Source organism: Pipistrellus hanaki, assembly GCF_964339955.1.
Source record: "Pipistrellus hanaki genome assembly, chromosome: 9".
NCBI classification, from domain to species: Eukaryota; Metazoa; Chordata; class Mammalia; order Chiroptera; family Vespertilionidae; genus Pipistrellus; species Pipistrellus hanaki.
This window is the reverse complement of record NC_140511.1, coordinates 42,691,100-42,933,029: the sequence shown is the minus strand read 5'-3', so window position 1 is coordinate 42,933,029 and position 241,930 is coordinate 42,691,100. Positions and strand designations below refer to the sequence as shown.

At 49.0% G+C, this 241,930-nt stretch overlaps 3 protein-coding genes, 1 long non-coding RNA gene and 1 pseudogene across 11 annotated transcripts; 2 read left to right on the top strand and 3 right to left on the bottom strand.

The window, feature by feature from the left end:
- The first annotated feature begins 2,125 nt into the window (after positions 1-2,125).
- On the top strand, positions 2,126-59,576 carry ARHGEF17 (Rho guanine nucleotide exchange factor 17). The gene is made up of 21 exons (XM_084893364.1): positions 2,126-5,461; positions 42,071-42,148; positions 44,284-44,466; positions 47,116-47,232; positions 47,437-47,529; positions 47,710-47,886; positions 48,573-48,623; positions 48,878-48,987; positions 49,101-49,186; positions 50,640-50,758; positions 51,108-51,321; positions 51,826-51,899; positions 52,118-52,317; positions 52,527-52,825; positions 53,329-53,578; positions 53,849-53,935; positions 55,229-55,296; positions 55,524-55,672; positions 56,030-56,204; positions 56,300-56,569; positions 58,066-59,576. Exons 1-21 carry the CDS (start codon positions 2,243-2,245, stop codon positions 58,260-58,262), a joined length of 6,216 nt encoding a protein of 2,071 aa, XP_084749490.1. The 5' UTR covers positions 2,126-2,242; the 3' UTR covers positions 58,263-59,576.
- A 4,472-nt stretch (positions 59,577-64,048) lies between these two features.
- RELT (RELT TNF receptor) lies at positions 64,049-81,773 on the top strand. Of its 2 annotated transcripts, none has more exons than XM_084893409.1 (11): positions 64,049-64,457; positions 75,194-75,284; positions 76,164-76,238; positions 76,334-76,500; positions 76,687-76,766; positions 77,467-77,721; positions 79,127-79,207; positions 79,479-79,560; positions 79,729-79,983; positions 80,358-80,556; positions 80,669-81,773. In XM_084893409.1, exons 2-11 carry the CDS (start codon positions 75,225-75,227, stop codon positions 80,714-80,716), a joined length of 1,302 nt encoding a protein of 433 aa, XP_084749535.1. In that variant the 5' UTR covers positions 64,049-64,457; positions 75,194-75,224; the 3' UTR covers positions 80,717-81,773. The 2 variants fall into 2 exon arrangements, with proteins under 2 accessions (XP_084749535.1, XP_084749534.1); XM_084893408.1 differs by lacking the exon at positions 64,049-64,457 and adding an exon at positions 72,576-72,604.
- A 2,981-nt stretch (positions 81,774-84,754) lies between these two features.
- On the bottom strand, positions 84,755-209,387 carry FAM168A (family with sequence similarity 168 member A). Of its 6 annotated transcripts, none has more exons than XM_084893434.1 (9): positions 209,180-209,386; positions 129,898-129,985; positions 109,974-110,054; positions 106,676-106,702; positions 101,231-101,356; positions 94,652-94,794; positions 91,927-92,116; positions 90,516-90,646; positions 85,015-89,912 (listed from the first exon to the last, which is right to left on the bottom strand). In XM_084893434.1, the coding sequence occupies exons 2-8, from the start codon at positions 129,965-129,967 to the stop codon at positions 90,534-90,536; spliced, it is 750 nt and encodes a 249-aa protein (XP_084749560.1). In that variant the 5' UTR covers positions 129,968-129,985; positions 209,180-209,386; the 3' UTR covers positions 85,015-89,912; positions 90,516-90,533. The 6 variants fall into 6 exon arrangements, with proteins under 6 accessions (XP_084749564.1, XP_084749560.1, XP_084749561.1 ...); XM_084893435.1 differs by having other exon boundaries at positions 91,927-92,101; positions 209,180-209,378; XM_084893438.1 differs by lacking the exon at positions 101,231-101,356 and having other exon boundaries at positions 84,755-89,912; positions 209,180-209,387.
- Positions 209,388-216,666: 7,279 nt separating this feature from the next.
- LOC311627289 lies at positions 216,667-226,441 on the bottom strand. The gene is made up of 3 exons (XR_014795881.1): positions 226,293-226,441; positions 217,474-217,559; positions 216,667-216,883 (listed from the first exon to the last, which is right to left on the bottom strand). It is a non-coding gene; the product is annotated as an uncharacterized lncRNA (long non-coding RNA).
- A 1,159-nt stretch (positions 226,442-227,600) lies between these two features.
- LOC311628260 (large ribosomal subunit protein eL27-like) lies at positions 227,601-228,234 on the bottom strand (annotated as a pseudogene). Its single transcript has 2 exons — positions 228,039-228,234; positions 227,601-227,770 (listed from the first exon to the last, which is right to left on the bottom strand). The product of its transcript is annotated as a large ribosomal subunit protein eL27-like (transcript).
- Between the last annotated feature and the right edge of the window lie 13,696 nt (positions 228,235-241,930).

Here is a 241,930-nt window from a genome sequence, read left to right as displayed (position 1 = left end):
GTTGAGTAGCCACATGGCCCACTGCCCCGAGCACTTCTGCAAATGTGCACTGGAGTGTGCACAGCACTCAGCGCAGCACTAGTCTCCAGTGGATGGGCACCTGGAAACATTCAAGTGCCCATCCACTGGAGAGCAGATGAATGCTACATTCACACATTGGAATATTTCACGCAGCCAGAATGCACTCCACTAACATATGGGTAAATATCAGCAGCATAATATTAAGTAAAAACAAGTCCCCAAAATTATATACAGCAATTATATCCCTTTTTGTAAATTAAAAACAACTAAAATTACAATGTATACTTTAAAGAAACCTACAGATGCAATAAAGCTATATAAAAAGGGAATGATGGGCACAGGAGGTGATGTGGTGCAGTAGGAGAATGGGTGGGGAGACTATATAATGAGGTGCAGGATACTGTAAAGGTCCTAGCTGTTTCGGTTTTTCGTGGAAGTCAATAAATAATTGCAGAGAATGTGTCATGCATAAAAGGTTATGAATAATCCAATTCTGTGTGCTTTACCTTCATGACCCATGGAAGGGGTAATAATATCTACCTTCAAGGTGGCTCAAGAATTAATAAAACAAATGAAATAATATTACCAATCCATCCAAGACACTGCATAAATCCCCATTCGTCCGTCCCTCCGGTGCAGAGCTGTCATGCATTTGCGCTGGGCCAGGGAACATGAATGGGACCTGGCAGAGGCAGGCAGGGAAGGGAAAGCCCCAGTATTCCCTGCGAGGCGTTGTGAGACTTGCCAAACCAGACTGGGGGCAGAGGCAGGAGGGAGAAGAGATCCACACCTCCCCCGCCAGGAGGGTGGAGCAGCCGCAGGTAGGAGTGTAGGTTTGGCTGTGGCAAGTGGAGGGCGGTCCTGTGGAAGCTCCTTTCGTACGCGAGGCCGAAGGAGGGAGTGCGCTGTGTTTTAGTTTTAAAAGGGATTAGTTTTTAAAAGGCTCCTGAAGGAACCAGGAAGCAACTGAAAGGAAGTAAAGGAGGTGATCTTTCCTACCCTCCGAGGTGTTTTGGGTGGTGGGTGCTGACCTACCTGTCCAGGATTTCCAGGGGGGAGGGCTCCCCCACCCCCGCACACCCGGCCGGTAGAGGGCGCAAGAGCCACGCACCCTGGCGCTCCGGGGGCGGAGGCGGCCGCGCGGGGGCGGGGCGCTCCGGGGGCGGGGCGGCTGGAAACCTGAGAGGGGCGGGGCGTGGCCACAGGCGTGGGACCGGTTGGGGGTTGGAGGGGGGGGGACATCGGAGCTGGACCGGCCGCAGGGGTGGGCGTGGCGGGGCGTCTGGGGGCCCGGGGGCTGGACGGGGTCGCCGTCACAGCGAGACTCTCCTCCGATGGCCCAAAAGGAGGGCGTGGTGGCGAAAGGGTGGGGCAGGGAGCGGCCGAAGCCCGGGGCCGCCCCGCGGCGCCCACCACGCCCCCTGGCGGCCAGCCCGGCCCCTTTCCCGACCCGGAGAGCCGCGTACCTGAGTGTCGGTTTGCGGTGTGCACGGGCGGGCGGGTGGGTCCGAGGTTGCCATGTTGGTCCCGGGGCTGGAGGCGTTCCCGCGCCAAAGCGGTCGGGCCGCAGTGGGCGCACCGTCCCGGCCCCAGGTCCGCGGAGCTGCCCACGCGCAGAGCTCGGAGTGAGTCCTCCGGAGGCGGCCGGGGCCCTGGGGGTCGTGCTAGCGGTCTCGCTCCCTCCTCTGGCTCCTCCCCATCCCCTCCCCCCATCCCGATTCCCAGCCCTTCGCGCGCGGGGAGCCCACCCCCTCTTCGGGGCTGGAGGCCCCGCCCCCCGCCCCCTTTCCTCCGCCACAAAGTTTATTTGCAACAAAAGGGAGCGAGGATCGAGCCGCCAAGAGGGAGGGAACCGGAGCGGGAGCGGGAGCTGGAGGGGAGGGAGGCGGGCGGGCGGGCGCGGAGCCGTGGAAGGGATCCGGGCCGGGCTGGGCCGCGCGCGATGCCCCGGGTCGCCCGGGCCGCCGGGGTGGGGGCCGGGCCGGGGGGTCGGCGCTGAGCCGGGAGGGGCCGCGCGGGATGGAGCCGGAGCCGCGCGCGGCCGCGGAAACTTGAGCCGCAGCGGATAAAGCTCTGCGCGTGGCCTCTGCGCCTCCTTCCCGCGAACTCGCTCCCCGGGCCTGCGGGTCCCGGCCGCTGCGCTCCTTCGGGGGGCGGGGGCGCAGGGGGGGTTGGCCGTGGCTCCCCGAGGCCAGCCCCCCCGGAGGGAGTGCCGCCCGCCATGGCGGACGGGGCGCCCCGGCCCCCGCTGTATCGCAGCGTCTCGTTCAAGCTGCTGGAGCGCTGGAGCGGCGGCGGCGGCGGGCCCGCGCCCAAGGAGGGGCCCCCGGACGCGGCCGGGCAGCGGGGCCGCGCCTCGTGCCGGCCGGCCGCGGGCGCCCCGGGCCAGCCCTCCCGGCGCGTGTCCAAGCTGGCGGCGGGGCCCCCGGCCGCCCCCGCGCAGCCGCGCCCGCTCCGCAGCCTCTCGCCGTCGGTGCGCCAGCTCTCCCGGCGCTTCGACCCGCCGCGGCGGACGGACGACGACGACGACTCGGCGGCGGGGGCCCGGGACGGGGGTGTCTCCCCCGGGGCCGCGGACGAAGCGGCCGAAGGCGCGGCGGCGGCGCGCGGGGCCTGGCCCAGCGTCCCCGAGATGCGCAAGCTCTTCGGCGGCCCCGGCTCCCGGCGGCCCAGCAGCGCCGCCGACTCCGAGGCCTCGGGGGCGCCCAGCCCCGACGGCGCCGCCGCGTGGGAACCCCCGGCCCGGGAGCCCCGGCAGCCGCCGCCGCCGCCCCCGCGGACGTGCTTCCCGCTGGCGGGCCTGCGCCCCGGCCCCGCGCGGCCGCTGCCCGGCCCGGGGACCGAGGGGCGGCGGCGGCGGCAGCAGCAGCCGCAGGAGCGGGCGCAGCGTCCGGCGGATGGTTTACATTCTTGGCATAGCTTCTCCCAACCGCAGGCCGGGACCCGGGCCTCCCGCGCCTCCTGCTCCTCCTCCTCCTCCTCCTCCATGGCCTCCTATCCTGTCCGCGGCGGCGCTGCCAGCTCCAGCGAGGAGGAAGAGGAGGGCCCGCCGCCCGGGGCGCGGAGCCCGGCCCGCCGCGGAGGCCTCTCCTCGGGCAGCGAAGAGGACCAGGATGGCGAGGGCGGCCGCCGCCGGAGAGGGAGGCCGGGGCCCGGGCCCGGGCCCGGGAGCGCCCCCGTGGAGGAGGACTGGAAACCGGACAGTCGTGAGTTAAGTCTGAGCAGCATGGACTCGGTGAGGGGAGCCAGAAGCCTGGAGCCCCCCACATCCCCCAGAGCCCCGAGCGAGGAAGGACCCCCGGAGTGGGGTGCGGCCTCGCCGCCTGGTGTGCCGGGTCCCCCCCAGGAGGGCCCTCGGTCTCCGGCAGACCCCGTGGGGGGAGCTTTCCGAGTGGCGAAGGTGAGCTTTCCCACCTACCTGGCCAGCCCGTCGGGCTCCTGTAGGAGCAGCCGCTACTCCAGCACCGAGACCCTCAAGGATGAGGACCTGTGGGCCAGCCGGGGCCCCGGGAGCTGGGGTGTGTACCGCTCCCCTAGCTTTGGAGCTGGAGAAGGGCTCTTCCTGAGGCCCCAGACTCGAACCCGCACCAAGGGACCCGTCGGCGCCACGAGGGCACTGAGGGACGGAGGACTGGAGTCGGATAAGCGGCGGCAGCGCAAGTCCCTGTCAAACCCGGACATTGCCTCCGAGACCCTGACGCTGCTCAGTTTCCTGCGCTCGGACCTTTCAGAGCTGAGGGTCCGGAAGTCTGCGGGGCGCCCCGGGGACCTTGGGAGTAGCCCCTTAGATGGCAGAGACTCACCATCAGCAGGTGGCATGGGGGGGCACCTGGGGCCCATGGCTCCGGCAGCCCTGGCTGCACCCGGCACCCGCCCCACACTCAAGGATTTGACAGCCACCCTTCGGAGGACAAAGTCATTCACCTGCTCTGAGAAGCCCACGGCCCGCCGTCAGCCCCGCACCAGTTCCCTGAAGCCCAGCTCCTCTGAGCTCCTGCTGGCAGACCCAGGTGCTGAGGAGGACCCGCTGCCCCTGGTTGTTCAGGATCAGTATGTCCAGGAGGCCCGCCAGGTTTTTGAGAAGATCCAGCGCATGGGTGCCCAGCAGGATGATGGCAGTGATGTCCCCCCTGGAAGCCCTGAGTGGGCAGGGGACGTGACCCACGGGCAGCGGTCCCAGGAGGAGCTCTCCGGCCCTGAATCCAGCCTGACGGATGAGGGCATTGGGGCAGACACGGACCCCTTTTGCAGCCTGGGCACCACAGGGGTATGGCGACCCCTTCACGCGCCTTCGTCCCAGACCAACCAACTCCCTGGGACCGAAGACGGTGTGGGAGGGTGGTCCCTGGTGGCTCCGGATGCTCCTCCCACACCAGGTGCCCTCCGCCGGAGACGAAAAGTCCCCCCTTCAGGCCCTGGCGGGGCTGAACTGAGCAATGGGGAGGCCGGGGAGGCCTACCGGTCTCTAAGCGACCCCATCCCACAGCGCCACCGGGCCACCGCCTCCGAGGAGCCCTCGGGGTTTTCCGTGGATAGCAACCTCTTGGGCTCACTGAGCCCCAAGACGGGGCTTCCAGCAGCCCCAGCTGTGGACGAGGGCTTGACCAGCGGCCACAGTGACTGGTCTGTGGGCAGTGAAGAGAGCAAGGAGGTCATGCAGAGCATCGTCCAAGAGCCCGGTGCCTTGGGGCGTGTGGTGGACGACAGGGCGACTGGCAAAGCCCCCAAGAAGAAATCTCTGAGTGACCCCAGCCGCCGCGGGGAGCTGGCAGGGCCTGGGTTTGAGGGCCCCGGCGGGGAGCCCATCCGAGAGGTGGAGCCGGTGCTGCCCCCGTCCAGCAGTGAGCCCATTCTTGCAGATGGACAGGCGGAACCAGGAGAGCCCAGTCCTGCCAGGGGCCGGGCACAGTCCGAGGTGGCTCTGCCCGAACCCCTGTCTGCCGGCCCCAGTGCCCACCACGACTTCCACCTTGACCCCAAACTGGCCGACGTCCTGTCCCCACAGCTCATCCGCCGCGGCTCCAAGAAGCGCCCAGCCCGGAGCAGTCACCAGGAGCTGCCGAGAGGGGAGGGCCGTCAGGCCCGACCCTCCTCCAAACACGTCCGCCATGCCAGCGTGCCTGCCACCTTCACACCTATCGTGGTGCCCGAGCCACCAGCTTCCGTCGGCCCCCCCGTGGCTGTGCCGGAGCCCGTGGGCTTTCCTGCCCGAGCCCACCCCGCACTGCAGGCACCCTCCCTCGAGGACGTCACGAAGCAGTACATGCTGACCCTGCGCTCCGGCGAGCTGCCTGCCCCGGTGCCAGGGCCAGTGCCAGTGGATATGCCATGCTTGACTCCAGTGGTTGCACCGCCCTCTGCTGAGGCCAAGCCCCCGGAGGTAACCCGGACTGCAGAAGAGCCTGCCCCGGCCAGCAAGTGCTTCAGCAAGCCGCAGGTGGTGAGTCCTCCAAGGGGGGCCTGCGGGGTGGGCTGAGAGGAGGCCATGGGCCCTGACTCCTGCAGGAGCCTTTTGCAGTGCTCCTTCGGCAGGAACCCAGGTCTGAGGGTGCTCCTCTGATTCTGGAAGTGCTCAGGCAGTTTTAAGAGGGCTAATGACTGAGGGCTTCTGCCTATCCAGGCCCCAGGGGCTTCAGGCCGCTGCTAGTGCTAACTCTGAGGTTCTTACCTGCTCCAAGGTGCTCCGGGCGATAATTACACAGGGTGTATTTAATCTTGTCCTTTAGCTATTTTTCAGGGATTGACTTTAGAGATCCTATCTGGTTCTTTGTTTTAAATACACCAGGAGGTGGGAGAGTGATGGAACTTTCTAGAGAGGCTTGCTGCCGTATCAGCCAGACCCCTCGTAGGACGTTTGGGGTTGGGAGCCCACCGTTGGCACGGGTTTGCCCTCCCCCAGTGGCTTTCCTCTGGTAGATTCAAGTGTAGGTCTGCCCCTGGGCCTGGGGAGGAGACACAGGCATTATTTTATGGAGGAGTAGCGAGGGCTCTGTAAAGTACATTGATGGTCCTGGCCTTTCTCTGACTTACCCTCCCCATTAAAAAACCAGGGGGACTGTGGACAAGGTGGTTTTATGTCTCCAGCTGGTGATGCCACATTTGGGGGGACTCATGGGTTGGAGTTGGGGCACTCTTGGGCCTGAGGTTTGCTGGAGCCTCTTCTGATTAGAATGGGGGCCTCGAGGGGAGGGCCGGGCCAGGGCGGTGGCGGCTGGAGCTCAGCAGACAGCAGCCTTGAGAGTTTGAGCGTGGTTCGGACCCCCACAGGCAGGAATCGCCTCTGTGGGTCGGGGTGGAGGTTCTGGTCCATTATCCTTCTGCTTACATCCTCTCCCCGCCCCGGCTCCCTCCTGGTGACTCTGAGATGCGTTCCCCTTCCTCTGGCTTCCGGTTCCCCTGGAGCTTTGGCTGTGGGTTCAAACAGGTTCCAAGTGCTTGCTGCTAGATTCAAGGCTCTGGGGTCTGGCCCCGGCACCAGGATGGCCCCAGGGCTGTTGAACCACGACCTGTACTCCCACTGAGCTCCCTGCCTGAGAGCCTGGAGCCGCTAAATGCTGGACTAATTTGGTCACTCCCCGCGCTCTCACGCCCCTTCTGAATTTTCGTTCTCTTTGTTCTCTCCTTGTCTCTAGTTCCCCTGGTCCTGGCTCTGGTTGGTGTCTCACGGAGACCAAAAGCAGGCAGGGAATGGGAAAAGGGGACATGTGGGGCCTGTCCTTCCTTCTGAGCCCAGTAAGGCAGCTCAGGTGCCCCTAACGTCAGAGCCTGTTGTCTTTGGAGCATGGGACTGGGGGAGGGTGAGAGCAGGGCAGCTTCTGCCAGGCCCCTCCCCAGCTCTCGCTCCTATATAATTATCTCCTCTGAGAGCCTTGAAGACTAAATTAGGGGAGAGAGCAGGGGTGAACCAAGGGACTCCGGGAGACTGGGGTTGGGTGGGGGTGGGGGGAGGAGGCTGTTACTCATATGAAGAGGCCTTGAGATCCAGGGAGGAGGTGGGAGTTTTTGCAGAATTGGCTCCTGGTATACCTGGTATTCCCTGCCTGCCTGACCTCAGCCGGGAGCTCAGGGTCCCCCTGCCCTCCGGGGCCTGTGCAGTGGGCCCGCGGTGAAAGCTCTCTCCAAGCTCTTAAGCCTGTTTTGCCTTCCCAGGCTCCCACCTCCCCAGGCCCAGCGTGGCGTCCCCTCTGAGGGGAGAGATTGGTGAGCCTATCGGAGCAGACAGGGTTTGAGCTCTGGCTCTGAGTCCCCGTGTGGCCTTGGATTAGTCACCTCTGCTCCATGCCTCACCTTTCCCTTTCTGTAAAATGGAGGCAGTGGTCTCTGTCTGGCAGGCCTGCACAGGGAGCGGCTAGTACATTCACTTCCTTCCTGGGGGCAGGGAGAGGGGAAAACAGGCTCTACTCCTCCAGCAGCTTCTGGTGACCAGCCTGGCCCCTCCTCCCTGCTACTACCTACTGGTTTCTGAACACAGGGCTAGGCCGGTGATCGGCAAACCGCGGCTCACGAGCCACAATGCGGCTCTCTGGCCCCTTGAGTTTTTAGCAAAGGCCAGCTTAGGAGTACCCTAATGAAGTTAATAACAATGTGCCTACCTATATAATTTAAGTTTAAAAAATGTGGCTCTCAAAAGAAGTTTCAGTCGTTGTACTGTTGATGTTTGGCTCCGTTGACTAATGAGTTTGCCGACCACTGGGCTAGGCAGTCCTGGCCTCAGTATAACCTGGTGGACTTGAATTGGCTCAGAAGACACTCACCATCTCCTAATCCCCAATCCCCATCCTCTAGCCTAAATCCCTCCTGCTGTCTGTCCTCTCCAAGAAGATGGGGAGCGCTGTGCACCCCCTCCTGCGGGTCTCCGTGGAGCAGACAATGGTCCCTTGTTTCTGGCCCAGGGCTCCAGTGGCGCTGCCTGGGCTGTGGGTGGAGATGGTGTGGTGTGGGCTCCGGAGTAAGCGGAGAGAAGAGGCTTTCACACTTTGCTGATGGGGCAGAAACCAGTGTGAACCCGGCCAGGAGCTGCCCTGGTGCAGAGGAGGCCCCAGCCCTGGCCCCGGGCTATGTGGAAGTCTCTCCTAGCTGAGTTCATATTCGCCCTTCACACGCTGTTCTCTCCCCTCCCCTGTTCCTTTCCCACCCCTACCCCCGCCATTTGTTGGGAGCAGGGAACCTGGGTACCAGGCCTGGCTCTGCCTCTGAGCCAGTGTAAGACTGGAAAGTCATCTTGGGCCTTGGTTTTGCCATCTGTTCAATGGGTGGTGGGACTTGTCTACTCTTTGAGGCTCTAGAATAGCGGTGTCGAACTCAATCAGAGAAGGGGCCAAAATCTAAAATCCAGCCTAAATCGCAGGCCGAATGGTTTACTGAACAGTCATAAACTGACAATGTCATAAACTGACAGCGGAGTGCAGTGATGACAGCGCGGTGCGGGCCACATTGCAAGGCCTGGCGGGCTGGATTTGGCCCGCGGGCCTTGTGTTTGACACATGTGCTCTAGAAGATCAGTCTACAGGGCAGCCAAGGGAACAGGAGGAGTTGGCGTGTGGCTGGAAGGGAGAGGAAGGCAGGTCTATGCAAGAGCTGTAAAGACCAGGAGCCTGGGAATGAGGGTAAGCAGAGGGCTTTGTTCTGTGGATACATCTTGCTTATGTGTGTGTGTGGGGTGGGGGGGCGCGCCAGGGCTGTGAGAGCCTCCCACACCTCTCGGCATTTCCTCCAGGTCCACGAAGCATAGCCTGATGATCAGCAACTCTCTAGGGCTTCCCCACCTTGGCCTCAAAGCTGACTTGGGGTCCAGCCTACTGCCCTCAGATATTTGATACCCATTTGACAGATGTGACAACTATCACCACATCCAGACAGGAAACAGAAAGTGACTTGTCTGTCAAAATCAGACCTTCAGCATATTGGAATAGCAGTAACAGTGGCTAACATTTTTTAAGTGCTTTCTGTATGCCAGACACTCTGAATGTGTCATTCTTCAGATGTGAAAGCTGTGGGAATCTCATAGTGCTGAATTCTTAGGATGTCAGGCTTGGATTCGCACCGAATCCTCAAATGTCAGTGTCTTAGAGTTGGAGGGGCCCGCGAGGCCCCTGTTCCTTGTAGGCTTGGTCTGCCCTCTGGCAGAGGAACGGGATCAGGAACAGGAGGAAGGATTAGCCTGCACACCCCTCCCTAGCAGCCTGAACACCTGTGAACACCTTGATGGCGGCTATCTAATTCACTGGGGCGGGGGTTGGAGTGGGAAGAACTTGAAGACTCAGAAGGAGGATGTTGAGTCTAAGCTCACACAGGAAGGCAGGGCAGAGCCAGGCCCCAGCGCCAGAGCCCTGGCCTTGCCGCCCGCTGCCGGCCCAGCAGACACAGCAGACACAGCCCCCACGCCCGGCTGCCCAGGCCGCTCTGGCCGCAGAGGAAGGCCGGGGCTGCCGCTCTCCGGCACCTTCCCTCTCTGCCTCTCCTTGGCAGGGAACCCTCGGGAGGGGGGGTTTCTCCTTTCCTCCTTGGCTTTTTGTTATGATTTTTCCATGGAAACTGGTTCTGGGAGGGGAGGCGATTAGGACATTTGGAGTTCTGAGCGGCACCAAATATCTATTATTAAATGTCCTGTCACCGGGCATGAGAAGGGTGTGTGTGGGGGGGGGGGGGGGGTACAGGCCTAGGGCTGTCCCTTTCCTCTGTTTGTTCCCTGCTGCCCCCACTCCCTTCCAAAGGGCCCTGAGCTACTGGGGGGGAGTGTGACCCCGGAATGGTCCCCCCCACCCCCCAGGCAGAGAAGAGTTGGAGGATGGACCAGAGTTGAGCCTGACATTTTCCAGCCCCACATTTCAGGGACCAGCTGGGCTTGGGAGGCTGGCAGCCGCTGCGAAGCCTGTCCCCAGCCCCCAGCCCAGGGCAAGAACTCGCCCCTCCTGCTCTCTTCCCTCCCATCTGTGACCGCTCAGGCTGCACAGGCCCCCTCCCCGCGGAGGGGAGGCACCCCAGGCTGCCCGGGAGCTTTCAGAATCCAGAAGCAGACTGAGGGGCTGTAGGGTGTTGAGGGCCTGGCCTCATGCTGGCAGGGGAGGCTTCCCGGAGGAGGCTCTGCTTGAATTTGGCCTTTAAACCCGAAGAGAGGGCCCTGGGTGATGTGGCTCAGTTGATTGAGCACCGTCCTGTGCACCGAAAGGTCACTGGTTTGATTCCCGATAAAGGCACATGCCCAGGTTGCCGGTTCGATCCTGAGTTGGGGTGTGTACAGGAAGCAGCCGATAGATGTTTCTCTCTCCCTCTCCTTCCAGGTGATAAAAAAAAAAAAAAAAAATCAATGAAAACATATTTTCAAAAAACTGAAGAGAAGGAGGGATTCTCGGAGAAGGGCATAGCATGAACAGAGGCTAGGAGGTTGGAAAGAATATGGCAAGTTGCATGCAGAGTTTGTTTCAGAGGCTTGGGTGACCCTTAATAGGGCAATGCATTCATCCATTTAGCAAACGGTCTCTAGACACGGGTTTTCTTCTAGGCCCTGGGGATGGACATCAGCACACAAAGGTCTGGCCTCATGAAGCTTCCAGACTGGAGGAGGCCTGTCTGTGAATGGGTACGTTGTAAGTCAGAGATGCAGGGGCTGCACAGCAAAATGAAGCAGGATAAGGGAGAGAGAGTGACAGGGAGGATGTGCTATTTTATTTTTTTAAATCCTCACCCGAGGATATGTTTTTTCCATTGATGAGAGAGGGAGAGAAACATTGATGTGAGAAACATCGATTGGTTGCCTCCCATATATATCTCAGACCAGGGATTGAAACTGCAACCTGGGCTGAAACCGGTTTGGCTCATTGGATAGAGCTCTCAGCCTAGGGACTGAAAGGTCCCGGGTTCGATTCCGATCAGGGGCATATACCTTGGTTGTGGGCATATCCTCAGTAGGGGATGTTCAAGAGGCAGCTGATCGATGTTTCTCTCTCATCGATGTTTCTGGCTCTCTATCCCTCTCTCTTTCTCTCTGTAAAAAATTCAATAAAATATATTTTAAAAAAGAGAGAGAGAGAGAAAGAAAAGAAAAAGAAAGAAAGAAAGAAACTGCAACCTGGGTATGTGCCCTGACCAGGAATCGAACTCTCAACCCTTCAGTGCATGAGACGGCACTCTAACCAGTGATCAATGCCGTCTAGGCGGGAGGGTATGCTATTTTAGATTGAGAGGTCTGAGAAGGCCTCTTTGAGGAGGTGAGGTTGGAGCAGAGGCAGTGAGAGCAAGCCGGGTTATGGTGTGGGGGGAAGGATATTCTGGGCCGAGAACAGCAAGTGCAAAGGCCCCGAGGTAGAAATGTGTGTGAGAAATTGTCAAGAGGACTGTGTGGATGGAGCAGAGTAGGAAATGAGGTCAGGGAGGTAAGGAAGGGTGAAAATGGGTTGGAGCCAGACAAGGTGGATCTCATAGGCCAGTGGAAGGTCTTTGACATTTATTTGAGGTGAGATGGGCAGGCTCTGTTAGAAGGTTCTGAATAGAGTACCTGATCTGATTTAGGCCTTCCTAGACCCGCTCTGGCTACTTTGTGGGGGTAGAATGTAGAGGTCCATGGTAGAAGAAGGAAGGCCAGCCAGGGGGCCATTGGAATAATCCAGGCAAGAGCTGATGGTGGCCAAAACCGGTTTGGCTCAGTGGATAGAGCGTCAGTCTGCAGAGTGAAGGGTCCTGGGTTCGATTCCGGTCAAGGGCATGTACATTGGTTGCGGGCACATCCCTGGTAGGGGGTGTGCAGGAGGTAGCTGGTCAATGTTTCTCTCTCATCGACATTTCTAGCTCTCTATCCCTCTCCCTTCCTCTCTGTGAAAAAGCAATAAAACATATTTAAGAAAGAAAGAAAGAAAGAAAGAAAGAAAGAAAGAAAGAAAGAAAGAAAGAAAGAAAGAAAAAAAGAAAGAAAGAAAGAAAGAAAGAAAGAAAAAAAGAGCTGAGGGTGGCTTGGAGTGGGGCCGAGGTGGCCAGTCAGGGGTGGGTTTCTGCTGCAGCACAGATGGCTTTGGGAGGGCCTGGGCTCTGGCATTCTAGGTGACCATGTAGCTGCTTAGGCTGCTGAGGCTGGCAGTGTGTGAGGGGTTGCTTAGGGTGGGGAAGCGGCAATGGACAAAGCCCCCAGGGTAGACTGGGACTGGAGGTTGCACTGGCTGGCTGTCCCCTGCAGACCTATGTTAGCTTGGCTCAAAGGCTAGGAGCGTAGGGCTGTCACAGGGCCCCAGGGAGGGCCGTGCCATAGCCCATTGGTGTCTCCATGCAGGAACCATGGCACCCATTAGCTTCAGCCTGCATGTCTCCTAGGACAGAGAGCGCACGCCACCACAAGGCAATCCTGTCCCTCCATCCGGTCCTCCAAGTAGGCGGTCATTGCCATGGCCCCATCATAGGGATGAAGAAGCAGGGTCCCCAGTGGGCAGAGGTTCCCCAAGGCCCTGGGATCAAGCATGGGATTTGGCCCCAGGTGTCCTGATGCCCGGGTCACATATTGGCCCCACAGAGTTCCTACTGAGCAGAGCTGGCGGGGATGGGGGTGGTGGGGCGGGGGCAGAGGGAGCCTGTTTCCCAGAAAGGCTCGAAGCCCTGGTGCACTTATTGGGAAGTGTGCCCAGGCAGCCTGGCGCCTGGCTGGCAGGCCCTGAAACAGGGGCCCTGGGTCCCCTGGGAAGCAGGAGTCTGTTGGAGCTGCTGTCACCGCCAATGGGAGGGCACTGACTTCCACCCCCAGTCTCTGGGGCATTCCAGCGGTGAACAGAGGCAGAAGAAGACGGCCAGGCTGCGGGTCCCTGAACAGTGGGCAGCTCCAGCCTATGACGTGCAGGGGCCTGAGGCCTCAGCAAGGGTATCAGAGCCCCCAGAGGGGTGTCCATGGTCCCCTCTAGTAACTGGGGGGTAACCAAGGATGACCTGGTGTAGTTCAAAGGAGGTCTGCACTAGAGTCAGGAGGTCCGAGTTCTAGCCTTAGCCACTCCGTTTTCCTGCTGTGTGTCCTTAAGTACGTCCATTTTCCTCTCAGAGCCACAGATCCCTCCATGCTCTGGAGCAGCAGAATAAAATCTCCCAGCGGTGAGGGTGGGGAATGCTGACCCCAGGGTAGGCTGGGACTGGAGGCTGCACTGGCTGGGAGCTTTGTCAATCCCCGCTTCCCCACCCCGGGAGAGGAGGCAGCAGCTGCACTGAGTTGTACTAAAGCGCTGGCCGCTGGTGACTCGCAGCCCATGAGGGCACTCAGGAGAGTGAGGCCACACGAACCCTGGTATGGCCCCCAGGGCCCTTCCCCTTCCACTAGCTGCTGCTCCAGGCCCCCTCCCCAACATGCACTCTTAGACCGGGACTCTCCCCACCCGTGTGCCTTGAGGCCTGTGCCAGAGGTAGTGCTGCTGCTGTTGCAGTTAAAACTTCCTCCAGGGCTTGGGGAAGTCACCGGGCTCTGAGACTCTCCCTGGGTAGGGAGAGAGGGTGAGAGGGGTCTTACAGAGCTACCTGAGGTGGGAGGGGCCTGAGCTGATTCCAAGGTTTTGGTTGGCAGAGATGGGTGATCGTTTAGTTTCCTATTGCTTCTGGAGCAATTTACTCTCCAGTGGCTTAAAACAAAACGAATGGTATCTTACAGTTCTGGAGATCAGAAGAAATGGCTTTCATGGAGTTAAAATTAAGGTATTAACAGGATTTCATTTTTTCTAGAGGCTTTAGGGGAAAACCAATTTCCTTGGCTTTTCCAACTTCTGGGGCTGCTGTCCCCCTCCTCTGCCTTCAAAGCCATCAGCTTAGCACCTTTAAGTCTCTCTCACACTCGGATCCATACCTCCTGCCTCCCTCTCATAAGGACCCTTGTGATTACTCAGGGCCCACGGGATCACCTAGGATAATCTTCCCATCTCAAAATCTTTCATCACATCTGCAAAGTCCCTTTTGCCACAGAAGGTAACATATTTGCCACGTAAGGTAACAGGTTCCGAGGATCAGGATGCGGACATCTTTGGGGACCTTCGTTCGGCCTTCCGCAGGTGGGCAGAGGGGCCGGGCTGTCAGCTCCTGAGATCCAGAGCCTCTGGTAGATGCTGGACACCTGGCTGGACCTGTGAGTTCAAGCCCACTGCATTTACCCTGCAGGCATTTCTTTCCATGCTCATCGGCCACTCACCGCGCAGCAGTCCTCTGTTGAGGCCCTTGATGGGCAGTGAGCACACACAGGGAAAGCTTGGACGTCATCCCTACTTGCACGGAGCTTTCAACAGGGGTCCCAGCTCCTGAGGAGGGTAGGGTCCAGGCGATGGCTGAGCCCTGGCTGGTGGGAGAGGGGCAGAAGAGCCAGTGGGTCCCGTGTGGGCAGGCTTGGCTTCTAGGTTGGCTGGCCCTGAGTTTGCTGACTGAAAGTGGGATGAAGCAGCTCCCAAGCAGGGTGGTTGGCAGAAGAGTTTGGAGCCAGGGCAAAGACAGAAGGTAGGGGTCCAGGGAGGGTGTGGGAGTCACATCTCTGCCAGGTATTCCCAGGTGGATCTAAGGGACATCTGGAGAGGAGCCCCCTGTGCCGGGAGCAAAGGTATCTGGGTCCCCAGAGAGGGGTCCACGGCCTTTCAGTAGCCCTGGGGTATCTGATGCTGTTGGGCCTCTTGGGTTCTTTCATGCCCTGAGAGGCCAGGGTGCTTCCTCGAAGGTGTCAATGGAGGGTGCCGTGGGTCAGGAGTACGGCCCAGATCCCTGCTCCCCGGCTGGCTCCTCTGAGTCCAAGAAACGGGTGAATTATCCCCTCCCTCCACCAAGGATCATTGTTCAGAGTAAATGCACTAATGCTGAGAGGGCTTTAGAAAAACTGTTCGTTCCTCCCCTCCTGACTGCGATGCTGAGATGTTCGGATGCTAAGATTCTCAGAGACATTCACTCCAAGACGCTCAGATTCTTGGCATCTTTTTCCGATTCTGAAGCACAAGGTAAAACTCTGAACAGGAGGGCGAGGGGGGTCCTGGCTACCTCTGGGTGGACCAGGTGGCCCAGCAGCTGGGCCTTTGGAGTGGGCGGGGGAGCGGGGGTGGGCGGTTGGGTGGAAGCACCCATTGTCCTGGCTTCTTTCTCCAGCTCCTTTCTCCTTTTGTTACCACCAGCCTCACCCTGGGAGGCACAGCATGAGCCCTCTCTGGGTCAGAGCCCCAGACCCACTGGACCCATTTCATAGGCTGGGGCTTGGTCCCCTGCGAGGTGGGGCGTCTGAGGGTCTGTGTGCCTGGTGGACTCTGGGGTCAGACCGATAGGGTTAACATCTCAGACCTGACCTGACTCTCACTCACTAAGTGATACTCAATAAGGCACCTCACCTCAGCTCTGAGCCTCAGGTTCCTGCTCTGTGACCTGGGGGCGCTGAGGATATTGTGAAGGCCACGGAGATGATGCTTGTGGAGCCCTCAGCCCGGTACCCCAGGTCCGGGAGCTCTCAGAAATGCGGCCACTTTGAAGTGTGTGCTTTTGAGATGGCCAGTACAGAGTGCGGAATTTTGTGGTTTCGCAATGGATTCTGAGGTTTTTTTTCCAGGAGTCATACCTCTTAGTTTGATTTTGTTCAAGACCATTTGAGATCATTACTTCTTGGTTCTGAGATTCTGAGGGCAGTGCGGGGACTGGTGGCAGGGACTGTGACGGAGGGGGTCAGGCTGGGGGAGCATGCGCCAGGTTGGTATCTGTTTCCTGTTTATTGGTTCCCAGGGGGTGAGCAGGCCCTGCCCCTGAGCTGGAGGGAGGGAGGCCCAGGCTTCTGGCTGCCAGCCAGCCCCATAGCCTGGCCTCCTGGGACTGCTGAGCCCCCTCCCCCCAACCCCGTGGACAAACATCCAGTCCTTTCCCAGGACAGGGCACTGGAGGTCAAGGAGCAGATGTGGACGGGAAAGGGTAGAAGCACAGGAAGGGACCCCCCCACACCCCAAGTCCTACTTACTCCATCTTGGCCGCCAGTGTCACTGAGGCCTCACTCCTGGTTTCTCACTGTCCCCCTCTCTCTTTTTATGTCCCTGGGGCGGGGCCGGATGGTGAGACATACAACTTGGGGCAGGGCCAGGAGGCAGGAGGAGAAAGAGGGACAGGGCCTTGAATGCCAGAATGTGTGCACACACACACCACCCCCCCCCCCCGCCGCCTCCTGTGCCCCCCCCTTCTAACCACCGTTCACCCTGCATTATTTGGAAAGGCCCCTGGGGCCCAGCAAAAGATGGGGTCTTGCCCAAGGCCATGCGGTAGTAGACCAGGCCCAGTGGTCTGCCCTGGGCACCTCCCCACGGCCGTAGCCCCACACGTGGACTGTGGGTCTAAGGGGTACTGCTGAGCCAGACGGGAAAGAACCTCAGTGTATGTCTGCGGCCTAGAGTGCAGGGAGGTTTCTGAACGCAGCTTACCGAGAGGCTGTGTGTGGAGGAGCCAGGAGTGCCAAGTTAAATGGCCTTGGCTCTGTCTTGTAGGCAGTGGGGAGCCATGGGAGGTGAGGCGCTTCGAGGAGCCATGTGAGACTGGCACCTTGGAAAGCGTCCTCTGGGTGGTGATTGGGCTGCAGGGAGCGGAGACGAGAGGCCTGAGCTGAGGGGAGCAGGTGCTGTGGGGCTAGAGAGAATGGGACTTCCTAGGGAGGTCATTTGGACATAAAATCTGATGGTTTAAACGTAGGCTCAAGGGCCCTATCGGAAACGGGGGTTGGACAATGAGGCTTTGGGACAGGATGCGGGGTCATTGAGTCATCCCCCTGCCTCATGGAGGAGCTTTTCCTCCGCCCTGAGCCAGCTCGGGTCCCTGCCCCTGTGCCCACAGGCTCCTCTAACCCCAGTCCCTCCCGCTGCAGAGGAAGTGCCTGCTTCCCAATGAGGTCCCCGGGGAGCCGCGGAGCTCCAGGCTGCATCCCAGCCGGCCCTCTGGGAGCAGCCCGGCCGGAGCGCGTGGGGAGAGAGCAGCGGCCTGCGCTGCCTCGCTGGTGTCGACATAAGAGCCGCCCAGACCTGCAGAGAATTTTTATGAGAGTTTATTTGAGCCAGACCGATGACATGGCAGGAAATAAGATCTCAGATGCTCTGGAGACGGACAGTTTTTGCAGTTTCTTTTATGCATTTGAAATTAAGGAGGAAGTAAGGAAGATTACAAGAAGGTGGGAGAAAGCAAGGCATGTTTACAGGATCACAGGTTAAACATTCGATGTCCTCTTGAGAGTGGTTATGGCTTTGGGGAGGGGGGAGGGGGGGTGGTATTCTGGCATTTCAGCCGTGTGTCAACCTGAATGCACAAGAACAGTGGACAGGGCTTGCTTAACACCTTTCACTAAAGAAGTTATAGGCCTAGGGAGGGACCTGTCAGCTGGGAATGTATGACCAGATCGCCCTGTGAGGTGACTTTCCGTAGAACCCCTTTTTCAACAAGTTGTTTAGGCCTCAGTCCCCCCATCTGTGAAGGGGGGGGTCCCAGATGTGCCAGAGCCCAGGAGAGCTCTAGACTGTGCAGGTTCTCGGAAGCTGGAGGTACAGTGACAGGTCAGTGGGCAGGCAGGCAGGCCGTCTTGCTGGTAGTAGATCATATAGATCAGTGTTTCCCAAACTTCTCTCATGATGAGAATCACCTGGTGGAGTTGTTAAAACACAGATTCCTGAATCCCAACTAAGAAGTGCTAAACTAGAATTTCTGGGAACATATAGGTAAAATTGTATACTTAACTAGTGCTCTAAGACAGATGTTATATACAGAGCACTAAGTTAGGTATGCAATTTTACCTATATGTTCCCAAAAATTCTAGTTTAGCACTTCTTAGTTGTGATTCAGGAATCTGTGTTTTAACAACTCCACCAGGTGATTCTCATCATGAGAGAAGTTTGGGAAACACTGATATAGATGGAGACAAAATATCCTCGTTTTGGTACCTGAGGCCAGTGCTATTCTGTGGCCCTGCAGCCCAGGAGGCCTTCCTTCCTGGAGGAGAGTCAGGCAGGGCTGCAGGAAGAGGAGTAACATATATGGGGCCTGATTGGAGCCTCGGTTTTCTCATCAGATGCCCAAGTTCCCTTCTAGCTCCTGGCTGCTCCTTCCTGGGCTCTCCGCTCCCCTCCCCTCCCGCCCAGACGAGCTTCCAGGCTGCTCCCCAAGGCTGGCCAGCAGGGGCGGGGCCGGGAGGGTGAGGAATTTCCGAGGGAACAGCTAAATTCAGTTTCCCCTAAAAATAGCCCTGGGCCTGGCCCCAAGGCTGGAGGAGGCGGAGGGCGTGGCCAGCCGCTTGTCCGCCCGCCCCCCTCTTCACCTGGCCCCGGGCCGCCTCCTCCACTGTTTCTTCCACTGATTCACACTGGATTTTCTTTCCCCTGCTGGGTTCTTCTTGCTTTCTGTCTTCCCTCCTCCACCCTTCCCCCTGCCCTCTTTGCTCAGTCTTGCTCCTTCTGTCTGTCTCTTATCTCCTCTGACTCTCTTTCTGTCCCTGCCTCCAACAGAGCGAGACAGGTCCCTGGCTACGACCGACCAGGTCTCTGAAAGAGGGCCCTGGATTGGGCAGTGTCCCCTTGGCATCCCTGGCACAGGTGCCAGGAGCCCTCCCCCACCCCAGGACTCACAGCTATGGCACCCTCTCTCTGCCTGGGGTGGACAGACCTCAAAGGCTCTGGGGCTGTGGCATTGTGGGTGTGGTCCCCAGTTCACCCTGTGACCTCATGCTTGGTTCTGGTCAGGTGCTTCCCCCCATGCCAAACCCTCCTGTTCCTGGCACATGGTGGGACACCAAAACACATTTGTTAAGTTCAGAATGTGGAGGGGGTGAGGAAGGCAGGAGGAGATGGGCTGATCCCTGCCCCTGGGCAATTCCCAGGCTCGTCTTCCCGCCCTGTGTGGACTCACAGGCCTGAGCACCCAGGCAGGTGGGAGCTGGTAGATGGGTGAAGTGTCCTGTCTCAAGCCAGTCCTGGTTGGGGGTGGGGATGGGAACTAGACGCGGGCCCAGAGAGGGTGAGGTGCCTAGCTTGGCTGGCCTCACTCCAAGGCTGCAAAGCTCACTCTTGTCTATAGCAGAGAGATCCAGGAGAAAGCTGATAGAAAGTCTTAGGAGGTCTAATTCGCAGGACCTGACTGAATATGGGACGGTCAGGGGGTGGAGAGTCACAGCACTGGTAGTGTAACCGGACACACAATGGGTCCATGCTGCCCATCGCTACTCAAGCCAGTGAAGCAGAACCAGGCTTGAATCATATGAGTGTTTATTCCAGTCCTTTCGGCAGCATGGGAGAGCAGCAGGTCAGCCACAGAAATCCGCTCTGCACCCCACCGTAAGCCAGCTGCTTCTATAGTAAAAGTACAGAGGAAATGTAAGCAAAGGGGCAGTTTACAATATGCAAACTATGAAGACTAGGGGTCTTCAGAGGGCTTAGTGATATGCAAAGGCTGGTGTTATATGGGGAAATAGGCAAAGGGGAGTGCCAGGTGGGCAGTTAACAGGTAAGCAGGCTAGAGGTTTGCCAAGGCCTGCAGGTGTGCAGAAAGGGGATCTTCAAAGGGCTGGCGATTCTGGCTTCTGCAGCTTAATTGTTGATCTTCCCATGATAGCAGGCGGCTCCAAATGGGGAGGAAGGGCTGCCGCTCCAGGCCGGCTCCAGCCAGGGTAGAATGTGCCGTCCTTAAACAGAACAAAACAGCCGTGGCAACAGAGCATGATTAATATCTCCGACAGCACTGCTGGCTCCCCAAGTTCTATTGCTGCCCCCTTTCTTTCTTTTTTTTAATATTCATTTTATTGATTTTTTTACAGAGAGGAAGGGAGAGGGATAGACAGAAACATCAGTGAGAGAGAAACATCGATCAGCTGCCTCCTGCACACCTCCTATTGGGGATTGTACCCGCAACCAAGGTACATGCCCTTGACCGGAATCGAACCTGGGACCTTTCAGTCCGCAGACCGACGCTCTTATGCACTGAGCCAGACCCTGGTCAGGGCTGCTGCCCCCTTTCAGTAGCAGAGCTCCTCCTGGGGGCCCGGCATTTGGTCCGATCACTTTCCGTGTATTCATTTAACTCTCACAGCACCATGTGGGGAGGTGCCCACATCCCTGTGGCGCAGAAGAGGAGCCGAGGGGCAGTAGTTGGCCCAGGTTAGGAAAGCTAACCAAGTGGCATCGTTCACGTGCAAACCCAGACGGTCTGGGTCCAGAATCCTTGCATGTGGCCCGGCTCCGGGCTCTCAGGACCGCCTGGTGGGGTGGTGTCATCCCCAGGAGGGGCGCATGCGGGGGGAGAGAGTGGATTTCAGTTTGGATCCGGGAGCCTAACTGGATTTACAACCCACAGTCCCAGCCCCGGGAACGAGCACATAGCGCTCGCTTCGTAAATAGGGACAAGCTCAGTTTAATGTGAGGGGCCCTCAGGAGAGAGGAGCGGTGATAGAGGAAATGAGTGTTCCTTCCGCTGTGGCCCTTTCTCCTGGCTCCTGGTGCTGGAGAGCGACAGGGGTGGATGCGGGGCTCCCTGCCGGGGCAGAAAGCTGTGCCCGGGGTTTTGGAGGGGTGCCGAGATGGGCCCCAGGCAGAGGCAGGAGAGGTGGGCGGGGGCAGACCAGGCTTTGCTGGCACAGTCCCGCCCGCCTGCCTGCAGTATCTGGAAAGCAGATCTCTTGGGCCATGGCCGGCATGACTCAAATGGAGGCAAAAGAACCTTCCATATTTGGACAAAGAGCCCGGAGAGGCCCAGACCCGCAGCCAACCCAGGCCGCCTCCCCCACCCCCAGCCTCCTGCCCTGCCTCCCACTGGGCCCCTGGCCCTGAGCCCTGTCCTAGGGGGTTAGCTGTTAGGCCGCAGGCAGCACTGTGGCACCCTCCCCTCGGGTATCAGGCACCTTCCCTGTGGCCAGGCCTGGGCCATGGGTGCTGGGGAGCACCCAGTGTTGGGCCCTGAGCTCAGGGTGGAGATGCAGAGAGGAGTGCTGGCAGAGCCAGGATGGAGGGGGTGTGCCCTGAAACCAGCAAATTCCCACACTGAGGGGTAAGTTGACTGTAGAGCCCCACCCCCACCATGCATCCCAACATGGGCAAAGCCCAGGGTACACAACATATAGACATGTGTACACACACACTCCTTTTCAACCCCAACAGACTTATACCCATGAAGACATCTGTACAGATATTAGGAGTGAAGACCTAGCCTGAGAATCGCTCATACCTTCTGGAGAGGAAGCTTTGATGACAGCGAAGGTGGAATAGTTAGGGACAGCCAGATGTCAACAAGTAATGCAAATAGGCGTATCCATTGGACAGATGTGAACAGAGCAGTCGTCCCTGCACTGAAACCCCCGAGTGCCCATCATGGGGCTACGCTGGGCAGTGGATGGGGAGAGCCTCAGCGCGCACTCTGCCTGGAGCAGGGCCTCACTCCCAGGGGGAAAGCCCAGCGATTTGACGGAGGACGAGGGAGACTTATGAGGGACCAGCAGGGCCTTGACAGAAGAAATGGGGCCTGGCTTCAGGCAGGGAGCACCGGGAAGGCACGGCCTGTGGTGGGGAAGCCAGGGTGCAGCTGGGGCGCCATGAAAGCCCCTGGTTCCTGAGAAGTCAGTGGGTCCCGGGGAGACTGGAAGACCAGCCCTGAACGTCTGGATTTGATCCCAAGCAGCAATTTCCAAGCTTTAGGAACAGTGGAACCTTTTCTTTTAGAAGAATCTTGACATGGAACCATAAAACAGGTCAACTTGGGACTTTGTTGATTGAAGTGAAGGTGGGAGTGTGTCTGCCCCCTGGATCACATTTAGTTCCATGGAGCCCCCTAGGACTCAGGCAGAGAACCCCGGTTTGGGGTGGAGGGGTCCTGCTGGGGAGGTTTAGGGCTGGGCAGGCCTCTTCCTTCAGCTTCTCTGCAGGCTCAGAAGTTGAGCCTCGCCAGGCTCCACACCTCAGGTTCCTATGAGCAGGCGATGCCCCCACCAGGGGCCTCAGAGCTGGGTTACACCCCCACTTGATCAGGAGGACAGCCTGATCATGGAGCCATGAAAAGACCCCAATGTCCGGCTCTGCCACCCTGGCAGGCCCTTTGGGAGAGATCGGAGCTGGCCCTGCTTGGTCACTGATCGGGGAGCTGTGGAAGCACATTCTTTAGAGGCCCAGGAATCCCCCTGGCTCATCGAGGTTGAGGTAATTTAGAATAAGGGAGACTTCCCCGGAGATTAGAGTGAGTGAAGGAGATGTGAACAGGTGGAGGAGAAAGCCGGAGCTCGGAGCCTGGCAGCTTCGAGGCCTCAGGACCAAGACTCAGGCACCAGCCCACCTGGCCCGCCCCACAGCCTGGGCTCCCACTCCGTTGGCTACAAAAAGCATTGGGTGCCGAGACCGGTTTGGCTCAGTGGATAGAGTGTCGGCTTGGGGACTGAAGGGACCCGGGTTCGATTCCGGTCAAGGGTATGTACCTTGGTTGCGGGCATGTCCCCGGTAGGGGGTGTGCAGGAGGCAGCTGGTCAATGACTCTCTCATCGATGTTTCTAATTCTCTGTCTCTCTCCCTTCCTCTCTGTACAAAATCAATAAAATATATTTTTTTTAAAAAGCATTGGGTGAGGAGGAAATGCCAAGTGTAAAGACGGGGAGGGAGCACCCAGCAGAGAGACCGGCACGTGGAGGCCCAGTGTGTAGTGTGGGGATGAGGAGCTACTATAGCCGGAGTGTGATATGGGTGGGAAATTTGATGCTGGTGGGTCAACAACGGCCAGGTCATCCAGGGTGTCGGGGGTCAGCCTGAGTGCTCCCACTTGATCCTGCATCCAGGTGTGTCGGTGTAGTGGTTAGAACAGCCTGGAGTCAGACGGCTTAGGTTCAGATTCAGCTCTTTCCCTTTGCTGTGTGACCACGAGTAAATACTTAATCGCTCTGTGGCTCAGTTTATGCACTTGTAAAATGGGCGTGATGATGATAGCTCCTATTTATAGGGGTTTTGTGAAAGTTAAATCTGTTAATGCCTATGGCGGCTGGACTGGACCACTGACCACCGGGGATTAGTGGGAAATCGTAAAGCAACTGGAGGAAGAGGGAAGGGGAGGGAAGGGATGGCCTGGCCTGGCTGAGGAGGGGTCCCGGGGATAGAGAAAAGTGGGTGGGATCACCAAGAATAGCCTCGGGTTGTCTTGTGGGGGAGGCAGTATGCTGAGTTCCTGAGGGGCCTCGAGGTTTCCCCCCAGGCAGCTGCTGTAGGAAGGGAGCTCGGGGGCTGTGCAGAAGGGGGGTGGTATTCTGTGGGCTTGGGCTCTGCGGGATTCTCAGGGGCAGAAATCCCACCTGCTGTAAAGTTGCCTGTTTCCAGCCTCACTTTATAGACGGTTTCTATGGCCAAGAAAGGGGCAGGACTGCCAGGACATGGGGAGGGCTCGGGTGGCCTGTGAGAGGAACCTGCCTCTTCTCCGCAGGAAGGGCTGGAGGCCAAGCTCCTTTCTGACGGCAGTGTGGAGAGATCACCGCTGAGAGTGGGATTGTCCGGGAGGAGACCAGTTAGGAAACAAGCCTCCAAACTCAGAGTCCCAGAGCAGCCTCACCCCCTTCATCCAGTCTCCACCCGAGTGTCAGTCCCCGGGACCCCGTGTGCAGATACCAGCAGATGCTGCGTCTCCTCCCCCTCCTCACAGACAGCAGCGCGCTGTCCACGCTGCTCTCCACGGAGCATCGCCGGCAGATCTCGCTTTATCAGCGCTCTCAGAGCTGCCGTATTCTTTCTTGTGCTGTGTGATAACAGAACGGCTGTTTCTGTTATTTTCCATCCTGGGCTGTTACACACAGTGCTGCGGTGAACAAGCTCGTTCATAGGTCGTTTGTGTGGAGGCTGGCGTGTTTTGAGGGCACCTTAGGAGTGGAATTGCTGGGACAGAAGGTCTATGTGATTCTAATTTGATGCTAAACACGGGAGTCCACCAAGACACGTGGTTCCCACAGCTTCACCGAGTCAAACCTGGGGGTACTTTCCCAATCTCATAAGTGGAAAATGGCACCTCGGTGTGTTTCAGTTGGTGTTTATCTCATACCTAGAGGCCCGGTGCATGAAAATACATGCACTAGAGGTGGGGGTCCCTCAGCCCGTCCTGCCTCCTCTCACAGTCTGGGAGCCCTCAGGGGCAGGAGGCAACTCTGTGATCAGGGGAAGACGACAGCCCCATCACACCTCTGCTGCTGCCACTGCCGGCAGTGCAAGCCTCGGCCGGCCCTGATTACCTGAGCCTCGGGCAGCCGCCATCCTAGGCTTGCCTATGCCTCGGGCCTGCCCAGGGCAGCTGAGGGCGGATCCAGCCTTACTGAGTGCCTGGCACCCGCCATACTCCCGCCCCACCCCGAGGGGCTGAAAGGACTGGGTGACTCTGGCGGGGCTGAGGGGACTGGGTGCCGCCATCTTTGTGACCTCGTGATGGCCAATTTGCGTATTCCCTCTTTATTAGAGAGGATGAGTAAGACTGGCCATCTGCCCACATACCCAAGAGGCATTTGGTTTCCCTCCTCTGTGCACAGTTCACGTCCTTCCCCTGTTTTCCTATTGGGCTGTTGGCCTTTCCATTTTGTCAATTTCTAGGAACTTTTAAATACATGTCAGGGAGGTTAGTCCTTTGCTTGGGTTATGAGTTGCAGATATTTTTTTTCCTGACTTGTCACTTGACTTTTGACTTTGTTTTCAGTGCATTTTTGCCGTGCAGAGGGCTTCATTTTTATGTGGTGTGATTTATCACGTCTTTTATTTTACGGCTTCTGGGTTTGGAGTCATGGTGAGGAAGCCTCTCCCACTCCAAGGTTATAAAGCAGCTTCCTCCTGTTGTCCTCTGGTGTCTTATGCTTTCTTGTTTTGTTTTCCATGTAAATCTTTGATCCATTTGGAATTTATCCTGGTGCGTAGTGTGAGTTATGGTTCCAACTCCTTTTCCCCCCAGTCGGCTGGCATTTGCGGAGTGACGTGGTCAGGACGGGAGCATCTTCCTGGGGTGGGTGTGAGGGCAGCTGGAGGAGCCAGGCTGTGGTGGCTGCGGGGCAGTGGCAGTGGGGGGAGGGGAGGGCTTGGGGCCACACCAGTGTAACAGGATGGACGGTTGGATGTGGGCACAGACTGGTGGCATGGCATTCCCGAATCCTCCTCAGTGCAAGTCCCATCCCTCTCTGGGCCTTGAAGGGGCCCTGGAGATCGCCCTGACCTTGGGGCTGACTGTGTGGGAGGACACAGCCAGCAAGACGATGCTGACCTCAAGGTGGGGGCAAGGGGGTGGCACTCAGGCTCAGCCAAAGTGGAATGGGGAGGGAGGCTGGCAGCAGAGCCCACTGTGTTCCTGAAGTGGGCAGGCGGGAAGGCAGAGAGGGGGAGGCAGGGCAGCCATTTGAAAATACCCACCGAAGCCTGGCACTGCAGTGGAGGGTGGGGGCAGGCCCTCTGCCAGCCCTCCGGATCCAGGAATGCTGGGGATTGTCCATTGTCTCCCAAGTGTGGGCCCAGCCGCAGCCGTTCTCGAAGGTCCTCTCCCCCTGCCGTGAAGCAGGCATCCTGGTCTTCTCCAGTCAGAGTGGACAGACCGCCCCCCACAGTCTAGTCCTGCTGCTACCGTGGACTTGTGTGCCACCTGGGCAAGTCCCTGGCCTCTGGGGTCCCCATCCATCCCTGGGGCAACTGGCCTTGCGTTGGTTACTTCCCCCACCCCCGGCCCTCACCCAGGTTCCAGTTTGGATTAGAGCTGGAAAGAGATCTTGAGGCCCATGCCTCTTTCCTCCTTACAGATGGGGAAACTGAGGCCATGAAGGGGACCCTGCCCCCTGCCCTTTGCTCTTCTTTACTTTCCTGCCCCCAGCATGGCTTGTATCAGCTCCCCGCCCCCACTCCTGGGCCCCAGTGGTCAAATTCCAGGGCTGCCATCGCCATGGCAACAGCCAGCTCACAGGGCCCCTCCTCTGAGGGCTTTCTACCAGGCTGTTGTCCAGGGAGGAGGCAGAGAGGGCCTCCTGCCCCTGGGGGACTGGCGGGGCGGGAGGTGGAATAGGGAGGAGGTCAGGCCCAACTGCTCTCTCTTGTTTTCCAAAGGAGAGCATGGAAAAGGCACAGAGTGCTGCCAGCAAATGTACTCTGTTATCCCACTGACGGGGGAGGGCCAGAGGCGGCCGCCTGGGCTGGGGACAAGCGGACCCCCCCCCCCCCCCCGAAATATCCCACAGACGGGGGAGGGTCAGAGGCGGCTGCCTGGGCTGGGGACAAGCGGACACACACACACACACACACACACCCAGAAAGCCTCTCCCCTGGAGAACCACCCCATAGAAGAGTCTAAAACCAGAGGATTTAGAATGGGAGGTGGGAGGGCCTAAGGTCTCCCCCATCCATTTCTAAGGCCATCCAGGGACTGAGGGGCCCGCCCAGCGTGGGCTCTCTCCCAAGCAGACCTGCCCCGTGGCAGACGGAGCCACCGTGGTGCCATGGAGAGGGGGCGCTCCTTGGTCCGGGGTGTGAAGCAGGGGCTGCGGGGGATGCCTGCCCGGGGCCGGGGCTGGCCCCTCAGCCTCCGCTGTGACTCGCCTTCTAAGGTTCTGTGGTTTTTCATAGTAGCCAGTATTCACTGAGAACTCTTTGTCCAGGCCCTGTGCTAAGTAAACCCTGTTTCTGTGCCATGGATGGAGAAACTGAGGCACCCGTGTGGGCTTCCTGGAGGGCGGAACAGCCATCAGTACAGGGTGACCTCTGGCTCTGCCCTCCCTTTGCCAGGGACCCAGCCCACCGTTAGGTTCCGGTGTGCGGCGTGTTGCCCTCAGCCTTTTCTCCTTGCGAGTATATATGCACGTTTATTTCATAATGTTGAGATGTCACAGCCGGTAGGTGTCATGCTTCTTTCGTCCTCTTTCATCAGCAGTGCCCCCTCTGTGCCCCCACCTGCAGGTCAGCATGGCGGAAAGCAGGGTCTGATGGGGCCTGCCAGGAGGCTTCCCTCCGAGCAGCCCGTGGGAGGCCCTCGGGAGAGAGTCACTCCTGTGTGTGAGTCACTGCTCCCTCCTGTGCTCGGGCACAGGGTTCGGGCTTCACCCGAGCCCCGCCGCAGGCCAGTGGCAGAGGGGGGTTGAGCCCCAGCCTCACCACCTCTCTAGGCCTGAGAACCTGAGCAAGTAACGGCTTTTCACTGAGCCTGGGCTTCCCCACCGAGTTGCTATGAGGATCTGATTCAATTAGGTCGTTCAAGCCTTTAGTAGATTGTGAAGTGCTGGGTGGTGCCATTTACTGGCAACATGGCAACCGTAAGCAAGCCTAGAGAAACAGGCTTCAAGACTGCAACTCTGGCCGAAACCGGTTTGGCTCAGTGGATAGAGCGTCGGCCTGGGGACTGAAGGTCCCAGGTTCGATTCCGGTCAAGGGCATGGACGTTGGTTGCGGGCACATCTCCAGTAGGGGGTGTGCAAGAGGCAGCTGGTCAATGATTCTCTCTCATCGACGTTTCTAACTCTCTATCCCTTTCTCTTCCTCTCTGTAAAAAATCAATAAAATATATTTATTTTAAAAAGACTGCAATTCCAGAAGCCACAGAAGGGAGAGGAGTCGGCAGATCTGAGTTATCGGGACAGCTTCCTGGAAGTGGTAGCTCCAGTTCTGGGACCTTGGAAGAGTCGAGTCTCGACCTGCTCAGGCTGACCTTCAGCTGTGAATCTTGTGCAACACACACACACACACACACACACACACACACAGTTGCTGCCCTGGCACTAAGGCTGGACATTAGTTGCTGATAGAAAGCAAAAAGGCTTAGGAGCTGAGGCTGCCTCTGATCAGCCCAAGGCAGAGACCACTCCGGCCAGCATGGCCCAGGCCCAGTGACTGCCCTGGAGGCTGGGTGGAGGGATCTGGGCAGGACATGGTCACTGTCACTGGTCACCTCCACCACCCTAAACTTGCCTCCAATGATAGGAGGGGGGCTTCCCTGCGCTCTGGACTGGGCCGGGGTCACCGAGGCTCACTGCAGGGCCAGAGTGACTGACTGATGGAACTTGCTCCCCTCTGGAATGCCCCTGGGTCCGGGAATAGGGGCGGGGCAGAGAGGATGGGGGCCACAGTGCCTCTCAGCTGGCTGGTCCTCTTTGGACAGACGATAGTGGAGGAGACCCAAGGGCCTGGATCCACCCTCAGCTGACCGCCCGCTGCCCTGGGGAGTCACGACACTCCTCTCTGGACCTCGGTGCCCATCTGTAAAAGGGGAAGGAACCTTCAAGAGAGGATTGAACATGGACATTCCAAATTTGCCATGTGCATTCATTACCCTGGTACGTGCTGTCATCCGTCCACTAATTCACAAATATGTGCCAAGCTTCTACTGGGAGCCAGACTCTGTCCTAGGCGTGGATGCTGAAGTCTTGGAGCTGGAAAGGGAGGGAGCACCTCTGCCTTGTTATTCTATCAGCGTCCAAGCCCAGAACAGAGGTCAGATTACTGGGTTAGTAGGAACTGATAACACTTCCATGTCCCCTGGGCCTTTGGTGGTGTCTGAGTAGAATTTCTCACACTCTGGTGAGTAGGGAAGATGGCCTCTTTTGGCTAGGGGAGGGGGCCCCCTGTGAGAGACCCCAGGATCATCGCTATAGCTCAGACAGGCCCTGCCTCCCTTCTCCCTGCCTCTCAGCTCCCTGGGGCTCTGGCCTGAGGCTGGCCTGGCTTTTCCCAGGGTGCCTGGCCCATAGCCCAGTGAATCATCTTCCGCTCTAGAGGCGGGACACCCCATCCCACCCCAGTAGCACACACACAAATGTGGCTCTCCCTCCCTCCCCCCAGCTTGTGCCTGTGTCGGAGGGAGGGAAGGAGAGGACAGAAGAGGCTGGACACAGACACTGGATAACTTCCGTTCTCACGATCCCTCACCCCAGCCTCCCTGCAGGCTGGGGAGCTGGGTGGAGGCAAGGGAAGGGAGCCCTCCTTTGCAGAGCACCGACTGTGCAGTAGGTGTGCACCCTCGGTTTTCAAGTAAGGAGACAGGCTGAAGGGAAGTGGTGTTTGTAGCAGCAAGAAGGTAACGGTCCTGGCCCCAAACCACGTGGGCCGATTCCCCGTGCAGTGTTCAGCGATGAGCAGAGTCAATGCGCTCGCTTCAGTAGCACGGATATGGTGCGCCAAGTTTAAACGTTTTGAATGAAATAACTTTCAGTACCGGGAGGGGAAGACTCTGGAAGCTAGCTGTCCTCGTCCACAAATTCTGATCCAGGGCTGGGACCGCAGGCCAGGCCACTGCTGTGGGCAGAAGTGGCGGGTGCCTTTCCTGGGAGCTAAGGTTGCCAGATTTAGCAAATCCTACCCTGAGGCTTCATCAGATTCTCAACGGCGTCTATTCCTCCCCTCAAGGGTGGGCAACTTGCCCTCTGGCTCGGATGTCAGGCCTAGAAGAGCCTGTAAAATGGAGGCGATAGTCCCAGCCTCTGGCCCAAGAAGCTATGCAGAGCTCACTAGCTCATCAGATGTTTTCACATCTACTGGGATCTGTCTAGCCACCTACCCTTCCCCCACCGCCCCACACCACCTCCTGCTTCCGGCCAGTTATCAATCATGACGTTAAGAAACTTCTCCTGCCGAAACCGGTTTGGCTCAGTGGATAGAGCATCGCCCTGGGGACTGAAAGGTCCCGGGTTCGATTCCGGTCAAGGGCATGTACCTTGGTTGCAAGCACATCCCCAGTAGGGGGTGTGCAAGAGGCAGCTGACCTATGATTCTCTCTCGTCGATGTTTCTAACTATCCCTTTCTCTTCCTCTCTGTAAAAAACCAATAAAGCATATTTTTAAAAAGAAAGAAAGAAAGAAACTTCTCCTTCCCAGGCTGGAAGATCCAGCTGGATCTTCTTGAACGTAAGGGTAAGGGGCAGGGGCGAGGAAAGAAAAAAGAAAAGGGGGGGGGGGGAACCCACATGTAAAAAAATACATGTTAAAATCAAATACATGCACCCTAGCCCCTGCCATGCGGGCTTCTGCTGCCACCTGTGGGACATCTCGTAGAATTTCAGTTTCCGGAGCCCCCGCTTCCTCACTGAAGCCTGGATCCGGGCAGGGAAATCAGGGTCAGGTTGCCCAGCTCCCCTCTCTGAGCATGACCTCACCAACCCACCTCCCTCAGGGAGCCCCGCCCCCTTATTTACTCACTGAGGGGGACACTGAATCCCAGGGTGGGCGGCAATGTGGTGAAAGGCACAGAGCAAGTCAGTCAATCAACAGCTATGTGTTGTGCACCTACTGTGTGTCTGGGACACAGCTGTGACCCCGGAGAGAGCAGGTCTTGGCCTTGACTGACCTGGTGGGGGGGGGGGAGGCAGACACAGAGCCCTCCCTCCTGTTTCATCTCACTGTCTCCAGTCATCCTGGGAAGAGATACAGCCCACCACCACGAAGCCAGGGGCTCTGGGCGGGCCTGACTCCCGTCCGTGCTTTGTTACCTTGGTGAACTGGCTCAGGCTGCTGGGTCTGCGTACCTGGAATCAAATTCCACAGCAGACTTCACTGCCTCAGGCCGTAGCTTCACTTCCGGGGCCTTTGTTTACTTCTCTGTGAAGGCCGTGACAGTGTCGCACAGCTCAGGATTGGTATGAGGATCAACTGAGCTTTAAAGCGGCTGGGCTGAAATCACCGTGAAGGCATCCTCACTCACAAATCTACATTCCTGCTGGCGTTTGGGTGGAACCTCATCTTGACGAGAAACTCCAGAGAACGAGGTGGAAGTACTGTAAAGCCTCAATGTGACGGTTAACGTGGGCTTGGGCAGTCTGTTAAAGCTGCAAGTCCGTTATATAATAAAGTAGGTTTTCCGAATGCATATGGTAAGCATGCATTGACAAATTCATTAGTTTACCTGTTTTTACTTATGTAGACATATTTGTGTAATTAAAATTAATATTTATACCCGGCCAGTGTGGCTCAGTAGTTGAGCGTCAGTCTTTGAGCCAGGGGGTCCTGGTGTGATTTCCAGTCAGGGCACATGCCTGGATTGTGGGCTCAGTCCCCAGTGTGAGGTGTGTAGGAGGCAGCCGATCAATGATTCTCTCTCATCATGGATGTTTCTACTCTCTCCTTCTCCCTCTGAAATCAATTTTAAAAAAATTTTTTTAGTTAAGTATTTGTGAAAAGTTTAACTTCACAGACAAGTTTTCTATATGTATTACAGTAATTTAAAATTTATGCTGATTAGGTCCAGTAACCCACTGCACACAGCTGGGTATGGCTTAGCGCATGTCAAACAGCAGCCACCACTGTTAAAATTGCTGTCGAAAGTCACACCACACAACAAGGGAACCAGTTACCACAGGGACCTGGTGTGATCACCTGCTAATAATTTGCTCAACATTGTTTTTGAGCGGTGACTCTTGGATTTAAATATGTAGACTATAGTTATAGATTCGTAATGTTTAATACCAGCAAAATCACTACAGTGTTCTTTTCAACATTTGGCCTATTCGCTATAATATGCTAAAAATAACAGTTTGGCTCAGTGGATAGAGCATCAGCCTGGGGACTCAAGGGTCCCAGGTTCGATTCCGGTCAAGGGCATGTACATTGATTGCGGGCACATCCCCAGTAGGAGGTGTGCAGGAGGCAGCTGATTGATGTTTCTCTCTCATCAATGTTTCTAACTCTCTATCCTTCTCCCTTCCTCTCTAAAAAATCAATAAAATTTTTTTAAAAAATAATAAAAATAACTGAATTAATAACAAAAAATAACCTGTTACATTAATGATAAACAAATCTTGGTTCATAGCGTTTTTAAACTAACAGGGTGTTAATCCTCACATATGACGTAAGGATGGGAAATTTTGTTAAATCGAGGTCCACAGAATCAAGAGTTCACTGTTCATGCATTTGTCTGGCCTGGCTTTGGCTATCACGGCGTATCCCTCTGCTGTCCTCTGCTGGCCGTGGCAGTCACGAAGGTCCGTCCGGTCACACGGAGAGGGCAGTGTCAGGGCCTCGCTGTCGGAAGGGCATGTGGGGTGGGAAAAGTGATGGCTCGCCGAGAAGTGCAGTCTGCCACCGCTCCCCGGGGGATGGGGGAGAGGAAGCGGGAGTGATGTAACGCACTTAGCTCCTGCCGGGCACGTAGTAAGTTTTTAGCAAACGAGAGTTGTCGCCGTTTGGGGTTATTATTGGAGCGGTCCCTTCATTTTCCAACTCTGCCACAGAACCGCACGGACCATCACCCACAGACAGGCAGTGCGCTAGGCCAGCGGTCACCGACCGCCGCACTAGACCGCTGACGGGCATGTACAGACACACGAATGTGTCCACACGTGTGGGACCCGTGACGTGTCCGTCATAGCTGCACCTCCAAGTGCACCCAGAGGCCCACCTAAGCAGGGCGGTGGCCCTTGGACAGGAAGGACCTGAGGCACTTGCTCTCTCCTTTCTAGTCCCAAAGCGCATTGCACAGAACTCCGGGGCCCACCCGGAACAGCCAGTCCCCGGGGAGCCCTGTGGCTTGGACTCGGCCCTGCAGCTGCCTGGGAAGCCTGGGAACTCTGTGGAGCTCGAGAGGCTTCCTCCCAGAGGGCGGGTTTGCAGGGGACAGGCCGTGAGGTGGGACTGCGTGGGGAGAGACTGGTGCTGGGAAGAAGAGGGAAGGGCTCGCAGGAACAGAGGGAGACACACCAGGGCCCCCCGAGGGGTAGGACCTGGTTCAAGGTCACATCAGGAGCACATGGTAGAGCCAGAATTTGAGCCCAAGCTATCACGTTCGCCCTCATCCTTTGTACCAAGAAGTCCCTCCTTTGGAACCTTCGTGTCATTGAGGAACCTGAGGACGTGAGGAGGGCAGTGGCGATTCAGGGAAATGGATCGCCCGTTAGGTTGCGAGTATCCGGTGCGGACTCCGTGTCCGTGGACATCGTGGGGTCAGGAGCGTCAGATGGTCCGGGAGGACTCCAGCCGGGGCTTGGTGCGCAGGAGAGAGGATCTCAGCGCTGCTCGTGGCAGCATTTTGTTTTCCGCCAAAACCACCCGCGTCGGGAGCACCTGCTGGTGTCACTGTCTCGGCACAAACGAGGCTGAGCTGAGTGTGTGAGGCCGAGGGGAGGGGAGGGCCTTACCCCGGACGCGGTGGGTTTGACCACATGGGGCTGTAAAAAATGAGCCCCGCGGAGTGGCTCAGCTGCTCGCTTGTCTGCCTCTGAACCCACCCCCAGGTTGAGTGTCAGCCTGTGATGTTCCCACGTGTAGCCGGGCTGCCGATTCGATTCTGGGGTCAGGGCATGTGGGTTTGATCCCCAGTCTCCAGAGTGGTGAAGGCAGTGGATCCATGTTTCTCTCTCTTCTCCTTCTTCCCCTCTCCTTCTCTCCCCTTTCCTCTCTCTAAGCATGGCCTCTGATGAAGATTAAAAAAAAAAAAGAAGAAAAAAGGACATGGGGCCTGGAGGCAGCCACTGGTCTCCCCTTTCCAGTAAGGCAGTGTTCCCCAAAGTGTGGTACGCGTACCCCCAGAGGTACGGGAAGAGTTTGGTGGGGGCACGCGTTGCACCGGAGTTTGGTGGGGATATGCACTGCACCGTGCTTAGCTGCGCCTAATTCTACGTTCCCATGAGTACGAGGGGCACTCAGCGTTACGAAAATTATAGAAGGGGTACACTTATGTCAAAAGTTTGGGAAACACTGCAGTAAGGTGATGCCCCTGCACCTTAAGTGGGGAGTGACAATAACCAACCATCCTTTGATATCAGGGTGCTTTCGGGGATTAAAGGAGCCGGCCAGGGTTTGGGAAGCCCTGGGGTGCCTGGCACCTGACAAATGTTCACACAGCGTCAGTGGTGGTGACAATTCTAAGGTCGTGGACTTCCCAGCGCTCCAGCCTGGGTGGCCCGGGACACGGACCCTCCTGGCAGGTATTCATATAGAGCCACACGGACATGACGCCTCGATGGAAGGAACCCTAGCCTCAGAACCTGCATTCCCCTTCATACCCTGCATGGCACTTGCCATTTCTTTTCAGCTCCTTCCCAGGCTGCTGTGCCCAGCGGGCACAGTCCTCTTTTCTTACCTTCAATCCCTAGCACAGTGCCTGGTACCGAGTAGGTACTCCATAAATATTTATTGAACGAGTGGACAAATGAATAAAATAAAACTCAGTGAACTACTGTTGAAATAGGTATCTGTGCATCCATTCATTTGCCATTTCCTTCATCAGTCTGCTCACCAATCCATTTATTATTTACTCCTCTATCATCATTCCATCCTTTCATTTATTCAGCCATTCTTTATCCATTCATTTGTCCTTCCCTATGTCCTTTCTCATCACTGGGCCCCCGATCGGTCTGGCACCACCTGTAGGACCAAGTGGCCCCACGTGGGCCGTGTCCCAGTGCAGCGCGGGGGGGTGTGCAGAGGCAGGCAGGCAAGGTCTGGGGCTTCTGTCAGAGATGAGGAAGCTGTTGGCAGACCTGGTGCAGGTAGGGAGGGTGTGGTATTTCTCAGGGCTGGCACATGTAGGGGGGAAGCAGTGTGTGTGTGGTGGTGGGATGTAAGGTGTATAGAGGGGGGCTGGGTAGACCTTTACCAAGCACCTCGTACCCTTATAAAAACTATTCTGAGCCAGACTCCCCCACCACTGCAGGGACTCAAAAGGAAAAATCAGTGCCTGAGGCAGGAGCTCAGAGGCCTACACGAGGTGTCCCCAGCCCCACCACAGAGAGCCCTCACCTTGGCGGGCTCCAGGCTCCAGGATCTGTGATGCGGACACGCTGGACACCCTAATTCAGCAGCTGTGTATTCCTGGTCCTCACCTCAACTTCCTTTCAGAGACTCACCCACCCCTTTGTTGCCATGGCAACAGGCTGGAATCTAATTAGCCATCCTTAATGGAACAGCAGCAAGCAGTGCCTGTGGCACAATCCCCACCCCTTCTCCAGGCTGGGCGCCCATGTACCTTTAGATTTCTTGACCTCAGGACCTTGGTCACACCCTGCCTGCCTCCTACAGGAAGCCGTCCCTGTACCCGCAAGGCAGACATGACTCCCTCTGCTGAGCCCTATGAGTGCCGTCTGAGAGCTCCTAGGCACCAGCCGGAGTGGATTTATTTCCGCGGGGCCCGTCCTGCTGGAGCTGTCGAGGGAATGGATACACCTCACTAGGAAGCCCAAGCTATGCACCCACCTCCCCCAACTACTCAGAAAATGAGGCCCTCGTCATAGCTGGAGAGGGTCAGATGTGGGAAAAGGTGTTCTGAGAGAAGGCTAAGGGTGGATTAAATAGCTACAACGATTGAGCAATGGACCAGGGGTGGGGCCTGCTGACCACGAGCCCGCATGCTGGTACAGGATTATTTTTGGTACCTGGCTGCTCGGATTGGATCAAGAGGTGTGTCCATCCCCCTTGCTCAAACCGTAACTCAGTCAGTTGGCCTGGCCGTCCCCGTTTCTGCCCCCGTGTCCAGCCCTGAGAGGAGAGGGAGGGGGAGCAGGCCTCGCCCCCGGAAAGCCCACAGTCCATCCCACCGGGAGGGTAAGAGGCAGAGGGGGACCCTTGCTCCTGCCCCCCGGGGGCAGAGGGGGCTTGGCGAGAGCCCCCTCCCAGAGCAGGATGTGGTGACCAGACAGGTGTGCGAGTTCCATGCTGCCAGTGCGCGGACTGTGGGCCCCGCTCCAGAGTTTTAGGTCAGTAAGTAAGGCGTTTGGGGGGAGCTGAGAATTCTTAATGTATTTCCAGGAGGCACTGAAGCTCTCGGTCCAGGGACCACACTTTGAGAACATCTGCAGAATGGGACCAGAAGGGCAGTTTGTACAGAGCACGCACATGCTCATGCCTTCATTCTTTTTTAAAAAAAATATTTTTTTATTGACTTCAGAGAGGAAGGGAGAGGGAGAGAGCGGTAGAAACTTCAAGGATGAGAGAGACTCATTCATTGCTCGCCTGCCTCCTGCAGGCGCAGACACACCCCACCGGGGACTGAGCCTGCGACCAGGGCACGTCCCTGCCTGGGAATTGGACCGTGACCTCCTGGTTCATAGGTCTGTGCTCGAGCGCTGTGTAACCCCGGCCGGGCCCTTCCTTCCTTCTTTCACTCAGCAAATTGACTCAGCAGCCGCTGCGCGCCCGGCCCTCGTGGACCCCAGGGGAGCAGGTTCGCCCATCACTGCGTGACACAGATTGGCACTTGGCGGGCACCTCTCCGGTGTCAGGCTCTGCCGCCGTCGCAGCCTCTGGGAGCACCCCCGCCGCTGCCTGGTGCTCACTGCTCTGGGGCTGCTGCCGGTGTGGGTCCCAGGGGTTGTCTCTGGGAAGTCTCTGCTCCGGTTTTTACTATTGGCTGCCTGCTGGGGAGTTAGAATTTTATTTTATTTTATTTTTATTCTATTTTTTTAAAAATATATTTTATTGATTTTTCACAGAGAGGAAGAGAGAGGGAAGAGAGAGTTAGAAACATCGATGAGAGAGAGTCATCGATCAGCTGCCTCTTGCACACCCCCTACTGGGGATGTGCCTGCAACCAAGGTACATGCCCTTGCCCGGAATCGAACCCGGGACCCTTCAGTCCCCAAGCCGACGCTCTATCCATTGAGTCAAACCGGTCCCGGCGGGAGTTAGAATTTTAGTGTTAGATATTTTGGACTCGGAGCGGCCAGTGCTGCCAGAGCCTGAGGCCTGCCCTCTCCGGAGAGGATGAGGAATAATTCCCATGGATGGGGCTGGTTGAGGGCTGAGCAGGGGGAGGGGACAGTGGGGCAGAGGGGGTAGGAGGCTGTAAGGGCCAGCAGGAGAGGTTGAGCCTGTACCATGGGGATGCCAGGGGAGGTTGGAGAGCAGGAACTCTGGGCTGGCTTGCTGTGTGCGGAGAAGGGAAAGGCCGAGTTAATGGGGTTTGTGCGTTAGCCAGCTCTATGTGCAGAGTGGCCGGGCCCAGAGTAAGCTGCAGTTCCCAGGGACGGGCATCCGTCTGGCAGTTGCTCAAATGTATAATTGCAAACTGTGACGCCTGGTTAAGAAAAACGGAGAGTCTGAGAGCACGAAGCAAGTGCACCTGACCTAATCTGTGGATCAGGGAGGGCTTCCAGGAGGAGGTAGCATTTGCAGTAAGACAGTCTTTTTCTTTTTTTTTTAATATTTTTTTTTTTTTTTTTTTTTTTTTTTTTTTACAGAGAGGAAGGGAGGGGGAGAGAGAGTTAGAAACATCAATGAGAGAGAAACATCGCTCAGCTGCCTCCTGCACAACCCACACTGGGGATGTGCCCGCAGCCAAGGCACATGCCCCGGACGGGAATCGAACCTGGGACCCTTGAGTCCACAGGCTGACGCTCTATCCACTGAGCCAAACCCGTCAGGGCAGTAAGACAGTCTTAAAAGAAAAGAACAGAGTCTGGTCTGCTTCTAGAAGCCAAAGCAGAAGTGATGAAGGTATTGAGCAGGGGGGCGGGAGGCGGGGGGGAGGGGATAGTCTGGATGAGGGAGTCGGGAGTCTCCCCTGGCAGGAAGTCCAGGTGCAGGCAGGTTTGGAGGAGGAGTCAGTGGGGGTTTGGTGAGTGGGGGAGGTCTCAGGACAGAGGGGAGCTTAAAGTCTGAAGTCAGCCTCCGCTGTGCTCCCCCCACCCCCGTCAGCTGCAGGGTGTACCAGCGCCCCTCCCCCTGGTTGGAGGTGGGAGCTGGTGCAAAACAAAGTTCACCCGCACCCCCCCCCCTTCCTGGTTAAGGGGTCTGGGTAGGGTCTGACAGTACCCGGATTTGAGGGACAGGTGCTGGTGCGGGGTGTCAATGCCTGAGCCCCTCCCCATGGGGGTGGGTTGCGGGGGGGGGATAGGACTGAGCTCTAGGGCTGTATCAAATACAGGACCCCGCCAGCTGGACGGGGTGGGAGGAGGGGTTACTGGGGTGGCCCTTTCCCTGGCAGCCCCTCTATCAGGCCCAGTGCGCGCCAGGGGAGGACAGTGCAGTGTCCAGGCAGGTGTCTGTGTGTGTCTCTAAATGTTTGTGTGTGGTTACAGTAGTGTGAGCATGGAAACACGCGTGCAGCTGTGTGCTGCAGGGAGTCGGTTCGTGCAAACAGGGTTTAGGTCTGTACAGGACCATGCTGATGTGTGTGCCCTGGAGAGCAGGTTTCCGTGTACGCGGGCCCGTTCTGTGTCGGTATGTGCGTGCCCCGTGTGTGCCCCCGTGGGCGCAGGTGTGGGCAGAAAGTGCGTCACCCAGTGTGCTCGCCTGTGTCCGTGGGCGTGCACCGACCGACTCGTGTGCGCTCAGAGGCCGAGTCCGCTGGACAGGGCTCCGCCGAGTTGGGGGAGAAGATGGGGCCGCGCCCAGGGGCGGGGCTTCTCCCGCGCGCCCCGCCCCGCCTCCCGGCCCCTCCGCCCGGAGCTGCGGGCGCTGCGGAGCGGGGCTGCGGGGCTGCCGAGCGGGGTGACAGCCGGGGCCGGGGCCGGGGCCGGACTGACGCTGTGGCCGCGGCGGCCGCTGAGCCCGGAGGGAGGGAGGGGAGGCGGGCCGGGGGGCCCCGCCCGGGCGCCGGCCGCATGCTGCAGATGGTGCGGACCCTGGCCCAGTTCACCATCGCGCTGGAGGACATGCGCGACCTGGGCCCGGCCGCCGCCTCCGGGGAGCCCGCCGAGAGCAGCGGCGCGGACGCCGAGGAGCCGGGGGAGGCCCAGGTACCGGGGCGGGAGGGGCGGCCGGGCGCTTGGCCGGGGCTTGAAATTCATCTGGCCCGGGACTGAGGGAGACGTGGACGGACGCCGGGGGCCATGGGATCAGACACAGCAGCTGCCGGCCCGGGTCTGGGGGCTCAGTGGTAGGGGAGGGCGGCAGGGAGGACTGAAGGCCTGTGAGGAGCCCCCGCGGCGGTGGTGTGGCTAGAGAGTGTGGGGTTTGGTCCCACCGGGATGCACGCTTAGGGTGGCAGCAGGGCTGGCAAACTCGGCCGGGATGGGAGGCCCACCCTTAGGGAGACCTGGTGGTACGTCACACAGTGATGCGGGTCAGCGTGCACCGAGAGACCCTTCCTGGGTGTTCTGGGTCCTCAGCCTCCCTGCCAGGCCTGGGGAGTCTGTGTGTGTGTGTGTGTGTGTGTGTGTGTGTGTGTCTGTATGTGCTGAAGGGGGTGAGGGGGCAGTTTTGCCCACACCTCTTGAAGCCCGCTCCCACCACTGCCCCCACTGGGCCCTGGCGGGGGCCTGCTGGGTGGCAGAGGTGGCTCCGTGCCCGGGTCAGCATGGGTTCCCTCAGGAGAGTGAGGAGGCCTCAGGGGCCGTGCCCACGGCTTTGTGCGTCTGGGCCTGGATGGACCTGCTCTCCCAACTCCAGGGGGGGCTCTGGCTCTGGCGCCTTCCTGCGCTGTGCTGTGTGTTTCTCCCTCCACCACCTCCTCTCTGGGCTGAAGGCCCTGCTCCTCAGCTGGGTGACTTGGCTCCATTTATTGTCTTTCTGTGGCGTGTCTGGCCTCTATGGCTTCTCCCTGCGTACGTGTGTGTCTGTCTTCGCGCCGTGTTTACTGGGGTCTCGGGTTTGGGTCATGACGCCCCAATCACACAGGTAGGAGGAGCCCCCTCCCCCTCTCCCTGCCGTACCCCTTCAGCCCCCACCTCCCTTCCCACTCCAGTGCCCCTGCCGTGCGGGGCGGGGCTGGGGCTGCTGAGCGGTGAGGGACTCAGAGGGCCTGCAGGGCTGTCCCGCCCAGAACAGGTGGGCCTGCTGATCTGGCTGACAGCTGCATCGCCGCCGCTGCCTCCCGCAGCCCCCACCCCCGCGTACACGCACCCGTGTCTGGGCACGTGCTGAGGGTGTTTGTGCAGTGGCGGGGAGCTGGCCTTGTTTTCCGAGCCTCTACCTGACAGCTGAGTGACAGCCTGCTGTGCTGGAGCAGAGAGGAGGCTGGGAAAGGCAGGCACCGCAGCCTTTCCCTGTGGGAACGGCCCCAGCCCCCGGCCTCATGGCCCAGGGCCCCCCTGCGCCACCCTCCCTGCTGAGCCCGGCGGGGCTGGGCCAGCGGAGAGGCCTCGAAGGCCTGGCCCTGCGCTCCGGGAGCCTCTGACCAGCAGGGAGACCACACAGATAAACAGCCTCCTGGCTGAGGTGCTGGAGGAAGGGACCTCGCAGACCCAGTGTGTTTGGAGAGCGCTGTTCTCTCCCCGTGTCTTTGTTTTCATGGTTCTGAGAGGGAGGTATCACTCCTTTCTGTAGAGGAGAATGTGGAAACTCTAGCGCTTAGGTAACCACCCAGGTCTCACAGCTGGTGAGGTCCGAGCTGGAGACCCCCGGCCCGCAGCTGGCCGGCCAGTCTGGGCCAGAACGCCGGTGCTGGGGCCCCGGGAGTCAGACTGAGGCAGCTGGAGGGATGCTGGTCCTGGCTCCACAGGACAGGGCTCTGGCTGTGTGACCTTGGGCAAGTCGTGCCACCTCTCTGACTTGACTTGCTCACCTGTGGGAAGTGAAGATGACAGTGCCTGTGTCAGAACTAAGAGTGTGAGGACAAAACGAGGCCGTATCTGTGAAGTGCCGAGACGTCCCTAGGGGATAAGAGGGGGCGTGATCTGGGCCTTTCCCTGGGCCTTGATGCTCTCCCAAACTCTCCCTGCTGCCTCCTACTGCAGGCTGCTCTGTTAACAGTCTCAGAAGCGCTGTGAACAGGTGGTCTGTCTGAGGCTGGGGGCTCTGAGGCAGGGCCTGGTGCCCTCTCACCTGTCAGAGCACAGGGCCGAAGTGGGTGTCATGTACCCACCCCACCCCAGATCTTCTAGAACCGGGGCCCACTTTTCTGAGTGTGCTTCATTATAGCACAGGTTTGAGGACATGCCTAACTCCTGAGTCCCCAGGTCAGAGGTTGGGGGAAGCTGGGGTGGGGGGTGGGGGGGGACCTGAGGTTGGCATACCACAAGCCAAAGGGGTGAGCAGTGGCTGGAACAAGCAGGCTGGACAGACCTGGGGCTTGGTCTGCTCAGCAGGCATAGACCTGGCACAGCAGTGACCAGGGCAGCCCCACTGGTGAGTCCCTACCCTGAGGGCCTCCTTGGGTGGGCCTGAGGGATGCTGCAGACAAGGACACTCAGCTCGCGTTGCCTGTGCGCTCAGACCCGCAGGCCGTGGTGGCTGGATCCTGAGGTGTAGGATCCAGGCAAATAGGTGCTCTGGGCAAGCTGAGGCCTGGGCGGGAGAGGGGAGAGAGAAGCAGCCCCAGCGACCTGGGACCCAGAGGAGTGCGGGGCCTTGCCCAGGCCCACTCCAAAGGTGTGCGGGAGCCCTGGCGTGGAGTCTGCCTGGGAAGGCTTCCTGGAGGAGTGGGCCAGAGGCGCAGGGACTGCTGCAGGGCAGTAGGGAGTGAGTCCTGGGAAGTTGGACACAGGAAGGCATCCCAGGCTGGTTTCCAGGAAAGTCTTCCCACAGAATAGGGGCTGCCCTGTCCCTGTGGGTGTGGGTGCAGAGTTTGGGACATCCCGAAGGGACTCCAATACAATTCATCAGATTTCCAGGATGGAGGCCTTGGTGCTTGGGTCTCCTTTCCCTCATTTTTAAAATGAGAAGAAGAATAATATCCACCTCACAGGGTGGTCAGAGAGATGGAATAATATGTAATGCTTAGAACAGTGCCTAACACAGAGTAGGGCTCAGTTAACCTCTTCGGGAGAGAACTGGGATCCAGCCTCGTCTGAGAGAATCTGATCCTGCCTCGTCCCAGCTCTGGCTTTTGGGCCAGCCTCACCGCTCTGGGCCATCTTGTCCTCATCTGTAGCAGGGGATAACAGTTTTTACTCGGGGCGGGAGCCCAGCCAGGTGGGGTCTGACCCCTCAGCACTGAGCCTGAGGTGGGGTTTTCAGAATTGGCAGCTGCAGGCATCCTTCTTTGCAAATGCAAGAAGTTATTGATTTTTTTTTTTTTTTTTGAGTCCTTCTCAGAAGCCCAGTAGGGGAGCCCAAAAGTAAACAACCATGGGCGGGGGTGGAAGAGCAAGGAGCACTCTGGGGAGGCAGGAGGTGCAGGGCAGGGGCCTCCCTGCCAGAGGAGGGAGCGTGTGAGCAGAGAGCTGGCATCATGGGTCCAGGCAGCTTGGCGGACAGCCAGCAGCCCCGGGTGGTGGCCGCAAACTGAAAAGGCCAGCAGAGGGTGTGGGTGGGCTCTCTGGGCCCGGTGCAGGGCTCACCCTTTGCCTTCTGTCCCCCAGGACATGCGGAAGCACGTGACCATGACCCTGCTGGACACGGAGCAGTCGTACGTGGAGTCGCTGCGCACCCTGATGCAGGTGAGGCTCACAGCCCTCAGGCTCCCGTTTCGTGGACGCGGAGCCCAAGTCAGAGGCAGAGAGGGATGGCCCAGGGTCACACCACCCTCCACAGAGAACTCCCCCAGCGACTACCCCAGGAGGGAGCCTCCTCTAGGGCAGGAGAGAATACAAGGGCCTTCATGAGGCCAGACCCGGCTCCCCCAGGGCAGAGGCTCCCTTCACTCCACTCTCCTGCCAACTCCCCAAGGCACCTGCAGTCTGAGCTTAGATTGTAAAGCCCTCTGGTGTACCCACCTCTCCTTTTTATTCGTGGACTGAGAAAGGTATTTGTTGAGTAGAATGAAACGTTAAGCTCCTGCCGAAACCGGTTTGGCTCAGTGGATAGAGCATCAGCCTGTTGGACTGAAAGGTCCCGGGTTCGATTCCAGTCAAGGGCATGTACCTTGATTGCGGGCACATCCCCAATGTGGGGTGTGCAAGAGGCAGCTGATGGATGATTCTCTCTCATCGATGTTTCTAGCTCTCTATCCCTCTCTCTTCCTCTCTGTAAAAAACCAATAAAATATATTTTTTAAAAATAAAGAAAGAAAGAAAAGTTAAGCTCCTGCATGTGAGACCCTCCAGGGGCAGGACACACAGGGACAAGGCCCTGCACTGGAGCTCTCAGTCCTGCGGGGGGCATCGTTGGCTCTGGGGGCACTCCTGAAGGATGGAAGGTAGAGCCCTGGAGACATCCACAGCGTTCATTAATCCACTCCCCGGCCCCTCCAGAGCACCTTCTTCACGCCGTTCTCTGGGCGGCTCAGCAGCGAGCGTGAGAGCGAAGCTCCTGCCTCCCGGAGCTCAGTCTGAGGCAGAGACCGACAGTAACCAGACAGACAGACCACACACGAGGGCAATTGATGATGCAAAAGCGCACAGAGAGCATGTACTCAACAACAGGATATTGTTCAGCCTTAAAAAGGAAGGAAATTCTGACACATGCTACAGTATACATCAGCCTTGAGGACATTATGCTCAATGACATAAGTTAGTCACGAAAGGACAAATACTGCGTGATTCCACTTATATGAAGTAGAGGCGTCAGCTTCACGGGGCTGAGAGAGAGGAAGGCTGCCAGCCTGTCTCCGCACCATCACCCCTGGCCTTTTCAGAATCCCAGCCAGGTGGGAGGATTCTGTTGAGATTTACTTTCTGGAATTTGTCTTACAAAACAAGCCAGATTTTTTTTTTAAATGTTTAATATACATTTTATTACAATGTTGCATGTACCTTTTCAGGGGTTTTTTGGCCTGCAGTTACAGCTTGGGCCAGTAGAGGGCAGCCTCTCCACGAGCACACCAGCCACGGAGCAAGGGCTGTTTATGCTCAGGAAACACCACTGACGGCAGATTTGAAGTGAAAAACAGGAGGTTTAGTCACAGACTGACCAGCAGATCTGAAAACGGTTAACATAATGTTCAGATAGTGTCACTAACAGCCTCCAGGAACTTCCCTCCCTGCTTCATTTCCCCACGGCAGTTACCACCTTTTGACTTACCATGTGATTTCCACAGGTAATCAGTTCCAAGACACATTCTTCACATTTTCGCGTCTCTGAAATCAAGGTCCATTTTATAATTGAATGCATATCACTTAAATGACAGCAAATTTTTTTTCTTAAAGATACATCTTAGATTTGATGAAATGTGCTTTGTTTGTGTTTATTATTTTATTTTATTTGTGTATTTCATCTGACTAGATTGTAAACCCTTTCAGGGCTGGGATTTTTCTCTTTTTTGCTCACTGGTGTCGCCCAGTCTTTGCACGGTGCCCAGCACAGAGTAAATGCTCAGTGAAACGTTTGCTGACTTAGTGTGTATCTGTGGGTCCTCCAGGGAGCCCGGTCTCCTTGCTTTCCTCACTCCAAGCTCTGTTCATTCATGCACCCAGCAAACCTTTCCCGAGCCCTTCACGCCCATCTTATGCCAGGCACTGGGCTGGGCAGTGAGGGGCATGGGGACAGGTCTTCCTCCTTCCCTCCCAGAGATCTGCGTCTGATGAGGGAGATCCACGAGGCAGGGCCCTGAGCACAGGGTGACTGTGCGCACCTGTGCCCCTGGCTTGGGGTGCCGCCTCTGAGCGGACCTACACTGACCTCACGGGTCCCCCAGGGCTACATGCAGCCACTGAAGCAGCCAGAGAACTCCTTGCTGTGCGACCCGTCGCTGGTGGACGAGATTTTCGACCAGATCCCGGAGCTCCTGGAGCACCACGAGCAGTTCCTGGAGCAGGTGCGGCGCTGCGTGCAGACCTGGCACGCCCAGCAGAAGGTGGGAGACCTGCTCATCCAGTCGGTGAGTGCAGCCCCCCAGCCCTGCCACCCCGGCCCCTCCTGGACAGGCCGCTGCTGCCGTGGGCCCCTCACCCACCTCACTCCACTTCGCTGGCAATGATTCTGATCCCAGATGTAAGCCCAGAACTGGCCGGACACCGGCACTGACTTCAGGCCCTGGGTTGACCTGAACCTGGACATGGCCCAGTCCCAGGGTTTGGAGGGACTCTGTGTGCACCCCCATCCCAACCAGACACTGACCTGATCCTGGACCCAACTCCGGTTGCTGACCCTGAATTGGTGCCGACGCTGCCCCAGACCTCAAAGGGACGCTAGTCTTAACCTCAACTCCTACCTTGATTAGCTCTTTTCTCCATTAGATATTTCAATAATAGCTAACTACTTAGCATTTAATATGTGTCAGGCATTAATCTAAATACAGTATAAGGGTGGGGCAAAAGTAGATCTACAGTTGTGAGTACATGAAACAGTTTACTCTTGTTTTATTAATTATTGTATTTTTCATATGAACAATTGTAAACCTACTTTTGCCCCACTTTGTATCTACCAAAAACTCCAGGAAGAAGGTGGTATTATTACCCCGAATCTAAGTTGATGGCTCTGTGGTAGGGAAATAAGATAAGCTGATCAAAGCCATAGTGGTAGGGAAATAAGATAAGCTGATCAAAGCCATAGTGAGCAGGGGGTGCAGGGGTCAGCCCCCAGAAACCTGGTTCCAGAGCTCATGCTCTGTCCCACCCTGTGTTCCCTTTCACCCTCCGCCTTCACGCTTCCCAAGATTCTGCAGGAGCATTTGAGATCCTGCTCCCTGCCTATGTCATCAGTTTGGCTCAAATAAATGCTCATAAAAAAAATTAAAAAAAAAAAAAGATGCTGCATTAGAGACTGGGACCTTTGAAAAGAGATTGCTTCAAAACTCAAAAAGATGCCAGCTGGGCATGGAACCTTGAACCAGGAGGTTCTGGTTCGATTCCAGATCAGGGCACATGCCCGCGTTACAGGCTTGATCCCCAGGAGGGGGGGTGCAGGAGGCAGCCGGTCGCTGTTTCTATCTCTCTTTCCTTCTCTCTTCCCTTCTCTCTAAAATCAATTTAAAAAAAAACAAAAAACATTAAAAAAGCAAAACTAATAAGCATGTAACCAAATGTCTGTAAAACATAACATGCCATTTTCCTTATTAAATTTAGAATTCGTTATTTTGCCAGAATATCCGAGAATGCACGATGATGATGAATAAATTATAGTCAAATGCAAATTAGTTACTCAGAGCCAAATAATTTGAAGAAGCAAAATTGTAAAACTCCTTCTAAAAATTGTACTAGCAAAAACAAAAGAACATCTATTTCTCTGGGCTGTGGGTGTGTTTGTGCTGATGTGAGAAGGCCTTACAAGGTGTCTGCTGACCTGACACGTACGTGATGAAAACCTTGGTCTGGCGGTGATGGGACCCCAGCCTGAGTGCTGACATCTCCAGCCCATCACCATCCTCAGGGCCACTCAGATATTCTTTTTTTCTATATTTTTATTGATTTCAGAGAGTAAAGGAGAGGGAGAGAGAGAGAGAGAGAGAGAGAGAGAGAGAGAGAGAGAAGCATCAAGGATGAGAGAGAATCACTGACTGGCTCCCTCCTGCACGCCCCACATTGGGGCTGGAGCCCACCGCCGAGCATGGGCTCTGCCTGGGAATTGAACCCTGACCTCCAGGTTCACAGGTCGACGCTCAATCACTGAGCCACACCAGCCGGTCGCTCAGATCTTGATGCTGACCCTGGGGTGCAAAAGGAGCCCTTGCCCCCAGGGAGGGCTGAGCACAGGGTGCTCTGCCCCAGGATGCGGGGCAGTTTGCAGGTCCAGCCTTCCTTCCTGGGCTGCTTCAGCCTCCACCCTGAGGCACACCGGGGGAGTTGGGAATGAGCCGGGCACATGGTCCGGGAGGCTCAGAGGAGAACCAGGAACACCACCACAGGCCGCCCCGTCATCCGTAGTGCAGCTGGTACAGGAACCGGGTGTCCCGACTCCCAGCCAGGGCCTCTGACCAAGATCCCCGACTTTTAGCCCAGCTGTCAGCCCAGCAACCGGTATTAGCCCCCAGCTGTGTGCCTTCCCCTGATTGGGTGGGAGGGCAGCTGTCTCCTTGGAGAGGAAAAGCTTGTCCTGAGCATCAGGGAGGCCAAGGACCAGGGGTAGTTCCAGGCAGAGCTTCCTCCTGGAGGGCAGAGCTGGAGCCCAGCCCCGAGGACGGTGAGATGGAGGGAAGGGCGTCCCGGTGGAGGGAATTACATGAGCAAAGGCCGGGCCGCTGGAACAAGCCTGTGCTGCTCAGGGAGAGGGAGAGGGGAGGCCTGCCTGCCTGGACATGGTGGAATCGGAGGCCCCGGGATAGAGGTGCCCCCGTTGGCAGTGAGGGAACCTGGTCTGAGCTCACAGCACACATGCAGGCACACGGACAGACACGCATGCAGACAGGATACCCGTGTGTATGTCTGTGCACACACCTAATCACACAGTCACACGTACAGCATGTACACACAAGAGCACACCCTTATCTCTCAGGGACTGTATCAGTGCAGGAATGTTGCCTCTTGAATCCGTGGAAACCAGGACAGGGTGAGGTGGAGAAAGGGTCCCCAACCTGTGTCTTCACCCACAGTTCTCCAAGGATGTCCTGGTCAACATCTACTCGGCCTACATCGACAACTTCCTCAACGCCAAGGACGCCGTGCGAGTGGCCAAGGAGGCGAGGCCTGCCTTCCTCAAGTTCCTAGAGGTACCGGGGGCCGGGGCGGGGGTGGAGGCCTCTCACTGTGGGCCAGCTTCCGGGACCCCAGGAGGTCCCAGCTGGGCACCACACCCCTAGCCAGGGTCAGCGTCTGCCCTCAGAGGGGGCTTCCTGGGGAATGGTCCCCGGAGGGTCTCTTCTTTGCGTGTCACGCCTCACGCAGCTGCCCCTCCGCCCTGTTTGGGGTTTCAGCAAAGCATGCGTGAGAACAAGGAGAAGCAGGCGCTGTCCGACCTCATGATCAAGCCCGTGCAGCGGATCCCTCGCTACGAGCTTCTGGTGAAGGTGGGTAAGGAGGCCTGGGGTGGTGGGGAGCCGGGGGCTCCAGGGCTGGGTCCCCGGGGCGCAGGGCGGAGAGGAAGTCCTCTGTGACATCTGCCCGCAGTCCCTCCTGCTGCAGAGTCAGCCGGGGGCCCGGGCCCCGCGGGGCAGCTAAGCAGACAGATCTGTCCCCTTTGCCCCCAGGACCTCCTGAAGCACACCCCCGAGGACCACCCGGACCACCCGCTGCTGCTAGACGCCCAGCGCAACATCAAGCAGGTGGCCGAGCGCATCAACGAGGGCGTGCGGAGCGCGGAGGAGGCAGAGCGGCACGCCCGGGTGCTGCAGGAGATCGAGGCGCACATCGAGGGCATGGAGGATGTGCGTGAGCCCGGCCCCGCCTCCGGCCCCGTTCCCGCCCACACGGGGTCCGCCTCCGTCCCCGTTCCCGTCCACACCGCCGCCCGCCTCCGTCCCCGGTCCCACCCACACGGGGTCCGCCTCCGTCCCCGGTTCCCGTCCACACCGGGTCCGCCTCCGTCCCCGTTCCCGTCCACACCGGGTCTGCCTCCGTCCCCGTTCCCGTCCACACCGGGTCCGCCTCCGTCCCCGTTCCCGTCCACACCGGGTCTGCCTCCGTCCCCGTTCCCGTCCACACTGGGTCTGCCTCCGTCCCCCTTCCCGTCCACACTGCCTCCCGCCTCCGTCCCCGTTCCCGCCCACACGGGGTCCGCCTCCGTTCCCGGTCCCGTCCACACGGGGTCCGCCTCCGTCCCCGTTCCCGCCCACACGGGGTCCGCCTCCGTTCCCGGTCCCGTCCACACGGGGTCCGCCTCCGTCCCCGTTCCCGCCCACACCGCCGCCCGCCTCCGTCCCCCGTTACCGTCCACACCAGGTCTGCCTCCGTCCCCGTTCCCATCCACCCGGGGTCCGCCTTCCTCTCCACACCCGCCTCTGGCCATCAGGAGGGGGGCTGGGTGCTGCTTCCCCTGGCCGGGCCCACGGGGTCTGGGAACGGGATGAGGATTGATAATCAGCTGCCAGACACGGTGCCCCCCGTCCCACAGCTCCAGGCCCCCCAGCGGCGGTTCCTGAGGCAGGAGATGGTCATCGAGGTGGTAAGAAGCGCCCCGTCGTCTGCGTGCTCGTCCCCACGCCCACCTGCTTCGTTCACACGCCCGCTCGTGCCCGCTGCCCCCGCTGTCCCTGCTCTTCCCCCCCCACAGGAGCCCCGGGCCGAGTCCCAGCTCTGCCTCCACCTCCGCCTCCGGGCAGCTGGGGGGCCTCACCCCTCCCTGAGCGGGCTGTCCCCTGGGGCGCTGTGGGCAGGAGGGTGGGCCTCGGGGCCTGACTGCTGCCTCGGGCCCCGCAGAAAGCCGTCGGTGGCAAGAAGGACCGGTCCCTCTTCCTGTTCACGGACCTCATCGTCTGCACCACCCTGAAGCGGAAGTCCGGCTCCCTGCGGCGCAGCTCCATGAGTCTGTGAGCGGCGGGCGGGGGGCGGGGTGGAGGTGAGGGGGACTGGGGAAGGGGGGGCAGTTGTCCCTCCCGGGCCCCTGCCCCTGCCCTGGCTGAGCGCCCCTTGGTCCCCACAGGTACACGGCCGCCAGCGTCATCGACACGGCCAGCAAGTACAAGCTGCTGTGGAAGCTGCCGCTGGAGGACGCGGACATCATCAAAGGTGGGGCTGCCTCGGAGTCGGGGCGTTGGGTCCTCCTCTGAGAAGCCCCCTGGTGGGTGTGGGCTGTGGCCGGGCTGGCTGCCTATCCTTCTGCCTCTCTGCTTTGGGCCTTACTTCCCCATCCAGTGTAAGGGGTCTTGTTGGCATCTGCCAAGCCAGACCAGGGCCTGTCCACGAAGACCCTTGTGACGTGGGCGGGCTGGGCTGGGGGGAGCAGGGAGCACAGGCCCCCTGTTATCAGCCATCGATGGGTTCCTTGCAGCACCCGTGTGTGTGGGGGGGGGGGGGGGAGGGCGGGCAGCCACAGCTCTGGCCCAGCAGCTCTGTGCACAGGGAACAGACTCTCCAGTACCCTCAGGTCCGTGCCAGCAAAGGCCGGCCAGAAAGGTCGCGTTGTTTGGGGCTGAGACTGTCGGAGCTAAGGCGGCTTTGTAGACCTGCTGCAGTGGTCTCTCTCTCTCTCTTTCTCTCTCTCTCCCACTCTGTTCTCACTGCTCTGGGCTTTCTCTGCTTCCTTATAACTCCATGGCCCTCCATGCCCTTTTCTGATCGGCCTTTCTCCCTCAGCTCTGGGCCTTGCTGCTCAGGATCCCAGCTCCCCTTACTCAGTGAGGTGGTTGGTGTGGAATGGTGGGTGGGCACCTCTGGGCTGGAGGCAGTTCAGCCCCCGGGGTGGTCCCCGAGGTGAGGAGGGACGTGACCAGCCCCGCGGTGAGCCCAGGCCTGCCCCCCACGGGCCCGTGTGGAGGGATCCACGCTAGTTATCGGCCCCCTTCGTCTCTTCTCAGGAGGGAGCAGGCCAGCTGATGAAGTTATGTTTTAGGTCAGGTGTCCAGTCCTGGCCCAGGGAGCTGTGGCCAGGCGTGGGGCGGGGTCTTAGGGAAGAAAGCACACGGTGAGGGCTGTGGGACGTTTCCCTCCGAAGGAGCAGGAGGGCTCCCAGCCCCGACGGGTGGAGAGCGCTCCACTGCTGTCAGTGCACCCAGCCAGGCGGCGCGGGCGGGGTGCTGAGCTGGCCGCTGGGCCGGCGGCGTGGCCGTGGCGAGGGGCAGGAGAGGCCCAGGGAAAGCCGGGGCGTCCGCTCGCTGCCCCCCTTTGTGAGGCCGAGTCCTGCAGTCGGCACGTCGGGCTCCGTGGGCGGCTGCACGGCTGCATAGGCCAGTTTGTCAGCTCGGGCTGCATCATCTGCAGGGCCGTCTGCTCTTTCCTTGTGCTCTCCCAGGGGCTCTCAGGCCCCGCACCCTGTGCTGTGTAGCTCTGAGGCCCCGTCCCCCGCCCCCAGCCTGGGGCTTCTCAGCAAACTGCCCACTCGCTGTACTGGGCACGTGAGGTTTCCTGCCTGTTGGGCCGCTCCCCGCACCCAGCTTCAGGCCGTGCGGTGAGGGGCGGGGTGCCTTTCCAGCCTGGCCTTGTCTGTCTCCGGATCTGACCGTGGCCTTCTCTGTCCCACCAGGAGCAACCCAGGCCACCAACCGGGAGAACATCCAGAAGGCCATCAGCCGCCTGGACGAGGACCTGACCACCCTGAGCCAGATGAGCAAGCTCTCCGAGAGCCTCGGTTTCCCCCACCAGGTCTGCGTCCCCTGCCCGGGGCTGCCTGCAGTGAGGGCGGGGGTCCCCTGGTCCTGTCTGAGGGAGAGGACACCCCTGTCACTCATCTAAGAGGGAAAACACAGCCTCCCTCATCAGCGGAAGTAGCGTGTCCACTGCCCAAGCCCGAGGTGGAGACACAGTTCCATCCCAGCTGAGGGAGGAGAGAGGGACATCCCGTCTGGGGGGGGACTGCAGACTTCCTCTTGGGCTAAGAGGGGCGAGAGGGTCCCCTTTCCTGTGGGCGGGAGAGGCAGGCCCCCATCGGCGCCCCCAGGGCGGGAGCAGGCCGTGGGGGGCTGCGGGGCCTGAGGCCGGGCTTCCCACGCAGAGCCTGGACGACGCGCTGCGGGACCTCTCGGCCGCCATGCACCGGGACCTGAGCGAGAAGCAGGCGCTGTGCTGCGCGCTGTCCTTCCCCCCGACCAAGCTGGAGCTGTGCACCACGCGGCCCGAGGGCACCGACTCCTTCATCTTCGAGTTCCCGCACCCCGACGCCCGCCTCGGCTTTGAGCAGGCCTTCGATGAGGCCAAGAGGAAGCTGGGTAAGCCGGGGCCACGCCGGCGCCTCCTCCCAGCTCCTCCGGGCAGTGGGCAGTGGGCACACCAGTCCCCGGAGCGATCCCTCCACCACTCCACCTCCCGGCTGTCGGGACAGTGGCAGCCTGTGCTGCAGCCCCTGCGGGGGAAGATGGACTAGACGCCTGCGGAGAAACAGGCTCCCCAGCGCCTCCCTGAAGGGAGGGTCCCACGGACAGGCTCAGCCTCAGTCAGGGCCCCGTGTGGAGGGCACGGCAAGAACTCCTCACCCTGGGAGAAGCCTGGGCCCCGGGAAGCTGTTGTTCAAGGCCCAAGGCTTAGAAGGTTCCCAGAGACCTCTGGGTCTGTCTCCTGCGTAAGGCCAGGGACGAGCAGGGCACAATTCACATCCACCTCCTTCTCCCTCGAGAGACCCTGAGGGGCGGGGGAGGAAGGGAAACGGGCAAGGCAGGAACCAGGATGAGGTGTACGCTAAGCAGCGCCCGTCTGTCTGTCCATTTCCTCCGTAGCATCCAGCAAAAGCTGCCTGGACCCCGAGTTCCTGAAGGCCATCCCCATCATGAAAACGCGCAGTGGCATGCAGGTGTGTGCGGGTCCCTGGGTCCCGCGGGGGCACGTTCGGAGCCAGGCCGTGTTCGTGTGTTTCTGTGTTGTATTACATACGTGCCCTGAATATTGCAATTGCTCCCCCCGTTGTCTGTGCTGGGAATCCACACGCCCCCGGTGGGCCTGCCTCCCTGCCCCGCCGTCGGGGGCTGGCGGCGGTCCTGCCATTGGCCTCCCCGTTGGTGGTGTTCGCAGTTCTCCTGTGCGGCCCCAACCCTGAGCAGCTGCCCGGAGCCGGCGCCGGAGGTGTGGGTGTGCAACAGCGACGGCTACGTGGGCCAGGTGTGCCTGCTGAGCCTGCGCGCCGAGCCCGACGTGGAGGCCTGCATCGCCGTCTGCTCCGCTCGCATCCTCTGCATCGGGGCAGTGCCCGGCCTGCAGCCCCACTGCCCCCGGTGAGCCCGCAGCGGGCGGGGCCGCTGGACGGAGCCCCACCGCAGCACCCCGAGGCCCCGCCCTCCGCGGGGGTGTGGGTGTGCGTGTGTCCCTAGGATGGGGGGGGCCCTGAGGGTGTGTCCGTGGTGTGGAGTGTGGGGGGCTTGCCAGGGAGTGGGGCCGAGCTTGGGCTCCTGGGAGCTCTCACCCCCACCCCCTGGTCTCCCAGGGAGCGGCCTGCGTCACTGAGGACCCCCCAGGAGCCGGCCCCTGAGCCTGCTGGGCCAGAACTGGAAGCGGAGGCTGCAGACGAGGAAGCGGGGATGCTGGCAGAGTCCGGGCCCCAGCCCTGCCTGCACATCTCCATCGCCGGGTCGGGCCTCGAGATGGCGCCAGGCCCTGCGGAGGGTGACCCCCGCCCGGAATTGGTGCCCTTCGACAGTGACTCGGACGATGAGTCCTCGCCCAGCCCCTCCGGGACCCTGCAGAGCCAGGCCAGCCGCTCCACCATCTCCTCCAGCTTTGGCAGTGAGTGCCCAGCGCGGGGCTGTCAGGCAGGGGGGAGTGCCCAGAGGGGGGGGCGGCCTGAGAGTACGGAGGGTGAGGAGGGACCCGAGTAAGCCCAGGCCTGGAATCAGGTCTCTGGACGTCAGCACACAGAGCAAGGGAGCTGTGACACAGGACCCAGAGGACAGGGGGACCGTCAGGCCAGGTGCTGGAGTGACTGACAGAGAAGATGGAGTGGGGTGTGGAGCGGCTGGTCCCTTGATCCACGGGATGGTGGCTGACTGGAGGGGGCCAGGCTGGGACTAGCAGCCTGTAGCGCTGGGCTGTCCTCAGAGCGATGAGCCTGAGCTGATGCAGAGGCCTCGGGGGGGGGGGGGGGGGGCAGGGGGGAGAGCAGCTGCAGAAGGACCCTCGGGATCGACGTCGCCACGAGGGATGCATTGAGGGGAGACTGAGGCCCAGAAAGATACCAGGGCTCAGGCCTGGCTGAGGGCAGTGGAGACAGAGACCCTTGTCTCCCTCAGATGAGGAGACCCCCAGCTCCAAGGAGGCCATGGCCGAGACCACCAGTTCAGAGGAGGAGCAGGAGCCGGGCTTCCTGCCGCTGTCCGGCTCCTTCGGGCCCGGCGGCCCCTGCGGCACCAGCCCGATGGACGGGCGCGCCCTCCGCCGCTCCAGCCGAGGCTCCTTCACCCGGGGCAGCCTGGAGGACCTGCTGAGCGTGGACCCCGAGGCCTTCCAGAGCTCCGTGTGGCTGGGCACCGAGGATGGCTGGTAGGGACCCGGAAGGGCCGGATCCCTGGGCCTCTCACTCTGGGCAGCATGCGGTGTCCTGGGCAGGAGGGCTTTGGCTCAGACCCCGGGGGTGCTGCCAGCCAGGGCTGCGCTGGGTCTGAAACCCACAGGGAGGCCCTGGGACTCAGTACCCTGAGCAGGCACCTGGCGCGGAGGAGGTGGTGGAGATGAGGAGAGAAAGTGGTGGAGGGACGAGTCCAGGGACTGGTGTGCCCAGCCCTTGTCACAGGTGCACACCCTGATCCACAGTGTGCACGTGTACCAGTCCTCCGACAGCATCCGGGACCGCAGGAACAGCATGAAGCTCCAGCACGCAGCCTCGGTGACCTGCATCCTGTAAGCCCCGAGGCCCCCACCCCTCCCATCCAGATCTTTTCAGCTGCACTTGGAGACTTCCTCCTGCTCTCCGGTCCTCCTGCTCTCTGGTCCTCCTTCTCTCCGGTCCTCCTGCCCCCTGGGTCCTCCTGCTCTCTGGTCCTCCTTCTCTCCGTCCTCCTGCTCTCCGGGTCCTCCTGCTCTCCGGTCCTCCTGCCCTCCGGTCCTCCTGCTCTCCGGTCCTCCTGCCCTCCGGGTCCTCCTGCTCTCCGGTCCTCCTGCTCTCCGGTCCTCCTGCCCTCCGGGTCCTCCTGCTCTCCGGTCCTCCTTCTCTCCGGTCCTCCTTCTCTCCGGTCCTCCTGCTCTCCGGTCCTCCTGCCCTCTGGTCCTCCTGCCCTCCGGGTCCTCCTGCTCTCCGGTCCTCCTGCCCTCTGGTCCTCCTGCCCTCCGGGTCCTCCTGCTCTCCGGTCCTCCTGCCCACCGGGTCCTCCTGCTCTCCGGTCCTCCTGCTCTCCAGTCCTCCTGCTCTCCGGTCCTCCTGCCCTCCGGGTCCTCCTTCTCTCCGGTCCTCCTGCCCACCGGGTCCTCCTGCTCTCCGGTCTTCCTGCTCTCAGCTCCTCCTGCTCTCTGGGTCCTCCTGCCCTCCGGTCCTCCTGCCCACCGGGTCCTCCTGCTCTCAGCTCCTCCTGCTCTCTGGGTCCTCCTGCCCTCCGGGTCCTCCTGCTCTCCGGTCCTCCTTCTCTCCGGTCCTCCTTCTCTCCGGTCCTCCTGCTCTCCGGTCCTCCTGCCCTCTGGTCCTCCTGCCCTCCGGGTCCTCCTGCTCTCCGGTCCTCCTGCCCTCTGGTCCTCCTGCCCTCCGGGTCCTCCTGCTCTCCGGTCCTCCTGCCCACCGGGTCCTCCTGCTCTCCGGTCCTCCTGCTCTCCAGTCCTCCTGCTCTCCGGTCCTCCTGCCCTCCGGGTCCTCCTTCTCTCCGGTCCTCCTGCCCACCGGGTCCTCCTGCTCTCCGGTCCTCCTGCTCTCAGCTCCTCCTGCTCTCTGGGTCCTCCTGCCCTCCGGTCCTCCTGCCCACCGGGTCCTCCTGCCCTCCCGGTCCCTCCTGTGGAGGCCAGAGGCCAGAGGCCAGAGGCCTGGCCCTAGGCTAGCTGTGCCTCTCACATGTGTGACGTGGGCGAGTCACTACTCCTCGTAGACTCGGCTTTCTCACCTGGAGAGGCGGACTCTCGGGAACCATAGCCATTTGTCTGTGATTCCCTTGGCCCCGCGTGACCTGCTCTGGTCTCCGTCAGCCCTGACCCCCTCCTTTCCCTGCCCAGGTACCTGAACAACCAGGTGTTTGTGTCTCTGGCGAACGGGGAGCTTGTGGTCTACCAAAGAGAAGCAGGTGAGCGTCCAACCCCCGCCCGGGGCCCTCGTGGTGCTGGGCCTCTCCTGGGGGAGCTGGGCCTGGGGCCGTGAGTGGGGACGTGGCTTTGGGCCCCTCCCAGGCCCGCCCTGGGCCTGTGTCCTCGTGTTTACATGGGGTTGTTAGCGCCTCATTTCAGGAGAGGGTGAGGCTGAAATGCAATAACGAACTGAGTCTGCTGTTTTCTTTACCCGTTCTCCCTCCAGGTCGTTTCTGGGACCCCCAGAACCTCAAATCTGTGACCTTGGGCGCTCAGGGGAGCCCCATCACCAAGATGGTGTCTGTGGGCGGGCGGCTCTGGTGTGGCTGCCAGAACCGAGTCCTGGTCCTCAGCCCTGACACCCTGCAGCTGGAGGTAGCAATGGGGGTGGATGGGGAGCGGACTTAGGGAGCCAGGCCTACGAGAGGGAGATGGGCCGGGGGGGGGGTGGGGGGGCAGTATAAAAAGTATCCAAGAAGAGGCCAAATCACTTAAATGTCATGGGGGAAGGGCGCCTCCATTTTAATGTCTGAGGATTAGGTGGGAGGCTCCCTGAAGCTTGGATAGATGAATCACCCAGACCAAGGAGCAGAGCTGCCTGTGCTGTCCGTCGGGTGGGCTTCTGGGGAGGTGTGGGGTGGGTATACGGAGGGAAGCACAGGGCAGGGAGGGGACAGGGAAGGAGGCCTGCCAGTCACCATCTGCTCTGTACCCCCCCTCCCCCCCCCCCAGCACACGTTCTACGTGGGGCAGGACTCCAGCCGCAGCGTGGCGTGCATGGTGGACTCCAGCCTGGGCGTGTGGGTGACTTTGAAAGGCAGTGCCCACGTGTGTCTCTACCACCCAGACACCTTTGAGCAGCTGGCAGAGGTCGACGTCACTCCTCCCGTGCACAGGATGCTGGCAGGTATGGCCTCAGTGCACCACTTCCTTTCCCCAGGAGCCCGCCCCCCCGTCCCCCAAATCCCCGGGTTTGGCTCAGCGCCCTGTCTCCCGCCCCAGGCTCGGACGCCATCATCCGGCAGCACAAGGCCGCCTGCCTGCGGATCACGGCGCTGCTGGTGTGCGAGGAGCTGCTGTGGGTGGGCACCAGCGCGGGCGTGGTGCTCACCATGCCCACCTCGCCCAGCACCGTCAGCTGCCCCCGCGCGCCCCTCAGCCCCGCCGGCCTGGGCCAGGGACACACCGGCCACGTCCGTTTCCTGGCTGCCGTCCAGCTGCCGGACGGCTTCGACCTGCCCTGCCCCAGCCCGCCACCGCCCCCCGACACAGGTGCGTCTTGTATCCGGCCGCCCCGGGGGTCGGACTTCTGGGTTAGCACTTCCCGCTGTCCTGCCGGAGGAGGGTTAAGAGGGAGGGGGAATGGAAGAAATGGAAGTAGGCTATGGAAACCCCCAAGAACAGTCTACTAGGAAAGTGTGTGTGAGTGTGTGTGTGTGAGTGTGTGTGAGTGTGTGAGAGTGTGTGTGTGTGAGTGTGTGTGTGTGAGTGTGTGTGTGTGAGTGTGTGTGAGAGTGTGTGAGAGTGTGTGTGAGTGTATGTGTGTGAGTGTGTGTGTGTGTATGTGAGTGTGTGTGTGTGTGTGTGTGTGAGTGTGTGTGAGTGTGTGTGTGTGTGAGGGTGTGCGTGTGTGTGTGAGAGTGTGTGTGTGTGTGTGTGAGTGTGTGTGTGTGTGAGAGTGTGTGAGTGTGTGTGAGTGTGTGTGTGAGTGTGTGTGTGAGTGTGTGTGTGTGAGAGTGTGTGTGAATGTGTGTGTGTGAGGGTGTGTGTGTGTGAGTGTGTGTGAGTGTGAGAGTGTGTGTGAATGTGTGTGTGTGAGGGTGTGTGTGAGAGTGTGAGTGTGAGAGTGTGTGTGAGTGTGTGTGAGTATGTGAGAGAGTGTGTGTGTGTGAGTGTGTGAGTGTATGTGTGTGAGTGTGTGTGTGTGTGTGAGTGTGTGTGAGAGTGTGTGAGTGTGTGTGTGAGTGTATGTGTGTGTGTGAGTGTGTGTGTGTGAGTGTGTGAGAGTGTGAGTGTGTGTGTGTGTGAGAGTGTGTGTGTGTGTGTGTGTGAGTGTGTGTGTGTGTGTGAGAGTGTGTGAGTGTGTGAGTGAGTGTGTGTGTATGTATCTGTATCTGTGTAAAATTCTGTCCAGACAGGTGTCATGCACACGAGTGACTATAAGCTGAGCATTAGGACATGGCACAGGCAGGGACATACACAACAGGAAGTAACACAGGATTAGAAATAGTGTCCGTTTAGGGCAGGAAGTGATGTGCAGAGCAGGAAATAGAAATGACATCAGAGAGCGGAACATAGAGTGGCAGATAGGACAGGAAACGAACAATGAGCATTAGAAAGTGAAGCCTATTAGGAAATGCTGTGCACAGGGAAGCAGCCACCAGCCCAGCCTTGCTTTGGCGGGGCAGGGAGCGTGGTCCCGCGGAAGTGACGGGGTCGGGAGCAGGGCAGCCCGGGCGGGGGGCGTCGGCGTGCACCCTGAGCGCCCGCCTGGGGAAGGGCGTTGGAAGCCGGAAGCCGTCGGAGGGAGACGGTCTCTGCAGTGACACAGACAGGGCCGGGGCCCTGGGCGGTAAGTCCCTTCTGCCTGAAAAGCACAGCCCGGAGGCAGGAAGCTGTCTATCGGCCAGGAAGTGGACACTTCTTTCCAAACAGGAAGTTCTTGGCTCACAGGCACTAGGATCTCCCACAGGAAGCGTGCACGTCTTTCTTCCTATCCTCCGGGGTGCGGGAGCTTCGGCCCTAAGGGACCCTTCCTCCGCCCCCAGGCCCCGAGAAGCTGCGGTCGCTGGAGCAGCGGGACTCCCCTCGGCAGCGCGGCCCCCCCGCGGGCAGGCCCAAAATGCTGGTCATCAGCGGCGGCGACGGCTACGAGGACTTCCGGCTCAGCAGCGGGGGCGGCGGCAGCAGCGAGACCGTGGGCCGCGACGACAGCACCAACCACCTCCTCCTGTGGAGGGTGTGACCCTGTCCGATGGCCCAGGACGTGGCCGCCCCCCTGCCTCAGCCTGCTTGCCTCTTCCCAACCCGCACGCAGACCGCCCAGAGCGTCCGGCGGGCACAGCGTGCCGCATGGGCTCCTGCCGTCCCGCGGAAGCTCCGACGGAACACCCGCCGGCCAGCGCCGCGGCCTTTCCTGACCCTCTGGCTGCTCCGTGCTCCTGGTCGTGATGGGGGCCGGGTGGGGGGCACGAGGGCTGCCCAGACCTCTGTCCCTGGAGCTTGTACCAAAGACACGGCGAGGCCCGGACCCCAGGGGGCTGGGGAGGGCCATGTGCAATATTCGGAGGGTTTTCTGGGGCAGTGGGAGGGCTGGGGGTGGAATCCTTTCCCGTGTACAGTATTTATGTTTCTTTTTAGATGTGTACCTTCCCAAGCACTTATTTATGCAATAACCTAGCGCAGGGAGTGATTGGAGGAAACGACAGAAGGAAAAGAAACCCATTCCTGCCCTGGGGGGCCACCCAGGACCCTCACCAAGCCCTCCTGGAGGGACCAACCCCCTCATTCAATACAACACACACACACACACACACGTGCACACATACATGTGCGTGCATGCGCACGTGCGCACACACACGCGCACACACACACTGCACGTTCAGGGCACTAAAACACTGCCTCCACACACTCTCCAAGCCTCATCCTGCTCGGGCCGCCCTCCAGCATCCAGAGCCAAGGACCAAGGACCGAGTCCCCTCAGCACCCAGAGCAGGATGACGGGACAGCAGCTTGGCGCTGGCAGGTCCTCGTTGCTGGCAGTGCCTGCAGTGTCTCTGAGCTCGGGAGCACTATGGGGCCGTGGACAGGGCTCCGCTGGCCTGACCGGGAAGAGCACAGGCTCTCGCTCTCCTCACCGTCGCCCCCAGCCCCTGTGTCTCATGCACTGGCACACGCGGTCACCTTAGAAGGGTGGACCTAGGAGCCCCCTCACTCTGACCACAAACCCCTCTCTTCACACCCCTCCTGCCAGGGGCAGCCCCTCCGGGAAAGATGCCCAAAGCCGAGGGGCTGGACGGGCCTCTCCCCCTGGGGGTCACCCGGGGGCAGCCTGGCCCCTGCCCCTGGGCCACAGGCGCCCTCTGAGCCCCAGCCCCCTCGCTGCTTCAGCTGCCCTCCAAAGGTCTGGTTTCAAATGGGGTTTGTTTGGTTGTTTTTGTGTGGGGTGGGTGGGTCATTGCGGTCTTAATTATGTTTCTCTTGCTACGTACCAAACAGTCATGTATTAACTGTCTTTGGATGATGAGTTTTAAAGCCAATAAATAGAAACACCAGTTGATGCTCCCCATCAGGTGGCCTGCCAGCAGCCTCAGAGCTTCGCAGCTGCATGGGTTTCCCGACACCCCCTCTCAAGTGCAGAAGGGAGGCCCGGAAGAGGGGGGTGGCCTCCCGAGCAGGGCACCCCCTTTGGGGGCTGCAGGTTCCTCCTCAGGAACACAAGGGTGTGCTAGTCCAGTGCCTGGTAACCAGAGCTACATGTTAGACTCCTGTACAGATTCCTATGTAAATATAGAGCATGACAGAGGTTACATATCCATGTGGACAGGGCTCCCGGCTCCCCTTGCCTCCTGCGCCAGTGGGTTGAGATGGGGCTGGGGAGCCTAAGCTGCCTCAGGCTGGAAGTAAAAGAGGTAACTGCTGAGCCTGTCCACCGCGCCGGGAGCCACTCCCAGCAGCCTCGCGTGAGGCCAGGGAACCTCACAGGCCAAGGAGAGGTCAGGCTTTGGAGCTGGGTGGAATCCAAGTTTGTCTGATTTCTGGTCCAAAGAAGTGTATCATTAAAAAAAAAAAAAGTGTGTCATTAAATCAGACACAAGAATGCAAAGGCCGCCCTCACTGGTTTGGCTCAGTGGATAGAGCGTTAGCCTGTGGACTGAAGGATCCCTGGTTCAATTCTGGTCAAGGGCGCATGCCCTGGATTGTGGGCTCCATCCCCAGTGTGGGGCGTGCAAGAGGCAGCTGATCATTGATGTTTCTCCTCGCCCTCTCCCTTCCTCTCTGAAATCAATTAAAAAAAATAAAAAGAATATGAAGGCTGACAGCACAGGGTCAGTCGTGCCGGGTCAGCCATGACCTCCAGGGTCTACCTGTTGGACCCAAGATGGAAACAACTAGAAAAAAACAGGCCGTGCCTCTGCTCTGCTTGATGAAGGCTTTACAAACATTCCCGGTGGAGGGGAGTGGGCTCATGCTTTGCATATTAGTGTACACATCAGTCACTCGGATATCTGGCTCGTGTTCCTCAGACAAGCCGTGGGCAGGGTGCTCCTGCCTCAGAGGGCAGGAGCAGGGACAAAAGCCATCTCTTCTCCAAGGGGTTCTCGGGTGTCCCTTGAGCTGGGGACAGAGGGCACAGCTTAGATAGACATTTGCCTCATGGAGAAGATGGTGCACAGAGACATCTAGGGATTTACCTGAGTCACACAGCAAGACCGCATTGAGGCTGGGGGTGGGTAGAGAGGAGAGTCTGCGAAGGGAACAGCAGATATGGCTAAGGCCCTGGCTTAGACCTGGGTGGACTCTGGGGCAGGGGGTGGGGGGATGGAGACCAAGGGATCTTCACTGAAGCCTCAGCCTCTGGCTTCATCACAGTGTGACCCTAAACAGGTGTCTGCCTTCTTCTCTGGACACAGGTGACCTCTGAGAGCCCTTCACATCTTTTGCATTCCTGCCAAACACCGAGTCTTAATTTTGTCCTCGTGGATCTTAAGCCACAGGCCAGGTTGTTGCAGGGAGCGTGAGAGGAAGAGCTATTTTGGGTCCATTATGACCAATGAGGAGCCCGGCTGGCAGAGGCAAGCTGGGTCAGAGGTAGATGGCAGGGCTGAACTGAGGAGGGAGACGGCAAGCTGGGATAAACGGGACAGCCCGGGTGCCGGATTGTGGGGAGGACACGGGCGAACACCGAGTGTGGGGAGGAGAGGGCACAGAGCTGATTTGTTGGAGCCCAGAGGCCTGAAAGAAGCAGGTGCCCCACATAGGGTCTCAGTAGATCCCCACAACATCCTGGGTGGGGAGCTGGCCCTCAGGTGAAGCCACTTGCTGAAGGCCACGCAGCCTGGCAGTGGGACTTGGTCCCTGTCTGTGTCACACCAACGCCCAACCCCAGTGGGATTCCAGACCCAGGCCAGAATCTGGACCTAAATGTGCACTGAACCTAACCCTCAGGGCCGGCCATCTCAGCTCCGTTTCTGCCTGCCCCAGGCTGAGGCCCACCCGGGCCCCCTAGGCCCCGTTCCTGCTAAAACCAAATCCACTCTCCCCCAAGGGCTAAGGCACAGACAGGAGGGCAGCCCACCGTCCAAGGGCTAGGACTTGGCCGGCTGGGGGTTAGCCAAACAGAGGACTGAAATTTGAGTATGGCCGAAACCGGTTTGGCTCAATGGATAGAGTGTCGGCCTGCGGACTGAAAGGTCCCGGGTTCGATTCCAGTCAAGGGCATGTACCTTGGTTGCAAGTACATCCCCGGTAAGGGGTGTGCAAGAGGCAGCTGATTGATGACTCTCATCGATGTTTCTAACTCTCTATCCCTCTCTCTTCCTCTCTGTAAAAAATCAATAAAATATATTTAAAAAAAAAAAAAAAAAAAAGGAAGAAATTTGAGTATGAACTCCCCCTCCCATACCCCCCTCTTTCGATTCCCACCTTGGAATTCCAGTGCAGCCAGCAGAGGGTGCCACTGTTCCTGTTCCACCACCCCAGAAGCTGACACATACTCCCAGGCAGACAACACTCATCCCTGTGATCCTGTGATCCTGTGACCCAGCCTGGCAGAGCTCACCCCAGCTTCCTGGGACCTTGTGCTGAGCCCCTAGGATGAAGGGCAGGCTTTCTCCAGGCTCACTGTGCTGTGACAGGGTCAAGGAGAGGGCTCCTGAGGTCCCAGCGCTCGGAGATGGTTCTGTGGGTCCGTCTGAGGTGCCAAGCGTTTTAAAAGCCCGAGATTCTGAGAATGCGATGTTCTCCAGTCTGTGGTTCTCGGTAAAAAGCTGATCTAAACGTCTTGTGGCCTCCGCAGCTCCTTCCGTGTCTCCTCCCTGGAGTGGCTAACGCTCCCGGGATCTCGGGCAGGGTCCCATCGGCAGCCTGCTGTGGTCCGGGAGTCAGGGCCGGCGGGGACTAATGATCAGGCTCCCTCCTAACCTCAGTGTGTGGGGTGAGGTGTGTGTAGGCTGTGGCTCCAGAGACCTGGCCCTATGCTGCTGCAGCCTGAGAGCCCAGAGTTGCCGACCCGCGTCCTCAGCACTACAGGAGGGACTATCTCATCTTCATCCTCATCTTTGCTCCTGGCTTAGTACTGCTCCGCCAGGTCAGGGGTCACCATTTGCCATCCTAATTTTCAGGTGGGGAAACAGGGGAGGGATTTGACTAAAGCCTCCCAGAGGACTGGTGGTGTGGGCAGGCCTGGCACCTCTGTAGGGTGTCGGATTAATAGCCAGCGCTGCTTGACCAAAAGGCATATCCCATTCGGTCTGTTGAGTAACACATGAACTCCAGAACTTGGAACCGGGGTACAGGAGTTCCTCTGACAAAGAAAACATTTGCAGGAATGGGGTGCTCTGGCCCCCTCCTCAGGTCCCAGCACGAATCCTTTCTGGTTCCTCTGTGGGCTTCAGTGTGGGATGTGTGACCTGGGATCAACCCCACCCTGGGAGTCTCCACGGACACAGGAGGGGGCTGGGGCTCTGGCCCTGCCAGTGACCTGGAGCTCCCTCTGCCCCTCCCCCACAGCCTGGGCATGGCCCCGCGAAACGGAAGCTCATCGCCACCCCCTCCTCCCTCTGCAGGTGTCCAGTTCTCCTCCTGGACTCGCCTGGGCTCGGGGAACTTGAACTTCCCTGCCTCCTCACCTCACCGGCTCAGGTTCTATGACTCAGTTTGTTCTGAATTCTTTACCTCCCCAACAGCCTATCCCCAACACACATGCTCCTCCTTCTCCGTCTGGGCTGTGATTATCCTGGTTCCAGCCAGGCCTCTGTCGGCAGCAGGAGGCCCTCCCTGCTGTCTGCACCCCCTCCCAGCCCTGCTGCCCTTGGAAAGCCCCCCCCCCCCCCATCTTCTGAATGGCACCACGTGGGGAGTGGGGGGGAATCTGAGTGCTGAGCCGCTGCCTGTGGTCCTGGTCCACCATGTCACACAATCGGGCCGGATTCACAGAGGGCGGGGATACGCGGGAACAGTGCCTGGGCAATGTCATGGGGGGGGGGGGGGGGGGACTTGGGTAAGGAAGGGAGAGCAGTGTCACCTGTTCTGCTGGAAGGGAGGAAGGACTAACTATCCAGGCAGAGAGGGGAGGGGTGGAGCGTGGAGACGGGAAAGGTCTCCTGGAGGAAGGAGATTGGGGCTGGGCCCTGAGGAATGTGCAGGAGCCCACCAGGTGGGCCTCCACTATAGATTCACTTTCACCAGGCCTGCACAGAGTGGGGTTCCTAGGGGCAGGCCTGCACAGAGTGGGGGTTCCTAGGGGCAGGCCTGGACAGAGTGGGGTTCCTAGGGGCAGGAACAAGTCAGGTCGACCTTCCTAGCTGCCGGTTCCAGGAGGGTTGGCGGTGCCCCCTTGGGTACAGTCTGTGTCTGCATCGCGCAAGCCCGCTTTCGGTTGGCGCCCAGCAGGAGCCGGCCCAGAGGCCTCTCCCCGGCCGTGCCCTGCAGTTCCGGGGGGATGCGAGAGAGGGCGACACAGAGCAGAGCGGAGCGGGGACCAGGAGTTCCCGGCGCCCCGGGGGCGGGCGCGTGAGCCCGGCTGACGCGGGGGCGGCGCCTGACGCGGCGGGTGGGCTGTGCCGGGCCGGCCGGGCCGGCGATTCATTCAAAAGGCGCAGCTGCGCGGCCGCCGTGGGCTCGCGGGCCGGCTTCGGGCTGCGGCGGGGCGGCCAGGTCAGAGGCTGCGCGCAGCTCCCGGGCCCGCGGCCCCGGGCGGCCAGAGATGCGGACCCGAGCGGCGCCCGCCGCCTCCCCGGGCCCCTGAGGAAGTTGGCGGCCCCCGCAGCCCGGTCTGCGCCCCTGGCCCCCGCCCCGCACCCCGTCCCGGAGCCTCCGCGCCCGGACCCCGCGGGACTGAGGCTCGGCCGGCGCGGGAGCGGCGGGCGCCTCGCTGACCCGGGAGCCGGCGGACCGCAGACGCCACCGGCCGGCGGACTCGGACGGAGCCCAGGACCAGGTGCGGGCGGCGGCGGCGCCCCTGGGCGGCCGGGCGGGGTCCGGACGGTGCCAGCCCGTGGCGGGGGGACCGGCGCGGAGGCGGCCCAGCGGGCCTGGCGGACACAGGCGCTCTGTGCGCCGGGGCCGGGCGGAGCGCGGGGGCCCGCCGCCGGGACCGGGCACGGCGGGCACGGGGGGCACTGGCGGGTCACGGGGGTTACAGGGGGGCACGGGGGGCACTGGCGGGGGGTGGGGGGGCAGGGCAAAGCCGCTCGCTAAGCAGAGTGGGGAGCAGGGGGAGAGGAGCCCCGAGGGCCCGAGAGACGCAGCGCCGGGGTCACTGGAGCCAACGTGCTGGTGGGTCAATAGGGTCCGTGCGGGTCTCCACCTCGGGGCGCGGAGAGGCGGGACCTCAAAACCTCCGGCCGTGGGGGGAAGCAAGAGGGGTGCCCAGGCCACAGGGGTCTCCCCTGGACTGTCCTCCAGGGGGCGCCCTGGGGAGCGCGGTTCGGGGAGTGGGTGATGCGCCCTGGCGCGGAGAGGGGCCCAGGCTGCGCCGCGCCTAGTGGGGGGCCCCTCTGACAGCAGTTGAGGGGCCCTGCGCGCCCCGAAGGCCTGCCACAGCGCTGTTCGCCTGGTCCCCGGATTCTCCCCCGGCCCGGGCCCCGCTCCCCCTGGGCCCCAGTCTCCCCGGTTGCGCACTCAGGTGTTGGGCTGTGAATCATCACTTTGGGATCCTCTGTTGGTTTGGGGTCCCCCGCCCCGGCTCTCCCTGCCCTCCCTCTGGGGAAAGACCGCAGTGGCGGCGGGGAGGCTGTCTGCCGGGACGCGGTGGCCCGGGGCTGTCCCCGGTAGATGCTGGGACAGAGGAGGGAGCGCAGCCCGAAATCCTGACCCGCAGACCCTGCCTTCCCCGGCCCCGGCCTCCCTCTCCCTCCGCCTGCCCGGAGGAGGGGCGGGGGCTTGGTGCCCAGGAGCCGGCCCGGCGCTGTCCGGGCTCCATCCCCTGCGGCCCCCACCCCACGGAGGGTCCCCAGGGCCGTGCGGGGTGCAGTGGGGATCCGGCCCCCCAGCCCGGGCGGGTGCGGGGGCGCCTGCCGGAGGGTCTGGAAGCTCTGTCCTGGGCCGGTGGCCGGTGGAAGTGTTGGCTGCACGCAGGCCGGGGCGGGGCGGGGGCGGGGGCCAGGGCGTGTGCATCGCACTTCGTGGAGCGCCCTTGTTGCATCCCCGCGGCGGTTCTGAGCTGCAGTGACTGCTTTTCAGAGAAGGAAACGGGCTCAGAGGAGCGGCTTGCCCGAGACCGCACACACAGAGCCAGGCCTGGAACTCAGGTCTTCTGCCCCGGAAGCCTGTGCGGTGCCGGGGAGGCCACCCCTCCCTGGTGCAGGCACACCTCCGAGATGGGGCTCCTTCCGGCCACCGAGATAGAGCCAGCGTCTCCGTTAAACCGGCCCTAATGCTTTACCGGCGGAGACTCTTGCCTTTAATTTGTAAAACAAAAACAAAACAAAACACACACACACACACCTCCAGGGAAGCTCAGTAACATGAGGTGTGCCTGTATCTACTCACGGCTTAGCTGGGTTTTCCTCTCTAGGGTGTGCCCCTGTATGTTCTGAGTGTGGTGTGTGTTTACACTTGGCTGAAACTTCGGGGGTGGGGGTTATGTGGTCTCCCTGCTCTCCCCCCTCCCCCTCCTCCTCCTCCTCCTCCTCCTCCTCCTCCTCCTCCTCCTCCCAACACCCATTCACCAGAAAGGCCTGTCTGCTACCTTCCTCAGCCTGCAACTGGTGTGGGGACCAACCCACCTAGCTCTGAAGCGTCAGGCTGCAGGTGGCAAAGGCGACCGAGAGTCCCCCTGACCCTCCCACGCTTCAGAGGCCCTGTCCCCTTCTTCAGAGTTGCTCTGGGGTCACTTTCCCAAATCCATTCTCACGCCTCCGTGGTGGGGGGCAGGCTGGGGGTGCCCCACCCTCCCAGGCCTCAGCCTCCTCGTTGTTTTTCCCAGAGGCTCCTGCCAGCTCTGACATGGCTGCTGCCCGGCGGAGGGCTGGAGCTGGGGTCAGCGTGTCCCTCTGTCCTGGCTGGCATGGCTGGGCTGTGCTTCTAGGGGCTGATCAGAATAGCCAGCTATCTTCGTCTCCTGGGGCCGAGCCTGAGTTATTTCCATCCCCAGCCATGAGGTGGAAATAGCTCCGGGCTCAGAGCGGGGAGACGGGAAGGGTTAACCAAGGGTTAACTCCTTTTCTGGTCTCAGCCCTGATGGAGGCCCCGTCCCACCCCACATGTGTCCTGCCCAAGCCAGACCTTTCTGGGAACTCGGGCCTCCGGGGATGAGAGGAATGACAGGGAGGCCGGGCTAGGTTTCCACACGTGGCCCCCGCTGGGGCTGCTGTGATGGCCTGTGTCTGGCCAAGGAGGGGAGGCTCAGAGGGGCAGGCAGCACCCTGCCATGCTCACAGGCCAGCCCCGTCTCACAGACGGGGGTTCAGAGGAGCGCAGAGACGGAACCAAGAACCCTAGAACCTGACATTCTGGCTCTCGCCCTCCAGCAGGGCCCCTCCCTGGAGGGGCCGGGACGGGAGGCAGGCCGGGACACCGGCACAGAACCAGGCTCCTCACTAGTCCGGTCCTGGCTGCTGTCCTCGCTTAGACTCCTGCCCCTGCCTCTCCAGCTCCACTTCCAGGTCCTCACACCCACCGAGGCCTCCCTCGGCAGCTCGTACCTTTTGCCCATAACATACAGCCACGTCCTACCACCGAGTCTCATCCTTCGAAACCCTTTTTTTTTTATATATATATATATATATATTTTATTGATTTTTTACAGAGAGGAAGAGAGAGGGATAGAGAGTTAGAAACATCAATGAGAGAGAAACATCGATCAGCTGCCTCTTGCACACCCCCCACTAGGGATGTGCCTGCAACCAAGGTCCATGCCCTTGACCGGAATCAAACCCGGGACCTTTTAGTCCTCAGGCTGACACTCTATCCACTGAGCCAAACCGGTTTCGGCTCCAAGACCCTTTTGAATTTCACATCTTCCCCCTCATCTCTACCTTCCAGACCCTGGTTCTACTCTGCCTTTGCCTTTGTCTCCTCTTTCTAGAACCCTCCTGGCCGTTCAGGTGCAGCCCCAGCCCCACGTGCGCCTCTTTACTGGTGCGGCCCGCTTGCCAGGTGTCCCCCATCACCTCTGGGAACAGGCGCAGGTGTGGGCACTTTTTAAAAAGTTGTTTATTGATCTCAGAGAGGAACAGAGAGAGAAAAAAGCATCAATGATGAGAGAGAATCATCCATCAGCTGCCTCCTGCACGTCCCTCCCTCCCCCCAGGGATTGAGCCCCAACCTGGACATGTGCTTTACACTGGAATCGAACCTGGGACCCTTCAGTCTGCAGGCCCACGCTCTATCCTCTTCGCCAAACCGGCTGGGGCCAGGTGTGGGGCTCTCAACGGGAACTGCATGTCTAACAGCCACCCTCTCCTGCTGCGCTGTCTGCCGGCCAGGCCTCGGTGTGCTGTGCGGGATGCACGGAGGTTTGCAGCCGGCCTCTGAGGCTCCCAGCGGCGCTGGGGGTGGGGATGAGGACTCAGGGCCCCCTGAGGGCAGGAGCAGAGGAAGCTCCTGCTGAGGCCGCTGTGGGCCAGGCCTGGGTCAGGTGTCCCCAAAGCGGCACTGACAGGGCCCCCCCCCCCCTCCTTCCCAAGCTCCTCGGTGGGAGCTGAGACTCAGCACTGGGGACCAGTTCTAGTTTGAGGCACAGCCACTGGTGCTGGAGTCGGGCACTCAAGCTCTCGCTCAGACCTCGGGTGGTCTGACCATTCAGTCATCCGCTTCCAAGAAGGAGCTGGTGGCTCCCAGGAGGGAGGGGGGTGTCAGGGGGAGGAAGTGCTGGTGGGGCTGGCTGCTCAGCACTTGGCCTGGCTGGGTGAGGCCAGGCTCCCTGGGCCCTGGGGCCAGCCCTTCTTCCAGTTTTTCCTGAGATCAGCCAGCGGGACCCATCTAGCCCCACCCCCATTCGGGATTTGGGAACCAGGATGTGGACTCTGGCAGAGGTCAGCACCCACTCTGTGCGGAGCCCTTGGGTGCCTAGGCCGCGACTTACGGCCACCAGTTGGGACTAGGGTAGCAGGGGAGACAGGAGGGAAGTGACGCCGTGTCCCGGCTGTGTGCCCAGCCCTGGGATGAGGACCCCGTGGGTCTCACATCCTGAGCTTATGCCCAGAGGGTCAGCCTGTGATCCCCTCCAGGGACAGGCAGGGGAAGGAAGGCCCAGAGGGGAAGGGACACTGGGACCCTAACCCGGCCTGTCTGCGGGAAGGCCGGCACTCCTTCCCGGGCCGCCATGGGAAAGATGAGAGAGAGCTCTATAAATAACCGCCATGTGCCCTGAGTGTGCCCTGGCCACTTGGCACAGACGGGAAGGGATGGAGGGGCCTCGCAGCCAACGGGGGGCAGGGTCTGAGTGTGTGTGCGGGGAGGGGGAGGAGAGAGGAGAGAGGAGGGCCCAGGAGGAGGGATGTGGGAGCTGCACAGCCTCACTGTGGGCGGGAGCAGCGAGCTCGGGGAGGGACCTGGCCCTCCGGTGGGTCCAGCCGCCTGCATGGACTCGTCTGCCTCCCTCCCTCGGGGGGACCACAAACAAGGATGGCTGAAGAGGCCGGGAGAGGAGAGAGGGGAGAGGGGAGAGGGGAGGGGAGAGGGGAGAGGGGAGAAGAGAGGGGAGAGGGGAGGGGAGGGGAGAGGGGAGAGGGGAGAGGGGAGAGGGGAGAGGGGGGAGGGGGGAGGGGAGGGGAGAGGGGAGAGGGGAGAGGGGAGAGGAGAGGGGAGAGAGGAGAGAAGGGAGAAGGGAGAAGGGAGGGGAGAGGGGAGAGGGGAGAGGGGAGGGGAGAGGGGAGAGGGGAGAGGGGAGAGGGGAGAGGGGAGAGGGGAGAGGAGAGAAAAGAGAGGGGAGAGAGGAGGCCCCCCTGACAGGAAAGGCTTCCTGCAGGAGGTGGTTCCTGTGCTGAGGTCTGATTGTAACAAGAACCACTGTCCCCCGTGAACTCTGGGTCCTCCAGCCACACCCAGAGGTCAGCTGAGCAGGCACAGCTGCCCAGAATTACAGAGGAGGAAACTGAGGCTCGGAGACAGGGGCCTGAACGCCCAGCACCTTCACCTCCTGCCTGGCGCAGCTAGCACGGAGCAGGTGGGCCGGGGACTGCATAGGGGTGGGAAATGGCACCCAGGGTCTCCGCCCATGCACCTGGGCTCCATGTGAGGTCCCTAAAGCGCCCTTGCCCACTCCCGAGCCACTGGGTGATCGTGGGAGGTCTCTGTCCCCAGCAGCCCAGGTCGGGCGGAGACGGAGAAGGGGTGGAGGCTGTGGTCTCCCCTCTGTCTCACTCGCCCTCGGCCAGGTCAGGGTGAGGGGACAGGCCTGTGCTGAGCAGACGGGGGGAGGGGGGGGGGGCTGCCCTGGCACATGAGTGGTGCGGTGCCAGCTGTGTGGCCAGGGCAGGAGGCAAAGGTGGCTTTTCAGAGGAGGGGGAGGTAGCAGGAGCAGATGGGAGTGCAGTGAGGCGCCCTCCAGCCCTCCCAGGCCCCTGCCATCCTGTCTGGAGGGCCAAGCCAGACGCCTGGGGTGGCCCAGCCGCCCTGCCTGGCCCGAGCAGGAAGCCCGGCGTGATGGCGGGTGGCCGAGCAGGACACCAGGAGCCGCGGGAATGCCAGGCCCGGGTGGTGTGGCCGCTGCCCGCTCCCACCCCGGAGCCTGGTCTCCAAGGCAGCAAGTGGTTGGAGGGCCTCCGTTCCCTCCGTGGGGAAGCCTGAGCCCTGCCTTGGAGGGGTGCCGTGAAATCGGCTGGACAGGGAACGCGGTGAGCAGGAAATGCTGTTGGGGAGTCCCCCTCTGCCCCGGAGACAACCGTCTGGCTGTGAACCGCCCCACCCGCCGACTCCGCCCCGGCGAGGGGCAGGCACAGCATCTGCACCGGCCCAGACCCACCCAGACCGGAGCAGCCGAGGGCCTGGCTGGCCGCCTCAGCCCTGTCCTTAGCCCCTCAGGCCCCTCTCCCCGCTATGGCACCCCCCCCCCTCAGCCTCCCAGGCCTGCTGGCAGTTCTTGGGGGAGAAGCAGGCCGGCCCCCAGGTGGGCCAGGGAGCAATGTTAGAGGCCAGCCAGCATTGCATGGAGGCCTCACCCAGGGTTGTGAGTTGGGACTTCGTGGCTGCCCAAGGCGGGAAGGGGTGGGAATCGGGTGCCCTTCTCGCTGAGTGGCCTGCCAGCAGCCCTGGGAGCCTCAGCCCGGCACCTCTGCTCCCCCTCCCCTCCCAGGACTCCCAGCTTCCCTGAGCTTCCCCCTCCTCACAGCACCGTTCCCTGGAGCTGGGGCAGACAGCAGTGCAGCTGAGCACAGGAGCAGAGGAACCTCAGGGGCCCAGAGACTCCGGGGAGGGGCGGTCCCTTTGCCCTGAGCCCGCCTGGGTGCGTGTGGCCCTCCCGCCTGGCCTCGGCCCCCAGGCTGGTGGGCGCCCTGAGGACACGTGCAGTGAGTGTGCCAGGCCCTGCGCGGGGCTCTGGGGTGGGGCCAGACGTGAGGTGGGAAGCAGAGTGAGGCAGACCTGCCCCACCCGCTCCAGCACCCGACGCCCGTGTGATCGCACAGGCAGCCCCGTGGCCGCCGTTCCCCGGGGGGTGTGAAAGGGGGCGCCTCCCTCCTGAGGGCCGCTTACCCCCTCGGAGGATGGAGGAGGGGAGGCGGAGTCGCCTCCGTCCCCGCCGCCCACTGCGGGCACTGCCCTACTTCAGCCCCAGTTGCCAGGGAACGCCGGCTCCTGGCTAACCTGGATTCGCTGTTGGCGGCGGCCTTTGTCTTCCCGCCGCTAGTGCCGCTCCGCTGAGGGGCGAGGGGGCCGTACCCAGCTGTGTTTCCAGGCAACCCCAGCCTCCGGAGGCCGCAGGGGGCCTGGCCCGGCGGCTGGGAAACAGCCACCCGCCTCCCCTGCCTGCCCAGGTGGGCACCCCCTCCCCTCCGGCTCCCAGGCCGGCTTCTCTTGGCAGGGGCCTCTGCCGCACCCATTCCCGCTCCGCCCAGCCGCCCCTGGGCTCCCGGAGGCCCCGTGGGGAAGCACAAGCTGCCCAGCTTGCACCCCTGCTGGGCTCGGTGCGGCCTGGGCGCTGCCTTCCAGACCCCTCCCCCTTCCCACACCGGCCCACCTCCCAGTCTCCCCCCAGGGCCCGCCCGCACCTCCTGGGCCAGGGTCTGTGCCAGGCATCACCCACCAGTGAGGGGATCTCGTCTGCACCTCACACCTGCCCCTCCGTGCGTGCATGTGGGAAACCGAGAGCCTGCTTCGTCCCGGGCCTCTGCTGCGTCGTGTGTTCGTGTGAATTCCCTCCTCGGCCCCCTGTGTGGTGTGTGTGTGTGTGGTGTGTGTGGGGGGGGGGGGGGGCGGGGCGGTCCACAGGTCCAGGGAAGAGCAAGCAGGTCAGGCGGGGTCTCCCCGAGTGAGCCCAGGGGTTCAGGTCCAGGTTCACCCGCCCCCTCGCCCCAGCCTGTGGGCTCCTTGATCTCGGCCCGCTCTCTGGCCCTCCTGATGGCGGCAGGAGCTGGAGCCTCTCCTGAGAGTTCAGGGCCTCTAACCCGCGGCCGGGCCGGGCCGGGCCGGGCCGGGGCTGGTAAACAGGATGGTCGCACAGGATGATTACTCCGGAGGGGCGCGGGGGCTTCCAGGAGGAAGTGCCTGTGAGCTGAGCTCGAAGGAAGAGTAGGTGTGGGCCTGGTGGCAGGAGGATGTTTCTGGGCAGAAGAAACGGCAGATACAGCGCTGGGGTGAGAGGCGAGTGTGGGGACTGACAGCCGGGCTCGGAGCCGCGGGCGTGGGTGGGGCTGGGCCCGTCTCAGACTAGACACCTCGGAGGCGGCAGGGGGGCAGAGCTGGAGGCCAGGAGGTAGGCGGTCTTGGGGGTGGGCATGAGGCCGGGAGACCTTCCGGGTTTGGTGGCGATGAGGAGGTGGGGGGGGGGGCGAGGCGGGCAAGGGGCTGGGTGCCCGTGACCCCGTCACCCCAGGGTGCAGTTCTGGGAAAGGGGAAGCTGCAGGCCGGGTGGGGGCCTGGCTTCCTCTTTCTGACCTCCGGGGCTGCACCTCCCTGGCCTCGGGCCCTGGTCCCCATGGCTTTGTGAGCTGACCTTCTTCCAGGGAATTTCTGGTTCTGAAAGTTGGGGTATTTTTGGAGGCGGGGCTGGGCGGGCCGGGGCCGGGCCGGCCGAGTGTGAGGAAGCCCCTGCTCCTGGGAGCCTGCTGGGCAGAGGCCTCCTGCCCCAGGCGGGGCTGGGGAGGGTTTTGTGGTGAATGAGACGGCGTCCCTGCCCCTGCTGCTGTCTGGTGGGGGTGGGGCGGGGGCACACAATAAATACGCAGCAAACAAATGCTTAACTACCTGCCTGGGCAGGAGGTGCCCGGAAAGCAGGGCCTCTGGGGAGGAACTCCCGCGACCTACTTTAGGCTCGCAGTTACCTCGTTTACCCTCACGTCACCGCGCCCGGAGGCGAGGCCCATGCGGAGGAGAGGGCGCTGAGGCCTGGGTGTGTGTGTGTGTGTGTGTGTGTGAAGTAGGGGCTGCATCCCCAAGGGCAGGGCTTGGTGGGGCCCGGCTCGGAGGCTCTGCTCTGGGAGGAGGGGCCTCCATGCTCACTTCCTCCTCTGCCCCTGGGGCCCAGGGCTTCTCTACCAGGAGCTGCCTGGCCAGGGAGCCCCGCGAGGTGCAGGCCTGGGGAAGTCACTGACAGCCGGGCCTCCAGGACCCGCCCCCACCCCGCCGGGGCTGTGGTCTGAGCTTGCTTTGTGATGGAGGTCCGGGGGCTCAGGGCTTCGAGGCGGGAGTCCTGGTCGGGAGGCCGCCGGCTGGCGGCTGCCTGACCGGGCAGGCCCGCGGGGGGCTCAGTCTGGGCTGAGTGTGGGGCGGGGAGGCACGGTAAGCAGAGGCTCGGGCCAGACGGGGGTAAGTGCCGGGTTGGGGTAATTAGAAGGTGTGTAATTGGAAGGCGGCTCGAGTGTCTGCGAATGCGCCCGAGTGGGTCCTCACTGGTTTCACGTCTGGGACCCCATTTTGCTCCCGGAAGCCTCGAGATCACAGCTCCCCGTCGTCTGGAGAGGAGCCGCCGCCGCACAGCCCTCCCGGGGCTCCGGCCGCCCGCAGGTGCCAGTCAGGGCCCGGGCGGGCCGGGGTGTGGCTGCTGCGCCTCTTCGTCTCGTTCCTGCCCCGGCCTCTGAGCCCAGCCCAGGCCACGGAGGGGCGCTGGGCCTGGGGGCCGGGAGGGCTTGGGGACCAGCCTGCGGATTTGGGGTGAAGGGCAGCCTGTGGGTGAGGGCCTGTGAGCACAGGGGGGGCCGTGCGGAGGAGGCGTAAGGGGAGCTGCCGGGCAGAGTGAAGGCTCACGGTGGGGCGGACGGCGGGGCAGACGCTGGGAAGGAAGACTGTGACAGAGTGGGAGGGGCGGGCGGGGGGGGGGGAGAGTCAGGGATGTCACCTGTCGGGTGCTGACGGCCAGGGTGCAGCCTTCACTCTCTGGCCCGACACTCTGTCCCAGGTTCTCCCCGGAGCTGGCCCGGGGCCCGGAGCTGGCCGGGGGCCGGCCCCTGGAGAGTCCCGTGGTGAGGCCGCAGCCCCTCTCCCCCCACCTGTGGTGTGACCGCCCCGCTGCCAGGTCGGTGCCGGGCCAGGCCATTCAGGGAGGCCGGTCGCTCTCCTCGGTTCCTCCTCCAGGAGGGCCGCCGGCCGCCGCAGGCTGGGGGGCTCCCACGGAGCATGGCGTCAGCCAGTGTGGGCCCCAGGCAGGGCCCCTCCGCCTGCTGGGCCCCAGGGGAGTCCTGGCTCTCCGGTGCCGCCCCTCAGGGTTCAGAGGCCCCAGCTGGCCGGCGGCGTGGGCCAGACACACAATTCCCTCGCCCTCGGAGCCTGGAGGAACAGTGGGAACTCCCTCTTGTTGTCTAAGCTCATCCTTTCTGCCGATCCCACCCTGCCCCCTGGCCACTCGGCTCTCAGGCCCATGCCCATGGCACGGGGACACTAGCCAGCCAGCCATCGGCCAGCCCTGCGTGCGAGTTCCCGGAGGGCAGGACTCGGTCCGTCTCACTCATTTTCATGTTATTTCCTGTGCCTGGCGCACAGTCGGTGCCCAGGGGAGGAGGGAGGCTGAGGGCTGGGTACCAGGACCACCCCCAGCGCCTCCCCCAGGTCCTGTGGAGAAGTCAGCGGGGGCGGACAGTGGACACAGGAGAGGGCCGGGACTGGGATGGGGTTGGGGGTGCATGCAGGAGCTTTGGGGAGAGGTGGTCTAGAGAAGCTTCTGGAGAGAGCTGCCTGGAATTCGGCTGTGAAGGGTGAAAGGAAGGGCCTTCTCTGAGCAGGAACAGCGGAGTGAAGGCAGCGAGCGGGAGAGGGGCGTGCTGGAGGCCTGCATGGAGTTCTGGGCAGCAGGAGCCTGAGAGGAGGGGGCTGGCGGGTGCAAGCTCTCCTCCCCCCACTCCAGGCAGGCAGTCCCAGGCTTCCTTCCGTCAGTCATAGGCACCGGGACCCCTGCTGCCGGGGAGGCGGGCCCCGGGGCGGCACCCCCTGCTCTGCTCAGGCCTGAGGGCGGGAGGGGTGCCAGTGAGGGTAGACCGGCCTCGCCAGAGCTCTGCCGGCCCAGCAGCACCTCATGCTCCCCACCGGGCTGTCCTGGGAGCGGCTGTTCTCGCTCCTGAGCCTCCCCTCCGTCTGCCCTAGGCGGGGACCCCAGGGCCTGAGGAAGCCGAGGATGAAGCTGAGGATGAAGCTGAGCCCTCCGCCACACTGGCCCCTGTCCTGCTTCCTCGTGGTGAGCCGGGATGGGGCTGTGGTGGGACACGAGGAGGTGGGGCGTCAGGGCCCTCAGGGGCCGTGCTGGGCACGCTGGGTCCTCGGCTCTTCCCGGGAGGAACGGGCCCCTGGGCCCACCCTGACCTGCTGCGGAGCCGGGCCTGGGCCTGAGCGGGTCCCCAGAGCCTCCTACGTAACATTCCCTCTGCCCCTCAGGGAGGTGGCTCTGTCTGCCCCTGCCTCCCCCAAAGCAAAGTCGGGGGCCAGGGGGTCTCCCCACAGCACGGGTTCGGGGCAGACAGTTCGCACCTGGACGGGAGGCAGAGGGAGCTCCCCACGAACGGGCTGGGGCAGGAGGCAGAGACCCTTCCCGGGACGGCCCGCCCGGTGTGTGCGGGCGGCCGGGGTGATGGGGAGGCCACGGAGGAGGATGTGGGGCTGGAGACGGGCCAGGGCCCAGAGGAGGAAGAGCCAGCTGCAGGTCTGGCCCAGGGAGGATGAGCGGGATGATGACAGGCCCAGCTGTGTGTGAGGGGAAGGGCGGGGGGGGGGGGGGGGCGGGGGAAGGCAGCGGGAAGCCGGGCGGAACTCGGAGAGGAATTCGGAAGCACCCCCCTCATCCCGGAGGAGGGAGAGGTGTGACTCAGAGGCCCGAGGGCCGGAGATCCTGAGCCGGCCTGGCCTGTCGGGGCTTTCCAGCATCTCCAGCACCGATGGGCACTCCCTCCCGGGGCCTGGCCGGCAGCAGGTCCGGGACGAGAAGCTCCACCTGGGACGAGGGTGCGGGCAGAGAGGATCCCTGAGGCCCGGGATCAGGACGCGGGTGGGGGGGAGGCGGCCCAGAGGAGCCGCGGCCCAGGGCTTCCTGCTCAGTGTGCTCTGCCCATTGATCTTCCAGCTGCTGCCCTGGCCTCTGGCTATGCCAACGCCAACGACCCCGTGGCAGTGCGCCCCCGGGGAGGAGCCCGAGCTGGTGAGCCCGCCCCGCCCCGCCCTGTCCTAGGAAGACCCCCAAGGGCCAAGGCGGGGACGGCTTCCGGCTTTGTTCTCACCCTCTCCCTCCCGCAGGACCCGGGCCGGGGCGCACTGTGCAGGTCCTGCCCCCCGGGCACCTTCTCGGCCGCGTGGGGCTCTAGCCCATGCCAGTCCCACTCCCGCTGCAGCCTTCGGGGGAGGCTGGAGGCCCGGGCGGGCACAGTGACTCAAGACACGCTATGTGGAGACTGCCGGCCTGGGTGAGCCATGGGGCGGGGCGGGAGCTCATGCCGGTGGCCTGGCCCCAGCCTCCCCAGCCCCTGAGCCGGCCTCAGCCCTCCCACCCGGGAAACGGGATGGGTAAGGACCAGCGTGGGTGTCCGGCAGGAAGGCGTCCAGCCTCTCTTGAGGAAGGTGCTGGGTCTCAGTGATGTCTCCCCCCGCAGGTGGTTTGCCCCTTCGGAGGTGCCCCGGGTCCCCTGTCAGCCGTGCTCCGGGCCAGCGCTGGGTCCTCGCGGGTGTTACGGTGAGTGGCAGACGGGGCCCAGGGCATGTGTGGGAGGGGTCTGGTGAGCTTGAGCCCAGGGACCCCCGCAGTGTCCGTCGAGGGCAGCAGGGTCCTCACTCCCTCAGCTCACCCGAAGGTGAACAGCCAGGGGGTGTCCAGCGGGGCGTGGCCAGTTGTTCCCCGGCCTGTCTATTAGCCCCAGTCACTCTGAGTGGCAGAGACCACCCAGCAGGAGGGCTCACATCCTGACCCGTGTCCCCATCCTCATCCCCGTAAAACTCATACAGATGAGTGTGCACGCACCTCCTCTGACCCACTGGGTCAGCTAACTCGCGGGCCAGGTCACGGGGGGGCAGGACCAGTGTCCCTGTGCCCAGGCGCGCACACAGGTGCCGTCCGCTCATTCCTCTGCCCCGGCAGGAGGGGTGACGGGAGTGGGGGGGCGGCCTGAAGGGGCCTTGCTCAGGCTGACTGGCCAGATGGCCAAGTAGGAGGGGCCGGGGGGGGGGCGCCGTTGGAGGTGTTTCCCCAACATGGCAAGGAGCGGACAGCTCTGAACACGTCAGCATCTGCACTTGCACACGCACACACACACGCACACGCACACACACATGCACACCCACACACGCACACGCACATGCACACCCTGCTCGGCCCCGGTCTCACGGTGATTCTCTGCTCTGTCTTGCCCCCGTGCCCCCGTCCTCCCGGTGCCCAGGGCGGAGGCGGCGGACCCGGCGTGGCGCGGAGGGAGCCGCGGGGGCCAGAGGCGCCGGGGAGGCGCGGCCGCCCGGGAACGGCACGCAGGCGGGCAGCCCCGAGGAGACGGCGGCCCCGTACGCGGTCATCGCCATCGTGCCCGTCTTCTGCCTCATGGGGCTGCTGGGCATCCTGGTGTGCAACCTGCTCAAGCGGAAGGGCTACCACTGCACCGCCAGCAAGGAGGTCGGGCCCGGCGGCGGCGGCGGCGGCGGTGAGGCTGGCCGGGTCCCGGTGGGGAGGCGGAGGGGGCCGGCCCGGCGGGCCCGGAGGGAGGGTCTGACTGACAGGGAGAGGCCTGCGGAGGGCACACCGGGAGGGCTTCCCGGAGGTGCTGCCCGGGAGACGCTGCAGACCGAGCGGGAGAAGGGAGGGTGAGGTGGCTCGGGTGGTGCCGGACAGAGCGGGTTAAGAGGCTTTCCTGGGATTCCCCCTTTGGGGGGAGGCCACGCCTGGCTGACGGGTCTGAACTCTTCAGGGCCACGGTTTTGTGTGTGGTTCGAGGGTCGATCTGACTGCCTTCTTCTTTTAAGTGTCCTTTTTTAATTTAATATATTTTATTGATTTTTTACAGAGAGAAAGGGAGAGAGAGAGAGAGAGCTAGAAACGTCGATGAGAGAGAAACATTGACCAGCTGCCTCTTGCACACACACACACACACACACACACCCACTGGGGATGTGCCCGCAACCAACGTACATGCCCTTGACCGGAATCGAACCTGGGACCTTTCAGTCCACAGACTGACGCTCCACCACTGGGCCATACCGGTCTCGGCTGACTGCCTTCTTGATCCTCAAAGTGACCTCTGACCTCTGGCCTGAAGGGCTAGAAGGGCAGCTGTCCTGGGCAGGCGCCAGGCGAGGCCTGGGCTTCCAGGCTGTGGTTTGAGCTTTGAGTCCTGGACCAAAGGGAGCTGTGTGTTCCTCCCACCCCCACCCCAGGGCCCTGGGCCCCTGGCCTCCTCCCCACACCCACCCTGCCCGAAGGCAGGAGGGCATGTCAGGGGGAGAGGGGTGTGTGTGTGTGAGGAGACCGAAGCTTTAGGCCTGGAACTCAGACCACCTCGCCTGGGATTCCCTTGTTCCCTAGCCTAGGACGAACTTAAACCGCTGGCTGCTTCCGGGCACAGTGCGAGGAGCTGTTTGCTGCTGGCCCAGGACCGAGCCTGTGGCCCATTGTCAATGCCTTGAGGCCTGGGCCCTAAGCTGGCCCGGAGCCCTGCGTGTGCTTCAGAGACAGGAGGGTGTGCAGGGAGGCCATAGGCCTGGAACTGGCAGTGCTTGCAGGAGTTGTTGGCTGAGGGGGGAGAGGACAGGCCCCAGCAGGGCTGCCCCGGCCCTCACACTCTCTGCAGGAACTGTAGGGTTCCGATGGCCTGACACGGCTAAGCACCGGGACTTTGGGTGCCGCAGGCGTATGGGGGAAGGCGGGTGCGGGCAGTGATGCTGAGCTCGGAGCTTCTGCGCCTGGAACGGGTTTGTAAACACCCCGGCTGGAAGCCCTGCGCCTGGGAAGGCGTGGTGCGCCCTCTGCTGCCACATGTTGGTATGGCTCCGGACTCTGGGGTTCCACTCCCCTCACTTCCCCGGAATCACAGTCCTCCTCTCCTGACCCAGGGAACAACCCCGCCTACGGGGCTGAGGAGGCCAACGAGGACACCATCGGAGTCCTGGTGCGCCTGATCACGGAGAAGAAAGGTGAGGAGGAGGCCCGCCTGTCCTCTCAGAGCCCGCGAGGCGGCCTTGGGGGGCAGATCTCCTCCCGCCAGGCCAGCCGCCCTCTGACCTGTGTGCTGGATGGTGCTCCTCTTCCCCTCCTGTTCTTGCCTAGTTGGGGAGGTGGGTAGAGGTGGAGGAAAAGGCACGTGCCCAGGCCAGGAGGAGGTGGGGGGATTGGTACTGAGACGGGGGGTCCTGGGGGAGTGCCCCTCACGGCCCAGAGCCGGGTTCTGACTCCCCCTGCCCACAGAGAACGCAGCAGCCCTGGAGGAGCTGCTGAAGGAGTACCACAGCAAGCAGCTGGTGCAGACCAGCCACAAACCTGTGCCCAGGTGAGCGGGCGGGCGGGAAGGAGAGCCCACACCCAGAGGATCCGCACACTTCCTGGGCCTCACCACCTGGGGATGCTCCCTCCCCTGTCCCCCCACCTGCCTTCCCCACCTCCCGTGGTCTCCTGGTCCCGGGCTGCCCCATGACCCTTCCGCCTGTGCCCTCCCCAGGCTGCCGCCCAGGACCCCCAGCGTGCCGTACATCTGCCCCCATCACCACCACCTCCACACGGTGCAGGGCCTGGCCTCGCTCTCCGGCCTCTGCTGCTCCCGCTGTAACCAGAAGTGGCCGGAGGTGCTGCTGTCCCCCGAGGCTGCGGCTGCCACCGCTCCCACCTCCAGGCTCCTGCCCAACCCGGCCAGGGCTCCCAAGGCCGGGGCCAAGGCCGGACGCCAGGGCGAGATCACCATCTTGTCTGTGGGCAGGTGAGGTGGGCACAGGCGCAGCAGGGCCCGGGGGAGAGGACGGCCGGGGCGGGGGTGGGGGAAGCAGGGCCCCAGGTTGAGTCCCGAGTACCCTGCCTGGTGAGGGCACCACCTCCCTTCCTGGCCCAGGGAGCCTCTGGGCAGCGGGGCTCTCACCTGAGCCCTGGGTCCCTGGGGTGGGATCCTGGATATTGTCACACCTGGGCCCTGTCCACCTGCAGAGTAGGGCTGGGGGCTCCTCTGTGGATAAAACGGTGTGGGAAGGGCTCCGGCTCTGACCAGTGGGCCTGCTGTGAGACCGTAGCAGGAGCTGCCTCCTCTGCTTCGGGGTTCTCCCTCTCACGGGGGGATGATCGCCCCACCTCTCCCCGCAGGTTCCGTGTGGCCCGAATTCCCGAGCAGCGGACGAGTTCCTGGGCCTCCGAGGTGAAGACCATCACGGAGGCCGGGCCCGCCGTGGGTGACCTCCCCGACTCCCCACAGCCTGTCCTCCCCACGGAGCAGCGGGCACTGCTGGGGAGCAGCGGGAGCCATGCGAAGTGGCCAAAGCCCCCAGCAGAGAAGAAGGCCGAGGTGAGGGCCGCGGAGGGCGAGTGTCTGCCCTGCCTGCAGAGCGGGCAGGAGTGGAGGGGCGGGGGCCCCTCTCCTGGAGGCTCCGCTCCGACCGCTCGCTCCCGTCCCCCAGGAGAGCCGCTATGTGGTCCGGCTAAGCGAGAGCAACCTGGTCATCTGAGGGCCGTCTTGGCGGAAGACCCCGCAGCCCTGTCCTGGGAGGCCCCCCAAGGCTTCCTGGAGGAGGTGGAGCTGCAGCGATGGATCAAGAAGCAATGGCCCCGCAGACGAACGGCAAAGGCTGGAGGTGGGAGCACCTGCCTCAGGGAGGAGGCCGCGGCAGGCGCAGCACACAGGAGCACGTGGAAAGCCACCGTTCCTGCCACCCGGTTCCTCCTTCCCTGCAGGATGCCCTGACCCTGGGCCCTGGTCAGATCCCAGGATCCATAGGTCCTCGGTCCCACCAGGAGGCCAGGCCTTGATGGTGGGAGGGGCCCCTGCTTGGCACCCTGGCCCCACCCCTTGGTAATCGGCCAGATCCTGCCGCCTTTGTCCAGGGCCCCGGAGCAGATGTGCCTCCCCCTCCCCTTCCGGCAGGCCCTGTGAAGGGAGGGGCAACAAAACGCCATGGGCAGGGAGTCTGAACCCGGGATTCCAATCCCGGCAAGTCCCTGGCCGTCCCTGGGCCCCCCTGTCTGTGAAGTCTCGGGGCCCAGGGCCTCCCAGCTCCCTCTGGCTCTGGCTGTGTCTGTCGTGGTGAGAGCTTACCTCCTTGCCTCCCCTCCCACTAGTAGCTTTATCTGGCCCCGTTTTTTGCTGCTTCCAGGGCCTCTGCCTTCAAGGCCCCCACGGGGCTGCCCATCCATGGCTCTGCCTTCAGAAGGGGCTTCATGCATGTGCCTGCCTCCTACCCTGCTGTTTGTGTTTATTTAAATCGATAAAACAGACTTGGCCTGGGGGGGGCCCAGCCACCCCCAAGGTCTCAGGAGCTTTGGGGGAGGCACCGCTGGCGTAGGTCTGTGTCCCTGTGGTGTTGGTGTGTGTCCCCTGGTGTGGGCAGTGCGGGTAACTGCCCAGCCCCTTGCCACCCTGGCTCAGCATCCTGGTTATTTATGGGAGGCTGTGCAGGCGCGGCCCCACTGTTGTCCCCGGTTCTTATTTATTGAAACTGCTGTTGTCCTGTCCTTGCGTCTCCACCCCCGTCCATTTGTTGAATAAAAGGTGGGAGAGTTGTGTCATGAGGAGCTGCTTTCCCTGTGCCTCTTCCCAGGCCGCCAGTCCACTCCCTGCATCTGTCAGGCGGTGGGTGAGGCACAGGCCATGCCCCCTCGAGGGGCCTTCTCACCGGCAGCAGGGGCAGTGGGGCCAGAGGAGGCCCCTCACCCCACCTGGTTCTCACTGAAGCCCTCGGGCAGTGCCATCCAGCGGAATAAGTGTGTGTCATGTAATTAAAATTTTTCTAATAGCAACATTTTAAAAAGTAAAAAAAAAAAAAAAAAAGTGAATTTTAATGATACCAATAATGCATTCTATTTAACCTAGAATATGTCTAAAATATTTTCACTTCAATATACAGTCGTCATAAAAACTGTGAATGAGCCACTCATGCTTCTGCTTTGAAATCTGGTGTTTTATGCTTAAACCACATGGTATGAACCAGTGTATGTCCAGGGCTGAGAGCCGCCTGGGGCTAGTGGCTCTGTGGTGGACACACAGCTCTGGAGGAAGGGGAGCCTGGAAGACGCGGGTTCCAACCTCCAGGCAAGAGATGGCGGAGGCGGGGCTGGGTGGGGGATAGAAACAGATGGTCCAATAGGTTCCTGGGACGGAGCGCAGGGCTTGGTGAGGGGACAGCTGGGAGGTGAAGAGGCGCAGCAGTCCTGAGGCATCTGGAGAGAACATCTGGAAGCACTCAGGTGGGCATTTCTGCCAGTACTGGCCGGGGGAGGGGGGTGGTAAGGGGAGACATGTCCCAGGGAGAGGGCTGCGGAGTCAGAGGGAACGCAGGGTCCGGGTTAGAACAGGATGTGGCTGGCATCATCCCCAGGGAGCGGGGAGAGCAGGGCCAGGCTGAGTGGGCTGAGCCCCCTCAGAAGCCTGACTGTGCCAGGCCGTGGATGGTGTGACCCTAAGACTCCAGGGAGAGAGGGTTTCCAGTTTAATTCTGGTTGGTGTTCGGTGTGTTTGTTGTTGTTAAGGTGGAAGAAGGGGACACACTTAAAAGCAAACAGGAAAGAGGCCCCGGAGTGTGGAGGGGACTCCCGGGGGCCTTCCTGCTGGGCCTGGCCTGGCCGCTTCAGAGCGCGCTCTGCCCTGAGGGGAGGCTGGAGGACATGCCTGGAGACCCCAGCTTCCCCCTCCTCTCGGGGCTTCCCAGAGGCGGGAGACGGGGCAGGAAAGGAAGGGCACCTCTGAGGACCAGGGGACAAAGCTTCATCGCTCCGGGGGCGGGGGAAGGAGGCGGAGGCTGGACAGCAGGAGGAGCGGGAGCACCAGAGGCTCGGTCTGGGGCAGGGGGTCCCTGTGGGGGGCTGGCAGGCATCTCCGTGCACCCACGGGCATGTTCCCTCATTTGCCAGCTGATAGCTGTATCTCGGGGTCTAGCTTTTCAGTGTTTCCTCAGCCAACCGAGTTCACCTCGGACTTAGACCCACTGGGGTGCGGGTGAGGCCGTGCCTTCCAGACGCCCTCTCACTGGGGTGAGGCACCGCCCGGTAGCAGCCAGGATGGAGAAGGAAGGGCTTCCCAGGCAGCCAAGGGACACACGCTTTGGTGCTAGGACCTGGGGCAACAAACACTGCTCCCCGCCAGACCCCCCATTTTCTGTGTGCCACAAGGAAAAGTGGCTGGGCCAGTTTCTTCGCTGTCCTTTGGGGACACTGAGGCCAGCTCCCAGGGGGGAGAGGACGAGGTCAAGGTGGGGGTGTGTCTGATACCCTGGCCTTCAGGAGCTCCTTCCCCAAACGCAGACCTACCAGACTCAGAATTTAGGTCTTTTCTGGGCTGAATGATCAGTTTCTTTGCTTGCAAATGTAACTCCCCTATGAGGAAGTCCGTGCTCTTCCGTTCCCCAATAGAGGCGGCACCCCATCCTCACCCGGAAGCTTTCCTGGCTGGTCCCCTCTAATCCTGATGGCCCTGCCAGCTGTTAAGCTCAAGGCTGGCTCAGGCCACTGGCAGGGTTGGGAAGTGGAGGACAGGGTGGGGATCTGGGCTGACCATTCCTTATCCTATCCACACCCTTTCCTGCAGGGGTGAGAATGGGCCCAGTTCTCCGCTTCCCTGCCTGCTCTGGGCCCTCAGCCCTGCACTGGCGCCAAGTTCCTGGGGGAATCCCCTTCCGGCCCCGGAGGGCGCTGTGGCACAGCCGGGCACTGCCTGTGGGCAGAGGGACCCTCCCCTCCCACTCCTGCCTGAGCTGCTCGCTGGGAGCTCACAGGAGGGGGAGCTGGGGCTGAGGCTGTGGGCACAGCGGGGCCGGTGGGAAGGCTGAGGGGGAGTCTGGGCTGGAATTACAGCCCCGGTGTGAGCCAGGTCACCAGCCAACCTGGGCCTGCTCGCTCTCCAGTGGAGGAGGCCGAGTACTTGGAGGCTGGGAGAGCTTAGACTGTGGGAGGCCAAGCCCTGGAAGGAAATGGGGTCACCATGACCAGGGAGAGGAAGCCCGGCCTGGACTGCGGTAGTGGCTTTGGCAGAGGGGAAACAAGAGTGAGATGTTCAGGATGAACGTTTGGATGGAGACCACGTAACTCCCCTGGCTTCCCACCTGACAGACTGGCCCTTAAGCAAGCTCAGCATTGCCTCCTCTGGGTGGTGAGTCCCAGCTCTGCCCTCCGGGCTGTCACCGCGGTCAGGGTACTTACCCGCTCAGCGGTCCCTCCCGAGGGCAGGCCTAAAGGACTCACTTCCCATCGTGCCGTGAGGATTGTTACCAGGCGCCACGTGCAGCAGCCACGTAAGGGAGCACCTAGGAGGTGCAGCTTCATCTCCCCGGCTTCCCTGTGCCTCTGTGTGGCACACCTTTGTCCAGGTGCCGATGGCCACTGCCCGGGCCCTCGGCGGTGAGTGGCAGGGCGGCCGCCCTGTGCCTGCAGGGTAGGTGTGACCTGCCTGGTGAGAACAAGTTTAGAACCGACTCGGGAAGAAGCCCGGGGCCTCGCTGGCCAGGAGCTGGTCTGTGTCCCCTGCCCCAATAACCACCAGTCTGGTCACCCCAGACTTTTTTGGGAAACTTCTTTTTAATAGTTATTGAATGTTCTACAGCTTACAGTAAATATCATAGTTACAAATTCTTGGCTTCAATCTTTCAGAATGATCACTATCTGATCAAAACAAAACAAAATCCCAAAAGAATCCAAAACCAAACCAAGCCAGATTTACACTTCATATACACAAGTGAGGCCGTGGGGCTTTCCCATCTCTGCACTCCAGGCTGTGTTTTGAAAAACACCTATAAGTTCTTTGATCAACTACTTGGAAGACACTGGTCAAAGGTTTATTATTATTATTATTTTAAATGTTTTTTTTTTCCTTTTAAAATGTGAATTCCAATAAAATTTAAAAATCAGATTCCAACCTGTAGATTAAAATGAATTAAAAAATACAAAATCATATACAACACTCTCACAGGGATGTAACATGCCATGAGAACAGGTGCTATGAAACAGGAGATGGGGACAGGCCCCGGCCTTTCAAGGTCATTACAGACAACTCCCAGCAGAGGCCTGGTCTGGCCTCCTCGGCGAGGAGAAGCTCAAGCCCCACCCTAGATCCGGACCATCGGCTGACCCGAGCAGGTGTCTCAGGCAGCCCCCCTTCCGATCTCAGCTGGAGGAGGAAGGCTGGAGTCTGCAGATGCTGGTCTTGCTGGGGTCCGGCTCAAAGATGATGTCACCCATTTGGCTCCCAGGGGGTGGTACTTATCTGCAAATCTGTTACGCCTGTTCTCTCCGGGAGGGAAAACACCCCGGACTGGGCGCTGGACTGGGTGCGGGGTCTCACCGCCACGCCGGGGCCTAGGGACTGGGATGCAGCCACAGGAAAGAGAGCTCTGGTTTCCCTGTCAGGCTCTGTGACGGCCAGTCCCACCTCCTGTGTGTCTCACTCGGCCGCTGGGCTGGATGCAATAGCATGCAAGACAGAAAACACCTACTGAAGAAACGGAGCGAGAGGGACCCCCGTCTGCTTCAGGCAAGGTTGGCTATGGAATGTTGAAACTGGCCTGCAGGAAACTCTGACAGCTGGGCCCTGGAACTACGTAATGCCTAATTTCAGAAATGAGTTCTCTAGGAGAGGGGAGCGTCAACAGGTAAAGGACAGATGCTGCAGCTAGCCTGGCCTGCCCGTAGAATCTGATGTCAGCCTGGCCGAGTGTCTACTGTGATCCTGCTTTCCGGTGGGTTGGGCCTGGATTCCTCCTGGAGCCTGCCTCACCCCTCTGGATTCTAAGCTTAGCTTAGAAATCCCCCGTAGTGATGTGGTAGAATGCAGGATGGAAAAGCAGAGTTGCCACACGCTTTCAACTACAACGAGGAGAAATGCCACAGTAAGATCTACGTTTTTCTGGTCAGAGTGCTGTGCCCAAGACCCACGCCTTCTCAGCCCTCCCTCTCGGGCCATGCAGCAGAGCCGAGGAATCTGACATGCAGGGCTCCAGGCCTGGCTAAGACTGGTCTAGTCCTGTCTGAACAACACCAGGATGTGGTGACCAAGAGGCCTGCCTACTTTATGTCCCACAACTCACTCCGGAGGCCACGCAGAACAAAGCAGCACCCCAGACCTCTACACGTAGACCCCTCAGACCTGGAACCAGCCGCCGGAGCTGGGAGCTGGGATAAGGAGTCAGGACTGTGTGGTCCCAGGTCCCGGTCCTCGCCCGGGGGATAAGACGGGAAGCCCTCCCTTCCTCACCCCTGCCACTCGGACCCAGCAGGTGCCGGCAAGAAGAGCAGAGAATCTGAAGAGTTCAAGTGCTGGCTCTTTCTCTTGAGCTCTGTGACTTTTGGCAAGTCTTAAGACTTCTGAGACTTAGTTGTAAGATGGGTATTTTGGCAATCAATGTCAAAGTACTTTGTACACGAAAACACTCTGGACAGGTGTATGTCCTTGTTCAATATTTAGGGAAGGGGGTATCACTCTAGGAACATTACCAGGAGAGAGAGAGGAGCAGCAACTGTCCTGTCTCATGGGGAAGACATTTTTAAAACATTTTCAAAATGTGGCAGATTGGGGGTACTCCAGCTTCCTAGGCCCCAGGCTACTGAGAGGGAGTCAAACAGAAGGGAGGGGGGAGTGAGAGGGTTGGTTGGTGACTAGAACCACGCACATACCCTGAACGTCGGCCACCAAGCTGTGGAACTGGGAGAGGCAGCGGAGGGGGATTTGCACGCGGGGCCAGCACTGCAGCTCACTGTCACGTTGGCACACCCTGTCCTCTCTGGCTTGCTGCCTTTCTACCGTGACAGGGCCCTCCTGGCTCTGACCGTCTGTCCAGCTTGACCACTGGGCCACCAGTACCTTTGGATGATGCCCAGGGCACCTCCTGACAGACACCTGTGAGCCTGCCAGGTGTGCTGCCCCGTCCCCCTGGCTCAGTCTCTCTGCAATCACTCTCCACGCCTGGCCAGGCCTGTGGATCTCCATCAGAGCAAGAGAACGAAGCTCCAGCACTCATTCTACAAAAGGGGAGCTGGGCCTGGGCTCTTCGGACACGGCCTTTCTGCCTTGGTTATGCCGTAGGCCTGTCTTTGATATTGAGTTACATACTAGGGCTGAGAGAGGGTGCAGAGCATAGATGCATCAGTCTGCAAGCTTGTGAATAAGTCAGATTGGAGGGAGAGAGAAAGCAGATAGACAAGTTACTTTGCTTTTCTGAGTTTGTTTCCTAAATCAAATGGGAGGAATAATCTGTTTTATAGGATTAAACCAGAGGATGGATGTGGAATTGTTCTGTGAACTGCAAGATACTAGACATTAGTTTCTCCCTACTGGTGTAGAAGAACAGAAGTAATAAGGTCATCCCTAAGTCTCCTCTTTCCCTTCCTCTCTGGTTCTGCAGCCCATCTGGATGCCGCAGGTTCAGGAAGTCTGTCCGGGGTCAGCGTTCTGCTCCCTCGGCAAGTTCCCTCTCCCCCTAGAACCAGCTCCTCATTGGCCAGTGGGTATAACTCTGCCCGTGTCGCTCTGTCTCAGGGCCAGTAAATCACAGGCTGTGAAGTGCTCTGAAATCTATGAAGCACCTGATAAATGCAAAGGTTTCCTGTTGTTATTATTTTGGCATTTCCCAAATATGTAGGACATAATCTAAACCAGAGAGGAGGAGGTATTTGCAAAACATGGATTAACACTGGGAAACTTTTAAAATGAAACTTCAGCACCCGGGACAGACCGTTCACAGCTGGGCTTCTGCCTGGTCCTCCAGGTCCCTGCAGGCCAAGAAGGCTGGCCCCAACTCTGACTCTGGGCTGAGGATGCTCATGGGCTCTGCCCTCCTGGCCCAAGGGTTCTGATTTTTTTCCCTCCTTTAGGCAGTGATGGGAGGTAGAGATAGGGATATGTCCACGTTTGAATGAATTTAAAAATTTATTTAAAAGTCCCAAATATTATCAATGATCCCACTCTGTACAGTAAAATGTGTCCTTGCCCCCACTAGGGGGTGCTGCTGGCCCAGCCATGGGCTAGGTGCAGGGGGCAAACCAGGCTCCTAGCTGAGGTGGCCTAGCAGGGCCTCCTGACCCAGCGCCACCTCTTCTCTCAGGCCTCACCCTGGTCCTCCTCTCCTCTCAGGATTAGCGCTGCTGTCCTAAATGCATGGACCCTCCTTTTCACAGCCCGCCTGCTCATCCTCCTAGGGCTGGAGTCAGGTATAGGACATAAATTCCAGATGTATTCACAGAATTCCCAAATGCTGTTTCTTCATTTGCAATTTCTGTTCCTGCCATCTGCTCCCATGCAACCTCTGCCCCGTCTTCCCCCTGCCTTTGGAGTCTGGGGAGGGAAAGAACAGAAACAAAAACCCAGACAGACAGCTACTGTTCCAGAGCTCACCAGGCACTGCTGACTTAATTTTTACAAAACCAAACCAATCCATCCCTAGGCCAACTTTGTGGGCAACACGCCCCTAGGTAGAAAGGCTGCATTTAATGCTAATTTACTGCGAGCTCTAGGGAAGTCCTGTCCTCTTCTCCAGGCCTCAGCTTCCTCATCTGTCAAATAGGGGAATGGATGAGATGATTGCTAAGGTCCCTTCAGGTCCATGAGTCTATGAAATGTTTATTGCTATTGCTTTTCCTTCACTGTCTGACCTTCAGAGCTGCCAGCACCCATCTGGAATGTGGTTCCTTCACTTTGGCCATGAGTGGCTACAGGTAACCAAGAGCCTGGCCTGCCTGCCAGCCCCGAGGACAGATGGGTGAGCTCTGGCACTGGGAAGGGCAGAAGGGAGGGAGAGAAATGCCACAGGTCCCCACGCTAATCAGGAGCTGGCTCCTCATCAGAGTGGGTCCATGGGGGCTCAGGGGCCAAGGTCTGGATTACACAGGGCACCTGGCCTTCGACCCTGGGAGCCCACCACCCTGCAGCTGCTTGGCAGGTCTGAAGTCAAAATCACCTTCTGAGGAAGTGCCAGGTCAGTTTACATCACTGTGCAAATCAGAGGGTCTAGGCCCAGGCAATCCAGCCGGAGGCCTTACAAACCAAAGCCAGCAGGCAGGTTCCCCCTCCCTCTTCCCTCACACAGTGCTCCCCCCACCCCCAAATGTCCCCCCAAAACCTGTTCTTCCCAGGTGAGAACAGATATCAAGCTCCTATGAACACTCCTACCTAATCGGGTGTTTTGTTCTTGGTCTGTTGTGATGGTTCTCAGAAGACATTTCATTTGTGTCAGGACATGGAAATGCCCTAAACTAACCTTGAGAAAAATTAAAAAAAAGAAACAACCCCCCAAAGATGGAGCCTGCTCAACAGCTCTGAGTTCCCACCCTGACCCAACATCTGCTAGGCCTTTCAAAGAAAGTCGGAAATCGTGCCTTCAGCCGAACCACTGCAATGTCCCCCACTCTCTACCTGCCGCTCCCCGGATCCCCGGGAACGGACGCGTGGGGAAGGGAATAAGAAGAGCAGAGAGGAAGTGCCTGGTCAGGTAGGAGGAGGGGTGAAGCTGGAAGGGCAGTGGCTAAGAGGAGGGTAGTGGGGAGAGGCGGGAGATTAGAAAAAGCAGCTTTTACATAAACCAAAAATAAAAATCAAAACCGCTAAAGATGCATAAAGTGACCCTTGCACTTCCGTTGTCTCTTCTTGCAAATAGAGGTGGTGCTGCTAGGGAGCTGCTCCAGCACCGGTAAGACTTGAGTAGTTGCATACAATGTGTGGCTCCGGATCTGGGGAGGAAGGGGGAGCCGTCAGTGACAGTGGTGTTCCCAAGGCCCCTTGGGAAGCCGGGGACCCCCTCCCCTCCCCTTGGGAGCCCTCTGTGCTTTCCCAGCGGAGCTGCCTGCTTCCCGTCCAGTGCAAGTGCCCCTGGGGGATGTGGGGGCAGGGCTGCTGACACCCCGGCCCCTGTGATTCACTGGCACTGCCTCAGAAGCTGCCAGGGTGGCAGTGGTTGGCACCAGTCAGAGCCAACATCTGACTGGAGTAAGATTTCTGTTGAAGAATGGTGCCCACAGTTAAAAGAAGTGTGAAGACCGTATGGTAAAGAGTCTAGAATTTAGTACTAGAGGTCTGGAGTCCAAGTCCCTGCTTCATTTTTACTGGTTAGGGATGCTGAACTAAGCAGTTATCTGTACACCACAGCTGATGGGATATGAGATAACATGTTAAATACCTACAATATATGTAAAGTGACACTATTATGAAGAATGGTATTACGGAACTGAAGCATGAAAGCAACTGGTAACTGTCCCTGCCCACGACACAGGGGATTCTGAAGCAGTCCCAGCGTCCACCGCCCTCCTACCTCTCCCACCCCGAACCCCACTCACTTGGATGGGCTGCAGGCTTTACCAGTGTGGTGGCACATAGCTGTACGCAGGGGTCCCTTGAGCCCTGTATGTTGGCATGGAGACAGGGTGTGCCCCAATCGCGGTGTGCTGGGGTGCAGTCAGCAGGGTACCTGAGCACCAGAGAGAGAAGAGCAAAGCTGGTGAGGCCACCCCAGGGCCCGGATGGAGAGGAGGTGGCCATGGTCTCCCCCACAGCCGCTCCCACCTAGGCCCGCCTCCCCCCAGCCCATGAGAAGACAGCCCTTCCCCACTCGCCAGGTCTCTCTCCTCAGGAAAAGCTGTCCTGATGCTCCAGGCAGAGCCCACCCCTCTCCAGTGGCCTCTCTGCATGCTCCTGTCACTGCAGAAATACCTAACGGAGGGGTATCTTGCTTATGTGGTTATGCTTCCCACTAACCTAGTTGTTCCTAAGACCAGGACTCTGGTCTGAGCTATTGGTACCTGGTACCCAGGACCTGAACAAGGCTGGCACCGAGCAGCAATCAAATGAGAGGCCTCAACAACCGTTTCCACCAGGGGCAGAATAAAACCCCATCGCCTACCTCCCACCCACTCGACCCTTGTGCTTGCTTCCTCAGAAGGGGACAGCGATTCTTTAGAAGCCGGGACTCTGGAGCCCTCTTGTCTCCTCATCTCTTCTCTGGAGCACCCACTCCTCTGGACTTCCCAAACCTGCTCTTCCTCTGGCTTCTCTCCCGCCCCCTCCTCCGGTCCCTGCGGAGAGATCTACGCTGTGGAGTAAGCTAGAAGTGGAGGACAGTCCTGGACACCTGCTTCTCCCATGCATTTCAACTGATTCTGAGACCGGTCCTTCAGCTCCTGCTGCTAGGTCACATCCCCATGCTCCTTCCTTCCGGGAGCCACTGCTGCATCCGAGTCCTCATGCCATCCTCTCTCCTCTGCATACGTGCTTCCAGCCCCCACATCTAATCCTGCCCCCACCTTGCAGCCAGAGGGGATGTTTCAAGCCCATCTCTCCTCCCCTAAATGCTCTTCTCCGACCTACAGGTATTCTCTTCCCCACTTCCCAGCCACCCCTCCAACTTCACACACTATTTCCTAAGTGCCTTCGGCCATTTCCGCTCTGTGGACACGCCATACTCATGGTCTTTCCAGAGAAGTGAAAGGGGACTGCCCTTTCCCCTTTCACTTCTCTGGCTAGCATCTGTTCATCCTTAAAGGCCCAGCTCAATATGCTCTCCTGGTGAGATCTTCCTGATCCCTGCGGACAGATTTAGAGGCCCCCCCCCACCTGCCGCCTCTATTTCCCAGAAGCCCCGGCACAGGATTTCTCCTAGGATGCTACATCGATTCCATGATTGTGTTCTACTGTGTCACGAGTTTCTGGAGGAGGGGGATGAGTGGACGCTGATACAAAGATGGCCCTTACCTGCTGACATCGCCATGGTGGTGCCAGCCACCATGCCCATGGCCACGCCGTTGGTCCTGGGGGCAGCTACAGGTGCCGGGTAGATGGCAGAGGGAATGCTGTTGGGCTGGACGACCGTGGTGTGGTGGATGACGTGGGGCTGGGCAGCGTACACCGGCTGTGTGTAGTAGGCTCCCTGGGGGAGAAGAGGCTGAGGTCACACAGGCTTTAAAGGTGGGGGCCGGGGTGTGGAGAGAAGCAGGGTGTGGGGGAGTATTCTTCCCAGGCCCTAAGGGAAGCACGGACCAGGGACACAGGGTGAGGGCCCCAGCTGGGGCTCCGCTTCTGTCTTACTGTGCGACTAAAGACAATTCAGTGCTGGCTCAGCGTCTGGTCTGAAAAGTAAGGCTCCACCCGCAGGGCTGCAAGGATGATCTAGTGGGGTAACATCTCTGCTCCTGAAACACTGATCTGGCATTTTAAAATGTTTGCATTTTATTGCAATGTGCTCTATACGCTGCCTAACATGTAAAGGCAGGGGCCGCAGTCGATGAGTGAAGGGGACGTGGGCGTGCTGGTGAACGCCAGGGCCCTGTCCGCACATGTGGAGGACTTTTTGGATAAGAATTGTATGTCCAGGCCAGGGGTGGGAGGAAATCAGGATTTCAGAGATGCTTAGGTGGGGCGTGGCCAAAAAAAGGTTGGGAACCACTGGACCAGGGGGAGTGTCGCACGGGTGCGAGTGCTGCCATGTCACTGGAAGAATGTCACCGATGCAGAGCGTTTCCCTAGATATCTCTTACCACCTGCTCCCTTTAGGAAAAAGGTTGAGGACGGAGACTGTGGTCTGAGGTGACTTTCAAATGCCTGGACCACATGGCTGCTTCCTACTGCCACAGCCCACAGGCCTGCTGACCCTTGTGGGGAGAAGGCAGGGCCCCTGGATCATCTTAACCCAGAGCTTCTCAACTCTTTCTACTAAACAATGACAAGAGCTTCAGAATGTGGTCCGTAACCCCGGAGCTTAGAGCAGAGTGCAAAGCAGCCTACCATAAAACAAGAAACACGGCTGGGACCGGTTTGGCTCAATGGATAGAGCGTCGGCTTGGGGACTGAAGGGTCCCGGGTTCGATTCCGGTCAAGGGCATGTACCTTGGTTGCTGGCACATCCCCAGTAGGGGGTGTGCAAGAGGCAGCTGATCGATGACTCTCTCTCATCGATGTTTCTAACTCTCTATCCCTCTCCCTTCCTCTCTGTACAAAATCAATAAAATATATTTAAAAAAAAAAAAAAACAAAAAACAAAAAAACAAGAAACACGTATCTCAAGCCTATTGTTTTCTTTTTTAAGTTTTGCTCTTTACCATATAGCTGTTTTTTATATTTAAAAAGCATTCTCTATATTACTTAAACCTCATGTAAGCCCATCCAGGTTGGCTCAGTGGTTGACCAAGAAGTCACCAGTTCACTTCCCAGTCAGGCCTGGCACATGCCTGGGTTGTGGGCTTGATCCCCATTAGGAAGCATGCAGGAGGCGGCCAATAAGTAGATGTTTCTCTCTCGTCTATGTTTCCATCTCTCCATCCCTCTCTCTTCCCCTCTAAAATCAATAAAAACATTAAAAAAAAAAAAAAAAGAGCCTCGCCCTAGCTGGTTTGGCTCAATGGATAGAGCGTCGGCCTGCGGACTGAGGGGTCCTAGGTTTGATTCCGGTCAAGGGCACATGCCTGGGTTGCAGGCTCAACCCCCGGTAGGGGAGGCAGCCGATCGATAATTGTCTCTCATCATTGTGGTTTCCACCTCTCGCTTCCTTTCCATTCCTTTCTGAAATCAATAAAAAATATAATTTAAAAATTAATAAATTTTTTTTAAAAGAGCCTCATATAAAATTGTCACTCCAGAAAAATGTGCCCTGAGTGTGTTAAAGCCTCACAGTCACTATAGCATTGCCACCCCATCAGAACACAACATTCTCGCTGAAGGAGACCAGTTGGGGCACTGTGGCACACAGAGTGACTTGTCCAAGGTCGTACAGCTGCGAACTGGTGGCAGAGCCTGTGCACTAATATGTCCTCCCCACTCAAGCTCACAGACTTTATCAAGGAAGAGTGGATGTGAGGGGTAGGGAGAGATGCCCAAGACATGAGTTCTCATCCTGACTCATCCAATAGGTAACCTCTCTGGGTCTCAGATTCCCCATTTAACCGACCAAACGATGGAACGACCAGAATGACTGGTTGACCAGTCACTATGACACACACTGACCACCAGGGGGCAGATGCTCAATGCAGGAGCTGCCCCTGGTGGTCAGTGTGTTCCCACAGTGGGAGCACTGCTCAGCTGACTGGGATGAGCTCTGTGGGCAGGTCCACAGCTGCTGGGCTGACCAGCACTCCCACAGTGTACCGACCCCCGCAGGCACACCCCCACTGGTGCATGAATCCATGCACTGGGCCTCTAGTTTGTATGTAAAAAAGCAGTGCAGCTAGATAATCTCCAAGAGCCCTTGCCCATCTTGCATTCTGTGCTCCGTTAATCAAGGTGACTGTGTGTCACTCCCAGGGGCTGAGGTGGAGTGAGGGAAGGTACAGGCTGCAGGGCTATTGTTTCCATGACAACAAAGACAGCTGGCCAGAACCAGAGCTCGCCTTCCTTTTCTTTCTTCCCTGCACCCGCCCACCCACCCCCTCAGGCTGGTGCTCCTTTACCTTTAGAAGAGGTGGGCCCAGGCTTCCAATGCACCTACCTGGGCGTACAGATTCTGCTGAGGATAGGCACTTCTGATGGGATACATGGCCGTCTGATAGGGGTTGGGTGATGGGGAGTAGGGGGGTGGAGCGGTATTGCTCTGGGTCGGTGGGACCTTGTATGGTGTCCCCGCAGTATATCCTGTACCAAGGCAACAAGAAAGACTTCCAATTAGTTGGCAGAACAGCAGCGCTGGAAGGTAGCAGGTGCCAGTCACGACTCCCTGGACAAGAATGGGCTGAATCCAGGCTGGAAACACAGATGAGAACAGACAGGGAGCAGGGCTCCACTCAGAGAGCCCTGTTCCCAGAGGCAGCTCCCTCAGTCCTGGTGCACAGGGATGCATGTGCGATTCTGGCATCTTTTACTTCTTGGGATCTTAGGGCTCTTGTCTATACAATAACAGATGGAAGCAGATGATCTCTTAAGGGACCCTGGTAGCTCAGATGGTCTGGGATTCTGAGCTACATGCCGTGAGTGGCAGGTGCACATAGATGGGGGACCCTCAACCTGCTCACTTTATTTTTTATACATATATGCATTAATAGTGTAACTTTTTGTTGTTGTTAATTTACATTCTTGATTGCTTAAGGTATTACATAACCTGCCCACTCTTTATTGTATTCTCTGTCTTGCTGCTTTTCTGTCTCCTCACTAAGCACCCAGGCTATCTTCTGCTTTTTCTGTCTTTCTTGATTTCCCCCTTTCTCATTTCTTTTTTCCCACTGTATCTCTCCTTCCACCATATTCCCCTTCCTCCGTGACAAGTTTTAAGATGAAAATTCCATACAGCCCAACTGGCATGGCTCAGTGGTTGATTCCCGATCAGGGCACATGTCCAGTGTGGGGCATGCAGGAGGCAGCTGATCAATGATTCTCATCATTGATGTTTCTCTCTTTCTCTCCCCCTCCCTCTTCCCTTCCTCCCTGAAATCAATTAAAACAAACAAACAAACAAACAAACAAAAAACCTCAATATAAAACACCATTCAAAGATCCTCACCTTCAGAGATGCTGAAACACTTCGCTCTCTAGAGCTGGTGTTTCCTCTCCCCCTGGGGCATGAGGCAGGGCCACCTCTGCCTGAAGGCCTGAAGTCAGGGGTCACAAAGATCCACAGTAATTTGGAACCCAGGCATGTGGGTAACTCAGCAGAGTAGACAAAATCTGGGGGGAGGCTGAGAAGTCAGACCCTAAGAAACTCACCGTTAGCCAACCAACCAGGCTGCTGCCCCTGACTCCTCAGAGAAGAGACTCAGATTCTGTGTTCACAGCAAACACTTGAAACACGCATCACTCAGGAACAAGAAACACAAATGAATGACTGGACAGAACTCAAAGATCTACACAAGGAGATCCTGGGGCTGAGAAGGCAGGTCTTATGGGACGCTCTACTCCTTTCTGAGCTGAAGGGACAGTGCCACATCGTCACAAATCTCTCTCAGGCCACATCACAGCTCTGGCTTGGCGCCCAGTTCCAGATGAGCCGGCAGGATCTGGGAGGTGCTGTTTGGTTGCCACAAAGGCACCAAAAATATGTCCTGTCCTCTCCCCGGAGTCATGTCATTTATCTTTCCTCCTGGAGAGCTACAGTTTGTTCCATGAGAAACCAATTTTGTGGTCAAACACACTTGGGAAAGAAGTAGCAAAGAAGATGGAGGGGAAAGAATACAAGAAAGAGAGGGAGCACCGATAAGAACTGGGAACTAGCTAGAAGGGGTGGTGTAGGCCAGCTGGGGGAGAAGTCTACAGCAGATTCCTCCAAGTTTCTAGATTGTGGAGCTAATCATGAGAAGCAGAAATGTGGGGAAAACAGGGAGTTTAGCTTTGCAGACTTCTGGAAGCCATCTGAGGGGAACTTTGGCTTGGAGACATAGATTATCTTCTGTAAAACAAGGTGGCTGGGCACATCCTGAGAGTACACAAGGGACTGTGATTCTGAGGGATCTTAATCATTATTTTGCAAGGAAAAAAGAAAGCAGCAAAATAAAATAGAGATAAGTAGATTGGGGTTTTTTATTCCATGGCCTTGAGAAGTTTTAAAATGACAAGATGAACTGTGAATCTCTAAAATAGGGACATGCAGGAGACTATTCCCAAATTTATTTTACCACAGAATATTTTATTCATACTATTTACATTTAAACCAGGCAAACTGCAATTTTTGGTAATCAGGGCCTGTTTGGTAAAGTTTATAGTAACACAGCCATGCCGTTCATTTACATGAACTATGGCTGCTTTCCGGCTCCAGTACTAGCTATGAGAGAGACCACATGGCCTGAAAAGTCTAAAATACTTATTATCTTGCTGACTCATGATTTAAAAGGGTAAAACAAGGTATGGGGAGTCCTGCCAGAGTGGAGAGTATCTTTCTTCCACAGGAGGGCAAGACAACCCCAAACCCTAAGATGAAAGCTATCCGGCAGAGCCAGACAGACTGCCTGGGTCCAAATCCCAGCCCTGCTCAGTCTCCTCATCTGTAAACTGAAGGGGGGAGGGGGAGAAGAGAAGGTATAATAATAGAACCTACTCATAGGGTTACTACTGTGATAAGTACATTAATAAATGCAAAGCCCTTAGAATGGTGTCCAATAACACTTTATAAAGGTTAGCTATTCTTTTTCTCTCACTGTTTAGACAGTGAGCTTCCTGTCCTGGAGGTATACAAGCAGAGACTGGTCTGAAAGACTACAGTAGATAGAAGGTTAAACTATGGCCGCCTTGGCGTGATCCAACTTGAAAAAGACTCCAGGATTCTCAGATTCTAAAATTTAGAATGCCTCAGTCTAAAATGCCATCATTTTATGAATCTTGAAAGTTAACAAGCCAACAATACCGGTGACTCTCCTTTATGCTCCGGAGAATCAGCTCTGGGATTTTGATCCCTGGGAAAGCCTCACTCGCCCCTCCTCACCACAAGGACACCTACCTTACAGAGTGCTGAGATCATCCCTCTGAGGAAAACCAAATGGCTCTGAGAGATGGCAGCAGAATTTGGTTTCCACATCTAAGAATAACCTTGTCTGAGAATGTTTCTCTTTTCCATGTTATGTAATGAAGACACACACATACTCAGAATACAAATCAGTAGCCAAAACACCCTTGGCAGCCAAAACGCTGCTGCTGCAGAAGGCCTTGCCTGTTTGTCCAGACAGTCTGAGCAGGGAGAAGCAGCAGTGCGGAGCTGGGAGGCCTCAGAGATCATCGGACCCACACACACGTCTCAGATGAGAGACTAAACATATGCTGAGCGAGCTTGACTGCTCGCGAGGATTCAGGACTCAGGGCTCCGTCCTCTGACCACAGAGGCTCTCAAGGGCGCTGTCTCTGTCAGAAGGCTGCAGAAACTGCCCTGGGCCCTGTCAGGGAGTCAGGTTAATTCTTTTCTCAAGACATAGTCTCATTCAGATGAGATAATATTAGAGGGGCTTTCCCAGTACTGACATTCTAAGTCTCTAAGTATTTCAGTGAAACTTTCATGAGGAAATCACTGCAGAGGACTTTCCACAACGGACTGGTGGTCCTGCTCATGCCTGAGGATCACTGGAAGATCCCCTGGGCTGAGGCCTTGGCTACCTTGAGCATCACCGAATTCAGGGTCATTGCTTTGTGCATCTAAGTAAAAGCTCTGCTCGGCTTCATGAAAACAAACAAAAAAACACAAAAACTAATGCATTTTGCTAAAATGAATATAGACTCAACTCACTCAAGGAGTGACACTCCTTAAAGGAGTTCTACCTAAATCTGAAGGTCAGAGTTAGGTCTTTAGAATGTAATGCCTTAAGGACATTATAGACTTGAACTCAATGCTCTCTGTTTCAGATGAAGAACCTGGAGCCCAGAGGGGCAGAGAATCCCAAAAACTGCACAGCAAATCCGTGCAGAGCTGGGCCCAAAGTTGAGGGTTTGCCATGCTCTGGACAGAACTCTTTTCTGAGTTATAGGTCTCTGGAAGCCAATCTTGGGCATTTGGTATATTAACATTTGTGTCATCATTCCACTAAAGGCAATATCGTGAGAGAAAAAAGGAAAGTCCCAGCTTTGCCTTAAAAGAGGCTTATGACACCCTGTTCTTTCTCTCAGGTTCCTATCCACAACTTTAGGTCCCATCAAACAGGGTAATAAAGAGAGTGAGTACACTAGCAAGTCCTCTTGTCAATCCTTTTGCACTGTCATAATCTTCTCCAGCTGTAGAGCCCTCTACCCTCAAAGGCATTGATCCTCACATCAAGGATGCCTCTTAGACTAATCGGTTTATTGACCACTAGATTTATATGTCTGGGCAAAGCTCTGCATCTGATTCTTGCCTTGACCCTCAAGTCTCCTTGGTAGATGAACAAGGGAGTACTGAATAAGTAGGAGGGAGACCTAGTTACAAACAGGCTTAGCAAGTAACTAAATTTGTCCAAGTGCCCTGAATTTTCTGTGGCCTTAGAAGCCACGAAATCTGTGTGCTGGGAGGAACCCTGATGGGTGTAGGTATGGGCCAGTTAATTCCACCTCTATTTAAAATTTACACAGGTTCATATGTTACTTGCTTAAAAGAGAGGGGACTATGATAAACTGTGAGAGGGTAGTAGGATACTGGATATTTCAATGGGACTGCAGGAAGATTTCAACATAGAAGGCAAGGCCTTCTAATATTCAGACTTTCTCACTGTGGAAAGGGCTGTCTCTGAAGGGAATGTGTGTACCCCATACCTGGAGATGTGTGAGCAATGGCTAGTGGGCCAACTATTGGTCAGGGCAACTAGGGAGGAGGTCCCTGCTGGAGTAGAAGATATTGAGTATGAGAATCAGGAGTCTAATCAGCTGGAGAGAACCTTAAAGATGACCTAGTCCAGTTCCCTTATTTTGCAGTTGTAAAAACCAAGGTCCAAAATGTGGAAAGAATTATCCAAAGTTACACACAACCAAATCTAAAATCCAACTCTTTTGGTCTTCCACTCCAGGCTCTTTCTGCCACACTACAGTAGACGTGTCAATAAGCATCTACATACATACATACATATAGATATGAGAGAGAATATGTATGTATATGCCACATATACATGTACATATATATAATGCCACGGGTATCTGGAAAAATTTCCTACTGCTGCCACCGCTCTCTTAGAGAGTACAATTCATCTCATGAAAACAAAGTAATAGTGCTCTGGCCGGGTGGCTCAGTTGGTTGGAGCGTTGTCCCATACACCAAAAGATTGAGGGTTCGATTCTCCGTCAGGCTACATACCTAGGTTGCAGGTTCAATTCCCTGTCAGGCATGTACAGGAGGCAGCTGATTGATGTTTCCCTCCCCCTCCCCCACTTTCCCCTCTCTCTCTCAAAACATATCCCTGGGTGAAGATTAAAAAAAAAAAAAGGAATAGCAACTTAACCATGGAGATACCTTCTTGTAGTTGTACTGCTTACTAATTGGATAGCAACAGGTATATTACCTTTTTGAGCCTTAGCTTTCAAACTCAGATTAAAAATCTACCCAAATAATAGGATTACCGTATAGATTAAATGAGGGTGATATGAAAGTAGTTTCCAAAAGGTGAGAGCTATGCTACATATGAACATCAGTTGATGTTGATATCTAGGAGCACTGATAAGTAAGAAGACATGACACTGGGTATTTTAAAGAAAAAGAACATACCATGTACTCTTCTGACCTACATACGTAATAGATTAACAAGCCACTGAATCACATACTATGGGGCCTAGTCTGCAACCTCCCGCCCAGTTCTTGTCCAGCCCCCTGCTAGGACAACTGCAGACAGGCACTCACCACATCCAAGGCCAGCCGTTCCTCTTTGGACAGCTCCAACATAACTACTTACGAAGAGTCAAAATGCCACTAACTTCTCAACTTTGATCCTCATTTTACACAGCGGAGCCATTTTGCGTTAAAAATCAGATGTGAAGGTAAAACCACCAGACACCTCACTGAGCCTCGAGATGAATGCGACAATCTGACTGGCCAGAGCGTGTCTGCCCTCCCTGAGGACTCCACGCACATACTTTACTCCCACAGTGCAGCTTAATGAGCATAGTATTTCTCAGGCAGAGGCAATCTGGTCTCCTGAGGGATATTTAGCAACGTTTAGAGACATTTTTGATGGCCATCAAGAGGGTTTGCTACTGGAACCCAGGAGGAGAGGTCAGGGATGCAGCTAAGCTCCCCAACAAGGGTGATCTGACCCAGATGCCACAGTACCCGGGGTGAGAACCCCTGTGCTAGCTTAGCTGAGGAGCCCGCTCTGTCTAAAGGTCCACATGCAGGTGTTCAAATGTCCCCTCTGTCCTTTCCCCTGAAACATAGTAACAGTCCTTCCCTCATCAAACGTGTTGGCCAGATGAGCACTTCGTTCTCTCCCCCTCACTGCTTTGTGTCTCCCAAAGCTGGTTGCATGATCAAAGAGGATGACCTTGCCTATGTGAGGAAGGCCAGTTTTTTGTGTGAGTGAGAGAACCTCCTAAAATAGTGTCGTATAAACATCACTTTTAAAAGTTCCCTTTCCTCTCTTCCTAAGAGACAAATCAGTCCCAGCCAAGGGGAACAGGAAAGGAGGAGACAGGCTGTATTTACTGAAAGCCGCAGAGGATGCTTGGTAAGTTCGGTTCTCGGTCCCGGTGTCCACTGGGAGGTGGAAGGTGCCTTCAGTGCCACAGGAAGTCGAGTTCTGTGGCCAGGCCTGTTTCATCAGCAGAGTTGCTTAAGGGAAGACACAAGAATGGCATTAGGCAGAAATAAGAAGTGGGCACCACCAATCACAGACACAAAGTAAGGGTCTTGGGCTGGACGGAAACATATAACTCAAGGGGCCTGTTCAGACACACAGGACGGTCCAGCCTTTCTGAGCTGGGTGGTTTTTAAGAGGAGTGCTAAAGTGAGCTTCCAAATGAAGTGAACCCCAGGAAATCTGAATTTATATCAAATTAGGAGTCTAAATTTTCTACCCACTACCAAAACCACAAAGACGCCTGTGAATATTGCCTCCTGTGTGGCACTCTGGCCTGAGGTCCTGGACTATTCCTTAGCCACTTTCTCATGAGTGTGTAGCAACTCAGAGCCTTTGATGACTGTCTATTGAGCCAGATCAACTGAGTACTCTTTCTTTAAGCCTGAAATCTCATCTGGAGTTGGATTTAATAAGTTGCTTTCAAAGAGAGAACCCCCAAATAATTACCATATGACATGAACCTTGCTAGACTGCCATCTCTTTTAAAGGGAATGAGCTTTGGCAGCTTAGAGGGCCCATGCTGGCCAGTGGGGCACTCCCTGCTAATTCCTCATATATACCCAGCCAGGGCCAGACAGACAAATGGCTTGCACACCCTTTATACCTCCTGTTGAGGTGCTACTGGTGCCTCCCTCACTTTGAGATATCTCCTCGTGAATTAGAGATGATCTTTTGGGCCATTAAAAAAAGTAAATGTTGCCTGCTGGTGTGGCTCAGTGGTTGAGTGTCAACCTATGAACCTGGAGGTTGAAATTCTATTCCCGGTCAGGGGACATGCCTGGGTTGTGGGCTCCATCCCCAGTAGGAGGCATGCAGGAGGCAGCTGATCAATGATTCTCTCTCATCCTTGATGTTTCTATCTCTCTCTCTCTCTCCTTCTCCCTTCCTCTCTGAAATCAATATTTAAAAAAAAAGAAAAGAAAGTAAATGTCAAACCTGAGTAGGTGTGAAACAGAGATGAGGCCCAGTTTGAAAGAAATTTACAGAGACTTGCCAGGCTGACTCAAAGCTCAGCTTGAAAAATGTGAAGGATGATGCTTCATATGTTCTAGAAGTGGGAATAAAACTTAAAAAAAAAAAAAAAAAAAAAAAAAAACACAAAAAAACTTACCTTCATGGTATCCTGTGGGGAAGGAGAGAGGAAATAGGGTTTCAAAGGGGGGAAATGCCTAACATTTTAGATATTTCCCTTGATATACTTTCAAATACTAGAGGAGAAACATTCTGACACAAATTGCTACTTAGAGTAAAAATAATTATTTTAACAGTATCTCTTCTATTCAAATAAGGTCTTGGGAGTGATGTGTATGGGAATTTTAAAGAATATTAGAAGAAGGTGGGGCTGCGTTGAAACATTTTAACAAGGGGCTAAGTAAGACAGGGTGCTAAGAAAGGACAGTGTGCCTGTACACGCTAATCCCACCAGGAAAGGAGAGCCCACCTCCAGGAGGTCCCAGAACCCCGCCTGTCTGAGGAACGGGAGAGTCTCAGCTCCTTCGGTCATGAGATACCAGGCCCAGAGGAGGAAGTCAAGGACTGCTGTTTTTGCTGATCCAAGGCTATACATGTAGCTGTTGTGGGCTGACCCTGAGCTTGCATTAATGGCCCTCAATATATTCAGTGGATGCTGAGAAATGAGAAGGAAATCATGGGCAGGGAGGTGACACTAAAAGGATAATTCTGGCCAAAGAAATGGAGATTCAACAGAATCCCATGCAGAGTCCAGGGCCTCTGCTGGACATCAAGACATGGCTTTGCAGACAATGTAGAGAGGGCAGTCAGTTTTAAATAATTCTCTTGGATTTCTTTTTATGGGATAGGGGCGAGTGGGGGTTGGGGAGTAATAAAGGATCCAATTAGTGCTGAAAAATCTTATCAAGATGTCTCTAAATTTAGAACCTGCCACTCCATGTGGCTGGATAGCTCTGCCCACCCAAAACAGCTCCCTAAAAAGACAAGTCCATGCCCTCAAGACCTCACAGGGACTATCAGGAGGCCTGGATTTGGCTGCAGAAAATTTGGAGAATTTGGAGGTCCAGCTGTTTCCCCGAGTGGTGAATTCTGTGCCGTAATTTTCATCATAAGCCAAAAGCCTGACATTAGCCTGAAGGACTGTGTGACAGAGTAAATAAATCAAAATTGACCAAAGAGTGACTGAGGCCTACTGAGCTCAGCACTGAGGGGAGCGCCACGGTGGACAGGAACACACGTGGGTCATGGTCACCGCACACAAGGTACTTATGGTCTAGCGGGGGATGCAACACAGCCACACGCCAACCAGAGAGTGAACAAGACAGCATTACACACAGAAAATAATGTTTCAGATTAACCAGGAAAGAAGCAAGTGCAACTGTGCCTTTGATTATGTCTTTCCCAAGTGATCAAGTGAACCAAACTGTACATGTTCCTGAAGAATGAGTATCTTCTGGTTTCATTATGAAGAAAACAAATATAGTTCTTTATGTTTTTAAATACTTAATAATTTAAATAACTGGATAAACAGGAAGACTAAAACCAACAAAGAATGTTAGCTGTCAGCTTGGCTTCCTCATTCGTTGTGCCCTATGATCTTCCTCCTCCAAAGGAAGAGGAAAGTGCCCGTTCTGTTGGTGTTAGTGATTCCGAGCTCAGTTGTGGGATGAACACAACCCAACGGACCTTTCAGAGGAGGTTGCTCTGACAGGCTCGTTTGCTCCTGGGTGCCATGAAAGGTACCAACTCCTAGGAAGGTTTCTGTATTTTGAACCGGGTGGTAGTTAAACAAAATGTATACATATGTCAAATATTACTGAGCTGTCCATTTGAGACTAGTGCACTGTATATACTATAGTATATGTATTATTCCTCAATTTAAAAAGGAGAGAGCAAGAGTGAGAGAATGAGAGAAAGAGAGAGAGAGAGAGAACCCTTGGCAGTGAAGGGCCATGGCCCAGTCACAGCATGCTGCCCACATCCACGTGCTGGGTTGTTCACTTCCCTGGATACGGGGCCCTCGTGCCCTCTGACACTTAACAGTCTGCTAAGCACACTCACAAGGAGGAGAGGCAGCAAGGGACCACCATCCTGAACAATGTAGTAAGTCAGGAAATCTGAATTCTAGCCTGGGCTGTGCCACTTATTAACTGTGAGACCTTGGGCAAGTCACAACCTTTCTAAACTTCCATTTTGTTGTCTTCTAAAATGGCAATAATAGTCCTTCCCCATCACTTCATAGTATTGATGTGAGGATCAAAAATAAAGTGTCAGAGCCCTGGCCGGCGTGGCTCAGTGGTTGGGGCGTCGTCCTGAGCACTGAAAGGTTGTCAGTTCCATTCCTGTAAGGGTGCATGCCTGGGAGGCAGCCAGTTTATGTTTCTCTCTCCCTCTCCCTTCCCCTTTCTCTATAAATCACTTTTTTAAATATTAAAAAAACATAAGTATCACCCGGTCTTACAGTTTCTAATCCTGATACCCGTTTACTCTTCTATCCCACAGAGCTCTAATTTAAGCTCTCTCATCTTTCACCTGAACTCCTGCCATTTCTTCCTCACTGTTCTGTTTGTTTTTAAACCTGGCAACTGTAATCTCCAAGCTGTACTCAGAGTGCTATTTCTAAGAACCAAACCGAATCACAAACCCTTTTTTTTTTTTTTTAAACATTCCACAGAGGTCCAATGCCTACAGGCTGAACTCCTTGTGTGGCGTTCCATGCCTCATATGATCTAGTCCTATGACTCTCTAGACCTATGATCTCTTGTTCTCATTCTCTAACCCTGCACCGCCACACAAACCTGTTTATCATTCCCAGAAGGTGCCAAGGAACGTCACATCTCTGTATTTTTGCTGACAATGGTCGCCCTTCCTGGCCCAGTCTTTCCCCAAGTGCTAACTGGTAAACATTTATTGATTCATTAATCATGAGCTAAAGACTCATCCATCTGTACTATTAGACTTTTCTTTCCCCCACTCCTTGACCACAGCCCCCCCACAGATCCCATACGGTCCACTATTTTCTGGTCACTATAATTCTTAGAAGCTGGCTTCTCTGTCTCTGCTACTAAACTGGGAGCTCACTGATAACAGGGCCCCTGTCTTACTGGTCTTTGTAGGTTCAAAGGACAGCTTGGGCCTGGAACAGAACTGTGGATGCTATAACTGGAGGGATGGGGGAGCATGAGAGTGCCTCCCACTTTTTATTGAGTCCTCTGTCCAAGTTTATACATCCTGAGGCAAACAAGTGACTCCCGATAAAGGATAGGAGAAACAAGTCTATAACTAGCAAAATTGAAATAATAAAAATTTAAGAGGACCGGCTGTTAGCATTTAAACGGACCTCAGAGATCATCTGGAATAAGACATATTACCTATAGCCTGAAGACATTAGCAAATTGCCCAAGATCACGCAGCACACGACAGTGGCAAAGAGAAATTTTCACAGCTCATCTTCTGAAAGATGCGCCACACACAAATTCAATATTCAGCACCCAAGTAATTTAAGGGTAAAAGTTGAGAAGGTGTGCAGAAATTTTACAAAAACACTGTCCTGAGCAGCCCAGGTGAGGGTGGTGAAAGTGGCAAGTCCCTCCCATGGTCCCTTCCTGTCTATGACATAAAGGACCTAGTCAAGTTACATTGCTGGGACCCTCACAGGTGCCCATAAGTTCCTGTGGTGCCTTGGGCCTGGAGTCCACACTCCCCAGAGAACCCAGCTCTGGTCTCTCACTCATGTTGGCACACTTGACCCTCACCTCTCTCCATTCAGGAAAATGCCCTGGAAAGGATCCAGAGCTCAAGATCTGGGTGAAGGAAACGGATTTTATCTCAAGTCAACCAGTTCTTCAAACATGTCAGACTGCTGACGGAGATGAAGAATCTGATCTGGGGGCTGTTTTTGTTTTGCTTTTGGTTCTTATAGGCATAATCCAGGTACTCCTCCAAGAGGCTGCCTCAAAGCCAACAAGGAGCCATAGCAGCCCAAAATTTTTGTTTCGCTTGTTTGGACTTAGCAGCCAGTTATGGTGAAGGTTTCTGACGTGGGTCAGATGGGACTCCGGAGGTGAGGAAGGGGAGAGACGCCTTTTAGTGCCATGATCCTTCACTGCTACCCTGGGGACGGTTCATGTGTGTCTCCAACCCATGATTTTGCACCATCATACATGTTCCTGCATGCTTTAGGAACTGCTGCTGAGCCACCTGGGGGAGCCCAAGCCTAGGGGATGGGATTTGGGAAGGGCAGGAGAGGGGGTCTACCGTTGTTACGAGATAACACATTCATAGGCCATAATACATATGAGGAAAAATAGCTCTCCTACCATAAGCTGAATGCAGGAACTGAAACTCTGTTGGATAGAAATGTTAGTTGAAATTACCACTAAGAATCTGTGCAAAGTAGTACACATTGCAGTTATAAAAAACAGACTTTGTCTCAAGTTAGCAGTTTACCCCAAGCTACACAAGAAACAGAGTGCAGAGGGTGCGACGTGCCTCCACCCCGGAGGGGAGTGACAGACTTGCCATCCAGAAAAGCCCACTCACTGAGGGCACCTCCTTGGATGCGATGACCTCTCCCAGCAGCTGACTCAGAAGCGGCCTGGAGGTGAATAAGACCGGGGTCCCACGCTTTGCCTGTCCATGCTAAGAATAAATTTCATTTCCCCCAAGTACTGCAGAGGGACTTTACCTCTGACAGAGATTATGTGCTAGAGGACATGAAGGTTCAGGCACAAAATCATCATTTTGGCCTCCGAAGAGCTCTCTGTAAAGCCCGCGAGAGCTACAGCAAATGCAAAGGCATTTCCCGCCCTGAGGCCTCTGGGAAATGTGGTGCAGGAGGAGGAGCACGGGCTGTGGGCTCAAACAGGTTGGGTTTGAATCCCAGCTCCATTGCTTTTTAGCTGAGCAGCTTTGGACAAGTTATTTAACTCCCTGAGCAAAACTGGAGACAAGAAGCTCTACCTTACAAGACTAAGGTAGAATGAAAGTGTGCCATGCCCTGCACAGTGTCTGGAAGATGACAGGTGTTCAGTAAACACAAATCCTTTCCCCAGGATCATCACACGTCAAATAGGAAAAATTTGCACTTTACAAGGTTGCTATGAAATCAAGTGAAACAATCGATGAAAATGATTTATAAAACAGATTTCTTGTGAGACAGTATTTCATCCTTATCTTATCCATTATCCCACTTATCCTTTCCTTTCACTTTCAAGTCAGATTACCATTAATATAACAACATGACACATCATTTGGCCTCCAGATTCCGAAAACAAGTGTCAGTTGGCTCTTGCTTCTTGGGGGGCCATATAGTTCTTCAATAAGATCCCCAAAGTCATTAAGAGCTTGGGGGAGGGAAAGCTCCAAGTACCTACACTGCCTTCAGACCATTGAAATGCTGCCCTGTATCCTGGACAGATGACATATGAGGGTACTCAGAGCTGCTAAAAATAGCTCTCTCTAAAGCAACTTTTTGGTCTCCTTGAAGAAGCGGAGAGAAATTTAAATCTGAGAGCCTGGCTCCTTTGCAGGTTTCTATCCCACAGGCAACTCTCAGCATCACAAGTGGCAGGCGCTGGCAGGAAGCTGGAAGTAACCGACAGTGTCCGCTCTGTCCTTGAGCCAGCCAGTTCCCTGCAGCAGGAGCTCCCCACTGCAGTCCGCAGCCTGGGGAGCCAGACGCCAGCCTCCCGAATATGAAACAGACCAGGCGGCCAGGATGTGTACAGCCTTGGTCTCCCCGGTTTGGGGCTTTCTGACACAACCAGCTCATCCCACCCTCTCTAATGGATTTTGTAGGTTTCTGAGAAAATGATTTGGGTTGGTTTAGTCACAGCTTAGAAATATGTTGGCTTTTCAAAATTGGGGAAAATCAAGTTTGATGAGGGCTGATACTTTGTTTTAAAACTAAAGTTTAATTGGTGCTTTATACGTGCCAAGAGCTTTCCAATGTCTGCTCCCCCCACCCCACCCCCAAGCTCAGCTCCTTCCATCTGCTCTCCCTTCGCGCTCTGGTCTGGCTGCTCTAGTCTAACCCTCGATTTTTTCTGGCCAGGTCCTAGTGAAATGTGTGGTTAAGAGCACATGCAGGTGTGGTGGCAGGACGCCTGGGCTTGGATCTTGGGCTGGTTGCCTGACTTCTAAAGTTTTAGTTTTCCCAGTTGGAAAAATGGGAATAGCAACAGTACTAACCTCAAAGGTTTGTTGTGATATAAACGAAGTTAATGTCCATAAGGAGCTCAAAATAGTCCCTGGAGCATAGGAACCATTCAACAAATTCTAGCTATTTATTTCCTATCCTCTACTTTCTGGCCAAAGTAATCCTAAAACAATTCCACAATCTCTCACCACAAGTTCTGAACATCCTGCGGAAATAGCCCAGGCCTGGGGAACAGAGTCTGGACAGATTCACGGCCTCCACCCTCAGCTGGGCCTCCAACGCTACACTCTTATTCTTCAAGCCTCTCCCACACTTCTCATCTCCGGCAGACTGTCGTTCCCTTCTCTGCCTTTTCTCCTCTTATCTGTATTCCTTCCACAATCCTCATCACGCTGCACACCCAGAATCTGTTCATCCGCCAAACGGACGGGGAGCCACTGAGGCAAGGGTGGCGTCCTTTCTTTCTCTCCATCCCGGTGGGGAAGACATTCAACCAACAAATTCTTGCTGAGTAAATGAAGAGGAGCTTACATAAAACATCTACAACCCTGAGGTGGGCAGCACATTTCTCAGAGATGTCAGGTAACTTGTCCAAGGCCTCACAACTAGTGAGCTGAGTGATCAGGATTCAAACCCGGGACTAACTGCAGAGCCCACACTCTTCCTCCTGCCCCTCGAGTGTTAAAGCACCAGCCGCGTGTGGAAGTGAGGTCAGTGAGGATACCTCGGTACTGCTCCTAGCCCAAACTAGGACGTTTTCAACATTTCCAAACCTATTTCAACTTCCATCCAAGGAGTGTTGGCTCTTCATGATTTTTGAAAAACAAGTCATTTGCCGCAGCTTGAAAACCAGCTCTTTATCCCCTGGTGGCAAGTCTCTCACTCTCTTCCAAATCCACACACACCCAGAAAGTAAGTGTGTGTGTGTGTGTGTGTGTGTGTGATAGAGAAAGAGAGAGAGAGTGTTTGTGTGTGTGTGTGTGTCTGTGTGTGTGTGTGTGTGTGTGTGTGAGAGAGAGAGAGAGAGAGAGAGAGAGAGAGAGAGAGAGAGAGGTGTGTCTGTCAGTGTGTGTGTGTGTGTGAGAGAGAGAGAGAGTGAGAGATTGTGTGTGTGTTTCTAATGACACCTTCAGAGGCAACTGAGCAAAGAATGGTGGATTTAGACATTGTTTGGGAGAGCAGACAAGGTTCTGTGAGAAGGATGCATGTCTCAGATATTCCAACAGAGGAGAAATGCGTCAATCTTAAGCCCCAAGTAAAATGGAGGAGATTCTGCTCCTGCCCCCACCCTAAGGCTGAACTGCCCAGTTCTCAGAGGGAACTCCCAGGAGAATCATATTGTACAGGCTGAGCCCAGAGTAATTAAGAACAGGGAAAAGCCAGGAGGTGGGTCTGTTTTTCTCAATAGATCCCACTTCCTACCCCCCTCACCACTACTTTCTCTACTTTCTCCTTACCTGGAGCGTAGCTGGGGCTATTGGTGGGGTACAGGCTGGGGTTGTAGGCAGGGGCTGCTGCTGGATAGGCTGTGGGGTAACCTACAAAGAGACAAGAAAAGCTCCATTTAGTTGGGCAAGAAGCAAAGCATATTTCCGAGGAAACAGAATCCAGGTCCCAGGCTTGGCCTTCAGCCTCTTCATTGGCCACATCAGACAGTATATGTGATTAGCTTTTATCCTCCCTAAAGAAAAGCCACCACACCGCAATCCCATCATATGCAGATTTTCCTATCCATTAAAAAAACAACAACACAGTATAAGAAATATATGTCTATATGCTCACTGTAAAAATGTTGAAACAATATAGAAATGTGTATGATAAAAAGTATAAGTTTTCTGTTGTATTCTGGCTACAATATTCTTCTCCCTAGAGGTAATAACAGTTTGGCATCTATCCTTCCAGACAATTTCCTATCTATTTTTTATATGCATATATTTAGTAGTATGCAGGTACATACTTAAGTGAAGCTCTGTTTTGTAGCATTTGTGAAGTTTCATCATATAAATACTCCTACCTTGGTCAATTTCAAGCTACCGACATCACTGAAGGAGTAGTTGGGAAGTGTTGCTCACAATTGGCTCTAGAGAACCTGCATAAGCTAGGTGCAGCCCAACACTGCACATTTTACACAGGTGTGTTTTTTTTTAAATTTTTATTGTGGTAAAATATATGTAATAAAATTTGCGATTTTAGTCATTTTGAGTGTATAATCCAGTGGTATTAATTATATTCACAATGTTGTGCAACTATCCCCATTATGTGTTTCTAAAACTTTTTAATCACCCCCAAACAGAAACTCTGTACCCATGAAGCAGTAACTTTCCATTCCCTCTCCCTGTAGCCCCTCGTTAACCTCTAATCTACTTTCTGTCTCTATAAACAAAATCAAACACTATTTGTCCTTTTGTGTCTGGCTTCTCTCACTTAGTATGTTTTTCAAGGTCTATTCATGTTGTAGCATGGATCAGAACTTTATTCCTTGTTACGCCCGAGTAATATTCCACTCTATGTATGGGCCACATTTTATTTACCCATTCATCTGTTGATGAACATGTAAGTTTTTGTTTGCCTTTTGGCTATTGTGGACAATGCTGCTATGAACATTGGGATACAAGTCCTTTTTGAGTCCTGTTTTCAATTCTTTTGGGTATACCGTATGCTGAGCAGAATTGCTGGGCCATACAATGATTATATGCTTAGCTTTTTGAAGGAACCATCACATTGTTTTTCACAGTGGCTGCGAGATTTTACATTCCCGCAAGCAATGCATAAAGTTTCCAATTTCTCCACATCCTCATCAACACTAGTTACTTTTGATTACAGGCATCCTAAAAGGTGTAAAGTGGTATTCCATTGTGGTTTTTATTTGTATTTCTCTAATGCTTAATGAGGTGAGCATCTTTCCACATGCTTACTGGCATTTGTATATCCCCTTTAGAGAAGTCTCTATTCAAAACATTTGCTAATTTTAAAATTTGGGTTATTTTGTTACTGAATTTATATATTCTGAATAGTCAACCCTTACCAGATATATAATTTGCAAATATTTTCTCGCATTCAGTGGGTTATCTTTTCACTTTCTTGATAATGCCTTTGGTGCAAAATTTTTAAAATTTTGATGAAGTCCAATGTACCATTTTTTTCTTTTGTGCTCATGCTTTTGGTGTTATATCTAAGAATCCATCACCAAATCCAAGGTCATAGAGATTTAGCCTTATGTTTTCTTCAAAGAGTTTTATGGTCTGGGCTTCAATATTTAAATCATTGATCCATTTTTTATATAAAGTGTGAGGTAGGGATATATGTAATTTTATATTCTGCCTTCCAACACTTTAACATTATAAAGATTTCCCCATGTAATTACACATTCTTCAAAAACATTTTAATATCTTTATAATATTCCATTTTTAGTCAAATCAATGGAATTATTCTATTTTTAGATGTTTAGGTTGTTTGCTACATTGCTTTGTTACACATAAGCTATGGGAACCTAAATAAATATTTAGCTGCACCTCTATTTCTTTAGAAACCAATTCTAGAAATGAAATTTCTAGGTCAAAAGACAGCTAGTATTTTTAAAGCCCATCCATTCAACAAATATCTGAGTCTCTTTCTATGCCGACACTATGATCCCTGCCCTCTTGGAGCTTAGATTCTAAGATGGTGTGAAAGGCAGTGGATAAAATATAAACAAACACAGACTTAAGTGCTATGAAAAAGAAAAGGGCATCAGAAGTGCAATGGTGCTGAGGGTGGGCATTGCACTATTAAATAGGGTAACCAGATAAGACACCTTAAGAAGATAAGATTTTCACTAAGACCTGAAGGAAATAGAGTTAACCAAGCATGGCTGAAAAGAGAGCACTCACTGCAAAGGAAACAGTCAGTGCAAAGGCCCTAAGTTCTGAGAATACAGGATAAGTCTGAGGAACAGCAAGGAGGCCAGTTCGGCTGAGGGGAATAAGCGAGGGGGACAATGGTAGTAGGAGAGGTCAGAGTAGATAAAGTAGTAGAAGAAGTTAGTTCATGTAGGGCCCTATAAGCTGTAAGAACTTCAATTTTTACTCTGAGTGAAATGAGCAGTCATCATGAGATACTGAGCAGAATTACAACATGATCTGACTTACGTTTGAAAAGGGTCATTCCGATTGCTGTGCTGAAAAGAGACTGTAAGAGGGGAAGCATAGAAGCCATTGTAAACATCTGTCATCAACAGGAGATGGGGCTCAGATCAGGGCTAGAGCGGAAAAGGTGATAAGAAGTGACAGGCTAACAGTCTTCACATATTTTGTCACACTGCTTTCTAGAAAGACTATCAATCTACACTTGCACTAGCAATGTGTATGTGCCTGTCTCACTGCTCTCTGTAGTTTTTAAATGTCATTGGTATTTGACTAGCCATGAAAAGTTGATTTTAAATGTCAAAGATAAATCCCTAAATCCTTAAAAGCTTCTTTGGGATTTGTAAATATTGAGCTTTAATAGTGTATCTTTGTTAATATGCATTTTCCTAAATCCTTCCCAATTCCAAAGAAAATTAATCTCTCTTCCCCAGACTCCATTCATTTTCTGATTTCAGAACTGAGGTAGCCAACTTGTTGTCACTTAATTAGCAATGTGGAGGTCTGCCACTTCTGTAGAAGAAAGTCAGGGATTTAGTTCCTGGCTCAGTGGATAGAGCATTGGCCTGCAGACGGAAGGGTTCCAGGTTCGATTCGGTAGAGGGCATGTACCTCGATCCCTGGACCTGGTTGGGGCCATGTGGGAGGCAGACTCGATCCCTGGACCTGGTTGGGGCCATGTGGGAGGCAACCAATTTATGTGTCTCTCTCACATTGATGTTTCTCTCTCTCGGTCTCTCCTCCTCCCTTCCACTATCTCTAAAAATCAATGTGAAAATATCCTCTGATGAGGATTGGGGGGAAAATAAAAAGTTAGGGATTTAATCTGGGAAGCAAAGTGATTCAGTCTCATGCCTGGATTCTATTCAAGTTCATGTGAGAGATAGTGCATTTCCCTTTATCAGCAATTATAGGATCTTCCATCAAGTTCTCCAAGTGGAATTTTATTTCACTCACTTAAATTTGGCAGATAGCACAGAATAGAAACATTAGGTTCTTTAGCCCAACCCTCTTCATTTTATAAGTGACATCCTCAGGCCAAGGTAAAGGAATGGACTTGGGGGTCACAGACTGGTGAGGTTAGAAGTACTTAAAGGCCATCTGGTTTACCTTCACATGTGGACTAGAGCCTCCTCTACACAACACACTCCAGCCTTTACATCGCTATTGAGAGAGAACACTTCCTTTCCTGAGACGCTCCCTCCATCAGACTGCTCTGACAGTGACTCCTCACACTGCACGAGCTCTACCTATAGCTTCTGTTCTTTAGAAGAGAACAAATTTGAAGACACTTGCACCCCCCATTACAGAACTTATTACACTCTACTTCAGTGGTTTGTTTATATTTCCTATCTTGACCCCTCAAACTGTAAACTCCTTGGAGGCACAGCTAAGTCTCCTTTGTCTGTACACAATGGCCCTTGGTCAGTTCTTCCTTCCCCCTCCCTGCCCTGCCAGCACACTACCCCCGGCCTGGGTAAGCAAGCATCTCAACTCAAATGCGGGCTGGGCGATAGTCTTGTGTGGCCAATAGAGAATATCCCTTCCCTCCCACCAACTCCCTCTGTCCAGCAAGGGTAAGTTGGGCTTCCTCCCCACAACTTGGTTTTGTTTTGAATTTTTTGTTTCCTTGTCCCAGCTGAATTTACTCATCTTGCTGCTTCTGTTGATGGTGTTGGCATCTCTAGTGCCTAGCACAGATAAGGTAGAGAATAGGTGCCAATAAAGAGATTATCAGGGAGGTTATATTCTGGAGCTATGAGAGAGTCAAAACAAAAGAAATAAATCCGACAGGGTCTCTGGCCTTGAGAAGTGACTAATAAGGGAGAAAGATAAGCAGTTAGAATGCTCTGTGCCAGGCACTTCTTTATCTGACTTAATCTTTACCCTAACTCTGTGAAATGCTTCACTCCACTTTAGAGATGAGGATGTTGAAGCTTAGGCTTATCTTACACAACCAGCAGAGTGGACACAGAACCCAGGCCTGATGAGTGAGAGATCAAGACCATTCCTACCAACTCCCCCCCCTCCTCAAAACATGCGTTTCCTCAGCATAAGCCTCTGGATTTGGCTGCCGTTTTCTTTGCTAAGATTCTTTTATTTCAGCTTCGAAACCTAGGAATATAGGAAACTATTCTAGAGAATCAATCTGGTCAAAGATGGTTAAGTTAAAAAAAAAAAAACACAAAACTATTCTATTCCTACAATCTTAATATAGGTTATGCTCGTGTTACTGAAAAGCATCGCACAGACACTGAATTATATTGTAGTTAGATGAGGCATTGGAGGTACCTGAGTCCACTTTGCCACTCAGTACAGAAATACCCTTTGTAATGGCCCAGACGGCTGGCCACCTGGCCTCTGCCAGCACACCCTTCTAATGGTGGTGTGCCCAAGCCTCTTCAGGCTGCCAAAGCTCTTGCTGGAGAGCTCTGGAATTTAAGAAATTCTTTAGTATGAGCTAAAAACCCACCTTAAAAGGAATCTAACCCTGAACACCTTTGCAACCACTGGTCCTAGATCTACCCTCACAGAACACATCTCCCTCTGCTCTAGGACATCCCTCCAGAAATATGGAGATATCAGTTGTTCCTCCTGAACTTTCTCTTGCACAAATTTAACAGACCCAATCCCTTCAATCGATACCCGTTCTGACTGCCCACCTTTGGCCAGACTTCCCTTAAAACAACGCCATTTTCCCGTGCCCCATTCATTCTTCTACTGATGTGTTTTTCCCAGTTTTTAAAAAATTGAACCGATGTTGCCGAAACCGGTTTGGCTCAGTGGTGGAGCGTCGGTCTGCGGACTGAAAGGTCCCGGGTTCGATTCCGGTCAAGGGCATGTACATTGGTTGCGGGCACATCCCCAGTAGGGGGTGTGCAGGAGGCAGCTGGTCGATGTTACTCTCCCATCGACATTTCTAGCTCTCTATCTCTCTCCCTTCCTCTCTGTAAAAAATCAATAAAATATATATTTTTTTAAAAATTGAACCGATGTAAAACTCTGGTGATAGGTGATCAGTGAAGGTCTAACGCGATCTAACCCAGATTTCATCATTATACATCAGCATAGTCTGCATCTTCTGTGCCAAGCAGGGTGCTAGGTTCTTTACATAGAATCTTATGGTCTAATGGGGGTAATAATATAGGTTATTTATATTATTCAATAAGCAACATATATAATAATGTTTGGGTGTTAGTGGAATGCTGAGGAGGGAGTGAAGAACAGGTCTGGGAGAGCTGAAAATGAAGGGCTCCTCAGAAGAACAAACATTTTAATTGGCCCTAAAAGGAGTGGCAGGAGTTTGTCAGAGGTTTGTGAGGGTGGGGACAAAGAACTATATATTTGTTTCATGCATGAAGACATGAAAATGTATGCCATATTAGGGAAATGGCAAATAGTTCAGTATGTTGGAGTTTACAGCATGATGGGGGTGGGGATAGGAAATGAAGATAAACGTTGGGGATATATTGTGAAGAGGTCTGAATTCCAGGCTAAGGTATGGAAATTGTCAAGAAATAACAGGAGTCTATTGGAGGATTTTAAACTGGGGAGTTTACAGACACTACTCCAGCGGCCACATAAAAAGGGATTCAGCGTGGGTGAGACCAGAGAAAGAGGAACCAGATAGGAAGTTATTGCAGTAGACCAAAGGCAAATCTAAAACAATAGCAACTGAAAAGGAGAGAGGGAACTACAAAGATATTTAGGAGACAGAGCCTCTAACAATTCATCCTGACAGCAAAATCTCATTTTTATTGCCGTGAGCTGAAAGGCTATGGAGTAAGATGGAAATGTTCTAACTGCAGGGCTTGTGGGCTTTTTTATTCCCTTTTCTTTTCTTTCCTTTAATAGGCAGAGGAAAAGAAACTAAATTAAATGGACTCTTGAATCTGTTCATTCCAGAAAAAAAGCCTGATCTGAATTCCTCCTACTAGCTGGGGGCAGGGCTGCTGAGTGCCCTGTGGAGAATACAGGGCAGCCAGGCTGGCAGTGGTTCGGTAGCGCTGCTCTTACCTGCCCACCAGGCCAGCACCTAAGGTAGCCCAGCCACCCAGCCTCCCAGTAGGGAATCCCAGGGGACTGTAAGGGTGTAAGCGAAGCCCTGTTCTTAGGGCAAGGCAACTCCCCAAGGTAACAAGAAAGGGGGGACTATCCAGCAATCAATTATGCTCCAGGACCGTATTCAGGGAGAATTTACCCGTCCAGATAAAAGACCAGCAATCTGTGGGCCATTCATTCTAGCTGAGGAAGGCTACTAAAATCAGAGTAATTTTAAACTTGATAGGTCTTTAATGTAAAAGTAATATATATCATTACCAAAAATGAAAAGAATTTATTATTAGTAAGAGCTAATAAAAAATTGTTCCTACCGTGTTTCCCCGAAAATAAGACATCCTCCGAAAATAAGACCTACTTACAGGTTTCCTTCTGAGTGAAATATAAGGCATCCCCCCCAAAATAATGCCCCCCACCTAGGCTAAACATGAGAGATTTGGTCCACTGATTCTGAAAGAAATGGAGTCACAAGAAATTCACCAGGAAATTCAGGAATTGGATTGTTATGATGATGTTCCAGAAGATGATGACATGATTGTCATTGAATAAATGAGTAAATTCTTGATACTGTAGGATTCACAGTTTGTCTGGTTTGTGTTGACAACTACAGTACTACCGTATACAGGTAATAAATTTCCTTTATTTTCATTTAACAATAAATGTGTACCGTATTCTTCTTCATGGAAAAATAAGACATCCCCTGAAAATAAGACCTAGTGCATCTTTGGGAGCAAAAATTAATATAAGACACTATCTTATTTTCAGGGAAACAAGGTAGGTAAGACATACGGCCATGTGTATGCTATTCCTCAGGGGGCAAATTCCTTTACAAATCTAAAAATACCCCCAAGTTCCCTATATGCCAGTATGGGAGAAATTTTAATGGAAAGCAGATGGCCTATTCTGTTTCAATCGCCACTCCAGGAGTATGCTGCTGCTGCTTTCCCTCCCCTCCCACTCCTCCCACCCCATCTATAAGGTAGATGGGGAGATACTCAGTACTTTACAGATTGTTTGGTCAATGACTTCTGCCCTCCTGCATTTTTCTTCTAAAAAGAGGTAAAAGAGTATGATGAAATTCTCCAAATTGATGATTTGGTCCATGAAGCCCTTTCCCTCCCAGGTCAATCCACTCTTTTATTCTGCTTAGAGATCTGGTAAAGGGAAGAATCCTGCTCAGATTCAACGAAACATATTGGGATACTTGGTTTTCTGTGTAACAAAACAAAAAAGAAAATGAAGATCCTCACCTCACATTTCTCCAATTCTAGAAAGACCAAAGCTCTAAACATTTTAAAAACACACAAAACATTAAAACTATTAGAAAAAAATCAAAGAATATATGCTTGATTTTTGGGATTAGACAGTATTTCTTAGATGGGACCAAAAGGAAAAACCACAGAAAAACCACAGAATGTTAATTTAACTCATGAAAATTTAAATCTGTATGACAAGATGCTATAACCAAAGTTAAAAAAAAAAATCACAAAGGCCGGGACCGGTTTGGCTCAATGGATAGAGCGTCGGCTTGGGGACTGAAGGGACCCGAGTTCGATTCCGGTCAAGGGCATGTACCTTGGTTGCGGGCATATCCCCAGTAGGGGGTGTGCAAGAGGCAGCTGATCGATGACTCTCTCTCATCGATGTTTCTAACTCTCTATCCCTTTCTCTTCCTCTCTGTACAAAATCAATAAAATATATTTTAAAAAAAAAATCACAAAGAAAAGAGACTTGTAGCACATTAGTAAAGGACTAATATCCAAAATATAGAATTCACATTAATCAATAATAAGGAAATGAATATATGCCAATAGCATGTAATCATGAAATTCACAGAACTCAAATGACTAGGGAGAAGGAGAAAAGGAAAAGATGTTTGACCACATTAGTAATCAGCAAAACGAAAGTAAAAGAAATGAAATATAATTTCGTACCAATCAGACTGAGCAATTTTAAAATTTGATAATATCAAGTGTTGGAAAGGATCTGAAACAATGGAAATTAGTTAAAGCATTTTGAGGGGCAATTTTGCAATACCAAATAAAGACACAGCCTTGCAGTACTGTTTCTAAGGATACATGCTTGGAAAATTGGAATGTGAGTTGGGCCTTATAGAATGGGTAGGATTCTGTCAGAAATACTTTCTGTCAGGCAAAGAAAAAAGATTGGCATTCCCAAATAAAAATCTATAATAATAAAAGAGTAATATGCTAATTAGACAGGGCATCTTCCGGACATCATTCCTGAAGAAGCCAGGCCGAGGGAAGCCAGCTTAGGTCCCGGGTGCCTATGGGTGGCTGGAGGAGGGAAGCCTGGGTCCTGAGTGCTGGTGTTGGCAGCTCGGGGGAGGAAGGCCTACTCTTGCACAAATTTTCGTGCACCAGGCCTCTAGTATCAGTATAAGCAAGTCACAGACAGAAAAACCATTTGAGGAATGACCAAGCTGTTTTCCAAAGTGACTATTCCAGCAGTATATGAGTTTCAATTTCTCCATATCCTTGCCAACACTTGTTAGTATCTGATCTTTTTTAAAAAAAGACTTTTTATTGGCTTTTATAGAGAGATGAAGGGAAAGGGAGAGAGAGAAACACCAATGTGAGAACAATACAACCATCAGCTACCTCCTGCATGGCCACAATGGGATCGAACTGGAAACCTCTCAGGAGATACAACCAACTGAGCCACACAGGCCAGGGCAGTATATGACCTTTTTACGATAGTTATCCTAAGGGTGTAAAGTGGTATCTCATTGTGGTTTTGATTACATTTCCCTGATTTGTTATACTAACACCTTTTTATGTGTTTATTAGCCTTTTATATATCTTCTTTGGAAAACTGTCTATTCAGATTCCTCTTAGTTGGGTTGTCTTTTATTATTGGGTTATAAAGTTCTTGATATGTTCTAGATACAAGTTCTTTATCAGACAGATGATGTGCAAATATTTTATCCCATTCTGTGGGTTGTCTTTTTGCTTTTTTTTTTTTTTTTTTTTAATATATTTTATTGATTTTTTACAGAGAGGAAGATAGAGGGATAGAGAGTTAGAAACATCGATGAGAGAGAGACATCGATCAGCTGCCCCCTGCACACTCCACACTGGGGATGTGCCTGTAACCAAAGTACATGGCCCTGACCAGAATCGAACTGGGGACCTTTCAGTCTGAAGGCCGAAGCTCTATCCACTGAGCCAAACCAGTCTCAGCTCTTTTTGCTTTCTTGATGCTCAAAAGTTTTCAATTTTGATCAAGTCCAAACAATTAGCTATTGTTTTCTTTGGTTGCTTGCACTATTGGTGTCATGACCTTGTCAAATCTAAGGTCACTTAATGTGTTCTAGGTGCTACAATAAATGCAAAATGAAAAAACATAATCCCTATTTCTGGTATTAGGCCGCCTGGGTAAAGGCTTTCACAGAAGGAGATACAAAGTATTGTAGGAGAACAGGAAAATGAATTTTAACATTACTGTACTCTAGTTTCCTGTCCCTCAAACCTGGTCTGGTTTCTGAAATGCAAGTTAGCGATAAGAGAGACCTTAAGTAGAAAGCAATTTATGCTCAGGCATATACCTTCCCCTATTTTTATAATTCAAACAAGTAACGTTATTTTGGACATTGAGAGCAAGTGTCAAACTAAGACAAACTTTAACATGTTACAGAAACACCACAAGTTTTATTTATGGGCAGATCTACATTCAAATCTGAGCTCTTCTACTTATTAACTCTGTAACTTTGGGCAAATCGCTTCAAATGTCTCAGTTCTGATGTTTTTAAAAATAGACACTGTCTGCCCTAGTCAGTGTGACTCAATCAGTTGGACCAACATTCCATACACCAAAAGGCTGCGGGTTTGATTCCCAGTCAGGCAGCTACCTAGGTTGTAGGTTCAATCCCTAGTCGGGGCCCTTACAGGAGGCAACCAACCGATGATTCTCTCAATCTCCCTAAATTCAATAGAAAAACACATCCTAAGGTGAGAAAAAAAAGAAAAAGACAGAGTCATTAATCTATTTCTTGGTAAAGATTTTCTGAGTCCCTACTCTATGTCAGAATCAGTACCTCTTTTTATTTTTCTTTTCTGTACATGACTGGCTAGGAGGGTAAGCAGGGCAGTAATGAACTTGCTTTGTAGGTACCCATCTAAATACGCCTATCAAGAGTCATGAGGAGTTTCCTGTTCTGGCCTTCTGTAGTAGTGATCCTAGTCTGGTAAGAACAGGGGCTCTGAAGGCAGGCAAATGTGATTCAGAAGTCAGCTGTAGTACTTACCAGACATGAAATTTAAAAAAAAAATATATATATATATATATATATATATATATATATATATATATATATATATTTTTTTTTTTATTGATTTTTTACGGAGAGGAAGGGAGAGAGATAGAGAGAGAAACGTCGATGAGAGAGAAACATCGACCAGCTGCCTCCTGCACACCCCCTACTGGGGATGTACCTGCAGCCAAGGTACATGCCCTTGACCAGAATCGAACCCGGGACCCTTCAGTCCACAGACCGTCGCTCCACCACTGAGCCAAACCGGTTTCGGCCAGACATGAAATCTTGAGCAAGTCTCTTTATCTGAGCCTCAAGAATACAGGAATATTCTATACTGTAGGCTAAAAATTTAAAGAAACAGCATGCAAAATACATAGCTTAAGTATTTGACATAGAGTGCTAACTATTTCAATAAATGTTAGTCCCCAACCTCTACACCTTTCACTAAGAGTTCCCTTTTGACAATGGCTATGTTTGCCCATGGGTTTTAAGGCATTTAATGAAAAGTTTCTAGAGCGTCAATCATGTCCCTTACCTTCTTCCCTCTCCTCTCCCTAACAGAGCGTGGCTCCAGGTGATTAGGCCTATTGCCATTTGGCCAATCACAAGCTGGACAAAAGCAAGCTCATAGTGAGCATGGTTTTTTGTGGAAACACTAAATCAGTCACTGTGCTTTGAATAATACAGGTAATTTGTGTACTGTTGTGTGTATATGTGTATTTATAATCTTTTGTGCATTTTAAAACATTCTGTTCCCTTTTAAAAATTTGTAAATAAAAGTGTCCCCAAGCTTTTGCATTTTTATTTCTCATTCACCTTCGGTGTATTATTTTTGCTTTGTGCTACTGGTTAACAGTGGAAGTTAAAACAACCAAAATATCTACCAATAGGGCATTATCTGAAACAAATCTAATTTTGAGTGAGAAAACTGAGGTTCTGAGAGATTAATTTACTTACAATTATAGAAGTGACAGTTAAGATGGAAATCAGATCTGATAAAGAAAAATAAATGTAGGGGAATGGTAGACTATTTTTCTATAAGTTATTTTATTTTTTACTCTTAACACTAAGGAGGCATCAGTAGATCTTGCTTTGTACAGTACAAATTATGCTGTACACTCTGTTAGATTGAATTAGAAGGTGCAATGAATTATGGTTAACTCATTGCCTCATCATAACAGCTGAGTAATTAGATCAATCTAATTTTCTGAATTTTATTGCTTGTTTTATTGTGGCCTATAATCAGTTGAAATTACAATGGAAAGTTCAAGAATCTTACACAAAGGCAACATGAAGACGAAAGAAGATCTCCTAACTCTGAGTAGCTGGATGATCCCAGGCAAATTACTTAACTACTCAGCACCCCAGTTTTCAAATCTGTAAAATGGGAATAGTATCACCTTGCCTTGTAATTACCAAGGTGTATTTAGTTCAGAAATCCCAGCTCTAGGAAAAAGCAGGATTACCCAAGGGTTATAAGAAAATCAATCACCTGAGAAGCACATGCTGGCTTCAGTGCTCCCAAGAACTCAGTGAAAGGCAAGACCATGCAGCTTGCCTCTTAAGCCAGAGGAAGCCGGGGGTAAATCCAGATTCCTCCCCCGCCCTCACTCCTCAAACCCACTGCTATTCCACAAATATTCAATATCTACTGTATGCCAGACACTGTTCTCCCTAAAAATGTCTCAAGCATGTCCTCTCCATCCCAAATACCACTCCTAGCTCAGGTCTCTTGACTCAACTATTTTAAGAGCCTCCTAACTTACCCTCTAACCGCCATTTTCTTTCTCTCCAATATATCTTCCTCACAAAACCAGAGAAATCTTTAAAAAATGCCAATATATCCATCACACCTAAAATTCTCTGGTGGTCAAGAACAAAGTCCCAAACTAAGATAACAGTTGCCGCCAAGAATAAAAGTTCCAGATTTTTCAGTATGCCCTCCAAGTCTGGCCACTATCCATGTAGATGTCCTATTTCCTTTCTTGCCAATCCTGGCCTGGCACATTACACTTAACCAACACCAAATGCACAGCTGTTGAGCATACCCCACTCCACGGCTCTGTTTCCATGTCACTGTTCAGGCTGTCCTCAATTATCCAATTGTCCTTTCCTTGCTTTGCCTTTTACTTCATTTCCTTATCCTCCCTTGACCTTTCTCTCTCCAGGCTAGATCAGGGGTCCCTATTAGCTGGCTTTTCTTATAATTCTTATCAAAGTGTATTTTCTTTTCCCCCCAAATATTCATGCCCCAATTTGATCCACTTAATATCAGTTCAGTGATGACCCTTGAGTTGTGGTGTTGTTTGTTCTTACATGCCTCATATAGGGGCTAATGACCAAGTCTGTGGCTGATGCCATGTGTCTGACCAAGACAGACTCACCAGTTAACTACCATTTCTCTGCTGACTCCAACTCCCAGGGCAAAAAAAAAAAAAAAAAAAAAAAAAAAAGGAGCATAGAGTTTAGGTTCAGATCTAAGCTCTAATCCCAGTTTTGCCATTTCAAAATTTGTGAATTCAGGCAAGTTTTTACTTCCATGGACTGAACTTCAGCTTCCTCTTATGTAAAATAGAATAATAGTTACTTTGCAGAGTTGAGATGAGATGATAATAATCCTATATAATAAAAGGGTAATATGCAAATAGACCACACAGCGGAACAACTGGTTGCTATGATGCACATTGACCACCAGGGGGCAGACGCTCAATGCAGGAGCTGGTGGTCATGTGCTCCCTCAGGGGGAGCAGAGCGCCTCTCAGCCAGAAGCCGGGTGAGCACAACTGCGGTGGCAGGAGCCTCTCCCGCCTCTGTGGCAGCGCTAAGGATGTCTGACTGATGGCTTAGATGGGGAGTGGGCCTAAGCCATCAATCAGACATCCCCCAAGGGCTCCCAGGCTGCAAGAAGGTGCAGGCTGGGCTAAAGGACCCCCCTCCCAGTGCATGAATTTCGTGCACCAGGTCTCTAGTACAGTAATAAAAACAATACTGTTACTTATGTAATGAGTATTATGCTGAGAACTTTACATGAATCTTATTTAAACCTTTCACCTTCTTCATGAGGAAGGCTCTACTATTATCTTTATTTTATAGATGAGGAAAACAACTAGAGAAGCTAATTAACTTACCCAAGTCATTGTGATAGACCATGGGCTGGCTAACCCCACACTCATTTCCAACCCACTCTGCCCTTTGACTATTGAGGTTGGAAAAACAAAATACTTTTCAGCCTTCCTAGCACTTAGAAGCAGCCAGGTGGCCAAGATCTGACCAATGGCACGTACACAGAAGTCTCCTGAGGGAATTTTAGGAAAGCCGTACCTTCCTAGTAAAAGAACCAGCATTACTGATGTTCCCCTACAACGCTTTTTCCTACCCTGATCACAGACACAATGCCTACACTATAGCAGCATCTTACATCACGAGAGAAAAGTCAGGAGTCAGGGGACACTGGTCTTGAAATCACTGACCCAATAAATAAATGCCACCTGCCATTGAGCTCTAGACTTCTTTTTATGTGAGAAAAATATACCCCTTTTTGCTTTAATAATCATTAGTCAAGTCTTCAAGTAGTATCTTTAGGTACTTTATAAGTGATATAGAGTAATCAAATGGAGCTAAGATTCAAAACTAGGCAGCCTCACCCATTAAATTATATGAGAAACACCACAAGATTTGGTAGTGAATAGGTACTCAAATGATGAAAATAATTACAATAATATAAATTACTCAACCTTCCTCTTTGAGGCTCCAAGCTCATAGGCAAACTCAGGACTGTCAGCATCCTAAATCACAACAGAGCTGCATTTTTAAATACTGCACCCAGCCCTCTTCTCTGCATTTCTGAAGTCAGTTCTCCCAGCTTAGAGTAACACTAAGGAGAGATGATGGAAGGAAGGTCTGGAGTCAGGTCTTGGCTGTTCACTCGTACCTATCTCATGGGACCACGAAGATTCCAGGCCCCTAGCCAGGCAGATGTAATATGACAGTTCAAGGAACTCAGCAAAAACTTACAATCATGTCAGCCTTGTGGTGCAGTGAGGGCCCAAGCTCCTCTCTGACAGCCAGAGACTCTTGGAGGTAACAAGAAGTGTGGTTTTGTAGCTTAAACAAGACCAAGGATTATTGATTTGTCTGCCTCTTTTCTGCTGAGAGCAGAAATAGCAAAATTTTGATTTAGACACTTAAATTCAAGTACCTCCCCTACCAGCTGAGCAATTTTCAAGTAATCATAGTTTTGAACTCACCCAACATGAGTCCTTTAAAGCCAATTTTAGGGGCCAATTATTTAGTTTCCTAAGATGTGCAAGGAAGAAGATAGGATTATTAGCCATCTTCTTGAAACTGTAGCTTCTCTTCCTGTCCAGAGTTTAAAGCTGCCTACTTACAGACCTCTGAATCTATCTGAAAAAGGGTCTGCCACTCCTATCATAGCTGACACATGTGTCATACCAAATACATGACTTCTGTTTCAAAAGCTGTTTGGAACTCAAAAGGTATTTTCCATAGGAATTATGGCATTCATGAAGGCAAGATTCCCAGACACAGAATTAGGAGAGAAGAGAAAGCCTATTTATTGAACACTTAACTAAGTGATAGATATGAGCATCAGAATCATCTGGGAGCTTGTAAAAACAGATTGCTAAGAACTACCTCCAGAGTTTCTTATTCAGTAGGTCTCGGGCCAGGCCCAAGGATGGTATTTCTAAAAATTCCTAGGCCTGGGACCACACTTAGAAGCCACTGATTGCTATAAGTAGGGGTGTCGAACTCAATCAGAGAAGGGGCCAAAATCTAAAATCCAGCCTAAATCGCGGGCCGAATGGTTTACTGAACAGTCATAAACTGACAATGTCATAAACTGACAGCGGAGTGCAGTGATGACAGCGCGGTGCGGGCCACATTGCAAGGCCTGGCGGGCTGGATTTGGCCAGCGGGCCTTGTGTTTGACACATGTGCTATAAGGTATAAATCAGTCACTGATACTTTGGAAACAAAACTAGCCACCTTCAGATGCTGGAAAAGACTCTCCAACTCTAAGAAGAGATTCACAATACCATGGTATTCATCTTGCTTACAGCCTTTTAAAAACAAACAAAACCAAACAACCCTCTCCAACACTCCCTGCCCCTCTTCCCCTAAAAGCCAGCAGCGACCGGTTTCTTCGTGCTTCTCTTTAAGGACGCGATTCCAAATATTTCAGGACACTGGGCAATGCCTTGGGTCTTCAGAAGAGAAATTCTCCTAGGAGCTCCAGGCAACACACCCTGGAAGAAAGGACAAACCTACAGAGGGGGCTCACCAATCTCCCTAAGTGTGCACAGACCACTTCAGCCACTACTAAGAAAAGAAAAACATTTAAAAGAATGATTCTCAAGCTTTGTCCAAAAGACAACTGTGCTCCTGACTAATGATCAGGGGTGAATGGGTATAAGGATGGAGAACAGAGAGGGGATGAGAATGTATACGGGAGGAATGAGTAGAGAAACAAAAAAAATAAAAACCGCAGATAATTCTGAGATACCCATAATGGCAGCTTAGGAGCTGACAATGGGATCCAGGTGAACTGAGACACTGATTCCTTAAGCTCTCAGGGCATCTGGGAAGGAAGTGAGGCACAGGAGCTCCTGGGCAGCCTTGTCTGTTTACCCAGAGTTCTCTACAAATATCATTATTTTCTGTGTGGAAGCGCTGGCTTAGAGAACAAAAGTGTTTATTCTAAACTCTGAGATTACTTTGCCAGAGATTTATGGACTTTAGTATTAGGGGCCTAATCATTTATTCATTCAGCCAATCGATATTCACTGAGAGCTTACTTTGTGTTAGGCACTGAGGATACAGTGAGTGCCTGCAAGAACAATGAGTGTTACAGAAATATAAACAATTATAAGGCAGCGAATAATATAAACCAAATGTAACTTAGTGAGAAACATCCAAATTTAGACTTGACTCTGGCTCCTCTGCTTTCTGGCTCTGTGACAGGAACAAGTCTTTCCATTTTTCTTGATTCGTGTCCACATGTATTAACACTTGTGTAATAAGGATTAAGTAAAATAATGATGACATAGTTCTCAAACTGGCACAGGAACCCATATGAGTACTAAACAATACAGATACATGAAAGCACTGAAATAAATATGCTGCACTTTTTTTGGATGTTAATAGTAGAATTTTGAAGATAAGACATAAGTTTCAAATAAATTTTAAACTTGTAGTACTTGCTCTGGGCTGTTCCCCCACCAATGCAGGAATGAATTCCTTCTGCTCTGATGTCAGATACACTTGGGTAGGAAACACTGTGCATGGCTGACAATGCATGCGCAACAAATAGCAGCCAGTACTGTTAATAATAAATAACTGTTATTATTAACCCATCCACAGCAACAAACTTGTATTTGGCATTCCCACTTGGATCTCCTATATCCAGCAATGTGAAGGAAAAAATAACCTGAAAATTTGCCTATTACATAACACCTAGAAAAACTTGATCAAACAAATACTTTATGTTATATAACAAATATAGGCAGAGTTGAGACTTTAAGAAAGAAAAAGAAATCTCAAGGAGTCAAAAATACAGAAGAAACTAAAAATCAGGCACTCTCTCAGTGAGCTTGAACTGCTTCAGGAAGCTCTTCTGTCTGGACAATCAAGGGCTTTCTTTTCAAGTCACACAGAGAGTGGAACATAAGGGGCTTTGGGCCTTGGAGAGGCCATGAACTGGAATTCAAATTCCCTTGCATAAAGCTGGGACCTTAGAGGATATCAAATTGTCAAAAATAAATAAATAAACTGGCTCAAAAGTACTAAGAGACAACAGGAAGCTTAGGTTAAAAAAGAAAATTTCCTTAAGAATTTGAACCTTGGCCTCCACCCTCACTCCTGAACAGCCAGCAGGCTCCGGAGACAAGGCTGGAACAGCTTCTTTTCCTCTCCTTTTCTCTCCATTTTCCTCTCCCTCCCCGGAGAAGAAAACAAATAAAGAAGAGCAAATAGCCACACACACAAAAAAAGAATACAAACCTCGGCCTATGAAGATTGAATTTATTCTAGTTGTGTGTTTATGCAATCTGTGTGGTCCCAGTATCTCCCAGCAGAGAAATCAACTTAAAACACAGTTCCAGGCTGATAATATTTCTTGGTGATTAGTAGAAACAAAGGCAACCCGTCCTCTTTTCCTCCAGAGAAGTACTAATTATTTCATTTAATTCTCACGACTACTCTATGAATCAGATAATATCATCCCCGCTTAGAAAAGAAAAATTAAATTTAGGGAGGTTTAGCAACTTGCCTAAAGTCACCTCACTATTATAGTGTTCATTCAATTGAAATAGTAGAACTTGGTAAATGTGTGTCAATTGAATGAACAACAACCAGGTTCAAATCCCAGCTCTGTTAGATAATATTTGAGGAATCTCTAAAGCACCCCTTAGTGCTCTCTCGTATAGGACACCCTGGAACAACCCAGCTCCCTGATATCTCTGTCACCAAGACCATTATTAATCTATTTTTTGAACTTCATTTCCCACTTTTCCCCTTTCTACTCTTCACTCCAGCTAATCTCAAGTATTGACTATACCCTGAGCATACTTGCTTACTTCCATGTGTTTGTACTGTTACCTTCACCTTCTATTTAAATTCATGATATTTTGAAGGCTCATAATATGCTAAGAACCATGCTAGCAACTTACATACATTTTCTCTTTCACTACCATACATTCACCCATCTTTGTTTACTTATAAATCATAACAACTGTTATTAAGCACTTTGTACCAAATATATGCTGAGTGTTTTATACCAGCTCATTTAATCATTATAGCAGCCTTATGAAATACTACTGCTCTCATTTTATAATGAAAACACTGAAGCTCTGGAGGTAAAAACTTGCCTGAGGCCAAGTATGGGAGAGAATGCTTCCAGGAAAAATGCTACCTGGGCCTTAAGCTGAATTCTTGAAGAATTAAGTAAAGCTGTCAGGAGACAACAGCAGGACAACGCACACAAAGGCAGAGAAGTAGGCAACAGCTTGTTATGCAGTTCAGGGGGGAAATAATCAGCCTTCACAATCAGCAGACCTAGGCTGATTAATAAAATAAAATATCTATTTTTATTTTGTATTGTAGCCTCTTACTATAACCATGATTTTCTCATCTGTGACATGGTGATGGTAAGTTTTACAGTATAGAAGTAAGTGCTTTAAGATTAAAGTACCCAGTCTTAACCAGGTGATTCAAGGAACATCGTCCCATAAACCAAAAGGTTACAGGTTCGATTCTTGATCAGGGCACATACCTAGGTTGTGGGTTCAATCCCCAGTTGGGACACATAATTGAGGCAACTGACTTAGTTTTTCTCTCACATAGATGTTTCTCTTTCTCTCTAAAAATCCATAAAAACATATCCTCAGGAGAAGAGTAAAAAAAGAAAGATTAAAGTGCCCAGCATAGGCCCAGGCCCAGGCCCACAGTAGGTGCTCAATAAATGAATGTCACCTCCCTTCCTTTCCCTTTGCTGACAATTCAGTGACCTTACTCTCAATAATGTGATTTCCATGTCTACTGGACCCCAGACATATCTCCCTTCTACAAGTTTGCAAGCTTTACCAAACCTTCCGGAGACACAGTATATCAAAAGTCATTCAGCAATTTATTTGGCAATGCCCTTAACCAGTGGTCGGCAAACTCATTAGTCAACAGAGCCAAATATCAATAGTATGATTGAAATTTCTTTTGAGAGCCGAAAACCGACTTCTGTGCATGGGCCACGAAGTTTCAATCGCCCTGTATGTGTGTGCCTGCACGTGGTATTTTGTGGAAGAGCCACACGCAAGGGGCCAAAGAGCCACATGTGGCTTGTGAGCCGCAGTTTGACGACCACTGCCCTTCACCATCATTTCTTAAAATGAGAGCCATTCTCACACCACTCACCTGTGTAAGCCATGTTCTTAGGGTTGCCATAAGGAGCCCCAGGCTGCACGGGGCTGTACACGGGGTTCATTGTGGAAGACTGAGGATCCTACGGAAAAACAAAGAAAATAACATTGATTATTAATTGTTCATCCTCCCTGACATCAGTTTCCTCCCTAAAATCTTCAGTTTATAGTAGAAACAGGATGAAAACAAAAAACCGTTTGTTAGAATTTGGCCCTATGCTAGACACTTTTCCCAATATACAGATGAAGATAGTGGGAAACAGATAAAACTCGCCTAACACCCAGGCCATTGTCTCTGTCAGTACTAGTCCCACTATCCCAAATGACTGTCACTAGCATGCTACCCCTCTCCTGCTGTCAACATCCTGATGTGAAATCAATTAATGCAGCCTCTCTGAGGTCCATTTTGATTCTAAGGATGCTAGTCTAGGAGCTGGGAAAGGATACACTTCTATTCCCTAGGGGAGCCCGAGTGTCTGATGAAGAGCACACAGACTTCTAGAAGGAAGAGTAGCAAGTGTCTCACCCACCCTTGGCACCTGCAGAGGACAAGATACTAGTTACTAACAGCTTTGGGTGGGAAAAAAATAAAGGAAATGTAACACCACTGATCATTTTAATGCAAACAAGGAAACACAGCCAAGACCTCTTTCAACATTTATTCAAGGGAAAGAAATAAACTTGGAAATTTGTGTGTAATAAGTACTACCTGCACAAGTGCTCTGTTAATTACCCTAATGAAACACATTCTCCATTCTGGTTAACGGAAAATCTGCTATTAAGCTCTATTAGCCAGCCAATTTGTCCCACCTTGTTTAGAGAACCATCTCTGAAACACAGGCCAACACAGGCTTGCAAACGTACATATTATTTACACTTCATAAAAATGAAACAATTCCCTCCTAACGAGGCTCACATGATAGATGGGCAGTTTTTTTTAGGTCATTAACTTTTCCAGTACCACCTCAAGATAGGAAACAGTCAAATGTTGAAAACAAGCAGTCAACAGCTGGCTTGATAACAATTGCCCTGCGATTAATGAGTCTGTCTGGGTTCTGTAATTCGAAGTGGAGAAGAGATGGGTTCCCAAGGAGAGGAAGCCTAGGCCAAACAGGCAAAGAGGAAAATGCCCCTGGCCAGTTTCTGAGGATGGAACTTCCTGAAATGTACCCAATGCGCAGACCTGGCAATGCCCTCTCCCCTTCGGAGCATCAGACAATAAATTCCACAAGTTGACAAACCGAAACTAAAACAATTTGAGGATGAAAGTTAAGAGATATTTCAACACAACTTAAGGGGGGAAAATTTCTTAAATCCAGAGTTATCCTAGAATACGGCCAAGTAACTCTCTCTAAATAAAAGCATTCTCTTGACAGGATTCTGAGAGAAGAGAGGTCACAGATGTTAAAATAACATTGCAAAACTGTAAAGTTACATGCAGATGTAACTGATGATGGCAATGATGTAGCAACACAGAAAACCAGTACACTTCCAATGCCTTGGAACTCTCCTCTATCCAACCAGTTCTCTGCTACATAAGCCAGGATAAGAAAGACTGTTAATATGCTAAGCAGCCCAACTGGCCCTGTAAACTTCTGAGCACTCTCCTACTGAGAAAGCTCTATTTTGCTGATTGAACAAAGTATGAAACTGCTTTTTATATATATCCGAAGAAACTCATCAGCTTTGAAACTGGACTCCTGCTGCTCCAAAATAAGGGCCACAGTCTCAGAAGGAGATCATGCCTAGGCAGCACTCCACAACAGCATCGATTCCAATCACAGCTAATGACTGACAGAAATGAAGTCCGCCAGGGGCTCAAAATTTGGAATATGACAGCCACTTTGGAGGAACTGCATGCAAACAGACATGGTTCCTGGCTTTATAACAGAACCCACACACTGTTATCGGTTTACGGGCCAGTTAAAAATGAATAGGAAGATCACAAGCTCTGTGATCAGGCAGATTTAGGTTCAAATCCCAAATGTGGACACAGGCAAGCCTTTCTAAGCCTTAGTTTCCTCTATCCTCAAAATGGAAAAACAAATAACATATACTTTGTAGAGTTGTTGGAAGGTATTTTTAAAGATAGGTTCCTTTACATATAGTAAAACTTACCCAAAAGGTATACAGTTCTATAAGCCTTGAAAAATGTATACAGTTGTAAAAAACGCCACTACAATCCTATATAACCCTATACAATAAAGGCTAATATGCAAATAGACCGAATGGTGGAACAACCGAACAACCAACCAACCAATTACCATGATGTGAACTGACCACCAGGGGCATGCACAGAACAGGCATTGGCAGCAGAGAGCAGAACATGGCGGGCATCAGCTGAGGTGGGATGGTGGAGCAGATGAGCGGGGGCACCAAACCAAGGCGGGGCACTGGTTGCTGTCATCGGGGTGAGCTTCTGGTGGTTACTGAACATTCTACTCCTGAGGGGTGATCAGGGCAGTAGTCACTGCTTGCACCCGCTGATAGCACCGGCCCAACTAGCACCTGGTGCTGGCACTGGCCCCAATCACTCCACACCATTAGCAGTGTGAGTGGGGCCGGCACTGTCAGCTCATGGGTGTGTCAGTGGTGGGAGCTGGAGCTGCTGGCAGACAGGGGCCCAGGGGCCACAGCAGGAGGGGCTGGAGTGGGAGCAGATGATGGGCCAAGATCTGCCCCTGTGCCCATTACAGCCTCACGGCCTATAGTCCCTTTCAAGGTGCATGAATTCGTGCACTGGGCCCCTAGTCTATAATAATAAAAGCATATTATGCCTTGGCCTTGCCAACATGGCTTTGTTCAGAAGATCTCCCAGTCTAATTAGCATATTACCCTTTCATTAGTATAGATTATCATCACCCCCAAAAGTTCTCTCATCTTTGTAGTCAATGCTCCCATCCCTGACTCCCAGTCCATGGCAATCACTGAGTGAAGCTGAGAAAAGGCAAGTGGACAACAATCCAAGTTCACAAAGCAAGTAAGAGACAAGTTCAAGACTAGCACCCAAATGGATCAAAGACCTAAATGAGAACTAACAAAAACTCTTGAAGAGAGAATAACATATAGGCATAAACTTTCATGACCTTGGATTTGGAAATGGTTTCTTAGATATGCTACCAATAGCACAAATAACCAAAGAGTGAGCCCTAGCTGGTTTGGCTCAATGGAGCCTGTAAACTGAAGGGTCCCAGATTCAATTCTGGTCAAGGGTACATGCCCAGGATACTGGCGCAATCCCCAATGGGGGGCATGCAGGAGGTAGCCAATCAATGATTCTCTCTCATCACTGATGTTTCTCTCTCCCTCTCTCTCTCTTTCTCTCTCTCTGAAATCAATAAAATATATTTTTAAAAATAACCAAAGAGTGGGGGAGGGGACAGATAAACTGGATTCATCAAAACTAAAAACTTTTGTGCTTTAAAGAATAACATCAAGAAAGTAAAAAGACAACCCACAGAATGAACTTTTTTTGTAGATTTGCAACTAAAATATATAAAGAACTCTTATCTCAATAATAAAAGGGCCAATAATCTGAGAGGATCCACAATCACATCAAAATTATAACTAAGCCCTAGCCAATTTGGCTCAATGGAGAGCAACACACTCAACGGGCAGACTCAGTGAGCACCCAAACCCCACTGAAGTAAGTCCTGCTCCAGAAGGGCGTCTCCGACACAGCAGCTCTTCCACTGCAGTCACAGCTGGTCCTCACAGCCAATTGGCCTGAAGATCAGCTCCTCCTAGCTGACCTAGCAGGCAGTAGCAGGAAGAAAGGTAGGGTTGTTAAATGACAAACTCACATGTCCAAAAGTGTTCAACTCCTCCTTGAGGCCAATAGCAATCAAGGCTCACTTACAACAAAACTTTGCACACAGTCCACACCTAGAGTGCCCTGCTCAGGTGACTGGGGAGGCTTAGCCACTGGGCCCTACAGGACACCTTCTACACAAGGCCACTCTAACAATTCCAGGAGACATTGCAGCTCTACCTAACACACAGACACAAACACAGGGAAGCAGTTAAAAATGTGGAGACCAAGAAACACATCACAAATGAAAGAAATGGAAGAAACTTTTTAAAACACTTTATTTTTACTTTATTTTGTTGATTTGAGAGAGAATGAGGAAAGAAGAGAGAAACATCAGTTTGTTGTTCCACCTCTTTATACATTCATTGGTTGTTTCCTCTGTGTGCCCTGATTGGGGATCAAACTCATAACCTTCCCATATTGAGATGATGCTCTAGCCAACTGAGGTACTTGGCCAGGACTGAACATACATTTCTTCAATGAAGTTACATAAATGGCCAATAAGCACATGAAAAAATACAAATGAAAACCATGAGGCCCTGGCCAGGTAGCTAAGTTGGTTAGAGCATCAGCCCGATATGGCAACTCCTGGTCAGGGCTCACATAAGAATCATCCAGGAATGCATAAATAGGCAGAACAACAAATTGATCTCTTTCTTTCTCAATTCCTTCCTTTCTCTCTCTCTCTCTTAAATCAATCAAATTTTTAAAAAAATGTAAACCCATAATGAGGTACCACTTCACATACACTAGGATGGCTATTATAAAAACACACACAGAGATAATAAAAAGAGTTGGCAAGAATGTGAAGAAATTGGAATCCTTAGACAATGCTTGTGGGAATGTAAAATAATACAGTTGCTTTGGAAAGAGTCTGACTTCCTCAAATGTAGTTACCATATGATCCAACAATGCCACTCTTAGGTATATACCAAAGAGAAATGAACATGTATATCCACACAAATGTTCATAGCAGAATTATTCATAATAATCAAAAGGTGGAAACAATCAAATGTCCAAGAGATGAATGGATAAAGGACATGTGATATATTCATAGATTGAAGAATTTGGCAATAAAAAGTAATGAAGTATTGATACATGCTTGGAAAATATTTGCTGAATAAATTGATTGCCTATCAATTTCACAATCACACAATACAATGATCTGAAATTAGCACACACCTCTGAAGCAAAGTTATACTTGGCTGGAAATGGATTGCCGCAGGCAGACTTGCTGTAACATCTCAAGCTACAAAAAAATAGTGATTCAGCATTTCTAGAAAGACTATAACTCACCAATCCTCACAGTTCCTCTTTAATGGTTGCTTATAATAGGCTAGATTTGCAATGCAAATATATAAGCTTACTTTGTAAGATTTAAAAATATTATATAAGGCCTGTGATACAGTATAAAAATGCTGGTGCTCCTTTTCCAAAGTACAACTGTGATATTACTTACCACATCTAGTTGGAAAGAGCTAATTGGAAGGAGTCTATGGTCATGGCATCCAACAGCTTTATTTATTTTTGTTTAGAAGAGAAAACTGAGGCACAGAGAAGGGAAAGGACTACCGTAGAAATATATGGCAAGTCAGGATCACAAACAAGGCTCTGAACAAAAAACAGGGCCTGACTTTAGACTGCAAACTTTCCACTGTATCATCTTGATACTATTCTCTGGATGGACAGATGAATAATTATATGGAAAGACAGATAAATGGACAAATTAGCTGTATGACAATGCAGTCCCAGTAAAACTCCTCTCCCTTCTGCTGGTCATTAGTCTTGATTGGCATTTTAAATCTATCTGTCATGGGACATAGGATACTAAGGGAATATAAAGTAATAATGTAGGTATTTATTGAAGGACCCATTGAGCAAAGTGGTCTACTGGAATGTTAGTTCTCTAAAGCAAACCCAGAGCCCACCAGATGGGAAATTCTCAACATTAAGTTTATAGCACATAAAATCATCAACCCTGCCCTAGCTGGTGTGGCTCAGTGGATAGAGCGTTGGCCTGTGGACTGAAGGGTCCCGGGTTTAATTCCAGTCAAGGGCATGTACCTTGGTTGAGGGCACATCCCCAGGAGAGGGTATGCAGGAGGCAGCTGATCCATGTTTCTCTCTCCAAGGTCTCATGACTTATAAATGACGGAGTCTAGAGTCAACTCCAGGACTGTTGACTCCAATTCTTTCTCCACTACTGGGCTGTGTTTGATTTCCATTCCTTTCTTCTTTTTTTCTTTAAATATGTATATTTTTTTATTGATTTTAAAGAGAGAGAGAGAGAGAAACATCAATGATGAGAGAGAATCACTGATTGGCTGCCCCTGCAGTCTCCCCACAGGGTATCAAGCCTGCAACACAAGCATGTGCCCTGACCGGGAATCGAACCATGACCTCCTAGGACATAGGTCGATGCCCAACCACTGAGTGACACCGACCAGGCAACCTCCATTCCTTTCTGTAGTGAAACAAGACCAACAGATTCTTTTTATATCAGTTTCCTTTTCTGGCATTGAAATTCATAGATTCATGGTGACTAGACAAGATCTCTGGGTTAATGGGTTAAGCAAAGAAGTTAAAGGCACTGGCAATAACCCACCCTGCCTACTCTCTCAGGCATTTTCACCCACTGCTTCCCAGGTAGCTGCACACCAGGACCCCCATGTTAACTGCAGGACCCCATGTTCGGTGCACAGAAACAGGCCTTTATCCAGACTAACAAGACTCAAACACCAGGAAGGAGAGGTAAATTATACATCAGAAATAAAGAACACTGTTTCCAACCAAGCCTTTGAGGGGGAAAAGGCTCTGCTAGAGGTGCACTGTGGGAAAGCTATGATCAAAAGTTAGGTTCAACCTATTGAACCTTTCTATTGTAAACCTGGAATAAAATCTATAGAAATAAGGAGAGAAAAAAACAAACTTCCATAGGCTCATTTTATCAGTAAAAAATTCAGTGATTCAAAATACTCTCAACAATGTTTGCTCTGTATGTTTTACTTGTGCTCATAAAATCTCTGTGAAAACACTAGCAATTCATTCCATAATAATAGTCCTGCCAGGAGAAGTAGTCCTCCCCTACAACTTATTAGAAGTGTTACTTCTATTCTCTGGGCCCTACTTCACTCATCAGTTAGAAGCAGCTGCCAGACTAGATATTATTTAAAGGTTCTATCATTAGCCCTTTATAGCACATTATAACTAGAGGCCCAGTGCATGAAATTTGTGCCCAGGGGAGGGGGGTGTTCCTCAGCCTGGCCTGCGCCCTCTCACAGTCTGGCAGTTGGACATCCTTAGCACTGCTGCAGACGGGAGAGACTCCCACCACCACCGCTGCACTCATCAGCCATGAGACCAGCTCAGGGCTTCTGGCTGAGCAGCACTCCCCCTGTGGGAGCACACTGACCACCAGGGTGCAGCTCCTGCAGTGACCGCCTGCCCCTGATGGTTAGTGCGTGTCATAGTGACTGGTCATACTGCTTTTTGGTCAATTTGCATATTGGCCTTTTATTATATAGGATAATGATACAGTACCCCTGCAACTTCAGACTCTGACCAAAATATTCATTCATTCAATAAACATTTATGTAAGTTAAGCACTGAAAACACAAATATACTAAGTGACAAATCCATGAAGGTGTCATATATGTTGCTCTTCCTAGTCATATATAAACATTTCAGAATTGTGTTTCTATTTTTAAAAAACTTGTCTCCAAAATTCTGTAGTTTTATTTATTTTTCTAATCACATTTAAGAGGGTTGCAGATCTTTTATTATGTACTATGTTCAACAACCCCTCCCACAAATAAACCTCTCCCTATTAAATCATAGCTCACACTTATTTCCCCTTCTTTAAATCACTAATAGCCTAACTTACTCATTTAGGACTTTCTCCCATTAGTATATGATAGCACCTCTAATTCTATGCCTGTCTTTTTGTTACACCCAATCAACCATTAGTTCCTCGAGAATACACCCCAACACATTATTTCTCTTTGCATCTCCAGTTAAGACTTTTTATAATCTAAACTAATAAAAGAGAAGCATGTAAATTACCGTCACTCCGCTACACTACCAGCCAATCAGAGTGAGTATACAAATTAACTTGAAAACATGGCTGCAGCCCCTTCCCCCCATCCCCTCCGCTGCTCCAGGCCTGTCAAGGTCGGAGGAGTGGGGCACCAGCGCCTGAGCCTGGCTGCAGCCCAGGAGACGAAGAAGCTGCCTGCACCCTTATCGCAGACTGCAGCCAACAGCAGAAGCCTCACATCACCTGCCCCAGGTCCTGGGGGAGAGGGAGAAACTGGGCCACAGTGCCTGAGGCTGGCTGCAGCCTGGGAGATGAAGAAGCCGCCTGCCCCATGATCCCAGGCCACGGCCAGCTGGAAAAGTCACCTACACTGCATCTCAGGGAGGATGGAGAAGCCGCCCACCTGCAGTCCAGGCGCCAGCACCTGTGGCTAGCTAGGCTGGTAGACAGAGAAGCTGCCCACCCCAGTCCCGGGCACCAGTACCTGTGGCTGCAGCCAGCCTGGGCGCCTATAGCTGACCAGAGGGAGGGAAGCCCAGATCTCAGGTGCCTGGAGGAGGGAATCCTGGGTCCCGGATGTGGGGCCAAGGCAGAGGTGGTCAGGGGCAATCAAGCCAGCAGAGGAGCAGTTAGGGACAATAAGGCTGGCAGGCAGAAGAAGTTAGGGGCAATCAGGCAGGCAGGAGAGTGGTTAGGAGTCAGCAGTTCTGGATTGTGCTGGTTATCCCCTGAGGGGGCCCAGATTGGAGAGGATACAGGTCAGGCTGAGGGACACCCTTCCCTCTCCCCCTATATCCCCCACCCCCCATGCACGAATTTTGTGCACTGGCCACTAGTTTATTTATAATCCATACCAAGACTAATTCAAATGAAAGTGAAATAATATAAAATTGGGATATAAAAATAAGACAGCTAAAATAAAAATGAATAAAAACCAGCTGGGACACAGATTCTAAATCAAATGATCAAAATTCACCTTCTATATCTGCCATTTATGTGCCTTGTTAAAACTGGCAAGTTATGGCCTCTCTAATCAGCTTACTCATCTGTAAGCAAACCCACAGTGCCGTATCTCACAGAGCCAGTCAAGCACAGACATTAACAACACCAGCCATGGAGCCAGAAACTATTGGGTGGGTTCAAATCACAGCTCCATTACATATTAACTGTGTGATCTTGGGCTCTTACTTACTTCAGGTCTTAGTGTCTTCATCTGTTCCAAATGATGATAATACAACTTTTACAACTGATATAAAAGTTAAATGAAAAAAATATATGTAAAGCACTTAGTGTTGGACATATAATAAGTACTCAATAAAAAATAACCATTCATAGTAAGCATCATCTCCAGGCTGTTTTTGAAGATGTGTTATATAAGTGGGGGAGGAGGCTCTAAAACTTAAAGTGCTATGAAATGTTTGGAATGCTTATTACTATTACTCATATTGGCCTTTTCTTTGAACATACTATGAAGCAAATTAATAAAAATGAGGAAAAAACATGTCCAAAGACAATTGTCTTAAACAATATCTTTCTAAATATAATTCCTTATAGCTCTGACTTTTGCATTTCTGGCCTCCTTCCAAATATCTTTAATACTGCGTAAAGCAGGAGTGAAAATGCAATCTGGGCCCTTACAACTGATAGAAGTAAGGCCTGAGGGTTTTCTACCAAATTGGGGCAAAACAGCCATGTCCTTTGAGCCCTGCAGAAGGCCTAGGCAGGAATGAGTAACTGCCAAGAAGGCCAGTTTAAATGGGGGCAGTTGGTTGGGTTTGGGGTTATTTTTCTGGTACTTCTAGAACCCAGTGGTGTCTCTGGGTCTATGGCTTGCTCTGCAGGATGACAGAAGGTACAGCCAAAACTAAAGGCAGCGGAGGACATAAAAAGGACACAGGAAAAAACCCAGTTAGCATGATCACCAATAAGAACTATTTCATGAGTATGTGTTGAGTAAGCCAGTATGTGCACCGTCACTGTGATATAATTACTCTTTAACATATTACAATTTGTGTACCTAAAGAATGTCAAAGAAAAGGCTGATCTGTGTCCCATATACAGTCCTAAAATATCAGAACCAGAAGAGCCTTCACGGTTAATCAGTCCAGCATTATTATTATTATGGATGCAGGAACTAAAGGAGAGAAGCTTATCCTTTGTCACAAGGCATGTCAAGGAATACAGCTAAGATCAGAACCCAAGACTAGGCTGACTGTGGACTTTAGTATCAAGTATGTACAAAGAGAACTTATTACAAAGCTTGTCATTTGTGAATAAATTTCCAAAGATGGCAAATCTCCTTAGCTAAAAAAATCTCTCTCATCCACCACTGCCTCATCAAATCTTTCTCAAATGCTCACCTCAGAGAAGTGGGAAATTACAAAATATCATAGACATTTGAAACTACTCAAGAATAGCCAGAGCTGCCTAGCTGGTGTGGCTCAGTGGTTGAGGTTGACCTATGAACCAGGAGGTCACAGTTTGATTCCCGGTCAGGGTGCATGGTATGCCCAGATTGTGGCTTGGTTCCTAGTAGAAGGCATGCAGGAGGCAGTTGATCTATGATTCTCTCTCATCATTAATGTTTCTATCTCCCTTTACTTTACTCTCTGAAATGAATAAAAATATATATTTTAAAAATAGCCAGAGCTGAATATTTTAAGTTCATCAAAGTGAAATGTCTGAAACAAGGGCCCAATTTGTAGAGGGTAAAAAGGCAGAGTTCAGTACTAGCTACTGTCCATGGTTCCCACAACTCATCTTTGAAAAGGGAGTCTATTTTCAGTGACATTAACAGAAATAAAAATTAAATCCTCAAATCTAGAATTCTAGGCTTTTTAAACCGATCCTCAATCTCTACTCTCCAACACTCCACTTCTGCTCAATAATGCTCTAGGCCTGTAGTCGGCAAACTGCGGCTCGCCAGCCACATGCAGCTCTCTGGCCCCTTGAGTGTGGCTTTTCCACAAAATACCATGGCCTGGGCGAGTCTATTTTGAAGAAGTGGCGTTAGAAGTTTAAGTTTAAAAAATTTGGCTCTCAAAATAAATTTCAATCGTTGTACTGCTGATATTTAGCTCTGTTGACTAATGAGTTTGCCGACCACTACTCTAGGCAAATTGAGAAAGAGAAGCATGTGCTCACATTTTTTCCATAAACCTTGTATCATCTCTATAAATTCAAATCCTAACCATCTTTCAGGCCTAGCTCCAGACTTCCAACTCCAGGAAGCTTTCTTTAAAAAGCCCACATTAAGCCCAGTTGGGTGGCTCAGCTGGTTGGAGCATCATCCTGTACACCAAAAAGGTTGCAAGTTTAATTCCCTGTCAGGGGACATACCTAGGTTTTGGATTTGATCCCTGCTTACAGGAAGCAACCAATTGATTTACCTCTCTCACATCAATGCTCCTCTCTCCCTTCCTTCTTCCCTCCCACCTTCCCTCCCTGTCTAAAATCAATTTAAAAATACAGCCAAAGCCGATTTGGCTCAGTGGATAGAGCGTCAGCCTGTGACTGAAGGGTCCGGGGTTCGATTCCAGTCAAGGGCATGTACCTTGGTTGCGGGCACATCCCCAGCAGGGGGTGTGCAAGAGGCAGCTGATTAATGATTCTCTCTCATCGATGTTTCTGACTCTCTACCCCTCTCTCTTCCTCTCTGTAAAAAATCAGTAAAATATATTAAAAAAATAAAATAAAATCAATTTAAAAATACGGATTGTTCTGGGTACTTAGAAGAGGCAAGAGCATGTGATCACAGAAAATTTAAAGTGTAAGGCAAGCATGTAAAACTTGGGGCTGGCAGGCCGCATACCTCGTTTATACGCTTGGTATAAAGCACCCTCAAGGTCAGTCAGTAAGTCAGCATTTTATTTCATTATTATTATTTTTTAATATATTTCTTTATTGAAGGGAGGAGAGAGAGAGATAAAAACATCAACGATGAGAGAATCATTAATCAGCTGCCTCCTGCACGCCCCCTATGGGGATCAAGCCCGCAACCTAGGCATGTGCCTTTGACTGGAACCCCTCAGTCTGTAGGCTGACGCTCTATCCATTGAGCCAAGTCGGCCAGGGCAGCATTTTATTTTTTAAAACTAAGGAACTAGCAGTTTTGGCTCTGTAGATAAAGCCCAGCTCAGGCTTGTAGACTGAAGGGCCCCAGGTTTGATTCCAGTCAACAGCGTGTAAACTGGTTGTTGAATGTGCGGACACATTGGATGTGTCTCATCAGTGTTTCTCTCACTGTGTCTCTCCTCCCTCCCTTCCACCCTCTAAAAATCTATGGGAAAATATCCTCATATGAGGAGAAAGAAAGAAAAGGAGGGAGGGAGGGAGGGTCTAACTAGTAAGCAATCTCTTCCCATCCCAGTCTCTGCACCGTCACCCTCATGCAGCTAGTCTAGAACCCAGATCACCTGAAAAGTAATGCTGTGTGACTTCCAAAACTGAACCCAAAATGGCCATTCATCCTCTGCCTGGTGCTCTGGGATATTCCCTAAAGAGGAGGATCCTTCGTTCTTTCAAGCTACCAACAAATATGTTATTAATTCCTACTAAATGTTAGGCTCTAGACATTTGTGACAGGCATTGAGAATGCCATAATGAACCACTCAGCCACTGCCCCTGTCCTCATATACCCTAGAGCAGGGGTCTTCAAACTGCGGCCCGCGGGCCACATGCGGCCCGCAGAGGAGTCTGATCCGGCCTGCCAGGTTTTTTGGGCAGTGAGCGCAGCCGAGGTGTTACAGTAGGAATTAGTAGTTCATATAGTCCGGCCCTCCAGCTCTCTGAGGGACCGTGATCTGGCCCCCACTTTAAAAAGTTTGAGGACCCCTGCCCTAGAGCATCAGACACCAACCATTCAGACCTCACGGACCCAGTGGTCCGCAGACCACCAGTTGGCAACCGTGGCTCTAGAGGAGGGAAGAGATGAAGGGCAGGTAGGACAGACTAATACATCCTATAATTAGGAAGTGTTAAGAGACTCTCATAAAGAAACAAATGTAGAGATTTGCTCAAGAATGTCAAGGTAAGGAAGAACAGCTCCAAGGTGGTGACATTTAAACAAGCCATAAGGGAGGAGTAGTTAACCTTGCTGGAGGGAGGAGCAGGGACATATTTTAGCAAAAGGAATAGCAGGGACAAGGCACTGCAGCAGAAAAGAACTTGATTTGCTCTCAGAGGCACTGAGAGACAATGAATATGGCGGGAACAGAGTGAATAAAGTGGAGAATGGCACAAATTAAACCACTATGAGTGGTTTAATCATAGATCAGTGAGTATAGTTTATCAGTAGAGTCACCTCTTAAACTTATCATTTAAATACTATTTTAGAACCAGATTTATATAGCTTCAGATATAAAACAAAAAAACTCAAGCAACAATGCTGATACTGAATACTGTATAACTAAATGTAGTCACATAAAAAGCACATCATTAAAAAATGGAAATATTTCCAAGATAAAGGAACACATGAAGGCCTTCCTGTAATTAACCTCTTTAAAATTCCAGGACAGAAATACAAAATTAACTTTCTCATTGCCTAATTAATGGTGCATTTCATAAATCATACCTGATTTGAACTAGTCTCTTTAGCAGTCATCTCAAAATGTTTCACTGAAACCATACCCTTAAATAGGGAGAATGATCAAGCCTGTCACCAAGGGACGCTCAATCTAAAAAGAAGCCAGCCCCTCTATAGACTCCAGAGCAGCACACCCTGCCCAAAGGCTTTATCCTCTTATCAGATGTCAAGCTCATGATAAAAAAAAAAAAGGGGGGGGGGGGAGGGGAGGGATGGTGGTGCCGAAACCGGTTTGGCTCAGTGGAAAGAGCATCGGCCTGCAAACTCAAGGGTCCTGGGTTTGATTCTGGTCAAGGGCATGTACCTTGGTTGCGGGCACATCCCCAGTAGGGGGTGTGCAGGAGGCAGCTGATGGATGTTTCTCTCTCACGGATGTTTCTAGCTCTCTATCCCTCTCCCTTCCTCTCTGTAAAAAATCAATAAAATATATTTTTAAAAAGATAAAAATAATAAATAAATAGATTTTATACAGTATTTCACACTACTGTCAATATCTGTCCTTGCACCCAAAGACAAATGAAATAATCAGCTGAAAAAAATTATAACTACTTATAACAAGCTTCTTTGTCTCTTACATTGGTTGAAAACTAGTAAGTTCCAAGTTATAGATGAGCTGATAAAATTTTATTATAGTACAGTAGTTTCAAGAAACATATGTGCTATTCCTTTAATAGTAAGGTTGACTTTAGTCTTATAATTTGAATGGACTGGTGGCTTTTCTGCTTGTGTAACCTATTCTATGAATGCTGATTGCACTCTCAGAGCCATAAAAGGAGGAGCCCTTTGGCCCCCTCTCCAGGACAATCTGAATAACAGGCACCCTGTTTTCTTGTCGGTTCTGCTGTTGCAACACCTGTGGAGCCCTCTAAAGGAATTGGTCCTCAGGAATAAGAGCACCTTCTGGCCAAGAGCACTTGACAAGGCTAAGGGCCCCTCCCACATTTTCCTTCCAAACGAGCCCAGGGCTGGCAGGAGACAAAAATAAAGCTCTGTTCTTCTTTTTTGCTCATATTTAGTCATGACATTTTCTCTACTGAATAACAAAACTCTTGTTTTCATCTTCAGAACTAGGAAATTAGTCTTTAACTGGATAAAATAACCCCACAGCAGCCTCACCAGGAAGAAAAGAAAACCAAGGGAGCTTGCAGCTAATGCCTGTGGACAAGGCCGCTACAATGTTAACAACAGTGGGGAAGAGATAACCTCGTATTGAAGTAAACCACTGCTAGACCATCGATTCATCCTGAGGCCTTCACTCTGGGTTTGAATCTTGTAGTTGGCACGTTAGGCCAGAAAAAGACTATCCAGCACTAGACAATGGCATTCCTTACTGAAAATAAAATTCTCATGCATGATGGATGAAGATAAATCATTTGCAGAAGTGACCCAAAGTACTATGCTGTGGCACAGGAAATTTGGTAACACTAGAGTTCAACAAAGATGTCAAAAAGGGAATTCTCAAGGAAGCTGAAATTGCAGCTGAGAAAGGAAGCCATCCTACTTTGCTAAAGGAGAGAGAAAAGGTAATAAAGCAATAGCTTGCATTCAACGTCTTTGACTCTCAAACCTAGGTTGTGACTTCCCTCTCTTATGACCCAGGGTATTTTGTCAGGGGCTAACAATTTTTAAACTGAAAAATACATTGGTCCATGCAATTCCTATAAAAGATCTATCCTTAATCCATCAAAAGAAAAGAAAATGGACATGCTGCCAAACTGGCATTTCAGAAAACAGTTTTATGGTAATTTAGTACCCCAGTATCAGCCTGGGTCATTAGGACTCTGTTTGCTATGCTAGGCACTTTGCAGTGTCCCAGATGTAGAGGCTGTAACAACCAACATAAAAAATACTGCGAGGGCTCTGTGGGGAGCACTGGCTTTCACTCGCAGGAACATCACCAGCAAACACTCCGAGGCAGGAAGGGCATGGGTGAGAATCAGAGAGCCAGAGCTAAGTGTCAGTTCCTAGCTATTCATTCTAAAACTTCAGGCCCTAACTCTCCGGGCATTATTTCCATATGTTTAATATGGTAACTAGAGGCCTGGTGCACAAAATTCTTGCACAGGTGCAGTCCCTAGGCCTGGCCGATAGAAGCATGAGCGTCTGGCGTGGAAGGGCAGGTCCCAGCAGACCTCTGTGCCCTGGGCAGCACCTGGGCCCCTCGGGCCCTGTGCACCCCCCTCTGCCTGAGTCATCAGGTCTCCACCCAGCTCCCTCAGCACTCTCTTAATCCAATATCTAACTACAGGGAGATCCAGAGATCTAAAGGGGGAAAGCTAGGGGAATTGAAGAAAAGAAAAATCATGAAAAATTATTAAATCAGCCCGGCCAGCATGGCTTAGAGGTTGAGCATCAACCTATGAACCAGAAGGTCTTAATTTGATTCCTGGTCAGGGCACATACTTGTTGCAGGCTCGATCCCCAGTGTGGGGTGTGCACAAGGCAGCCAATCAATGATTCTCATTATTGATGTTTCTATTAATGTCGTTTTTTAACATTCGTTTAAAATCTTGCTTGGCGTTGACTTGTATTGACATAACCTTCAAACACGTGGTATCTACAGAACCTGTGAAGTGCAATTAACAAGTTTTGCTTGAAAAAGTTTGTGTTTGGTTTGGTTTTTGTTGCAAAACTAGGGCTAAGAAGATGGCGGATAAAGAGCATATTCGGCACTGCATGCTTTACGAGTTCCAATTAGGAAGAAAAGCAAGTGAGGCTGCAAAAAACATCTGTAGTGCTCTTGGTCAAGATGCAGTTAGCGCCAGAAAATGCCAGCGTTGGTTTGAGAAATTTCGCGAGGGAAATTTTTCCTTAGATGACAAGAGTGGTCGAGGCCGTGTGTCCAATTTTGATCAAGAAGCTCTTCAAGCTCTTTTGGTGCAAAATCCTCAAATTACCCAACAAGAGCTTGCGACAACTTTAAATTGTTCACAAAAAACAATTTCCAATCAATTGCGTGCACTTGTCAAAGTCCAAAAGTTTGGAAAATGGGTTCCTCATGAGTTGACCGACAACAACCATAATCAAAGAGTCACAATTTGCAGTTCGCTCCTCTCTCGTCAAAACCGTTTGCCGTTTTTAGAGCAAATTGTTACCGGAGATGAAGAATGGGTGCTGTATGTTAATTTGAAAAGGCGGCCTCAATGGTTGGACAAAAATGAGGCTCCGCAGCCCACGCCAAAACCTGACTTGCATGCGAAAAAAGTGATGTTGTGTGTTTGGTGGAATTTTAAAGGAATTCTTCATTATGAACTTTTACCATCTAACCAAACCATTACAAGTGCAGTGTATAGTGCCCAATTGGAAAGGTTAGCCCAAGCTTTAAGAGAAAAAGAACCCGCGCTGATTAATCGGAAGGGCGTAATTCTTCACCACGATAACGCATGACCGCATACTGCAAGAATCACTGCTGAAAAACTGCGCCAGTTGGAATGGGAAGTTCTCCCTCAACCTGCATATTCTCCTGATATTGCCCCTTCCGATTACCATTTGTTTCGTTCTTTGCAAAACTTTCTTCTTGGAAAAAAATTTAATAATGAAGAATGCCTCAAAAATGCATTGACCGAATTTTTTGCATCAAAATCACAAGAATTTTACAACAGAGGGATTAAAATGCTTCCTGAGCGTTGGGCACAAGTAGTAGAAAACAACGGCAACTATATTGTTGGTTAAATTTTGTTGTATTGTTTAAATAAATTCGATTTAAAAAAGGTATTAGAAAACGACATTAATTATTACTAGACCTAATATCTCTCTCTCCCTCTCTGAAATAAACTTTTAAAAAATATTTTAAAATAATTAAATCAACTCTCAAATGAATCTGAAGCTGATAAATAAATCCTTTAACTTATTTCTCTCTTCTCCTGTTTTCTATGTCTTTGTTTTTAGGTTTTATTTCTGATATATTTTTAAGTGTCTAAAAGTTCTTTCTGGTTCTCTGATTCCTTTTTTTAAAGGCCCTATTATTTTTTTTAACATATATATTTATTTATTAACCAGACTGATTTCAAAGAGAAAGGGAGAGGGAGAGATAGAAACATCAATGAAGAGAGAGAATCCTTGATCAGCTGCCTTCAGCATGTCCCCTAATGGGGATTGAGCCCGCAACCCAGGCATATGCCCTTGACCAGAATCAAACTCAGGACCCTTCAGTCCACAAGCCAATACTCTATCCACTAAGCCAAACTGGCTAGGGCTAAAAGATCCTATTATTTTTTCATTTAGGCAAGATATTCTCTGATCTGAGTTTTTTCTAATTTTCTTTTGTTTTCCACATGTCTCTCTTGTGCTCTCCCTTACCCTCTCTCTCTCTTTTTTGGAAATGGAGTTCATTTTATCTGTTTGTTTTTATTCCTGTTATCCATACTAGAGATTCTGCCGGGAACGGTTTGGCTCAGTGGATAGAGTGTCGGTCTGTGGACTGAAAGGTCCTGGGTTCGATTCCAGGCAAGGGCATGTGCGTTGGTTGTGGGCACATCCCCAGTAGGGGGTGTGCAAGAGGCAGCTGATCGATGATTCTCTCTCATCGATGTTTCTAGCTCTCTATCCCTCTCTCTTCCTCTCTGTGAAAAATCATATTAGAGATTCTCCTTCGATATTACGTGACCTTCGCTTAGTATTTCACGTTTAAAAATAAGGCACACACAGATCGGTTAGATGAGCAGCCAGGCATGTTCACTTCCAGGCTTCACTCCAACGGGAGAGAATGCCAACCCTGTTGTTTTTTTTATTTATTGGGGAGCCCTCAGATGTCTGAGTCGGTTTTTCAGAGAGGATTCCTCCATTCTCCCTCCTGAGGGGAATAAGCCTGCCTATGACTGGAAGCAAAGAACTGGATGGAGACTTCACTTATCCCCCATTTAGAATGTCCCTCTTTTACTCAAAGCTAAATTTGGTGTCCCCAAGTTTAGGGCCTCTCTGGTTTTATTTCTTTAGAGCAGGGGTCCTCAAACTTTTTAAAGTGGGGGCCAGATCACGGTCCCTCAGAGAGCTGGAGGGCCGGACTATATGAACTACTAATTCCTACTGTAACACCTCGGCTGCGCTCACTGCCCAAAAAACCTGGCGGGCCGGATCAGACTCCTCTGCAGGCCGCATGTGGCCCGCGGGCCGTAGTTTGAAGACCCCTGCTTTAGAGAATAGACCTCCAAAGTTCTGCTGAAATAAAGACTTTATATAACCTCTGAATTCCTGTTTTCAGCTCTACCTCTCATTCTAACATTCAAGACGCCAAAAATCTCCAATATCTAGGGATTTCTAGGGTTCTGTTCCACAAAATGGCTTTGTTCACGGTCACATTCCCTCAGTAGCCTTAGCTTTCCAGTCTCCCTAATCCACTAATTCATTCATCATTTGTGCCTCTTTTCCATCTTCTCCTACGCTCTTGGCCTTTGTGAAAAGTTAATACTATTTTTATTCCATTTTAATGGAGTTTTTAAAAGTAGGTAAGATGTATATGTTAAATCCATCTGATTTATAATCATAAGCCCTCTCATGAAGCTCTTCAAAGGACAAAAGACAGAAAAAATATGAAAGTTCTTGGAAAATTCATAAAGTAAATATCCAACAGTAGCATTAGTGGTAAGCAATAGTATGCTATTTTTTAAACTGTTACCCCAATATAAAAAAATTTTTTCTCTCTGGTGCTCTAGAGAGGTACCAAGTTTTAAAAATAAAACATCAAAAATATTTGCAGCATATATATCAAAAGATCAATAACCTTAATATACTTAAAAAGAGGATGACTTTCCCCCATAACCGCCCCCCCGCCCCCACCCCCGGCAAAAATGACAGAAGTCAAAGAACCTAGCAGAAAATGTGCGATAAAGGATGCCAAAAAATTCACAAAACTATAAATGACCAATAAACATTAAAAAATATTTTAACTTCACTAGTAATTAGGGAGATAAAAACTACTAAAACTCTCACTGGATTGGCAAACATTATGGAGAATGATAACATCCAGCATTGGCAAGGTGTGACAATGTTCCCAGTGATAATCAAGAACCTAAAACTAAAAGGGCTTTCTTGCTCGTTAGTTCTAATTCTAACCCTCACCTTGACTCACTATATGATTCTCAACAAGTTGCTTCCCCTATCTGTGCCTCACTTTTCTCAGTTTTCAAAAAAACAAAACAAAACAAAAAATCATTAAGATTACCTGGCTAATCTTACAGAAGTGTTGTAAAGAAAAAGCAACACTGGCCATGAAAGAACTTTGTAAACTTTACAGCTCAATACAATCCTGCAGCATTTATGAGAAGGAAAACCAGATTATTCTCAAAAATTAACTGCTTAGGCCTGGCTGGCATGGCTCAGTGGTTGGAGCATGCAGAGGGAAGGGTCGCAGGTTTGATTCTGGTACCAGCCTGAGGTAACACACCAATGTTACCTTTTTCCCCTCCCCCCTCCTCCTATCCACTTTCTCTGAAAATCAATGGAAAAAATATCCAAGAAAGGATTTTTAAAAAAATTAACTGCTTATTGTTGGATAAACATCCTATAAAATAAACAGTTACTTAAAAAAAAAAAAAAAACTGCAGGAAGAGAATTAACAGGAAAAAGTCTAGGTCTGGTTTTACAATAAATATAACTTTAAACAAATCCTCTAATCTCTGTATTTCAGCTTTTGAAGACCTCTAAGGATTCTGTAACTCTGTGACAAAAAGAGAAATGAAATCCTTGAAATGGAACAGCTGGAACTCAAACTTGACAGTCTCTTGCCTTCTGAAGAGGCTAAGTAGAGATCACAGGCCAGCTTTGCAGAGACATCTAGTTTTCTGGTCCATACAACATTTTTTTTTTACTGGTCAACCCTCCTTCTTAACTTAGACTAAAGAAATAGCAAAAAAGAGATATTTTACTCATTTTTAGTGGGGTGCTTTGTTTTAGAGTCCTTTGTCTTTTGAACAGAAATCTTTTATCAAATATGTGTTTTGGAAAATTTTTCTCCCAGTTTGTGGCTTGTCTTTTTATTTTCCAAACAAGTTCTTTCACAGAGTACTTGTTTAAGTTTATAAAGTATAAATTATTAATTTATTTCTTCATTAAACTCCACAACCACAACTATTTAAAAAATGAAGTAGCAAAGAATAGCTCGATCACACCTCCTTATAGGCCTTTGACAAACCTTCCTCAGTCTCATGCACAAAACAATGGGCTCAGAAATACAAGCTACTGGGATTTTTGAACCACAACTCAGCCTTTGTACGCCCTTTCTCTATAGAGAGCAACTTGGAACAACACCATCAGCACTGCAGCTTGGGAAGGAAACTCTCAGGGGAAACGACTGCATAGTTTTCTCTGTAGACACGACAGGAGGAGAAAAGAACATTACCAGATTAAGTAAAACTGTCTATACAGGTTGCAAAAACTGGTTTGGTTCAGTGGATAGAGCACCGGCCAGAGGACTGTGGGGTCCCGGGTTCAATTCCGGTCAAGGGCATGTACCTTGATTGCGGGCACATCCCCAGTAGGGGGTGTGCAGGAGGCAGCTAATCGATGTTTCTAGCTCTCTATCCCTCTCCCTTCCTCTCTGTGAAAATCAATAAAATATAGTTTTTTTTAAAAAAAGCTATCTATAAAGGAAATGACAAGAGTTCCACTAAAAGAATTAAATAGTATCCTATCTAATAAAGAGGTAATATGCAAATTGACCGTCACACAAGATGGCTGCCCCATGTGGTCAAAGATGGCCGCCACAAGATGGCCAACAGGGGAAGTCAGTTGGGAGGGACCAGGCCTGCAGGGGAGAGCAGTTGGGGGTTACCGGGCCTGCAGGGGAGGATAGTTATGGGTGACCAGGCCAGCAGGGGAGGACAGGTAGGGGCAATCAGGCCAGCAGGGGAGGGCAGTTAGGGATGACCGGGCCAGCAGGGGAGGACAGTTGGGGGTGACCATGTGGGCAGGGGAGGGTAGTTAGGGTTGACCAGGCCAGCAGGGGAGGACAATTAGGGCAATCAGGCAAGCAGGAGAGCAGGTAGGCGTTGGTCAGGCTGGCAGGTGAGTGGTTGGGAGCCAGCAGTCCTTGATTGTGAGAGAGATGTCTGACTGTCCGTTTAGGAATCAGGCCTACACGGGCAGTCAGACATCCTTCAAGGGGTCCCAGATTGGAGAGGGTGCAGGCTGGGCAGAGCAACACACCCTCCCCCATGCCCAAACTTCGTACACCGAGCCTCTAGAAGCCGGGACCCATCCCACAGAAACTATCCTACCCTCAGGAGTCTTTTCCTTCAGGTCTCGTAAGAACAATAGCCACTCACTTATCACCAGCATACACAAATACCACATGCCAGACACTCCAATAGACTCTTCCATTTACATTACCAGTTTCTTTACAAACCAAACCTATTACTGAAGAATTGCTGCCTCCGTTTTACAGATAAATTAAGATTCAGAGAAATTCAAAGACTTACCCAAAATTATGGATCACTATTATTGTCATTCTTATTTATCATTATCCCCATAAAATGATGAGAAAATTGAGGCTCAGACAATAACTTTTAAGTTATTAAGTAGCAGATGGGATTCTATCCAGTGGTTTTGCTCTTGAAGCCCATACTAATTCCACTACATTGCCTTTCCTGTTCAATACTAAATCTTAAAATGAAAATAAAATTTCAACTCTGAGTATGCAGTTAAAAATAAATGATATGTACAGACTCTTTCTTCAGTTCCTTACAAAGAATAAATGTCATCATTTCTCAAAAGCAGGATAGCAGCAGCGTTTATTGCCAGGAAAATCAAAGGAGACGGTAACTACCCCAAGAGTCAATGACAGTACCAAACTAAGGACAGGTGACACTGATCCAAGGGCTTCTCACCGTCACGATGGAATCACACTTCCACGTCCGCCAATCTCAGCGGCCAGCCCAGAGGATAATCACAAAATAACCCGCTGATAATTTGATTAGGAAATCCTGATTTACTGGCCTCTTCAATGCTTTCAATGCAAAGCTTTTCTTTTAACAGTATCTGTTCCAGGCCATAAGCAATACTCTGACCCTTCAAGCAATGAAATAAGGCATCAGGGTCTCCAACTCTGCCTGGCTGATGGCCTGGAAAAGGAATAACTGACTCTTAAGCCTAAATAATTTACTTAAAAGCTTTGTGGGCATTGGCCCAAAAGGAACAAACACACCAGCCTCATAAATTTGCTTCCTAATAATATTTAAGTGGTCTATCTAGTTTCAGGCCCTAGAAATGGAAAGTAGCCTATAGGAGCAAGAGAGAAGCCTAATGTTGCAGGGAATGTATCAGAACTTGGCTATGAGCTGCTTATATGGGGTTAAAAAAAAAAAAAAAAAAAAAAAAAGAGTAAAACCCTGTTGCCAGATACAACTGTTTCCAAAATGGGGTTTCTGAGACTCGACTCCAACTGGCTTATTTTAAATAGCAATTATTAGCAAAAACTGTCCTTGCAAGTGCTGCTATTTTGCTCTGTTGTTACTTGCCCGGACGTGAATGGCCAGAAACAGAAATCAATTCTACAGATTTCTACTGCCATCAGCTAACAAAAACTCTGTGCTTGCCCTCATAAGCTGGCAGAAAGGAAGAGGATGTTGCCCTGTTCAGGTTTTAGAACAGCCCCCCTGGCTGAATGGCTCAGTTGGTTGGATTGCTGTTTCATATATCAAAAGTTTGCAGGTTTGATTCCCAGTCAAGGCACCTACCAAGGTTGTGGGTTTGATCCTGATCTGGCACATATAGGAAGCAAGTGCTCTATATTTCTTTCTCACATGGATGTCTCTGTCTCTGTCTCCCCTCTCCTTTTCTTCTCTCTCTAAAAATCAATAAAAACAGCCCTAGACAGTGTGGTTCAATGGATGGAGCGTCCGCTTATGGACTGAAGGGCCTCAGGTTCAATTCAGGTCAGGGCACATGTAGGAGGCAAACAATGTGTCTCTCTCACATTGATGTTTCTCTCTCGGTCTCTCCTCCTCCCTTCTACTCTCTAAAAGATCAATGGGGGGAAAATAGCCTCAAGTGAGGATTAACAAAATAAATATATAAATAGAAATCAATGAAAACATATCCTCGGAGGAGGGTTAAAACACATGTATTTCAGAACTAGCCAAATTTAAGCTAGCTTTGCCACTTACTAACTGTATAACTTTGGTCAAGTCCTTCAACCTTTCTGGGCCTCAATTTTTCCATCTGTAAAATGGGAATAATACAATGGGCTATTGGGAGGAAACAAACTAAATTGTACAGGAGATACTATTACAAGAAAATGAACTAAATTTCTGATGAATTTATTTATGTGCAAAGTACCTACCCTAGATTTCATATTAGCACTCTTTGGGGGAGGAGATATAATTAATTTCACATGAATATTAACAAGAGAATGTTCTCACTGTCCTTGCTCTAGCATCTAATGCAAACTACATACAATGAACACACAAGACAAATGGCATTCAATAAGGTTTTAACTGCTAGGGAGAATGCCTGGTCCCAACACCTAAATTTCCTAATCCTGGAGAGACTTTTCTTCATTCAAACAGTGTTTACTGAGTGACTCTTTAGTGCTAGGCCCCTTTGGGAACAATGCAGATACAAACAAATATGACACTATGTCAGCCACTACTGAGCTCATGGTGCAATGAGGAAGACAAATAGAAAAACAGGTTATTACAATACAGAATGTTTTAAAAATTTGCCTTTAAGCTCCAAACCAATTCTTCATTGCCCTTCTCTTTGATACTGGACTCTGCTGGCTACATTTCTCCTTTCTCAGCTGGTTCATGTCAGGCTCTGCCAATAGAGGGTGCTCGAAGGAGACCACACGGCTAAGGGGGAAAGAAGGGACGTTTTCCTGTGTTTGGTTTCTCTCTGAGGCAAACAGATCAGTGCACAGGAAGGCTTGATAAATTTCAACACAGTGGCTCTACAGGTTCTAAGATGAATGCCTTCCAGACAGTTTCTTCTTCACCAATACACAAGCAGCACATCCCTAGGAACCTATAACTGAAACTCAGTCTTGTGGAGAACTCTTTTCTTAAGCTTCTAAGTTCTTCCTTTGTTCACTATTCCCTCAGCCCTAGGGATAGGAGGTAGGTTTTCCGCAGTTACCTCCCTATTACATCTTATTCTCTTTTTAGTAGTTAATCACTTTTTACCTAGTTAACAATTCTTTATATTAAATTTTACCTGTTCAAATTACTAGTGTGGCTTTTATTGCTTCAACTGATCCCTGATTACTATAAGTAGGGCAAATGCCATATTCCGTCATAGAGTCCAGCCTCCATATTTTATAGATAAGAAAGTCAGTGTTTCAGATATTGGAAGTGACCTGCTGAAGGTCAGAGTGATAGAACTGAAACCAGAATAACAAACACTTATTCTGTGTCCAGGCTCTGGTTGGCAGTTGAAAAAAACACAAGTGTTAAAACTATACCAAATCCCTACACTCAAGGGGTCCAATATCTAGTAGGTGATACAGACACTGAAAAATAAAAAAAAAGAGTGAGGGAGAGAGGGAGGGAGGGTTAGTGAATTAGTTGTAGGGCAGGGTGACAAGCACTAAGACAAAAAGAAAAGGAATTACTAGCTCTAGGAAGAGAAGGCTCCCTAGAGGCCCTCATCTCACCACACTTTATTCCCTAAACTGAAGGATTCCTGAACTGAATAGAAGGTTAAACAACTTCAAAAATAAACCTATAACCAAGACTTAAGAAGTATAAGTAACCAAGAAATAAACCTCTCTACTCTGAGCATAATTAGAAAATGTCACTAATAGTGAATCCTTCTAGAATAGGAAGCAATACAGAAATAAATTATGGATGAGCACTTGTCAGTATTAACTTGGGAGAGAACTGCATTGGCTTACAAAGGGCAACGGGAGTTTGAAGAAGAGAGGTATCAGGAATCAGCCTCGAAAGCTTTTCAGAGGAGGGTGTAATTATCCTAACTGAGCGGAAAGAAAAGCTTACAAGACTAGGAGGATGCAGCCTGTTTCAGAGAACACTTGCATATGAGGAAGAATACACCTATGGTGATCAGACGCTGACACGGGAGAAGAGGCTTTGAGAGCCCTAGACCAGAGGAGGCCTCGTTTACCTGACTCTCCGGTTCTAGCTGAATCAAGCTTCCACTGCTTCCCTTAAACAAGTTCTTTCATATTTCTTGAAATTTTTCACAATCTGTTCCCTGTGCCTACAATGCCCTTCAATCCCTTTCTGTCTCAAGAGCTGACCCATCCTACAAAGGCACAGATCAATCATCATCTTCACTGTAAAGTTTCCTCCAATCACTCCCAACTCTTGCTCTGGGAAGAATTAATCATTCCCTGTTAAGTGCTTTTTGTATCTCTCTCAATTATAGCACTTCCTTACACTATAATGTAATTGTTTACATGTTCCTTCCCAAACAGACCATGAGATTCCTAACATTCCCCAGTCTCTATTATTGTTCCTAGTATACTACATGAGCTCAATAAAGATACCCAGAATTACTCTACTAAATTGCCTAGACAAATTCAGCTTTTAAGACTAAGAATGAATGGATTTTAAAGACCTAACATTCCTTGATTCATAATGAATCCCTCCTGGGGTCCAGAGTTATTAAACTGTACTAGAAACTACGTATTTCTATTTGAGAGCTTAAGTACTTCCTTGTGCCAAACTGGCAATGCAACTGTGTAACTTCAATGCTTCCACTAAAGGAATTAAAGCTTGTTGCAAGTCCAAACACAACAGTTCTTTATCTTCCTCCTTTACATAAATAGGAAAAACAGCCTGAGAATTTCAATCAGCTGAACCCTTCCCAGGAAGAGAAGACTTGGCTGTTTACTAACAGTTCAAACTCATATGCATGTGGCTGGGATATCTTCTCTTCTGGCAGCTCAGTCAGATTAGGGAGGAAGTACCATGCACTGCAATCAGAGAGCAGGATTTGGAGTTAAAAGAAGCGAATGAGTCCCAGCTCCATCGCTCTATTTTATCAGGTGACCTTAAACAAGTCAATCTCTCTGAGCTTCCATTTCCCCAGGTGGGAAATAGGAAAAATATAACCTGTCCCACTGTGCTTCTACCATAAGGATCAAATGGGGACTATTCCTTATTGCATTGAACTCTAATCTTACGAATCTGACCCTCTCTGAAGGTGGCTACATCTAAAGGGACTGGCCAGAGAAGGGTCAGAGCACTAAGGTTTGAGTCAGACAACCTGAGATTAGGCCCAGTTCTACCACTCAGTTAGGTGATAGGATAAGTCATTTAATCATTCTGAACCTCAAATTGTCCTATCTAAAACACATGGAATACTCTTACTAGCCCTACTACCTTGTAGAATTACTGTGAAGCTTGAAATAAAAAGAAGATATGAATGAAAGCAATTTACTTGACAAGCCAGAAGTTTTATTACAATACCCCCCATTTGTATAGAATTCAGCAATCCAATAACCTTGTCTTTCTGGAACACACAGAACTAGGAAGTAAGTTAAAAGGGCCTCTTCCAAGCCAAAATAACTGTCTTTAATTCTTCCCACTTTACTACTAGTAGAGTCCCCAGGGCCTCACTCTTCCCTTAAATACACATCTAATAAACTCAGTAATTTGAGAGCACCCATATATAGGAGGTGAGAAGTGACAAAGTAAGAAAGGAGAACAATATTGTCTGTTGTGTTTCACAAACAGCAGGAGAAAATGTAAAACAATAATTCCAAACAACCATAAGAATGTAAAAAGCATAGTACTCATTAAAAAGGTGGCCCTTTGCTTTTGTTTATGTTTTAAAATATAGATTCAAAGTAGTTAATTTAAGTTACAATAGCTCCTGTGGTATCAGTATAACACAAAAAGGCAGAATAACTGATGTTCAAAGTAATGAACTTGAATTCTAAGAAAGATTAAATAATATGACTATTCTGTAAAGGGAGATATATAATGAATTTTATATACATTCTGGATTTTTATAAGGCATAAAGGCATAAAAATGAAGAAATGGAGGAGAGCGATAACCACAAAATATTGAAAGCTAGAAAGCAAATGAATGAACAGGAACTGATTTATCAGATCTAAGAAAGATGACTACTAAGCCAGCAGTGAAAAAAAAAATAAAAAGCAACAATTTAACCTATAAAACCCCCACAAAATTCAAAAACTGGTAGCTCCATGTTTGGGTTTTCTTTTCCCTCTGGAAATGAAAAATTAGAAGATCTCTAGACAAAGAGAATAGCAGGCACAGGGTTACTGTACTGAAAATAAGAGTTTAATAAACTGAATATTGAGGACCTCCTGCAGTCTTCCTCCCCCATTCAGCTTCTAGACCAGTAGCAGCCAGTTCTATAACCTCTACAAAGGTGACCAGAGAACCCTTCATGAGAATCTCAACCACTATAGTGGAAAGATAAAAATACTATCATTGTAGCTGCCCCACAAATAGACCAGTGAGGGCCACAATCAGTAAGCCCTGACCAAGTACTTAAAATTTCCAGTCAGCTTTTTAGTATCTCCCATTTAAAAATATAGACACCAAAGATCATCAGACATCTAGGGAAAGCTCCAACATGAAACACAGAATTCCGATCCCATTTATATCAGAAGAAATTTGAGAATCCAAATGAAAAGTTATATAAAAGAAAGCATAACAGTAAAGAAAATGATTTAAAAATCCTATCAGCCCGGCTAGAGTGGCTCAGTAGCTCAGTTGGTTGGTAATCTAGTGTGCCAAAAGGTTGCCAGTTCAATTCCAGGACAGGACACATATCTGGGTTGCGGGTTTGATCACTGGTCAGGGAGTATAGAGAAGACAACTGATCAATGTTTTTCTCTCTCACATACATGTTTTTGGCCCCCTGCTTCCCAATCTCTATTTTCCTTCCTTCCCTCCCTCCTTTGCTCTGAGTTTGTCCTCAGGTGAGGATTAAAAATATATATGTATATACACTAAGTGGCCAGATTATGATCTCTGAATGCATGATAATCTGGCCACTCAGTGTATATCTATATAATAAAAGGCTAATATGCAAATTGTCCCCTCAACCAGGAGTTAGACCAGCAGGCAGGCCAGCCAATCACCTATGTCCCCTCGCTCTAGCCAGGCTGGCCGAACCCCACCCATGCACAAATTCATGCACCAGGCCTTTAATATACACACACACACACACACACACACACACACACACACACAATGGCCAGATTATGCGTTCAGAGATCATAATAATCTGGCCACTCAGTGTATATCTGCCCTGGCTGGTGTGGCTCAGTTGGTTGAGTGTCATCCCATATACAAAGAGGTGGCTGGTTTGATCCCAGTCATGGCACATGCTGGGGTTTCAGGCTTGATCCCTGGTAGGAGGCATGCAAGAAGCAGCCAATTAATGTTTCTCTCCCTCTCCCTCTCTCAAAAAACAAAAAAAAAATTTTTTTAATCAGATCAGATGGACTACTACCCCCATCAACCTGAAAATTAGCTCTTTCCAAATCTCTGTTCATTTTACGGATAGGTAGTCACTTATTCAGAAATAAAAGTATAATTTGCTAAGTCTGGCAAGGTGCTGTATTGTTTCCGCATTTATTTTTCAAATTTAAAGATATGTTGTGGATTGTGGCAGCGAGCTACCATCAACAAAAAGTGCAGCAGAAGCTCTAACTGGTTTGGCTCAGTGGATAGAGCATCAGCCTGAGAACTGAAGGGTCCCAGGTTCGATTCTGGTCAAGGGCATGTACCTTGGTTGCGGGCACATCCCCAGTAGGGGGTGTGCAGAAGGCAGCTGATCGATGTTTCTCTCTCATCGATGTTTCTAGCTCTCTATCCCTCTCCCTTCCTCTCTGTAAAAAATCAATAAAATATATTTTTTTAAAAGTGCAGCAGAAACAGGGTAGGCACAGACTGGCACTCAGACACCAGCTGCCCCGCACACCTTGCCACTCTCTCCGGATGTCTTATAAACCAAACTGGACCAAAAACATGCCTGCTGCCTGCCTCAACGTGGCTGGGAGCCTGGGAGTGCCCACCTGCCCTCCACAGTACCACCAGCAGCTGACTGACCATAAGCCACCATCCCTAGGCTACACCAAGGAAACTGGAAACAGCCAGGAGCCCCAGAGCAATTACACAGTTACTGGCCATCATCAAGGAGTTAGAGAAAGAAATCGGACCCACCTACACAGGAAGCAAGAGTGTGATGGACAGACTAAAATGAGGCATCATCCATGCTAGAGGGCTGGTTCAGGAGTGTTTGGCTGAAGCTGAATGGAATGTCAGATCCTAGATGCCTTATTAGCTTGGAAAGTTTTCCACTTCTTCCAATAAGTTTATAGTTCATCTGAAATTGTTTCTCCTTCCAATTACCATCCCATGGTTCTTTAGATTCTGAACATACAGTCTGTCTAAGACAGGGAAGAGATTTTGCAGTTGATCAGTATTTATATTTTTTATTTTTAAATATGGAACTATCCAGTGTGTGTTTTGTTTTTTTGTTTTGTTTTGTTTAAATATGTCTTTATTAATTTCAGAGAGTAAGGGAGAGAAAAGAGAGAGATGGAAACATCAATGATGAGAATCATAGATCAGCTGCCTCCTGATGCCCTCTCCTGGAGATCGAGCCTGCAACCCGGGCATGTGCCCTGACTGTGAATTGAACAGTGACCTCCTGGTTTATAAGTCGATGCTCAACCACTGAGCAACACCAGCTGGGCCTCAGGCTGTTCTTTTTAAGTACTGATTCAAAAAATACACATAAAAGTTTCCTATCTCACAACAAAACAGCAGTTTGCCTCCAAGATACAATGTTTCTCTTTTGTATACATTTATGTTACTCAAATTGTTTTTTTTTTTTTTTCCTCTTCTTAAGCTAATACAACTCTTGAGAGTTATGTTTTTAGTGCATACTAACAACATGTTTTACTTAGTAGCCTATTCATGGTCCCTGTTGGCCAAACAGTATAGGTTCTACTTAATGTAACTTCTCAGTTAACTGTGAAACAGACCCTTCTATCTCTAAGAGACCAGCAGCCAGAAACACTGCAGTGGTGCCCTTGAGGAAACCAGTATTCCAAGGCCTCCACCACCAGGTTTTTGTTTCCCCCCCCCCCCCCCCCCCCGCCCCTCTCCTCAGGTCTTCTTTAAAAGAACAAAGATTGTGTTATGTTACCTTGTCAGATATCTCTCTCAGCCTGGTTTTAAGGAAGACATGCACCCATCCCAACCCCTCTCACCCTCCAAATTCCCAATGACAGTGGCAAATTCCAACCACTCTCAGAGCTAATCTTACACACACACACAAGCAGTAGCAGCAGCATTCCCAACAAGCTCTTTGGAGCCCTAGCTGATATTGGCAAGGACAGAAATAGCCAAAACCCATGTTGACAGAACTCCATTCCAAAATGGTATCTCCTCCTCAGCCAGTCCCAGCAGAGTTCCTGGTAAATAAAATACTGCATAGTCAGGCACACATCACAAATGAATTCCATTAAGCAGATGCAATTTCTCTCCCTGAGGCCTTCCCACTCTTATAAAACCACCAGGAACTGAAGAAAGCTTTTATTCTCCATCTGAACAACTGCCCGCAAGCCCTTGGTGGTCGAGGAAAATTGGATTTGAGAAGCAGATGGCTTATCCAAGAGCCTAAAACCTAAGGTGAAAAAGAAGCAATTTATAAAAACCAAATATTCCAAAAGAGAAACTACACTTCTCTGAAGTAACAGAGTGCTGTCATAGTTATGATTTCCCCTCCAAACTGAGAATCCTCAAATCACCTTGTAGGATGGGGCAGAAGTCAAGAGTCATAGATAGACTAACTCTAGCTACATTGGTCCATAGATTCATACTAGGTATCACCACAGGTTCATACTAGACTCTGACATTCTAGATTTTTCTAAAAGTAAGCATCACTTGTTTGTGCCAACTGTGTTTGGTTATGGAGATTTGACTATGGAAAGATTTTGTCATGGAAGAAAAGTACTATTATACCAAATAGACCCTCAATATAATGAAGAGAGAAAGAAACATAAATGATAAATAAGATAATTTAAGTAAATTGAACTGGCACAAGATAGATGCTTAATCAGTGTTTGCTCAACTGAACTGAAGAAGAGATGAACATTTATTTAGTCCTTTCTGATTATCAAAAATGACCTAAGCAGCTTTCATATAATTTATCTCTTTTAATCCTCAAAACAATTCAGAACAATTGTTAATTATCCTCATTTTACATATAAGAAAAATAAAAAATACTTGTGTTTCACTGCACAACAAAATATGCGGAGGTAAGCACTGGACCGGGAATTGGAATACTACCCAAGTTCTAGTCTTAGCTGTGCCAAACTGCTATGCAGCTTAAAGATTCTTCCCTTCTCTGGATATTAATTTTCTCACCTAACTCAGCAGTGGTACCTTTAACTTAAAAGTTGAGTTACATTATCTCGAAATTCCAAAAATATAGGGTATACAACCAAGACTCTGCTGGACAAGAAATTCTCCCTTATAGCCCAGTGTTCACTCTGCTCTCCCTCTGGCTATATTCTTAGGACTAACAGCTTACCTCCACCTGTCCATAAGCCGTTTCTAAGCCAGAGCATCCTTTCTGGTGCAGCTCACCACCTGTGCCGGATGCCTCATTAAGTGTAAAACTGATACTGTACTTAGCTGGAAGCCTGGTGCACAAATGTTACCTGGAAATGAATAAATCATTCCAGTTGTGTTGGGTTGCAATTGTAAGGGCAGCAGCTGTGGGCCTGAAAACAGATGGTCTTATAAGGATGGAGGACTTGGCTCCTATCTGATTTTCCTAAGGCAAGCAGGTTTAGGTCAGCAGGAAGCCTGGCTGGTTAAGTGCCTGAGTACAGCTAGTAGCCAGTGATGAGAAAAGATGACAGAAATGCACTTGCCATTTCTTTTTATAATAAATGAATATATCGGAGACTGCAACTACCAGAATCTCCAGCCTTTGTTTTTTGTACCTACTCATCAACTTCTAAATTATTTTCTTTTCAGTCCAACATTTCCTTCCTTGATTTCAATACAAAGGTGAGCTCAGAGAGTGTTTAACACAGCCTAGGCACAAAAACAAAGTTAATATCTGCTTACCAAAACAAATGGAAAAACTGAACTTACTGGATGACAGTGTAATAAGTGTGATGATCCTGAGGCATCTCAGGAGCACTTCTGGCTCACCTAGAAGTTGGGATGTTTGCAGCAGAGCTGTTTTTGCTCAGAGACTTGCTGAGTCTACTTCCTCTCCTCTATTCTCTCTCAAACAAGAACACATATACAGGAGGAATTTTTTTAAGCCATAATTAACCTAATTAACAGAGTAATAGAAATAGAAATAGCCACAGTGTTCTAGTCAGGCTGCAGGGCAAACAAGAATTCTCTGGCTAAAAAAGTGAGGGGAGAAAATAGCATCTACTAGGGAGAAAAAGAAATCACAACCATGTGGCAGAAACTAAAGGATATGTAAAATGGATGGTCAGCACCACCTGCCTGAGCCCTCATCCATATTCCCCAAGATGGATTGGATGCCCCTGATTTATCAAATAAGAATTCACAGCAGACAAAAGTCAAATCATGAGCTTCTTGAGGGCTGAAAACTATGACTTTCATCTAGATCCCCAGGCACAGAACATGGCACAGAGAGGCACTCACATTTGTTGAACATATAGTAAATTAGTAAAGTCAGACTGAAAGAGTCCCTCCATCTCTTCCACAGTGTACCAGCACTACACAAGAGTGCTCTTATCGCCGAGACCGATTTGGCTCAATGGATAGAGCGTCGGCTTGGGGACTGAAGGGTCCCGGGTTCGATTCTGGTCGAGGGCATGTACCTTGGTTGCGGGCATATCCCCAGTAGGGGGTGTGCAAGAGGCAGCTGATCGATGACTCTCTCTCATCGATGTTTCTAACTCTCTATCTCTGTCCCTTCTTCTCTGTACAAAATCAATAAAATATATTTTTTTTTAAAAAAAAGAGTGCTCTTATCATAACCCATCATGCAATCCATAAATTTTCATAAATACCATACACACAAAAGCATACTGTATCTGCAGGCCACCTCCCCAATGGATTACCTACAATTGCTTCTGAAAAAAGCAAATCCCAAATAAAACTTTTATACAGCTCCCACTACCTTCAAAATAAAGTCGACACACCTTAATTCGTATCTAAGGCTCTCTTGCAAATTGGCTCTTGCCTTTCTTTTCAACAACTCTAAGTACCTGCCAAGCATGAACCCACTGCCCCTTAAATATAGTCTGCAATCCTGCTTCAGCATCTCTTGTTGCCACAGTTCCCACAAGATTCATTACTACAAAAATTTGGTTTACTTAAGTTCTATCCACCTCTCCTGGGACAGATAAGGTCATCCATTTTACAAATTCTATGATAACTGCCCCAGAGTAGTGTTCGTTTCCCTTCCTGACTTACAGTAATCATGTTCATAGCACACATTCTACATTCAATGATAGCATGTTGTTGTTTTTGTAGGGACTTATGTTCACATACAGCTTAATACAAGGTATGGTATGCTCTTCCAACCAGTAGATCTCATAACACCCTTATGTTACTCTGCTGCCAGTGGCTAGAAAATTAGCCTATATCTAGTAAGTGCTGCTTGTTCATTCAAAAATTGAACATTTTCCCATTTTAAAATTCAAGTGCCAACTAATATATATCATTACTATATTTTTTAAAGGGATTATCAATTTACCAGCATTCTCATCAATTTTATATAGTAATGTTGCCCAGCTTGTATATCTCAGTGGTTGAAAGTCAACCCATGAACCAAGAGTTCACAGGTCCAATTCCTGGTCAGGGCACATGCCTGTTATGGGCTCGATCCCCAGTTGGAGGTATGCAGGAGGCAACCCATCAATGTCTCTTTCTCATTGTTGTTTCTCTCTCTCTCTCCCTTCCCCTCTAAAATCAATTAAAAAACAACAACACAAGAACATATATAGTAATGTTGGTGGGAGAAAACAGCAGCAGGTATTAGACCTTGGTACTTGAGTTCTAAGAGAATTCAGGGCCTAGATTCAAACTGTTAAGAGAAAGTTTATTTAGAAAGTCACAGAGGTAAAAATAGTGAGCCACAGAAGAAATGGGTTCAGGAAACAATTTACAGAAGCAAAAGAGGAGCCTTTGGAGCTTAGCAGAGAGAGAGGCAAGGAAAAGACACCTGAGGGAACAGGGTGGAGTAGGTGCAGGGTGGGTGCTGGTCTTGAGGGTTATTTATCTTAAGGTCTCAGGAGAGGATCCCAATTGAATATTCATCAGCTTTCCAGGTGTGTCCTTTCAGGGTCATGGTCTCTACTGGTAGGTGGGCATGAGGGCAGGAAGTCATTAGTTAACGCAATTGGTCCTGAAGTCAGCCATGGTCTGGCTCCTCAGGTTTTACTGCTTACCTGGGCCTGGAACTGAAATGCAACTGAGGCCTAAAGACACGTGATGCAGACCAGAACCTCACTGCCCTGGGGGTTTAATGCTTAAGGGCTGTTTTCCAGGCTCCCTTGCTCTTTCCCCATTCAAGGGGGTCTAACTTGTAGGACTAGCAACATGCCAGGAAGAAAAGGTCACGGAAGGGTCTGAACTGCATGGCCAGCGATATGAAAGGTCAGGGGGTAGGGAAGGAAAGGTTACCTTGTGGCCAGTTCCTTGTTTTCCCAGGTTTGCCCATTGCTAGGCACCCAGAGCTGTCTGCCCTGCTGACCTGCTGTTCGTACCTGGCCAGCCCATCATCCTTGCTCTGCTCATGTTTAACTGCTTACATTATTAATTCCTAGGTTTCTTTCTGAATCAAAGATAAACCTATACTATGTAACCCATCGACCTATGAACCAGAAGGTCATGGTTCAATTCCTGGTCAGGGTACATGTCTAGGTTGCAGGCTCGATTCCCAGTGTGGGGCATGTGGGAGACAGCTGATCAATGATTGTCTATCATCATTGATGTTTCTCTCTCTCCCTCTCCCTTCCTCTCTAAAATCAATGAAAAATTAAAACACACACAAAAGACTCTATGCACTGAGCCAAACCTGTTAGGGCTATGACACTTTTTAACCCTTTGCACTCCGAACCATTCTGGACATTGGCTACCAGCTACTCCGAACCATTCTGGACATTGGCTACCAGCTACTCGACACTACTTTGCGAAACGTGCGTTGAATTAACTCAATTCCCCGTAATCACTAATAAAGTGCAATGTCCCCTGAGAGGGGACATCCGAGTGATATGCTAGAATTCCGATGTCCCCTGAGAGGGGACAGCGGAGTGCAAAGGGTTAAAATTATTTTTCCCCACTTCCAGGACTAACTAATCTACTTATTCTGGGTTCCACTTTGCTCCAGATATATCTGACCCAATTCTAGATAGAACCCTAGATATATTTCTATCATAGCACCTGCTACACTTAATTATACTTCCTTATTAACATGTCTATCTCCCTATTGATTTGCCCCTCTAGATCTGTGCTTTCCTGTACAGTAGCCACTAGATACATGTAGCTACTTAAATTCAAATTTATGTTAATTAAATCTAAATAAAATTTAAACTTCAGTTTCTCAGTCACACTAGCCACATTTCAAGCACTCAAAAGCCACATGTGGCTGGTGACTACCATATTGGACAGCACAGATACAGAACATTTCTATCTGAAAGGTCTATACTGGACAGAGCTGTGTAAATTGTGTATGTTCCCTTAGGCACAGTCTGACTAGCAGGCAGTCTGCAGGAGCTATGCCTAATTTATTTCTTTACCTCAACACTTAGTAAATCACCAGTAAATGTCTCTTAGGAATGACACTGGGTAACAGAGAGCTTGTTCTATTTTTCTTGTTACCACACACCACCAGGGCCTCTACTCCATATATTCAATGTCCCTTATAAACTAAAGTCAGGATACTAATCTACCTCTATCCCAACTTGTGGAAACAGGTAGGAACTACAATAGTTAGAGATACTCGGAAAGCCTTTGCTTGGCCCCTCTCTACAAAACAAATCCCCACTACTATGGAGACATTTCTTTTTCAGGTTTATCATGTAACTAAACTTCAGGTGATTCTAAAAGGAACTTTTTTTCCCCCCCCAAATATTGGAACAAACAACTCGGCAAAAATAAAAACTGTTAGAAATTTACCACACTTTTGGGGACTCCAAAAATTAATATATCCTCAGTATGCTCTTTACATTACAAAAAAAAAAAAAAAAAAGGAATTTGGCACACATTTTCTGAGGACCTATTAAGGGTTAGGAACTAAAGAGAAATAAATTCTAGTGGCAGATAGAAACATAAATTGGAATGACACAAAGCTGTAAGTGTTCTGCGATAAGGGGAACTATGAAGAGCACAAAGAGGGGCTCAGAACCCAGTGGTAAAATGTGGTGGGGGCGAGAGGGATGGACCCACAGGAAGGTTGATCAGAAATAAGCCAAGCGGTATCTTAAAGCAGGAGTGGGGAACCTTTTTCTGCCAAGGGCCGCTTGGATAGTAGTAACATCATTCCCAGACCATACAAAATTGTCAACTTAAAAATTAACCTGCTATATTTGGTCAAGCAGGGCCAGACCAAAATGATATTGTGGGCCTCAGGCAGCCCAGCGGACCGGACGTGCCTCACCCGTGTTAAAGGGTAATTAAGAGGTTGGGAGATGACGAAAGGGTGGGAGGCTGTCACAAATAGAAACAATGGCATTTCTGAAGGTACGGAAATGTCACCTGGACAGCAAATGTCAAATAGTTCAGTCTGACTGGAACAACAGGAGAAAGAAGTAAGATTTAAGACTAATGAGGCAGGCAGAGGCCAAATCATAAAAAAACTTTGTAACCTAAACTAAAGGGTTAGCATTTTATCCTCAACACCATAGGAACCTCTGAAGGTTTTAAAGCAGGAAAAAGGAGTGCAATATATATTTAACAATGCTCACAGAGAAGCAGTCGGAAGGATAATCTGGGGGAGGTGAGACAGGAACAGGGAGATCACGCAGGAAGTTGCTACACAAAGTAAAAAGACAGTATATTTTACCACAATTTTTAAAAGTGATGAGACAGCACCCATCTGATGCAAACAGTTTTAAACACAACCTATTTTAAATGGGTCTCTCTCCATTAGTCTATGCCTCTACTAGTAAAAGCTGTAACACCATGATTTAATTATATAGAACAACTACAAACGCAACAAAGTCTATTACATAAGCCCTAAAAAATTACACTGCACTCTAATTCAATAGCCATTGTGGACTTCAAACTAAAACTGCACATTTTTCTCTTTTCTGCACATAATTTTGAAAACATTTCAGCCAGCTGAGCACATCTGTGCAGTGTGCAACAAGTGTAAACAATTGAGCAGGAGTTTAATGAAACACTTCCTATTCCCTATTAGAGGGGGAAAATTAGAATATTCTAACATGGCAACATCAGATTGCAAATTGACATTTTTTAATTAGCTTTTTTTTTTAATATATATGAACATGCCAGTTTTAAAACCCATCTGGTTGCATGGTGCAGCTGCCCTGAATGAATACAGCATTTTCAGTTATTAGGCACTTAGCTAAAGCATTCAGAACTGCCATGTGTCATCAATAGCAAGAGTCTCAAGTATAATACTTAGGAAGTACCTACATACTCAAGCTTGTATGAGAGAATTTCTAGCGGTGGCCAACCTTTCAGACCTCCCGGACCACCAGTGATGATTACTGGTTGGTGACCGCTGTAGTCTGTCCTAGAGAGGAGGGGACGTATGGGGACATGGAATGAGCAATCTCACAATTTTAAGAAAGTATCTTTCAGTTTCACCTCTTATTCTCCTAAAGGCAATGGGCTCTGATGTCACTGATCCCATAGTTCCTTAGTCTAGAGAGTTTTACCTACCCTCCTGCCTTGTACCAACAAAATCTGAAAAGCCAAGGCTTTGGAATTGGACTAAAACTGGTTTCAATTACAACTTTATCTCTTACAAACTGCATGAATTTAACATATTGCTTAACCTTCCTGAGACTATTTCTTCATGTGCAAAATTATAATACCTAACTTAGAACTTAACACATTGCTTAAACCTCCCTGAGACTATTTCTTCTTGTGCAAAATAATACCTAACCTTGCAGAGTTGTGGTGAGGATGAAAGAAAATGTATATAAAATATATATAAAACATCTGGCTTGTGTGGGCATTCAATAAATGCTAACTAGTTTTATACTCTCCTGGGCACCTCACTTGTTTATAGAACAGTAATTATGCACCATATAGCAAAAGCCTTAAAAGTTTATTGTGAGGATTAAATGAAACAATATAGGTTAAAGATTTAGAACAGTGCCTGACATGGCAGGCAATCAACTTTGTTATTGCTGTTACTTTTTCATGCCAATATCATAGCATGTATCACACTGAATTACAATTTATTTGCCATATTCCTCCCATCTAATACTTAGCATAAAACCTCCATAAATATCTGTTAACCAGTTGAATAATGAATGAATGGTTGAGTGAATGAACTAAAGACATATAGGTCTGTGAAAGAGGAATACCTCTCTGAATTTATCACACAATCTTCCCTGAGTAGCCATGCAATAAGAATGTATTATTTTGTGAATTGATGTATTTTATCAAGCCGGTGTTGTAAATTGAAGTATTCTTGAAGACCTGTTTTACAGATAAGAAGCAGAGTCCCAGAGAGATTAAAGATTAAGATCACTTAGGTAGGACAGGAACTAGAATTCTCTTTGGTTTTTCAGAAACTAGTTCTAGATTTTTTTTCTCCTGGGGCTTCCTCTATCTCCATATTCTAAACATTAACTGTGAGATTGGTCAAGTTTTTCCAATCTCTCTGATTGCAAGTAGAGATCTCTGAGTCAGAAAGTACTACTAATGAATGATGAAAAGGTGAAAAAGGAAAGTGACCAAATAAGGAGAAAGTCAGTGTCTCTTTGAGAAAGAAGCAAAGCTCTGATTTATTTAGCCTGAACATAGAGGAAGCAATTAAATCTGAAACTAACAAGAGGATAAAGCTATGAACAAATAAGGACAGAGGACAGTAAGAGGGTCAAATATGAAAGCTAAAGTGGAGGTTACAGAAAATAAAAGGCATATTATCTTTATACAAAAGGATTATGTTCATCTTAGTGAGAACTGACACAACTACAAGGGTAAAATACAAAGAAAAAGCAGTAAGGAGGAAATCCAATCAGATTCCCAGGAGGTCACTTTCATTACAGAATGTCTGTCAGCAGCAAAGCCAAGTTCAATGAGTGAAGAAGATGGCAGAAACCTAGTGCTGAAGTCTGTGAGTTCCTTGAGAGTATGGGACCTATCAATTACCATCAGTGTGATAAAGATCGAGACGGAAGGCAGCACAAGAATGTGACAAAAGAGTCTAGAGATGTCGGGGATGGTTTCATGGAAGATGACTGATTTCCAAGAGAAAGGCTGAACCTGGAGAAAGGGGAGAAGGGCATTCCAAGAAAAAGGGACAGCCCTGAAAATACAAACAATCTGACATGTCTGAGGAAAAGCCATTCCTCTCATTGTTGCTAACGTACAACGTGCAAGCGGTGGAGAAAGCTGTGGTTGCAGAAGTCCTCAGGGCCTGTCCCGAGGCCCTGAATGCCTCATGTCCTGTTAGCCAAGCAGCTGCAGATGAATCCACCAATAAGGGCACCAGAGGAGAAGAAGCTCACTCTAGCAGCTCTATGGAAAAGATAAGGGTAGGTGGTTAGCACAGAGAAGGAACAGCCAATCCAGCCATAAAAGACCTCTGAGAGGAGGTGTCAAAGTTGAGACACAAAGGCAAATGGATCTAAGGACAGCGGCATCGAAAACGGTAGCAAACTACTGACACCTGGTCTGACACAAACTCTGCAAATCAGAGATTTGCAAATCAGACCAAACAGGCTCAGTTTAATCTAAATAAATGAATAAGTAGCAAAAACTAGGCTACCTTTCTTGGTTTTGTTTTGTCTTGTTTTGTTTTGGCGCCAAGAATCTTTGTCAAAAGCCTCCAGTAGCATTCCTGTCATGTCTCACTGGCTAGACTTTGGGCACATATCCATTCTTAATTCATTAACTGGCATGGGGTGTGGAATTACCACGATAATTAACTTAAACTAATTCCTTAAGGTGGGATGAAAATTGGAAAACACACAACCACCACAGTGCCCATCACTTCTAGGATACTAACATGAAACAATAAAGGAAGCAGAGTGCCTCCAGGCCCCTCCTTAGTACGTTTCTGTCATGTCAAAGGGACCCTGAAGACTCAGGGGTCAGAGCTGCTAGTCTGGGGAAGAGAGGGTATTACATAGAGTCAAGCTGTGGAGAGCACTCAGGAAGATGATCTAGAGACATCAGTGTTAATATACTAATACTAGTTCTAAACCTAAAGTCTGCTGTGCATGCTTTGCTAAGGGACCACCTCTCCTCAACCCTAAGATTCCCCTTCAGTAATAAGAAACCGCATAGATCAGTGTTTTCAAAATGGTCTTCAGAGAACTGAGGGGTATCTAAAGGACCAGAAGTAAACAGAAAGGAGATAAGAAGGAGTAGTGTTATAAGCCCCACCTCAGAGCAGCTCCGATTTGATCTCTCTGTGTGAACCCTCATATAACATTTGGTAGTACTTTAAAAAAAAAAAAAAATTCTAATCCACTAAAACAGATGATAATATCCACTCCAGATTAACATTCTACAATATTTTTCAATGAAACAGATATCAGCTAAACAATCCCCACTAATCACTTTATCATATTTCACTAAAGTTCTGAATGACCTCCATGTTGATAAATTCAGTGGATGTTATGAAATGCTCATAACCAGCTTTATTTGTCAGAAAAACTGGAAACAACCCCAATGTCCTCCAACAGGTGAATGGTTACAGAAACGCTGATACATCCTTCTAATGGAATTCTATTCAGCAAAAAAAGAGAAAAATATTGATATATGCAACAATCTGATGAATCTCAAGGGAATTATGCTTTTTTATTTATTTATTTTTCAGAGAGGAAGGGAGAGGGAGAGATGAAACATCAATGATGAGAGAGAATCATTCATTGATTGGCTGCTTCTTGCATGCCCCTCACTGGGGAATCGAACCGTAACCTCCTGGTTCATAGATTGACGCTCAACCATTGAGCCATGCTGGCTGGTGGAATTATGCTTAGTGAAGTCAATCTCAAAAAGGTTATACACTAGCCCTAACTGGTTTGGCTTAGTGAATAGAATATCGGCCTGTGGACTGAAGTGTCCCAGGTTTCAATTCCAGTCAAGGGCACATGCCCAGGTTGCAGGCTCAATCCCCAGTGGGAGGCATGCGGGAGGCAGCCGATCAATGATTCTCTCTCATCATTGATGTTTCTCTTTTTCCCTCCCTCTCCCTTCTCTGAAATCAATAAAAAACAAAAAATTTAAAAATTAAAAAAAATATATATATATATATATATTAAAAAGGTTATACACTATATGATTCCATTTATATATCATTCTCACAGTGGCAAAACTATACAGATGAAGAACATGCTAGTGATTGCCAGGGGACAGTGAGAAGAGCAGACAGAGAGAGAGGGAGGTGTGTGTATAAATATATGGGGGTGAGTAGTACAAAGGAGTACCTTTGTGGTGATGGACCAGGTCTGTATCTTGCTGTGGAGCTAGGACACAAATCTATACATGGGATAAAATGGCATAGAACTATACACTCACACAAAGGAATGTATGCATGTAAAACAATAGTGAAAATGAATAAAGTCTATAGTGAATATATTATACCCATGTCAATTACCTGGTTTGGCTATTTTTCTACATTATATAAAATGTTACCACTGGGGCAAGTTGAAAGGATACACAGTCTATTTTTTTGCAACTTCCTGTTATAATTCTTCCAAAATAAAGTTTTTTAAAAAGCAATGCAATTCAACAAACACTTATTACATATCTACAATGTCAGATACCATTTTGTAATGGAATGTTATTCTTTTAAAAATTATATGTTGTATAAAACCTATTTTTTTTTCACTTTTGATATCCCTGTCTTATCCACTTTAAAAATCAAGATACTTTTGCCCTGGCCGGCTGGAGCATACACCAAAAAGGTTGCCAGTTTGATTTCCGGTCAGGGCACATACCTAGGTTGCCAGTTTGGTGCCCAGAAATGGCGCATACATGAAGGCAACCAATCAATGTTTCTCTCTCACATCAATATTTCTGCCTCTGCCTCTCTCTCTCCCCGGTCCTTCTCTCTCTAAAATCAATAAGCATGACCTCAGTCAAGGTTTAAAAATTATTTTAACTTATTAATTTATTATTAACATACTTATAAAGTCCATTATTGCTTCTACACGCCAAAGCACATTTTCCACCATTAACAAATATATCAAAAGCTCAGAAATATATCACAGCTCTCAAAAAAAAAAAAAAAAAAAAAAGAGCCTGAATTATGCAGAAACATGTGTGTTGGAAAAAAAGTCATTTATGGGAGGAAAAAGCACACTGAAAGAAGAGCAAGTATGTCTGAACATAGAATAGAATAGAATAGCAGCTCCCTTAGAATATATCCATCCTGAAAAAAGGGATTAAACCAGACCACAAAGGACAGTCTTGGCAGAAGTGTAACTGGTACAGAGAAATGAGGGGTCTCTGAGTCCCCGGGAAGGAGGAAGAGGCTGAAATCTATCCTGCAGCAGGAGTCTCTGGATGCCTATAATGTGTTTGGATGGTCTGGCCTCCTAACGAAGTCGCGATTCCAGCCAAATGGTCCTACAGGTTTCCCCCCCTACCCAAAAGCAGAGCATTCCTATAAAGTCTTTCCTAAGCCAAAATGGCGTAAAGTGAAGAAACCATTACCATTAATTTACATGAACAATTTTTTGAGCATTCCCAGACCCTGAATTTCGTTCACCACTTCAAAATGCTTCGTTGTGTCCAGTTTTATGCTAAGCATTAACAACACCCTTATGAGCTCTCTTAGGTTTTTCTGATATTTTAGCACACATCTTGCTAACAGATGCCAAAAATAAAGTACAGATGCTCACAGACACAGTGCAAAAGCTATGGCAGCTTGATGCTGGCATACTGAGTGTCGTTCCAGGCAGAGTAGCGTGGCTGTGCCGCTCTTGCTGCTCAGGTTTGAGCTGAAAAACAAGCACTGTACACTATTTTTGCTTTTCGCTTTTCATAAAAGTAAAATCTAATAGAAATCTGGTTTTATTTCATTTAGCAAAAGAGTACTATTACAGGTCCTTCATAAAGGGGAAAGGAGTTATGCAAACTCTTGAAAAGTGGGGATACCTATACATGCTGGACCCCCAATGTACCTACACCTCCCCTGGGAAGTCTCCCCTGGTGACCCAGGTTAAAAATGGTCTCCCCCTCTTCTGAGCTCCTCCAATCACAGAAGTGCAGATTAAGTCCCACCTCTGGGAAGTCACTCAAGACTACTTTAAACTTCAGCTTGTCCATTTTAATCCATCTCCCCTATAAGTAGGATCTTACAAAAAGACACTATTTAAGCCAGTATAAAACATGTGAACAAAGAGCATTTGGTTCAGGTTTTATGACAATAGAGCTATGTCCAAGCTGTTTCCAATGCATGAATGACAAACTCAGTTAAATGTTAAATTGTTTTCCTAGCGGAACTGTCTTATTTTCTCCTTTAAAATCATCCTTGCCCTGGGTGGTGTGGCTCAGTTGGCTGGACACTGTTCCATACAGCAAAAGGTTGCCAGTTTGATTACCGGTTATGACACATGCCCAGGTTGGGGTTGGTCCCTGGAAAGGAGCATACAGGAGGAAGCTGATCGAAGTTTCACTCTCACATCTCTCTCTCTCTCTCTCTCTCTCTCTCTCTCTCTCTCTCTCTCTCTCTCTCTCTCTCTCTCTCTCTCTCCCCACCCACCCCTTCTCTCTACAAATTAATAAAAATATTTTTAAGTCATCCTTATGTCCTAGGTTTCTAGGAAATTAAGAGGTCAATTTGTAGCTTGCCTACAGGAAGTGAGGTGACACATATATTATTCTATCCTCATTAAATACTGAACAATTTTCTTTTTCTGTTATTTTATTGTTACTATTGTAAGCTACCCTAAATCCTTTGTGGAATAAATACACCAATAACCACACAAATATGGTATACCCTACTATATCCCTAAGAAGTGTATTAAAATTATGGCATATAATGGGATAGCCATTCACTTTTTTAAAAATCCATAAACCTACATCTTTATCAAGATTCCTACCAGTGCTGAATTTATTTTATTGTTATATCTGTATCATTTAAGTAACAGCTAAAAAAATGACACTTAACTCACTTTGAACAATAATTTTTTGAATAATTTAAGTATCTTCTATATGATTCTTTTTTTAAGGGAAGTAAAATGAGCTTTATATTTTTAATTGCTGACACTATTACAAATGTCCCCTATTTTCCCATTTGCCCACCTCCACTCAGCTCCCTCCCCTCCCCCTGGCTTTCACCACACTGTTGTGTCCATAGAATATGCATTTATGTTCTCCTATATGGTTCCTGATCTTGAGGTTCAATATTGTAATTTTAGGAAGAATTGTGATTTAAAATATTACAGGGGAATATTTACCACTGTATGACTTCTCTCCATCTCTCTGACCATCATTATAAATGGGGAGAATAATACTTACCCTGAAGGACTCTTTTGGAGGTTATATAAAACAACATTGTGCAAATCATATAGCAGTTCCTCAGTATCATCTGATTCAGACCTTGGTCTACAATCCAGATATCTTTTAACTATTCTCAACATTATATATATTGGCAGCCCTCGGGTTATGTCAGACTCAATGTATGTCATTCGTGGTTACGTTGCCATCTCCCATTTATTTACTAAAAAAACACAAGTTCCGTCATTTCGACGTACATACATATGTGCTTTATGTTTTTTATTACTTATTTACAAAGTCAGGAATTGTTATCTTTCTTTTATATTGTTTTTACTGTTTCACTTCATTACTGCTGTGTATGTGCTCCATGTGATTGATGTAGGTGTTTATGTAGGTGGGTTCCGACTTACAGCAAAAACCGCATTACATACGCCATAGAAACAGATCTCCGATGTAACCCGAGGACCTACTGTGTGTGTGTGTGTGTGTGTGTGTGTGTGTGTGTTGTTGTTGTTGTTGTTGTTGATTTCAGAGAGGAAAGAAGAGGGAGAGAAATAGAAATATCAATGATGAGAGAGAATCATTGATCGGCTGCCTCCTGCATGCCCCCTACTGGGGCCTGAGCCTGGGGGTTGAGCTTGCAACCTGGGCATGTGCCCTTAATCAGTATCAAACTCAGGACCCTTCATCCACAAGCCGACACTCTATCCCCTGAGCCAAACCAGCTAGGGCTACAATCCAGATATCTTACTTCAAAGTGAAAGTGGTTTCTATCCTTTTCCATTTGATTTCTTTCTTAATCTGATTTCTGACGTTAAAGCCCAATAAAGAACTAAAGGTTTCCTACTAACAGGTTGGTATTGCCAGACCTAGTCAAAACATTCCCTTGGTACCAGCCAAGCATTAATATATATTAATATTTAATTAAGCAAGATATTAATTCACAAGAGATCCGGAAAAGGAACATTTACTAAACTATTCAATGGGGCATCACCATACTACACATTACCCTTGTGACCACTACTTTCTAAAGCCACTACTCTCTATATCTTTCATTATTTAATACTAATGCAATGGATTGGTGCAATCAATGAAACTATGGCAAGAAAAGATTCACAGGTGGCTTTTCACATAATTCCAGACCAAGATTTCATTCCTATCAGGTATTTACTTTTATGTTCATGTCTATCATTCACCGAAGCCAGAACTCTCAAATACTCCTAGTACAGCAGGTCCTTGTTTATGTTGTTTCATTGAAGTTGTTTTATTACAGTGCTGAGATGCTGTGTGAATTTCACTCTTGTTTATATCAATTATCCTATAGTAAACTGGTTTCATTACACATCGTTTCACTTAAAGTTGCAGAACCTATCAACAATGTTAAGTGAGGGCTAACTGTATCTTTAGGACTAACTGCTCTGGAAGGCTCAGTCACATTTATTTTCCATCATAATTCAACCAACAAGGTCAGCTCTCTCACTTGTTAACTGTAGAACCTAAATTCTGAGGACAATACTACTTATCTAATAGCTATCTAACAGGTAGTGCTATTAGCTAAGTAAGGTTAAGAGATAGTTTATGTAGAATGTCTACACAATGCCTGGCCTGAAGAAAGTATTCAATAAATTGGAGCTGCTAGCCCTGACTGTGTGGCTCAGTTGGCTGGGCGCCATCCTGCTCCAAAAGGTTGCCAGTTCAATTCCCAGTCAGAGCACATGCTGGGGTTTGGGGGCTCAATCCCAAATATGGGACGGCAGCTAGCTGATCGATGTTTCTTTCTCACTGATGTTTCTATCTCTCTGACAGTAAGGAAGAAGGAACGAGAGATAGAAACATCAATGATGAAAAAGAATGATTACTCACAAGTACAGATGTCTGGTAGAAAAAGGGTTCAGAGGTATAGTTCCAATGAGAAAGAAACATAATTGCAGTAAAAAATAATAAATGCTACAACAGTGGATATGTTAAAATGTTACAGCACCCATAAATAAAAAGGCACTAAGGCCAACCAGAGGGACTAAGGGAAGTCTTCTCAGAGGTGGTAATGACCAAACCCAGTCCCGAAGAGAACAAGTCAAGCAGAAAATCATGACCATCACCCAACTACAACGGTAGAAGCAAGGTTTCTAGATTCCCTGTCAAGTGCATTTTCCCAGCCCAGATGGTGTAGCTCAATGGTTGAAGTCAACCTTTGAACCAGGAGGTCATGGATGGATTCCCAGTCAGGGCACATGCCTGGGTTGCTGACTGGATCCCCAATAGGAGGTGTGCAGGAGGCAGCCAATCAGTGATTCTCTTTCATCATTGATGTTTCTATCTCTCTTTCCCTCTCCCTTCCTCACTAAAATCAATAAATATGTTCTTTCCTTTTTTAACAGCTTTTTCCACTACTAAGTCCTAATGTAGTAGAGGAAAATGAGCACTGGGGCATTAAATGGAGGTGACTGCCACAGAAGCTCATTTAGACCAGCTGTCAAAACTACTCAGCACTTAGCCCTAGCTGGTTTGGCTCAGTGGATAGAGCGTTGGCCTGTGGACTGAAGGGTCCCGGATTTAATTCCAGTCAAGGGCATGTACCTTGGTTGCGGGCACATCCTCAGGAGAAGGTATGCAGGAGGCAGCTGATCCATGTTCCTCTCTCATTGATGTTTCTAACTCTCTTTCCCTCTCTCTTCCTCTCTGTAAAAAATCAATAAAATATATATATTTTTGAAAACTACTCAGCACTTAAATACACTGTAAGGGCCTTGTTCATGCAAGCAGCAGGACCACAATACCCTGCTAACCCTACAGAAAGATGTTTCAGCTAGAAATAGTAATAATCCAAACATGAAACTGGACAATCCGTCATTCCCCAGTAATTTATAGCTCCTTCACCTGCTACCGTACTAACTCTTTCCTCTATGTAAAGCTTGAAAGTTCAGAGAAAAACTCAAACATATTTAACTGAGACCACATGTCATATGACAAGTAAAAGAACAAACACACCCACAAATGACACTTCTACACATGCAGTTTATGCTCATTGAAACAGCATGCTGTACCCAAAGAGGAGGCAGGGTTGGAGTCTGCAGAATCTCCACCACTTTCTAATTGTGGAACTTTGGGAAAGTCCCTCTCCTGACCCTGTTTTCTCACCAGGAAAATAGAAAGCATGAGTATAACAACTTTCTACATGTAGTTATTATATAAAGCAAGGGAAAGCACTTAATCAAATCATAAAGCATCATGTAAACATCAGTTATTACGTGCTTTAACTCTTTGCAGAACGATGTTTCAAGGTAAATTATATGACTTCCACTTTTATGAAGAGCAGAATACTCAATGCTCCAAAACGCACATTTCCTTTTGGATTTGAAGAAGATCAAAACTGTTTCCAGGGAAGGCTTACAAAAACAATACCACATCAAACATTAGTGATTTGTTTTAAGAGCTGGTATGCAATTAAGAGGATTCAACTGTTTCACCAGGCTCTTGTGGCATCCAATTAAGTAATAATGTGAGAAAGGAGCTCTTAATTATGGAAGAAAACTTCCACAAGCCAGTGACAGGTGTGCAGGACTCAAGCTGAGATGAAAATAGCTGACTACAGCCTTAATACCCCCTTTCCTTTTTACCAAAGACACTTAAATTTGCATGTAATTAGTTGAAAAGTAAACCAAACCAAATGACTGCCATATTTCAAGCTTTATTACCCTTTATAATGTTAACATCCACCAATTGAGTTTTAAAGAATTAACACCAAAACAGATGGTTTAAACCAAAGGTCGCCAACCGGTGATCTGAGAACCACTGGTGGTGCGTGAGGTCCAAAAGGTTGGTGACTGCTGAGCCCACAATAAGTAAGCTTCAATGATCAGAAATAATGACCTAGTTGAATTTACACTCAAAAACTAAGATGTTACCATGTCTCTCTAAATTATGGCTTTTGTAAACTCGTTATTCCTTTTTTTTTTAATCTACTTTGTAAATAATTTGAACAAAACCATCTATATGAGGATACATTTTTTTTCTAATTTGCCTACCTTTCCTCTATTATGTGTACATATAACAAACCTCTTTTGTCCCTTGATTTAATCGATAAAAATTAAAATCAGGCCCACCAGTGTACTCAGTGGTTGAGTATCAACCTATGAACCAGGAGATCAAGTTTCGATTCTGATAAGTGCACATGCCCGGGTTTTGGTTTTGGGCTTGATCTCCAGTGGGGGGTGTGCAGGAGGTAGCTGATTAATGACTCTCTCATCACTGATGTTTCTATCTCTCTCTCCCTCTCTCTTCTTCTCTGAAATTAATAAAAATATATTTTTTAAAAATTAAAGTCCCTGCTCGATCTGGCTCAATGGCTAGAAACTCAGCCCATGGACCAAAGGGTTGTGGGTTCAATACCCAGTCAACCTTAGTTGCAGGTTCCCCAGCCCCTGAAGGGGCCAAGTGTAGGAGGCAACCAATCGATGTGTCTCTCTCAGGTTGATGTTCCTCTCTCTCTCTCTCTCTCTCTCTCTCTCTCTCTCTCTCTCTCTCCCTCCCTCCCTCCCTCCCTCCCTCCCTCCCTCCCTCCCTCCCTCCCTCCTGCTCTCTCTAAAAATCAATGGAAAAAATATCCTCTGGCGAGGATTTTTAAAAAAGTTAAAGTCAGGCATCCAACATTTATTTTGCAAGTTACAGACAATGGTTTTAGCGACACCTGCATAAAAATAAAGCACACACACCCAAAATCCAAATGGAAAAAAATTTCCCCACAAGTTTGACTATTCTAAGGTAAAAGTATGACCTTTCAAAGAAATGGACTCTTACTAACTAAATAGTTTATGTGGACTCTAATCACACGACAGGGCAATGATGATGCCATAAAAGCACCTATTTCTTGAAATAGCCTTTTCAAGCAAAGTTACTCTTTTTTTAAATTATGAGAGAGAGGAAGGGAGAGGAAGTGGGGGGGAAGAGAGGGAGAGAGAGGGAGAAAGAGGGAGAGAGAGAAACTTTAACAGCTGCCTCCTGCATGCCCCTACCAGGGATCGAGGCCGCCACCCGGGCATGTGCCCTTACCGGGAATCCAATTGGTATCCAATTAAACCAGCAAAGTTATGACACCCAATCAACTGAGCCACACCAGCCAGGGCTCAAGCAGTGTTCCTCTTGAATGCCAAATAAAAGAGCTCCAGGAAGGTCAGATCTCCAAATGCAATATTGGTAAGCAATTTCTGAGAAGTATGTATACATTCACATAGAATGTGTCTATATGATAAGAAAAACATGGGACTTAGATTCAAGTACCAGTCTGTCACATACTCCAGTTATTCAAGCAATTATGGAGTCGTCATTCTCTTCCAGGCACCATAAGTGCTGACAGTAAAAGGAAGACATAACAAATTAGTACAATAAAGTGACAGGCATCAACACAGGAGAAGCATGAAGAGAAAACAGTCAACTCTACCTAGAAAAGAGAGCAACAGCTTTACAGAGGAAGTGATGTTGGTGCTAGATTTTTTTTTTTTAAAACAAGGCTGTGTTTGCCAAGTAGAGAAGAAGAACTATTTAAATAGAAGAAACAACATGAGTAAAGGTTTGGCAGTATAAGAGCATATGGTGAATCCCAAAAACTGCAAGTGGTTTGGCAGGTCAGGATGAGAAGCGGAGGTCATTGGAGGTGACCCTGGCAGCAGAGGAAAGAATGGAGGCTACTGTCTGGGCAAAAAACGCTGAAAGTCTGAGCTGAGGCAAACAGTTGTGGGGATGGAGAAAAAGGCATAGGATTGAGAAATGTAAGGTGACGGTATCTGCATAGCTTAGTGACTGCAGAATTATGGGAACATGAGGAAATCCCAAATACCTAGCTTGGGTGACTGAAAGAATGGTGGTCATTCACTGAGATAAGAAACACAAGAGACTAAGGTAATGAGTTCAGTTTTGAGTCAAACATGTGACTTCAAATCAATCACTTAATATCTCAAAATCAAAATGGTTATAATACCATCTACCTCAAAGATTGTGGTATTAAGTAGAAGAATGGATAGGGAGAGGGCTATATTATTAATCCCTCTCTACCTATTGACTCTCTGAAGGGACTAATAGTATCCATTTTTCCTTTCATCCTTTTGGTACAGACACTCTCCTACCTTCGTTTTATGTCAAAATTTAACTGTGGCACATACAACCCAGCCGGAAACTACATTTCTCAGTGTTACTTACAACCAGGTACACCATGTTTCTAAGTATATAGAATGAACGAGATGCCAGGAAAAATGATGTAAGCAACTTTCAACTCTTTTTTTAAGGCAACTATATTCTCTCTTTTTCCTTCCCATGGACTAGTCTGACTAGTTCTACCAGGGGTCCTCAAACTTTTAATTTTTCATTTCATGTAATTTTCACATTAAAAAGTCCTCAAACTTTTTAAAGTGGGGGCCAGATCACGGTCCCTCAGAGAGCTGGAGGGCCGGACTATATGAACTACTAATTCCTACTGTAACACCTCGGCTGCGCTCACTGCCCAAAAAACCTGGCAGGCAGGATCAGACTCCTCTGCGGGCCGCATGTGGCCTGCGGGCCGTAGTTTGAAGACCCCTGGTAGAACATGGATGTGTTAATAAGCTGTCTTTGAGCATGCAGCTGAGGATACCTTCCTGTGAGAGCAACAAGATATAAGGTGTCTGGATTCCTGAATGATTTCATGGAGGAGAATCTGGGCCCACCCTGGTTAAAACAGACCTACCTCTTAACTCATGTAAGAATAAACATCTATCTTGTTTGAAACACTGAAGTTTTGAGTCTCTCTGCTTCCAGCAGCTACCCTGTACTCTTTTTACCCTCCAAGCTTGTAAAACAAGCAAGAAACTGTGCAAGACTGTTTCAGGGCCCTAAAGATCTACTAGATATTGGTAGTACCTTCAAGACCGGAGAGGGGAACTTTCATATATATATATATATATATATATATATATATATATATATATATGCACATGTGTACTCACAAGTGTAAAGTGAGAAAAGAGTTGGATTGATGTGTGCCAAGTGACAGACCAGCACCAGGTCTGTAGCTAACTAATCAAGATTAAAATTCTAATTTTTCATTTCATGTAATTTTCACATTAAAACAACTCTTAAAAGATCCAGTAATATGTAGATTACTACCTGACACTCAAATCTGCAATCTGGAACAATGGAATCAATTATGACATTCCTAGGTGAGGGGTAATTTACATAAACATAGCAACCATGTCAGATTAATATAAGAAGAGGGTCTTAGAAATTCTCAAACATTTTAAACTAAAATTATATACAAAAATAATGCATGGCAATGTACCTGGAAAATCAAAAAGGATATATGATATGACTGTAACCAAATAGGCTATGATGTGACTGCATTTGAATATATTGTCTAGAAACTAAATGAAGCAAAACTGGCTTCTTCTCAAGCTCTTGGAAGAAGGCTTGATAGGAGGAGCTAGAAGGCTGAAACTAGCTCCTTCATCTGTTTACTATTTGAATGCTCCTATAAAAAACAAACAAACCATACCTTTCTTTCTTTCTCTTCCCCTCCTCCCCTTCCCCTCTTCTCTGTCTCTCTCTCTCTCTCATTTACTTGCAGGGCAGATGAGCCACAGCACTTTAGCTTGTGGCTTTGGCCACAGTAAGAAAATCGTTTGCAAAAGCAAAAGACTATGCTGTGGCAAAACAGAGAAACCTAGGTCTAGTCCCAACTCCTCCATTTTCAAATTGTATGACCTTGAATAAATCAATTGATTTCCTTCCCTGAAGTACTGGAAAGGATGAGAGTAAAGCAGATAATGATCTCTTCCAGATCTACTAAATTCCAAAGTTTATAAATCTTCTAATGACAGACAACTGAGTTAGCCTCCTATTACTTTAATGTCAATATTTCAATGTAAAAAAGAGAAGTCATAATATAGCATCACTTCAATGTATTTAAAATACATATTTTAAGAAAAAAAATCCTGGAAAACTAATTTGTCACTGTTATAGCTTCCGCACAGAAATACAAAAAAAGTTGACAAGGCAATCAAAGAGTCCAAAACAATTAAGTTCACCCAGACATTCAAAAATTTACTTCAAGTATTACAAATGTATAACTGCAATCCCTCTCTCATATGAAGGCTCTGTTATAAACAGTTACCATATATTGGTTCAGCTATATTAAATGCCACTACAGAATTACTGTAACTGTTAAACATAATCCAATAGTGACCAAGTATAAAACAAACAAGAGAAGCATAGGATAGAAAACTAGCAATTTTAGCATCATCACTCTTTAATAACACTAGACTCAGTGAGACAGAGTCCAAGTTTAGTTGTGTGATCTACTGTCAAGGAGCCCTCACAGTCTATCGGGGAATTTTGCTCCTGCTATTTGAAAAAGAAAGACACACAGGTGTTTTTGTTTTTTAAGACACCTCTTATCTTCAATTAGTCATATAGCTGTTCCAATAGCTATAATCATGATAGAGGGGGAAAACATGGGAGTTGGATCAAGAAGCCTGGGATCTGACTGGCAGACCAGTCCAGATTCTTCCACTCAACAAATACATGACCCTGTATAAATAGTCCACTTTACTTCCCCTCACCTATAAAATAGATACAACATAATATCTGCTTCACACAGTTTAAGACTCAAAAGAGATAGCTAATTATATTTTACATATATCTATATATTCCTACAAGCTGTTTCTAAGAAAATGTTAGTGTAAGAGTTAAGTATGGAGGCTCTGAAGTCAGACTCCATGAGTACTAACCTTTTAACCGAGAGGGACCTATAAATACGTCAAACAAAAACACTATCGGGAACAGGTAGGACATATGAATACGTCCTTGAAATATATGTTGCACCCTGAGAGGAATGGTATATATTTTTTGTAACTTTATAATTGTTTGTAAAATTTATAATTTTTTAATTCGATGTTTCCATTTTTTGTTGGTATTCTTTTCTATTTGTTTGTAATTTTGTTTTTTCCTTTGTGCTTTATATATAAATAAATGAAAAATATATATTTCATTTATTTTAATTAAGTATAAATAAAAAAATAATAATATGAAATTATGTCCTCTGGGCGTGACGTACTGACACGTCCTAGTGAAAGAGTACGCGCCCGTTACAGGTTGCATAATTAAAAAGGGAACTCCCTGGTTAACAGGCTAATCACAGCTGTATCCCTTCATTAGCTGTGAGACTGAGCAGGTTACTTCCTTTTGCCAAATCTCGGTTTTCTCTTCTATAAAATGGGGATGAGAATTAAAACAAATATTGCACTTGGCACAATCCCTGACATACAGCACAGTGTTTACTAGTATCATCATCATTAGCTCTGTGCTGATACAATGAATGCAAAGATGAAAAAATACATGGTCCTGCCCCAAAAGAGCTACCAGTTTACTGCAAGAAACAGATCAATTTTTTAAAAAGTAATAATATAAAATACCAAAAAAAAATTATGCAGCTATGGGTTAACATTATTATAAATAAAGTTAAAATGATAAAGGAACTCAAGACTGATTCTGAATGGAGTCAATGGCAATCCAACTCCTACTTAATCACTGCAACACCTTTGTACTAGAAGACAAAAGGGGTTGAAGGTGTTCTTATAATCAAATAAAATGGAGACTTTTAAATTGTCCTGTACAACTATTCTACCCCAATACTCAATAGAGAAGGCAATGATCCAATTACATAACACAATCACTTGAAGCAAAGAAAATCCGACATCCCCCGAAAGAAAAATGAATAAAACTGGTGTAGCACCAAAATTCAGAACCAGAAGGCTTTCTTCACATGAAAAAAATCTTTAGCCAATACACTGCAGCATTCAGATACATCAATAATTAAACACATTAAAAATTGTGGTTGATGTTCCACTTAGGAAAAATACCATCTGCATTACTGAAATGCTGTAAACAGAACCAATTTTCAGGGAAAGAGATAACCTGGATATGACTGCATAAAATTAAGGTTTCTATCTGTGAAAGCAGACCCCTGCTTGCTAGCCACCTGCACCTCTTTAAATGAAAATTGTTCAATTTAAAAGGCATTCTTACATCCAATATCTCATTTGATCCTCACCACAGATGAGAAGATCAGCTCTTACTATCCCAATCCCATTTTTCTCAGCCAGAGAAAGTCAGTTGTCCCAAGACACCCACTTACTAAACAGGAAAGCTGGAAGGAACTTCAGGTTTGTATGATCACAAATCTAATGTCCATTCCACATACGCACTCACTTTTGACCATGAGGATGTAAACAATGAACAAGCTATCTAATGTCCCTTAAATAAAATACCTAGTTTAGGCAGCAAGTTCCTAGAGAAAAATGAACTTTGTCAATTTAACAACCTCAACATGAAATGCATCATAATGGCACTGGAACTTTGGCCATCTTTTAGTAAATCCTATGACCAATAATGAAATAAGCATCAAGTTATCCTAGAATTAGTCAAGAAGGAAGAAAATCAACATTTATTGATACCCTACTATGCAACAAAGCATATACCAGGCTCTATCACATACATTAACCCTAACATGTTTGTAAAGTGGGCATCAAATCCCTATTTTGCAAATGAGCAAAATGAAGCTTATCCAAAAAAAAGGGTTAGCAAACAAAAGTCAAGAGCTTTATACAAGATCACCCAAGAAGTGGCAGGATTTTAAAACCCAGTCCCCAAACTCCAAATCTGAGGTATGTGACTATACTATGTTTTGGTGCCTTTAAAAGGATTCTCAAACTATGAGAACGCCTTTAACTTTAGTAAAATAATCAAAATATTTTACAGAATAGCAGTACCTTACTGCTATAATATAAAACTAGATGATATAAAGAACAATCAGATATATATATCTGATAAGTAATAAGTCATTTATATTTTATTATTGAGTCAATTGCTGTAATATCTAAGAGCATAATAAAAACTTTAATGTATCTTTAGGATGTCTTACACTATAATTGAAAATCTAATATGAGTTTTAAGACTGGTAAACTGCCCATCACTTATTAGTTGGGATATCTTACTATAGTTATCTCACTTCTCTGAATTTAAGTTTCTGTATATGAACATGGAATCAATGCCCACCGCTCAGCTTCCCAATTACGACTTAGAGACAATGTATGTAAAACCCGAGGGCCATGTCTAGCATGAGGTCCCTATTATCATTCTTTGCACTCTGTGGATATTGCCAACAAAACCATGAGGATGAAAATTTAAAACTCAAACAAATGATCTTTCAAATGGAATGGAATGTTTGGTACAATGAAAAATAAATAATCGGATGACTTCAATTTTTTTTTCCATTCAGATATTATGACATTGGATAGACAAAACCTTTTTAAAAATCCCAGGTGACAATCAAAACCAAATTCAGCTATTTTGCTTGAATCCCTAAGCAGAATCTTCCTAGTTCAGAAGATCCTTCAGTTACCTAGTAACCACCTGCCAGCCCCAAACTAAAGAAAATTGGCTCTGCACTGGGCTAATTATCCAACCAGCCAGAACAATCTAAAACGAGTCTGGAATAAAGGGAATTGTCAGCCAGAATGTTAGTGAAATTATCCACAACAGGAGACCTGAGAATCCAAATACCACCGGGCAGTTATTTCCATGAGAATAAAATCACAATTTATGAGCCCTGCAAATTATACCATTATTAAAACAAACATCCCATTGAGGCTGCAGCTATCACATAAATGGCTTTATTGTCCCCATTGTTTCATCCACAGCAGCAAAGAGGTGCAAACTGAAAGAGCACTACCAGAAGCAGCAATTTCTAGGAAATTACAATGCAGACCTCCATCTTAAGGCTGCCTTTGTGCTGGGCTGGAAAGGCTCTGGAGGGGATGAGGGGAACAGAGAATCAACTCTTCTTCACCGCCCCCAACTCACAGACTGTGGCGACTTCACAAGCAGAACTCACCAGTTAGGCCACATTTTCCTATTTTGTTCCCTCCCTCTCCCCGCAGCAGCTCATTCCTGGGCTCACCCAGGAGGAAAAATGTGAACTCAACAAATTCACTTTATTCACTAAGATAGCAATGGTTAGAGCATGAGCCCAAGCACTGAAGGGTTCGATTCCTGGCCCAGGGCACACACTGGGGCTGCAGGTTCCCCACTTGGCCAGGGCATGTAGGAGGCAACCAATTGATGTGGCTCTCTCACATCAATGTTTCTCTCTCTCTCCTCTCTCTCTCCTCTCTCCCTTCTACCTTCTACACTCTCTAAAATCAATGGAAAAAATATTCTCAGATGAGGATTAACAGCAACAAAAAGAAAGCATTAGACAATTTTCTAACCCAAACAACCACAAACAGAAGAGACTCCCTGGCTCCCACAATCCAAAGCACCTCCAGCTATACCAATGAGAACTAATGAAAAAGTGCAAAGCCATAGCATTAGCTCCTCCCAGTAGAAAAAAAAAATCCCTTTATAATAACCATTAGCATCATAAACCTTGAACTGCATTTTCAGACTAAATGGGAAACCTAAGACACTAACAGCTATCCTGGACCAAACTGCACCATGGAATGGGGAAGGCAAGAGTAATCCCTTCAGTGACAGCTCACTGAAGGTAGCATCACTGGGTATCTGCTATGTAACAACTATGTACACACATTCTTCCTTTTTTTTTAATATGTTTATTGATTTCAAAGAGGAAGGGAGAGAGAGAAACGTGAAGGCTGAGAGAGAATCACTGGTCAGCTGCCTCCTGCACATCCACTACCGGGATTGAGCCTGAAACAAAGGCGTGCCCTGACCAGGAATCAAACTGTGTCCTCCTGATTCGCAGGTCGATGCTCAACCACTGAGCCACACCAGCTGGCTGTACACACATTATTTCCTTTTTTTTTTTTTCTTTTCTTTTCTTTTTCTATTTTTGTTAATCCTTACCAAAGGATATTTTTCCATGGAGTTTTAGAGAAAGGGAAGGGAGGGGGAGACAAAAAGAGAAACATGGATGTGAGAGAGACAAATCAATGTGCCTTCCACACACACCCTGACCAGAATCAAATCTAAAGGATCTCAGAGCCAAACTGGTTTCTAATCCTCACAACAACCCTCTGAGGCAGACTAGATATCCCTTACTGACAAGTGAGAATTTAAGGCTCAAAGAAATTAATAATTTGTCCAAGGTCACACAACTACTAAATTAAGATTTGAATTAAAGTTTCTCTGGGTTTAAATTCTAAGTACTTCTAACCTTTGTGGGTTTTTTGTTTGTTTGTTTGTTTTATGTGTGTGTGTGTGTGTGTGTGTGCTACCTATTAGTAGGCTCTAATAAAATATACTTTTTAAAGAAAATCTCTAAGATATCAAATGTAAATGCTACCTGAACCTTTTGCCAAGTTTTAATGCTACAAGGCAATCATAGGATGATGCAGATGAACTATGACTTCATCATATAATTAATCATTAAAATTCTCCTTTAATCCTCTCACCAAATTATGTGGTCCGAGCTCCCTGACTTTATATGTGAGAAAAATGAGGCTCAGACTTTATTATTTGCCCGAAGTAGATGGAAACTAAAACCCAGAATATTGACTTACAACCTCATTGCTCATGCAGCTTAATCACAATGCCAGACTTAAACATAGGCATAAAGAATTTAAAATCTGCTATGGCATTCTTTGCTTATTTATGAAGAAACATCTGTTCATAATTAATAGCAGGTGGAACAGTGAGTTTGGAGTAGGAGAGGAAGGAGTACCAGAAGCTTTTTAGTGCTTCAAGCAACCTAAACCTAACCTAGGTTCTGTTTCAGGAACACTAAAAGCTCATTCATTGGGAGGGGACATGGGCTCTAGGTGATAAAAAGCATTTTGGAGCTCTGACTTCTGGAACACCAACTGAAATCTGGACGGGCAATACTGATTTATAGGGACTGGCGGCCTGTTCTGTGTCAGGCACCCTTATAAGCTTTTTCTCTACATTGTTTCTATCTTCCTCATGGTCCTTTGTGAAAGTAAAAGAATCCCTATTTTACAGAGTAATAAAATAGGCTGAGAGCTGAAATTACTTCTCCAAAATCTCTGAACTAACACAGCGGCAGAGGGGGGATCTGAATCCTGATTGGTCTGACTTCAAAAGCACTGTTTAAACTATAATTATAGAAAGCAGACCAGTGGTTTCTTGGATGGGGAATCAGAGAGAGCAGGAGCAAAATATTACAAAGGGGTACCAGAAAGCTTTTGGGAGCTGATGTATATATTCAATGTCTGAATTCTGGTGATGGTTTCACAGGTGTATAATGTGCAAAAATATTAGAAAACTAACATTAAATTTGAATCATTTATTGTTGTATCAATTTTACTTCAAAAAAGCTGTTTAGGAGGGGGGGGAAAACACTTTTTTTTTTACAAACCACTAACCAGGACCCCAGAATACCTGTTCTTCAATTGTGTCTGATCACAGAGAAGACAAGCCAAAGAGTTCTTTTTCAAACCAATTTAGTTCTGTGTTTATGTAAATTACTAGAGGCCCGGTCCGACCTGCACCCTCTCTAATCTGGGACCCCTTGGGGGATGTCCGACGGCCGGTTGGACATCCCTCTCACAATCTGGGACCACTGGCTAACTGTTCACCTGCCTGCCTGCCTGATTGCCCCTAACTGCCCCCCCCCCCCCACCACAGGCCTGGTAGCCCCTTAGTGCCCCCTCTGCTGGCCTTATTGCTCCCAACTGCCCCCCTCTGCTGGCCTGGTCGCCCTCAACTTCCCCCTCTGCTGGCCTGGTCGCCCCTCACTGCCCCCCCCCCCCTCTGCCAGCCTGGTCGCCCCCAACTGCCCTCCCCCCGCCAGCCTGGTCACCCCCAAATCCCCCCCGGGCAGCCTGGTTGCCCCTCACTGCCCCCCTGCAGGCCTGGTCACCCCATGGAGCCTGCTGGTCAGTCGTTTGGTCATCCCTCCTTAATGCCCCTGCCAGCCTTGTTTCCCCATGTAGCCTGCTGTTCGGTTGTTACTGTGAGGGTGTAGTGACCAATTTGCATATTACCCTTTTATTAGTATAGATTAGTAAACATCACAGAAAGTTTTAAATACCTAAGAGTAAGTAACAAATTATTTCCAAACACTCTACAGCACTTCAGAATACATTTCCATATAAATGAAATGCATTTATAAAAATGTAGTTTATAAAAGGACAGAGCAGTGATTTTTAACCAGTGTGCCACAAGAATTTTAAAAACATGAAATACCCAACGATTTAGTCAGGGGCACTGACCTCTTTTCCCTTAGATCAGGGGTCCTCAAACTTTTTAAAGTGGGGGCCAGATCACGGTCCCTCAGAGAGCTGGAGGGCCGGACTATATGAACTACTAATCCCTACTGTAACACTTCGGCTGCACTCACTGCCCAAAAAACCTGGCGGGCAGGATCAGACTCCCCTGGGGGCTGCATGTGGCCTGCGGGCTGTAGTTTGAAGACCCCTGCCTTAGATTGTCAAATAAAAAATGGCAGTAGCCAACACAATAGCTATCCAGTGTGAATGAATCAAAAATTATACCTTTTTCCGTTAGATCATCAAAAAAAAATATTTTTTTTGTGTCCCACAGAATATTAGTAAGTAGTTTATGTGAGTCATTAAATAAATAAGATTGAAAATAGCTAGGATAGAATAAAGGCTTTAGCATTACACAAAACTAGATTGAATCCTATCCTTGGGTTCTTTTAAGTGAATCTAGTCAGGGTAAAATTTGTATCTAGTTCCTCATTTATAAAACGAAAGTGACAATAACAATGCTACCATTTACTGAAATCATACTCTGTGCCAAACAATGTACTGTGTACTGTTAATACCTCTATATCCCCATCGCAGAGATGAAAATAAGTTATAGAAAAATTAAGTAACTCTGAGGATCACACAGCCAGTAAGTGCAAGAGCTGGGATTTAAACACACCTTGCAAAATTATTTGGAGGAATAAATTTGAAGAAACAAAATACTCAGTGTTAGTAGAGTAAAAATGAGACTGCCTCCTCTATTCTTGAAAGCAAGCATCTCTAAAGTGGTCTAAAATATTTTTTAAAATATTTTTTAAATTCTCTAAAAATTAAACTTTTAACTGATTAAAGCTAATTGGTGTACACTTTACTCGATTTATCCCTTATTCTTAATCTGCAAAGTAACTATTATTTTTCTCTGTTTTACTGATGGGGAAAACAACTCTGAAATGTTAAATAAACATCAATCATGGCACAGACATAAGTCCTATGACAAGAACCTCCTTCTAGTTCAGGTGTTGCCATCCGAGCCACTCAGCACCACGTTCAATGTTTTTTCAAAGGCCCCTCCTTAAACATCTTAAGCATATCTCCCATGACAGCAGAGAACTAAAGTATTGTGGTCTCTGGACTTATTATAACTCTTCACACTAATTCATGATGTCAGCCCGTCACAAATGACACTATAACCTAATATACCCAAGCTTTTTCTCTTATTTCTAGTTTGGGGGGGAAAGCAAACACCTGATCCTCTAATCTGTCAAAATATTGTTAGTGAATAATTGAAAACAAAATCCCAGAATATAAAACTTACATAGCATTTTTATGAAGTTCTTAAAAGTTTTTAACATGTGTAAAATCCTTGCAACTTTTAAAAGGCAGATATCAACTTAAAAATTAGCCCACTATTATTTGGTCAAACATTTCATTAACTCACCCCTAATGCTTTGGCAGGGCCAGACCATATGATTTCGTGGGCCTTATATGCCTACGGGCCAGACGTTCCCACCTCTGATGTACAAAGACAATGACACAAGAGGAATGGCACAGCTGGAGGACTGCGAATACAGTGCAAGGCATGTACACTTTTCATTAGGTCTAGGCAACATGTGAAATCTGGGAGGACAGACAATGAATGACACTGGAGAGGGAGTTAAGGAGAGGATACTGAATTGCCTTACATACCATACCATACTAGGAAATCTAGACCTCATCTAAACAGATTTAAGTATTCAAGAGTTACATGCTGCCGAGACCGGTTTGGCTCAGTGGTAGAGCATCAGTCTGTGGACTGAAAGGTCCCAGGTTCGATTCCGGTCAGGGGCATGTACGTTGGTTACGGGCACATCCCCAGTGGGGGGTATGCAAGAGGCAGCTGGTTGATGTTTCTCTCTCATCGACGTTTCTAGCTCTCTCTCTCCTTCCCTTCCTCTCTGTGAAAAATCAATAAAAGATATTTTTTTTAAAAAAGAGTTACATGCTAACTTCTATCTAGGAGAGAGTATACCTACTTGCCCTTGGATAAAGGGCAAGCAGGCTTTCAGATATGCTCTTTTTGAACGGATAGGTGGTTTTCCCCTCCATAACTCCACGGCCTAATCAAAATGTACTATCAGCCCTAACAGGTTTGGCTCAGTGGATAGAGAGTCGGCCAATCCACTGAAGGATCCCAGGGTCAATTCCAGTCAAAGGCATGTACCTTGGTTGCGGACACATCCCCAGTGGGAGGTGTGCAGGAGGCAGCTGATCAGTGTTTCTCTCTCATCAATGTTTCTAACTCTCTATTCCTCTCTCTTCCTCTCTGTAAAAAATCAATAACATATATTTTTAAATGTACTATTAAAGCCATAAATCTAAAAAAATATAGATAATATTACCACCAATAAAAATAAATGTAGAGAAATTTTAAAGCACACTTCTCCTTCAATTCTGGGCAGGGTTCTATAGAGAATTACTGGATCTTCTCAGCAATGACTAGCATTGTTTGAAAAGACTTAGGAAGAGGTGTTTCTCACACTCATTGACATTTTTAATTTAGAAAAAAGTGTCAACCTCCATGAACTGGCCAGAGGAATCCAACCTGTTCCATCTAGACAACCAAGTTTAAAAAGTTGGAGAGTCACAGGCCATACCATACCTGCATTGGTTCACCAAGAAATCTAGGCAAACAGCCAAAATTAGAGCTTCATTGCCAGTGAAGACCAAGTAAACTACAATCAAAATACAAATCCCAAAATACAAAAACCAATACGTGCAGTGCTTTATTTCTCTAAGAAAAAGGAGTTAAAAGCCAAAACATTGTATTTTCTTCACATGCTCAAGGTCACATTAAATCCCATACTTCATTCAAGAAGGATAATATGAATAACAGTCACCATTTATTAATTATATATGCCAACCCTATGGAAAATTCTTCGTATGACTTATTCATTCCTCACAACTACCTAGGAATTACTTAGTATGTACTGTTATTACTGCCCTTCCCCTTTAAAAGATTTTTTTTTAAAAGAGAGACACAGAAAAATGAAGTAACTTGCCCAAGGTCTCATTGCTGAGGGGAAAACATGGCCAAACAGATATATTAACTATTTCTGAAAAGATCATTAATACTCTAAGGAAAACACATCCCATTAGGTATTTTCAATCCCTAAACATCCAAATTATTTAAATAGTTTCATAGAGTTTATCATTACGAAGACTGATCCTTTCCCCATAGCAATAGATGGTGACTAGACTCGAGTATGTAACTCTGTATCACCACTCTACACAGCAATCCAGAGGAGTTACATTACATCCTGCTCTGTAAAATCTGATTCACTCATTTGGCATTGACTCAATTATTCAACAAAAACGTACTGAGCCCTACTATGTTCCAGCTACACAAATAATCTTGAGACCATGTCCTTGAAAAATAGCACAGCATGTAGGAAAGAACATTCGCAGGCTTCTGAGAACAGAAAACTTTGAAGATAAGCCCAAGAAGACTCCAGATCTCTGAGCCTGAATGTTCTCACAAATAAAGTTAATAATTATGACCACCTCACAGAATAATTTAAATAGGACAGCACATGCCTGGCTGCTGTGGCTCAATAGTTGAGCACCAACATGTAAACCAGGAGGTGAGTTTGATTTCCAGTCAGGGCACATGCCCGGGTTGCAAACTCGATCTCCACTGGGGGGCATGCAGATACAGCCAATCAATGATTCTTTCTCATCACTGATGTTTCTTAACTCTCTCTCTCCCTTACGCTATGAAATCAATTAAAAATATATTTCAAATAAGACAGCACAAATAAAGGGCCTACTACAAAGTAGGCACACAGTGAATGTTAATTCTCCTCCCCCACAACGAAGGTTCCAGACTGTCTAAGGGTGCCGGCTGAAAGGTAAAATAATGCTTAGTACTGACCTGGCTAGCCTACCTCCTCCTTCTCCTCTACCCAATGACAGTGAAAAATCAAAGTCATTACACAAGATTACTTGGCTGTGATTTCATTTGGGTTTTTTGCCTATGGCAAATAAACACTCCAGGTTAAGGGTAGGAAGACCCAACAATACCCCGAGAGAACCACTTTTACACACAGCTACACACAGTTCCCTCACGGCCACTTCGTGCCTTTCCTTCACCACAAGGTAGTGAAGAACAAGCTCTAAGCCCAATGATTTCCTAAAACCATGACAAAGTTGTAAAACTGCTCAGCTCTAAAATGTTTTGATTCTACTAAGCCAAGGAAAAATCAACTGAATTCATGCTGGCTTTCAAAACAGTGTAACAAAAATCACCTTTTCCTCCATAAGAAGTCTTAAAACATAATCATACTAATAAATAAAAATATGCCATCTTGTATTGAATCAAACAGTGATGCCAAACCAAACTGTATTCTTCACAGACATATTAAAAAAAAAAAAAAAAAAAAAAAAAAAAGCTAGTTTCAGTTTCACTAAAGAATGTTCTTGCCAAAACCAGTTTGGCTCAGTGGATAGAGCGTCGACCTGCAAACTGAAAGGTCCCAGGTTCCATTCTGGTCAAGGGCATGTACCTTGGTTGCAGGCACATCCCCCGTAGAGGGTATGCAGGAGGCAGCTGGTCGATATTTCTCTCTCATCGACGTTTCTAGCTCTCTATCCCTCTCCCTTCCTCTCTGTGGAAAATCAATAAAATATATATATATTTTTTAAATAAATAAATAAATAAAAATAAAGCCCCGCCAGGTGCAGTTCAGCAGCTGAGCATCAACTCAGGAACCAAGAGGTCACTGGTTGGATCCCCAGTCAGGACATATGGGTTTGATCCACAGTGAGGGGTGTGCAAGAGGCAGCCGATCAATGATTCTCTCACCATTGATTTTTTCTCTTTCTCTTCTCCCCCCTCTTCCTCTCTAAAATCAATAAAATTATATTTTATAAAAGAAGAAAATAAAGATCAAAAATATAAATTATAAAATGGCAATAACTATATATCTATCAATAATCACTTTAAATGTAAGTAGATTAAATGCTCCAGTCAAAAGATATGGGGTGACTAAATGAGCAAGAAAACATGCTGCCCCAAAGAGATCCACTTCAGACTGAAAGACACATAGACTGAAAGTAATTGGATGGAAAAAATTATTTTATGAAAATGAAGAAAAAAAACTGGGATAGTAATAGTACTTATTATCAGACAAAATTGACTTTAAGACAAAAGCTGTAACAAGAGACAAACAAGGACCCAGCAATTCCACTTCCGGATATTTATCTAAAGAAACCCAAAACACTAATTCAGAAAGACATATGCATCCCTATGTTCACTGCAGCATTATTGACAAGAGCCAAGATATGGAAGCAACCTAACTGTCCATTACTAGAAAAATGGGTAAGGAAGATGAAGATATGGCACATATACACAAAAAGTTACTCAGCCATAAAGAGTCAAATTTTACCATTCGCAATAACACAGATGGACCTACAGGATATGATGCTACATGAAATAAGAGAAAAACAACATACAATTTCACTTATATGTGGAATCTAAAAAAACAAAATAAACAAAAGAGCAACAAACTCACACACAAAGAATAAACTGATGCTGCCAGGTGGGAGAGGGAGAGAGGGGCTGGATGAAAAAGGTGAAGGGATTAAGAAGAACAAATTGGCAGTTACAAAATAGACATAGGAGTGTAAAGTACAGCATAGGGAATACAGTCAATAACACTGTAATAATTATGTATGGTGCCAGTGGAATACTAGACTTATCAGGGGGATCTTTTTGTAAGTTATATAAATGTCTAATCACTATGCTATATAGCTGAAACTAATATAAAACTGAATGTCAACTGTAATTGAAAATTATTTTTTTTAAATAATATAGTTTAAAATGTTTATTTTTATTAAATCTCAATCCTCAACTATACATCTTTTGAATATTCTGTGATACAGGAAGTACACATAAAGTACTTCTCCTGCATACCAAACTTTAAGAGCTGTCTCTAGGAAAAGCACTAAAAGCACTTGTGCAATTGAGTTGCAAGCTGAACTAGATGCTCTTTTCATGAAACACCATTTTTACTTGAAAGAATGACTATGATTATTCAGAATAGATGTTTGGCAGACATTTTTTCAAAAATGAACAATGTGAGACTGTCACTTCAAGGAAAACAACTGTCAGTATTTGTTCCAATGATAAAATTTGAGTTTTCAAGCAAAAATTTTAAAAGACTTATCTGATGAAATTGGTGGTGATATTAACAAAAATGATTTTTTGACATTGTATAATAGAATATGTCAACATATAGTAGATCTGCGTAATTCAGTGAATCAATATTTACCGAATGACCTATGCATGATGTTACAATATCATGCAGGGATAGAAGATCCATTCCAAGTAAAAAACACTAAAGGATTTTAATGTAACAGAATATGAAACACTCATTGATATGGTTTCAGATACCATAGGCAATGGGCCTTTAAGAAACTTCCAGTTGTCAAGTTTTGGTATAGTACCTAAAAAGAAAACCCACAATTATTTGAAAAAGCAATGAAACATTTTTTTCTAGCCACATATATTTGTAGGACTGCATTTTCTTTATATACTACAAACTGCAACATATGGAATGCAAAAACAGATATGTATCCAGTCACACAGTAAATATATTTGGGAAAACGTAAAAACATTGCCTGGTCAGTGTGTCTCAGTGGTTAACCATCAACCTATGCACCAAGAAGTTAGGTTTGATTCCTGCCCAGGTTGTGGCCTCAATCCACAGGAGGCAGCTGGTCAATGTTTCTGTCAAGGATGTTTGTCTCCCTCTCCCTTCCTCTCTAAAATAAATGACACATATTTTTTTTAATATTTTTTAATTGATTTCAGAGAGAGATAGGGAGAGAAAGATAGAAACATCAATGATGAGAATCATTGATCGGCTGCCTCCTACACACCCACTGAGGATCAAGCCCACAACCCAGGCAAATGCCTTGACCAGAATCGAACCCGGACCCTTCACTCCACAGGCTAATGCTCTATCCACTGAGCCAAACCAACCAGGGCTGAAACATATTTTAAAAAAGAAAAGAAAAATGTAAAATATTATTCTAATTAATTTTTTAGCCTGGGATACATATAATTATTTTCATAAACGTATGCTAACATGCTTATTAATTTTTAGAGAGAGAGGAAGGGAGAAGGATAGAGAGATAGAAACATCAATGAGAAAGACACATGATCAGCTGCCTCCTACACCAGGGATCATGCCCACAACCCAGGCACATACCCTGACCAGGAATAATCAATCATACCAGCGACCTCTCAGTATATGGGATGATGTTTAATCAACTGAGGCACATTGGCCAGGTCTACATTTTCCATATAAACACAAACTCACCCTGGCTGGTTCGGTTCAGTGGATAGAGAGCTGGCCAGGAACTAAAGGGTCCCGGATTCGATTCCGGTCAGGGGCACATGTCCCGGTTGAGGTCTTGTACCCCAGTGAGGGGCGTGCAGGAGGCAGCCAATCAGTGATCCTTTCTCATCATTGATGTTTCTATCTCTTCTCCTCCTTTCCTCTCTCAAATCAATAAAAATATATTTTAAAACAAAAAACAAAAAAAAGAAGCCGAAACCGTTTGGCTCAGTGAATAGAGCATCAGCTTGCAGACTGAAAGGTCCCAGGTTCGATTCTGGTCAAGGGCATGTACCTTGGTTATGGACACATCCCCAGTAGGAGGTGTGCAGGAGGCAGCTGATCAATGTTTCTCTCTCATCGATGTTTCTAACTCTCTATCCCTCTTTCTTCCTCTCTGTAAAAAATCAATAAAATATTGATACATTTTAAAAAATAAACATAAACCCATACATACACTTGTCTTAAGCTCACCTTCAGAAGTTCTGCTAGCACAGTTCTGTTAGTACTAGAACATGTCATTTTTCTTAAAACAAATCTACATGTGATCTGATGTATAACCAAGATATTACTCATAGACAAGAGTTTAAAACCAGGGAGCTTTATATACAGTATAGTAAAAAGAACAAGAGCTTTGAAACAAGGCAGATCAGGTTTCTAATACAAGTTTCTCTTTTATTACTAGCTATGTAGCCAAATGCAAAATACTCAATCAGTTGCTTCAGTTCCCTCTCCTGTAAAATGGGCACAATGCCCTATATTGTAAATGTGAAAATCAAATTACAAAAGAGAGTAAAAGCACCCCAAATATATCCCATCATTCAAATATTATACCCCTTTGTCTTTCCATCCTCTTCCTCTACCAATCCTAGGGCCTTAGACAAATTATCCTCTTAAGTCTTAATTACTTCATCCTTAAAATGAAAATAATGCAACATAAAAAAAAATTTAAAAAAATAATGCAACATAACAAATTTGTACTCTGTAAATAAAATGAAATGGTATAGTTTTATTTGCAGAAGTATAGTGTAACTATATATACAAATAAGGATTTCTGCTATCAACTCAAAATGTAAGAACACATTAGAAAACTAGGATATGTAAGAAAATTATAAAAAGAGGCTAGAAAATATGAGCATCAGCAGAAACTGTCAAGTTTGAAGGACATGATCAGAAGGCAAATCAAGATCATAACATCAATTCAGCCAGGGATTGATGTTTACTGTAAAAAATATATCATCCTAGTATTCCTTCAAAATGTCTGTATTTAATAAAGGCACAGTCTATCATCAGAAAAGCAGGCATATTCTGAAAGGACCCAGATACCTGCCTAAATGGAGTGAGGAGGGAAAGTTGTGTTGCAGCTTTATAAATTAAGCACCTTCATACAGAGATCAAAGGCCCTTAAAAATTTTTTTTTTTTTTTTTTTTTTTTTGCCGGGACCGGTTTGGCTCAGTGGATAGAGCGTCGGCCTGCGGACTGAGGGGTCCCAGGTTCGATTCCGGTCAAGGGCATGTACTGTGGTTGCGGGCACATCCCCAGTAGGGGGTGTGCAAGAGGCAGCTGATCGATGATTCTCTCTCATCGATGTTTCTAGCTCTCTATCCCTCTCTCTTCTTCTCTGTGAAAAATCAATAAAATATATTTTTTTAAAAAATTTTTTTTTTAATTTCAGAGAGTAAAGGAGAAAAAAGAATAGGAAGGAAGCGACAGAAACATCAATGATGAGAGAGAATCATCTATCAACTGCCTCCTGCATGCCCCCCAATGGGAATCGAGCCTGAAACCCAACCCAGGCATGTGCCCTCACCGGGAACCAAAACATGCCCTCCTGTTTCATAGGTGGGTGTTCAACCACTGAGCAATACTGGCCAGGCTCAATAGCCATTTTTTTTTAATGTTAAACTTTTACATAAACAGAGCAGTTTGACAAAAAAGGTTCTGTGCAATTGTTCTCAATATTTAAGATATGCCTAAATGCCCGAGGAACTAAATTTTACAATAAATAAAACAAGAAATATAAACTTGCTTTAATTTCTTTGCTTATCAATATTCTACAATTTCAAGTTTGATTTCTGATAATATACCAGAGACTATCAAGCTATGGCTTACCCATGGCCTTGTTTTGAATGGCCTGTGATCTAAAAATAAAACATAAGGAGGAGGGAAAGAGGGGGAAGATGAAGAGAGAAAAAATGAGGAGAAAATAAATAATAACAGAGACTGTATGTGGCCTGCAAAAGCCTAAATATTTTTTCACAGAAAGCATTTGCCAAACCCTGAGCATACCATCTTGCTCTTTTTGAACCTTGTGTTAGACAACAACATCATTATCAAAGCTTTTATCAATCCAATTAAATTCTAAATTCCATTCTAAATTAAATAAAAATCTATATCTAGAAAAACACATATCACGTTACTCCTTATTAGAATATCATACGACTGGTTTGTCATCTATCCTTACGAAGTTCAGTTCAAAAACTAATCATTCACAAGGCACCCTCCAGGAGAAGGTAGGACTATGAAGGTGACTAGGACACGATCCCTGCCCGCAAGAAACTTAGTTAAAGTGAAGGAGTAAGTACTGTAACACAGACATTCACCGGATGCTCACTGTGAACACAATGGGGACACTTAGGACAACCTTAAGAGTTCTGGAAGGTTTCTTAGGAGAGATGCACTCAACCCAGAAGGATGAATAAAAGGAAAAACAGCATGAGCAAAGGTGTGGAACTGCAAGATATCTATAGAAACTACATGCTGCATAGTATTGCCAGTATTGGGAGACCAGGCAGAAGGAGTACACAGAGACAGGCCACAGAAGACCTAATATGTCATGGCAAGGAACATAAGATCTCAAAGCCAATGAAGGAATTTAAGGAGGGGAATGACATAGACATGTATACGGTTGGGTAGAGATGCTCTGGCTGCTATGCAGACTACGGGTTTACTATATGGGTGATACAGAAATCAGTTAGGAGGCTAGTACACGTGCCCAGGTGAGGTTAGAGTCTGAACTAAGTTGGTAATAATAGGAAAGGGGAGATGAATTGCAGAAATATTTAGATGGATTTATTTTCGACTATGAGAGAGAAGGAAGAAGAGAAGACTAATGGCACAGATTCACATCTTGAATGACTGGATGAATGGTAGTACCTTTAAGTTAGGACAAATCTACAGAAAGAGATGGTTCTTACTTTCTGTGTGGGAGAGGGTACAAAATGGGAGGCCTCAGAATAAGTAGACGGGGAAAATGAGTTCTGTTTTGCACCTACTGAATTTGAGAATCACTGAAATAGATGCATATGGAGGCCAGTAGCTAGTGAAATGTACAAGTCTGGACTTCAGGAGATCGCTCTGAGCTGGAGACAGAAATGAGAATCATAGAGGTAACAGAAAAAACAAATAGAGTGGGCACGACTACTGAAGGAAAGAATCTTAAAAAGTCCAATGAGCGAAGAAATATCAACATTAACTGAGAAAGCAGAATAAAGATATCTTCTTAAATTTCTGCTTCAAAAATCTCTTCCTGCTAAACAAACTGAAAAGGGCAAAAAGCATGAAATACATTCATTAATACATTTCATCTAACAGACAAAGTAAAGATTAAGGAATTCAGCAGGGATCAGGCTTTCCAGGTGCAAGATACAACATATGGAAAGAATAAAAGCATGACAGCACAGCATATTAGGTATTTGCTTATTTGGTTTGTACAGTAGGTGTACATGCTAGAAGGCCTTTAAAAACAAGTACAGCCCTAACCGGTTTGGCTCAATGGATAGAGTGTCGGCCTGCGGACTCAAGGGTCCCAGGTTCGATTCCGGTCAGGGGCATGCACCTTGGTTGCGGGCACATTCCCAGTTGGGGGTGTGCAGGATGCAGCTGATCGATGTTTCTCACTCATCAATGTTTCTAGCTTTCTATCTTTCTCTCCCTTCCTCTCTGTAAAAAACCAATAAGATATTTTTTTTTGAAGTTTTGTTGTCATTGCCTTGAAATTCTTAGTCATTTTTAAAAAATAAAAACAGATACAAACCAAGGCCAACAAAAACACTGGGAGGGAACAATCAAGCAAGACTTGTTGACAACCTGAACCATTCTTAACCTCTCCTTCCCTTAATCAGTGGTTGGCAAACCACAGCTCGCAAGCTACATGCGGCTCTTTGGCCCCTTGATTGTGGCTCTTACACAAAATACCAAGGCCTGGGCGAGTCTATTTTGAAGAAGTGGCATTAGAAGAAGTTTAAAAAATTTGGCTCTCAAATGAAATTTCAATCATTGTACTGTTGATATTTGTCTCTGTAGACTAATGAGCTTGCCAATCACTGCCTTAGCACATCCACATACCCTTCAGATCTCAACTCCAGCATTAACTCCTTCAAGCATCTCTTTCCTGCTCCCCCAGGCAGATCAGGCCATGCCAATCTCTATTATCCCCACGCACCTTGTCCACACACCCACCGCAGCATATACCACACTATCCTACAACTATCTGTGACATGGCTGTCTCCCCACTAGATCGACTATAAACTACAAGCTCCTTAAGAGCAGGGAATTTTAATTTTTGTATCCTGTAATATCATCTAATAAGCACTCAATAGATATTTGTTGAATAGATGTCTTAGACATATCTGTCAGATCTAAGACTACTAGCCCCTTAGTCTTGGACTGCAATGCAGTTATGGATTTATGTTCTTTATTTTGCTTTTCTTATGAAAATATTAAAATTATAATAAAAATGTAAAATGAGTGAGGGGAGATGTATCCCGGGAAAAGGCTAACAAAAGAATATCCCGAAGGAAAAAATTAGCTCTAAACAATTCATAAGTAAAATAAAAATAATTGTAACTACAATATTAAGTACAAACAATGTGCATGCCAGTTGAATGTTCCAGGTTTTTGTCTTGTCTCTTTAATCCACACAACAACCCAAATATGGAGTATTATCTTCCTTCTACATATGCACAACTATTTTATCTCACTTTACTCTGTCTCTGTATTGAGGTACAGGTAAAATAAATAAATAAATAAATAAATAAATAAATAAATAAATAAAACAAGGAAATGACCATATTTGTTTAAATACTGCATTCTCCACTTCACTAGCTTCAGTTTGAGCTATTCAATATAATTAATGTGGAAACAGGTCCCATAAATTCCTTAGGAGACATTCCTTCAGCACCTTCTCCATCCCACTATATCCAACAATCTTCAAGTTTCAAGGGAGAAACTGTGAACTGACCATGTACTCCCTCCTCCACTGGCAAAACCCTTCAGAAAGGCAATAAACCAAATGAGAAAGGCTTTTTTCCTGTGTGTGGCGTGCCCTCCTGATTTGTTTTACAAGGTAAGAGGGGGGGGAAAAACCCAAATAACATTTATATAGTCCTTTACAATTTAAGACATATTTTCACATTTATCTCATCTGAGCCTGATTTTACAGATAAGTAAACCAAAGCTCCAACAGATAATGAATTTGGATTTCAAATCTCTTAGAGAAAAAAAATCCTTGGTGTTTAGGTTGCCAAGCTTCTGATATGTGTAACTGATATGTATACGATGTATCCTATTCGTGGTACTCTGTACAGGCAGATAGCAGACCCTCCTGCACAATCAGACAATATACCAGACTATTTTTCTGCAAAAAGAAAGATGCACAAAAATTCTGATCAAAAGACTTATGAAAAGCCCTAATTGGTTTGGCTCAGTGGATAGAGTGTTGGCCTGAAGGGGGCCAGGTTCGATTCTGGTCGAGGACACATCCCCAATAGGGGGTGTGCAGGAGGCAGCTGATGGATGTTTCTCTCTCATCAATATTTTTAACTCTCTATCCCTCTACCTTCCTCTCTGTAAAAAATCAATCATATATATATATATATATATATATATATATATATATATATATATATATTTTTTTTTTTTTTTTTTTTTTTTTTTTTTTACAAAAACCTATGAAAACATGATGTGAAACTCTAAACTGGTATAACAAAGAATTAGTGTCTAGCAAATAAAGAACTGCCAATGAGAACTCCTGCTCTTTTACAGCTCACAAAGGCTGCTACTACTCCCTCCGATTCCTATTTCCAAGTATGATTGATCCATACCTGGATAACCCAATCATCCATAAATACAAAATGGCTTCCTCTTACCATCTGGATTAAGAATGGATTACAGACAATAATTTTGCTCCCTTTTACTTTTTTGTAATTTCCAATTTCAACCATGAGCATATGTTATTTTAATAATGGAAGAAATTTTTTAAAGTTAAAAAAAAAAAAAAGAAAAAAAAGAGCCGAAACCGGTTTGGCTCAGTGATAGAGCGTCGGTCTGCGGACTGAAGGTCCCAGGTTCAATTACGGTCAAGGGCATGTACATTGGTTGTGGGCACATCCCCAATAGGGGGTGTGAAAGAGTCAGCTGATCGATGTTTCTCTCTCATTGATGTTTCTAACTCTCTTATCCCTCTCCCTTCCTTTCTGTAAAAAATCAATTTAAAAAATATATTTTAAAAAAATCAATAAAAATATTTTTAAAAGAATACTTACACTATAATTCTATTTACATATAAATGCTATGGTAAAAAAAAATATTTTTTATGACATGTATTTGGTAAAACTATAAAAAAAAAAAAAAGCAGAGCTTGATCTAGAGACAAATGGTAGTGGAGGGGAGGGGGTTAGAGAGCAACCAAAGGACTTATATGCTTATATGCATGCCTATTAGCATAACCAATGGACAAACACACTGGGTAGTGGGGGCTTGTCCGGGCTGGGAAGGAATGGGGGAGAGGGTCAATTGGGGGAAAAGGAGACATATGTAAAACTTTAGACAATAAAAAAATTAATAATATTTTTTGTAAAAGAAAGGCAGAGAATAGTTTACACAAAATTCAGGAAACTAGTTACTTCTGAGGGAGAAAGGAAGAGGGAGACTCCATCAGGAAGGGAATTGCAAGAGGCTTTAAAAGTACTAAGAATCTTCCTTTTGTTAAGCTGGTAAGAAAAACAGGCCTTCAATTTATCATTCGTTAAGTTAAAGGTGTATGTTATATGCATTTTTATACAGATGGCTTGTTTCACGATTGAAAAAAGACTAAACAGGGCTGAAGAATCAGAATTTGGGGAATGTAACCCAGACTCTTCCACTTGCTGACGGTGACCTTAAGCAAGTCATTCACTAGTAACCTCTCAGAGGAGTTTTTTCTCCTTATTTTAAACACGAAGAAGCTAACAGCTATGGTATGTTTAGCACTTTGCTGTTTCAAGTTCCTAGACTACAGTACAAACATGCAAATATGCAGGTGAACTATGAATGAAATGATAATTCCAAGTAATGCCTCCTTATTTAATAGAACATAATACTAAGACCTCAATGTGAGGACATGCAAGGCTATTCACATTCTAGTCTTCCTATTTAATAATTGGCAACTACTAATATTTTTTAATGTGTCCTATCAAACACACTGTGTTAAATGCTTTCCATAGATTATTCTGTTTAATCCTCAAAAAAAAACTTTATAAGATTAGGTCTCCTATGCCTGTTTCACAGATGAGACCATTGCGCCCAAGGTCATCCAACTAATAAATAGTGGATAGGCCTCAGAATCCACACTCTTCACAGCCACGTTAGTTTTGCCTCACTTCTCGCACTATATTTAAATCGTCTGTCTCTCCCACTACACTGAAAGCTGGTTTTTGTTCATTTTCATTTTCCCTGGCACTTAGCAGGCAATAAGTAAATAAATATTGAGCAAATATTTCATATACGCACAGTGTTTTCAGGACATAAAGTTATTTCAGGACATGAACTGATTTGTTCCTCTTGACAGCTTTGTGAAGTATGAAAGTTTTTTTAAAAAAAACATTTTAACCATATTTAAGAGTAACATTCAGTAGAAGTATATTCACACTGTTGTATAACCATCACCACTAAGTATGAAAGGTTTTTAGTGACTACTGAAATCACTCAGCTATCAAATTGTAGAATGGGGATTTGAACCCAATATTCTTGACCCCTAAATTTACAGACTACTCATTCTACCAAGGTACCTGTCTATTAATACCTCCTTCTGCTTTCCCCTTCACACCAGAATACTGGAAGAACCAAATGAGGTGAAGTGCCCTGGCAGGTGTTGCTCAGTAGTAAAAGCATTGGCCTGTGCACCAAAGAGGTCTTATGTAGGAGGCAACCAGTCCATGTGTCTCTCTCTCTCTCTCCCCTCCCTACTTCCCATCCACTCTCTCTGAAAAGCAATGGGGGGAAAATGTCCTCAGGTAAAGTTTAACAAAATGAAGTAAAGATACTAAAACACATGACATGCATTTCTATGTACAGGTGATCACAGTTGGAGGAAAGGGATGGTAATCCACCAAGAGATCTCTCCCAGGTGGTTACTTTTCATTTAGAGCAGTGTTTCCCAAACTTCTCTCATGATGAGAATCACCTGGTGGAGTTGTTAAAACAGATTCCTGAATCCCAACTAAGAAGTGCTAAACTAGAATTTTTGAGAACATATAGGTAAAATTGCATACCTAACTTAGTGCTCTGTATATAAAATCTGTCTTAGAGCACTAGTTAAGTATACAATTTTACCTATATGTTCCCAAAAATTCTAGTTTAGCACTTCTTAGTTGGGATTCAGGAATCTGTGTTTTAACAACTCCACCAGGTGATTCTCATCATGAGAGAAGTTTGGGAAACACTGATTTAGAGCTTTCAAAAGCTAGCTATGGCTTTAAAAATATAAGTATCCCATTCAACATCAAGCTCACAGATCCACAAAAGCAATGTCAGCATCCCAAAGTGAACTTATGAGGAGAAAAGATTGCATTAATTCAATTACACTGTCATCAAATGAACAGGTAATTGCTCAAACCTGATTTTTATTGTAATAAAGCTTCCTCATTAAAAAAAAAAACAACACTTTTATTCTAAGGATTAAATCTAGCCTTCCATCATTCTACTCATTCTGGAACTACAGAAAAAAAAAGAAGAAAAAAAAAGAGCATTCTAAATATTGGGTATTTTAATATGCTCAACTGTGAAAGCCAAGGAAAATGATTTGCTTATGAGCTGAACTCTGAGGCATAACTAAAAAAGAATGATTTTGATTCATTGATGCCAATTTTAGTCTTTTTACATTCCTCCCCATTTTTTTCTCAGTTTGAGAAAACCAACAGCCACTTTCTAAAACCAACAGCCACTTCTTTAACATATCAGAGTTGATGCAATTAAGCCCAGAAAACTGTTTCCCTAAAGACGTTCTTCCATGCACACCCCTCTCTACTTCCCAGCATCACCATGCTGCCATGAGAATAATTATTAAGCTTTAAATAAAATTGGAGATATTGTTTCTGCAGTCATTGTAATGTGTCTACATCAATGCCATCCCCTAAAAAATAAAATGAAATTCCACATGATTTATCCATATCTGATAGAATTCTTACCACCTGAGTTCCTTCAGAAGAAAATTCAATCAATAGAAATATAGTCCAATTATTATAAATCTTATCAAGTAATGTCAGAAGAGAATCAAATGAAAAACTCCATTAATACCAAACCATCTTACCAATGAATATTTATGACATTTCCATATTTTCTGTCCTCTCTGTTTACATAAAGCAGTGGTGCCAAGATTCATCTCAGGATTATTAGCCTGCAATACAATGATGGGCCTAATTGCCTTGCAAACCAGGACACCAATAAATGGAGTCTTCAAGCAATCAATTTTAAGAAGAGAAAAAGGCCTAAGCTCTTTCTGCATACATGCGTGCTCACCCCTGACTGGGAAATAAATTCAGCCTCATATTTTTCAATCTCATTCACCAGTTCTCAAGCAAAGAATGCTACCTCAAGCCCATCAAATCTATTTAATTCCAAATTCCAGGAGTAATTTTTAAATGCACCATGGGGGAGGGCGGAGAAGAGAAGGCAGAGACATCTTATAGAAAGATACCTGTCACATTCCATCTATATCTTCTCCACCTTTCATTTGTGATTGGATTTTTTCCTCCCTCCTAACCTTCTTATTATATGAACACCGATATACCTCATTTGATCGCACTCTGCTTTGTTGCCACGCACAGGTGTTGCAGTTTTTACAAATTGAAGGCAAGACCTTCCACCAGCAATAAGACCACAACTCGCTTGATTGCAATACTCGTTTATTACAGAGGACTGGGTCCACGCCGCACTATCTCCAAGGTGTATGCCTGTGATGGAAGACACTCTCACCTTCTGAATTCTACCTCAACCGAGGCCCCTCTCAACTTCACCCTTTGAGCTGATTTACTTCCAAATACGATACTAACAGAAATAAAAATAAATAAATAAAAAAAGATTAAACTAACCGCTTAAGACGTTCTCTAGGAAAGAGAACCTTTCATGTTTGCCTTCTCTCCCCTCCAAAGTCCCCTCTGATTACTGCCTCTCTCCAAACCACAGCCTCCAAAGATGTCCATGTAAATCCACCCCTTAACCCTCTTGTGTCGCTTGGAGGACATCCGAATCCTTCCATTTCATCCAATCCGCCTCTTCCCAGCCCGGCTCCCTGGCCCTCTCCATCCCTCTGCCCCATCATCCACACCAGCTCCGGTCTCCTCTCCTGAAGTAACCCCCCTGCCACCGCACCATCCAACCACCTCTGCGGTCCTACCCGTCCATCTCCCTCTCCCTCTGCCACCTTGACCAAGGGACATCTCCTTCAAGGTACCATCCCCCAACCCTGCTCACCACCTGCCACGATTCTTCCATGAGTCCGGCTCAGCGGCGCCCGCGGTGCCCTCTGCCTCGACCCTGCACCCAAGGACCCACCGCCAGTGCCCCTTCCGGTGGTTCTGAGATCACCCTTCACCCCATCCCCCGGCGCCCCCTCCCTTCCCAATTTCAATCCTGGTCCGCCCATGGGGGGGGGGGGGGCTAATTTCTCATCCACCCCCTCCAGCCGGCTCACCATCCACACTCCCCTCATTGAAAGTCCTACCCCCCCCCCCAGCTCCTATTCCAACCTCCATACACATTTTCCAGGAAAACCCCAAATCCTACCTCCTCGGCTCTCCTCACCCACGCGATTCCATTAAGTCTCCACAAATTCCATCACCCCTAGATGGCAAACGCCTACTTCAAAAGCCCTGGTCTCAGCCCCATGCCAAGCCCCTCACCCCCAGCAGCTCCTACCACCCCAAATTCCCCCCGCCTGCAGGAACACCCCACAAGGGTCCTCTCCAACCCTGCAACCCCACTCTCCTGAAATCACAGCCACCCCCCCCCACCCAACCCCGCGCTCCAGCTCGGGTCCCAAACTGTCAATCGCCCGGATCCCAAATCCACCCCCCACCCTCCTTCGGTCCCCTCCCCCACGAAAAGCCGCCCCGCTCCGGTCTCATCCTCCAGCTCGCCCCCCACACCATCCCGAATCCCACCGCAGCCCCGCGCTCCGCTTTCGGGTCCACGGAAAGTCCTCTTCCCCTGTCGCCTTCCCCCCGGCCCCCCCCCAAAAAAAAAAAACCTGCGTGGGTCCCACCCTCACCCCACCCCCCGCCCCCGCCCCCGCCCCGGCCCGCGCCGGGACAAGTCCCCCCGCCGGCCCGCCGTTCCATCAGCCCCCGCCCCCGCCCGCGCTCCGCAGCCCCCGCTCCGGTCCCCCCGCACCGCCGGCCCGGGCTCCGGGCGAGCGGACCGGGGATGGGGGGGGGGGGGTCTCCTCACCGGCGAGCCGCTGCAGGCGAAAACGGCGGCGGCGGCGGCGGCGGCGATGCCCTTGTCTCCTCCGGAGGCTACGGAGGCGACGCTCGTCTCGCTCCCGCGCCTGTGTCCAGTAAGGTGGCGGATGGCGCGCAGGGACCGGGAGCCTCCTCCTCCTCCTCCTCCTCCTCAGCGACTCGGCTCCGAATCCTCTGCAGTAGCTGCCGAGGAGCCTGACGGGTGGGGGAGGGGACGCTCCGCTGCGGGCGAGGGAGGAGGCGGCGGGGGGCGGGGAGCGGGGACCTATGAGAAGGGCGGGGGGAGGAGGGGCCGGCGCCGCGCCGCGACACGTCCCGCGGCCGCCGCGAGAGCGGGGACTACAACTCCCGGCGTGCCCCGCGCCGCCCCGCGCCGCCGCCCCGCGCGCCCGGGGCTGAGGGGCCGCGCCCTCCGGGGCTCTGGACAATGGGATGGAGCCAGCCTTCGGCGGCGGCGGCTTTTGTGGACTCCGAAGACCGCATGGGAGCGTCGTCAGGGCGCCCCGCGGCCCCGTCCCCAGGTGGCGGTGTTCTCAGTCTCTGCAACTTCTTTGGGCGCGCACGCGCGCGCGCGCACACGCGCCGCCGCCGCCTTGCCCGCTGGACTACATTTTCCAGCATGCGCCACCGTCTCCAGCCTTCCTTCTCCGGTCCCTGCGAAATGCTGGCCGGCGCAGTGCACAGCCCTGCCTCCATGTTAAGAACGGGAAGGGAAGCAGAGGGAAAAGGAAAGGAATGCGCCGGCCGGGTTAGATCGCCGGGGAGACGGCGCTCTCCTCGCGTCCCCGCGGCCACTGGCTCAGGAAACTGATGCAGGCGCTCCCGCCCGGCCTCCCCGTAAAGCGGGGGCGAACCTTGAGTCCAAGTGTAAAAAGGACATCATTCTGGACCCAGCGCTATGACTTTTTTCAATGTATCTTTAAAAGGCCGCCGGACAATTTTTTTTTTGGGGGGGGGGAGGGAGGGAATGCAGGAGGTTGTTATAGAAGATGGTCGGTAATAGGGGGGGAACGCACACGTGCATCTGCAGGGGCTGACGGAACGGTATAGACAGACAATGCCGTGCTAAGCAGCCATTTACAAGGATGATAGAGATCTGTGCATTGGCATAGGAAGCTGTTCGCATTTTATTGCGGGGGGGGGGGGGGGGAAGGATTGATTACGCAATGGCATGTTTAGAATGGCCCACCTTATAGGAAATTTGAGACAATATTCTATAGCCATCATAGAAAGATTTCAAGAAAGAGGTTCCCCAAAACATCAGTGGATTATATCTTGAAAGAAAGGGTGTCAGATTTTCAGTAATTTTAATTTTCATATTGCCTGAATGTGTAAAAGGAATACACTTTTTTAAGCTATAAGACTGTTCTCAAAAAATACAATTTCCGTACACAACAACATCTTTGCTGCCGAAAAGCTTTTTGTGGTTTCCTATTGCTCCAGGACTAGGCCTGTCTGGTTTTTCTGGGAGCTCAACACTACTATTAAAACAAGTAATGTTGTCCACTTAAAATCATAAAAGAACATACATTAGTAGGAGGATTTTCTCAATTTTCATTGTCTCTGCTCAAAGTTTTTCTTCTTCAGGTCTTTCTGAACCCTTATTTTCTACTAAATCTTAAAGCTCAGGACAAAATCCTGCCTTCCCTAGAACATATTTTAGGCACACTGATTTTCCTTACATCTGAATCCTATAGCAGTGGTTTCTAACCTGTGGACCGGAGACCACTGCGGGGAGAGGGAGTGAGGCTGGAGGGACAGTTAACTGTAAAGGCTCTACAAAGCTCTCCTTAAACAAAGCATTCTCTGTAGACTGAATAAATGTATTACTCTTAAAACCATTTTTTTTTTCTTTGTGTCCGTTTTTTCTTTGTGATTATTAGACGGGGTGTCAGATAATCTCTGATTTAGCATAAACCTTGTATTCAGTTACAGTATTTTAGATTTCATGCCGTCATTCTGCAGTGTTGTGCAAGAAACACCAGAACATTTGAGCTCCAGGAGCCAGCCCGCGGGAGGACGGCAGGCCTGCCAGAGGAAGCCTGGGTCAGCGTTTAGCTGCAGCCAATCCATCAGCTTCCCCCAGACTAACTCTACTCACACCCCTATCCCTTAGGAATCACCTTCCCAAAATACATCAGGCACTGTCTTTTTTCAAACTTCCTATCTCATTTTTCATCCTATGCTCCCAGCCTTAAAATTCCACCCCTGCCTCAAAAAAACAAACAAACAAACAAAAAAAACACAAAACAAAAAACATCCTGATCTACTGTTGTCTTAGAATTCTAAGAAAAGTGCCTAGGACGTGTTGACTGTATCCTTTCCCCTCTCTGAATTGCTTTGGCCACCCTCTCTTCTAAACCCTTTTCACTCCTTTTCCCTACTTCTCCGAAGGGTGGAACGTGGGGGCTGGGTGGTGAAAAGGAGAAGGATCTGCTCTGTCCTGAGAGGAAAGGATCCTGTGAGTTAGGGGAATCTGTCTGTGGAAGCTTCCCGGACTAGGAGCCTGGGAATCCGATCCTGAATTAGACTTTGCCGTGAGCATGCTGGGCGACCGTTAGCAAATCCTTTTCTGAACCTCAGTGTTTAGATCTGTAAATGGAAAGAATAATTCCTACCCTGTCACCTCATAAGATTATTAGGAGAATCCAATAAGACAATAGGTATGAAAGCATATTGAATATTGTAAAGTGCCATTTATAGTCCAAACCCTTCATCTAATTTGAGAATTATCTCTCCAAATCCCTGCCAAGTGTTGGCATAAATACGCTTTACTCAGAATTATTATTAATGAATTGATTAAAGTATTTGAAGAAATTAACTCTATTAAGCCAATTTAATTCCTTGATAAATTTTCTGTATAGCACATGTTAGGGTCGCCGAAGGAGGAATGCATGAGGCCAGAGTGGTGAGGGATTATGAATTTATTAGGTCATCTGGATACCAGATGGGCTGAGCCCCAAAATGGCACCAGCACCCACAGACAGGAGTCAGAGGTTTTTAGAAGACTCCAGGCGGGCTTTTTCTAGGTGGAGAATTCTCTGTGTAGGTCCGGATCCTGGGAGGTCCGCAGGGGAGAGATAATGGTCTTAGCAAGTGGAATGAGGTCTAAGCAAAAGGGGTGTTCGTTGTGAAGTGGCCTAAAGGTCAATTCAATTATTTGATCAAACTTAACAGCGCAGTTAAACAATTTCTAACTTTTCTAGACTTTTAATTATTTTTCATATTTTTATTTCTGAGAGGAAGGGAAGAAAGAGAGAGAGAGAGAGAGAGAGAGAGAGAGAGAGAAAAGAGGGGGGGAGAGAGAGAGAAGAAGGGAGGGAGGGAGGGAGGGAGAAACATTTATAATAATAAAAGCAGCCAAAACTGGTTTGGCTCAGTGGATAGAGTGTCGATCTGCGGACTAAAGGGTCCCAGGTTTGATTCTGGTCAAGGGCATGTACCTTGGCTGCAGGCACATCCCCAGCGCGGGGTGTGCAGGAGGCAGCTGGTCGGATGTTTCTCTCATCGATGTTTCTAGCTCTCTATCCCTCTCCCTTCCTGTCTGTGAAAAATCAATAAAATGTATTTTTTAAATAAAAAAATAATAAAAGCATAATATGCTAATTAAACCAGATGTCCTTTGGACAAAGCCTGGGCTGGGTGGGCGGCAGTGGAGGCAGAGGTAGCTGCAGCTGGGGCAGGCGGCCAAGCCCTTGCAGGAATTTTGTGCATTGGGCCTCTGCTCAGTGATAAGAAAGAATCATTAATCAGCTGCCTCCTGCACATCCCACACTGGGGATCAAGCCTGCAACTGAGTATATGCCCTGACTGGAATCAAACCATGACCTCCTGGTTCACAGGTTGATGCTCAACCACTAAGCCATGCCAGCCGGGCTAGATTTTTCTATATTGAATTTTCATCAAAATATATGCTTTTCTCTGTCACTTTTACAGGAAAGATTTGATTAATCAAATAGCTACCTTTATCAATTTTTACTGGTTATCACTTCAGCCATTATGAAATTTCTGGTCATTATTTCCACCATCTCCACCTTTTCCTGGGAGCAATTTGAGCCATTGTCAGTTTCATTTTGTGTTGATTATTTCTACCAAGTGGAATGTTCCCAGGGGTCAACTTTGCAACGTTCAACGCCATCAGCAAAGACGGGATCATTCAGTTTGCTTCTCCAGCCATAATACGTTTTTGCCACATGTAGTTTTAGCCATTGTCCGTTTTATTTTGTGTTGATTCTTTCTACCGCATCCAATTTTTTTTCTGCAACCGAACTGTAACAAACTCCGGGGCAAAATGACGGTGTCAAAACTCTAACCTCTGCCTGTTATTATCTGATTAACGATGACTGTGAGATAGTTTTATCGCGGCTATGTTAATGAGCTGGCTCTGAACTCTCTCTCTTTAGGAGCCTTGGCACAAGTGTGGGCTGGAGTATTATTGCTTTAAGAATTGCAGGGAAATGGACAACAGAGACCATGTTAGGAGAACCGATGTTGAATGAGCCACGTGCTGTGCTGGTGTCGCAGACCCATTATCTCGTTTAACCCTTCAGCCTAAATGTCCTTCACAGGACCCTTTTATAGTAGAGGACATTGAGCCCCAGAGAGAAGAAGGGATTGGCCAAGTTAGGATCAGAAACCAGACCCTAGCCGAGACTGGTTTGGCTCAGTGGATAGAGTGTCGGCCTTCCGACTGAAGGGTCCCGGGTTCGATTCCGGTCAAGGGCTTGTACCTTGGTTGCAGGCGTGTCCCCAGTGGGGGGGTGCAGGAGGCAGCTGACGGATGCTTCTCTCTCATCAATGTTTCTAGCTCTCTATCCCTCTCTCTTCCTCTCTGTGAAAAATCAATAAAATATTTTTTTAAAAAAAGAAAAAAAGAAACCAGACCCCAGTTTAATTCTCAGTTAGTAGTACAATTTGAATAATTCTAAGTTCCCAAGTTATCTAATTTAATTTTTAAACTTTTGCTATAATCTTGTTAGGAAAATTAATTATAATATTTAAGTTTAGCTCACATATGAAATAAGAAAAATGTTTGCAAGCAAACAAAGCATTCTCCAAGAGCTTTTTGTAACAGCACATGATACCAGGAGTGTGAACATGTTTTGGAAATGACCCAACACTGGTTGAATGGACATTCCTGCCATTTGTGATGAGGGCTGTTAAATAAACTGGCTACGTTAGCTTGACAAGAGAGCTAGAAAACCAGTACCACACCGCTAGCATTTGCTAGATGGGCATCAAAAGCCCAGCCAAATGCCCATTCTGATGACCAACATGAAAGGGATCAGATGGCCCCGTGCCTATCCTTGAAGACCTACTAGTAAATCAGTCGTCAGGAAGCCTCTCCTGACCCTGCTGAGGTTAGGAGCTCTGCTGCCTGCTCACACTCCCATGTTCATGGTCTGTTTATTGCCCTCAAGGACAAGGACAAGGACAAGGGTGATTGGGTTCATCTCTGTGGCCGGCACTCAGCTCAGCCCAGAGATTCTCACCATGTAAGCTTTTAGTCAATGGAGGTTGAATGAATGAATCAATCAATTAACATGACAAGTACACCGACTACATATACCTGTCAATTACATTCCTTCTCAATTCAAATGACAAGGAAAATGCCCCAATAAATCTGGGGGGAAAAATTTAAGTCACGTGGGCAAAACAAACATTAAGTAAAGAGCAAAAGTAAATCACAAACAAATCTGCATGAACTGGTTGCAGCTGCCTAAGCTCCCAGGCAGCCCCAGAAGGAAAGAGCCTCGCGTCGTCCTAGGTTCAAATCCTGTCCCAGTTGGGATTGGGTGTCCTCGGCCAGGTCAGTTCGTCTCCTGGACCTGTTTCCTTACCCATAAAACCAGAACTCCCCAGGCAGATGAGGGAGGTCATTAGGGTATCAGATGCTTTTCGTGCTATAAGAGCTGACAGATGTGAAGGTTGTTTCTAACAAAGGTCAGAAGATAATTGAGAGAGAAGTTTGCTATTAGGAGGATCCTTTGCTGCTCAAGCAACCTGGATGGAATTGGAGAACATCATGCTGAGTGAAATAAGCCAATCAATGAAAGAGAAACACCACATGACCTCACTCATTTGTGGATGATAAAGAACATTATAAACTGATGAACCAAGAGACAGATATAGAGACAGTAAAGCAATAGGCAGACTGTCAAATTACAGTGGGGAGGGGAGGAAGATCTGGGGGAGATAATAGATCAACCGAAGGGCTTGTGTACATGCATATAAGTACAACCAGTGGACATAAAACTCTGGGGAGGGAGGGTATGTATGGGAGGGAGGGAGGGGGGCAAAAAAATCAATAAAATATATTTTTAAAATAAATAAATAAAAAATAAAAATAAATAAACTATGCTGCTCAAGTTCATAAACTTTAAAACACACACACACACACACACACACACACACACACACACACCAAATAGAGTGGGTTGAATTGTGTCCCCCAGAAAGATACAGGCATACCTCCTTTCCTTGCCCTTCACTTTCCTGTATTCCACAGATGCTGCATTTTACAAATTGAAGGCAAGACCCTCTACCAGCAAAAAAAAAAAAAAAAAATTACAGCTAATTTTATTGTGATGGCATACCCTCAGTATATCTGGGCTATCCCTGTTTGCCCAAGTTCTAACACCTATACCTGGGAATGTGACCTTATTTGGAAGTAGGAATTAAGAATCTCAGGATGGCCGAGACCCGTTTGGCTCAATGGATATAACCTCGGCTTGGGGACTGGAGGGTCCCGGGTTCGATTCCGGTCAAGGGCATGTACCTTGGTTGCGGGCATATCCCCAGTGGGGGGTGTGCAAGAGGCAGCTGATCGATGACTCTCTCATCAATGTTTCTAACTCTCTATCTGTCTCCCTTCCTCTCTGTACAAAATCAATAAAATATATTAAAAAAAAAAAAAAAAGAATCTCAGGATGACATCAATCCTGGATTGAGGTGGGCCCTTTCTCCAATGAAGGGTGTCTTCATAAGAGAAGGAAGAAGAGGATTTGAGACACCAAGGGGAAGGCCATGTGGGAAGAGAAGAGCAGAAAGTAACCATGTGGCCCAATCCAAAGAGCGTCAGGGACTGCCAGTGGCCTCTCGGAGTGAGGAGACGCAAACACAGGGATTCTCCCTCTGAGCCCCCAGAAGGAACCAGCCCCGCCAATGCCTTCATTCAGATCTCTGGCCTCCACAACCGGGAAAGAACGAGCTTCTGTTGTATGAAGCCACCCAGTTTGTGGCAATTTGTTAAGGTCGCCCCAGGAAACTAACACAGCAATTAAGCTGGAAACCCAAGAAATTAAGTCATTAGCAACTATTTTAAGTCCTCCAAACAGATTCAAAGGAGCCTAATTTCGGAAAATGTTTATCAGTTCCATTTCATTTGTCATCTCTAACAGCAGCTCTGGAAAATTAGTGTTAGCATCCATTGTCTTTAAATCGGTGCCTTTTCTCTTTTTAACACTTACTGCATTCTTAGTTCTTGCCCTGTCTTCTGGGATAGCGCACACTTCCAATCAGTGTGGAGAACTTCAGTGTCAGACAAAGTACGCGGACTCGAGAGGCCAGATCTGGGTTCATACCGCAGCTCAGACATTAGAGGATGCAACATTAGAGAAATGGTTTCTGCTCCCTTTCCTGCCGCGTCCTCAATTGGAAAACATTCGTTATAGGGTTTGGGGCTGGTTCTCTGGAAGTAAAGAGAAGTAGGATATGGTAGACAGAAGTACATTGGTATCTACTAACCATAAAAGGGACTCTCTTTTTCTACATAATACCCCAGATCCTTTGCCAAGGGAAGGATCTCAAATAACGGCCAGAACATAAGCTGGACTTAATTTGATTTAAGTTCAATAAAATAATATGTCATTTCTTACTCCCTAAGTTTGTGGAGTAAGATTCATACTCACTACATAATCAAGAGAAAAAAATGAAACTGACAACAGCTAAATTGTACTCAATGAAATTACTTATTGACTAAAAATTGATGGAAAAATAAAACAAATATTTCAGACAAAATGTAGATTCGAAAAATTTGTCCCAGGAAAAGTGGACTTGATAGGACATAGAAATAACAACCGTAAAAGATAACTTATAATAACAGAAGCTTTAATTATTAAATTTTGATATGGGTTTTTATAATTGGCTGACAATTCAAATCATCATAATAAAATGTATACAGGAGGTTATTTTTCAGATGAAAATAATTATAGCTCCATTTTAAGTGAAAATGGATTAGCTGGAATAGATTTAATAGGCTATATAGAAAATCAAAGTTACTGAACTGACTCGATGGCATTTGTTCTGGGAAATATTTTCTCAGGGCAGTGAAAAGTAATCCATCTGATATAACGCCATCTAAAAATCTGTATTCACAAGACAAAATCATCCTTAGGGTCAAAACAGGAGACCAAATATCCTGAAGCTCCTAGAGAGAAAATAGAAATGGAGGCAGGCCAAATCTTTGCTCATCTACATTTTACCAAGAATATTTCTCTGAATTTTCCATCAATAAAAAATTTCACTGTGTGCAATTTTACTGCCATGGTTTTATTTCGTTGTTGTTGATTATGTAATGATCAGTGCCCATGTAGTGAAGGCCCCTGCCTTGGGGCCTCACTACTTAACATTCTCTTTGTCCATCCATTGCTCCATCTGTCCACTCAGCAGTTATCCACCGAACACTCTGTAGCAGGCCATGGCAGAAGAATCAGGCCAAGCCCCTGTCCTCATGTAATGGCACTTTTACTTCATTTTCCTAATTTACATTTTTTTCTTGTTATTTCACTGGTGAGGCCCTCTAGTACAATCTTGAATAGAAGTGGTGATAATGAGAATGCTATTTTTATATTTTTATTTTTATATTTCACTAGTGAAAATGATGCTTGACAGGGGTGTTTTGTGTTTTTGTGTGTGTGTGTGTGTGTGTGTGTGTGTGTGTGATGCTCTTTTTCAGATAAAGTTTCCTTCTATTTAGTTTGAAAATGATTTTATCATAAATGGATGGTAACTTTTATCAAATGATTTTTCTACATCTCTTGAGATGATCCTATGATTTAAAAAAAAAAAAAATTATTATGGCCAAAACTGGTTTGGCTCAGTGTATAGAGCGTCGGTCTGCGGCCTGGAAGGTCCCTGGTTCAATTCCGGTCAAGGGCATGGACATTGATTAAGGGCACATCCACAGTGTGTGTGTGGAGGGGGTACAGGAGGCAGCCGGTTGATGTTTCTCTCTCAACGATGTTTCTAGCTCTCTATCCCTCTCCCTTCCTCTCTGTAAAAAATCAATAAAATATATTTTTAAAATAAAATAATAAAACATATCAATTTCTTTAATAGAAACAGGACTGCTCAGTTGTCCTATTTCTTTTTGTGTCAGTTTTAGTAGGCTGTTTTTTTCTAAAAATGTGTCCATTTCATCTTTTCATCTGAATTTTCACGTTGGTTGGAATGTAATTATTTATAATATCCTTTACATTATCTTTTTGATGAATTTTGGATCTGTAGGGATGGTTCTCTTCATTTCTGAAGTAACAGTGTATCCCCCTTTTTTTTTTAACTTCATCAGTCTTGCCAGAAGTTTATTAATGTTAGTAGCTTACTTGGTTCTTTCATGTCTTTGTTTTCTATTTCATTAACTTATCCTATTGTTTTTCTTCCTTAACTTTTTATTTATTTAATTTCTGGATGTTTTTTCCTGACTCCTTGAAGTTGGTATTTAGATCATTGAATTTAAGCCATTTTTCCTTTCTAATATATATATCTAAAGCCATAAATTTAACGTTAAGCAGGGCTTTATTTTCATTTAATTAAAATATTTTCCAATGTTTATAATTGGTGTTTTGTTTTGTTTTTTTTACCTGAGAGAGAGGCAGGGAAGGAGAGAAAAGGAAAAACATTGATGTGAGAGAGAAACACACATCACACACCCCACACACCCTGATTGAGATCGACCCTGCAACCTGGGCACATGCCCTGACCAGGAATCAAACCACTACCTTCCTGTGTATAGGACGGCACTCCAACCAACTGAGCCATACCAGCCAGAGCTATAGTATTGTTGTTGTTGTTGTTTAAATCCATGGATTATTTAGTAGTGTATTATTCTATTTCAAAAAAATATAGGATATTTCTAGTTTTATTGTTGTTGTTTTAATTCTAGTATAACCCAATAGTGATTATTGAGATCCCTATATAATTTCAGTTCTTTGAAATTTGGTTAGATTTTCATTAGAATGTCAATAAATATTCCCTATGCACTGTTATACTGATTTGGAAGTTTCCAGATTTTTGTTTTTCCCTACATGACCTTTTTTTAAAAAAAAATATATTTTATTGATTTTTTACAGAGAGGAAGGGAGAGAGATAGAGTGTTAGAAACATCGATGAGAGAGAGTCATCGATCAGCTGCCTCTTGCACACCCCCTACTGGGATGTGCCCGCAACCAAGGTACATACATGCCCTTGACAGGAATCAAACCTGGACCCTTCAGTTTGCAGGCTGACGCTCTATCCACTGAGCCAAACCCGTTTCGGCCCTACATGACCTTTTTGTGTAAACCATGTGTCACAAACTCAAATGCCTACATTTGAAAGGGACAGAGGCAATATAAAATAAAAAGGTTTTAGACTCCTAAACTTAAACAAATAGAAAATAGACTGGAAAAGCTACACAGCTGCAAACGTTGGCTACCTTTCATGAAAAAGGAAGGATGGCTCAGAGGCAGAAGCAATACTCACAGAGAAGTAATCCCAAGTGGGGGCTGGATTATGAAACTGCTCAGTTTCAAAATCAATGTGTGCCCTGTCTGATTTCAGAATTGCTGTGGACCAGTGACTCCATGTGCCTCCCATTTCCTCCCTCTGTGAGTAAGAGGGTTTATCGAGGTTATCCTAGACCTGTGCTACCACGGTATGTGGGGTGGGTCACTCATTTGTAGATGTTCAGATAAACCACAACTATCCTTGATGAGATTACTGAAAGAACTGTACCCAAGGAGGTTCATTTACATCTAAACTTGGCTGAAATAATAAAATTTTGAATCTCAAGTTGGTGCTGTAATGAGATAAGACTTTTGAGGGACTTTGAGATGGAGGAAGGTATTTTGCCTTGGGGACAAGAAGCAGATTATGTGGGGGGGGGATGTTAAAATATGTACACAGATAATAATTTAATTAAATAAATAAAATAAAATAAAAAAGAAGCAGATTATGGCCCTGACTGGGTTCGGCTCAGTGGATAGAGCGTCGGTCTGCGGACTGAAGGGTCCCAGGTTCGATTCCTGTCAAGGGCATGTACCTTGGTTGCAGGCACATTCCCAGTAGGATGTGTGCAGGAGGCAGCTGGTCAATATTTCTCTCTCATTGATGTTTCTAGCTCTGTCCCTCTCCCTTCCTCTCTGTAAAAAAAAACAAAAAAAAAATATTTTAAAAAAGAAACAGATTATGTTAGCCAGCCTTCAAGATGTCCCCCAATAATTTCTACCTCCTGATAGTCACACCCCTGGCAGAGCATGACTTCTGAAATCAGGTAAGAAAAAGCTTGTGGCTTCAGCCTTGCTCTTTCTTGGATCACTTGTTTCGGTGGACGCCAGCTTCCATGTCATGAGAACAAGTTCACACCATGAGGAACTGAGACCTCCTGCCAACAGCCACGCTTCCTGTCAAGTCCTGCAGACGACTGCAGGTCTGGCTGACGTCTTGACAGCAACCTAATGAGAAACTTAATCCAGAATTCTTAGTATACCACTTCCAAATACTTAACCACTGAAAACATGTGAGACGATGTCTACTGTTTTAGGCCACTAAATTTTGGGATAACTTTTTCTGCAGAAATAGATCATTTATACTCCCATTTGAACTGCTTACACTTGAACTGTTAAAGAAGATTTTTTTTAAAAAAAAGAAGATCTATTTAGGTCATGTGAGATTATCATAGCAACTGAACTTATATCCTCAGTAATACAAAGCTGTTCCTCTTTCCTCTAAGACTTAGACATTTGTGTGGGGGTGTTTTTTTTTGTGTTTTTTTTTTTTGTGGTGTTTTGTTTTGTTTTGTTTTGTTTTGTTTTGTTTTGTTTTTGTTAATCCTCACCTGAGAATTTTTTTTTTCTTCCCCAATTGATTTTCAGAGAGAGTGGAAGGGAGGGAGGGGTAAAGAGAAAAAGAGAGAGAAAGACAAACATTGATATGAGAGAGTCACATCTACTGGTTGCCTCCCACACATGCCCCAACTGATGGCAGAGAGCAAACTGGAACCCTTTGGTGCAGCGGGGGTGGGGGGGACTGATGCTCTAACCACTGAGAAACACTGCCATGACAGCTGAGACATTTATTGAGCACCACAGCATGCCCCGCCCCTTCACCTGGCTATCTCCTGCCCATTCTCTGGGACTTACCTCTGCTATCTCCGTCTCTGAGAGGCCTCCTGTTCCTACAGACAGAGAGCCCTCTCGTGTTCCTCTGCAGCAGCACTGGTTACTATGAGCAATAACAGACTGTGTCCACGTCCGCCTTCTGGAGCCGGTGATGAGCTCCTTGAAGGCAGGACCCCAGCACAGAGCCAGGCACGGGATGAGTAGGGAGAGTCAGTGAGTGTTTACGGAATGTTGGATTAGTTAGTAAATGCTAGCCAGGGTCTTAGTGACTTTGGAGGGTCTCTGTGAAAGAAACTCCTGTACCCATGAAGTCCTCAGGGACCTTTGAGGAGGACTCAAAGGATCTTTACAGAACTCCTTTGTTGGGCCCACAATGAATTTAGAGGACAGAAAACTCTCAGGGAGACTTTCATGATAGATTCAGAGATTTGTAAGCAACAAAAACATAACAGAAAATTCTGGCTGATTTAAGAAGAGGAATTTAATAAAAGATTATGGGAATAGGGTCAATTGGGAAAAAGGAGACACATGTAAAACTTTAGACAATACATTTTTTTAAAAGGCAGGGGGAAATGATGATTAAAAAAGAGAATATGTGAATAAGCACATGAAAAGATGTTCAACATCATTAGAAATCAGAGATATACAAATCAAAACCACAATGAGATACCACTTCAAACTCACTAGGGTGGCTAATAATTTAAAAAACAACAACAACAACAACAGACAATAATAAGTGTTGAAAAGGATGCGGAGAAATTGGAATTTTACATTCCACTGTTGGTAGGGATGTTAAAGGGTGTAGGTGCTCTGGAAAACAGTTTGTCAGGTCCTCAGAAAGTTAAATGTAGAGTTAGCTTTCCACTACTAGGTATATACCTAAGAGAAATAAAACATATGTACACACAAAAATATGTACATAAATGCTCACAATGCCACTATTCATACCAGCCAGAGTGGAAACAACTCAAATGTCCATCAACTAATGATTGAATAAACAAAATGTGGTGCATCCAATTCTATGAACTTTTTAAAATAAAGATATCTCTTTTCAAATTTTTTTTATTGATTGATTTGAGAGAGACAGAGAGAAAGGGGAAAGAGAGACAGAGAAAATAGAAACATCCATTTGTTGTTCCAGCCACTTACTAGTATACACTTACTAGAGGCCAGGTGCATGAATTCGTGCACAGGTGGGTCCCTAAGCCTGGCTGGTGATCGGGGCCAATCAGAGCCCTCTCACCCAGTCCTGATCGGGGGTCAATCAGGGCCGGCCAGCCAGGGGAAGGGACCACGAGAGGTTGGCCAGCCATGGGAGGTTGGCTGTGGGATCACACTGACCACCAGGGGGCAGCTCCTGCTTTGAATGTCTGTCCCCTGGTGGTCAATTTGCATCATAGCTACCATCTGGTTGTCTGGTCGCCTAGTCATAATTGTCACTTAGGATTTTATATATATAGATTGATTGTCCTGACAGGGAATTGAACCCACAACCTTGGCATATCAGACAGATGACGCTTTAAACTGAGCTACCCAGCCAGCGCCATACTATGGAATGTTATTTGGAATAAAATGAAATGAAGTATTGATACAATATGCTACAACATAGATGAATCTTAAAACTTTATGCTATTTGAGAGAAGCTAGTCAGAAAAGACTACATATTATTATTATTTTTTAAAAATATTAATATATTTTATTGATTTTTTTTATAGAGAGGAAGGGAGAGGGAGAAACACCAATCAGCTGCCTCTTGCACACCCCCTACTGGGGATGTGCCCAAAACCAAGGTACATGCCCTTGACCGGAATGGAACTTGGGACCCTTCAGTCCTCAGGCCGACGCTCTATCCACTGAGCCAAACAGTTTAGGGCAAAGACTATATATTATATAATTACACTTATATGAAATATCCATAGGTAAATCCATAAATGAACAATAGATTAGTGGTTGCCTAGGGATGAGAGGGTGTTGAGAGTTGAATTATATCCCCCCAAAAAAGATATGTTGAAGTCCTAACCTCCTACCTGTAAATATGACCTTATAAGCATTCTTGCAGGTATAATTACTATATAAATACATGATGCACCTACAAGCCAAGGAACACCAAGAATTGCCGGCAATTTGAGTGGCTCAGAGAAAAGCACAGAACAAGTTCTCCTGCAGAGCCTAGAGAGAGCATGGTCCTGCCAGCACCTTGATTTTGGCTGACTCCTAGTCTCCACAACTGAGAGAGAATAAATTTCTGTTGCTTTAAGCCACCCAGGTTGTAGTACTTGGTTACAGCAGCCCTAGCAAACTAATACAGGGGCCGACACCGGTTTGGCTCAGTGGATAGAGCATCGGCCTGCGGACCAAAAGGTCCCAGGTTCAATTCTGGTCAGGGGCATGTACCTTGGTTGTGGGCACATCCCCAGAAGGGGGTGTGCAGAAGGCAGCTGGTCGATGATTCTCTCTCATTGATGTTTCTAACTCTCCCTCTCTCTTCCTCTCTGTAAAAAAATTAATAATAATAATAATATATATATATATATATATATATATATATATATATATATATATTTTTTAAAAAGCACTTAAAAAAAAAAACTAATACAGGGGACTAGGGAGAAGCGGGAATGACTGGTAAAGGCTATGAGCTTGTTTCCTGGGGTGATGAAGATGTTCTAAAGCTGATTGTGATGACGGCTGTGCACTCTGTGAACATACTCAAAACTACTGAATCTCAATAAACCTGCTATAATTTTTTTAAAAAAAAAATACTATAGTCAGTAACATCACCTTAAATTTTATAAATCTGGTCTGGGGAGGACCCACCATTGCTTTCTCAAACACTTGGCCTCTTCATACTTTTAAAAATTATGAAATGATGCAGGTGCCCCTTTTTTAAAATATCAACCTGATATATAATTGACCATCAATAACTGCACTCATTTAAAGCCTATAGTTTGGTGAGTTCTAACAAGCATATCCCTCCGAGGTAGCCACCTTCACAGTCAAGATACAAAATATCTCCATCACCCGAAAGAGTTTCCCTGTGTCCGCTTACAGGGACGCCCCCTCCGACTTCAGCCCCAGGCAAGTGCTGATCCTGCATCCACTTCCTGAGCCTGGCTCTCCAACCCTCCCGTCAATTCTGTGCACCACCCAACACCTTTCCAATAAAGTCCCTTCCCCTAAGTGAGCCGGGATTGGTGTCTGTGTTCACAGCCAAGCATCCCGATAAAACAGGGAGAGAGCAGGCCAGGAGGAGGCGGGAGAAAAGTACCTCCGAGAAACATGCTTCCTCTGAATCCACGTACACAAAGTTCCAAGACAGAAGAACACAGCTGATGTGTTACTTAGGGATACGCTCCTATCGCTCCTATTGGGTAAAACCATGGAGAAAACCAAAGGCCTGTCTGTGATAGTCTGGACTATGTTTAGCAAATATCCACCGTACCTCCCTCCACGCTGAAGGGACTGCACCTCCTGCCCCGTCGAGGCTGGTATGGCCAGATGACTTGGTTTGGCCGGAGGGGTGTTAGCAGACATGGCAGGTGCCACACCGTGAACGTGCTGGTGCTGTTCGACGTGGCTGTCAGACGTCACTGAGCTTCTGCCCCAGACGCTGATCCGAGCAGGACGAGAGACACGGGGAGCAGACCTGGGTCCGGTCTGCCGCCTGGAGCCAGCCCAGCCAACCCACCCGCCCAGCCCAGCCTCGGTGAGGGCAAAGCAGTTCGCCTACGGACCCTGAGCATGAGATACGTGTTCGCTGAGTTTTGAGGCAAGACATGGCATTTTTACAGCAACAGCTGATTAATACGGTAAGCAGTCGCAAATTCAGGAAGGGAAGGGAGTGGGTGTGATCAGGGTCTCAAAGAATTAGGAATGCTTTCTTTTTCGAGCTGAAAGGTGGTTCACAAGTGTCCGTTTCATCATTATTTCTTAAACTACATGCATCCATCATACACACACTGTTATTTCTGGGGTTATTTTTCAAAGTTAAAGAAAAAAAAGAGTGAGGAAGAGTTTGGGGCTTTGGCCTACCACAAACTCTTCTGTGCTAGAGAGTGATGGGCAGCTGTAAAGGCCCGGTGCAGAAGGAGGACAGAGGGGGGGGGGGGAGAATGAGTGCAGAGCAGGGATGGATAACTCAAGTGCAAAATAGTTGGATCTGGGTGGCAGAACATTAGGAGATTTTTAGTTTCTTCTTTATCCTTCTCTGGATTTCCCACATTTTTTGCGATGAACATATATGACTTTTGTAATCAAAGAAGAGAACAAAACATGTAATGGCAGATACAAGTGGTCACTTCTCAGCAGGCCTCTCTCTTCCCTGTGGATAGGACGAATCGTGGCTTTGTCTGGAAGGTTGTCTGGAAGGAGCCAGGAAGGTCGTTCGGCTGTCTGGTCTAATTAGCATATTACGCTTTTATTATCATAGATTTTATATTTGCACTGCTGAGTGGGGCTAGTGGTGTGTGTCTCATAGCCTCTTTGCATGACAAAGCATTAAGCAAAGAGGAAACCTCAGGATAGTGGCAGGAGGGTAGATATAAACTAGAATTGACCAATGTCAATATTTACTGATGGCTACTGGCTCCATCCTCTCAACCAGACTTGCTCCTCAAGCCGCATGCAGGGGAAGGCCCAGGTGTGAGAGGTTCCGGGAGGCAATGCCTGCAGCTCCCACAGCCCCCGCCCCAGCGGACCCACTTTCCACGGCCCTTCACTCACCAGGTCTCATCTCCCCCAAAGAGTGAGCGTTTACATGCGTCACATCATTTCTTTGTTGAAGACTCTCCACCGCTTTCCGCCTCACTCCGATGCGTTCCCTCCTGTCTTCCTCTCTGTGCCTGTCACCCGAGTAGAAGGGAGAAACTCCGAAGAAGCAAAGCCGCGGGGTTTCTGCTGCGTGGGCACACCCAGGCCCTGCCAGACACTGTGTTCTGAGAATGCCGAAGCCGCAGTCTCCTGCCGCGGGCGGTTCTCCAGGAGGGAACCAGCAGCGCCGCCCACTCCCAGGCCAACCCTCCTCGGCCCCACGAAGCACAGGCTGCTGGGAACGATAGGTGCTACCCACGCCAGGACTGTCAGTGCCAGCTCACAACTGAATCCTATTTACCTACAGTTAAGCATTGGAAAGCCCTGTACTGACCTGGGCACGCAGTTTGGGTGCAGCAACCAAATGTAGCCACTAAGGGGCAGTCATGTGTTTTCTCAACTGAGGGATTTGGCTTCAACCAGGAACAACAGCTGGAGATGTTTGATCAGAAGCAGAAAGGCCGGCGGGAGATCGGCAGGTGCTGTGGGAAGGCAAATAACTTTATGTGCTTTTAAAAGGATATTTTTAAATACTTGTCCAACGATGTTTAGTGGGATGAAAAGAAACCATTTTTTACAAATTTAATGTCTTAATTGAGATATAATGACATAATATTGTTTTTAGGACCTAGATGGTTTGGCTCAGTGGATAGAGCTGTCAGCCTGTAGACCAAAGGGTCCCCAGTAAAGGGCACATACTTGTTTGCAAGCTCGTGCAGGAGGCAACCAATTGCTGTTTCTCTCACATCTATATTTCTGTCTTTCTCTCTTCCACTTCCCTAAAAATCAATGGAAAAAATATCCTCAGCTGAGGATTAAAAGAATAATAATATTGATAATATTGCATTTAGTTTTAGATGTACAACATAATGGGTTTTAAAAAAAGAAACATTTTTAAAAAATATATTTTTATTAATTTCAGAAAGGAAGGAAAAGGGAGAGATAGAAATATCAATGATGAGAGAGAATCATTGATTGACTGCCGGGCATGTGCCCTTGACCTTTAAGTCCACAGACCAATGCTCTATCCACTGAGACAGAACAGCTAAGGCTCCCATGGGATTTCTTATTTAGTCTTCAAGAAATATTTTATACATATTTAAACAAATATATATGTTCAAGTATGTATAATATATCCCCCACTTAAGTTAGAAACCTGAGAGCCTTTTCTAAATTTTTGCTTCATTTTTTGGATTTCTAATGACTGAAACAAAAAAAGTTCTAAAACTGCAGCTTCTGGGAAAAACTTGACAGTTTTATACCTCTCTTTGAACTTGACCTTGGCCTCTTTGCATTTCAGAGCAGGGTCCCTAAAGACCTCTTTGTTTTGTCAAGGGGATATACACAGAGTACCTTGTGGGCATAAGATGATTGTAGTTATAAACTTTCACAAAAGGCCGAAACCGGTTTGGCTCAGTGGATAGAGCGTCAGTCTGCGGACTGAAGGGTCCCAGGTTCGATTCCGGTCAAGGGCATGCACATTGGTTGCGGGCGCATCCCCAGTAGGGGGTGTGCAGGAGGCAGCTGGTCGGTGTTTCTCTCTCATCGAAGTTTCTAGCTCTCTATCCCTCTCCCTTCCTCTGTGGAAAATCAATAATATATATATATATATATATATATATATATATATATATATATATTTAAAAAAAAAACTTTCACAAAGGACTTGATCTTTGACCTCTTGGCAATTTGACCTTTTCTTCTTGCCCATGGCACCTGTCACTTTGTGGGGATAGTGGTCAATTCCAGACACCAGAATATGGCTGTAGGGTGGTCTGAGGTACCATCATCCATGTTCTTCACTATGACTGGCTAGGTCCAGCACCACCTTCCCGGGTTTCATAAACTTGCCCATTTCAACATCAGCCACTTGGGCCTAGGGCAGAAAGACTAAATTTTCTCATTCCCTCAGTATCTACACTAAGGCCATCAGGAAATTAGTAAAATCTCCAAAATGCATGCAAAATCCATCCACTTCTCACCATTTCTATTGCCACCTCCCTCTTCCCATCACTTCCATCTCCTGCCTTAGTCTCCCTTCTCCACTCCTGTCCCATATGAAGCCAGTCTTCACCCAATAGGCAGTGTGAGCTTTCAGAGATAGAAATCACATCATGTCATTTCTTTGTCCAAAGCTCTCCAGGGGCTTCCATCGTACAAGTATATGTTTGCTCCTATCTTCCTCTCTGCAGTCTCATCCCAACCTCCCCTCCTTTGTTCACTAAGGTCCAGCTTCTTTGTTCTCAATTAAACTCCATTCTCCCCTGCCCCAGGGCCTTTACACCAGCTGTTTCTTCAGCCTGTGGTGCTGCTCCTCCTCTTGGGATTTGGCTCCTTTTCCTCTTTCATGTCATAGCTCAAATATGACCTTCACCAGGACTTCCATGATGAGCACTCTCCTGCCATCTATACCGTCATTTCTATTCTGTTCACTTCCTTTGGTATTTTTTTTAAATCATATTATTATGCTTATGTTACTAGTTTTCATGTATTTATCCTTCCTCCTCTTTCCAGAATGTAAGGACTTTGTCTTTTCATTAATGTATCTTCTGGATGGAGTACAATGTCTGCTCCATAATAGGGGCTCAATAAATATGTATGAACTGAACAAAGGAGATTAAAGAAGTCGTAGACATGACATTGAACCCTGTGATATAATAGAGGGAAGCCCTCGATTATGGGAGACTGGAAGAAGCTCAAGGCTCAGTCTGGGGGTTCAGGGAGGGCCTCCTGGGGTGTGGCCTCTGAGCTGTGTTCAGACAGATGGTATCTGAGGATGTTGGTCTGTGGGCAGTGGGGATGCCAGGAAGCCCAGGAAACTAGGGTCACTTTAACAACTGGGAGCAGATGCCATCGCACTTATGAACACCACTTCCATGAAAAGGTCTGGAATGCACAGACCCATATAACTCATGAGATCTGTAAACCTGAGTGGGAAAAACCTACATCTTTATATTCATTAACCCTTAATGGAACTTAGTATTTCCTTCAACTCTGAGTGAAGGCAACCACACTGCAGTAGTAGTAATTGTGGCTCTATTACTAACAGAAATAAAATATTTTCATACCACTTTATAAGTTGCACTAGGTATCTTTTTTCTTTTTTAATACATTTTATCGATTTTTTACAGAGAGAAAGAGAGAGGGACAGAGAGTCAGAAACATTGATGAGGGAGAGTCATTGATCAGCTGCCTCTTGCACACCCCCCACTGGGGATGGGCCCTCGGCCAAGGTACATGCCCTTGACCAGAATCGAACCCGGGACCTTTCAGTCCGCAGGCTGACGCTCTATCCACTGAGCCAAACCGGTTTTGGCTGTAGGTATCTTTTTTCTATTCATTCGTTTAATGAATATTTACTCAGCTCCTGCCATGTGTCAGACATTCTAGACAATATGCACACAGTGGTAAGTAGACATTCTGACCTATTCCTTCGCTTTACCATCTGTGTGTCCTTATGCAAGCCATTCTGGGCCTCCATGTTTCCTAGTTCAAACTGTGAGACTGGAATAGCTATCACCAACGTTATTCCTAGGACTGCAAAATAATTACTTTAATTCTAACAGTCAGCTTGTCCAATGGGAACCCTCAAAGCAATCAAAATAATCCTCAGGCCAGCTCTACAGAAAACAGGGGGAAATTTAACTACTGAAGGTGATAGTCAGAGCCTAGTTCCAGTTTCAAAGATCTTCCTTTTCTAGCCAATCAGACCTGAACTTCTCTCAATCTGTCTCCCAAATTCCTCTCCGGAGTGCCTACCACCCCAGGTTTATTCATCCTATATAATAAAAGGCTAATATGCAAATTGACCAAACAGTGGAACAACCAGTCGCTATGACACACACTGACCACCAGGGGGCAGACACTTGATACAGGAGCTGCCCCCTGTGGTCAGTTCACTCCTGCAGGGGGAGTGCCACTCAGCCAGAAGCCCTGAGCTGGCAAGCACAGCAACGGTGGCGTGAGCCTCTCAGCTCCACAGCAGCGCTAAGGATGTCTGACTGCCAGCCAGCCGGGGGAGCGGGTCTAACCCAGCATCTGGACATCCGCCGAGGGCTCCCAGACTGTGAGAGGGCACAGGCCAGGCTGAGAGACCCCTGCAAGTGCACAAATTTCTTGCACTGGGCCTCTAGTTGAAGGATAAGAACCCTATCTACTCCATTTTCTGTGACCCTAGTACTTTCAAAGATCATTGCCCAGATCTGTGAACTTCACAGATACATTTAATTACAGTCATTTCTTTTCTGAAGAGAAAGCGAAGTCCTGGAACTTAGTTCCACTCGAACTGCAACTCTGTGGCCATTAGTTAAGTGAGAACCCATCTCTCCATTAATTACACATTGCTAATATTTTCATTCAGTCATAGTAATGATGTTTGTTTAGCACTGTAATCTGCTAAAGATTATAATCTATGTCCCGTGTAATAAGCACGTTTCCCTCATTAGTAAAAGCTGACAGTCACATGCAATAATCTGAAACAAAACAAAAGTAGATTTCTGAGTAGGATATGATTTTCTGAACCCTCCAGACATCCATGGCAGGCACTCCAATTACAAAAACTATTTAAAAATCTGATTTCTACTTGTCATTACTCCCCCTCTTTTTATTTTTTTATTTTTTTATTTTATTGATTTTGTACAGAGAGGAAGGGAGAGAGATAGAGAGCCAGAAACATCGATGAGAGAGAATCATCGATCAGCTGCCTCTTGCACACCCCCTACTGGGGATATGCCCACAACCAAGGTACATGCCCTTGACCGGAATCGAACCCGGGACCTTTCAGTCTCCAAGCCGACGCTCTATCCATTGAGCCAAACCGGCCTCAGCCATTACTCCCCCTTTAAAAAAAAAATAAAATATATATATCTGTTGCATTGTCTGCAAGAGAAAGTCTAAAGTCTTCAGTTTGGAATTTAAGGCTCTTCACTTTCTAGAGGCTCCACATGCGCTTGGTCTCCCCTGCCCCCTCACCCACTCCCACCCCGGTCCTTCCCCCTTCCCTGGGCCGTCATCACCGAGGAAGGAGAAAGAGAAGCCGGGAGCGATACAAACCCTTGCGTCGAGGGCTGATCCCAGCGAGGGAGCTGCTCCGCTGCTCCGAAACCCCGACCCAGAGCAGGTCCTCTACGAATGGTTTAGCACCAGGTTCCCCACCAACGTGCGCTGCCGCACCCCGTTTCCCAGGACGAAGGGCTCTCAGGCAGCCTGGGGGTGCAGGGGGTGCACCGGCCGGCCAGCGGGGGGCCGCTATCCGAGGCCAGCCGGGGCGCAGCGTGTGGCTCCGCCTGGCGGGATTCTGACTTAGCGGCGTTCAGTCCTAATCCCACACATGGCAGCTGCGCCCATCGGCCCCTCAGCCAAGCACACACCCCGAATGTCTGAACCTGCGGCTCCTCTGGGCCGAGCAGGATCACCATGGCAACAACACATCCTCAGAAGGGTAAAACTAACCCACGGTCTACACCCAGCTCACGTTCCCTGTCAGTGGGTGAGCGATCCAGCGCCCGGTGAGCTCTGCTCCGCAATGACAGGCAGAGCCCACGGCGACGGGCCACACAGCCGCACGGGTGCGAGCGCTTGGCCGCCACAGGCCCGTCATCCCCGTGGTAGCTGTTCTGACGCCTCCCGCTTCAAACCCAAAAGCATCGCGAGGCCCCGCTTTCACAGTCTGTATCCGAACTGAAAATCAAGATCAAGCGAGCGCTTGCCCTTCTGCTCCCCGGGAGGTGTCTGTCCTCCCTGAGCTCCGCTTAGGACACCTGTCACCTGTGACAGCTGGGCCCGCCCCAAACTCCCCACCCGGCGCTGTCCCCGGAGCGGGTCGTGCCCGGCCAACATGGGAGGGCGCTTGGCACCGGAAGCGAGAGCCACTCGGGGCTGCCCCCCCTTTCCCACTCGCGCCCCCCCGCCCCCATGTCTCACCGGGTCAGTGAGAAATCCATCGGAGTAGTGGTATTTCACTTGCGGCCAGCAAGGCCAGGGGACCCCTGCCCGAGTCCCCCGAGACTCAGGGAGAGGGGGGACGCTCCCCCTTATTCTGCATCTCTCATGTCTCTTCCCCGCGCCAGACCAGAGTCAAGCTCAACAGGGTCTTCCTTCCCCGCTGATTCCGCCCAGCCCGTTCCGTGGCTGTGAGTCAGAGTTACTCCCGCCTTTACCCGCGCTTCGTTGAATCCTTCACTTTGAGATTCACAGCACTGGGCAGAAATCGCATCGCGTCAGCACCTGCCGTGGGCCCTCACGATGCTTTGTTTTAATTAAACATTCGGATTCCCTGGTCCACCCTAGTTCTAAGTCGGCTGCTAGGTGCCAGCCGAGGTGAGGAACAGCGGAAGACTGGCACGCGGAGGCCAGAGCGGAGGGCAGGGGCGGGGACCGCTCACCACCACCCGGGCTCCGGGGCAGCCAGATGCCCGCTGCAGCTGGGCGATCCCGGGAAGGGCCTGGCTCGGGTCAGAGTCACTGCCACCGCCGCGACCCCCTGGATGTTCGGGCCCCTGTGGGTCTGCGGGCACCATGGGGCTCTAGGCGTCTTTATAATTTACGATCATCACTTCCTCAAGTGAAGAGCTATTAAACCTGCTTCTCGATCATGTCGTTGAATCCTATATAATAAAAGTGTAATATGCAAATCCACCGAATAGCAGAACAACTAGTTGGCAGGGGGCAGGGCGGGCGAGCAGGTGGTGCCAGGCTAGCCAAGGTGTGTGCCAGCGGGCAGAGGGAGGGAAAGGGCAAAGGGGGGGCAGATGGCATTGTCCCCTGATCGGCTGGCCTGGTCGCCTTCCGCAGAGGGAGGCCGGACTGTGGCTTAGGTGAGGAGCGGGCCAACACTCTGATCAGGCCTGATGGAGAGAGGGCGGCATTTGTTCCACTGGCTCCTGACTATGATGCTTTGGATATTGCCAACAAAATTGGGGATATCTAAACTGAGTCCAGCTGCCTAATTATAATTATAAAAATTTTACATTGTGTGTGTGTGTGTGTGGGGGGGGAACCTTCATTAAGGAGTTCTGCCACCATACGGAACTGGCTTGATCCAGTTTAGGATATAAAAAGAGAGACATCTCTCTCTTTCTTAGCAGGGTTTTTGGCATCTCTCTCTTGTTCCCCAAGCCCAGAATTGTCCAAGAACTCTGGAGCCTTATCCAAAGAGGATGGTCCTGTCTCCAGATTCCACTAAGTCCAAGGGCCCTTGACCGTGGCTGACATGACCTCATGTTGATTCAGATCCCTACTCTGGCCACATGACCTTCTGAGAAGTCATCCAAGTCCACCTCCCGCTGGTACAGGTTCAAGGGCCTAAGGAGTGTTTTGAGGGTCGAACAATCACAGGGTTTTTGCACACAACAGGGGGTATGCGTGAGGAGGGACTCCGGATGGACTGAGGGGATGAGGACAAATATGTGATACCTTAATCAATAAAGAAATTTAAACAAAAACAAAAACAAGCCAACTCATTGGCACTGAAATATAAATGTAACCAGTATCCAACTCGGTTCTCTGCTCCTTGAATAGGATTTCCCTGTCATTCAAAAATGTGCTACAGATATTAAGGCTCTTTGTTGATATATATATATATATATATATATATATATATATATATATATGTACAACTATCACAGGGTTTGCAGACTGGATTTGGGTTACATTGATAACACAATTCTTTCAAAAATTTCATAGACCTTTGCTCTATTTGGTCTGGTCAGTTTCAATGTGACTGATCGCATCCCAAGATTTTACCTAGACATGGTTTTCAAGCCTAAAGACTGTGGTCATTCCGCCACCTGGGTGCTGGCTCTCCTCAGGCATCGGAAACGACGGGCTGGGCTAGAAAGCACCATCCCTCTTTGCCAACAGGCCCACGGCTCCTCTAAAGAGGGCACTCGTCTCAACTCCTCCCACAGCTGCCACTTGGCAGTTATCCCTTGTAAGGGCTTCAGTGCGGAAGCAATTGCTTTTTAAACTCTGCAAAAACTCAAAATTACAGGACACTCAGTCAACTCAGATTATAGGTTATAGCAAACAGTTGCTCCCTTAGCAAAGTTGTACAGAGTAGCTAGCTCCAGTTTGAGTTTCTCTCCCTCTTTCTCTAGTAGGACTGTGCTAACAGTAGCAAGAAGAAACCAGAAAACACCATTCTAAGTGTCCTTCCTTTCTACATTGCTACAACCTCAGTTAGCCCTGATGTGCCCTCCAGGGTGAAGTAGCTAGTGCCTGAAGGTTGCCCCCAATGAACCATATCGCCCAGTATTCAGACCACGTGTAGACCCTCCCCTTACATCTGGATGGTCCTGCGACTCACTTTAAAGCCGTATGCAGGTCTGAAAACGTTTATTTTTGCACACTTGGGATCCAGCTAGCATGTAAAAAAGCCCATGCTAAGCCACATGGAGAGAAAGGTCCCAGCCTTGCAGCCATCCCACCGAGGTGTCACACAGGAGTCATCTTGGATATTCCACCCCCCAGTCACCACCTGACTGAAACCGCAACAAAGACCCCTGTGAGAGCAGCAGAAAAACCACCCTGTTCATCACAATCAACCAAGGAGGAGGAGGAGGAAATGTGTTAGTATTCTAGCTAGAATGAAATTGAATGTATATAGTAATTTTGGAGAATTGACACTTTTATGAATTTGTATCTTTCTACCCAAGAACATGCCATGTCTTTTCATTCATTCAAATCTTCTATCTTTTAAAAAAAACTATTTATATTTTTTTATCCAGAATTGTGAGAGGTAATAAAAAGTTTGGGGGTGGTTTGCCACATAATAATAAGTAACTAACACACAAGGGTTTTTGTGTGTTTTTTTAAGCACACAAGGTTTTGATAAAATGTCTGACCACTATATAAGTCACAGCTTCCCTCTGTGCAGTCCCCGAGTCCTTGCCATCTGCAACCCAACTGCACTCATTCATTAAACATCCAGGTTCTGTCACTTGCAGGGTCCTGTTTCCAGATATCAAATCCAATATCAACTCGAATTAGGTTTACCTGTTGAGTAACAGAAAATTTAAAGTAATCGTGGCTTACACTAAATAAAAGTGTATTTCTCTTTCACATAAATGAAGTCCAGAGATACATCATTAGCACTGATTCGACCTTACAGGTTTTTTTGTTGTTGTTTGTTTGTTTTTTTAATATATTTTATTGATTTTTTTACAGAGAGGAAGGGAGAGTGATAGAGAGCTAGAAACGTCAATGAGAGATAAACATTGACCAGCTGCCTCCTGCACACCCCCCACCGGGGATGTGTCCGCAACCAAGGTACATGCCCTTGACCGGAATCGAACCTGGGACCCTTCAGTCTGCAGACCGACGCTCTACCACTGAGCCAAACCGGCTTCGGCATGACCCTACAGTTTTAGGGACCCAAGCTCCTTCTCTCTTGTCCCATCATCCTCAACACATTGCTTTTCTCTCGTGGTCCAAGATGACTGTTCAAGCTTCAGCATAACGGCTGCCTTTCCATTTCAGAACGCCACGGGAATAAAGACAGACGTGTGCCTCTCTCTCTTTAGGACATTTCCTGAAGTTGCACAGGATACTTCTACCTATCTCTCAATTGCTAGAACTTCCTCACATGACCACACTACGCTGGGAGATGGGGTAGATGTGGTCTTTATTCCAAGTGGTATGTGCCCAGAGGTACCATAAATCCAGGGCTCTACTGATGGCCGAGAATGACTATTGGAGCTAACTAGCAGTAGCTGCCACAATTGCTCTGATTACAGTGGCTTTCTAGTCAACCCTGAGTTCTGGAGAGCAAACCTCCTCCTCTGTTTGTATTTTTCATCCTTTCTTGGTGATATTATATAAAAAAAAAAAAAACGGAGAAGGAGGAGGAAATGTGTTAGTATTCTAGCTGGAATGAAATTGAATGTATATAGTAATTTGGAGGATTGACACTTTTATGAATTTGTATCTTTCTACCCAAGAACATGGCATGTCTTTTCATTCATTCAAATATTCTATCTTTTAAAAAATATTTATATATTTTTATTGATTTCAGAGAGGAAGGGAGAAGGAGAGATAGAAACATCAATGATGAGAATCATTGATCGACTGCCTCCTGCACGCCCCCTACTGGGATCGAGCTCACAACCTGGGCCTGTGCCCTTGGCTGGAATCAAACCCGGGTCCCTTCATCCCCAGGCTGACGCTCTATCCGCTGAGCCAAACCAGCTAGGGCATATTGTATCTTTTAATAAGATTTTGTGATTTTCTCTTTATAGGTGTTTTACTTTTCTTGTTAAGTGTATTCTGGAGTCTCTCAGAGTTGCTATAAATGTAATTTTACCCCCGATTTTGTCTGTAGGTTTTCATTCTAAGAGTAGACAGAAAGATTGGCACGTTGTTTGAAGCTTTGTGGCAGTGAGTGCTCCTGCTGAGAACTAGAGAGGGCATTGAAGAGCTGCTGAGCCAGCGAGGCCTGGTGGTGGCCAGGGTTCTTGGAGGGGAGCTAACAGTCGGCAGCTGCTTTTTACAGCTTAATATAAAGTTTTCTTAAAAAAAAAAAAAAAAAAAGCTGCCCTGGCTGGGTAGCTCAGTTGATTAGAGTGTTGTCCCACTATGCCAAAGTTGCAGGTTCAATCCCTGGCCAGGGCACATTTAAGAATCAACCAATGAATGCATAAATAAGTAGAACAAAAAAAATCTCTCTCTCTCAAAATCAATCAATAAATAAAAAATTTAAAGCTTTGGTTTTTATGTTTATCTTATATACAGTCACCTTGCCCAATTCTCTTATTAATTCTAGTAGTTCGTAATTATCTCATGTTTACTGGGCTTACAAATCTTTTTAAAATTAAATTTATTGGGGTGACATTGGTTAAAAGGATCATATAGGTTTCAGGTGTAGATTCCTATGATATAAGATCTGTTTATTGCACTGTATGCCCACCGCCCAACATCAAATCTTCACCATATATTAGACGCAACAGCCCCCCAGCCCCAGGCAGACAATCTTAATAATAAAATATTTTATCTCCTTTTCTTTTTTAATTTTATATATATATATATATATATATATATATATATATATATATATATATATATATAATTGATTTCATAGAGAGAGGAAGGGAGAGGAAGAGAGACAGAAACATCAATGATGAGAATCACTGGCTGGCTGCCTCCTGCATGCCCTGACTGGGGATTAAGCCCACAACCCGGGCATGTGCCCTGACCGGAAACTGAACCATGACCTCTGGGATCATAGATCTATGCTCAACCACTGGGCCACGCCAGTTGGGCTTATCTCCTTTCCTTGAATTGATCGCAGCTATTTCATTGTCTTAATGCTCTTGCTAAACTGGGTGGAATAACCAATTACTTGTTTAATGGAAGGAGTTGCTATACTTTGGATAATGGAATCAAGACGTTCACTAAAATGTTCTGAACCCTTACCTGCCAGGCTCCACGTCCAGCCTTACGTTAACCCTCACAGCATCACATGAGGGAGGCGTTGCTCTCCCGCTTACAGGTGAGGAAAGGACACTGAGAGGTGAGGTGACTTGCTCAAAGCCTCCCGGCGGGGGAGACGGTGGGATAAGGAGCCCGGGGCAGGGCTGCACCTGCCTCCCCTTCTCCCCACCATCCTGCACCGAGTTCTGAAAGGAGTTTTAAGCTCTCCTAAGGGGACCAGCTGCTGAGGCAGCAGAGCTAGCCTTATGTACTAATCTGCAGGGATGGCAAATGATGGCTTTGTCCCTCATTCATCTATTCATTCATTCACTCACTCATTTGTTCATTTATTATCTCTATGAGCATTCTTGGAACACTGAGGCCCTATTCTGTGCCAGGCCCTGCCCTGGGCACTGGGAACAGGGATAGTGAGGTCCAGACAAGCACAGGATTAGCCGTGGCCCCAGGTGGGCAGCAAGGGGAAGCACTTTCCAGGCAGAAGGCGGGGATGCGCGGAGGCCTCCAGGACCACAAGGGCGGGGTTTCGGTAGAGAAAAGGAGGAGCCCTGGGCCAGACTGAGGGTCTCGGGGTGTCCCACACAGGGCCGTTGTATCCATCCTCCATCCTGTCCCCTCTTGACCCTCTCACTCACGGTCTGCCCCGTGGCCAGAGGCAGGCTTTCTTCGGGGAAGAAGCTCGCTCAGTGTTCTCCAGGACAGATGGAGCGCCGGAGGACGCGGCGGCAGCAGCTGGGCTCTGAGCAGCCCGGGCACCATGGAGGGGCTTCCTCCTGCCGGGACTCCGGAGACGCCGCGGAGCTCTGTACGGGACAACGTGAGACCGAGTCTCCCTCTCCCAGGCATCCATGGGAAACAGTTACATTGGCCATGACGGTGTGTGTGATAACAGTTCTCTCGGTTTTAGGCAGACTATTTTAGTTAATGGAAAAGAAAATTCTATGTTAAGAGTCCAGGAATATACCTTAGCAATTCAGCACTAGTTCTAGCAAAATTAAAGCTCTTGTCAGCTTTTCCCTGCAATGAAAGAAGTGCCCCAGGTGCCAGATGCCCTGGATACATCTAGCCCCATTATTTGGTACATCTTATGCTTAATAGCAAACCAGCTAGGGGGAAAAACCACACCAAATCTCAATATTCAGATCAAGATAAGCCAATCTCTTATCATGTGAGAAAGAAACTATCTGTTGAAGCGGAAACCAAATCCAGAAAAATGTAAGTAGCAAAAGCAAACTTAAATTTTAAGTCTTAAAGCTATACGGGCAATAAAAGACAGACTCGCGTGGCTCTGCAAGGCATGTGTGAAGAGTCCAGGCAGAGTTTCTGGAGAAACGCTGGGGAAGATGAAAGGCGAGGCAGCTTCCCGCAGAGAAGAGCGTGTGGGTAAAACTGGAAATCGGCAGGTGGAGACAGTATTTATGGCCAAACAAGAAGAGCCAGGAAGAAACTGACGTGTGTTGAAAAGTTGAGTGCGCAATTAAACACCCAACAGGGAGAGAAAAATCAATGCTGCATCAATGTTGCCAAAAGAGAAAACAGACAAAGCCTGCATGACAGATCTTAAAAGGCTTTAGGCCTAGCAAGCCTTGCTGAACGTCACAGTCTCCAGAGGAGAGGAATGGAAGTGAGTGAACTTTGTCAGGAGAAAGGAAGACATGGAGTCTCTTAGGAAATGGCCTGTCCGTTATTACTTGGAGCAAGAGGAAGAACGTTCTGAAGCAAATGACAAGATGAGCACGTGAATGAAGAGCTGAGGCCTTCAGAGAGCAAGTCAACGACCTTGAAGAAAAGCTGGAAGGCATCATTTGTTCTCAAAACTCTGGAACTAAACGGTCAGAGCCCTGGAAGCTAACAGACACCTCTTCACCTAAAGGCAAGTATTACTGCGGACATAAGACACAGAGCAGGCCAGCAGGCTGGAAGCTTTCCGGCAGGGACTGAGGCCTGAGACTACACACTGAGTGGCCAGATTATTATGGTCTCTGAACGAATAATAATCTGGCCACTCAGCATGTGTGTGTGTGTGTGTGTGTGTGTGTGTGTATATATATATTTAGCCCAATGCATGAATTCATGCATGGGTGGGGTCAGGCCAGCCTGGCCAGGGGGAGGGGACATGGGCGGTTGGCCGGCCTGCCTGCTGGTTGAACTCCTTGGTCAAGGGGACAATTTGCAATTAGCCTTTTTATATAGGATATACACTGAGTGGCCAGATTACTATGCGTTCAGAGATCATAATAATCTGGCCACTCAGTGTAGTCCACACACTTCTTCCTCAGTTTTTCTCTCAAGCCCCTTCAACTAATTGAATGATTATCAAGTATAATCTCCTTTACTTAAAGTCAACAAATTGTCGAGGTTAACCACATTTACAAAATACCTTCACAGCAACACCTAGATTAGTGTTTGATTGAGTAACTAGGTACTACAGTCCAGCCACGTTGACACATAAAACGAACTGCTCTAAGAAGCACGGATGCACCCCTCTGAAATGGCTTTCCACCAAGAGATGGCTGTCCTCCTCATCCCCCCTCATGGGCAGGGTTTTCTTCTGGCCACTCCCATCCAGGAAATGTAAGTATGTTACCTTCTGGGTTCACTAAGCCTCCACATAGCCCTCTCTCCTATTCAAACTCCTGAAACACTGCAAGGACCTTACACCATTTCATTTATTTCCCCCTTCAATTATTTATGTATTTTAGTTTAAAAAACTTCCTACAACTCAACATTTAAAAAATATAAATAATCCAGCCCGGCTGGTGTGGCTCAATGGTTGAGCATCGACCCAGGCACTGTGAGGTCGCTGGTTCAATTCCATCAGGGCACATGCGGGGGTTACAGGGTTGGTCCCTAGGAGGGGGCGTGCAGGAAACAGCCAATTGGTGTTTCTCTCTTGTCGATATTTCTCTCTCCCTTCCTCTCTCCCTAAAAAGCAATTAAAAACATATTTTGGGGAAAAAATGCAACTAAGAAGTAAACTGATCAGAATAAACATTTCTCCAAAGAAGATAGACAAATGGCTAATAATCACATGAAAAAATGCTCAAACAGCATTGGGCATTAGATAAATTAAAACTCAAAACCACAGTGAGATAATTTTCACCTACTTCTTTATTATAGGAGGGCTATAATAAAGAAGACAGACAAGCCGAAACCTTGTTTGACTCAGTGGATAGAGCATCAGCCTGTGGACTGAAAGGTCCCAGGTTCGATTCCAGTCAAGGGCATGTACCTCGGTTGCAGGCACATCCCCAGTAGGAGGTGTGCAAGAGGCAGCTGATTGATGATTCTCTCTCTCATCGATGTTTCTAACTTTCTATCCCTCTCCCTTTCTCTCTGTAAAAAATCAATAAAATAGATTTAAAAACAAAGACAGACAATAACAAGGATTGTGAAAAAATTGGAATTCTCATAGGTTGCCAGTGGGAATGTAAAATGATATAGCCACTTTGGAAAATAGTTTAATGGTTCCTCAGAATGTTAAAATACAGTTAATATACGACCCAGAAATATTACAACCAAGAAACCTGAGAACATATATCCATGCAAAAACTTGTCCGTAAGTATTCACAGCAGCGTTATTCATAATAGCTAGAAAGTGGAAACCACTCAGATGTCCATTAACTACCGTGTTTTCCCGAAAATAAGACATCCTTCGAAAATAAGACCTAGCGCAACTTTGGGAGAAAAAATTAATATAAGACACTGTCTTATTTTCGGAGAAACAGGGTAATAAATGAATAAATAAAACATGGTATATCCATGTTATGGAATAGTATTCATCAAGAAAAATGCAGGCCAACCTGCTGAGCTCCCTGGACAAGGAGGAAGAAACCAAAGAAGTTCTCAATGTGAGGAAATCAAGTGAGAGCAAATGATAGTAAAATTACTTAAGAAAGAATACAAAGAAGATCTTGAAAAATCAAAGACTAAGTCAGAACTCAACGCACCAGCCAACATTACAACATAAATGCGTTTTTGTTTTTTTTTTAAAAAGAAAAAAAAAAAAAAGAGAAAAAAGGGACAGAATGTTGGAACAGCGGCGACCAAGCCTAGAGTGGCCAGGCACAAGGCAGTGGCAGCTGGGCCCGGAGCAGCAGTGGCCAGGCCCCAGAGCAGCAGCAGCC

Excerpts from the sequence above, each read along its gene's own strand:
- ARHGEF17 (XM_084893364.1), top strand. The coding sequence starts at position 2,243 with ATGGCGGACGGGGCGCCCCGGCCCCCGCTGTATCGCAGCGTCTCGTTC. Across the intron at positions 49,187-50,639 it reads GGACGCGGACATCATCAAAG|GAGCAACCCAGGCCACCAAC; the intron begins GTGGGGCTGCCT and ends CTGTCCCACCAG. Across the intron at positions 55,673-56,029 it reads CTGACACCCTGCAGCTGGAG|CACACGTTCTACGTGGGGCA; the intron begins GTAGCAATGGGG and ends CCCCCCCCCCAG.
- RELT (XM_084893408.1), top strand. Across the intron at positions 75,285-76,163 it reads CCCTGTCCTGCTTCCTCGTG|CTGCTGCCCTGGCCTCTGGC; the intron begins GTGAGCCGGGAT and ends TTGATCTTCCAG. Across the intron at positions 79,561-79,728 it reads AGCCACAAACCTGTGCCCAG|GCTGCCGCCCAGGACCCCCA; the intron begins GTGAGCGGGCGG and ends TGCCCTCCCCAG.
- FAM168A (XM_084893434.1), bottom strand. The coding sequence starts at position 129,967 with ATGAACCCCGTGTACAGCCCCGTGCAGCCTGGGGCTCCTTATGGCAAC. Across the intron at positions 106,703-109,973 it reads TAGCCCCAGCTACGCTCCAG|AGTTTCAGTTCCTGCATTCA; the intron begins GTAAGGAGAAAG and ends TCTATCCAACAG. Across the intron at positions 101,357-106,675 it reads GTTCCTGCATTCAGCTTATG|CAACTCTGCTGATGAAACAG; the intron begins GTAGGAGAGCTA and ends TCTTCCCTTAAG.